This window comes from Dreissena polymorpha, chromosome 8, assembly GCF_020536995.1.
Source record: "Dreissena polymorpha isolate Duluth1 chromosome 8, UMN_Dpol_1.0, whole genome shotgun sequence".
NCBI classification, from domain to species: domain Eukaryota; kingdom Metazoa; phylum Mollusca; class Bivalvia; order Myida; family Dreissenidae; genus Dreissena; species Dreissena polymorpha.
In genome coordinates this window covers 24,019,968-24,308,325 of record NC_068362.1, presented here as the reverse complement: position 1 = coordinate 24,308,325, position 288,358 = coordinate 24,019,968, and the positions used below count along the sequence as shown (strand labels likewise).

Genomic DNA, 288,358 nt, shown 5'->3' with positions numbered 1-288,358 from the left:
GTTACACTCCATTTCCATTGACATTTAAATTGATTAACATTAACTACACTTGTTTATTTCAGCTGTTGTCTTTGAATATCAGTATTTATGTAACATGTTATGCATTTATTTCCTATATTTGTACATTTTCATGTACTGGGGTTAGAATTATTTTATGATATTTTAGGCCATGAATTATAAATTGTTCTTTAAAACTTAAAAGATTTTTAATATCATCATATTTGAAAAATCTCATTATTGAGGGTGGGGTATGTGACGTGCCATGTTAAATATTATATTAAATATTAGTATACAAAATACTATACGCATAAGAAAATTGTAAACAACAACAATTCAATTGGCTAAAATTCCTACTATAAGCAATATCTTACATACAAAGAGACCAGACCAACACAGATGGTAATTATAAATAACGTCAAAACCGACCAGAATAACACACCAAATCAATTAATCATTGCTTATCACGTTAATTTAACATGTATGCGGTATGCAACCTGCAGATTGAATGTTGTATGATTTCATAATAATAGCGGACTACCTTCCGTTTTTGCCTTTCGCATATCATGTTACTTCGCTACATTTGGGCATGTAGTTGTGCACAAGATCCCGTCAGAAATCGACACGTCAGCATTTGGTGTTCCAATCTATATTAATACACTGTTCGGTCACACAAGTTATTATTGTCATGCAGCCAAAAGGCCATTACATTGAACTTACAGTTTAGATTATTTTGCGAACATTGGAAAACGTGTGTTGTGGAAAAACGACGTGTATTCATTCGAGTATGATGGAGTTATGTTAAAGGTTATTTAAGGATAAAAGCTGGGTTAAACAGCTGTGTCAAAAAAAGGACTGTATTTCATCCGAAAAAGATGTACATAGGTACTACACGACTTTCAAAACGAACAGACATAAAAAAAAACGCGTAACATGGCTTGGTGATGAGGACTTCCATTGTAATATGGCAGTGCTATTTACGTGTAAAGGTTTCATGTCATAGTTTCAATCGTTTTGTTTTATACACAATTTCATGAAACACTGAATATATTGACACGATGGAACAAGATTTGTAAATCTAGATTGCATTTCAATAAAGTTCAATATCCTGCCGCATTTAAATAGATAGTTATATAGCTATTGCTGATAATATTGTATAGGTACCGCAACTATACATGTCGCTTTTGATATCACCGAAAGCGCGGGCTCTCGGTAAGTCTAGAGATCCGAAATAAAAGATTCAAATGTTTCTTGTGTGTTCTTGAGTTTCTTGTCAATCAATACTACTAGCTGCAACGAAATTCAATTTATCAAGACACTGAGGTGTAAGCAAATACGTCAATGTTATTGACTCTTACGTCTCAGATATATATGTATCCAATATATCCAATATGAATAATCCTATTGATTTTTGCTCAATACATATAATGAAGAAATTATCAAACAACACAATTACAGTCTAAATTAAGAATAAATATATCATGTTCAATTAGTAAAAAATGTTATCAGTAACATAAGCATAGAATGTTATTCCTCCAATACTCAATATCCTTAAAAATATTTCTCAAAACTCTATTTTGCTATATAACATCTGGCATTTTTACCTATGAAATTTTAACACATGGCATTTGTACCACTTTACTCCGGGCATTTTTACCTATGACATTTTTACCTATCGCATTTTTACCACTTTACTCATGGCAATTTTACCTTTTCATTTTTTACCTCTGGCATTTTTACCGCACAATGGGCACTACTCGTTTATATAACTGATAACATTTTTTGTTGTAAAGCGAAAATAATTTCAAAAGCGTTAAAAACGTTTAAACCATTTGAGTTTCGGTGCTTAATTAAAAACAACTTTATTCTTCAATTATGGATTTAAGCGTTTAACGAATAAAATATTACTTTTCGGAAAACACTTTTTACCTCCCTTATATTGAAATTATTTACCCTTAATGTGAACAATTATTAATACGAAATCAGTCTTTGTTTCTGTATAGTTCTATAATGTTCCAATTTCAGATTAAGTATACAGTTGTGATGTAACGCTGATAAAAGAAATATATTATGTAATTTAAGCTGTAAGTATAATTAGCTGCGTCGTATGATGAAAGGCAAAGTTATGGTTTGAAAGCGGTAAACATTCGAAACTTGAGCGTTTACGCCAGATTTTGAAAATCTCTTTCTATAAGAGTTTGATGAAATGAAAGCATTCTACTAACATTCCTTACATCTACGAACGCTGTTTGAGACACGACAGAGGCTGTTGGTCGTACGGTACAATCGAAACTTGGAGTGGTATATTTATCCACTGATGGAAAGAAAGACAGTCAAAAAGGTTTTGAAAACAGTCTGTAGATAAGAAAAAAATAGTTGTTATTAAATCATATTAATACTAAATTTAGTCATAATATATATTTTTATTAGACAATATTTTTTCAATGAAACGACGATAAATGTAGAAAGAAATAACTTATGTACAATTATGTTCGGCATATATTCTTATTTTGATATCCAGTACATGTACGCGCATATTCACACTGCATATTTGTGTAGGTAGTTTGTTTTCAGTGCGTTTGCTAAATTAAAGCAAACTTAAACCATCATTATTTTGTGACACGTATTTAGATTTAGAAATAATATTTTTCTATTATGGTTTGTTGTCAAATAACCCACAGTAAGGAGTATAGATGCGTAGGCTTTAAATCACAAGTGCGAGGCACGAGCTATTTGATAACACGCATCCATGCTCCTTACTGTGGGTTATTCGACAACAAACCATCATAGAAAAATATTATTTCGATTCTAACACGATTCTGATTTATTTGGTTCAAGCTTTTGGACGTGAACTATATTATTCAATACTCCGCTCTACTTAGTACAAAGCTCACTATTTAGTGACGTCATTGAATTGTTCAAACATATGACGTCGTTTTTATTCATAAATATTTTTCAAATGACGTCAGTTTCATTGAGAACAACAATCGTTGAAGCTAAATGACGTCACGTTTATTGATGCTTATGAAAAGCTGACATGCTTTAGCAAGGTGCCTGTAGCACGTGACTTTTTCGGCTATGTGTGGGACAATCGGATGTCAACAAACCATCGCTTCAGGTAACGTTTTTGATAATTTCTTCATTAATTCAAAACCGTTTTCAAAAAATAAAGTCGAGAGCCCGGTCATTGTCAAAATACACAACTGTGTTAAGTTTGCGCAAAATTAGTTTAGTATTTTTTCCAAAAAGTGCAACCGCGCATTTGAAAAGACACGAATTGAAATGATATGTGTGGTATATATTTTATTCAATCAACAAAAACGTTCATTATAATATTGTCAAAGGTTTAAAAAAAATAGGGCGGACATTGTAATTCTTCATAGAGAAGCTACATACATTGTATGTTTGCACAAATACTTCTGATTCGGAGTGTGTGTTTAAAAATGCAATAATGCTATGTGTAGGTCACGTTTTTGAAATGCTATGTGTGGTATACAAACTAAACTAGAGAATCGAAAGATTGACATAAACATCAATAATATTTTAAGTCTGTCTAAATAACAAAAGTTGGTCAATAAAACATTGTTGGTACTGTTTTGCGTGCTTAAAATATGATAATCACGACGTTCATATTACTCAAAATTATCATGATTGTCGATAATTTATATTCATATTTTTTACTTGTAAAATGACATTTGTTTGGGAAAAGTGTGGTAGATAGGTCAAAACACAGTCGGGAATCTCCAAACACAAAGACACCCACGCACGGGAAGGAAAATATTTCTGTTGCGGCAAACCTTTTATTGTGAGTTTCTATAAAATTGATTGTTACAAAATGTTAAATTTTCAGTGAATTGTTACTTCCAAGTAAGGCACTTGTTTAATACACACAATCGTAAGGATTGTTTGTGCAAGGTGTCATGTGAATATAATTGTAACAAATTACAAAAAGTGTTATTGAACTTATGGTTGTGTGCTTTTTATCAGGAATGTGTCAACATATTAGACCGTAACGAGAGTTATTAAATAAGCATAAAGAGATAATACAACATTATTTAAACAAATAGACAAACGGATCAATAACTTACTTTTCTGTTAAATCATGTATTCGTATCTAAATCCTATTGAGCTATCTTATATATCACGCATGACAATTTTTTTTTTTTAAGTTTTACAGTTTATTTCATGTGTATTTTGTTCTTTTCAGGGAGATAAAAGTATTTGGAAGCACCTTCAAGAGACGTACTGATATCTTGATCAATGAAAAGTTGTCATATATAGTTAATGTTTAAAAGTTTAAAAGACTTTTTGTTTTGTCACCAAGTATTGCAGTGAAAGAAAACAATCAAAGTACACATTAAATATAAATTTGACAATTCAACAAATTGAACAGCATGTATTGTTTATTACTTGGTGCGGTGGTAACAAGATCTTGCAGCCCCTTTCATGACCGGGTCGAATGAGTATTTTCATCAATCATCTTACACTATTTTCCGTTATTCAGATTTAATTTGAAATTGAGTTCATGAAGTTTTAATACAATAAATGTGTTTGTTGGTATAATAAACCCCCAAAGCCAAGACTTTTTTGCGATGATCATTTGTTACGTGTTAATTAGATCATTCATATGTTTGTATAGCAAGTTTTGTTACTTTGCGAATACTGATGTACTTCTTTATGTACTTGGTGCTTTAATTTCTATTGTAACATGTGCATGCTGGTTATAAAGCAATGTTTTTATGAATGAAGTGTTTATTTTGATATACTTAAGATATTCATATGGAGATGATATTGGAAACTAAATGAACTTAATAGACCACAAACAATCATCATTGGATTTATATTGTTATTTGTTATGAAACAATTGTTTTATAAACATATATATTCAGATTTTATATTCATCTAATCAATATCATTAATAACATAGATACAAAACACATAAATATACACAAATATCAATACACACACTTTGTTTTGATTATGCCAAAATACATATTAAATGGTATGTTTGCATAGTTAGTTGAAATAGCTTCCGTTAAGATCACAGAATGAAGCTGGGTCCTTTTCTGTCACTGTGGTTTTGATAATTAACTTGCCGCATAACACCTTCCGTGTGGTTTGATGGTGTTCCTCTAATTCTAACACAGCTTCGCGCCTTTAAACGTTACAAATCCTTCGACTAATCCTTGTCAAGTCTGAAAAACAACAGAAGTAAAACCCATTTTAAAGCACGTGCTTTTACTTTCTTTGTCATTCATTTATAAAAAAGGACCGAATTTAATAATCAGGCAGAAATATCAATCATGATATTCATTTAAAGACAATAAGTAAAAAAAAAAGAAAATATTATAGATCAACATAACGTGTTTGTTAAAAAAGACCATTGGTTGGATAACAATTACGCAGTGTATTTTATTTAAAATTTATGTTCAATTAAACATAAATTGTTTAAACATTACACAATTACTTCAGTATTCCATAATGTAACATTTGGTTAATTTGATATATTTTTAGTACAGACTGAAGTATATGTTTTAGATTCTTACAAAACTGTGTTCAGATTAAATGCAGAGCTGACGGGAAAATTCTTGCATACCACACATAGCATTTCAAAAATGTGTCCCACACATAGCAATATTGCATTTTTATACACAGACTCCGAATCAGATGCGCAAAACATACAATAAATGTAGCTTCTCTATGAAGAATTACAATGTCCGCCCTATTTTTTAAACCTTCAACAATATTATAATGAACGTTTTTGTTGATTGAATAACAAATATACAACACATAGCATTTCACTTTGTGTGTTTTCAAACACGCGGTTGCACTTTTTGGAAAAAATACTTAATTAATTTTGCGCAAACTTAACACAGTTGTGTATTTTGACAATGACCGGGCTCTCGTCCTTTTTTTTTGAAAATGGTTTTAAATTAATGAAGAAATTATCAAAAACGTACCTGAAGCGATGGTTTGTTGACACACATAGCCGAAAAAGTCACGTGGTACAGGCACATTGTTTAATTGTTTTCTTAATTACGTTTCCTTATAAATAACATTCTTTGTAGGAGTGGTTATGCCACTTATCAACAAATATACAATTTGTTTATTCTTAACATTTATATACATGCTATATTTATTACATTTCTTTTAGAGCGGGTTTTAGCACGTGCATTTTACTGCAATATTTTCTTTATTTATTCGGAACTATTTTCGAAACATTAAGCTCCGCCCATAATTTATTGCAAAATAACCCACACTTGATTTCCTTCTTTTTCTATAGAAATCAAGTCGCGTGCTATGTTAGAATTTTAAATATAAACAACAAATTAGGAATTCATAAAATCAGTTAATTTGGCAGTAAATCCACTTTTTCCATAACAGTGGCTAAGTGCCTGTGTATTGAGCTGATAAGATAGGGAACACCACAGCAGGTTGCTAATACTTATCGGAAAATTCTTTTTACCTCACTTTTATCGAAATTATTTACCCTAAATGTAAAAAATCATTGATAAGGACGCAGTCTTTGGTTCTGTATAAATCTTTAATGTTCTAATGCAGACAAAGTATACAGTTGTAAAGTGACTTTGATAAAGGAAATATATTATGAAATTTTAAGTTGTTAGCTAAATATGCTGCGTCGTATGATGTAAAGCAATGTTATGAGCTGCAAGTCGTTACCGTTCGAAACTTGAGCGTAGTATTAATTATGTTAATTTTTTTTATTATCTGAATCAAGAAATATTATTTGGAAATGCAGAAATCAAGTGAAATTTGATAAAAAAAACTCTTTTCCCCTTCTGATCTTATTTGTAAATTTATTAACAGACTAAAGTATCGAATTTTGTTAGATTTTAGAAGACCTAAATTTGAAAACTTTGATCGTGTTTGGGGAGATTATTGTGATGTTAACAATGGACCTGTTGAATTTAGAATGGATCTGAATCCATTAATTTATGCTAATATTTAATATGTTATTATTTGCTGAATGTTCTTCTGCTGTTTGCGTTTTTTTCTCTGATTTCAGGATGACGACTGCGGGACCGTTGGTTGTTGTTACTCGAGTTGTCGTCCTGGATCGGAGAGAGAACGTGATAGTGTTTATAGTGCAGTGTTTTTGTGTTCATTGCATTTGTGAATTGTAACGTGTAAAATATAAATCTTTACATCATCGCTTTTATCATCAGTATTTTTATGAATCATTTCAATCATTGTTTCATACATTGTGTAACCCAGTGTTACGCTCATTTCATTTCACTCATTGAATTTCATTGTCACTCATTTTTCATCACTATGTATTTCGACACACCATTAACACATATTCAATCATGTAGGTCATAGGATACTTGACTAATATTTCCTCAAGTAAAGAGATTGTCTGTTTTCTTTAAAAAAATACTTTATATTTATTGTCGCACTTTCTTCAGGCTAATCTGTGAGGTGGGGCTGAGGCGGGTTGGTGGTGGTGCCGAAGGCTATAGACGCGCCTCAGCTCTATCTCCCGGTGCAGCTGTAGACTTGTATTTATTTTTTGAAGTTTGTTGTGGGCTCTCGCGGTAAGTTCCCGTGCCTGAACTGAGGGAGCACACAGGAAGCGATTTTTGTTTGTATAATTTCTTAGTAATAACAGTATTACTATTTTTCCTCATGTGCATTCTCACTTAGGTGTGTGACATATTTTTATATTTCTTAATTAAAAATAGACTTGAAAAATCTCTTTTTTTAATACCCGCTCATTTTAAGGAGGTGACTTATTATTTGTATTATTTAATTGCTTCAATAATCTTCTAAATGGTACTTAAATGTTAATAGCAAATATGCGCGCAGACGCAGTGAAAGACAGTTTTTAAAAATATAACTTCATTTTAAGCGTGCAGACGCTATGGGAAAGACTGTTTATAATAAATTATTATTTGGTGTATTTAATACATGTTAAACAAGTTTCTCTTTAATTAAATAGTCACCTAGGGCGCTCTACACCCCAGGGTACGATTTAATGATTTTTTATGAAAAAGAAAAATTGAGCGTAGTACGCTCATTACAACAGCGAGTTTACAAAATCGCTAGCATAGTCTCTTTTCTACCTGGTTTAAATCTTTTCAACAATATTATCGGTTTTTCTATTCTAACACTAATTCTAACACGGCACGTGCCAAATTTCATATTAACAAAGAAGAAAATCGTCCATGGGTTATTCTGCAACAAATTATGGGCGGAGCTTATACACTGAAAGCACGCGCTGTAGCTAAACAAAACATGCCGATACATTTTCCACCAGCAGAAATGAAATGGTTTTTTTCCATCCAGTTTGGCTGTTATTGACGGCGGAGATCTGATCGACAGAACAGCCGAAAGCTATTTTTATGGGCGGAGCTTCACATAAAATAGTATGCAAGAAAAATAAGATACATTCTATAAATCTTCAGTAAAAATCGTATTAGAATCGAAATAATTCGTGTACGTTATAGTTTGTTGTCGAATAACCCACGGCCGGAAGTTTAGATGCGTGGTTTCAAATCACTCGTGCTTCGCACTCGTGATTTAATCCCTACGCATCTAAACTTCCGGCCGTGGGTTATTCGACAACAAACTATAACGTACACGAATTATTTCTTAAATCATGGACGCCGCCATCTTTTCTTTTTCCTGACAACCGGAGTTATAAACTAGAACATAGAGTTAAAAATAGAAACTATAAATATTAACGGATTTCGATCCAAACAAAAACAAACTTTTATTAAAGATTATATTTCAACTAACAAAATAAACATATTATGCATACAAGAAACACATGTAGATAATTACAAAATGTTGAAACAAATATAAAATTTAATATCAACAGAATACTTTTATGTTTAGAATTTTTCTAATAACCGCTCATGCGGATTTTGCATAATCGTTACTGATACGAATGTTAAATGTCCTAAATTTCAAATTGATTTTGATGGCCGTTTTATTTCCTTAGATATAGAATACTTGAATGATTATTTTAAAATTTGTAATATTTATGCACCAAATAAACCTGGTGACAGAAATGATTTTTTCGAATCAATAAAACAATATTTAGTATCATCAAAAACAGTAATTATCTTAAGAGAATATATATTAACTTCATTTTAAATCCAAATTTAGATAAAATAGGAGGAACATTAATTGATGCAATTAAAGGTTGTAAAGTTTTTTAACAAATTATTAATACATTTAAAATACCAGATATTTACAGATACATGAATCCTGAAAGAATAAGTACTACTTGGAGTAGAAAATGCTCAAATGAAATAATATCATGTCGTTTGGACATAATTTATATTCAAAACGCACTCATTGAAAATTGTAAAAGTGTAGATATTATTCCATGTCCATATTCAGACCATGATTTTGTTAGTTTAATTTTAAATTTTGATAATATCAATTACACAAATAATATTAACATAGGAAATTCATATTGGAAATTAAATAATTCCATTTTTGAAGACAATGATTTTGTTTCTTCTTTTGAATTTTATTTTTAATTTGTCAGTAGATTTGAATCTATAACGTTAGAGTGGTGGGATAATTTGAAAACACTTATTAAAGATTTCTGTATTGATTATAGTAAGTCAAAAAATAAACAATCTTTTGATGAAATCAAAATGCTAGTTAAACAATATAAGCATTGTATTGATATTTCTGAAAAAGTAGATATTAAAGATAAATTAAATAAACTTCAAGACAATTTATATAAAGGGGCATATATAAGAAGACAAGTACATATTTCAAATAACAATGAAAACTCTAGTGCATTTTATCATAACAAGGAATTTAAAAATGGTAATAACAAAATTATACACCATATTATTGATGGTGGAGTTGATAAAAAAATCAGCTGATGACATTTTAAATTCTTTAAATACATTTAATAAAGAACTGTATACAGAAGAGCAAGTAGATGTAACCTTAAATGATACATTTTTTTTATAATTAACCTCAAGTATCAAATGATGATAATAATATGTCAAATAACCCCTTATCATTAAATAAAATTAAATTAGCTTTAAAAGATATGGATCACACTAAAAGTCCAGGTAGTGATGGTTCAACTTCCTTTATTTACATTAAGTTCTTCCATTTATTTGGCTATATTTTATTTCAATTATACAATACATGTTTTGATTTAGGCCATATGTTTGAATCACAAAAATTATCTTATATTACATTATTATGCAAAGATCCAAATAATAAAACATCAGTTAAAAATTAAAGACCTATTTCTTTTTTAAATATTCATAGATTTTTTTTTTCGAAAATAGATTAGGTAAGGTTTTAGACTCAATCATTGGCATTTCCCAAACATGTTCCATCCCAGGTCGCACTATTTTTAATAATGTACATTTATTTAGAAATATTATTGATTATGTTGAACAAAAGAATAATAATGCTTGTTTTATTTTTATCTAGATCAGGAAAAGGCGTTTGACAGGGTTTCCTGGTCCTACTTATATAATACACTTGTTTCATTTGGCTTTTCTGATACATTCGAAACATGGATAAAAAATTTATATCAAGATATTAAATCGTCTGTAATTGTAAATGATCATATATCTGATCCTTTCTGATTATTTCGTTCAGTTCGTCAGGGCTGCTCATTATCACCTCTTCTATATGTACTCTGTCTTGAACCCTTTGCCAATGTCATCCAAGATGATAAAAATATAAATGGTATACAAACACAAGGAAATAAATTTTATATTAAAATGTCCTTTTATGCAGACGATAATACTTCTGTTTTAACTGATGACAAATCTATGTATTATTTCTTCAATCATGTTACTGATTTTCAAAAAGTATCTGGTTCAAAAATTAATAACAATAAAAGTTGTGGCATGTTTTTAGGAAAATGGAAATCTAGATCAGACCATCCCTTTGGCATTTCTTGGGTGAAAAATTCTAAATTATTAGGCTATAAATTTGGACAATTTACAATTTAACAGATGACGATATTTTCAACAATCATTATATTAATTTTTCGAATACATTAAATTTGTGGTCAAATAAATTTAGATCTTATAATGGTAAAAGTGCAGTTTTAAATACATATGTAATCTCAAAAGTCTTATATTTTTTCCAATGTCAAACAATCCCCAGTCATTATATTAATATGATACAAAAGAGTTGTTTTAAATATGTATGGGGTAGTGTTTATGAGCCAATTGCTCGAAAACATTATATTTAGATTTAGATGAAGGTGGCCTTCGTGTACCTAACATACAGCAAAAAAATAACGCTTTTTATCTATCACATTTATTTAAATTGTTAAATGATTATAAAGCTCCATGGACATATTTTGCAAGATATTGGATTGGTATGCAACTTAAAAAATTTAATCCATCTTTGTTTAGTAATAATGAACCTCATAGTGAATTTGTACCATCATTTTATTTGGAATGTTTTAAAATATTTACAAAGTTTGTAAAAGAGGTGAAGACTGATAATTTTATGCATTGGAATGTCAAACAAATATATGCTTCTTTAATTAATCCTTATAAGGAATATAATCCTAAATGTCAAAAGGAATTCCCTTTAATTAATTTCAAAAATGCATTTAAAAATATTTTTTCTACAGAAGTTGAACCTGACTGTAGAAATACGTGTTTTAAATTAGTACATTCAGTCTTGTATGTTAACAAATATTTATATGACAAAAATTCAATAAAGCCAGTAAAAAATGTACTTTTTGTATAAGTGATGAAACATTGCAACATTTATTTTCAGACTGTATAATGACCAGCCCTTTGAATAAAACTGTTCTATTTTTAATGGACATTCTGACCATTGAACACATTTCTATTTCATCTAAATGCTTTCAATTCTTTGATGTATATAATTCAGATGCTGAATTAAAATATGTGTATTTAGTATTTTTGTCGGAGTCACGGTATATTATTTGGAAATGTAGGAATTTAGTAAAACATGAAAAAATATTGTTGTCTCCCTTAGACTTAATTGTTAAATTTATCAATAGAATTAAGATCAGAATGTCATTAGATTTTCACCGTTTACCAAATGATTTCTTTTATTTATATTGGGGAGGGTTATGCCAAACAACCATTGAAAAAATATGTCATCATAAAAAACTAAAATACAAACATTACTTAATTTTTTTATAAAAATGTACTTGTTTTCTGCTGTTTGCTTTTTCTCTCCGATTTCAGGATGACAGCAGAGAGGATTTGGAAAGCCGGTGCTCGGGTTGTCATCCTGGGTCAGAGAGAGAGAGCAACAGAGTGTTTAGTGTTTTGTGTCATTTGTGTGATGTGTTTTTGTATTGATGCATTTATATATGTTTCATAACTGTAATCATCAATGATCCTATGAATCATTTCAATCATAATTTCATATACTGTGTAACCCGGTCTTGGGCTCATCTCATTTCATTCATTGAATGTCATTATCACTCATGTTTCATCACTATGTATATACGCCATACCATTGCCTCATTTTCACTCATGTAGGTCATAGAGAATTGTACTAACCTTTCTTGCGTATTGAGTTTCATTTCAAAAAACATATTTAATATCATACATGCTTTTTTAGACTTGTTCAGACTTAACTGGATGATGGGGTTGAGGCGGGTGAGTAGTGATACCGAAGGCTGTCACGTGCCTTCACTCCATCATCCAGGGCAGCTGTAGACTTATAATTTTCATGTTCCTGGCGGACCATCGCGGGAAGTGCCCGTGAATGACCTGAGGTGGTTCTCCGGGAACCTCATTTTATTTTATTAAAGTGTTTTCATTTAAAAATACAACCTTATATAGGGATGGAAATTAGTGGTTGCCCTCGAGCCCGGGGCCAGTAAATTTTGGCCTGGGCAACTCAAAATCAAAAGTTAGTAGTCCGGATGGGCAACTTGCTTTTTAAGCATAAAAAAATTTAGTGCATTTTACTCCTATACATATGAGGTCGATTTACATCGACAGATTTCGTCTAATTATTTTGATTAAGTGCATTTAAACATTTAATGAAATTGGCGACTGTGAGTTAATAATAAGTTTAATAAAATTCATTTATCAAAGCCAATAAAATTATTTAACTCAGACTTATATTAGGACATAATACACATACAGTTTGTTAATAAAGCAATGATGTTGTTTACTTATCTTTTATTTTATTTAAAAAAATCTTATATACACACAACCCTACATGTACATCGTACTGGGCTCGTTAGTCTTTACCTGGGCAACCAAAATACTAAAGATGGTTGCCCATGTGGGCAACCAATTGTAAAACGTTAGTTTCCACCCCTGTTATATGTTTCTTTTGTTATTTTTTATCATTATTAAGGAAGTGAGGTTACAATACTCTTTTTATAAATGGAAACAAACAAACTCAATACAAAATACTCATATAGACCCGCTTTAATTTAGGAAGGTGACTTTTATCTGTTAACAACTTTAAACTTACAATTCTCTCTGTTTTCAATAACATCATATACATATTGTCACGAGCCGAGCGGTAGCTGTGATTTTACTTCAGTTTCTTTAACTTTTCCAAACTTGAAGCTTTTATTCAAGTTTAACATGGAACTAAAATGGACTCTGATAAACAGTAAACTAAGAATAACATTTTGCCTATTCAGTTGTTTTAAAATTGTCAAAAAAATATACAAACTCAAGATTTATAACCTTTCTAAATTTTATTCATTCATAACGAATAAATAAATAACAACTTTCAATATATATATTTCTTAACAGACAGATTAATTTTCAGACATTTACATTATAATACAGCAATATACACGTACATGTGTCATGTTAAGTATTTGCACTTTCTATTTTATAATGTTCTAAAAAGATGACAAATGCAATTTTTAAGTATTTATAAAATTCAGTCTGAATTTTAATAGCTAAGTCTTATTGAAAAATGTATTTTAAATGCTTATATAAGAAAAATAAAATAGGTCTCACACCTAGGAAAACAAAGTTCAGAGTCCTCGAATGAGAATTTTCAGTGCCTTTTATACTCTCCAAAAGCGCACACATAACGTTGTGCAATAATAACGTAAAAGCGCACATATGAATTGTGCACAAAAAGCGCACAAACAACGAGCAGTAAAGCGCGCAAGAGCGCACAATAAAATTTGAGCGTTCTTGACACGGTAAATGTCACTCATATTAAAATGATATTTCTGACGATATTACAATGAAGCAGTAGTCAAATACATATCAATTAAATCAATAAATCATTTATAAAGATGACTATTACCTTTTTAAACAATTTTTAAGAAGGAATATGAGTATTTAACAAAAGATATTGTATGACGAAACTGTCAAAATACTGTAGTCAGTGTAAACTACCCAGAAGGCACTTATGTCAGCATCAGGAAATCAACTTCCTGTTTATGCAAAAATGGCTGCCACATTAACAGACGTTTAAACAATGAGACTTTTAAAAAGGATATTACAAATAATAAAGAAGCGCAAAAGGTAGGCATCGGCTGTTATCAGCTCTCACTTCCACACAGCATCCAATAAAAGCATTAAATAACAGTGACATAGTCATTTAGATGCAAAACATAAACGGTAAAAATGAACAATGTACATGAACATAAACACATGTTTTCATAAACAATCTAGGGCATGACATTACCCCTCCTTCAATTTTAAAGGTCCTCCTTTAAATAATTAAGTAATTAAAAACTTGTACTTTAACTCTCTAACAGTTACAATATCAGTAAAACTGTAATATATAAAAAAAATAAACACTTTGTACAGTGTGATTTAGAGCATTTTTTAAGGTACAACACTTTGTACAGTGTTATGTTTCACTGCTTAAAGCACAAGAACTACCATACAACAAAATGCTGTAAAAACAATCACAACAAATTTCAATTCTATGTACAATAATAAATTATTTGAGATCAGAGAAAGTCAATATAAATAATGTGATGACTAGACTTCCAATTTGTACAAGTAAACACAATGTAAATAATTTAACTGACTGTTCAGCAATATTTTTACATACAACAAAAAAATTACTCTCAAGAAAATCTTGAATACCATATTTCAACTTGAATACCAAAGTTAATTAGTCAACATGTATTCACTTGCAAACATTTATACTTAAATAATTATTAAACCTTCTAAACAAAATGACTAGATAATTTAAAGCACTAAATGATACAATCCTGAATATGCAAAGCTTTAAAAGATGTTATTCAAGGTTTATTGTAAGTGAAATGACAATGTTTCAATGTTTCAGACAACTAATACATACGACGATGCACGAATCTTCTGTCGCGGTGGTTTTCCTTGTCATGTCTGTCCCTCGAGTCGTGATTTCTTGGGCGCAAAGGAGAACGGTCACGGTGCTGGTTGTATCGGACGGTAGATGTTTCAGTTGCAGAATGGTCAAGACGGTGATGGGTGTTGCTGTGGCTGTAATCCGGATGATGATATGTGGGTGGGGGACACTCAGCTGCTGGTTGTGTGGGTTGGTTTTGACTCCTCAGGATGTCAGTGAGGTCTGCCATGCTCTTTGTGAAGTCACAATTGAAGCGATACTGCTTGTTGATTTCTGTGTGTATATTTTTCAAGTTGTTATTGATGTCTGCCAACACAGCCATTAGTTCATTGTGTCTTTTAACAGAAGAGTTGGATGAGACTGATGATGAAGATGATGAAGAGCCAGATGAAGAGCTGGAGTCAGATGTTGTTTCAGGGGCAAGAGCACGACATTCTTCGATGGTTGGCAGAGTGGTCAAAGGATCTTCTTGGTCGATTATGGCTTGAGGTGCTTCTGTTTGTGCGGTGTGAGATGGTGGGAGGCTGGTCAGGGTTAGTTGATTTGGTGCTAGCGTTGGGGTGTTTGTTGATGTTCCGATGACATTGATCAGTTGTTGCAGGGGGCCTATGCATTCCGAGAGGTTGACGTAGGTGATGGGTTGAGGTTGAAATGTCTGAAGAGGAGTAAGTCTGGACGGTTGTGCTGGAGAAGATTGCTGTAGGAAAGGAGACAGTGGCCAGTTGCTGACAGGACTCAGGTCTGGAAGCACAGACTGTATGGCTTGAGACAGAATGTCAGGCTTCTTGGAGATAGAGAGCCAATGGCGTTTGCTTTCTTCAGCAGAAAGGACAGCAACATCCCGGTCAGTAATGAGATATGGAGATTGATTACTGACAAGGAACTCTGGACTGTCAGGGATGTTTTTCTCCTGGAGCACAAGTGCATGACGACGGAAACTGTGAACATGCTTTTCCAGTTCTTCGCGTTTGAAACATCTGAAGAGGCACAGACGACAGTAGTATGGAGCTTGATCCAGACTCATGTGCTCCTTCAGGAAATGGTTGTACACGCGGTATTTCGCCTCAATGTACACTTTGTCCATCCGATGGTAGCATTTCAGGCACTGATAGGCGCGACGACGTTGACTACTGGATGAGAATTGAGACATGATGGAAAGATGATTGGATTGTCGACTGAAAATGAATAACAAGCATGTTGTTACTTTTCTTCTGAAACATATTTTTAGTCACATCACATCACTTACAAATAACTGTTCTCCACTTATGTCTTTGGATTATGTATATTTCCTTTCGCCAAAATTAAAATTAAACAATAAATAAATAATTGATTTCGTTCAAATTCTGATGAATTTAACACCCAATTACACTGAATCATTTCACTGACGAAAATTCAAATGCAAAATATCAACAACGCTCAAATTCACTGCTGTGCTTTCTGTTGCACTGTTAACTTGATAACAATTATTTTGTCAGACTCAAAACCCGTGCTTATTCTTAATCATTGCATTTTATCAATCGGTTCCCGGCTCATTGCCCATCACACATGGTGATTCATTCCCGACCATACTTAAGGTCAACCTTTCCCTATTCAATACCGTGAATACCCGTTCTTAAGACTTTAAACAACTCTCTGACATTTTAACTTCACAACTTAATCATGCCACAAGTTAACTATACATCTCTTCTATAACAGAATCACATTAGCACTATTCCATCACAAATACTGTTTTCTTTTGTTGACATTACTTATAACAACAATTACAAGAGCTGATTTTTTTTTCCATAACTATGTATCCATTGTGATTTTTGAGGTGCAAATACTTTTACAGTTTTAAAAATACACATTTTTAAGACACAAATAAATAAACAATATAATCTTTTTCTCTGCATCATCTAATGCAATGAAGTTCAAACAATCTTGGTTTACACTCATGTACATGACTAAAACAAATGTTATAACTGCACACAAAATATATTAAAACACAATATGAAACATCATGGTTTAAAATTTTAACTTCCGTTGTTCTTTCAGAATCCATTTTGGTACTTGATCTCCTTGGTATGGCTTGAGTTTATTATGATGAACAATTTTTTCATTTCCTTGCTTGTCTAGTTGTAACTTGAAATTCACTTCTGAAATTTTCTTGCTCACCAGAAAAGGACCATCGTATGTTCGTTCTAACTTCGGTGCTATTCCAGGCTTTCTTGCTTCATTGAGATACCAAACAACATCACCAGTGTTGTAAATGTTTATTGACACTCTTGCATCATAAATTGCTTTGTTGCGCTCGGCAGCAGTCCCAAGGTGATCCCTTGCTACCTGATGTGCCTTTTGAAATCTTGACCGCAGCCAGTCGACATAATCTCCATACGATGTAATAGTGTTGTTGTCGCATGTTGTTGTGCTACCGAACACCAACTCTGATGGTAAACGGACTTCTCTGCCAATGGTAAGAAGGTTTGGGGTCAAAGTGGTCGACTCACTAGGTGTGGCTCTATATGCTCCTGCGAGGCATCCTAGATTCTTATCCCATTGGTCTTGTTCTCCACAAAGGTATGCCTTTATCATACGCACCAAGGTCTTGTTAAAACGCTCTGTTTGACCGTTGCACTGTGGGTTTCGTGGACTGGTCCTTATCTTTCTTATCTCCAGCATTCTACACAACTCCTTGAAGACCTTGCTCTCGTAGTTTCGACCTTGATCGCTAAGGATGTTTAGCGGACAACCCCGCCTTGAAATGTATTCATTGAGAATGCAAGATGCGCACGTCTCTGCGCTCTGATCAGGTACAGCTATTACTTCAACATATTTACTGAAAAGATCAGTTAGCACCAGAATATATCTGTTACCCCGGTCTGTGAGCGGCAGTGGACCAAGATAGTCTGTTGCAAGCACATCAAATGGTGCACCTGTTGTAATTGAACCCATAGGCGCTCGAGGTGTCTTCATTGGCTTTTTGTTCGCAGCACATGTGTCACACCTCTTAACATGCAAAAGGACATCAGTCTTCATTGCATACCAAAAATACCGTTGCTGAATTTTCTCTAAGGTCTTGTTAACACCCAAATGACCTGAAATTACAGAGTTGTGATGTTCAAAAAGAACATCAGTTTTCATAACAAATGGAACAATAAATTGCAAGTGCTCATCAGTTTGGTTCTGTCTTATGAATTTCTTAAATAATAATCCATCTCGAACAAATAAAACATCCCAGAGAACCCAATAGTGTCTCGAAGCTGGGCTGAGTGCTAAGATGTCATTACAGCTGGGCCTTTTGTTTGTTTTTTTCGCCTCCAAAATACAGCTTATATCTGGGTCAAAAGATTGTAACTTCTGAAGGTCTTCTAATGACTTATTGCATGCCCATGGTACAAAGTTTGGAAGCTGAGTTTGAAGTCCTGAACTTTCAGGCTTGTCTTCCATTTGTTTTGTTGACCTTATTGGTTGGGTATCGCACGTTTGCCCTTTGCAGGTTGCCTTTACTCCCGTCAAACAATCATTTAAAAAGTCTTCATGAACCATGTCTTGTGCTTTTTTTGTGCACTTCTTACACGGACCACACTTTAGAGGCGCATTCATGTCTTCTAAATTGCATTTGCAATCTCTTGGGTTTCTACACCTTGATAAGGCATCGCAGTGACCTTGCTTGTGTCCTGGTTTGTATTCAACAGAAAAGTCATAATGTGACAAGATTTCAATCCATCTTGCAATTTTTCCTCTTGGTTCCTTAAGCTTGAAAAGCCATTTTAATGCTTGATGGTCACTTCTCACAACAAATCTTCGGCCTAACAAGTATTGTCGAAAATATTCAACAAAGTAACGGATTGCAAGAAGTTCCTTTTCAGTTACGCAATAGTTTTTTTCATTCTTGTTAAGTGCTCTGCTTGCATATGCGATAACACGTTCACGGTCATCTTGGTTTTGGTGAAGTACAGCTCCAATGCCAACGTCACTGGCGTCAACGTCCAAGCAGAATTCTCCAACCTGAAGTGGATATCCCATTATATTTGGACTGATCAGAATCTTCTTGAGATCTTCAAAAGACCTTTGGCAGTCATCATGCCACTTAAATGTCACATCTTTCTTCGTGAGCTCTACCATTGGTCTAACAAGTTTGGCAAAATCTTTAACAAATCTACGGTAATATGATCCCAAAGCAACAAACTGTCTGACCTCTTTGACATTTGTTGGTACCGGCCACTGAACTATCTTTGCAACATTGATTGGGTTAGGCTTTATTCCTTGTTTCGATACCACATGCCCAAGAAACAAGACTTCTTACTGTAAGATTTCACACTTTTCGGGCTTCAACTTCAATCCAGCAGCTTCTATTCTCTCTAAAACTTCATACACTTTGCTCATATGCTGGCTAAAATCGTTGCCAAAGACAATCACATCATCAATATAAATAAGACATGTTTCCCATTGTAAACCTTGAAGAGCAAGCTCCATTGTCCTCTGAAAGGTTGAACAAGCATTGTTGAGTCCAAACGGCATTCTCAACATTTCATAATGTCCATATTTACAGACAAATGCACTTTTTGGTATATCTTCTTCTTTGAGTGGGATCTGGAAATAACCACTAGTAAGGTCAAATGTGCTAAAATATTTAGCACCAGCTACAGCATCTAGGCAATCTTTCACTCGCGGCAGGGGAAATCCATCTGGTTTGACAAGGGCATTTACTCTTCTATAATCTATACATGGTCGGACCTGTCCATTTTTCTTCATAACAAACAAAATAGGGCTTGCCCATGGTGACGTACTTTTTCTTATTACTCCCTTGTCCAGTAACTCTTCTATTGCCTTTTTTTCTGCTTCCGCATAAGCCATTGGCACTCTTCTTGGAGCTTGTTTCACTGGTTGTGCATCACCTGTATTGATAGGGTGCTCTGTTAAGTTTGTCAAACCTATGTCAAGGTCATCTTTAGAAAAACTATCTTGAAATCTAATGAGCAGCTTTGCTATGACTTGTTTTTCTTCTTCATTGCAATTTTTAACAGACGTATCGTACAATTTTTGTAAGTGTTCTGGAATTTCTTTATTTTCTAAGGATATTTCTTCTTGCACCTTATTGATAATTTGCTCCGATTTGTGACTGAAAGTAACTCGGCGTACTGAGAAATTATTGTCCTCTTCCTCTGTGTGTTCTTGACCTTTAAGTGTACTTTTTATACTGTCAATTTGTTCGGCTTGGCCTAATACTGAGTCTTGATTAATATCCACACTATATGGGAATGGATTTAAAAGACGTATTTTGCTTGTCGGGTTTCTATTTATATCAACTAATACTGAGGCCATCTTCAATGGATATGTTTCACAAAAGTGTTGTGTAGGTTCTACAATAAAATCTGTTTTTTGAGCCACATCATCTAATTCTTTACGCTCAATAAACACATCAATGACCGCTTCGCTGAGAGGTGGAATAATGAAATGGTCAGCTGCTGTTACTTTTCAAACATCGTTTTTTATTCCAATTTGAATACATGGTATATTTTTGCCTTTCAAAACTATGACTCCCTTTGACAAAAGTATATCTGCGGGACCTCCATAATCATTTTGCAGAATGTCTATTCCTAACAAAACATCATCCTCAATTTCAGCAACAATCAATTCTTTGTACATTGAAACTGGCCCTAATTCAATAATAAAAAATGCTTTTCCACATTCTTTTAAAGGAATTCCACTTGCACCTGTCAAACAAGCTGATTTGTTAAGCTGAGGTCTAATTTTAGGGTCCAATTTATTGTAAACTCTGTCTGAAATGAATGTTCTTGTTGCTCCGGTATCAGTTGTTAAAATAACTGGCACATTTTCAATATTTCCTTTGATATAGACACCACTACTAAATGCTCTTTTGCGCCGCACAATTTCTTCGGCTACACTTGCTGAGTCATCATGGCCATTTATGCTTGCCAGGACCTCCCCTCGGCCAATCGGCTTGGTCCTTTCATGTTTAAAGGCTGATTTTGATAGAAGTCTTTTCTTGCAACTTGCCCATTCTGATACCTGGCATTCTTCAATGGACAATCCCTAGCAAAATGATTTTCTTGGTTACAAGAATAACACTTAATTGTCTTGGGTTTTTGCTTAAAACCATGTTCAGTAGTTTGTTGTTGTTGTTGGGCTTGGGTTAACTGATTTAGTTTTTCAAGAACTTGTTGCAATACATCAGTTTCTTTGCTTTTTGCAGCCTCTCCTGAAATATCAGTCTTCATGTCACATGTTTTGGTATTTTCTGAATTAAATTGCTTTTGCTGGCTCTTGTTTGGGACTCTATAGGCATGTTGGCTAGTGTCGTCATTATCTGTTTCAATCACTTCATAATCTATTTCATTTTCTGATCCCGAAGTTCTACGCACAAATTTTCTCTTTCTGTCATCGTGAAATTGATGCCTAGTTCTGGTTTGTATGTAATTTACAACATGGTACACTGCTTCATCAATGTCCTCGGGTTCCTTAATAAACTCAATTTCTGACCGCACTTCTTCATCTCGTAGACCGTCCAGGAATCTTCTCACTAAATCTTCTTGCCGTGTTCTGTAGTCTCTCCTTGTATGGGCTTTGTCATACAGACGTTTAAGTTCTGCAGCATACTCCTCAGCTGTTTCACCTACTTTCTGATCTCGTTTGCTAAATTTTACAGCAAAAGTTCTTGGAGTTTCTATGACCCTAAATCTGTTGTTAATTTCACTAACAAGTTCTCTATAGTTAGTTAAAACTTCATGATTCAGTTGAGTGAACACAAATTCACCAGCACTGCCTTGCAATTTTGGTAATAAATTGTCAAGTTTTTCTTCTTCATTCCAATGAAGTCTTTCAGCAATAATTTCAAACCTGTTAATCCATACTTTCCACTCATCTTTGCCAGTAAAAGAAGGGATTTTCATGCTTGAACTGCATTTATGAGGGTTTACACTTCTTGTTTGCCTGTCATAAGACCTGTTCTCCCTTGGGTGCTGGTAGCCAATGTCCCACATTTGTTCACCCTGACCTCTGTCATTACGGAAATGGTTATTGTTTGCTTCCTGTTCCTGGGGGGAAATTTGTACTTGTTTGTTGTTTTTATCACATAAATTTGCTAGAAGTGTTGTAACATTCTGTAAAGCATTTGACATCTGATTTTGCATTGACACCATATTTGTGACTGCATCTTTCATCCAGTCGGTTGTATTGCCATTTGACATTTCTACGTTGGAAACACTTTTGTTTAATCTAGGGGTACTGGACTTAGATGATGATGGTGCTGTTTTATTTTCTTGATATGGTTCTTCAGAATGCTGGTTAGCTGCTGTTCTGAAGAATACTTCATTCTCTTGTTCTGATTCGGAGTCTGACATTTTGCTTTCGAAGACTGGATTCAATCGCTGAATCTATGTAGAAATCAAAGATTCCACTTCGCTGCCACCATAAATTATGTCACGAGCCGAGCGGTAGCTGTGATTTTACTTCAGTTTCTTTAACTTTTCCAAACTTGAAGCTTTTATTCAAGTTTAACATGGAACTAAAATGGACTCTGATAAACAGTAAACTAAGAATAACATTTTGCCTATTCAGTTGTTTTAAAATTGTCAAAAAAATATACAAACTCAAGATTTATAACCTTTCTAAATTTTATTCATTCATAACGAATAAATAAATAACAACTTTCAATATATATATTTCTTAACAGACAGATTAATTTTCAGACATTTACATTATAATACAGCAATATACACGTACATGTGTCATGTTAAGTATTTGCACTTTCTATTTTATAATGTTCTAAAAAGATGACAAATGCAATTTTTAAGTATTTATAAAATTCAGTCTGAATTTTAATAGCTAAGTCTTATTGAAAAATGTATTTTAAATGCTTATATAAGAAAAATAAAATAGGTCTCACACCTAGGAAAACAAAGTTCAGAGTCCTCGAATGAGAATTTTCAGTGCCTTTTATACTCTCCAAAAGCGCACACATAACGTTGTGCAATAATAACGTAAAAGCACACATATGAATTGTGCACAAAAAGCGCACAAACAACGAGCAGTAAAGCGCGCAAGAGCGCACAATAAAATTTGAGCGTTCTTGACACGGTAAATGTCACTCATATTAAAATGATATTTCTGACGATATTACAATGAAGCAGTAGTCAAATACATATCAATTAAATCAATACATCATTTATAAAGATGACTATTACCTTTTTAAACAATTTTTAAGAAGGAATATGAGTATTTAACAAAAGATATTGTATGACGAAACTGTCAAAATACTGTAGTCAGTGTAAACTACCCAGAAGGCACTTATGTCAGCATCAGGAAATCAACTTCCTGTTTATGCAAAAATGGCTGCCACATTAACAGACGTTTAAACAATGAGACTTTTAAAAAGGATATTACAAATAATAAAGAAGCGCAAAAGGTAGGCATCGGCTGTTATCAGCTCTAACTTCCACACAGCATCCAATAAAAGCATTAAATAACAGTGACATAGTCATTTAGATGCAAAACATAAACGGTAAAAATGAACAATGTACATGAACATAAACACATGTTTTCATAAACAATCTAGGGCATGACAATATTTATACGTGCAGACGTGAACAAAGACTGTGATATAAATTAAGCGTGCAGACGTAAAAAGACCGATATCAAATGAAAAATATTATTTTGTTTCTTATAACTGTGTTATTATTACCTAGCATACTAAGTCACCTTTATTTTGTTATTGTCTATTTAATTATCTTAAGCGGATTTGGAGCACTCTACACCCCAAGATACGTTTGAATAAATTTTATGAAAAAGAAAAAAAAACTTGAGCGTGAACGCAACATTTTGAAAAACTCTCCAAGGAGAGTTTAATGAAATTAAAGCGTTATAACAACATATCATATAGGTGTTTTCCACTACGACTCGATTCCCAACGAGTTGTCCCGATTTCCAATATTTTGAAGTCGGGGACATTCGTAGCTCAATCGACGAAGGTCCTAACTCATTCGTAGCTAGTCGTGGGCCGGTCGTCAGTGATTCCTGCAACTCGTTATGCCTCGGTCAAACTGTCACGAATCAGAGCTACGAATGAGCTACGATTCAATCGGCTACGAATGACTACGAAATTGTTTCAAATTCGTAGGCTGCTACGATTTCAGTACGGAGAACAACGATGTGAGTACGGATTTCGACGAATCTACCATCAAAATATTGGAAAACGAACAAGGAAAGGTACGGAGTGCTACTGATCGACGCGATTTAGTACGGAGCGCCACGAATCAAAACGATTAAACTACGAATCCGTTCCGGTCTGGTACGACTAAGTACGATGCTACGCGAATCAGTACGATCTAACTACGGATCCGCTACGGTCTAGTACGGGTAAGTACGAACTAGAACAGTCCTCTACGAAGCAGTGGGAATTGCGACGGACTGGTACGGTCAGGTAGAAACGAACTACGATTGAACATTGTGCCCACAGCCTCTTGTATTGTCATACACAAAATGCCTCAAAAAAGAGAACATGCAAGCGGCAGACAGGGGATAGTGCAAAAATCGCCCGTCCTTCTCAAGGCCTCGTCGTAAGAATGGCTTCATGAGCCATGTCCTCATGGCAAATGCATCATCTGCGATGATATAGTATCTATTGGACTGTCGTCACCTGGAAGAGTTGTTGCTTCCGGCATGCCAATCAACCCACTTTCGATTGCCAAAATGAGGTCGCTTTGATTCCAGATATGATCGTCGGAACATCCTCCTTGCGATCCAATATTTATCCATATGAATTGGCAACGGCGTCAACTAGGGCCATCAGCACAACAGAATGGTAACCTTTATAGTTATAGTATAATGAGCCACCCTTCTTGGGACGTTGTATGGCTACATGCTTTGCATCTAGAGTTCCAATGGCGTGTGGGATTGCCATTTAGCCGCGAACTGATCGGCTATGGCCTTCCACTCCTCAGACTCAGCAGGAGTCTGGATAACATCACCAGCATATGCTGAAACTATGGCATCACAAATGTCCCGTACAATTCTACACATTGTATTGTGTGTATCACGAAACCCATACATCAATGTACGGTAACTATCCCCCGTGGTCAAGAACCTTGAGGTAATTGCCAACTTCAAATCTGGATTGATGGACTGTTTGAACCAGGTGTGGTTCTCCGTGATCCTGGGACCAACTACCTGTAATAGCTCATGGAACATATCAGGCCCGATTCTGGTGAAGTTTCTAAAAGCCGCCGGATCTTCAGCCATCAGTTCGGCCATCAAAGTCTCGTATTGGCCGAGAGCGAGTCGTCTTAAAAGCCAGTCTCTTATCCACCACCTCCTTTTTCTTCTCTGACCTGATAAAGTATGTAATTATTGATGTTCAAATATAGATCATGCTTAGGAAAGTATGATTAATTTTGTATTTTATTATGTCGGCTATTAATTTAACAATTATTGAATCGCGTAAAAGTAAGAGAAAGATTCAGAAGGCAAATGGGACAGACAATTACCGGCAAATAAAACAAAATGTATTACTAGTAAGTTCAAATTCTAGTATTTTCAAAAGATGCAATTTTTAGCACAAAGCTATACTAGTTATACGATATTGAATCATTATTACCTCTGTGCATATCTTCAAGCAGCTATACTACGGCCTCTGCAATTTGTGCCATATCAATATCCAAATGTAACAAATTTATCGCAAAAGCAATTTGCTTGCGGTTCATGATTGTGAACTTAACAAATGCAAGTACGGTTGCTTTAATTTCAATGATGTTTTTCAGTAGCAATTTATTGTAGTGGACCGTATATGTCCGTACTGTTTTGTGCTGAAATGTAGTATATCGTACAAGATCGTGCAAATTCCTGCCTATCCGTAGTACAACATACTAAAACCGTGGCTTTCGGTAGTATTTCCGTGGAATAATCGTAGCTAATAGGTAGCTTAACCCTACCGCTCCGTAGGTCTTCGTATTAATCCGTAGAAGTCCTTGAAAATCTTTGGGTCTACGAAAAGGTACGGACGACTACGGTGTCGTTACGAACTAGTACGGATCAGTATGGTTTAGTACGGACTGCTACGGATACGCTACGGTCGATAAATTCGTAGCAATTTTTTGAACATGTTCAAAATTTGTCAAGAGATGCTATGGACATCCAAAAACTACTACGACTGATCACGGATCAAGTACGGAGAGCCACAGTACATTAAGAATAGCTACGAACTGTGCCGAAAAGTATTCGTTGCTCGTTCGTAGCTCTGATTCCTGACAGTGTGACCGAGGCATTAGCTCCCGAAAAATCGTGGCCAGATTTCAAACGTGTTTAAAATTTGGCCAGGACCTCCAAGACTGATTTTAATCGCAGTTGACAGCGCCGTAGTGCGTTCTTGGATAATGGAATCGTAAATTATTCGTGACTCAATCGGGAAATCGGTGATCACGTGATCTGTCTACGTATCAGCTACGACGTTTGTCAAGACTCTCACGAGTTCACTCCGAGTGAGTTGCGAGCCCGCTAAGATTCTCGCTATTAAGTTACGAAACAGTTACGATGTTCGGAGAATGGGTGTGGTATATAAACAGAGCGTCTAGTTTTTTTTTTCAATCATTAAGTTGTTGGGGCTTAGTATGAATAACAGGTAATTTGTTTATAATCAAAAATGGCAACACAGGCAAATACTTCAGCTCCTCTTCGTCGAACTTCCATTTTTTATTTGGCGCCAAAAAGAACGGATGCGTTTTTACACATGTACATTAGAATGTAGGTCACATTTAAAAAAATGATCAATATCAATAGATATTGGCGCCTTATTCATGGCACCCATGAATAAGGCGCCAATGTTCGGTGAGGTCCTAGCTTAGTCGTGACTGATCTGCATCGTTCGTAGTACAGTCGCAGTAGATTCTTACACATCGTGTTGAAGTAGCGACTCTATTCGCAAGGCTTCAACCGAATACCACGGTTCGTCGTAACTCAATTTCACCAGTGTCGTAACTGTATCGTAGACTGTCATGAGTCTTCCCGATTCAATAAATGTGATAAATCGTAGCGTATCTTGGGCTTTTTTCGTAATGGAAAAGGGCCATTACAGCTACGAACGCTGTTAGAAACATGACAAAGGCTGTTGGTAGTACGGTACAAACGAAACTTGGGGTGTTACATTTATCCACTAATGGATTTAAAGGCAGCCAAAGAGGTTTTGAAAACAGTCTGTACATAAGAAAAAACAACAGTTTTTAAGAAAGACAGCTCGCAGTTAATGTGTTGGTACTATACAAGTTTGCTTTATTTTCTTAAAAATTAAAACCAGTTGGATGAGAGTTAAACGAGCAAATGCTTGCAAACGTTGTTATCGTACGCATTCCAATCTATAACTATCATCTTTTATAATACTGGCTGCGATATGGCCTCAATTTGTACTGTGTCATATGCACTGAGGATTTTAGGCAACTTACCAGAGACTTGCGTATACATTTATTGTGATACTTTATAGCAGCCAGTAGCGATATGCGTGAAGGGCTTTTGTTGAGTTGTTAGTGTATATCGACGTTGCCCACTGTAAAGTTCTTCGTGGTAGGTAAACTACTCATTGTTATTGTCAAAAGCAGTTTATATTGCATAATGTTTCTAATGATAAGTAAGTTGTAGATGTTTCCATACAAGGATACATATAATAAAACGCTTTTTATGCATTTTGAGAGTTTCAACATTTGAATGATTTCAATGTAAAGTCTAAACTCTGGTCTTGTAAAGGTAAGCAGATTGTTTTTATGTCTCCCAGTCTATACTGGGGGACATATTGTTTTTGCCCTGTCTGTTTGTTGGTTTGTTTGTTGGTTTGTTTGCCTCAAACTTTAACATTGACCATAACTTTTGCAATCGTAAAGATAGCAACTTGATATTTGGCTTGCATGTGTATCTCATGGATACATACTGCAAAATTTGAATTGTGAAAGGTCAAGATCATCCTTCAAAGTCAAAGGTCAAATATATGGGGGGACATAGTGATTCACAAACACATCTTGGTTGCAGAGAATCGATCAAATTTACAGTCATGACAAAAACATCAAATATGGTGTTCGGATCAATAATTCATATTTAAGAAAGTTCCACAAAAAACGCATTCATTGTGAAACATGCTTTTTTATGAACAATATATAGATGAGGGTAATACAAAAGAAATAAATAAAAGTGCTCAAAATATTTACGGTTTGAAAAATAAATAATTCATTTTTGTAGGAAAGAATCCATACTGAAAACACAGCTGACTCAGTTTAAGCATCACAGCTAGGAAGAGAGCCTAGGACGTATTGATGCTGGCCTAGAATGCAGACTCTATCAGCATACTGGTTGGCGAGTATTCTTCGTCAGAAATATCCCTAAATTTTCCGACGGATTTCGTAAATATGCAAAATCAACAGCGAAACTCTGTAAAAGGCCTTCTGAATTCTTTGCCAGTTTGAGCATGAATGCAACGTGAATGTCGCATCTGCGCTTGCGCAACAAGAAAGGTAATAAAAGTGATCCTTAAAACAGGTTTTTCACGTTGAAAGACGTTATTTCCGGACGATTTTTCTAGACGATGGACTGGCTAGAAAGCTTTTTCATAACCCAACAGTTAATATCAAAATAAAAGAAAAATACCAAACGATTTAATACTACATAAAACGAGTAAGTAAGACTTTTGAAAATTTAGGTATCGTAACATTTTAAGGACATAACTAAAGACACAAACGTAATAAAAGAAACCAATACAAAAGCATTAGTAAACAAAGCGAGTCTTTTAAAAGGTTACTGTCAGACTGTGTCTGTTTTCATTCCAGAAATAACATTTGTCATTTTTTCCACATTGTAAATTGTATACCACAACTTATTGCAAAATTTTTAACCTTTACACTTACCCCTTGACTTGGTTTGTCGTTTTTTTGTAATATGACCCTATATTAAAATGTTACGTTTGTGTACATGGGATATACATATGTTTTGACGATAAGACTTATTAACATACTCAAGTGGACTGTGCTAGTAGACACAGCATAAACAAGTGTCATTGAAAGCGAATTGTGTCTTTGATCACCAATATTATTTGTTCTAATATGGATATAATGGCAAAATCGACGATAAATCGTTCTGTGTCAGGAAACTTTAATTACATGTGTGTTACTTGTAGTGGGATGAAATGCATATATTGTACATATATATTTTACAACATATATTTCAAACTTAATAAATGAATTTCTGGAAGTTTAACCATTTCTTTTTTAAGAAATTACGCCCATTCATTATCACGCAATGGATATCAGTATAAATGTGCATATCACATCTATTTTGATTTGTTTACATTTCCTATTAAAAGCGACGGTTATACACGTTGATATATGATCAAAGACGGCTCAATATTGATATTATAAAACATAAATAATACAATATTAAGATCTCCAAAGGCTACCCATGCATACAGCTGCACTTCACATTATCCTGTCAAGGTATTCCCAATCTTATATAGCAAAAAATATGTTTTAATGGAGACACTAGCCACATTGACACTATAAACAGACATGTTGCCATAAGCATACACAGAGATGCCAACTACGATGCCCAATGTCTTGGTACTGAATTGGCTTTTAATTTTCATGCGCACGCAATTTCTTCACAAGACGACAATTACTTGTTGTTTTACACAAATGTGATACGTTTCTTTTAAATACAAATTAACTGTACATAAATATGCACGGTTTTTTTTTTTAAGTAAATGACATAATTCAAAATAGATAATTAAAACATAAAAACTCCGCCTACTTTTTATTATGGCATGAAGTGTTCTATTTCTGATGTAACTCTACAAGTAGAGTTTAAAAATATGTATGAAGAACCCGAAATTCGTGAACTTGTACTTTCAATCATGAAACTTGATGCGCTGCTTCAAAAAATGAAATAATATACGAATTAATTATAAACGCGCTCGTAATTACAACATTCGCTTTAACCAATATAATACGTTGATTTTTGTTTTAATAAATTGAAAACTAAACGGTTCAATCCTAAATATGGCTTATTGAGAAAATATTGCACTTCTAAGGGACGTAATACATTCAAAGGTAGCTCGCGTGTTATCTTCTCTAAATAACATAGCAAAGAAAGTGAGTTTATAGGGCATTTTAACTTTGCCATAAGATTTGAGTTAAGTCGACATAATACAAAAGGGCGTTAACGGATAATACAAAGTAAAAAATATATACTGTAAGTCTTTCTTCAGGATTGAAATAGTTTCTTTATTTCTATGCGGCGTATGAAACCCGCAGTACTGGAGGCATTTAAATGAAACAGTGTAAAAAAAACCTCAAAGATAGATAAACAAACGATGATCGTCCTGCTCAATATGCGCCACACACACAAATGGCCACGTGTGGTTTTACGTATCCCCTATTGCCGCCCATAGATCTTATTTTTTGAGAAACGCCATTTATACTCATCGAAATATCACTCCTGACGACAATCATTCAAAATAACTATTCCACTCAACTTAACATAAAAATGGAGATTCATTATTAAATAACAGATAGAAACAAAAGTTTAACAAAATGTATATCTTAATCAAATTATAGAACAGTTCTGACTGCTGTCTGTCAACTTATTTTCTGCAATAAGTTGATACAATGTCTATTAAGTAGAGTACTAAGAACATATATTATTCTTCCCTGATGTTTTGTGTAAAGTTGTAGTTCCTTATACCCCTCCCCCTACCGCAGATGTATTACATAAAAACAGGTTTAATGCCTCCATATGCGATTACTACATGAGACCCTTACTCTCCTTATACATCTATTTATTTAAACTTTTTTTATTATAATATATTTATCTTTAGGCAACGTCTGGTTGTATGACTGAGTAAACATTAATCTTCACCTTACTACATTGATATGAGGAATAGATATTGTTATGTCTATAATTTTTATTATCTCTTTTGGAAATCTTTAAACTATATATTGTATATCTAACAATAAACCTCCAGAAACTGTACGTGGAGCAAATTTCTTGTTTTCATTCCAATTCTCAATTACCATGACATCAACTATTAACATAAACAAGTGCTGTTTGTAGAACATGATGTCCCCATATGGGCTGTCAGTTGTAGTGGAAACCATTGTGTGAATACGTTTTTTTTTACTGTGATCTTGATCTTTGACCTAGTGATCTGAAAATCAATAAGGGTCATCTGCCAGTCATGATAAATTGATCCAATTTAGCTGGATGGGAGAGTCCACTAGGCATAAATGGGTTAAAGTTTTAGGAAAGAAAAAAACAATGATATTTGACCTTTTACCTTGAAGGATGACCTTGACTTTTCACAACTAAAAATGTGCAGCTCAGTGAGATACACATTCATGCCAAATATGAAATTGCTATCTTCAATATTGCAAAAGTTATCAAACTTTAACCAAGGTTAAAGTTTTTGGACACACACATACAATGAATGAAATATGGGCTGTCAGTTGTAGTGGCAGCCATTGTGTTAATACGTTTTTTGTCACTGTGACCTTTACCTTTGACCTAGTAACCTGAACATTAATAGGGGTCATCTGCCAGTCATGATCAATTTACCTATGAAGTTTCATGATCATATGCCTAATTATTATTGAGTTATCATCAGGAAACCATTTTACTGTTTCGAGTCACTGTGACCTTGACCTTTGACCTAGTGACCTTAAAATCAATAGGGGTCATCTGCCAGTCATGATCAATGTGCCTATGACCTATGATATTTCATGATCCTAGGCTTACGCGTTCTTGAGTTATCATCCGGAAACCATCTGGTGGACGGACAGATGTGCAAAACAATATACCCCCTCTTCTTCGACGGGGATCATAAATAAATAAAAAAATCGTATAATCGGATTTGAACAGTCAATACAGAGCACTAAGGGTTTAAACCGGTTTAAGAGCTAGCCGAATTTCACATATACATAAGAATTAATCACAAGCGTGAATTACGTGTCCCTATGCTGCAAGATAATGAAATCATGACTACCAAAACATTACGCGCAAATAGATTATTTCACATTAAAGTGTCCACGTATCCAAGACCACGTGACTTTGTTGGGAATACAATTAAAGTTAATAGATGTTAACACACCGGTAGTTGCAGCTTTTATTTTTAAAAAAACTTTGTAAAACAAATTTTCCTAAGAATTTAAAATAGTGCATTCAATTCAGTTTTTTATTCTCCTCCCTATGACAATGTAATGTACATAAGGTCTTGGCCAAAATTGTGATGTGTTTCGTATTTATGTACACGGTTATGCTGCGCACAAGGTGAAATTTTGGCACTGATTTAAGACGTATTGAATGATTTTTTTCTGCGTAGCTGTTTAACGTCACTTTCGACCTTACCTGACCTGTGTCAGTGTCCAATAGAATCCAAATACAATTTCTTGCGGCTAGACACGAATGAATACACTTCATTTATTCCGTTGGCTGATTTGAGTATACCACCAGAACATTGGAAACATGTCCGCGTCTATGTAACACTGTTTAACTGCATGAAACACTTGTATCTCTAATGAAAAGGCTTAATAGATAGAACAGTTTTACACTCAACTCTCTACAGAGCTACAGATAAGCTTTTTAGGGTAATTGGGTAATACCGTTCAAACTAAGAATAAATTGGGTAATAGAAAACGTGATTGGGTATCCAAAAGTATGATACCCGCTCATATAAAAAAATAATTGGGTATTTGTAACAAAACAAACGAGTGAATTGGGTAATTGCATTAAAACATGAATTAAGCTTCTCAAAACCTTACCTACATAAAGTCACTGTTATGTATTCAATTGCAGTATAGGTTGTTCCATCTTTCTGCTACCAGATTCAACAATTTGAAGCTAATGGAATTTCTCAACCCACTCATCAAATGTGTTTCTAATTGTTTTTGTTCCAATGTTGGCCAGTACTTTCGTTTTGAAAACAAAACACACCCCATCATAGGGGGCTGGAATGGTGTTTGGATAGTATAATATAGTGTATTTTGACCGAAAATGCCCAAAACCAAAATTAAATATAATAATTGTAACACGGGTTTCAACTCATTTGTTTTATTTTCTAACAGCCATCCATCAGAGTCCGGTTGCATTGCCAAAAAATAATACAAATAAACCAATTTGGCATTAAGACGTAGCTAAAACATAGCTCTATCAATAAACAATAACAACTTTTAGCGCAAGGCAATGAAAATCTTATTTTGGAGAACTAGGGTTAGGATTAGGGTTACTATTATTATATTAAACATTATTTTTTTGGCATTTTCGGTCTTAACACACGTTATCATACTATCCCAACCCCGTTTCAGCCCCCTGTTCACCCCATCAACAAGTTCATCTAAAATACTTCCGCAGATGTCCACGGAACAAAACATGGAGTTAATAATGTCATTAACTATGTCCTTTGCAATTTTTTTAGATTAAGATTTATTTACCACGACAAAGGAATCTATACGTTTTTTGGATTATTTGCGGAACATTTCGTCTGCCTCAAGACGCCATTTTTTTTGACTCGCATGTGTTATCATCTAAACGATTGGTAAATACTTTACCAGATAAAACAAGCGCTTGTCGATTAAGACTCGAGTCAAAATGGCCAAAACAAAACGGGATTTTTCATTACGCATAGAAGGCGGCTCGAATTGGGTATCGGCGATTTGTTTTGCCTACCGGTACGCACAGATTTTGAAAAAAAAATTGCGTATCCACCTATTTTTGATTGCGTATTTACGCAAATACGCAGCTTATCTGTAGCTCTGACTCTCGACATCAATAAAGTTTGTGCGTGCACCTTTTACTTTCGGAGGGATTGCCAGCGCAAGAGCGTTTGTACTTAAAGGCTATGTTCTCATATTTAGTACTGACTTCCATATTCCTGTCAACATGTTAAAATGTAAAAGTATATAGAGCATTGGAAGCGTGGCCTCACTTTAATGCATTGCATTTCAACCAGCGAGGTATCAGGGTCAGTTCGCGGCCAGTGTGTGTGAATGTCAGAGTTTATTTACATGTCATCGCTGCGTCTTCACGACTACCTTATGTGCTGACCTGAGTTCGCGGCCAGTAAAATAATCATTATATAATATAGACGCTATCCGCGAACTAGATGAACTGGAATTTTCTTTAGATTAGAAATATGTTAAATGAAGATATTCAGCGATATAATTATGGTATGTCAATAATAGATTCTAAATGTGTTTTCAACAATACCATGATAAATATTATTTTTGATTAATTTAACAAGAATTATTCCACCATATTGACTTATGTATTAAGCATGAGCGCGATGATTCTCGATACTGTTAATAATCGAATCAAATAGCAATGCCCGACAAACCACTAAAACAGGTTTGTTCGAAGAACGCTCATATAAATATTTAAAATATGTACGGATACTTCGCGTGTTGCCGGTAGACTCATGTTTTAATTTCATTAGTTAAGAAAGGATTATTTATCTGAAATGCAATCGACACATTGCGGAGTAACAGGTAACAGGTTTTTGACAATTGTAAATTTTGTTTAATATTACATTTCCTCGCTAGGCTTCAATCTTTCCTCTGTCACCTCGTCAGAAAGATGTCAGAATTATTAAAATGAATATTTAACGTACGCATACACCTTCCAAAATGTCGAATACTATGTTCACTAAATGTAATTGCCAATATATTGTGTATGGGCTGCATTAAGTATTTCTTTAAGGTATTACAAATAATACATCTCTTTTTTTAAAGTGATATTATGGACATCTTACAGTTTATTAGTGTCCATCTCAACCGTTGTTTATTTGTAGTGTTTTCACTTCATATACACTTATATTTGTTAATGCAGAATCAACATACTTAAACAATATCCCGGAAAGAGAAAAATAATGCATTTGAATATCAAACGTTTATTCGTTTTTACAACTGACGACAGAAATGATTCGATTTACGATGTGAATCTAAATCCAGTTTTAGTGCAGATTCGTCCAAACGACACTAAGACAATATTTTGTTTTACGGATCATTTCGGCTTAGAGGACTGGGTGAGTCATGTAAAATATTGCATATAATATAAACTTTTTATAAACAACTGGTAGCAAGATGATTTTCAGATAATTAGTCAGTAACCACATTTTAACTTACCCTTTTGACATGGTAATTATTTTCAGCTCAATTTAACAGTGAAAAATGCCATAATATCACTTTAACTAAGGCATATCAATATTTATGTGATGCGTTCAAAGACTTTAATGAGAAGCTAAGGTTTTTCTGACATGCATTTAAATGAAAACAAACTCATACATCGAACAAACACTGCCAAAGCAAGCGTAGTTTGAATCAAAGTGTACATTTACATATTTCCTAACTCTTTATCAGAGTTCATACAAATTTGTACAAGAACACGAAATTCGTAGACTTGCACTACTTATAATTATTGAAATTCAAGGATGACTGTAACACCAGTTAAAATGTGAATTTGTACAAATTATTTATTTACGTGTTTACAATTGCAAAATACGCTTCGATAATAACTATTAAGATTGCTGTTTTAAATAATTATAAATTATTGGTTTTAATGAAAACTTGGTATATTGAAAAAACATTTTGCACATGTAAGGGTCATACTAAAGTCAAAGGGAGCTAAAAATCAATAGATGATATACAAACAACATAAAAGAGTAAAGTCGAGATATAAAGCACATATTAATACGAAATAAACGCTTATCACTTTCTTCCTGATTTCACTAGAAAATGAGCGGCATTAAAAACAATCATTTATATTCTACGGGACAAACTAACGTCAAAGGGATCTAGCATTCTATATTCTAAAAAAAACATTTAAAATTTAGATCTACCGTGAAAATAAGGTATTTAAATTTTTCGATAAACAGCGTCGAAAAAAATATGAAATTTCGTACGTAGATTGTTAACGAGATAATATGATCATCGTCGTGCAAAAATAATTAAAACGCCACCCCACAGTCCGGTCAGGAGCCACCCTGTTTGCTTTAAACCAGGCATGGTCTCATTAGCGGGCTTTATGACTCCTCATCACACTATACGGATGCAGAAGCATTTATGAAGGAACATTAGCCGGATGTGCTATAAAGCATCATTCGCACTAAGCGGCTTATATATTTACTTTCGCCTGTTTTCGGACGTGCGATGCTCGATAAGCGTTCGTTTCTAGCTAACCCCCCCCCCCCACCCGACCCAAAAGCTTCCGTTAATTGTCCGTTTATATCAGAAAGTCGAAAGCTCAACCGTTCAACCGTCAAATGTGATGGGGTAGGACAACCCCCCTCCGCGTATTAACTAATCCAGAAAAAAACGGCAGGTTTATTTTGAAACCCGGATAACAAATCAACAATTTAATTTGAACCATAAATTTTACAATTCTCAATCAAATTAAAGATCATTTCTGCCTTCCTTCCAATATTTAACTTGCTACGTCGATACATTATGTCAACTCATTTTCCTAATGGTCCCCCCTAACGTCTAAGTTATCATACCATGAAAAAATTCTTCACAATGGCGACCTATGTAAAAGACCGAGCCAGTCCAATTGAGATAGCTCGATTTTTCTAATCGGTAAACCTCGCTGATTATCACTGATAAAGGTATAGGAAGCTCAGCTATAAATAGGACAGCATATCCTGGGAAAAAGATTTAATAATAGTTTGAAAACATTAATTTTAAATCACTTTTATTCAATCCATTATATGTCTATAGATCACGTGTGTGAAGTTAGCCTATTTAGCCTATTTAGCCTATTTAGCCTATTTAGTACATAGGTTTAAACAAACATCCTATTTAGCCTATTTAGCCAATTTAATAGCCTCTTCAGCCTTTTTAGCCTATTTTAGCCTATTTAGCCTATTTAGTAAATAGGTTGAAACATACATCCTATTTAGCCTATTTAGCCTATTTAACAGCCTCTTCAGCATTTTTAGCCTATTTTAGCCTATTTAGCCTATTTAGTAAATAGAATGAAACATACATCCTATTTAGCCTATTTAGCCTATTTAGCCTATTTAACATCATTTTCAGCCTATATAGCCTATTTAGCCTATTTTAGCCTATTTAGCCTATGTAATAGCCTTTTGAGCCTATTTAGCCTATTTAGCCTATTTAGTACATAGGTTGAAACATACATCCTATTTAGCAAATTTAGCCTATTTAACAGCATTTTCAGCCTATTTAGCCTATTAAGTACATAGTTAACAGCATTTCCAACCTATTTACCCTATTTAGCCTATTTAGTACATAGGTTGAAACATGCATCCTATTTAGCCGATTTAGCCTATTTAACAGCCTATTTAGCCTATTTAGTATATAGGTTGAAACATACATACTATTTTGCATATTCAGTCTATTTAGCCTATTTACCAGCATTTTCAGCCTATTTAGCCTATTTAGTATATAGGTTGAAACATACATCCTATTTAGCCTATTTAACAGCATTTTCAGCCTATTAAGCCTTTTTAGCCTATTTAGTACATAGGTTGAAGCATACATCCTATTTAGCCTATTTAGCCTATTTAACAGCATTTCAGCCTATTTAGCCTATTACATAGTTAACAGCCTATTTAGCATATTTAGCCTATTTAGTACATAGGTTGAAAAACATGCATCCTATTTAGCCGATTTAGCCTATTTAACAGCCTATTTAGCCTATTTAGTATATAGGTTGAAACATACATGCTTTTTAGCCTATTTAGCATATTTAACAGCCTTTTCAGCCTATTTAGAAAGTGTAGAACATATGTTGAAACATACATCGTATTTAGCCTGTTTAGCCTATTTAACAGCCTTTTCAGCCTATTTAGCCATTGCTTGAAACATACATCGTATTTAGCCTATTTATCCTATTTAACATCCTTTTCAGCCTATTTAGAAAGTGTAGTACAAATGTTGAAACATACGGTACATCCTAATTAGCCTATTTAGCCTATTTAATAGCATTTTCAGCCTATTTAGCCTATTTAATACATAGGTTGAAACATACAACGAACAAGAGTTATCCCCGGAAGAGACCTAGTGCACGCTGACCAGCCGTCGACTGCCTGTCGGGCTGACCTAGTTTCGGCCGGGACTTTTAATTAGGATCGGAGCCAGGTGCAACCTATTTAGCGTATTACGCGACATTTTTGCCTGTGAGCGGGTATGCCCCTTTAAGGGCCCCTTTCGGACGAACAAGAGTTATCCCCCGGAAGAGACGTAGTGCACGCTTACCAGCCGTCGACTGCCCATCGGGCTGAACTAGTTTCGGCCGGGACTTTTAATTAGGATCGGCCCCGTGCATGCAGCCTATTTAGCCTTCATCTCGTATGCGTCATTTCCCAGTGAGCGGGTGTGCCCCTTTAAGGGCCCCTTTCGGACGAACAAGAGTTATCCCCCGGAATAGACCTAGTGCACGCTGATCAGCCGTCGACTGCCTGTCGGGCTGACCTAGTTTCGGCCGGGACTTTTAATTAGGATCGGAGCCAGGTGCAACCTATTTAGCGTATTACGCGACATTATTGCCTGTGAGCGGGTATGCCCCTTTAAGGGCCCCTTTCGGACGAACAAGAGTTATCGCCCGGAAGAGACCTAGTGCACGCTGACCAGCCGTCGACTGCCCATCGGGCTGAACTAGTTTCGGCCGGGACTTTTAATTAGGATCGGCCCCGTGCATGCAGCCTATTTAGCCTTCATCTCGTACGCGTCATTTCCCAGTGAGCGGGTATGCCCCTTTAAGGGCCCCTTTCGGACGAACAAGAGTTATCCCGCGGAAGAGACCTAGTGCACGCTGACCAGCCGTCGACTGCCCATCGGGCTGAACTAGTTTCGGCCGGGACTTTTTATTAGGATCGGAGCCAGGTGCATGCAGCCTATTTAGCCTTCATCTCGTACGCGTCATTTCCCAGTGAGCGGGTATGCCCCTTTAAGGGCCCCTTGCGGACGAACAAGAGTTATCCCCCGGAAGAGACCTAGTGCACGCTGACCAGCCGTCGACTGCCTGTCGGGCTGACCTTGTTTCGGCAGGGACTTTTAATTAGGATCGGAGCCAGGTGCAACCTATTTAGCGTATTACGCGACATTTTTGCCTGTGAGCGGGTATGCCCCTTTAAGGGCCCCTTTCGGACGAACAAGAGTTATCCCCCGGAAAAGACCTAGTGCACGCTGACCAGCCGTCGACTGCCCATCGGGCTGAACTAGTTTCGGCCGGGACTTTTAATTAGGATCGGCCCCGTGCATGCAGCCTATTTAGCCTTCATCTCGTACGCGTCATTTCCCAGTGAGCGGGTATGCCCCTTTAAGGGCCCCTTTCGGACGAACAAGAGTTATCCCCCGAAAGAGACCTAGTGCACGCTGACCAGCCGTCAACTGCCTGTCGGGCTGACCTAGTTTCGGCCTGGACTTTTAATTAGGATCGGAGCCAGGTGCAACCTATTTAGCGTATTACGCGACATTTTTGCCTGTGAGCGGGTATGCCCCTTTAAGGGCCCCTTTCGGACGAACAAGAGTTATCCCCCCGGAAGAGACCTAGTGCACGCTGACCAGCCGTCGACTGCCCATCGGGCTGAACTAGTTTCGGCCGGGACTTTTAATTAGGATCGGCCCCGTGCATGCAGCCTATTTAGCCTTCATCTCGTACGCGTCATTTCCCAGTGAGCGGGTATGCCCCTTTAAGGGCCCCTTTCGGACGAACAAGAGTTATCCCCCGGAAGAGACCTAGTGCACGCTGACCAGCCGTCGACTGCCCATCGGGCTGAACTAGTTTCGGCCGGGACTTTTAATTAGGATCGGCCCCGTGCATGCAGCCTATTTAGCCTTCATCTCGTACGCGTCATTTCCCAGTGAGCGGGTATGCCCCTTTAAGGGCCCCTTTCGGACGAACAAGAGTTATCCCCCGGAAGAGACCTAGTGCACGCTGACCAGCCGTCGACTGCCTGTCGGGCTGACTTAGTTTCGGCCGGGACTTTTAATTAGGATCGGAGCCAGGTGCAACCTATTTAGCGTATTACGCGACATTTTTGCCTGTGAGCGGGTATGCCCCTTTAAGGGCCCCTTTCGGACGAACAAGAGTTATCCCCCGGAAGAGACCTAGTGCACGCTGACCAGCCGTCGACTGCCCATCGGGCTGAACTAGTTTCGGCCGGGACTTTTAATTAGGATCGGCCCCGTGCATGCAGCCTATTTAGCCTTCATCTCGTACGCGTCATTTCCCAGTGAGCGGGTATGCCCCTTTAAGGGCCCCTTTCGGACGAACAAGAGTTATCCCCCGGAAGAGACCTAGTGCACGCTGACCAGCCGTCGACTGCCTGTCGGGCTGACCTAGTTTCGGCCGGGACTTTTAATTAGGATCGGAGCCAGGTGCAACCTATTTAGCGTATTTCGCGACATTTTTGCCTGTGAGAAATGCAGGTTTAGTGTAACCATTATTCACCCATACGCGCATGCGGGGCGTTTTGGCTCCCGGATTCTTGTTTATCATTATGTCTTCGCGCTTGTAATCTGGCTCTCAGATTTTTTTACTGTTATTTTTGCGAGTTCTTGACAAAATTAAGTGTAGTTCATGATGTGCAATTGGTTATTTTTATCTAACTTAATTCAGAAAGACCAATTTAACAAAATATACGTGCAAGCATTCAATGTGATAATGAGTGATGATCCTGTTAAGATATTTGGTTGTTACGTTACATCTCAAAGAATCTGGGATACGAATAATTATTCGGTAATAAATTAGACTATCGCACGATGTAATGAATTAATTTCATCCAGGCGAAGGTCTGTTTTGATGCTCTGTCGACAAAACTTACAGTAAATAATACTGTTGACGCTTAATTATATAACTTAACTTTAAATATCAGACGATACTCTAAACATAATATAGCAACGTCTGCCAGCCCCAAATGTTATTTGCTTTGTGGCATGTTTATCAGCGAAATATTGTGCAGTTTCACATGTGTTACTGGTGTATAATCTATTTTGGATTCAAGTATCGATGCTATGGAAAATACTAAATTGTGTTTATTTAATAAAACTACTATCTCAATTGTTAGTTAAATTGGATGAGCTCATTTGAAGCTCAAAACGTTGACAGAGGTCCGAACTGAATTTATTTCCGTTAGAGCTAGAGTAGGAGGACAGTACTTATTGTTTTGTAAGCATGCATACTATGTTTAATTATCTTACAAATAGGTTTACATGTTAAAAGGTCCAAACACAATGTATCCAGACAAACGGCACCCGGCAAATCGGCTCCCTGCGTTTTTGGCATTCCCGGACAATGGGTTCCTCGTAAATTTATCCACTAGGACAAATGACCCTCGAATAAATTGTCCTCTTGGAAAATCGGCATCAGTTTGCTTTGTCACTCAGACATTCGGCTCCCGAATATTCTTCCCCTATTTTCGCTATTAGAATACATATTCAATTATGATATTTCTGCGCGGACTGCCTTTCAATGTTGATAGGTAAATGTATTCTTTAACAAATTAATTGTTTCTTAAATATGGTCGATCACAATACATATTTAAATACCGGAAATGACAGATGGCTTGCATTTTCCTTGCCCCAATTTATATACATATACATAACATTATTCAAAAGCAGCGACAACAACAATATTTATAAATTCAGCAATAACGTATATACAAGCTCATAACCTACATTATATATGCATTATACAATTTATAAGTAATGGTAGAATATTGAAGTTGGACGATAGTTTTATGAACAGGTTAACATTGTAAGTTATGAAGGGAATTAACAATTGCAACTAATATTGAAACCGCACATCTAATATTTACTAGTTCACTAACAAGACATAAGATTAGAACAATATGCATTTTGGGGAAAAACATATTGATACTGATTGTTGAAATTGGGGTGCTTATATGTCAAAACACGATATTGATATCTATGCGTGTCAATTATCCCGGCTTCATGACTTATTGTGTGGTGTTTTTTTTTGCTTGTAAAGAGCTGATTTTAATTAATATAAAGTGAAATCTCTGTCTAATTATGCCCCCATCGAAGAAGAGGGGGTATATTGTTTTGCACATGTCGGTCGGTCGGTCCGTCCGTCCGTCGGTCGGTCGGTCGGTTGGTCGGTCGGTCTGTCTGTCTGTCGGTCGGTCGGTCGGTCTGTCTGTCGGTCGGTCCGTCCACCTGATGGTTTCCGGATGATAATTCAATAACGCTTACGCCTAGGATCATGAAACTTCATAGGTACATTGATCATGACTGGCGGATGACTCCTATTGATTTTGATGTCACTAGGTCTAAGGTCAATGCCACAGTGACTCGTTCTTGGATGTAGTTTAAGAGAACATTTGCAGATCATATTATGTACTAGTGTCGTGGGGTCTCCGTTCCCACCAGATGGTTTCCGGATGATACTAGTAACTCAAGAACACTTACGCCTTGGATCATGAAACTTCATAGGTACAGGAAGACTACTTGTTTTTTACAGAACATATGTCAGTACTACAATAAAATGTTTGAGGTCAGTATTAAGTTGTTTTATTACAAATTAAACCAGATTTCTTTTTTCTATAATAAAATACTGAAATACTTCATAATTTAGTAATCATACATGGATATGTATCATTCCGATCATGAATAAATGGGTCGCCAAAATTTTACTTAAAACCTTTCTTACATAAGTGAATGTTATAATTTCATTAAGGATAAAACTACTTGTATAATGATTCTATTTATAAGTGCAAATTTTACTCAGATAAAATCAATGCAGAATTGTGTTCACTTTTATTATCAAGAAATTCAGTTTTATTATTTAAATATATTATTTTAATCGATCTTTTAGTTTGTGAACGTAATTATAATTTCGATCATTCTTAAGTATTTTGCATTTTTAAGTACAAACGTGTAAATTTCTTTATAACGTGATATCTTATTGTCGTTTCAGTGCTCCAACTAGCAATTTATATCAGGACGTAGCGACGGTCCCCAAGTAGGATACATCCCGCTGCTCTTTATGCCGCCCTGTCTTTGTTCTTATCCTTAATATCAATAAACATTACACAACACGCTCCCGCTGCCGCTCCAGATGTGTCCGAAGATCTATCTATTAACAAAATAGAATGGTAACATCGAGGGAAAATTCCGGGAGGTCATCTGCCGCACTCTGTTATCTGGCGCACGAACTCTAGATGAGAGATCAGTACACGCTCCGTGTCTGGCGCTATCACGCGTTTTCAGCGTGTATTCCAATGCACATGCATTTTTGACACGCGCAACACATTTCTAACATTAATTAACCTTTTTTTAAAGATTGTTTAAACAAAAAAAGATATAAACTTATATATAATAGATTAATAAAATATGTGTCTCTGAAGCAATATGAAACCGTAATATGTTAAATAGGCTAAATGTGCTGAATCGGTTAGACATAAAAGCTTAAAAGGCTTCATAGGCTTCAATGACTGTTTAAAGGCCAAATAGGATGTATGGTTCGGCCTATTTAATTAACTTGCAGAACAGAATACATAGGACGCTATATATACTTGAACGCTAAATGGGATGTATATTTCATTCTATTTCATATACTTGCTAAATAAGCTAAATATTATTCTAAATAAGCTCAAAATGCTAAATGAAATGCATTTTAACGCCTTTAATAAATTTGCTTAATATGCTAACGGGCTTAACAAACTGATAAATATGCTATATAATATGTATGTTTCGAAATTTTAAATAAACTTGCTGAATAGGCTAAATATGATATATGTTTCAACATTAATAATAAACTTTCTAAAAAAGCCTAAAACTGCATCAGATTTAGCATATTTAACCTATTTAGCAGCCATTTCAGCCTTTTTTATCAAGGATGAATGTTACAACCGTTTTTATAAAAACTTGCTTAATACGATTATTAGACTGAAAAAGTCTATTAAATATGCTTAATATCATATATATTTCAACATATTTAATAAACCTGCATAATTATTTTAACAGGCTGAGTAGTATGTAGTTTAAACTTATTAAATAAAAATTGTAAAATATGCTAAACAGGCTGAGAAGGCTGTTAAATAGGCTTAGAAGGATATATGTATTTTATACTTATGTTATAAAACATTAATGATTTATACATAATTTATGAATTCCTTAATATTGTCATGTTTCCGGAATATTAACACAAATTTGGATTTGAAATATTGCAACCAAAAGTTAATTAAATCATTTCATTATTAATAAATGTTATTGAATTATGATTTTATTTATACGTGCAAATGGTAACTCAGATAATATCAATAGAGAAGCAAATACTAAATAGCATAAATAATTTTTATAAATTGAAGGTTTCATGACACAACTTCGTTAAATATTTGTAGTCAAGCACACAAGTTAAATTATACACTATATTTGATTGTTTAAATTTTGTGTTGGTAAAAGAAATATTAGGATTTCATGCATTTGAAAGTACGAAGTACAACATTATTTCAAAAATACGTTTGGGTACATTTCTTTATACTTCAATGTAATTTTAGTGATCCCACTAGCAGTAAATAGTAGGACGCAGCAGGGACCTATACAATCACAGTGTTTGTGTAGGTCCCTTGACGCAGCGGCGGTTACCATTAAGGATGCGCCCCGCTGCTCTTCATACCGCAATGCCTGTGTTCTTATCAATCATAACAGTTTACATAATAGCATGACGCAACGACGGTTGTCCACGAGCGTGTGTGTATCAGAGTTTATTTACAGGTCCTACTGGCCTCTTCACGAGGCCTTTGTTGTTGTCCACGAGCATGCGCCATGCCGCATGCTGTTGTTTTTCTTTTTTTATCGAGTGCACCGGGATTGTCTCCCATATGGCCATCGCCCCCAGAAAGACGTGTTAGTTGGTTACGGGGGATAGTGCAAGATACAGGAGACACCCCGTTCCAGAGGTGACCCTGGGTCTTTTAGTGCCCGGTGTATAGCACCTAGTACACTGCACCTCGGTTTAATGTCTCATGCGAAAGACGAGTTAGTAGGTGAGGTGCAGCGGGGGATCGAACCAGCGATCTCTGGATTGTGAAGCCAGTGTGTTACCACTAGACCACGGATCCGCTACGATGCCGCTCTTTATACCGCGCTGCCTTTGTTCTTATGATTGTTATCAGTAAAAATTAGCGACATCATACTCCCGCACCAGATGTGCCTTAATTTGCATACCATTGCCATTGAAATTCTGAAATAATTTTACAATATACAACGAATATTCGTCTGTTAGAATTTGATTTAAGTCTCAAATGAAATGTATCGCACAGTGAAAACTGGTATCCGGACTTTCGTTCCCACAGAAATCGTTCCTACGCTACTGTTCACAAGGCGAATATTCGTACCTACATTGATTTTACAACCCGGACATACGTTCAAACGTTATATTGACAACCCGGACGATCGTTTTTACATTTGTTCTAACAGTTAGATGCGAAACCCAACTAAAGAGTATACGCTAATCAATGTTTAACACATACAATCATCTGAGTGTAGGACATTAGCCCTCTCGGACATTAGCCCCTAGGATAAAAGCCCCTAGGACAAAAGCCCCATAGGATATTAGCCCCATAGGACACTTGACCCTTAGGACAAAAGCCCCTTAGGACGTCTGTTGAAAAATGATTATGCAATTTAACATCATTATGCAATCTTGTTACCTTGTTATTATGAAATAATAAATATGCAATTTTGATTGTATCTTGTAGTTAAAGAAGAAACAAAAATATGAAAATCTTTCAAATTAAAAAATACTTCATAGTTAATTGATTAACCACCAATAGTTATAGTAAAATAGTAAAGACATCGTGAAAAACACTAAAATGTACGTGTGTGGTTCAAGCTATATATTTTAATATATATATATATATGTATTAGACTTCAACATATTAATATTTGTATGTATTTGCATATGAAATTTAAAAAAAAAGGAATAAAATACTTACTTTAAAAAAGTAAAGAATGCTTTAAAACACCTGGGGCTAATGTCCGAGCGTGCACTTTTTTGAAGGGGCTTATGTCCTAGGGGCTTATGTCCTAGGGGCGTATGTCCGAGAGGGCTTATGTCCGTACTCCCAATCATCTGACATTTCAATTAACGTTACTTCAATTTACCCAGTATGTGCTATGCTTCGAGGTTCATTGGAACACCAAGAAACACAGTTCTTGCTTTCCAATATAAAAATATAACACAGTTGTGAAAAGAAACACAATACTTAAATACAATGTACTGAATTATTCGAAATACCAATTAAGAAATTGCGCACTGTTATATGTTTAGGTAAAAATTGATAGCAATGACTGGGATAGCTATAATGCAGGTACCTATATCCGAAGTGTCAGTATAATGTAGGAACGAATGTCCGGGCTATCAAAATTACGTATTAACGAATATCCGGGCTGTCAAAAGAATGTATGAACCATTGTCGGGTTGTCAAAACAACTTGGCAACGAATGTCCGCCTGCGAATAATTAGGGTACGAAATATATAAAAGCTACAGAGTTAAACAGATTTAGTATGTTGCCAAGATGATGAAGAAGGAGACATTTGTTTGTTTTGATTTAAGGCATATTATATAATAATAAGCATAAAAACATTTGGTCAAGTGGTTCCCCACCCCCCCCCCCACCACCAAATAAACAAACACACTCACATACAAGCACCCTTTTTAATTTCTCATGAAGAACTAGGAAAAACTGGAAATAGCAGCAATATGATTGTATTCGTCCCGTCTTTTTCGATTCAAGAAAGCTGGAATGCTGGGACATGGCAATGGTCTATACGTAACGCGGTTTAGGTCGCGGAAGGACCTCGTAAGACTTCGAATTACTGACATAAACAGCAGGCGATGCACGTTTTAAGAATACAGATTATTTTTAAATAGTCGTTCAACCATGTAAGCTACATAGTAAGTTTTATTGAACTACAAGTTATCATAAATTATATTACAGATTATATACCAGAACCCCACATTCATTTTGAACATAAATATAAAACGAAATCTCCACTAATACTATAGCTGAAATACGGTTAAATGAATATATTAATTTTGATGTTGCATCTTATTAATGCCAGAGACATAGAATATGGCAAATGTTTTATTTGAATGTGCACATTATTTGACATAAAATCTATATGACAATTTTGACTTTTATAGCATGTGTTACAGATTTTCGTGAACTCATATTTCCTCGCTTTAAATTCTATTAGAAAGTGTACATTATTATACGTTAGTTACCCTGAACGTACGTAGCCAAATACAGCATTTCACCACATGAAATATCACATCATTTTTCATTTCAATTAATTATTAAAAAGTCTTTCATTAAAATTTTGTTGTTATGATTATAAACAGTCATTACCATCATTATATGTTACTGTAAGTAATTATGAATACATTAATTAATTCAGAAATATTTGTAGTGTATTTTATATTGTCGTTGTAATTTCTTCCTGCTATATTTACACTTTTTTATTATGTTTTATTTGTTCCACGCGTTGGGACTTCTTTTAAAACGTCAATCTTATAACAAATCCCTCTAGATACAATTATGGATATGTTTTTTTCGATTTGCCAATATGATTAGATGGTCTGTAATCATTATGAACAATTAATGCGGTGGATTTCATATGCATGTAATGCATAATATGGTGTCAGCTGACTATGCATAATATTCCAAATGGGATTGAAATATAGGTCCGTATGTGCATTTGTATTGAAAAAAAGGCAATTGCTAAATAAATACATTATTATTCTGAATAAATTATTTCTGGCGGTTACATGTTCGATTAAAATAGTTATGTTGGTACAATTATTAATATTTTACTGAACAAATACAAATGGCATGAACGTGAAAATCTTAATCAAATCATTCTTTCAAATCCAATGATGCTCGGTGTTTTTTGCCTGCGAAAGGGAATGTGTTAAAATCGATTCATGATTGGTTTATCGCGTGCTCATCAGCTCATTTGATTGACAGCTTGAGGATACGCTAACTAACCCCCGCCCCCCGGTCGGTAGCCAATAAAAATAACTCGTTCGATCTCACTGACACGCTGGACGCTGGCGACACGCTGTTGCTATTCCTAGATGTCTAACGCGGAGTGATAATAAAAGTCGCGGGGTTTCTACTCAGTTAAATATGTGCAATTTTCCATTATTGTTTTTGAAAGGATTTCATTGAGTCTTACATCTTACAATATGGTAATTATTATATTGCTTTAAATACTAACGCAAATTATAATTGTGCTCGTTTACATGCTGAAAGACAAACATGTAAGTGACGATGGATTATATTCAAGAGTTCGTTGAAAAAAAAACAGGACAATCGGATCAACTTTCAACTTTCATATTCTCTCCACTCAGTGTTGCTGTGTCTTACACAATGCAAGTTGCAAAACGAGAGTATGATATAAAACTAAGAAAACAGTTCAGATGAAGTAAAAAAAAAGGCCATGCTTAACACTTGGATGCTAAACACCGCATAACAACAATGGCAATGAAGACACTATGATGGTGTGAAACATTTCGGGGCTATGGTACAGAATCCAACTTCATTTAGAAGTAAGTGTTTTCTTTTGTGTTTTATGAAAAAAACATGTGGAGGAATTGACGTGTTCAGAAGTATGTAAGGCAAAATAGAAAACAAAGCTAAACATTCGATCTAAATAAGACTTTGTGTTTACCAGCAATTTTTTGAAGATTAGTTTTTGTTATATCTGTGTAAAATAATATATTCAGCATTTTTTAAAATAATTTCCTTAAAACAAGGAATAGCTGCTTTGTAGTAAGCTCATTGGGTCATTGTCGACCTGAAATGGCTTGAAGTCACCCGGGGGTGACTTAAAGCCGATTCTAGTCATCCATCCGGTCGGCTTGAAGTCATACCAGGGTGACATGAATAAGATTGAAGTCACCCTATAGGGTGACAAGTAGTGCTCACACGGGTACCCGAAAATACCCGAAACCGCGGGTCAAAAAAAAAAATCCGCGATTCCGGGTCAAAGTTTTCGCAAACGGTACCGGGTCGGGTCAATATTTTTTCAAAAGAAAGGCCTAAAATCAACTCTGCCGTTTTGTTCTGGCCGTTTTGAAATGTGCCGTTCTGACTTTCCATCTCGCTTCCGGATTAAATAATATAGTTTCGTGGTTTCAAAATCTCGATTTCAAAGCTCATGTTTCTGTGTAATTATAAGTATTGTGTCAGTATGTGTGTATTGATTACCAAGTGAATAAAGAGGAAAAAAAATTATTGACGCGGTAAGGGGTTCGATTCGCAAGTATGGGCGTATTTCGGTTGTAAATCCGAAAACGAAAAGGACATTATGATACCGACAAAGGCATGACTGTTAGTAAAAATTGTAAAGTTAAACTAGTGTGCAAAACTCGTTCTACTGTCGAGGTGGTGAAGCTACCTGTCCAGTCGTTTTTCCAGTTAAGATTCTGATGATAACAACAACATTCCTTAAGCTCTCTGTTGTGGTGAAACAACAAACTGCACTTACTAAACTGTTTGGGGATATCTTTTATGAGCGGTGTTTTAGTTAGATAGGATAAATAGTTAAGATTTCCAGTCCTTACACCCCCTGGACGTTACACCCCTAGTCTTTACACCCTCTAAGCCTGGACATTACACCTCCCAAGATGTAAACATAATCGATTAGGTTATTAAGGTGTGATCACACCTACCATAAGGCACACTTCACTTGATTAATGATGTTCCTGCTTTAATGTGTGTCCAATAGGGGTCTGTCCAATTTTTTATTGTTTGTTTGTCTGTATGTCTGTCTTATTGATGTGCAGTTTAAATTAGGAAATAACAATATTTTGGTGTGAAAAACATTGTTCTTTGATCTTTTCAAATAATTTGTTAATTATCAAAGTGTAATAATAACACCTAAAATTAAAAGAGTTTGTTCACACCATTATTATTAAATTTCATTAGTCAGAGTTGGTCAATTGGATTTTTCTGGTCAAAATGTGTGTTGTTGAACTGTCACACCTTACCTGTCATGTATTCTTACCTAGATTTTTTAAATTAGTTTTAAACAAAATAGTGAAAAAAATATTTTATTTTCAATTGATATAAAAATAATTGTGTTTTGTTTATTCTTAATATTTATTTTATTTATCATTATTTTTATTTCTTCAAGTATTTTCTGTCTGTATATTCTTGAATAAAAGTATTTATGATTTAGATGCATATTATTACAGTCATTCTGGTGAAATAAAAATTAATGTTTTAGATGATGGCTGCTCAATTAAATAATTTGAGCAACCATTTATCTCATCAGTGTCATCTTACAAGACAAATCCAATTAGTGGTTCATAAGTTGATAACACCTTTCTAATCTAATCAATATCTTGGGAGGTGTAACGTCCAGGCTTAGAGGGTGTAAAGACCAGGGGTGTAACATCCAGGGGGTGTAACGACTGGACACCATAGTTAAATACGTTAATTTCAAGAATGTTAAGATTCAAGTAACTAAGAAATTCTAACAAAGCACGCATTGACGTTAGTTTTAAAATGTGCAGTGCACATAATTTTGACCAATAGGCAATTAAGCAAACGTCCAAAAAAGGTTATTTCCAGAGTTGCATTTCTTGAATAATCTGTATGAACATAAATAGCCTAAGCTAAGTTTTTAGCATTGAGTTGTATGTTATCTTTCATAATTTAAATAAGAATATTAAGTATTTAAAATATCTATGTATACTATTTTATTAGGTTTATTTTTATTAATAAATAAATTAATCATCACTAAATTTTATGTTTTCACAGTTGAAAGAAGAAAGATGGGTTAGCCATAGACTGTGTTTTGTGACCTCTGAACGCAGGCTGGATCAAACCTACTATGAATCAACGCAGGCGTTGATCTGTGAGCCCTGGTGGTAATCAAGTTTTACCAAGGTGAGATGACATTAACAAAAACATATTTGTTGAAGCAAATTAGCATGCTTATACTGATAGAGTGCACTTTTGTGGTTGAATTCAGTTTTTGGTTTGCTGCTTGTTTTTCTTTGTGATCATTCCAATTTAGACAAGTAATCTTTTTGGTTTATACTTAAATAACATCAGTTGGAACACCCTAATAAAACACAATACTCCCAAATACATATTACAAATGCTTATTAATACTTCTTTATTTTTATTTATATAAATTAATGTTCTTAAAAAGTTATTTGTAACTTTTGTGTATGTACGTTTTATTTTGAAACATGAGAACTCAATAAATTACATGTTCTCCTGAAACATCAATCAAAGCCAGTTTTTTTTCATCATTTTGAGAATGGGACTGGGTCCCTTTGGATTGGAAAATATAGCTACTTTTTCCTAAAATTTGGAAAATAATGTAGTTCATTTAATGCTACCAACTAGTTAAAAATATATATTGAAAGTGATATAAAAAATGATTTCAAAATTATATTTTATCAACTTATTTAGCTGGATTTGGAGATAATTGATCTGTTTAGACTTATTAAACAATATTCTTTTTTAGAAACCTTCAATTAGCATTTTTATGGTCTATATGGGAAAGATATATTCTTTTTATGTCCCCCACTATAGTAGTGGGGGACATATTGTTTTTGCCCTGTCTGTTGGTCTGTTGGTTGGTCTGTTGGTTGGTTGGTTTGTGCCAACTTTAACATTTGCAATAACTTTTGCAATATTGAAGATAGGAACTTGATATTTGGCATGCATATGTATCTCATGGTGCTGCACATGTTGAGTGGTGAAAGGTCAAGGTCATCCTTCAAGGTCAAATATATGGGTCAAAATCGCTCATTTAATGTACACTTTTGCAGTATTTCAATATTCAAGATAGCAACTTGATATTTGGCATATGCCATGTGTATCTCATGGTGCTGCACAATTTGAGTGGTGAAAGGTCAAGGTCAAGGTCATTCGTCAAGGTCAGATGTCAAATATATGTGGCCAAAATCGCTCATTTTATGAGTTCTTTTGCAATATTGAAGATAGCAACTTGATATTTGGCATGCATGTGTATCTCATGGAGCTGCACATTTTGAGTGGTGAAAGGTCAAGGTCAAGGTCATCCTTCAAGGTCAGATGTCAAATATATGTGGCCCAAATCGCTAATTTTATGAATACTTTTGCAATATTGAAGATAGCAACTTGATATTTGGCATGCATGTGTATCTCATGGAGCTGCACATTTTTAGTGGTGAAAGGTCAAGGTCAAGGTCATCCTTCAAGGTCAAATATATGGGTCTAAATTGCTCATGTAATGTCACTTCTGCAATATTGAAGCTAGCAATTTTATATTTGAAATGCATGTGTATCTCATGGAGCTGCACATTTTGAGTGGTGAAGGGTCAAGGTCATCCTACAAGGTCAAACGTCATATAGGGGGACATTGTGTTTCACAAACACATCTTGTTCCTATTGGGAATTGATGCTCCTACTGGTCCATTATTTGAACGAAAAAAACACATACTGATAACATGCAGTGTTATGTTCCCACAAAAATAAATAGTTTTGACTTGTGTTGTTAAATAAGTGTGTGTGTTTTATGCTTACAAATACTTCAAAAATAGAAAATAAAAGTGTTTTCAATTATGAATAGTATACATTGGCTATGTATCAAGTTATAAAGCTGTATGGCATGTGTACAAAATGTTTGGATTTTGTAAGTGTGTGTGTTAAACTTGTATAATTATGGGAGTTTTCAGGTCAGTTGCAGGTTTTCAGTTTGGAATAGAGGGTACTTTTCTGTTGGGATTGTAGCCATACACTGTATAATTGCTCTTATTTGAAAAGTAAAAAAAACACTTACGGCTCAGTTCAAAAAAGTATTTTAAAAACCGGTAGCAGGACAATTGATTAATTGATGTTTATTTTTTACAACACATAGACTTCAAATGAAGCACAAAGATGTTTTTAATGCAAGCATTATGCATTTAACCAATTTACTCACTTTTGACTCATGCTTATTATCTCTTGCAGCATTTTGATGCAAATATTACCTGAAAGCTATATCAATAACATACCTTATGTATTGCAAATAGTTTTAAATGGCTAAATAATATTGGCTTAAATATATACTACAAAACATTAACGCACAATTTTAATAGTACGCACAAATAAAATAACTTTTGGCTTCAGTATTTTGACCCATGCAAATTATATCTGACCCCTGAAATGTTAAAGCACAGGTTTAGTTGACTTTTGGTATTAAAAAGCTATTGAAATCTCCGATAACACATTTAATTCTGTTTATTAAGATTCTCTATGCTGGGTCCGTGAAATTCATATACCTGTTAATGTGAGTAATCTTCATTAATTTTGCCTGTTTTTAGCCCACCTGAACACAATATGTGAGCTTTTGTGATCACCTTTTGTCCGTTGTTGGTCTGTCATTGGTTGTCAACATTTGCAATTTTCATGCATCACCTTCAAAACACTTCGTTGCAATGATTACATCAAAACAGTGTCACATGGGGTTAAATTAGGTTAGTTGGTCAAATTGAAGATACAATCTTGTTAACACTCTAAGAGACTACTGTAATTACTCTAAGTTTTCAGATACTTAAAAAAAGTTATTATCCAAAAATTTAGATTCCAACAATAATTTTATAAATACAGGTGTCCCAAAATTAAAAGACACTCTACAAATTCTTCATTGACGATCAGAAATGGCTATGCAACATAAAACATCCAATCAGGGCCCTCAATTTTCCGTTTTTGGGGCCAACATTCAGCCACATTGCCCCCCGTAAAATAGTATACTTTGTTCCAATATTTCTGCTAAAAAGCGCCCCCTCCTAATTTTTGTCACCTACAGGTAACAGGTTTCACCAGAAGGGACCTATGGTTTGTGCTCCGCCAGTCTGTCAGTCTGTCCGTCACACTTTTCTGCATCCTGCGATAACTTAACAAGTTCTTAATATTTTTTCATGACACTTAAAAGATGGATAGATGGCAATATGGACATTATGCATGTCATTTCATTTTGTTCCTACGTCAAAAATTCTGGTTGCTTTGGCAACAAATAAAGCAAGCAAATTCGTTGAATTGATATCCCCCGCCAATATGCATCTGGACACAAAAGTGTTATATTTGACACTAAAAAAAGCTTTTTTTGCAAGATACAAAGGGCCATGACTCTGCGTGCATCATCCTCTTATCCATATATATATATATATATATATATATATATATATATATATATATATATATACTCAAACTAAGTTTCAATGATATCCCCCAAAGCACTTCCAAGATATAACCCCCGACGGACGGACAGACAGACAGACGGATGGAAGGATGGATGGACAACGCCAAAACAATTTCCCTCCGCGGATGGCGGGTGATAAAAACATTCTGACAATGGTGGAATTTCTGACAATGGTGGAGCCAGTAGGGGACCATATTGCTTGGCAATCTCTTGTTTATTGTGTTGTTTTTATCCCCACGCTGCACTATTTGGAACTTTGATCTGACCTCTGGGTCAAAAGTTAAGGGTGTTGGTGTTGGGCCAGGTCAGAGGTTTTCACTCATTTTGAATGTTATTTTACATTAACTTCTTCATTTCTACACCGATTTACTTCAAATTGATACTGAACATCTCTTATGACAATACAGTCAATATAAACTATGCATGGCTGCATTACCAACCCTGGGGCGCCCCCCCCACACATAGGCCACTCAAAATTGCCTTTTACTCTAACTTCTTCATTTCTACACCGATTTACTTCAAATTGATACTGAACATCTTTTTTGGCAATACGGTCAATCGCAACTATGCATGGCCCTATTATCAACCCTGGGGCGTTCCCGCCCACATAGACCACGCTCACCCAAAATTGCCTTTTACCACAACTTCTTCATTTCTACACGGATTTACTTCAAATTGATACTGAACATCTCTTATGACACTACCGTCAATCTCAAGTATGCATGGCCCCATTACCAACCCGGGGGCGTCCCCCTGGGTCAAACATGCGGCGTGGGGATACGCGTCGGCCTCTGCCCCGCCATTTCTAGTTACTTTTATACCTATGTTGGCAGCGGGTATCGTGCTATTAAAGGGATCTTTTCACGTTTTGGTAAATTTACAAAATTGAAAAAAGTTGTTTCAGATTCGCAAAATTTCGCTTTAGTTATGATATTTGTGAGGAAACAGTATTACTGAACATTTACCATGGTCTAATATAGCCATAATATGCATCTTTTGACGATTTAAAAACCTAAAAATTATAAAGCGTTGCAACGCGAAACGATTGAATAATTTGGAGTGTTCTGTCGTTGTCGTTCAATTTAGTGAAACTACGATGATTACTTATAAAAGGTATAAAATAATATAATTAAGTATGCCTGGCAGAATAGCCCAGAGGGCTGTTGCGTTTTTACTTTAGGTTACTCCAGAACTCCGGGGGTCACTGGTTCGAAACCAGTTGCGGGCTACTTTTTTTTCTTTTTTGTAATTTTATTCTTGATTTTTTACTGGAGCTTTGAAGATCCAATGTTTACATTTATCAATTTAAAGCATTTAATGACTTATTTCAAAACATGCCAAAATCTGTGAAAAGGCCCCTTTAACCTTAGATTAAATGTATATTAATGTAAATTACATAAAAATATAGCAATTTTAAGTGTTGAATGGTTTGTGAAACTATCTTCTTATGTTCCCCTTTTCGCCCAAAACGATGCGAATTCCCCCCTGTAAGGGCCCAGCCCCAATCCCCCAAAGTGTAGCAAGGGCCCTGCCAATGTATTAATGCCTAATATCATGTGCTTGTAAACTACCATGCTGTATAGCATACATTACTTGAATATATATATATATATATATATATATATATATATATATATATATATATATATATATATATATATATATATATATATATATATATATATATATATATATATATATATATATATATATATATAACACTTGTCAGAATGTTTTCTCAGCATGCTTGTAACGGGGTCAATTATGGTTAAAACAAGGAAAGGTCACTTGCTCAAATTAAATATAAAAAAATTAGACCGCTTGAGAGGCAACATTTATTTTTCACTTTTCATGAATCTTGGTGAGAACCATTGTCCCAATGATATCTCCAATTACTTGGATATTACCTAATCTGGGATCAAAAACTAGGTCACAATGTCAAATTTTAAGAAGAAGCTTGTGAACACTAGAGATCAGATAGCATTTAGTTCCCAATCTTCATTACATTTGGTCAGAACATAAATATAAATCATATTAATTTTCCTCAAGTTAAAAACTGGGTCTAAATTGGTAAAAATATAAATAAATAAAGAGGTCAAATAAAGGAAAAAAGTGGAACACTAAAGAGACCATTATAGCCAGATGATCATAAGTTTTTTTATAACCAGCGAATGCTAAATCGGCCAATATGGAAACTGGGTCTTGTGGGTTGAAAAAAAATCGTAGCAGGGTGAAGTCAATTAAAAAACGTGTGAAAGCTTTAGAGGGCACATTTATTCATACATAATGAAACTTGGTCAGAACATAAATTTTTGTCTAATTGGTGTCTCTATATGCATTTAGGTTGCATAGATAAGGTAAGTTGGTCAAGCTCTTGCAGGTCTTTTTCAGGCATATTGAAGGGTCCGTAAGGTAGACCCATTCCCCATTTGGCGAAGTAGAATGTTTGTGAAAAAATTGTAATTAATTTTTATGCCCCCCTTCGAAGAAGTGGGGGTATATTGTTTTGCTCATGTCGGTCGGTCGGTCCGTCGGTCGGTCTGTCCACTAGATTGTTTCCGGATGATAACTCAAGAACGCTTTTATAAGCATAGGATCATAATACTTCATAGGTAGATTGATCATGACTGGCAGATGACCCTTATTGATTTTGAGGTCACTAGGTCAAAGGTCACGGTGACCAAAAATAGTAAAATGGTTTCCGGATGATAACTCAAGAACGCTTTCGCCTAGCATCATGAAACTTCATAGATGCATTGATCATGACTCGCAGATGACCCTTATTGATTTTGAGGTCACTAGGTCAAAGGTCACAGTGACCCGAAATACTAGTAAAATGGTTTCCGGATGATAACTCAACAACGCTTACGCCTAGGATCATGGAACTTGATAGGTACATTGATCATGACTCGTAGATGACCCCTATTGATTTTCAGGTCACTAGGTCAAAGGTCAAGGTCATGGTGAACCGAAACAGTAAAATGGTTTCCAGATGATAACTCAATAACGCTTAAGCCTAGGATCATGAAACTTCATAGGTACATTGATCATGCCTTAAGATGACCCCTATTGATTTTCATGTTACTAGGTCAATGGTCAAGTTCACGGTGACTCAACTTAGAAAAATGGTTTGCGGCTTATAAATTAAGAAAGCTTACGCCTAGGATCATGAAACTTCATAGGTACATTAATCAAGACTTGCAGATGACCCCTTTTGATTTTCAGGTCACTAGGTCAAAGGTCAAGGTCATGGTGAACCGAAACAGTAAAATGGTTTCCATATGATAACTCAAGAACGCTTATGCCTAGAATCACGAAACTTCATTGGCCATGACTCGCAGATGACCTTTATTGATTTTCATGTCACTAGGTCAAAGGTCAAGGTCACGGTGACCCGAAACAGTAAAATGGTTTCCAGATGATAACTCAAGAACGCTTAAGCCTAGGATCATGAAACTTCATAGGTACATTGATCATGACTGCAGATGACCCCTATTGATTTTCAGGTTACTAAGTCAAAGGTCAAGTTCACGGTGACTTAACTTAGAAAAATGGTTTCCGGATTTTAACTCAAGAAAGCTTACGCCTAGGATCATGAAACTTCATAGGTACATTGATCATGACTCGCAGATGACCCCTATTATTTTTCAGGTCACTAGGTTAAAGGTCAAGGTCACTGTGACTCGGACACAGTAAACTGGTTTCCGGATAATAACTCAAGAAAGCTTACGCCTAGGATCATGAAACATATAGGTACATTGATCATGACTCGCAGATGTCCTGTATTGATTTTCAGGTCACTAGGTCAAAGGTCAAGGTCACGGTGACTCGACACAGTAAAATTGTTACCTGATGATGTCTCAAGAATACTCATAGGCCTAGGATCATCAAACTTAATAGGTTCATTGATCATGACTTCCAGATGGCCCCTATTGATTTTTAGGTCACTAGGTCAAATGTCAAGGTCACAGTGACAAAAACGTATTCACACAATGGCTGCCACTACAACTGACAGCCCATATGGGGGCATGCATGTTTTACAAACAGCCCTTGTTTCTAACTGTTTTATAGAAAGAAGTGCGTATTTATTAGTACATATGTATATCTAAATTGTATTTAACAGTATATAGCTATGATTTATGAGATTTTTTCTTGTAATTGGAATCACTATAACGAGTTATATTAAAGTATATTTTTCCCCAAATCAATGGACTGTTTGCTCAAAGAAAATCCCAATCCTGAAAATATTTTTTTCCAAACGGAAAAAGCATGCTGTAATCTACAGGCCACATTTATTGCTTAATGTTCAAAAGAAGATTGGTGAGAGAATTTGTACCAATGATATATTTAGAATACAAAAACAGGATAATGTGGGACAAAATTGCTTCACTAAGTCATATTAAAGGATATACTTATATGCCAGTGTAGAATTCACATTTGTGTGCACAATATTCTTTAAATGAATAGAATTGATAAGAAAAGCAGTTTATCACTCCAGTAAACACATTTTTGAAACACTCCTAAAAATGATTGTGGTTTGCTCAAAATCATTCCTTCCAGTTTTCGGGGGAAATTTTCCCTTACAAGTCGGTTCTGAAATCCTATGACCACCTACTTCTCAGAACCCTTTATTTCCTTGGGGTTTCAAGTGAGCGCCTTTCGGCTTATGAACCTGTTGAAATACTTAGTTCTACTGATGGTATTCAGGAGAAATATTGTTTTCAGTTTCAAGATGGTGCGTCCACAAAAGTATGTGTCTCTTGAAGGCCAAGAAGACTTCCTTAAAAAGTACCTTCATCTGAAACTACTGAAAGCAGATATTAAAGAACCACATTCAGTTATTGGTGTTATATGTGTGCATATTTTCAAAATGAACAATGTTAAGCTTAGAAGATCAATTTATAAGAAGATCATATCATTGAAAAAGGTATCACCTGAAATGGAGCCTCAACCAACAACCAATGAAACATTAGTTGAAGGTATGTTTGACATGGGCAGTACAGAAATGAATACTGAAATGGAAAATCCGAAAAAGGTATCATCTGAAATGGAGCCTCAACCAACAACCAATGAAACAGTTGAGAGTATAAGTGACATGGACAGTACAGAAATGAATCCTGAAATGGAAAATCCTAAAAAGGTATCATCTGAAATGGAGCCTCAACCAACAACCAATGAAACATTAGTTGAAGGTATGTTTGACATGGGCAGTACAGAAATGAATACTGAAATGGGAAATCCTAAAAAGGTATCATCTGAAATGGAGCCTCAACCAACAACCAATGAAACATTAGTTGAAAGTATGTTTGACATGGGCAGAACAGAAATGAATCCTGAAATGAAAAATCCTAAAATGGCAGACACCCCGCCAAAAATACAGAACATTCTAATGAAAGTACGATAGAATTGAAAAAGACAAATGAAAGTGACATTCTTGATGACAGTATGTTGAGCAAACAGTCAGAAGTGAAGGACCAATTTCTTCAAGAGTTCACTGTTATTTTAGAATATATGGAATGGAAGAAGATCCGGCCTTTAAAAGGAACACACACTTTAGTGAAAGGATCAGGTTGGCCATCACTTCTGGCTGAGAAATTCAACCAGATGATACCAGGATGCGTCCTCTCCTTCAAGAACCATACTGTATACAATGGTTCCAGAGGTGGTTACTTTAGGGCAAACGCACATTGCAAGCATGAGGGTTGCGGGGCCTTTGTTTTTTCAATGAGAAAGAAGCCTCCAAAACACTCGAGTGCACAGATCCTTGTAACTGTTACCCACCCATATACAAGACACTCGCGCATGGCAATTAAAAAAAGGCGACTTCAAGGACAGCAGCGTAAAGAGACACAAAAAAGGCTGAGAATGTCGAATCCTTCAAAATTGTTCTATGAACAACTAGGGAGCATGGACCGCAAACAATTTTCAAGTGGGAATTACACACAATCCCAATCAAAAGAAGTCCTTAGACAGGCTAAGAGTGAGTGGAACTTGGCTGAGATTGAACACAAGGATCCTTTCACAGAACTATGTATTGTGGCATCAACCCTGGCAGACTGTCTTCCTGGAAAAAGCAATAGCCTCAACTTGCGAGGTTATGTGCAGACCATCTCATACCAGCCATTCTCTACAATACTGTTTTCCTACGAGTCATTGATGGCAGCAAAGAACAACATACAGAATGCAGATGGAACCTTTTACTTTGATGCCACTGGGGGAGTAGCTTTTTTAGCTGGAAAAAGTCGCCGCAAATTGCTTTATTATGCTCTGGTGCAAAAAGGACTGAACAACTCTGTGGTGCCTGTGCTACAGTTTCTCCTGGAAAATCAAACCACAGTGGCCATAGTCAATCCACTGCTGCTGTTTTTCACTGCATTAAAAAAGTGCACAAAACACTGTTCACCTAAACGTGTGGAAATGGATTTCAGTTGGGCAATTATCCACAGTGTTCTACAAGTTTTGAACTGCACTACCATTCATGTGTACATCAAATATTGTTACATGCTGATAACAGCTAAGATTTCTGCTGACACAGACACAACTGTGATACATATATGTTCAGCCCACATGGTTAAAACTTGCAGGGACTACTTGAGGGACAAAGTTCCCAATAAAGTCATCAGACAAAATGCAATCAAGGCATTCAGTCTCCTGCAGAATTGTACATAACTGACTAAAATGGAAGATGTATGGCGGATGATTGTGGTGGTGTTTTCTTCCCGCTACAAGACAAAGCGAGTAGAGGAGTCCATTAAGAGGTTCCAGGAGATGCCTGAACTGGTGGAAGATGTATCACCCAATGAAGATCATGGTAAGAAAACATTTTGTATAATGGATCTACCGTAAAAATGATCGCATGAATATTTCATATAGATTTATAACCTTCTTTCCTATTGTTTCATCCATTCCTATTGATTCATCCACCCCCTTATTTTGATAATTATGACATATTTCTGATAAAACTTAAGTTTGTTATGCTTATTCAAAAGAATTTACATTATATTCTTATAGACTAATTATCACAAAAATACTGTTTAAAAGTGAATATTTTCAGAATTATTGGTATTTACACAGCAAGTGTAGCTGATTTTACTTAAATTTTACTTGAATTTAATTTTTCCGTATTTTTTATTATTTTTATATATAAATTTCAAAACATTCAAATAAACTCATAATAAGCCTTTGGAGGACACATTTAAAGTATGTGATTTCTTGTTGTATATTTTTTATCAACGAAAACTATTGAGTGGTTTTAATATATGTGCTTATAAAAACACATTATTTCATGCTTTGGAATATGAGAATAATCAGTGAAAAAAAAACATCAATTAAACCTTTGTTTTCGTTTCCTTAATAAAAACATTTTTTTTCCCCAGATCAAATGATCAGGGGTATATTGTTTTGGGCCGGTCTGTCATTGTATGTGTGTCTCTGTGTGTTTGTGTGTCTGTCCAAAAACTTAACCTTGGTCATAACTTTTGCAATATTGAAAATAGTTACTTGATATTTAACATGCATGTGTATCACAATTTGGAGCTGCGCACAATTTGAGTGGTGGTAGGTCAAGGTAAAGGTCATCCTTCAAGGTCAAAGGTCAAATAAATTGCTTCAAAGCGGCGCAGTAGGGGGCATTGTGTTTCTGACAAACACATCTCTTGTTTAACTTGATATCATTGTCATGATATAGGCTGATAATATTTTTAAAAGATATATCTTGCTAGTATTGGTTATTGTTCTGGTTAAAACAGAAACACCTATTGTGTTTTTATTGGCTTCTGACATTTTAAAGTTTTAAAGCATACACTTTTACTTGATTTTAACACTGTTTTTTATTTGATGAAGAAAACATTTATGGATATATACTGCTGAATGGATGATTGAATATTAAGTCTTAAGAGGAAACAGCATAATGAAGTCACTTACAAATTGTAAATGGACTGTCCATGTACATCATCCAATAAATGGTTAAAGGGGCCTTTTCACATATTTTGGCATTTTTTTTAACTTATTCATTAAATGCTTTATATTGATAAATGTAAACATTGGATCATAAAAGCTCCAGTAAAAAATCAAGAAAAAAATTAAAAAAAGGAAAAGAACATTGCCAGGAGCAGGTTTCGAACCAGTGACCCCTGGAGTCCTGCCAGGGTCCTGAAGTAAAAACGCTTTAGCCTACTGAGCTATTCCGCCGAGTACACATTCTTGACGTATTTTATACCTTATATAAGCAATCTGCGTAGTTTCACAAAATTTAACGACAAAAACAGAACTCTCCAAATTATTCAATCGTTTCGCGTTGCAACGCTTTATAATTTTTAGGTTTTAAAATCGTCAAAAGATGCATATAATGGCTATATTAGAGCATGGTTAATGTTCAGTATTACTGTTTCCTAACAAATATCAGAGCTAAAACGAAAATTTGCGAATCTGAAACAACTTTTTTTCAATTTTGTCAATTTACCAAAGCGTGAAAAGATCCCTTTAAATCCCTATAAATGCAAAATAATTTTGTATACAGTCGAAACTCGGTTGGTTCTTATTTCCGATTGACTCAAACTCTCCTCAATGTACTGATTTTGTATTGCTTTATATTCCTATTAATTTCTGTGTAGTTTCCGAGGGTTGAATAATTGCAAGATGTAATTTTTCTACAGGATTCAGAGGATCCGCTTGTCCTGGTTGTCATTTCTGAGATTAGCGTTAATTCGTAGAAAAATTGGGGAGGGGGGTACGACCAATGCTGTGAAAGCATTTCATAAGCAGCCAGAAATATCCTGGGCCTGCAAAACCTCTCCGCATATAAAACTGGTAAATTCTGCCAAAGCATTTTTGAAACAAGTGATTTCATTGGCTGTCGTTTCTCAATCTCACAATTAAAATGGATCTTTTAAAATATGTTTGGTATTTCTTTGTTGATTTGTGTGCAAATGGCGTTTTGTGAGGTAAATACTTCAAGAACAAACAAATCTCACAAAATCTGGGAGATTCACACATAAGTTAAAAACAAATTTAAATGGGAACGGTTAGTCTAGAAACAAAAGAAAATCAAAATCAGAAAGCAATACCACTTTTTCAATGGATACGGAATATTTACTGTCCTGGTAAGGCAAAGTGTATTTCATGAACAAATTGTTAACTACAGATTACGTGGTAAAGTGTCGTTAGTTTAAAACTATGGGTCTGTTTACCATATTTATAAGGTTAGACATAATTATAGCTCAATCCAAAGATTGCTGTTATCACTCACAGGCATTAGATCACATATTTTTTTTATCACAATACAGTTTACCTTGCATAATTAAAATGTTAAATATTAAGTTTAAAAAGTTTTCATAAATAAATCTTGTTATGAAGTTGAAGAAGGTGATTTAGCATTATGCATGCAAATGGCGTAGTAAAAATCAGTCTTCACAGTCCCTTTCAAAAGTTTCACTTTTTAGCTCGAACTCGCTTCAGGTTGCATAAAGCTGTTAAATGATAAGGAGCGTTTAATTAAAGGCAATTAGCCATAATTTCAAACATATCATTCACTCAAACGTTAATTTATTTGAGCAAAAGATAACATTTTGTTTGAAATCTTACGTTGCTGCATCGCACTTTGTACACTGTCAACTTTATGAACAAAACATATACTGAAATTATGTTATTTTTAAAATTGGAAGTGAATAAATAAATGCATGTAGTGTTGTTATATATTTTAGCGATGTTTATAATTATTAGTATAATATTGATAAGTTATATATTTTAGCGATGTTTATAATTATTAGTATAATATTGATAATATAGTGCTTATGCATGTTTTGTTTTCGTGCTATTAATAAAATTAACCCCTGAATGTTTGATGTAAAAAACGTAAAGATTCAAGATAAATTTATTGTATGATTTTATTTTATTTTATGTGTAGCTGTATTAAAATATCTGTTTATATGAATAGAAAGTATAATTTGTTTCCTTTTAATTCAAACGAACAAAATAGAAAGGAGTTTAGGCACTATGAAAACTCTTTGACTCGAGATATAAACCTATTGCAGATTCGTGTTATTATTGAAACATAAGTGCTGGAATTCTGGATGGCTCAAGCTTTGGCTGTTGGTCCCGGCAAGTTTGATTTATCGGGTTTCGACTGTTTTTGGCTATATTGAAACCATGTAAACACTATAAAAGTCACATTCTTAGTCCAATCTAAATAAAACTTTTCAGATCATTTATTTGAATGATTTATCGGCTGAGATTGAAAATGTTTGTAGAAAAAAGGGCTGCTTCAGAGTTCCGGGTAGTTTTTCTCATTTGGCTATAGCGCAACCTTCTTTACACTCCAAAAGTCATATGTACATGTATTGTCATCTTCATGAAAATAAAATATCTATGTTCATGTTATGAATGTATAAAGGACATTTATTATTCTGAAATCTGCAGCGCCTCCTCATAAATAGCTTAGTTTCTTAAAGGGGCTAATGTGAATGCTTTATAGCCCAATTTGTCCTGGCTTCTTATGTTTACATGCTTTTCTTCACTAGTTTTAAGGCTCATTCTTAATCTATTGAGCCTAATAAAAACACAATATTACTTTATTTGTATTTAACAATGTTCTTATTACATGTAGGTTCCCTGCAAGTTGATGGAGAAGAATTTCTTTTCATTGGACGATCATCATCTGGCATAAGAGACACATCACCATTCAAAAGCCATTTTAAAACCATTCGAGGTGAGAAAAATTGTGTTCAGTAAGTGGGATACATTCAGCAATTTTTGTTCTGAAATGTGTCTGTTTTTCTGGGAAATTTGGATAATTCTTTTAGTTACTGGTCTGCAGGTACTTGCTTACTTGAATTATTTTGAGATGGAAATATAAGTTTTACTTATTGCCCATGTTTTCCCAAGGCATACAAGGATTATACAACTTTTGAAAGTTTTTTCTACAATTGTTTTTACATAGTTGCTTTTCAGGCAAGTTGCAAGTAGCCTGTTAAAAAATTAAAGACACTATAAATCTGTGAGGTTGTGCCACCCTTGTATAATTAACGAGCTTATAATGAGAAAAAGACAAGGCAGGACAAGACATACATGATTTAAATTAGTTTGATTAATTTACAAAATATATAATACTTTGGTGAATTTTCCAATTAAGTAATTCTTTCACTAAAATTTAGTCACTTCATGAATAAAAAAGGTGTTATTTGATCAATAATGAAAAAAATGTCATAACTTATTTGAAGCTTATTGTGAGTTAACTTAAGATATTGAGACTCTGTATGCCCATATGCTTTGAACAGTTCCATAAATTTGCATTTCTTTGATTGTATTGTCTCTGATTAAGCTTTTTGGGCTGGGGTAAATGATTTGGCACTTGTTAGTTGGATAGTGGCTTTGTAGACCATTTTGTTGTGGCAGAATATCTTGAGAGCAACTTTAAGTTGATGTACAAAGGCCCTCAGCATTTTTTTCTGACGCCCCGGTCCTTGACAGAGTGGGTATTGCAAAGGTTAGCTCCCCTCTGCTGCCCCAACCTCCGTCTTCACATTTTAAGCTCGACTATTTAATATGGAATATATATAGTGGAGCTATCCTACTCACCCTGGGGTCTGCATGAGCTTCGGAATGTTAAAGTTTGCGTACCACCTCAAATATTTTCTATGTCCTTTGACATATTGCTTTTATATTGTGCATACTCCTTAACCAACATGACCCCAATCTATAAACAAGAGCAGACAACTGTATTAAGCTTTTTGTAAAAATTATGGCCCTTTTTTCACTTAGAATATGCATATATTATTGATAAATCTATGTTAAAGTTTGCGTACCACATCAAATATTTTCTATGTGCCCTGACATAATGCTTTCATATTTTGCATACTTATTTACCAACATAACCCCAATCTATAAACAAGAGCAGACAAGTGTTAATAGCATTTGTAAGAATTATGACCCTTTTTCCACAAGAGTATGCATATTATTGATAACTCTATGTTAAAGTTTGTGTACCACCTGAAATATTTTCTATGTACCTTTACATATTGCTTTCATATTTTGCATACTTCTATACCAACATGACTCCAATCAATACACAAGAGCAGACAATTGTAACAAGCATTTTGTAAGAATTGTGGCCCTTTTTATACTTAGAAAATTGAAAATTTGGTAAAGTTTTGTGTATAGGTTCTTTTTATTCCTCAAGTATCAAAGCTATTGCTTTCATACTTGCAACACTTACTAACAATAATAAGGGACTGTGCAGGTAAAGTTACGTAAATTTGACTGGCATTTTGACAGAATTATGGCCCCTTCCATAATTAGAAAAATGAAAATTTGGTTAAGTTTTGTGTTTTTGTCCACTTAACTCCCAAGTATCCTACATGTAGCTGTTGCTTTCAGAATAGTGTCTTTATTTATCAGATGCAAAAACATGGATTAATCTGTATTTATGAAAGTAATCAAAGAAGAAAGGGTGGCTATGAAAGGAATGTGTGAATACATCCTCCGTATTTTGTATGGTAAATAATAATTTTCATGTACCAATAATGTTTAAGGGACTTGCTCACATTTTTTTAAATTATAAAATTAAATTTATTGTCATATATTCTAAAAAGCATTTATTCTTTATTTTTAAACAAACGAAATAGAGCTATTGAGAAAGAACATTGTCTAATATTTGGTTCATTACCTTAGGATTTTTTTTTTGAAATCTGTTTAAAATTAAGGGGTTTGTAACAATTTTCCTTTATAATAATTGAATATACTTTGAGTATTATTATAGCAAGGGTTATGTTTTTTTAAAAATAAAAACGAAGGCGCCTGGGCACAGTGGTAGTGTGTGACCTTTGTTCCCAGAGGACCTGGGTCAATTTATGAAGATGGCAATATGTTTAATTGATTCAGTCAATTCAAAGTGAAGGTTAACTTGATTAAACTTGGTCAGAGTGCTTTGACAATATCTAGGCAAGGTTCTTACTTTGGTAAAGTCAAGGATCAATACATGTAAAAAGGCTAACAGGTCAAACAGAAATCATATTCATTACTTTAAATTGTTGATGATTTGGCGGAATATTTATCTTGACCGTATCTTTCCCAAGTTAAAGTTGCTTTTCCAAATGGGTGGATTATAAGGTCATGAGATCAAATCAGAGAAATAATATGTATTAACATTCTGAATGCTCATTTGATAACTTATTTAATAAATAATCATCATCAATGAACTTTTTTATGTTCCATGATTTCTAGTCTATCTGGAGGTAAAAAGATGCCCAATTAAATTTAATTGAATTTGCAAAGTTTTTGCCCCATTGAAGAACAATTGAGCTGAACAGAAAGTCTTCAAGATTTCAACATATCATATTATCCCTGTAAAAGCTCTGAGCTGCAGTGTTTTGATCATATACAACAAAATATGAACATGGTCACTTGAAGCAAGTTTGAGTACAAGGTCTTATATTAGTGAATGTTTATATGTGATTAAGCTTTTTTGGGCAGGCATGTTCCTGTTTTTATTCTTTTACCGCAAAGCAGTAAAGGAAATAATCAGAATGACTTTAGTCAACATGTAAATCAGTATGTCTGTAACACCTTCATAACCACTTTATTCATGAAACTTGTCAAAAATAAAATGTTGATCACATTGACACCATGTGCAGAATGCATGAATCAGTCATGGCGGCTCAAGGTATGATATTTTTGAGGTCAAAGGTTTAAGTCTTAACTTTTTTGTTTACTCTTTTTCTCCTTTTCCCCTTTGTAGGATTTTAATAAAGTTTAGCTTCACTGTTAGGTATTTGAGACCATTTACAAGACAGGAGTGTCACATAATGCCCGCTCAAGGTCATTATTATACTCAAAGGTCAAAGATTTGAGGCCCCATGATTTTGTGTTCACTTCATATCTCCTATTCCCATGAAACTGTATTCATGAAAATTATTATAGTTATGGTAATGCCAAAAAAATGTACCGACTTAAGTAGTGCTAGTCATGCCTGATAAAGATTAAAGTGATACCACAAGCTAAAAAGTGTGAGCCTCTTTTTTGTGTCGGCTCCATGTTTCCTATACTCTATGAAGGATTTTCATGAAACTTGGGTACAATCTTAAGGTCGTTTATTTTTTTTCAGATGAATGAGTCTTTAAGCTTTCTCAAAGTAAAGGCTATGTTTAAAGCCTATTTGTGTGTGTCTGGTCCATAATTATCTACTTTTCTTATTGAAGGCTTTAAAAAAAACTTGACACCAATGTTTAGGGCATAGAGACAAAACATGAGCCAGTTACGTGGACTCAAGGTCAAGGTGAGTAAGTAAAACATTTGAGCCATTTTACTTAACTGGTCCAAGTCTCCTTATACCCATTGAAGGATTTACACTACATTCTTAAACAAGTTACAATTTTGTCTTTGTAGATGCTACTGAAGGGGAACCGTTGCAAGAGAGCACTTCTCATTTGGAAGAAAATGGCTACTTCCAACCAGTTGTATTGGACATATTGGTTGACCAGTACCTTCCATTAGCTTGCCTTTGGAGTGGACTGATGCTTAATGTATATGGACAGAGTACCACTAAGTCATCAGGGGAGACCAGTGCAATCACCAGAGACTCTAATGCAATCGTTGAAAGTTGGTTCAACATTGTAAAATCAAAACTACTTTGTAAAAAAGGTGGTGTAAGAGTTGGCCAGTTTGTGAAACTGGTTTTCACTGATGTCCAAGGCAGATTAAGAGAATATGCAGGGGACTCAGAATTGGAAGGGTTGAAGACCACTAATGAAGGAGTAGCAGATGCTAGAGAAAGTTGGTCTAAAAAAAGAAAGCCAGTCAAAAAAGGACCACACTACTATGCTGCAAATGCAACAGCTGTTCCAAAACAACCTAAAGAAAGCAAAAGTGGTGCTCAAATTAAAACATCCACTCCAACAGAAGCTGAATGTCCAGATAAAATCGAAGCAACGAATTTAAAACTTGGTACCGAAGAAATTCCAGAAAAAGTTATTGAGAAAAACATTAGTGAATGCTTTACACCGTTAATGACCTCTACACCAAAGAAAAAAGCAAGGAAGAAACAATATGAGTTATCTGAAGGTAATGGCACCCAAGACAATGCAACTTCTAAGAAGAAATCAAGGAAGAAACAAAATAAGATTTCTGAAGATGTCACCCAAGACATTGCAACTTGTAAGACCAAACCAAGAAGCAGTGCAGCAAACAAGGACAAATGTCTTCCAGTTGATAAGAAAAGAAGACGTTCCCAGCAACCTGGAACACGCTTGGGAAAGTGTGTTTTACCTCCCGGATTAAAAAACACACTGAATACATGCTGGCTCATTTCCACGGTGCAGGCATTTGCTTCTTTAGAAAGATTTAACCTCAAATTTAAGAAATCTTTTTTTTAGTCAAAGACTCTAGCTCTTAATTGTCCTTAAGATTTGTAGGAAGAACTATTATTTGGTAAGTGGTTGATGCATACTGTTATCAAATAATCATGATGAATAAACACACCCGTTGATGAGGACAATAGACATTATTCATAAATACTGATACATGTATATACCTGGGAAATGCTGGAAATGTCTTATGTCATAAGAAATATGAAGAGTTTAGTAAGATCTATAAAACTTGTCATAAATACATCACTGTGATCATTCAATGTCTTTTTATTTTGTCAGTGATAAATGATTGTCACGAGTGTATGTGCCTTTGTTTGCAAGGATTGATTACTTATTTATTTGATGTGAACATTGTTTTAAACGTGCCACAAGCATATTATTAAACTGGTATTTGTTTTCAGCTCACCTGAGCACAACGTGCTCATGGTGAGCTTTTGTGATCGCCTTTTGTCCGTTGTCTGTCGTACGTCGTCCGTTGTGCGGCGTCAACATGTGCCTTGTTCACTCTCTAGAGACCACATTTATTGTCCAATCTTCATGAAACTTTGTCAGAAGATTCATCTCAATTATATCTTGGACGAGTTCGAAAATGATGACAATTGGTTGAAAAACATGGCTGCCAGGGGGCGGGGCATTTTTCCTTATATGGCTATAGTAAAACCTTGTTAACACTCTAGAAGCCACATTTATTTTCCGATCTTAATGAAACTTGGTAAGAAGATTTGTCCCAATAATATCTTGTCATCCCAGGTGAGCGACTTTGGGCCTTTCAGGCCCTCTTGTTTTTTAAATGTGTCCTAGTAGGTGGTTTGAGGGTTAAGGTTAGGCTGCATGCATAAACAGTTTTTTGCAATCAAATATTTTGTCCCTTATTCAAAGGTTATGTTAACAACAAGAGGTTCTATACCATAGTATAACAGAAAGCTGGAAATAAGTTGATATTACCTTCAAGTGAATGATTACCTGACTCAAAGTGGTCTGCTATAAATTATAACATGTCATAATTTGTTGAAGACCTTTGCAAATTATGTAACTTTCTTATTGTTTCATTTATTATGGGATGTTTTTATTTTCAGCATCTGACCCACTGTGTAGAGAGTTGCAACTTGTCATGGAGCGGATTCGAAATAAAGATGGAAACACTGAATTGAAGGATGTGAAGGTTTTGTTTATATTTAATTGAGTACTATGTTCAGTAATTTCAGCAAGATGTTATAAAATACAGACTGTTACTGAGTGTTGTAGACTGTTTCTTCAGAACAAAAATGCATGAAATATTCTATTTATTTTAAACTTTTCCTCATAAAAATACATATTACCGAATTGGCAATGCAACCAACTTTTTATTTGCTCATAACATTATTGTTGGGCTAAGGCAGAAAGCTTGCTTATGCATTTAAAAATGGTTGAGTTGATGTGCCTTGACTTTGTCATGTAGCAAGCAATTAAAATGTTCACCACTAAATTATTCAAATACAGAAGCCAATGTTCCAGGTGATAATTTGTCAACCTTCCATAAACTTCTAGGTCTATCTTTTTTATCAAAGTTAAATTTTAGCATGTATTACCTATCTAGACTTTAAAGGGATCTTTTCACGCTTTGGTAAATTGACAAAATTGAAAAAAGTAGTTTCAGATTCGCAAATTTTCGTTTTAGTTATGATATTTGTGAGGAAACAGTAATACTGAACATTAACCATGGTCTTATATAGCCATTATATGCATCTTTTGACGATTTTAAAACCTAAAAATAATAAAGCGTTGCAACGCGAAACGATTGAATAATTTGGAGAGTTCTGTTGTCATTAAATTTTGTGAAACTACGAAGATTGCTTATATAAGGTATAAAATACGCCAGCTATGTGTACTCGGCAGAATAGCTCAGTAGGCTTAAGCGTTTTTAGCTCATCTTTTTTTTGAAAAAAAATTATGAGCTATTGTCATCACCTTGGCTTCGGCGTCCGGTTATGTTTTGCGTTTAGGTCCACTTTTCTCAGAAAGTATCAATGCTATTGCATTCAAACTTGGTACCCTTACTTACTATCATAAGGGGAATGGGCAGGCAAAGTTAGATAACTCTGGCGTGCATGTTGACAGAATTATGTGCCCTTTTTATACTTAGAAAATTGAAAATTTTGGTTAAGTTTTGTGTTTAGGTCCATTTTATTCCTTAAGTATCAATGCTATTGCTTTCATACTTGCAACACTTACTAACTATCATAAGGGGACTGTGAAAGCCAAAGTTATGTAACTCTGACTGGCATTTTGACAGAATTATGTGCCCTTTTTATAATTAGAAAATTGAAAATTTGGTTAAGTTTTGTGTTTAGGTCCACTTTATTCCTACAATTTTAAAGCTATTGCTTTCATACTTGCAACACTTATTAACTATCATAAGGGGACTGCGAAGGCAAAGTTATGTAACTCTGACTGGCATTTCTACGGAATTATGGGCCCTTTATACTTAGAAAATTGAAAATTTGGTTAAGTTTTGTGTTTAGGTCCACTTTATTCCTACAGAATCAAAGCTATTGCTTTCATACTTGCAACACTTATTAACTATCATAAGGGGACTGTGCAGGCAAAGTTATGTAAATCTGACTGGCATTTGGACGGAATTATGGGCCCTTTATACTTAGAAAATTGAAAATTTGGTTAAGTTTTGTGTTTTGGTCCACTTTACCCCTAATGTATCATAGATATTACTTTCATACGTGGAACACTCGCAAACTATCATAAGGAGACGGTAAAAGGACAAGTTGCATAACTCTGGTTGTCATTTTTACGGAAGTATGGCCCTTTTTTTGACTTAGTAACTTTGAATATATGGTTAAATTTTGCGTTTTGATCCACTTTACTTCTAAAGTATCAAGGCTATTGCTCTCAAACTTCAAATGCTTTCATGCTATCATGAGGTTACTGTACCTGGCAAGTTGAATTTTACCTTGACCTTTGAATTACCTTGACTCTCAAGGTCAAATTATTAAATTTTGCTAAAATTGCCATAACTTCTTTATTTATGATTAGATTTGATTGATACTTTGACAAAACAACTCTTACCTATCATACCACAATAGACTCCACCCAATCCATCCCCCACGCCCTCCCCCCCCTCCAAATCCCCCCCATTTTTTTGTATTAAGATCATTTCACAAATGACCACCACACCCTCAGACTATACCTCCCCCCCCCCACCCCACCCCCCCAATTTGTTTGTTGTGAAACGGTTAAAAACACAAATATTTATTTTTATTATTTTATTTTGAAACACCGTCCAACCATCGCACCCAAGAATCCTCTCCCCCACCCACCCCCCCCCCCCGATTTTTTTTGCATTTTTTTCACATTTTTGGAAGATAATGTAATAAATGATCACACCCCCACACTATACACCCCTCTTCACTTAATCCTTCCCTCCTATGTGATTGAAATTGAGAGTCCCTTCACCTTAAAAAAGAAAATAGATGAGCGGTCTGCACCCGCAAGGCGGTGCTCTTGTTACTTCATGACTCCGGCAGGACTCCAGGGGTCACTAGTTCGAAACCTGCTCAGGGCAATGTTTTTTTCCTTTTTGAAATTTTATTCTTGATTTTTCTACTGGAGCTTTTACGATCCAATGTTAACATTTATCAATACAAAGCATTTAATAAATAACTTCAATCATAATAAAAATAATAAACCACAAATGGCCACAATGAGTTGTGCTGTGTAGTGTGTAAATTCTGTCTCCCTACCTAAAACCAAAAAAGGTCAAGGTAACACTTAAGGGTCCAAGAACAAAATTGGCAATTCAACACCTTGTTGGCAATGAGTTGGTTACTTAATCATTCATGATAATTTTTATGTCCCACACCACTATAATGGGGGACATATTGTTTTTGCCCTGTCTGTTGGTTTGTTGCTTTGTTTGTGAGTTTGTTTGTGCCAACTTTAATATTTGCCAAAACTTTTGCAATATTGAAAATAGCAACTTCATATTTGGCATGCATGTCACGATGTGTATCTCATGGAGCTGCACATTTGGTGGGGAAAGGTCATGGTCATCTTTAAAGGTCAAATATATGGGTCAAAAATGCTTATTTAATGTACACTTTTGCAATATTGAAGATAGCAACTTGATATTTGGCATGCATGTGTATCTCATGGAGCTGTATATTTTGAGTGGTGAAAGGTCAAGGTCATCCTTCAAGGTCAAAGGTAAAATAGATGTGGACATAGTGTTTCACAAACACATCGCTTGTTTTTTAATGAAGTACCAGCCATGTCAAATAAGAGAAGACATGGGTATGGGGATCTTTCCGTTGCCTTATTTCAAGGTCAAGTCACCCTTGAAAGTCCTAGCTTAAAGTAGATATTTACAAGGGTGTGAATTTTTCATGGATTTCCGCTGATCCGAATGGCAGTGATAATTTTTTATATTTGTGTAAATTTGTAATTAAATGGTGGTTAGGTATGATAGATAGAGCTGCATATTTCAGATTCATTTGTATTGAGGATGTTCAATCCTTTAAAAAAATAAATTTTATTGAAATAACAAATGACTCACCATCTCTACTAGTGACTCTTAAAATTGTTGATCTTCATGGCCTTTAAAAAAAATATTTGCTCAATTCATTAAACCTCACCTAAATTTTTATAAAATACTGTTTTATTTTAGAAAATGTTGCTGATGAATTCAAAACAAGATTTTCCCATTGGTCGGCAGCACGATGCAGCAGATTTTGTCACATGGCTACTGAGTTTAGAACCTCACCCAAGTCCATTTCATGTAGAAATGTTACATATTCGAGAATGCATGGAATGCAAAGAGGTAATACATTTCCATAACTTACATACATTTGCTGAACATTATGGCGCACATAATATAATTTATTTTAAGAATACTTCAATTGTTTATAGCATTATTTCATCCAACTATTTGTGCATACCGGTATTGAAGGTAGCTTCTCAAACTTTAGGCAAATTTCATTTTTTTTTTAGATTTAGTATTATTATGGTTTGAGCAGCTGCATTTCAACATGTTAAGTGTCAACTTGGTGGAAAAAACATTTTGTAACTGTGTATCCATTGATTCGATAACTCATGAAATAAACACAGACTGACATCATGTCATTCTTTAAAAAAAAGTACCTCAATACATGTAATGCTGTTTTATATGTCAGCAATGTGTAAATAGTGCTTATGCACGTTTTGTTTTAGTGCTGTTTCTTACATGTACCCTTAAATGAGCTATGTATAAAACACTCATATATATTATACATTTATTATTATAATTAGACGATATTTGTTTGATTGTATGTGTAACTTTTTAAAAATATTGATAAATGAGGGTGTTAACTATTTATTTAGTTCCAGGTATTAAGTTAATAGCAAAAAGTAGTAAGGAGTATATGCAGTATTAATACTCTTCAACTGGAGATATCATGTAAATCTAATACAGATTAATTTAAGTAAACATAAGTATATATTTTAAACATTGGATGGCTCGAATTCCGGATGGCTTGACCGCACAAATTCAGTACGTATTTACACAAATTTACACAAAAAAATCACCACTATGCAAGATAATCTTAAAACTAAAATATATACATTGATCCGTAAAATAACTTCTCCTCCCATAAGCAAAAAACGCATTACATACTAGTCGCCGCACTCCAGTGCGACGCCAACAACAAAATATAACGGCTGTGACGTCATGACGGCAAAGCGTGCATGAACGTTACGTAACAAATGACGCGCTATATGCATCAACGTTACGAAATCCAAACATTCTGGGGGCTGCGAAATGCAATACACCATAATAGAATTAATAAAAATAATTAAATACATACTCATAACAAAATATAAACACTAAGTAATTTGCAACATACATAACACAATGAAAACGTTCAGTCTATGAAATCAATCACAAGTTTTATAAATGGTTCATATTCTACTTCATTTCCAGGGGATAAAGTTTCGTAATTGGTCTGCATGTCAATTTATTTCCAACCCGAATTTTTGATGATCGCACCAGTCCATCGTTTCCCTTGACAACCTGTAGTTATTTTCAGTAGTAGATGAAACCCCCTTATCTCTTGCACTGGCGTGCAAAGCAAGTTGTGTGCTTCCGCTTCCGGAACAGAATTAAATCTTCCGCTGCCGATCTCAATAATGTTAATCTCTTTGTTGATCGCGCGTCTTAGTTCTTGCAACGTCCAATCGTTGTTCTAGTTAACTCGGGAGAGATTCTTCCGGATGTCGGCGGGTAGTTTGTCGATCACCACCGGCACAAATAAACTACCATACATGTCTTGGTTCTGTCCCAACGATTCGTGACCCCGGATGTATGTTTCCATTCTGTCGCAGAAAAATCTCAGACTGCTGACCGTAGAATTGGGCGGTTGGAGTGTTAGTAAGGCTTGCATCGTGGCATAAATGATCTTACTCTGTTGTCCTAAACGATCTCGCAATAAATCGACCGCGCGCATGTAATTCGCGTTCGTGAGTGAAAACCCTTGAACTGTCATGTCGGCTGTGCCTTCAAGCTGAGATTTGAGGTATCCAAACTTTTGTATATCTGTCAGGTTAATGTTGCTATTACAAGAGGAGTCAAACGAATCCCAGAACGGCTGCCACTGTAATCTCCATCAAACTTTGGTGATGTCAGTTTAGGCAATTTGCTGAATTGTGTATTCGAGCTACTGGTCACAGGAAAAGGTTGTCCACTTCCTGTTTGATGAATTTTTGTTTCTGGACTGCTTTTCTTGTGGCTGTGCTTCAAATCTCTGTGTTTGAACAACTTGAGCATCTTTGCTGGTAGATTATTGGAGTAGATATTGCCGGAGTTTGCGCAGTTTGACTTCTAGGTCGAATGTGTATTCTTCGGATTCCAGCATCTCGTCCGGTGTAGATTCGGCGTCGGTTAGCGAAAGAATCTTCTCGTTTAGACTGCATACTTTGTTCTGTAGTGCTTTTATGGTAGTATCGTATTGTAACAAGTCATCTTTCGCTTCTGCCAATTTTTCAATAAATCGCTCAATGATTTTTTTAAACCGAGACGCTGGCTCAGTTGCTTTTATAGATCGTTGATTCTCTTCATGGTTTTCGTCACGGCACCAAAATGTTGGCGGAATACGCGTTGTATTAAGAAATATAAGGAGCGAAACCAAGGTTCAACCTTTTACTTGCATCTCATAATATCAACAACAAAATATAACGAGCGTGACGTCATGACGGCAAAGCGTGCATGAACGTAACGTAACAAATGGCGCGTTATATGCATCAACGTTTCGAAATCCCAAGAATTTCCCTTTTCTATTGTCCCACGTAAGCTAATACGATCGTGTGCGTGTGTGTGCGCGCGCGTGTGTGTGTTTTGCCAGCAAAGGCATTAGTCCACGTTGCCATGATAAACGAATCCGCATGCTATTTAAATATGAGGATGCAATCTATGTTGCCAGCAACCAATTTAAGCTTTTATTAATAAGCATTAATTTAATTAAAAAACGAAATCCAATATGTTATTGTGTGGCATGTTTTTACTTTTTCGACAATAATGTTATTACAATAATCATAATGTATTTTTGTTCAACGCACCATCATTCTGACTATGAAGCAGAAGAACTTGCTAATAAGCCTCTGATTGTTCAATACCGTTTGCCTACATGCTTCATTTAATTATAACGTTCATATGTATGTAAAGGCATGCTCGCTTATATTGTGAGCACATTCGTTTATTATCTCGATAATCATGATATATTGCATAACTCATACATTGTAAAAGGAACAAAAAAAATGAATACGCACAAACAATTTCATTCTATACGGATGCTTTAATGAAATTGTACGCATGAAGTTTTCAATTGATTAAAATATTTGCCTCAAAACGCACACAAAAAACCTTTTGCCAAGAATAAATCGTACAATACAACCGCAATAAAAGTTTTACATTAAAAACAATTATGTCGCATTTCTGATAAAAGCGTTTCAACAGTTAAGTATACAAATATTTCTGAACATACATTTACTTACAGGATTTCATTGGTTAAATTTTTTGTTACTAAAAAGCAGTTCAACATGTTAGCAATATAATTCAGACAAACAAGCCAAAGATGTCATAAATAATATACCCTAAAATTTGAGGTAAAATCAATATGTACCCATTTATCTTATTGGTTTAAACATATTTATTCACGAATGTGTTTTATAACATAAGTTACAAGCATCTCAAGCTTATAGGATTGGAACGATAGCTTGGCTAGTAGGGTTCCTTTCCTCACATGTATCTTTTTGAGGGTTTAGTTGTTCGATTTTTATCAAATTGTGCCAACACATAATGTTTCGTGTATATATTTGAGTGTCACGTTTCCATACAGTGCAGTGTAATCATAAGAATTGCATCATCAGTCCTTTTAATTACACGCTTCTTGATACGTGTTTGAATTCCACAATATTTGTCCCCACTCCGGTACTCAGCTTGAACACAGTTATTATCAAAACAGAATATCACACACTCGAAGACCGTATTGATACCGTATTTGTACTTAAAATCTTGTCCTGTTTCCGTGATATATCCACTTTCCACCGTATATGAAAAAACACATCCTGAAACACACACGAATATTCAGAATTGACAAATGAAGTATGAAAATATAGGCAGTCAACGTAATGTTATCATATAATCACTAAATATGACTTACTTGGGTATACAGTCAAAATGCTATACACATAACTAGAGAAAGACACGCATCTACGTATTAGACTATATATACATATATAACGTAGTAGGGATGGGGTGAGGGCAATGGGAGATTACGTTAAATGTATATATAGCTTTATAGTCTCATATATAATGATTACAGTGAGATTATGTTTTATAATCGCTGTAAATGTTTTACCAATATAAATATTATGTTAACATGACAACTACCAATCGGTTGTAAAATAAAATGTTAAAATATGAAAATAACCTTTCCGTTGAAGTGTTACTGATCTATTTTCCAATTCAGTTTCATCATGTTGAAACAAGTAAATCTGATTTCGCAGTTGATCATATACAGTCACTTGACTGGGTATCCATCCGTCCAAAAATGTGCGCCTTGTAACTCCAATATCAACTGATATGATCTGAAGTAAAGGTAAAAATATCAGCATACAGGTGAACTATATCATGTGTCTATTTTCACGTGGGCAAATCGCTTTTGATTTTTAAAAACGCATTTGACGAAAGTTATTTGTTTAATTGTTATAACATGTTTAATTTATAACATATAAATGTCATAATAATTGTAAGTGAAAAATCGAGCCAATAGTTTGAAAATGTATTGAACAAAAAAAAAAAGAGTACGGGCAATGAAATTAAATCAAATCAAATGAAATCAAATGCCAAACTTGACTATTATAATTGTCATGTTGTCGAACAAAAGATGTATATACATGTGATTGACTTGTGTAAGTATATTATTGTTAGTAATGTAGCCTATTCGTCAGAGTACAGTTGCATGAACACTTTTTATTAATAACTGTACCGGTATATGTAAATATAGATCTCACATTCCAATAAAAATGCTATTACAACTAACGATGAAACTCATACTTTACTTTAATATTACGTACCAAAAATACCTGTTAATTATTTAGAACTTATTTTTACTTTGTTTTAAGAGAACAGTCACCACAACGAGAAATCCATAAACATCTGTTAATAAAACGTACAGTTCCTACATCAGGAAGGAACATGTTTTGGTATTCAGTGCTTTTTCGATCGAATCGTCCAGGAAGCCCTATATTCCCAGTGTCCCCAGCTGTTCCTTTCAGCCTAATGTACACGTTTCCGTCTGTACCGGCTCCAAATGTATCAGCAGTGACAACGCATATTTTATAATTGGTAGCTTCAATAAAAACACCAAGATTTACGGGTAAAAATATTGACAGGAGTCGGGTATCTCTAGAAAAAAGGTAAATGAAGGATATGAAAACACAGTGTATACCAAGATGATCACTTCCACAATATAATCATACTCCAAGGCACAATTTTCCTTGCCATTTTCCCTGAGATAACAATTTGTATTATCTGTCATAAATAGAATACATAAGGAACTATATGATTGGTTACGAACCCATTTTATTCGGTACCTTTAAAGTGATATTATGGGCATCTAACAGTTTATAGGTGTCTATCGCAACCGTTGTTTATTTTTGGTGCTTCACTTCATATACACTTATATTTGTTAATGTAGCATCAACATACTAAAACAATACTATTTAGTGTATACGACACAAAGAAGAATTTTTGTTTTACGGATCATTTCGGCTAAGAGGAGTGGGTGGGTCACGTAAGAATATCGATATATAAAATATATTTTTTATAAACAACTGGTAGCAAGATGAGTTGCAGTTAATTGGTCAGTAACCACATTTTAACTAATTCTTTTGACCTGTTAATTATTTTCAGCTCAACTCAACAGTGCAAAATGCCCATAATATCGCTTTAAATCGGACACAAAGTATTGTGGTCAACAAAATACGAATAATTCTAACTGATTTTAGATTAATTCATTATATATATGTACCCTGAATGAATCATAAATGTGACATCCCATATGTTCAACGGTGAGACATGAATTGCAAGTACATTAACAAAAGTGAAGCATGAATTTATCAATCATAGATTAAAATTTCAGAAAATTCATGTGCAAATAATGTCGTTATTGAAAACTAAATCATTATGAAATGTGTTAGGCTGAACGGTAAGTTGTATGTGTCATTAGTAATCGCGTATTAGTGCTTAGTGAAAGAAGTGCAAAAACATTAGTATATTCCGACCAAATATAGTTCACCCCCAGTGCATGTAAAATGTAACGTCTTATGAAGAATTGGATAAAGCATCATCTGTCCAAGTGTTTATAAGAATGAACAACTAGTTGATATACATTATCCATTGAGAAAATTTCTCGACGATACGATTATCTGTCCGCTATTTGATCGATACTCACCTATATTTAGTAATACCAGATAAAAATAATTTACGGAGACATAAGTCGGTTACAGCATTAAAATAGATTTTCACATTGATTTAAAACATAAAATATTATCTCAATCTATGATACTTATGAATTTGTGGCGTATTTAATTGAACGATCAAAAAATACATCTTTATAGATATTACTTGTAGCAAGGTGTCATATGAAGTAAATGTGACGTGCATGCAATAATGCGTAGCCAACTTTCAACATTGAACCATTTCAATTACTATTTCAGAATATAGCTATATGTAGACTATACAATAATCCTTTGACAGATAATCACATTCTGATGTAAACACTCAATCAGTAAAAGTGTCCGCAATTATGTACAGTTCTAGAATTTACAAAATGTATGTAGATAATATATTTTTATTCTGTAATCACTGTAAATAAGTTTAAGTTTGTTAATCTTTATTCCAAAATTAATGAATTCTGAAATCATCTCCTTTTCTATTGGAATTTATACTCAAAAATTGGTGCATAATATAATCATTACAATATGCTATATGTCGGTCACCTGTCCGAATGCGTACTTTTATAAACAAAAATAACATATTAATTAGGATACAGACCTGGCACACAGCTTATTTCCTTCGACCATTGTCCACTTCTGCAGGTAAGTGTTATGTCTCCGGAACTCGGAACGTATCCAGTTTCACAGTTCCTATCGGTTATACTGATAGTCTCACCGTCATCATAGAACTGCTTTTCCATATTGACTAAATCGCCTTCAGGTTTAACACAACCAGCTGATAAATCAACAGAAACGATATCAAATATAAAAATAATAGAAATAGAAATAACAAGCAAATTTATTTAATTGATATCTCCCGCAAATTAATTGTGTGGAAGGCGGACGTATGGACTGACGAACAACGCCAATTCCATATCCCGCCGCCTTTAGCGCATGATAATAATTTCTTTAGAAGATTCTTAACCAATAAGTTTTCCATCCCAATATTTTCTACCAAACACGATTCTATACATGTTGAACTGCACAATGCACTACATGTTTAATGACAAATAAATATTATATTCATCTGGCATACATACAGCCTTGCATGTTGATAGTATTGCACTGGTTTAGCAGGAAACCTTTCATCGTTACGCATAAAAACGCTTACTTTCTTAGTACAACATGTACAAAACAATATAAATGCCCGATTAAGTGACTGAGATTTATAATTGTATAGTAGTGCATGTTACATTATTATTTTCTTTGTGCAAAGAAATGTTAATAAGTTCTGGAAAATTACCCTGAAAGTTATTTAACCTGTAGCATGCACATACAAAATATGAGCATGAAAGACACAAAACCACAAGCTTAATCACATAAAGCATAAAACAACACAGACACAACAACATCAAATATCAGACTTTGTTTTGAGAAAAGCAACTACAAATAGGATGAAGTTTGAACTTGTTGTTTGTTAAGCAAGACGTGGTCTACTGTGGTCTTATAAAATGACAATGTTATGTCATAAAAGTCAAAAGTGGTTGAAGGTAAAACACGGCTCAATTTCTACATCTTTTTTTGTAATTAAAGTATTAATTGCAAAGGTCACAATATATTTTAATATTAATTGAAATTAAATCAATAATTGTTTTATAATTAGAGGGTACTCAACAAGCAAGATTCAAATAAAGACCAATATATTCCAAATCTGATGCGATCAGTGTTGAACACATTTGCGAAGCTGTAAAAAAGTCAACAATAATATACTTAATTGAAGGAAAGTTTGACAGTATTCTCTGGCTTTATAAAGATCAAACTATCCTTTACACAAGCTATAAAAACCAAATCTCAAAGGAGATTGAAACCGAATTGAGGCCAAACACAGTTTCCAGAGCATTTGCTCATTGTCACTGTAAAATGAGGCAACACAATATCAAGTTTTCAGGGAACTGAAAAAAACACAACAGATATACAACTTTGATTGGAAAACATCAAAGGCTTCCTTTATGGATCCAATCTTTTAGACAACAATAAATAGCTGCAGTGATGACAGACAAATGACAGAGAGAACATGGGAGTGTGACCAAAGGGAAAAATCAGTTGACATTTTCTCTTGTGAATCAGCTATCAGGAGATGACAGCTAATAAAACACACCCAGCTTTCAGTAAAAGATTTTTCAGATGTATGATACACTCACTTTATTTAAGTGACATGACATTTCGTGGCTTGGTAAAATCAGGCATATTCGTTAGATCATAACCGGTTCTCCAAGAATGGGGCACATATGTTGATTTGAATTGTATATGCTGAAGCCTAAATGATGCACACAAATAATTGTGAAAAAAGCACTTCAATTATAAACCAACATTTCTTTACAGTCCCACGTATTTCTTTATAACATCAACAACTGTGTTAAAGCCTGAACAAGAGCCATGCTTACATGGCCAGCCCCGCCGAAATGTGTTTGCTTGTATGAGAACATTTGTTTTAGAGAGTAGAATAATAGTTTAAGAGTTATGCTCCGGACAAAACGGATACAAATTTACTATTAAATAATGAAATAAACAGAGATCATTAAACAACTACGGCCGATAGAGTTATGGTTCATGTTCACTGCACTTCTCCTACTTGCCATCTGTTTATATTTCTAGTTTCAAGTAAATCCCTTCAGTAGATTTATAGTTATGCTCCGGACAAAAATTTACTTTGAAATTAAATAAAGGGAGATATTTCAAAAACTAAGATAGATAGAGTTATGTTTCTTAGTCACTGCATTTCTCCTACTTGCCATCTGTTTATATTTCAAGTTTCAAGTTAATCCCCTCAGTAGATTTAGAGTTATGCTCCGGAAAAAATTTACTTTGAAATTATATAAAGGGAGATAATTCCAAACCTCAGGTAGATAGAGCTATGGTTTTTGGTCACTTCACTTCACCTAGTTGCCATCTGTTTATATTCTAAGTTTTAAGTAAATTCATTGAATAGATTTGAGTTATGCTCTGGACAAAGTTTCGGACGAAAGGAGGGACGGAAAGACGGACGCAGACTATTACCATATCCCCTTCCGAAATTAAGTCAATCCCTTCAGTAGATTTAGAGTTCATCCCTTCAGTAGATTTAGAGTTATGCCCCGGACAAAACGGATACAAATTTACTTTAAAATTAAATAAAGGGAGATAATTAAAAAACTACGGCCGATAGAGTCATGGTTCATGTTCACTAATATTTCTAGTTGCAAGTAAATCCCTTCAGTAGATTTAGAGTTATGCTCCGGACAAAAATTTACTTTGAAAATAAATAAAGGGAGATAATTAAAAATAAGATAGATAGAGTTATGGTTCTAAGTCACTGCACTTCTTCACTTTCCATCTGTTTATATTTCAAGTTTCAAGTAAATCCCTTCGGTATATTTAAAGTTATGCTCCGGACAAAAATTTACTTCGAAATTATATAAAGGAAGATTTTTAAAAAACTAAGGTAGATAGAGTTATGCTTTTTGGTCACAGCACTTCTCCTAGTTTCCATCTATTTATATTCTAAGTTTAAAGTAAATCCATTGAATAGATTATGGACAAAGTTTTGAACGGAAAAACTGACGGACAGACGGACGGACAGACAGACGGAGACTATTACTTTATCCCCCTCCAAAATTTCGGCGGGGATAATAATAAATATCCAGCCTTATTGTTCGAAATTGTACTTTCAATTAAACTGCATCGTTCGTAAAGATGAGATTTTTAAATCTTAATAAGATATGTGGGTGTTTGACTTATGACTTATTACACCAATAATCAGCATGGACATTTTACCAATATCCTGTCAATAAAGCTATAATGGAAAGTCTGGAAAGAACAAATATCATAATGTTCGTGCCATTTTTAAAAATTATTAAAAAGGACAGCCAAGTATAAATTTCAACTGGGCCCTTTAATCCTTTGTACAGTGTTTGCATTGTTCCCCATTATTGTAATAAAGGTCACATTTTTAATTTCATTGGAATTTTTCTAAGTGTCCTTTGTCTCCATGCAAGGAAAGTGGGGGCCTATTTTATAAATGTCTAATAATTTCTGCACAAGGCATTGACATTCATTATTTTGTATGCAATCTCAATTTGGGATTACCAAATGTCTTGGAAGTGATTTGCATTAATTATGATGTGTGATGTCAATTGTGAGTTGTGATAGAATGCCTGTGTTCATGGTAGTGTCAATCAATGTTTTGGGGGGAAGACAGTGACCTGGCCACTGAATAGCTCTAACTCTAAATCTACTGAAGGGATTAACTCTAAATCTACTGAAGGGATTAACTTGAAACTTCAAATATAAACAGATGACAACTAGGAAGAGTGCAGTGACCAAATACCATAACTCTATATACCTTAGTTTTTTATTATCTCCCTTTATTTAATTTCAAAGTAAATGTTTGTCCGAAGCATAACTCTAATTCTATATAAGGGGTTCACTTGAAACTTAAAACATAAACCCTTTCTTTATATGGGATTCACTTGAAACTTAAAACATAAACCCTTCATTTAATTTCATAGTAAATGTGTGTTCATTTAATATTAAATTTGTGTTCGGAGCATAACTCCAAATCTACTTAAGGGATTTACTTCAAACTCCCTTCATAATAATAATTTAACATTAAATTCTTGTCCAAAGTTGAACTTCAAATAGTATTTCAGGGTTGTTCTTGAAACTTAAAACATACCCCCCCCGCCAAAAGGTGAAAGTGTTTTTTTAGATTGCACGTTTAAGGAAAAATACAGTGATCAAGAACAGTAACTGTTTATAGTCTCCTTTTGTTAATTACCTCCCTTTCTTTCATTTCCATATATTTTATTCTCTACAGCATAAGTCCAGCACTCTATAACTAATTGATCCTTGAAATATAAATAGACGACACAGGTGCCGTGTTTTACAAATATTATTCTACTCTCTTAAACAAATGTTCTCATACAAGCAAACACATTTTGTTTTGTTAACAAGGCTCTTGTTCAAATTACGAAATAAATATACGGGTAATCATTCATTCATCATAATGAAGTGTAATAATTCAAGATAAAAAATAACATAAGATCATCAATAACATTTAAGACAAACTTATGTTGCCAATTTTAAAGTATAACAATTAAAATGATATTACAATTACACCGACTGTATTGTTCAAAGTTAATTCATCAACAAACAAACTACATCACAATTATGAAACATGTGAATCATAGTTCAAAAGTTCAAACATGATCAATGCCATAATATTTAACACTGGAATGCATGCTATGCCAGATGGTTCATAGACAGCTTATTATATTGACATACACTGTTAAACTAAGATTCCCCTGCAATAATTCCACAAGAACAGGTTTTGTAATTATTGGAAGTCCCTTTGCAATTAATCAATGGCAGACGTTTGCTAACACTTTGGCTTATCGTGCAGGCGGGATTATCACACCCATATCACACCCATTAAAGCGCCGATGATCAATATATTAAGTTTAATCCTGTTAATTTTTCTGATTCCACATTACACTGATATGACACTCTGTTGGGCTGGGCAGGTTCATCCTTGGCTTTGCTTAAGTTCTGATGTGCCAACAAACATATATTAGCTTCCAAATTAACAATAAATCCAAATGTTCAAGAAAAAACAGAAACAAGAAAGATGTGTTTGTGAAACACTATGTCCCTCCCTCCATATATTTGACCTTTGACCTTGAAGGATGACCTTGATCGTAACCACCCAAAATGTGCAGCTCCATGAGATACACATGCATGCCAAATATCAAGTTGCTATCTTCAATATTGAACAAATTATGGCCAATGTTAAAGTTTGACGCAAACAAACCAACAAAACAACAAACAAACCAAACAACAAACAGGCAGGGCAAAAACAATATGTCCCCCAGTATAGACTGGGGGACATAAAAAGACACGTGTTGATCACATTTTGGAAAACATACCCCAACCTTCATAAGATGAATGCATCAAAAACCATTCTTTTGGACATTTATTAATGAAGGGTAACTTTTGTAGTCATCATTCTAAACGTTTTATTGGTCCATAGGGATTTGTGAGAATATAGTAATTAATTATTTGTCAATATGTTGACTTAGAAATAAACTATCAAAAGTATTTAGTATAACGTGTAAAGAACACAATACATTCAGCTATAAAAAATTTAACTAGTGTACCATTATAGTGTATTATTAATTAATAAACAAATTACAACATATTTTTAAAGTTAAATAAAAGGAATACAAAGGAATGAAAGGACAGAAAAAACAACACAATATTAATACCATACATGATGCAATAAAATATGTGCTTGTAATGCTCTAAACTCTACACTGTACAATGGTCAATACTGGTTGCAAGGTGGTGGGTATATCATGCTACCTTAGCAACGGGACCTTACCATGATAACAGAAATATTCAATCTCCAGATATTTTGGGGTGAATGGGCAAGGGTCACCAAATATGGCATTTGAGGCCTGTACATCACATGATCGTTTATGATCGCACCTACAAAATTGCAAACATTTTTGTGAAAGTAGTTATAATAATATTGGCTTTAAAAGACTTGAAAAAATGCAATGACAGGACATATTACATTAGACACAAACATTCATTAATCTGTAAAACACCACATTCATACTTACAAAGCAAATTATTACTGATACCATATTAATTCTAATGGGTATTGTTTGAAAGGTCACTTTTTCAAACAAATCGGGATTTAGCCAATGTGATGGACAGGGAGTTGATTATCATAAATGCTTTAAGGAATTCAAGGCGTTTGGTTCCTTATTCAGTTTCAGTATTCCAGGGGTTTTGTTCAAAAGCAAGAGTACAGTTAATTCACAATCTGTTTTAAATTAATGTTTTGTCATAAAAAAAAATATAATTAACATTTCTGCACAATACTGGCCCTTTAGAGAATTACTTGTGAACATTCTATTGTTAAGACTCAGTATAATCAAACTAAATGTTTTAACAATGAAAAGTCTTGAAACATTTTAACTTTAATATCAATGTGTTAAATATTTCACATTATGACCCCTTATATTTGTCGAACCCGATCTAGGCAACTGCTATTAAATAAGAAGCTTAAAACTCATACAAGTAACTTTAAAATTAAAATTCATCATAAATAAGTATATGACGTGTATAAGGTTTACCTTTCCGAAACAATGCGTATGGAGTCCTTCGCGCTACACTGGACGTTCCAGTCTCTGTCAATGCCATTCTTCCCACAGACGTTGCGGCTGAATCTTCCATAGTTTGCGAGCAGCACACGGATATGACCCTCCTTGCAATACAGGTTCACGAATCTGTTCTCGCACGCAAACGAATTGGTTTTCAGCTCATTGGGTGGGTATTTTGCTGGATCTGTAATTTGGGAAAATATGGTTTATGTAATTCATTAAGAAAATAAACATATTAAGTTTTGATACTGCTTATGTGCACACATAATTCAACTTCATTGCATTCCAAATTGGAAACACATTTTTTTCCATTTTGATCAAGTTTCATATTGAGTGGGTCAAAAATGGGGCTTCTAGATAAGGCGTCATGGCGGTCATATTTTCAGTGGAAAAGAAAAATATCTAACACATCAGCGGTTTGATTAGAAAAAAAGTTCAGAGCATGTTTTATGAAATCTTTTATTTGACCTGATGACCTATTGTTGCCCAAAAGACCCAGATTCAAACTCATCTGAGACATCCCTGGAACAAAGTTTTGTCTTAACAAGTTTAATGTAAATACAAGTGGCCTCTCACTTGTTCATAAGTTTTTTCTTAAGTTTAAGCTTGTGACCTCGTTTTGAATCCCATTGTGCTTAATATACTATTGGAATAAATATTCTGACCATGATTCATGATGATTCAGCAACAAAAATCTGGCCTAAATAGCATTTTTAATATTATTGTTCCTTAACTGTGGACCAAACATGGCCATTTGAACTTTGTAGAGATATCAATGGTACAAATATTCTATGTTTCATAACTATTGGGCAATACATGTGGATTTTAGAGAAATTCTTTAATGAGTTTATTAACCTACTTTGAGATCCCGTGATCCAAATTTAAAGTTTGTCAAGTAATCATTGGAACTAACATTCTGACCAAGTGTCATTAAAATAGGGAATTAAATGCGGCCTCTAGAATGTTCACAAGGAAAATGTTGATGACGGATGAGCTTGACAAACCAAAGACAAACAGTTTGATATAATATATATATTTTATAAACAACTGGTAGCAAGATGAGTTGCAGGTACTTGGTCAGTTTTTAATTTTAACTTACTCTTTTGACCGATTAATTCTTTTCAGCTCAATACAACAGTGAAATATGCCCATAATATCACTTTAATATACACTAAATTTTCAGAGTGTTGCAGAGTGAACACAACATCCGCCATGCCATAAGTGGAAATAAAATAAATAAGTTCTTAAGGTTAATCATCCTTCATTGAGTATGGGATTCATTGGTATCATTTTGGAAACATGATTAGTCACATATATTCACTTTGTAAATCATTTCATCGTCTCCATGATGATGTTTGAGTGGATGATGGTTTACTTCATAAATATAATAGGTAGCAACAAAAAAATACACATGAATCTGACACTTTAAGGGATATTACCTACTGTGCCTACTTATTGTCATTGCCAGGGATATCTAGTTTAACATCAACAAGGTGGTGGTCTGTATATGGGACAGCTTTTGTAATTTAATGAAGGTCTTGCAGGTTTCTGATGATAAGATCAAATGTGTCTCCAAGGCTGTAGGTGGGAGTGGTTATATATTGCTGGAGAGAACACTCCTGTAAGAATCTGTTGAAGAGTTCAGTGTTTTCAGTCTGATTAAAGTCACCCAGTATAATTAGATTCTGTAGATTTCTTATATGTGCCTGTAAACTTTTGAGAAACATTTGAACTGAAAAGTTAGGAGGTTTGTAACCAACGATGATGTTATATGTTATTGGATTAGAAAGTAATTTCAATGTCCGAGTCTTTAAAGTTAAGAATTTTTGACCTTTGACCTCAATGTGTGACCTTGACCTTTGCCCCTATGATTATGGGTGTTTAATGTGAAGTACCCCAGATGATTGAGAACAACTATGGCGAGTTTCATGGCTCTGTCTCATGTGTTAATGGATATAAAGCTCTAAGCTTATAGTAAAAAGCATTTTTTCAAGATACAAACGGTCGTAATGTCGTTATTAACAGATGGTGTACACTGCCATTTGGCGTGCATCATCCTCTTATCCATATATATACTCATACCAAGTTTTAATGAAATCCGCCATAGCACTTCCAAGATATGGCTCCGGACACAAAAGTGCCGGACGGACGGAAGGACGGACGGAAAGACGGACGGACGGACGGACAACGCCAAAACAATATCCCTCCGACTATGTCGGGGGATAAAAACGTGAATACATACTCAAAAGGCGAAACAGAAGGTAGCTCTAATTCATGGAATATGTACATTCTGGTTTCTCACTGTTTGTAAATTTAAACAATGCAGCAAAAACAGCTGAACATAGAGTTTGCATAACTTCTTCAATGATTGTTAACTTACATAATTCTCAGTAAGGTCCTTTGAATCCCAATAGACATTCACACCGGTCATACGTTGCAATAATTCAACCCTCAGCTTTATAACCCAGAGGGTTGCTGATAGATGCTGATAGATGCAAAGTATATCATGTTTACAATACAAATAAACAATGGAATTACAACCAACAATAATCTTAGAAAGATATATACGGCTTTGATTGTGGTTGGTGTTGAAGAAGATTAAAAGCTTTATACCGATGAGATCAAAGATAGCGAATGCCGTTTTCTGTGCATTTTTTAGCTGTATCACACGCAATCTCACTGATGAAAGTTCACCGAGTTAATGTGATAACGTTTACGTAACGTTTCTGGTACTGCCTGCAAACTGACCTTGATACCTCGCGGTTTGAATGAAAGGCATTAATTAAAGTAAGGTAACTATTCCACTGGTGGAACTAAGGCTTGTTTAAAGCTTTTTTACATTTACATGCTTAACGGTCAATATCGAAAAAAAAAAAATACTTTCGCCAAAAAGTATATCATAATAGAAAACAACAATACGTATATGATCTAAAGTACAATACGGACGTAATAACTTAATATGAGAACACCGCCTTTAAAGCCACACACCTTTGGCATAGTAAATTAAAGTATAAATAAGAAACATGTTTTATCTATGCCAATTAAAATATATCTGGTGGTTACAAGGTAGAAATCCGTCTATTTTGCGCTTTAAATCTTAAAAATAATCGCGTTTGTCAAAATGGACGTATACATATAGGAATCCTACTTTCGGTTTTAAAATAAAAAAAAAAATTACTTGCTAACTAGGCTTTATATTTATAGAAAATTTTGCACACTTTCAAATTGTATCTATATGTATTGATTGACATGTATTTCATTTCAATGTGTGTGGCTTTAAGTACAACGCTCTGGCGCTGAGAATATTGTAGTCTGCTTGTATTATTAATTCAAATGTGAACTGAAAACACACTATCGTGAAATATTTTATTAGCATCATTTCGTGTCGTAGAGCTCCCACCAAGAATATTTACATATAGAAGGCTTCGTTGGTCATTATACGAAATAAGTGTGATGTAACCTTAAGTCGATAACTATATTCAATACAACACTGTTCCAAATTTCAAAATGAAAATGACAGCGAGTAGTGGGTTGAAACATCGTCGTGCTTTTTAGGTTGCATGCATAGGATAACGTCCGTAGGCTGCCATTCAGGTTAACTTAATGTGTTTATGAAGTTAATTCATCGCCCTCCTTAATTGGTCACGAACGACGTCTGTTTAGTGATGCGCATGAAATCTGTATATTGTGTATACGAAGGGGTGCATATGGACTCCCAGAGCCGTCATAGCAACATTCATCAAAGGCTTTGGGAGTACGTTTATATGGACTAACCGGTCATGTGCTATAGACGAGCCCAAATTCCGACACACATGTCGCATACGGCTGGAAGATATGGATTTGGCATTGACGGAAGAATTGTTCGAACGCTAAGTGTATACAATACATATTGTGTCAGAATATCATATATATAAGTTGAAAAACTTGCTGCACATTGCAAGAAAATAATTTACTTTTATATGTAGTACAAATATTTGTATACTATGAAAAGTATATAATACTAAATATCACACTAGTTTACAAACACGACCATGCGTTAAATTAAACATTGCGCCTATTTCTTAAATAGAAGAAAATTTACATCCTTAAACTGGGCATAACTTCTGCAGTTTCAAGTGTCACTATTTAGTAATACATGATGCAATGCCATTTTAAACAAAATTGTCTCACAACAATCATGGACTTTAAAACTCATATATTCTTGAAAATATTAAGCTAAAATAATGCAGCTTAGTATGTCTATACCACTGTCTTCTTGAAACAAGATAACAGACAGATTCAACATTTACATTCCCAAATATTCAATAAATACATATATATATATTCTTTTGATACATGTCTGAAATCAAATAGTGATTAAATTGTTTTGTATTAACATGACAAACTTATCTCTGAAAAAGATACATTAACTCTTTTTATGTTATATTTATAGTTGGTCCTATTAGGCAATTCAATTCCAATTACAATGAAAACAAATGGGCCATCATGGCACTGGGTAGTTCACCTGAATTCAAGGTACATCAATTGTCGCGAACTTCAACTTATGACGCATTTTTTACTCTTCTTGATTGAGATTCAAGCATGTGCAAGATATTGTGATCATCAAAATTATGATCAAATTTAATCAAGATTAGGTAAATAGTGTTGCTTCTATAGAGCTAACAATGATTTTTTAATATTTGATCTGGCGACATTGTCTTTGAAAACATGTGACCCGGAGTCGAACCAAGCCTATATATTGCCAAATTAAACATTCCGATCAAGTTTCGTCAAGACTGAGTTATAAATGTGGCTTCTAGAGTGTTACAAGTCTTTTCTATGATTTCAATGTTGATTTCGTTTTGTCAAAAACATGAACCAATATCGATCCCGATCTATAGATATGATTGAGCAATCAATTTAACGTCTTTAGCGGTAACAAGCAAGAAATTGACGGCGCACATCGCACGTCGCCGGACAGTGATCACAACAGCTCACCATGATGAGCTGTTATAATAGTTAAAACAAACAAACAATTACAATTTTGAAACAAAAACGTAACGGCAACAAAAGCAAGCGAGCGCGCTCGACTTTCTTTCCGCTTTGAAATATAATGTACATTCATTGTCAGTCACCTGATATAATGACCACACAGGAATATTTGAAGCTGAACGCATTGAGTGATCATATACTTAATATAAACTTTAAGTTGATGGATACATTTAAACGAGTAATGTGACCATGCCAAGAAAGTAGATTATCAACTTTTTATCAATTTATTTAGTAGACAGTTTTATTTACTTTGCAAGCAAGACCCAGGTGGCCTAAACTACAAATTAAACCCTATGTCTGCATGTAAGAAACCCTAAAACAAAATTGCAGGACACAATATTCATTCAACCAAACGTTCTCGATCGGAAACTCTTGTTTAATATACAGTGACATTGATTCAACTGTTCGCGATAGCAATATAATCCTGATTTGCGTGTAACCTATATACACACAACATTTCAGCGATTTATCTCCTTATACTGATCGTGACCCAACTGGCCCCAAATGCATCCCTATATAAGGTGAACATGTCAGTTAGAGATAGAAATTTTTGAGCGTAACGTTTACCTGAATTTCTTAAGTACAAACAGTAAAATAAGGAGCACTACTCTTATACATTGCATGTCAGACCTATTGGCTTTGGTAGGCGACCGGCGTGAGAATCCATAAGAACTGTGTGAAGTTAAAAATAAATATCTGATTAGTAATAGAGGTATGTACTCGTTGCATGCACATTTAAACCTCAATTGCACCTTCCGCGAAAACCTTAAACGGACGTTTCAAAGTAACAAGCAGATCAGAGTCGGTGAATGTTCCTGAGGACCATGAACACATATGAAGAGTTTTTGCAATATACGTAGTACATATGAAGATGTTTTATTTTGATCTTAAACCAAGTTTTCACTGCAAAATGGTGAATAATTGTGCTAAATTGCAAGTCAGATTTATGGGACTTATTTAGAGACCTCACACTATGACTCCGAACATAATCGTGGATTTTCTGATGAACACCTGTAGTAGAAACAGTACTTTGGAGATATTGCACGTTTAACTTTACGAGTGCATTTAGCGAACACCGACGCCGGCGTCGACATTCGTTCGAGTAGAAAAGCTCTGATTCTTAAGTATATAGTCGAGCTAAGAATATAGAGAATGATATCTTGGACATAACCAATTACTAAACAATATCCATCAAGTTTAAGATAAAAAGAGCATACACATTATGTGACCGGGCTCGAATCTGCGATTTAAAGTCAACCGCTCTACCAGCTGGTCCTCGTCAAAAATAAAAGGGCAATGGGCCATAAGGCGCTCTCCTGAGATCGAAAGAAACTAGACTATTCTGAGAAAGTGCCTGCTAATTCATAAAGATGGGACCAAAAGGGTGACTTCAAGAGCATTGATATGTTTTTATTTGACCTAGCGACCTCATCTGGAGCTCACATGACCAAGTTTCAATCTCAGCCGATATTTAATTGGGTCAAATGTTCTGAACAAGTTTTATGCAGATTGTCCATTAAATTTTGCTAATAGCGTCAACAAGTTTTCACTATAGCCATATAAGGAAAATTGCCCCGGCCAACGGAGGCCATGTTTTTCAAAAACCGGAAGAATTTCAGAACTCGACAGAGATGTCAATATAACACGTGTTCTGTCTAACTTTCATTTTGATTGCACTTAAAATGTGACTTCTAAAGTCATATAAGGAAAAATTCTCCGCCCATTTGGTGTCATGTTTTCGACGAACCATATCCATTTTCGAACTCAGCCGAGCAATCATTACACCAGATTTTTTGACCAAGATTCATAAAGATTTGACCATAAATGTGACTTCTACAGTGTAAACAAGGTTTTACTGTACATGTCGCCATAAAAATGTACCGCCCAAAGCGAACCCAAACCATTTTCGAACTTAGCCCAGATATAATTTCAACAAATTTTCAGAACAAGTTTTATGAAGATTGGACTTAAATGTAATTTCTAGTGTTAACAAGGTTAACTATAGCCATGTAATAAAAAAAAGCCCCGACCCCTGGTTGCCATGTTTTTAACGGACCCAATTTCTTTCGAACTCAGCCCAAATATCATTTCAACAAATATTCTGACAAAGTTTCATCCAGATCGGAATAAAATGTAACTTCTAGAGTGTTAACAAGGTTTTACTATGGCCAAATAAAGAAAAAAGAAAAATGCCCCGCCTCCTGTTTTGTAACAGACTGGAACCATTTTCGAGCTCATCTAAAATATATTACAACAAATCTTCTAATTTAGTTTCGTGAAGATTGGACAACAGACAGGACTTCTAGAGTGTTAACAAGTTTTTACTAAAGCCATATAAGGAAAACTGCCCAGCCTCCTGGATCCATGTTGTTTAATAAACCGGATCCATTTGTAACTCGTCCAATATATTATTGTGACACATGTTCTGACCAAGTTTCTAGAAGATTGGAGTACACATTTCTTGAGTGTTAACAAGGTTTTACCATAGCCATATAAGGAAAATGCCACGCCCCCTGGAGACCATGTTTTTCAACAGACCGGAACCATTTTAGAACTCATTCAAGACATCATAAGAACAAATGTTCTGACAAAGTTTCACGAAAATTGGAAATATACGAGACTTCTAGAGTGTTAACAAGGTTTTACAAAAGCCATATAAGAAAAACTTCATCGTCCAATGGCGGAAATGTTTTTCAACCAGCCGGAACCCTTTCCGATTTCTTCCAGGATATTATTGGTTCATATGGTCTGACCAAGATTTATGAAGCTTTGACAATAAATGTGGCCTCTAGAGTGTTAACAATGAACATGTTGACGACGCACGACGAACAAAAGGCGATTACTAAAACTCACCATGAACACGCATAGGTGAGCTAAGAAAGAAGAATACACATTTACTGCAGAATAATTTGACTTAACACATTTAAAAATACAACAAACAATTTTATAAATATTATAATCGCATGTGAACTAGCAATTAACATGATTTTTTTTTTAAATAAAAAGCGACTATTCCTAACGCTTAATACATGTTAGTCCCAAACTTAACGTATTTTCCAAGATATTAAACATAGAGAAGTTATATACACAAGACGCATTTCCCCGCACGTCTATGCACATGGGCGCATATCTATAATTGGATCCTTAGTTATATCACTGCTTTCCAACTTGTGGTTACATTTTTCAATAATGCAGAAATTTAAGTCCACAAACACCACATTATTCTAATAATCAACATCCAAAAATATGACATCGAAATGAAACCAGGTTTTCAACACTTTAATTATTACTTTGATTTTCATAATTATGCAACCCCAAACAAGCATGAATATAAGCTACCAACACATACACTATCTTAAAAATAATCCATAAAACTCAAGCTATTTAGCGTTTTTTTTGTATCAGTGACTTCGAATTTTATCCGACTGGCCAAATAGGAACTGCCATGCCAGGCTCGCACTATATCAAGTAGTTTTTACAAAATTACATTCAAAACCTTCATCTAAACCCAAAATATTAGACGCAAACCAATTTTCATGTTTTTATAAATATAATATACAATCTAAAATTAAGCCTCTATGCAAGATTGCAATACGTAGATTGTTTAATGAAAACTTAACTGATGGCCAACACAAAACCTGTGTGCTGTTTTTGAAGGTAACGTTTTAGAAATAGCGATTTAACATAGACCAATCTGGCCCAAATGCAGTCCTATATAAAGAATTCATGCAAGTTACCTTCACACAAAACTATACTATCATTCAAACTCATATTATTGAGCGAGAACATATTTTGTACATGCCAAAATACAATCCCAATAAAGACACCCACAGAAGTTTGCATCATCCAACGTTTTTTCATGCTTTGTCAATTTAAAGGTAAAGGCAAATGAATGGGTGAATATACTAGACTCATCTTCAATCGACTTTGACATTTACCCCCCGATCACTGGGATATTAGTCGTCCGTTTACATTCGGCGCAGTATGCAGCCTCGGTAAATTGGCCTATTTCCTTCACAGGTACCCATTCATACTCCTGAGTGGAGAGGAGCAAGCGTGGGATGTTTGTTCTGCTCAGGAAAATTCAGTATTTTTAGCGGGATTGAAATCAGGGACCTTCCGATTCAAAGACCAGCATCCTACCACTAGACCACGGCCCCACCTCACTAGAACTTATTGACCGTCATACCTACATCTGATATCTTGGTTTCAACTTTGTTTTACATATGTGTACTAAGGAAACAATTGACAAACTGGAAATCGAAATTCTAGTTTTGCAAATTTTTGTTTAATATTTCAAATTCCATGGGATGCGTCAACAATATATCAGTAAATCTGAAACATGGTTATATTCAGCTAATCGGGACACCAAGTGGATAATCAATAGGCTATTTTCGGCACCCACTTGGCTAAGAAGAGTCGCCTTGTAACCGTTATTCTAACATAAAATAAAAATGACATAAAAGCAGACCAATCATTCAAAATAGAACGTATTAAATTTAATTTTCATTAATATGCTTTAGAATAGTATTTTTAGCGAACATGTTAATATTCTTCGAGGTATTATGGTATAATAACACAACAGCATAACGCATTGCGATGTTATTTGTATTTAACATTAAATCACTTTACTGAAACGTAAATTATTAAGAAAGTGAAATTTAGTAAAATTCAAAATGAAAACAGTTATATAAACGCTTAATCAAAAAGTCTAAAAATTATAAAGCAGTACAGAGTTTAAGAATATATATTAACCTTCAGACAAATATCTTAAAAGCCACAAACCATTGAATTGAGGTAAGGTGTTGACCATACATAATGTGTGCCTGTACGCAACATGTCATGTAGTTGTGGCGCTTATCTTCCAAATAAAAGCGCTTTTTAAAAATTATAATCTTGTATTTTAAGGGCACGTGACTAAAAGCTATTTAAGAAAGATAGCTCAGTCTGTTTTATAATAAATCGAGAAACCTTGACGATTAACCACGCTTAAGGCATTGATAAAAGTTTTATGGATGAGAAATACTTAAAAATGTATAAGAAAAGGAATTTTGCTTTTCGGCAGCCTAAATAATTTTTGAAACGTCTTAAAGTTGTACATTTATGTTTGTTTAGCATTGATTGTATGATTTATAATTCGAGTGAACTTAATGGCATGGGCGCTCTGCACCAACACATTATTGTGGAAAGAACAGTTACTAATGGAAAAAAATGCATTAAATATATTAAAAAAACAACTATTTATTTCGCATAAATTTTAAATAATAGTTTTGAACTAGCGTTTGTTTAATTAGTTTAAGTCGCGTACATTTTCCGTCTTTTATATTTAAGGATTATATTTCCCAGTCCGTTTCCAGAAGCAGCACTAGGAGACAAAAGGTGTGCTCCTTGTCCAGAAGAGCACAATAATCTCTTAATTAAGTAAAGACATTTCTTTGTGGCACATATAATGAAACAAAGCAATGGATTTGCAACCAGGCGGTCTATTGGGTTACATTCGTCTGCACGTGCAAACGCATATGTTCGTTTCAATAACAATATTCAAGTGGTTTACATGTGACTTTGCAGATGTCTCCAACTTCCATGCATACGTTTGCTTGTTGGTCAATCTGAAGTGTTTGTCACTAATCAAGCAGTGAAACTGCCTTTAGAAGATCAGACGTTATATGTTGTTGACATTAGGGTCAGCCACCTGCGCTCAGAAGCACCGAAACAGATCGACATAACTTTACCGTGCCGTGGCCTGATTGGTACTCCCCATATTATTCACTGGTATGTGGCAAAGTTGTTAATTATCATTCAAGTTTTTGTTTCATGGATAGTAGGTTTTATTAGAAGCAATCTTAGGCATTATTTGGTTTCAAAAGATACAACACAAAGGAGAAGTACTCAAAAAAATCAACGCAATGATTTCAGTTGAACACAATGAAATATTGTGAATGTCATTAAGGTATGCGGTTTCAACATTTTCAATTGGCAAGGAACCATTGCTCATTAATAGGGATACATTGATACTGAGCAGCACATAAACTGTTATCTCGGCTGTAAATATCATAATTAAAGGCTGGAGGTTTTATTTGCCTGTTTATTGAATCCGAAAATATTCCATTTGTAGAGACATTTTATGTGCCATGCAACCTTCCATATAAAATTCAAAAATGACCATTTCTTGTTCTGAGTGCCAGTTTTGCGATATATTTAAAGGGGCGTCCAAACGTTCTAATTCATTAAAAAATCTCAACGGTTGACCCCCAGTTTTCTCAGTTACTATCGACTATCAGGTAGATAACGCAGCAATGTTTTTAGTGTTTCTCCTGCTCAAAATTCAAACATAAATTACAAATTGATCACGAATATCACAAAACGCTTGCAGTAACTTTTCACATGTGAACCATTATTTTGGTTGATCATACATGCTGAATGTAGAGTGAGACTGTGTTCATACTTGAATCGCCTATATTTTGTGTAGTTCAATCCACAAAAACTTGAAAATGGTGTTCTTATTGTTTTAATTAATGACATCATCGGTGCGCGCATGCGTATGACAATTAGGAATCGAAAAGAACGCTACATGTAAAGAGTCGTTATTTATGTACCTATATACGAATTGCTATATTTTGTCCCCAATACTGGCTTGGCTTCATATTACATGTCTAGTCAGTACTATACAGCGTGTTTAGTGAAGTGGCTTTACCTTTATGTCATGATAACTATGCACTACATGTATTACCAGTATAAGTACACATATTGCAAGTCGTTAAACAAGTAAGAATTACGCGTGTAACATTTCATGAAAGAAATTAATCTATAGCAAACGATGTAAGGGAAAAAAAATTAAATGTATCAAATTTCAAACTTTTTTATTTCTTACAGAGATCACCTTTTAAATTAATCTTACATCGAGCAGTCACATACGCTTGGATTTTTATGCTGTATTAGTTGTTTCAATAAAAACATGTCAACATATCTTTATAAGTTCTTAAAGAAATATACATGTTTTCATGTGTATCATGTACCGAATTAACAAGACAACAAAGGGATATGTGAAAATATACCTTGACTGATATACACGTCGCACAGAACAAGCTGTGTATGGGATCTCCTCAGCTCAATGCGAATGGTGTTTCCCACCACGGGCTGGTTACAGAACACACCTAATACGGCTCGATTATCTCTGGTTCGTGGATAACGGGAGTCATTAACAAGAGTCTCGTAACAAGTTATGTCCTTTGGCCACTCGTTTCTGTCGTTCCAGTCAGAAACATTCGCAACACTTACTCGATAGTGTGACATGAATGCTGCAATACAAAAATAGATATACTAATCTGACGCATGATCCGCGAAATGCGCTTCATCGTGTAAGTGAAATTTGTATGATGGTTAAGATATTTAAAATAACTGAAATTCACGAGGACTGCAATACAAAATTTGTGGTTTTCGAATTTAACAGCAAATTTAGTCTTTCAGTTTTAGCGATTTTGAGTTGAGACCGTTATTCAGCATGTTAATTACAATTACAATTTGGAAATGGAGCAAAATAAAACAACACACAAATGAACACAAACAGATAATGGAAGCACTAAGACACCGCAAAAGCATGTTGCCTCAGAGACGTGACCGGTTTCGTCAATTAGGTAATTGTCAAAAAAATGACATTGTGGTTTCATCTATGCGGCGACTAGCAAGGGATAGACAAATCGTCCTGTAAATGGTAATGATGAGGAGGAGCATGATGATGGTGATGATGATGAGAATGATGATGATGATGATAATGATGAAGGAGGAGGAGGAGGAGTTCGGCAATAATTTCGGCAATTGGATCAAATTCCTTCAAATGTCTTGAACATTTTCAATTTGATTTTTTTTTATTTTGCGCAATATCGACTTATGTAACAGACCAGGCGATTTATAAAGATAAAATTTTAATTGAATAGTTTAATTTACATATCAAAAGTATTTTAGTACGAACAATTACCTCCGTTCATAATAAGAAATCCTTTATAGTTAACATATTTTACGGAGGATTTGTAAACGCGGAGTTAATATTTCGTCATATACCTGCATGTTCCGCTTGCAAGTGAAACTCGATGTATGTGAATGTGACCTTGTAAGGGAACGACTTTCTCCACCATTGATACCCGGTTTCGTTGCCTGTTTCACTGCACGTGTCGGCGTCATAGTCCACAGCCGCAGGAGCATATTTATAATCAGTTACATACTTTTGGTTGGACGAATGTCTTGCCATTTTGGGAGGCTCGTGTGCGATATCAACTGCAAAAACAAATACATGCTATGATAGATTTGTAGTTATATTCATTAAAAAATAAATACTTGGATAGTCATTCATTTAATTATAATAGTGCCAAATGTATGCGTGTTGTAGAACATTTTGTTTCCATTATATATTTATATTGCTGGTTCAAACGCATTCTTGCGTATGTACACAAACATTTATGTTGATATAAAATGAAAATAATATTGTTGAATACCACTACAAAGATTGGGAAATCTTTGCGAACATATTTTTTATACATTTTTAAGTAACATACATTAAAAAAAATAATAACAATAATAATAATAATAATAATAATAATAACAACAACAACAACAACAACAACAACAACAACAATAATAATAATAATAATAATATTATTATTATTATTATTTCTTCTACTTATAATAATAATAATATTAAGGATGCCAATACAAGGGGGTAAACGTAAATGATATATCAGTCGGATTAAAGAGAGAATCCAATTAATATTTATTAAATATGTGATATGTATTGACATTTATTAAATAAGTGGTAGAGTGTACATGTTAATTTATTTGAGGCTTTGTTTGTTGGAAATTTCAAAAAATGTTCAAAGAAGAAACATGTTCACAAATGTAAAAAGTGGGATTAATATGCATAGTATCTTCGTCATATTTGAACACAACGTTTAGGCCGTTTTATAAGCATCAGTGCTATTTTTCCAGTTTGTTTTTCTGCAAAGGGGAAATAGTTTTATGGGTAGATTTTCCCCGACATCACTCAGTAGCTATTTGTTTGTTTATAAATAAGGAAACAAACAAGATACATGTATTTGAAATTAAACGGTCTGTGCCATGGGAACGAATAATCATGGAGCGCATTCAACGAAATAACCAGAAAGCAGCATTACAAAAATCCTTATAAGTATGATGATTTGAGCTACATTTTCAGTAGTAAGTCTAATAATCGAATCGAAATAAGAAAAACACAACATTCAGTATCGAAAGAGTCAGTGAAATCTGAAATATAACTGGAAGCTTATTGTTTATTTAAAATAAAGAGCAAACTATTACTTATACTAAAGCCCACTACTAGTGTTTCAGCTACTACAAATACTGCAACGACAACAAGTACGATTACCAGACTCTCTAAAAAGTATTATCACAAAATATGGGATTGCAATTTTTTTCTGACATTTAATATATAGTCTTAGGTAAAAAACGTGAGTATTGATAGTCCCGGAGGAATAACATTCCAATCAAATATACCCTTACGAAATAGACGAAAATATGTGAACATGCCGCGAATATCTAGAGAACATGCCGCGAACACAGCTATTCGCAGAAACTATTCGCGAGATATTCGCGGCTAGCCGTGAACATCCTGCGATTGATTTGATGTTTAATCACGGGATGTTCGCGGGAGGACCAATGATCGCGGCTTATTCGTCAGAAGAACTTAGAAAATATTTTCTTCTTGCAAACTGTTCGCGGCATATTCGCCAGAGTACTTTAACAATGTGTTCTTATGTACTGTTCGAGGCATATTCACTTGGAAGAATTGGAAAATGTTTCTTCTTGTTATTTGCGACATAATCGCTGGAAGAACTTAGAAAACTGTGCTTTTAAACTGTTTAGAACATATTCACTTCAATGACTAGTCTCAATTCCTTTATAATTGCTTTACCAATTTGGTTGTGACACGGGGAAATATGATGGCTCACGCATAAACTTGCTCTTAACTTCAGAAAGCCTGCTTAAATATTGTTTTCTAGGTACCCTGCGGACATTACCATTGCCATATTATGGATGACCATGTCTGGACCATGGTCAGCAATGAAATGGTGATGTTTTACTATCATAGAAATCCAAGGCAATGAAAAGACCACATTTTAACCATGTTTTGACCATGTCCAAATCATGAGCAGGTTATGGTAATTAATCTAGATTATGGTCACTTCAAAGTTATAACAATGACATGTACAAATGACCATGTTGCAACCTTGTTCTGACTTTGTCCATATCAGTGGTCATCATAGTCATTTAAGTCATTTGTGCAGAACATGGTCACTTCATGAGCAAAAAAACCCGTCACTAAACAGACAATGTTTTGACCATGTCCATATCAGTGATTGTCATAATCAGTTCTTAGACTCAGGCCAGGAACATGGTAAGCACATGATTAAAAAAAATCCCACAGAAAATGACATATCAGAGATTAATATGAAATTACGACTAACATGTTGAAAAAGAATCAAACGTAAACAGCATCATATCAAGGTTATCCATCTATCATAAACTCATAAACATACATACATCTCATCTCATGCGTGACATGGAACCTACAAAATGCTACCCTAGTTTGAAATTACAAATGAAATGCGTTCTTCAATATATAAAAGACTTGAACATATGACAGGGGAAATAAAACAATTCAAAATTAATAAATATAGCACATTAAATCATTAAAACATACCAGTTAAAAGGAAAATAGCTTCATCAATGATTAGTGATAAACTTAAACTTATTATTAAATACAAAATAAAAACATGATTTTCATGGCCGATTTTTTAAGAACTCCGCCAGGTTTGGAATAAGTGTCTCTAAAACCTTCTTGGTATTGGTGACCCTGGGCTGACAGTCTGAGTTTTTCATTATGAAAATGTTCTTGACATGACTTTTATCAAACAGTTTCTGTAGTGTAAGGTTTAAGTTCCTTTTCACGCGAAAAACTAAATTATTGTCCCCATCACCCTCTAAAATCTCAACAGGCGTGCCCTCTTCAATAAGCTCCTTAAGTCCCTTCTCACCACTGACACTCCAGTACACTGACAGAGTGATTATGGACACAGTCATGTGCACGTACAACCTGGCCTGTCCGTTTTCTTCGCCACCACTGGCACGTTCCACAGATACGATGAGACATGACATACTTCACTATCTTCCCTCCATACTTTTGCTTGAACATCAAGAATGTGTGTGCTAAAAAAATTATTTGACTTTATAATACAACTAGAACTGTGGCTGAAAGAGAACTAAATATCACCGCTGACAACTAACTTGGACAGTAAAACAAGGACAACTGAAAAGGGGAAATATAAAATGCAGCTATTGTACATATGTAATAATGTGTGTGCACTATTCATGCATTAAGTTTGAAGTTGATATCTTAAAAATTTCAAAAGTTTAAAACAAACTGACAGACAGACGGTCAGACAGACGTACATATTCCTGTATATGTTTAAACAAAATTAAATGTATATTTTTGCTTCACTGACAATGTATTGCTTGACATGAAGTGTTTGTTACAATTAACTTATATTTAGACTGTCAAAAACCCGTTTATGCCATGCAGTATCCAGAGCAACAGACATGCCTTTTCGACGGTTTTACATGGTCACTGCCCCCGATAGTTCCCTCCTCGCCTTGCCTTTTTCCTGGAAAGAAATGACATCTACAATTTACTATAATTGACAACATTTTCTTCACGTTATTTAACAAAACAATTGTTTTCTATACTGAGGACAAATAAACAAGCACTTGTATAGGAGTACCACCTGACGCAAGTGTTTAATAGTAAGTGTGAACTAATCCAAAGTGTGTAAGTTTCATCGCTTTTAATAATTCAGACATTCGTGACAAAGCCTGTCATTACTACTATTTTATATGATGAACACTTTCAAACTTGATTAATAAATAATTATAAATAAATATGTACAGGTCAATTTTGTAAAATGATTATCAATTTCATGGTGCAGTATTTATTATAAACCTCCATGAATCTGACAGTTGAATGTCACAAAGAACCATTCTTGAGTGCATTGAAATTATGAACTGTGGCTTTGAATTAATAAAACAAAAATACACATAAATATACAGCAAATTTAGAATCAATAAAATGTGTTTGACAAAACAAGACAAAAACCAATGCCTATATCAAATATTAAATTATAAGTGCAATTCTTTAATATAATCAAAAAAAGTAAGCATAGACAATTACCTGTGTCAAGTTTTTGTGTTGATGTCAAAACATGGTATGCGTTTTGATTTTTATTTTCACTTCTTGGCAGGTAGGTGGTGGGTTTTGCATTGAGGCACTTTTTTACAACCATACAGTCAATGTTTGTGCACCTTACATACAACTAGCCAAATACTTCGTAAAGGCTCTCCCTCAATGTTGTTTATTGTCAATGGAACCGGTCCAAAACCACAGCTCTTTCAAAACCGTAACTTCTCCAACAAAACACAAAGTTCAATTAGCCTTCCAACTATCACTGGGCACGTTCTTCTCTAGACATTGTTTCTGTGCGTTTATATAAACTCCCGAAGTGTAGTCGCTGTCTACAATTATTATTTCTTTCACTTTAAATTTCTGGAAACGCCCGCGTTTGTCACGGATCGACATTTTGACAAGTCGTGAAAATAGATGACTGGAAATGCCGATTTTGCCGGAAATGACGTTCCGGCGTTATTTTATTTAAATCGTTAATCGTTTGGCGAAAATTACTGTGGTCTGCAGAGTTTACTATACACTGTTTCACTTGGGAAACAGTTAAAAACGAACAGACAGGTAGACACTTTTTAAGAATCATGAAAAGTATAGGATGAAAGATGTTGTTGCTCGCAAATAATTTCTATTGCAACGATGTGTCATATATTTTCGTGGTGTAAATTTTGCTTGTGCTATTTGGAGTTTAAATTAAGATAAACAATCCGTGCAATAAGTTGGTAGTTAAGTAAATCTTTAACTGATGTGATTGGAATAATTCAAAAGGTGTCTTTATCAATTGCTTAATAGATATAAATAAAACGGAATTATCTTTCGGGAGTTCATACCCTGCGGACTTCGTACCAGGAGTATTTCATGTAACACTTTACTGGAAATTATGTATTTATGTGTGGTGCACATTGCGACAATCTCAAAAAGATATATCATTATGTACAATAAATGAAACAAGCTTTAATGTGGTACAAAGTCTTCATTATCTAATAAAAAAATTGCCATGCCAAAGAACATAGATTTCTAACTGACATAATTCGCTTGCAGAATAAATCTGGTTATTAAAAAAAAGAAAGAAAACAAATACTACAATAAATAGTAATCTGCTGTGCTAATATAACATATGCAATGCAATGCTTATAAATTAAGTTTTTATGTAACTTATTGTTATAAACAGACCGATTTCAGGGTTATGAATGTCCCCCATATGGCACAATTCAACTTAGAGTGGGCTTCTCCACGACCGAATGCTGGAAATTAAAAGCTTCAAACAGACAACAGTGTATTCTGTCTTCAAGGTACTGAGCTTGCATTAACTGTACATTAAATGAGTATTAATTATGTCAGTATTTGCTCGTTATTATGTATAATAATCACTTATGGGAAGTATCTTATTTTGGGGGCTAATTTGGATTTTAAATAGTACTTTTGTCTTCTTTAATTTATCCCAGATAGTCGTCCTACAGAACAATAACAGACCAATCACCATGCAGAGTTAGGCTAACAAAAGCAGACTTTTCAGTCCATTTCCTGTTGTCAGATCCCAATGTATATTGATTATAGATTCACTTTTATTATAGTTTGAATGTAAATAACTCTTCACTATAGACCATTTTATGATTTTTTTCATTCTGTATAGCACATGTGAACAGTATACCTCATACCAGAAAGGACCTGGATGCAGTGCATGTTGTTCAATATTCTACAATATGCGCCAGAAAAGAAAATGGGAGTGTTTTGAAAAAACAATTTGAAAACTATAGCCTCTGTGCTAAGCCTGGCAGTATGTGGCTGGTGACATGTTTTATTTTGGTTACTTCTTGTACAATGACTTTTATATAAAATTCAATTATTTGCGTGAAAATTATTTAACCCTTAAAAAAGTTAACGTTAAGTTTCAAAATATTTTGAAAGAAAATGTAAACTGTCACTTTAAATTTTAAAAGTTGCCGTGTATATTATGTAAATTTATGTATTGCTACACATACCCAGTAGTTTTGTACTATTAGACTGAGTAAGACTTTTGTGTCGCCTGCTACAAATCCAATACGTCAAGGGGACAACATAAATACAAATGGAACACAATAAATATATAAACATATATTTATACAACATTCATTCCCAAGAAGTGGGGCGTTCAAATCATACGGATTAGAATGTTAAATTATAGAAACACACTCTACATATGCATTTATATATAAGTTTTACCTTTATTAGGAGAACGCCTTTATTACTTTGAGACGTTCGTTCAGTTTTGTTCAAATGTTAGATACATCTGAAGAGACATTATGATATCCCAGTATATATTGAACACATAAATTAGTGGGGGGGGATTATGCCGATGGCCGATGCGAATGCGAATGTTCAGTTTTGTTCAAATGTTAGATACATCTGAAGAGACATTATGATATCCCAGTATATATTGAACACATAAATTAGTGTGGGGGGGGGGGGGGGGGGATTATGCCGATGGCCGATGCGAATGTCCTTTTCGGATCATATACGTTATATTATGTTTAACAAATCAATCGTAATAAAAACGATTACAGGAAAAGTGTATGCAATTATAAAATATACACAGGGGTAAATCATAATAAGACATGTATATCATAAACCGAATGAAGTTTCTAAAAATGAAAACAAATAAGCAAGAAAGCCACACATTCAAACATTGTGTCTATGCTTGCTATGCATAGAAAGTTCGAATCATTTGCTAGAAAACATAAGTAGACGGTACATGTATGAGGCTCAAAATAATGATCAAAAGAAGTCATTGATTTTTTCTTCAAAATGGACATGCACCTCCGTAAATAATTTCAACAAAGTCGTTTATACATATGTTCAGATCCTGTCCAATAAACCGGTCAAATGCGCCGAAAATTGAGAAAGAATTTGTTTGAATATTTTCACTTCTATGTTTATCGACGAAATCATCTGTGTAATCTTTATTCCGTACAAACCTGTACTCGTTCTCATTTCAATCTTCTTTACTGTTTGTGCCTAAATAAGTTTTATGTATAATTCGTTTTCCAAAATTGTGTTGCCAATAAAAGTACAATTGCCAATTCCATAATTTGTTCTTTTTCGTTTTGTATTCGAAGACTCTTTCATATTTCGATAAATAAATTTACGTTGATATAAACGCAAATGTCTTGAGAAAATCTGGTCAAGTTAACAAACGTTAACCACATCGTTATGGAATTATATGGAAGTGTAGACGCACGATTATTAAAATCCATCGTACAATATTATTTGATATTTATTCTACACGTGTTTTCGACAATAAATACCAATATTTTATCAAAATAACTTTTGTCATAGAAATAAAATATCGCACTCGATTATAGAACTATGTAGCTTTATGCAACAAACGAATCATCTAGAAATTATTGGTGTTTGTTAAGCTTAATCCACATAAGGTCATCGGAGTCGTTAATACAAAAATGTAATCAGTCTTCAATTTGTTGCGCTGGTAAACCATGATGACATAGACGTTTATTTTGCTTTAAAATGCTTTACTCGATAAAGTAAAATTCGACGTCTGGAACTTTGTAGTCTACTATTGTTCCGACCATAGTTTTGTAGAACCATAATGCTTATTTGAATCCTGTCTGAAATTAACAATTATATTTTATTTATTAGCTTCTTAATCGACGACAACCGTAATTTGGTCATCCCCTGATATACAAATGGGATAGTGGTGTCATTAAGCGATCCAGCAAGATAAACTCTATCCTCAGCTGAATGTTCGCCTGCACCACTGACCTGAATACAACTTCAGTGCCGCTTGTTCGGAAAATTTCATAAAATTTCCGCCATCTTCACTATAATGACATCGCCATATCAAAACCTCGTATAAATCTGACTGTTGCATCATTGACGTTCTTCCCCTTCAATATCCAAACCATCCATGAGACAATATATTTACCGTATTGACATCCTGGTCCGAACATTCCCGGTGCGCACTCGCCATTACATGACCACCCGTCTGCCTTACATTGCTCGTGTTCACGACAATGGCATCTAAGAAAGCCTGGAAAAAAAGTTGGTTGGCATTTTTTAGGCATGGCTTCTTTTTATGTTTTTTGGTATCTACATTCCCTCTACTGAAAATCTAGAAGAGATGTCACCTTCTCAGGTGCTTGACATCCTTTTATTAGGTCAAAGGTCAATGGGTACAGTTTTCAGTTGTTTAGGAGATGAAATGCATCTCATTGTGATTTATATCCGAAATTGAAAAGTTTAAGGCAGTAATATTGTCTGAAAAAGAACCTGCATTGATCTAATTAAAATTTGATCTATTCTAGTGTTTACTTATATGGGTCAAAAGGCCATTTAGTGCACTTTTATGCCAAAATAAACATGACAACAGGCATTGAAAAGCAACATAATAAAAAAATATTTTCTAAAAGTATTTTTTAAACAATGGACTAGTTTCTTCTAAATTTTGTTGATTCTATAAACATATTTGTAAAGATAAAACACAAATTAAAAGGATCCATTATATAAATATAACGAAGTACAACGTACGCTTAAAAAAAGACTGAAACTCATTTGTGTATTTCAGTACCTTATTAGATTGTTTTTAAGTGTACATTCTTCACCCTGTTTAAACTGCATATATCTTATACTGCTGATCAAATCCCTGTTGACTTCATGCTTGTACAGAAAACCCAATACAGAAAATAGCCAGGCTTTGTAAGTGAAAGTTAATGAAGAGTAAGTGCCCCTGAAATGGAAATGCCATTTGTATCTAGCAAAAAGTAAGACTCATTAGTAGCAATTGATAGTGATTCATGCAGCATTAAAAGGGATCTTTTCACGGTTTGGTAAATTGACAAAAAGTTGTTTCAGATTCGCAAATTTTCGTTTTAGTTATGATATTTGTGAGGAAACAGTATTACTGAACATTTACCATGGTCTAATATAGCCAATATATGCATCTTTTGACGATTTAAAACCCTAAAAATTATAAAGCGTTGCAACGCTTCAATTTAATTATTGAATAATTTGAAGAGTTCTGTTGTTGTCGCTAAATTTTGTCAAACTACGAAGATTGCTTATATAATGCATAAAATACTTCAATTAAGTATGATTGGCAGAATAGCCGAGCGGGCTAATGCGTTTTTACTTCAGGTTACTCCAGGACTCCGGGGGTCACTGGTTCGAGTCCAGCTGCGGCTACTTTTTTTTTCCTTTTTTAAATTTTATTCTTGATTTTTTAATGGAGCTTTTAAGATCCAATGTTTACATTTATCAATATAAAGCATTTAATGAAGTATTTCAAAACATGCCAAAAACTGTGAAAAGGCCCCTTTAAGGTATATATTATTCAGAATTGTTATCCCTTCCAGTCAAGTAGATGCTCATGAGGGGTCATATATTGCACTTTGCCCGTTTTATTTGAGTATTTAGTTTTAAAATGTATGCCACTGTGTGATCTCATATTGTATAATGTAACTGTGAATGTCTCATTTTAATCATGACTTTCCTGGCATTGTAATACAAGATATATAAGGAATGCCACTTTAACACTGAATAAATTATTGAAATGACATCCTGGGTTTTGGTACAAAACTTGTGATATGCATGAGACCAATGTACCATTTAGAATCTTTAGAAAAAACAGTGCAATTACTTAAGTAAATGGTTGTCATATATCTTAAAACATATTGGTATACATTGTGTATTTTCAGGTAAGGATCCATGGCTGAATAAAAATATAACGAGTCCAAAACCAATGGGAATTATAAAAAGGAAAGCAGATACTTCCACAAACTTTAAACTGTGCATTATTTGACAGGATAAAAAGAAAAATGATATCATACGAACTTACCAAACACCTGCATCAAGAAAATTAAAAGATAGCTTTGCCCTGCGACGAAAATATCACAATGATAATTATTTATTAACACTTGATAGATTAGAAAGGTTCATAGACTCTGACAATTGGGCAAGTAGGTCTGATCTGAAATGGCACAAAAGTTGTTACAGTGCTTTTACGTCAGGAACTACTATATCGCGCATTGAGAGACGATATCAGCAGCAGCTAAAGGTCAGTCATACAACTGAAAATCACGATGAAGAACAATTAACAATCCAACTTAGACGGCGCTCAAATCCTCCTATCAGTTGGTAAATGTGCATGTTCTGTCAGGAGGATACCAATGAAAAATTACACGAAGGTCAACAGTTCTTCCGATCAAGTGATATTCTAAATCGAGCAAAATGTGATGATATAATGAGAGCTCGTCTTTAGGGAATAGGGGATCTTATGACCGCTGAAGGCAAGTATCATAACAGATGTTTGAATGAATTCAAGCGGAGAACAAATGAAAAGTCGTCCTCAGCAAAAAGCGAAGTTGACGCTGCTATGGAACATTTTATTGAACGGTTAGCATGGTCATGTGTTTGATATGGTAATGGTGTGAAAAACATATACAGATATTAAAAAAATATTGGTTCTCAAATTCCAGCTAGATACATTTCGCTTAGACAGTCATTTTTTTGTGACATAGAAGCAAGGCTCAGCGATAAAGCTAAATTTGTCCTTCCACTCAAACAGCATATGACATTGATTATGTACCCCGGTGACGGTTCTGATTATGTGATAAGTCATTCGTTAAACCGGGAAACTGGATCCGATCAATTTGCTAGCCGTTCAGAGTCTGAATCAGAGGAATTATCAGATGACAGAGAAAAAAGTAGTGAACGTTTCATGCAAGACACAAATCTCTTTCAAGAATTGATCCATGTCTCTCTTCAAATAAGAAGTGACCTTGAGAAATCTCCCGGACATGAAGCAAAGTGGCAAAGTATCAACGGAGAGACTGTGCAGAACATTATTCCAAATAGTTTGTATTTGTTTCTGGTTATTTTGTTTGGAGGTATGTCGGCAGTGGAAAAAAATATGAGTTCAGAAACATATGAAAAAAGTGAGATAAATATTCAACGTATTTTGAGTGTTGACCAGGATATTATTTACGGTGTCTCTAAATGGAAGAAACTGACTCCTAAATATGTTTGACTTGGACTTCGGCTGCATCAAGCAACTCGCTCAGATACACTTGTTCATCTGTTCCATGCAGCCAATCAGTGTATTCCCATAGTAACAATAAGAGAATTTGACAATGCTATTGCTAATAACCTTCTAGATAAGTACAGACAAAACGGGTATTTATTCATTCCGTCATCAATCGCGCCGGGTGTCTTAACACACTACTCTTGTGACAATATAGATGTATTAGAGTGAACCCTTGATGGAAAAAATACATTTCACAGTACTCAAGTTTTGGCATGGCAACCTCAAACAGATGAACAATAAACTCCGACAGTAGGTTTGTTGAAAACATTGATAGCACAAAGCCCATTGACAGAGAGCTAATGGATGTATACCAAACCATCGAACATTCCAAAATGTCAGCAAATAAGCGTGCCAACAGAAACCTACACGGCTCTTGATATGAAAACTTGGACAATCGATACGAAATGAATAACAGATGACACAGTTTTGGCTTTGCTAATTTCTCGACAGTCATCATCTGGAAAACAGTGTGTACCGCTCTGGGGCGCATATAATGAAGCAACATATCAACAAAGTCATAGTGTAACCAGACCTAGAATGCCATCTATTCTGTGTACACCGGCGGAAGAGTACGACACAATCGTAACTATCATAAATAGATTTGAAGGAATAAGTAGGCATGTTGGACAGAAATACACTGTTATAACTGCTGAACAGCCATTATACAGCAAAGGCAAAGCAATATTATACGCAAATAAAGAACGTTACAAGAATGTTATTTTCATGATGGGAGGACTTTATATATGCTTCAATTTCCCTTGCGCGATCGGTCAACATATGGAATGTTCAGGATTGGAGGACGTATTTCTTGAAGCAGGTGTATTTGGACCAAATGCTGTTACTAAGGTTATGGAGGGAAATGCATATAATCGTGCGGTTATGGGCCATATGCTTGCATATGAGGCGATTTGGTGGTTAAAATTAATATATTTTCTTCAGTGGTTAGAATCTAAGGGAAAAAAAATCCAGAACTTGAACATGAAGTTAGAGAGTTAGAGGTTGCTTTTGAAATGAAAAGTCGCTTGAACCGAGATGATTTTCGTGAAACAAATGATAATCTTTTTGAAGCAGTTAAGGAGAAAAAAATAGGTGAATTACTAGATAAATTCGACAAAAAGAAAGGTGAAGTGAAGAACTTTTCTCTTTGTAATTCCTACCTACATTTGGTTTACATCCTTATGAAGTTCATTAAAGCGCAAAGAATAGGCGATTGGCTGTTTCATATTGAAGCCTTTTCCGAGACGCTACCGTGGCTAATGGTGTACGACCACACAAACTATGCCCGCTGGGTTCCTGTATATCTTGCAGACATAAAAGCATTAGAATATGTTGCACCTGAAGTGTTCAAAGAGTTTATTGAAGGTCACTTTGTAGTCAGGCCGAAGGAAAAAGCATTCAACGGAGTACCTGTCGACCAAGCTACTGAGAAGATAAACAGAATGTGTAAAACGACTGGGGTATTATTGGAATAACAAGACATGACCAGGCAAGAGGTTTTGTATTACGTGGTCAGTAAGATCTGAGGTTTCCAATAGTACTATGAAATTGTTCAATCAACATGATGATGTCGAAAATATTGGAATATTCAAGAACAGAGCAGATGGAACTCGTTCGAGAGTTTCTTCAGAGGAAGAGTGCATCAAAAAATGATACAGCTCTTTGGTTCATATGATATATTCGGAGTGCATGAAGGGAAGAACAGACTGTTCTCAATAGCATCTAAGGACGTTGCAACTAATGATATCAGAGATGATTTATAAACCTGTGAAAGTCGAGGTAAAACATTATTTAAGGAATTTGCAGAGAAAAGGCTGAAAGAGCAGAATGTTGAGTTTTATGCTACTATTCAAAAGGTACAGTCCAAAAACTGTTGCATATCTCTATAAGAAGACAGTCAGTGAAAAGCAGAAAGTGACAAAGATTTTAAAGACTGACAGAAAGCTAATGTAGAGACTTTTCAAGGCAGCTAATTCAGGGATAGCCGTAGAAACAACATCTGTACTAGAACATGAAATTTCTGATGTGCCATTATCATGTGCAAAGGCTAGTGGGAAAATGCATGAAACCCAGAAATCAAACATACTCAAAATGCTTACAAAGGACAATGATATAGTGACGCCTCAAATTGTTCAGAAAACGACTGATGCAACATATGCAATAATTGATGGACACACGCAAATACAGAGTTTAGGTAAGCCTAAGGACTGTCCAACATTTGGACAATATGCAACTGTTTTTGTTACATCTGTTTTAAGGCATTTCAAGGTAAACACTACCCGAGTTGATGTGACTTTTAATCGATACTTTGGAAGTAAATCTATCAAAGAGGCAACGAGAGTTAAGAGGAAAGGAAAGCGTTAACCTATTAGGAAGCTCATTACAAGTCCAAACGTTCCCCTTCCGCAAATATGGGAACAGTATATCACACACGATGATAATAAAGCAGACTTGGCTGAATTTCTCTCCAACGAATTGCCTAAAAAAATAAGAAAATCTTCCAGCAGGATCAACTATAGTTGCAGGAGGTGGTTTTCCAGGTGATGTTGATTCAATGTCAGAAGGAACATTTTGGGGTTTCACGAATTGACAGGATGCGACACCACATCTGCTCTAAATGGAATTCAGTAAGAAAACCGACTGGGTGAAGTATATCGCACAACCTGATACATTGGAGGGTGTTGGTAGAGATGTTGATGCTCTAGCAGTTATCAAATTTATGTGTCTGCTGTATGGCTGCTGTCAGGACCACCCACCAAACATTGACACATGGAGGTATCGGTTATTTTTGAAAGCCAGGAAGAGTTTGGATTTGTTACCCCCTACAAATGATGCGCTTGAACTTCACATTAAAAGGGAAAATTATCAGGCAAAGATATGGCTAAATGCCACAGATAAGGATTTTCAGCCTGATGATCCACTTGATTTTGGCGCAAGAAAACTTGAAGAAAATTCATTGAAACCGGTATGGATGAGGAAACCAAAGGTCCCTGCAGCATGTGTCCATTAAGTATCACGTGGCTCTCAAAAAAAGTGTAGTACAGCACGATGTAAGTGCTATATTGAGCTGACAAAGGATGCTTGTTTGAATGCGCATGTGAAGCGAATGGCTGTTTAAACCTAATTTATTTTATTTCAAGATTCAAGATTTTGAAATATATTACTAAATAGATCACATTTTTTGGTAAAATAATTTATGTTTTACATTATTCTTATCTATTACAATTAATTCTAATTTAGTGAAGTAAAAATAACGTATTTTGCATTAATATGACATTATAGAACGTACAATATTAAGAACTACATTAAAGTATACTATTTGAGCTGAATTATTTTATTTAAAATAGTATTTAGCATAATATGCATATAAAACAATATATATATATTTAGACTGTAACGTAGATCACACATGTTTACTTGTAACTATTCTTTCATTGTTTTAAGTCTTGTAATTGTATTGATAGGATCATGCAGAAATTAGTTTGGTTCTTATTATAAAATGTTGTTATATTAAAAAACGCAATAAGTATTAAAAGTCTAAAAATGAACATTGTTTTTCTTTTAATTTAGGTAACGTAATTTACAAAGTTAGGAACAGTCACTTAAAATACAACAGAGAAATACTCTTTCCATCATCAAAGTATCCATCTCTCATTGAAAAGTTACGTTTAAATATAATAATACATGGATCTTTGGTTGGTTTTAACATTCACTGCAATTCACGTTCTATACGGGTTATAAAAGTGCACTTGATGACCTTTGACCTACTTTTGAAAAGCCAAAATCAGTTAAAAAATGAGATACCCCTTCAAGTATCAAATATAAATCAGTTTAGGAGTAAAATCAGTAATAGTATATGATACTTTACAATTTAGGCAATGTAACCTTAATTTTTAAAGCAAAATGCACTCATTGAATGTTTGACCTATAACATGGTCGTCAAGCATCTCAGAGGGTGACATCCCTTCCAATTTTTTTTAATGTATTTGAAATCATTATAACATAAAAGGAAGTCATGCTTGAGAAATGCCATCAGATGTAAGATTTCAGGAAATGTTAGGCCAACTATGTTCCAGAAGCCTCTTAATTTAAATTTCATTCTTATCCTTAATTTTGGACATTTTCTCGAGTGTTTCATTTTCTATTGCAGTAGTTTGGCATCAAGAATTGCATTAAAATAACATCATTATGTCAATGTTATTTTAGGAATACCAAAACAAACATGTGATTCCTTATCTAGTAAAGAAATACAACACATTGTAATTTTGAACTTAAGTGAAATTATTTAAGAACTGACTTAAGATGTTTCTGGACTACCACCCCTGATTCTATTTATCTTGAGTTAGAGAGCCGACAAGGCTAATTTGGCAAGTTTTGAAAACTAAAAGGTCCTTCAGGCAAACATGCTGTTTATTTCACTCTAAACATTATCATTAAGTTTCATAATTTTTTGATTTAAACTTTTGAGTTTATCTTACAAAAGATAATGTTAATATGACCTCTTGTTAATCAAGGGCCTGTTGATATTCAGAAGTGCTTCAAGAGACCTTCCAGATTTTCGTACCAGGCCAATATATATTCCAACCAACGTTATGTCACTTAACTATTTGAGTGAGGGGACATCGTTCTTCTGGACGCCACAAATCTAAATGTCTCAGGCTTTTTCATAATACGTTCCACATTTCAAATGCGCATATAAGTATCTTCATAAAGGAATGTATATGAAGAAGTTTAATTACATGTATTGCAAATCATACTTTATTATTAAATTTTCTATTAAATAAGATATTGTACTTTAAAAATGGTGTTAATTGAGACATACGTTTTAGGCTTACAGGTTTTAAGTTTTCACTTCTATGAATAAGTCAACAACTTCTTGAAGATTGTTTTACAAACACTTCATAACATCGTTATCTATGTAAACTTAAAATAAGACGTCAAAACAGAGAACAGTCAATCTGCTTTGCATTTCTTCCAACATATAACGGAAAATAATAAGCGATGTTTGATAAATTCATTAAAGTGACTGATGTCATAACATTTGTACTTGCCTTTTTTCATTACTCATTCTATACAAATGATTTTGATTTTCAAAGCATTTAAAGTTTTTTTGACAAATATGAAGCTTTTCATTTTCCTACGCCAGTGTGTGAATTGAATTGTCACAAATGAAACCACAAAGTTTGAATTAAAGAAATTACTTTTCTTGAGATTTATTTCTTTGTTAAATTATAAAACAAAACTTGTTTCATACAAAGATGTTGTGATTCACCTAACGACACTTAAAGTATGTTGTAAAGGCTCATAATATTGGATAAATTCAAATTGAACAAACACCATAATATGTTTAATACATACCAGTGAATTCAACATGGACACAAATGAAAATTAACTTCAGAACCTTAAAGGTATTGTAACAAAAGAAGGCCAACCAAACAACCAAACACAATATTACTTGTGTATTTAATTATTTGTGATAGAAAATTATCTATAGTTTAAAACTAATATTTTAGTTCTATAAACTTAAGTTACAATACATGACTTAAAATGACAAACAGAGTAAAGTGTTTATATAATTTCCATGAACATACATTTTGTCAAACATTTGTGTTAGAATATTAAGATAAACAATAAACTTTAAACTTCTTAACATCATTTGATATTTTAAAAGAAAATTCTTTTAATTGACATCCTCAACAAAATAATTTTTGGTTGCGGATGGGTGCAAATCCGTTTATAAACACTACGATCTTAGAGGAAATAATTAAGGTAATTGTTTATATGCATTGCAATTCTTCTCATTGATATCTATACATCCATGAAGTTTCATGTTGAAATCTTTAAGCATATCTGAGACATCTAGGCCCTGAACATTACATCATACAAAAAAAACAAAGTGCAATAACTCTTTTTTAAGAAAGTGTATGGTTATAGTTCTTGTGCAAGGCAATTATCCTCATTGATATCAATACAACGATGAAATTAAATGTTGAAATCTTCTAAGGTATCTGAAATAAAGCCCTGAAAAGTTACATCATATAAAAAAACAAATAGTGATAACTCTCATTTGAGAAAGTATAGGGTTATGGTTCTTGTGCTTGGCAATTCTCCTCGTTGATATCAATACACCCATGAAATTTAGTGTTAACATTTTTTGTGGATATTCTGAGATATAGCCATGACAATTTACATCAGACAAAAACACAGAAAAAGGCATTAACTCTCATATAAACAAGTGTAGGGTTATGGTTCTTGTGCATAGAACTTCTGCTCATTGATATCTATATACCGATGAAGTTTCATGTTGATATCTTATATAGTTTCTAAGATATTTCCATGAACAATGTGTGACAGACAGACGGACGGACTGACAGACCGACAAAGCCAATTCTATATCCCTCCATTTTTGTCGGTTGTTAATATGAAGACTTTCATTATTTTTATACAAGTATATAATGCCTCAGTGTTGAAGTACCACAACGTATTATGTGTTAAAAAGCTACAACAAAAACCTGCAAAAATTAGTGAGAAATCCCTTAAACAGTTGGATATGAACAGAACATTTATGAAAATGTTATTCCAGGGAGTTTTCTAAGATTTTTGTTTTTATTTCCTAAGCAAAGAGGGTGACTCAAAATTGATTCAAGTATCTGCTAATCAGTGGCCAGGGCACTGTCTTCCCCCCAAAAAAAATGATTGACATTACCATGAACAAAGGCATTCTTTCACAACTCAAGTGACAAATCATAATTAATGCAAATCACTTCCAAGACATTTGGTAATCCCAAATTGAGATTTCAGACGAAATAATGCATGACAAAGCCTTGTGCGGCAATTATTGACATTAAAAAAATCCCTCACTTGCCTAGCATGGAGACAAAGGACACTTAGCAAAATTCCAAGGAAATTAGAAATGTGACCTTTAATACAATAATGGGGAACAATGCAAACAATGTGTAAAGGATTTGAGGGCCCAGCGTAAATTTAGACTTGGCTGTTCTTTTTAATTATTTAATCAAAGCGCTGAAAAAAATTCAAATGTATACAGAGTGTGTCTTGGCGCACAGCTCGATATGTGTGTGTGCATTGTTTATCATCCTATTTATGTAATAGAGATTAATTGAACGAAATAACAAAAGGATTTCCTTTTAAGACGTTTTGAAAAAAATAAAATTTGCATTCACCATCATATTAAATGAATATTGTTGGAATATCGAATACCTATCTCACTTAGAATATAATTTCAGGATGGAAATTCCCTTTACAAAACTGTTTTGACACCATATCTAAATGCAAAATTTACAATAAGACCTTAAATGACCTTTACATAACGCCAGCAGTCACGAATGCATACATTCGAACATTTCATAGGCTGATCCGAAAGAAATTCTCTGAGCTTTGGCTACATCACTGTGTCTCTGCACAGTGTAAAGGATGTTACACTGTTCAGTGTTAGGAATTCCTGACTACTTTTTGCATGTTCAAACGACACCTAATTACAAATTGTGGCCTAGGTAAAACTACGCTTTAGAATCCAACTCGAAGAATTCCAGGGTCTGTTATCGGTCACTTAATCGTCAGTGGAAGAAATAATTGACTATCGATAAACACAGTTTTGCTTTCAAGATGAGAAAACAAACACTACCAAAATAGTATAGGATCACGATGAGAAGTAAATCGTTTCATTATTTAACCACAAAAGCTTGCCGTATTCGGTCAGCAAGTCTTGAAATCTTTCCTGAACGCCTGAAAACCCGACTTTACCAGTTTGCTGTATTTACTATTTTGATTTAATTTTATATCGAGCAACATTGTGCAAAAAATCAGGGTGCGGGATCGCGAGACTTTTTGGGGTTCCACCTTTAAACTTTAAGGAATTTATACACGACGCTAAGTGATGTTTTATTTCAAATAACTTTTTAAAACAAATTTTCTTAAGACTTTCAACTAGTGCATAAAAGACAAATTAATAATATTTGCTGAACATTTAATGGTGCCTCAGGAGACAATGCTGACTCAGAAGATAATATTGACTGAAAATTGAATGGTTCCTCGGGAAACAATGCTGGCTCAGAAGATAATATTGACTGAACATTTAATGGGCCTTAGAAGACAATGCTGGCTCAGAACATAATATTTGCTGAACATTTAATTGTGCCTCGGGAGACAATGCTTGCTCAAAAGATACTTCTGGCTGAATATTTAATGGTGCCTCAGGAGACAATGCGGGCCCAGAAGTTAATATTGGCTGAACATTTAATGGTGCCTCTGGAAACAATGCTGGCTCAGACGATAATATTAGCTAAACATTTAATTAACCAGTCGCCACCTGTCAATCAAAATTGGCTGATCGGAAAATTTGATTGACAGATTTTTACACGACCCTCAGTAACGCTTATCTGGCCGCCATTTTGTCCGACAAACAAAGCTTGCCGTACATATGGAATGGACGTAATTGTTAAGAGTTAACACAGATTTTATATCAAATGCCTGATAATTGCTGTTTGATCATTATTCAAAATTGTAGGTGCTATACATACTTTATAAAAGGTCATTATTTTACCTTTATTTCTTGAACATTTGAACGAGTAACGAGAAAACAAACACAATAAATAGTTTGACCACAACAGTTGTGTGTTCTATAAAACGTGTTTAACCGTTTGATGCACAATAGTATTAAGCAGTTTGGGCAACATAATAATTGCCACACGTGCTTATTAATAATCTCAGCGTATTTGTCGATAATTAATAAATGACAGTATGTTTCGCGGATCTCAGAATGAAGGAACATTAAGGCATTGTCAGGTACTGTACACACGAAAAGAAAACTATTTAATTACTTGAATCATTTCCAATTATATATTTATTTTCTGTTGATCATAAACAAGGGAAATCATCAAAAATTGTAAACTTAAATATTGTTTCAACTAAAGTAAAAACAACAAAAAGGTGATTTCAACGCGGCTTAGCCAGCCTTAGCGACTTCGAGTGTAAAATGTACGTCTTATAATACAACAACAACAACATTTCTAATACAACATATATTGATACGGGGAGAAATGTGAACATTGCAATGAACATATGAGGTCCAACTTGTTATAAACAAACAAAAGCATAACATGTTTAATATATTCCATTCGAATGTTCGTGAACAGAACCGTAATACCAACATTTCATTTTTCGATAGTGAAATGTATCTGGTTCACTTTAAAAATACATGAAATAACACGCATATCAGACTATTTGTTAATGAAAACTCGAAATTAGACCTATATTAAATTATGGTTACAATCAAAATTTAATTTATATTTAAATAAAAAGAATCGGTGCATTTTTAAAAATAACACAATAAAACAAAGATCTAAAGATTTTTAATAAACAAAAAACTCATAATGGTATAGATGTGTCATTTGCATTTAATAAAATTATTTTCAAATAAATAATTATATATGAATAGCCGCCGGATTCACTGTAAGGCTGTTTAATACTAGTTAAAAATCAATATGAAATAAATTTTCATTATTACAACAGATTTTTATTCAAATCCCTATAATATGTATATGAAACGTTTCTGATAGTCAGTCTGTCGTTTCCTCATTTATTTTGATTACGCCATTTCCCTCTAAAGCATTTATGATTGTATAAAAGTTTTACAAAGTAGTTTAGTTTAGTGTGTGGCTTTAACAATTTATATTGTAGAAAATAGCATGATACATCGTTACAAATATAGTATTTTACTCGCCTAATCCGCTATCATTTTGATCTGCATGTCGGAGTTTTCTAATCACTAGACCACGTTTCTATTTGGGCGGAGCGATCGATAATTTGGCGACTGGTCAATTGTGCCTCGAGAGACAATGCTGACTCAAAAGATAGTATTGGCTTAACATTTAATGTTGCATCAGGAGACAATGCTGGCTCAGAAGATAGTATTAGCTGAACATTTAATCATTTAATGGTGCCTCAAGAAACAATGCAGACTCATAAAATACTATTGGCTAAACATTTAATGGTGCCTCCGTAAACAATGCTGGCTCAGATGATAATATTGGCTAAACATGTAACGGTGCCTCAGGAAACAAGGCTGGCTCAAAAGATAATATTCGCTGATGATTTAATGGCGCCTCAGGAAACAATGCAGACTCAAATGATAATATTTGATATACATTCAATGGTGCCTCAGGAAACAATGCTGGCTCAGATGATAATATTGGTTGAACATTTAATGGCGCCTCAGGAGACAATGCAGACTCATATGATAATATTGGCTTTACATTTAATGGTGCATCAGGAAATAATGCTGGCTCAGAAGATAATATTGACTAAACATATAATGAAACGTCGAGAAACAATGCTGGCTCAAAAGATAGTATTGGCTGAACAAGTAATGGTTGCTCGGAAGATGATGGCCGAAAGGTTTATGCTTGCAGGGAAGATAATGCTTGTCACATATAAAACTTGCACAGAAGATTATCCTTACCGAAGCTATTAGAATACAACTGTACTTATATACCGTAACGTCATTAAAACGTTTATGAATAAGATTGTTTGACAACAACAACAATAAAAAAACACTTTAGGCAAGTATAATCTTCTCAAACACAGCTCAAGGAAGTGTATGATTTCCAGGCACTCCGTGTTATATATCACACACAACTGGTAAGAGATTAGAAGTTCACATGTTTTTAGGTGAATCAGAATATATTAAGTAGATTTTTGAGTGGGTAAGAAATATTCCCGGATCACAAGTTATTGGACTACCTGCGCATGTTTTATTGTCGGCCTGTAGTCGGAAGCCTGTGCGGCACGAGCAGACGAAGCTACCGACGGTGTTCGAGCACTGCAGTTGGCAGCCGTGCGTCTGGCTGGCGCATTCGTCAACATCTGTAGATATTATGAGTCGCGTTCTAAGAAATTGGGTTAATGCATGTGCGTCAAGTGTCATCCCCGATTATCCTCTGCGGACTGCACAGGCTAATCAGTGACAACGCTTTCTGCTTTTATAGAATTCTTCATTTAAAGGATTTCTCTTCTAAACGAAAATCCAATTAAGGCGGAAAGTGCCGTCCCTGATTAGCCTATGCTGATATTGATACAAGTATTACATGGTTGAACATCTATCTATTCAATCCCCAAAACCAGGCGAACAACAAAAGTGATGACTAAAACCTCTAAATAAATAAATAAGTCAATAACGAACGTAGGTTTCGAACCTGTGCAGCTATGTTCGTCTGCTTGTAGCTGAAATCCGGCTAAACAGGAGCATTGATACCCGCTAGGTCGGTTAGAACACTTGTGCGCACAGCCGCTCATGCCTGTCATGCACTCGTCAATATCTGCAACGAACGAGAAAACATCGATGTCACGGTTTACCCTAACAAAGCTGATTCAAAAAACCTTGTTGGCACAGACAAAAAAATGTTGATTCATAAACTAATATTGTTTAGTTAGATATTGCCGAGGCAGAAGATTGTCTTTTGCATCAGCAATATCTCATCGTGCATACATTAAAGATAATTTTAACTGAAACGATAATGTTTTCGGAGAACATGCTGCTGGCTCAAAAGATACTGCTGGATCAGAAGGCAATGCTGACTAGGAATACAAAGCTGGTACAAAAGACAACGATGGCTCACAATAGTTGGCTCAGAAGATACTGTTAAGTGTGAACTTTATGGTGGCTCAGAAAACAATGCTGGCTCAAAAGATAATATTAGCTGAACATTTAATAATTGGGCATCAGGAGACAATGCTGACTCAGAAGATAATATTGGCCGAACATTTAATAGTGCCTCAGTAAATAATGCTGGCTCAGTAGATAATATTGGCTGAACATTTAATAGTTCCTCAGGAAACAATGCTGACTCAGAAGATAATATTGACTGAACATTTACTGGTTCCTCAAGAAACAATGCTGGCCCAGAAGATAATATTGGCTGAACATTTAAGGGTGCCTCAGGAGACAATGCTGACTCAGAAGAAAGTATTGGCTGAACATGCTATGGTTCTTCAGGAAACAATGCTGGCTCAGAAGATAATATTGACTTAACATTAAATGGTTCCTCAGGAAACAATGCTGACTCAGAAGATAATATTCGCTGAACATTTAATTCTGCCTCAGGAGACAATGCTGACTCAGAACATAATATTGACTGAAAATTTAGTGGTTCCTCGGGAAACAATGCTGGCTCAGAAGATAATATTGACTGAACATTTAATGGGCCTTAGAAGACAATGCTGGCTCAGAAGATAATATTTGCTGAACATTTAATTGTGCCTCGGGAGACAATGCTTGCTCAGAAGATACTTTTGGCTGAATATTTAATGGTGCCTCAGGAGACAATTCGGGCCCAGAAGATAATATTGGCTAAACATTTAATGGTGCCTCTGGAAATAATGCTGGCTCAGACGATAATATTGGCTGAACATTTAATTAACCAGTCGCCACCTGTCAATCAAATTTTCCGATCAGCCAATCAGATATCGATTTTTACACACCCCTCAGTAACGCTTATCTGGCCGCCATTTTGTCCGACAAACAAAGCTTGCCGTACATATGGAATGGACGTAATTGTTAAGAGTTTACACAGATTTTATATCAAATGCATGATAATTGCTGTTTGATCATTATTCAAAATTGTAGGTGCTATACATACTTTATAAAAGGTCATTATTTTACCTTTATTTCTTGAACATTTGAACGAGTAACGAGAAAACAAACACAATAAATAGTTTGACCACAACATGTGTGTGTTCTATAAAACGTGTTTAACCGTTTGATGCACAATAGTATTAAGCAGTTTGGGCAACATAATAATTGCCACACGTGCTTATTAATAATCTCAGCGTATTTGTCGATAATTAATAAATGACAGTATGTTGCGCGGATCTCAGAATGAAGTAACATTAAGGCATTGTCAGGTACTGTACACACGAAAAGAAAACTATTTAATTACTTGAATCATTTCCAATTATATATTTATTTTCTGTTGATCATAAACAAGGGAAATCATCATAAATTGTAAACTTAAATATTGTTTCAACTAAAGTAAAAACAACAAAAAGGTGATTTCAACGCGGCTTAGCCAGCCTTAGCGACTTCGAGTGTAAAATGTACGTCTTATAATACAACAACAACAACATTTCTAATACAACATATATTGATACGGGGAGAAATGTGAACATTGCAATGAACATATAATGTCCATCTTGTTATAAATAAACAAATGCATAATATGTTTAATATATTCCTTTCGAATGTTCGTGAACAGAACCGTAATACCAACATTTTATTTTTCGAAAGTGAAATGTAACTGGTTGACTTTAAAAATACATGGAATAACATGCATATCCGACTATTTGTTAATGAAAACACGAAATTAGACCTATATTAAATTATGCTTACAATCAAAATTTAATTTATATCCAAATAAAAAGAATCGGTGCATTTTTAAAAATAACACAATAAAACAAAGATCTAAAGATTTTTAATAAACACAAAACCCTTAATGATATAGATGTATCATTTGCATTTAATAAAATTATTTTCAAATAAATAATTATATATGAATAGCCGCCGGATTCACTGTAAGGCTGTTTAATACTAGTTCAAAATCAATATGAAATAAATGCTCATTCTAACAACAGATTTTTATTCAAATCCCTTTAATATGTATATGAAACGTTTCTGATAGTCAGTCTGTCGTTTCCTCATTTATTTTGATTACGCCATTTCCCTCTAAAGCATTTATGATTGTATCAAAGTTTTACAAAGTAGTTTAGTTTAGTGTGTGGCTTTAACAATTTATATTGTAGAAAATAGCATGATACATCGTTACAAATATAGTATTTTACTCGCCTAATCCGCTATCATTTTGATCTGCTTGTCGGAGTTTTCTAATCACTAGACCACGTTTCTATTTGGGCGGAGCGATCGATAATTTGGCGACTGGTCAATTGTGCCTCGGGAGACAATGCTGACTCAAAAGATAGTATTGGCTTAATATTTAAAGTTGCATCAGGAGACAATGCTGGCTCAGAAGATAGTATTGGCTGAACATTTAATCATTTAATGGTGCCTCAAGAAACAATGCTGACTCAGAAGATACTATTGGCTAAACATTTAATGGTGCCTCCGTAAACAATGCTGGCTCAGATGATAATATTGGCTAAACATGTAACGGTGCCTCAGGAAACAATGCTGGCTCAGAAGATAATATTGGCTGATGATTTAATGGCGCCTCAGGAAACAATGCTGACTCAAATGATAATATTTGCTATACATTTAATGGTGCCTCAGGAAACAATGCTGGCTCAGATGATAATATTGACTGAACATTTAATGGCGCCTCAGGAGACAATACTGACTCAGATGATAATATTGGCTTAACATGTAATGGTGCCTCAGGAAATAAGCTGGCTCAGAAGATAATATTGACTAAACATATAATGAAACGTCGAGAGACAATGCTGGCTCAAAAGATAGTATTTGCTTAACAAGTAATTGTTGCTCGGAAGATGATGATGGCCGAAGGTTTATGCTTGCAGGGAAGATAATACTTGTCACATATAAAACTTGCACAGAAGATTATCCTTACCGACGCTATTAGAATACAACTGTACTTATATACCGTAACGTCATTATCATGCAAGTACCTGTTATCGAACAGCACCTATTATCGGACGTTTTGTTTTGGTTTCGTATGCACATGTGCAAAAGTGTGCATGACGTCACATTGATAAAAAAATGGTCGCACATGAAGTCCATGACCTACTTGCCTACTTAGCCTGAAACAAATGCGCCAAAAACAGGTTAAAGGGATGCATTTATTGTTATTTACACTGTTTTATGTGTTTTTTGCTATTACTTTTTGAATACATTTATCAAAACGTGCATTTACACACCAAAAAGCAAATTTCCGTTTGCAATTTTTATTGCAGCAGACGCAGATTTTTTGCCGAGTCCGGGTCACGTGATAGTCATGTGACTTTATATATACTGGAGTAGTATTTATGAAGTGTCGGGTAATAGGTCATGTTAACATCGGCCGCCATTTTGTTTTGTCTGCTAGAGGTGACAATAACCAGAGAAGTATTGTTATAAATTCTTGAAGGTAGGTTGCAGCAAAACTTTACAGATAAATCATTTAATGATTGAACTGTTAGACATTTGATAAAACAAAATGTTTTTGTCATTTTAAGTCTTTCAATTTTAAGGAAATTGAACGTTATTTCTTAGGTGTTCGATAACTGGTTCGTCCACCATAAAACGTTTATGAATAAGGTTGTTTGACAACAACAACAATAAAAAAACACTTTAGGCAAGTATAATCTTCTCAAACACAGCTCAAGGAAGTGTATGATTTCCAGGTACTCCGTGTTATATATCACACAAAACTGGTAAGAGATTAGAAGTTCACAAGTTAATAGGTGATTCAGAATATATTAAGTAGATTTTTGAGTGGGTAAGAAATAGTCCCGCATCACAAGTTATTGGAGTACCTGCGCATGTTTTATTGTCGGCCTGGAGTTGGAAGCCTGTGCGACACGAGCAGACGAAGCTACCGACGGTGTTCGAGCACTGCTGTTGGCAGCCGTGCGTCTGTCTGGTGCATTCGTCAACATCTGTAGATATTATGAGTCGCGTTCTAAGAAATTGGGTTAATGCATGTGCGTCAAGTGTCATCCCAGATTATCCAATGCGGACTGCACAGGCTAATCAGGGACAACGCTTTCTGCTTTTATAGAATTCTTCATTTTAAGGATTTCTCTTCTAAACGAAAATCCAATTAAGGCGGAAAGTGCCGTCCCTGATTAGCCTATGTTGATACTGATACAAGTATTACATGGTTGAACATCTATCTATTAAATCCCCAAAACCAGGCGAACAACAAAAGTGATGACTAAAACCTCTTAATAAATAAATAAGTCAATAACGAACGTAGGTTTCGAACCTGTGCAGCTATGTTCGTCTGCTTGTAGCTGAAATCCGGTTAAACAGGAGCATTGATACCCGCCAGGTCGGTTAGAACACTCGTGCGCACAGCCGCTCATGCCTGTCATGCACTCGTCAATATCTGCAACGAACGAGAAAACACCGATGTCACGGTTTACCCTAACAAACCTGATTCAAAAAACCTTGTTGGCACAGACAAAAAAATGTTGATTCATAAACTAATATTGTTTAGTTAGATATTGCCGAGGCAGAAGATTGTCTTTTGCATCAGCAATATCTCATCGTGCATACATTAAAGATAATTTTAACTGAAACGATAATGTTTTCGGAGAACATGCTGCTGGCTCAAAAGATAATGCTGGGTCAGAAGGCAATGCTGACTAGGAATACAAAGCTGGTACAGAAGACAACGATGGCTCACAATAGTTGGCTCAGAAGATACTGTTAGGTGTGAACTGTATGGTGGCTCAGAAAACAATGCTGGCTCAAAAGATAATATTAGCTGAACATTTAATAATTGGGCATCAGGAGACAATGCTGACTCAGAAGATAATATTGGCCGAAAATTTAATGGTGCCTCAGTAAACAATGCTGGCTCAGAAGATAATATTGGCTGAACATTTAATAGTTCCTCAGGAGACAATGCTGACTCAGAAGATAATATTGACCGAACATTTACTGGTTCCTCAAGAAACAATGCTGGCCCAGAAGATAATATTGGCTGAACATTTAAGGGTGCCTCAGGAGACAATGCTGACTCAGAAGACAGTATTGGCTGAACATGTTATGGTTCTTCAGGAAACAATGCTGGCTCAGAAGATAATATTGACTTAACATTAAATGGTTCCTCAGGAAACAATGCTGACTCAGAAGATAATATTGGCTGAACATTTAATTCTGCCTCGGGAGACAATGCTGACTCAGCAGATAATATTGACTGAAAATTTAATGGTTCCTCGGGAAACAATGCTGGCTCAATAGATAATATTGACTGAACATTTAATGGGCCTTAGAAGACAATGCTGGCTCAGAAGATAATATTTGCTGAACATTTAATTGTGCCTCGGGAGACAATGCTTGCTCAGAAGATACTTTTGGCTGAATATTTAATGGTGCCTCAGGAGACAATGCGGGTCCAGAAGATAATATTGGCTAAACATTTAATGGTGCCTCTGAAAACAATGCTGGCTCAGACGATAATATTGGCTAAACATTTAATGGTGCCTCTGAAAACAATGCTGGCTCAGACGATAATATTGGCTAAACATTTAATTAACCAGTCGCCACCTGTCAATCAAATTTTCCGATCAGCCAATCAGATATCGATTTTTACACACCCCTCAGTAACGCTTATCTGGCCGCCATTTTGTCCGACAAACAAAGCTTGCCGTACATATGGAATGGACGTAATTGTTAAGAGTTTACACATATTTTATATCAAATGCCTGATAATTGCTGTTTCATCATTATTCAAAATTGTAGGTGCTATACATACTTTATAAAAAGTAATTATTTTACCTTTATTTCTTGAACATTTGAACGAGTAACGAGAAAACAAACACAATAAATAGTTTGACCACAACATTTGTGTGTTCTATAAAACGTGTTTAACCGTTTGATGCACAATAGTATTAAGCAGTTTGGGCAACATAATAATTGCCACACGTGCTTATTAATAATCTCAGCGTATTTGTCGATAATTAATAAATGACAGTATGTTGCGCGGATCTCAGAATGAAGGAACATTAAGGCATTGTCAGGTACTGTACACACGAAAAGAAAACTATTTAATTACTTAAATCATTTCCAATTATATATTTATTTTCTGTTGATCATAAACAAGGGAAATCATCATAAATTGTAAACTTAAATATTGTTTTAACTAAAGTAAAAACAACAAAAAGGTGATTTCAACGCGGCTTAGCCAGCCTTAGCGACTTCGAGTGTAAAATGTACGTCTTATAATACAACAACAACAACATTTCTAATACAACATATATTGATACGGGGAGAAATGTGAACACTGCAATGAACATATAAGGTCCATCTTGTTATAAATAAACAAATGCATAATATGTTTAATATATTCCATTCGAATGTTCGTGAACAGAACCGTAATACCAACATTTCATTTTTCGATAGTGAAATGTAACTGGTTCACTTTAAAAATACATGGAATAACATGCATATCCGACTATTTGTTAATGAAAACACGAAATAAGATCTATATTAAATTATAGTTACAATCAAAATTTAATTTATATCCAAATAAAAAGAATCGGTGCATTTTTAAAAATAACACAATAAAACAAAGATCTAAAGATTTTTAATAAGTTTACACAAAACTCATAATGATATAGATCTGTCATTTGCATTTAATAAAATTATTTTCAAATAAATAATAATATATGAATAGCCGCCGGATTCACTGTAAGGCTGTTTAATACTAGTTCAAAATCAATATGAAATAAATGCTCATTCTTACAACAGATTTTTATTCAAATCCCTTTAATATGTATATGAAACGTTTCTGATAGTCAGTTTGTCGTTTCCACATTTATTTTGATTACGCCATTTCCCTCTAAAGCATTTATGATTGTATAAAAGTTTTACAAAGTAGTTTAGTTAAGTGTGTGGCTTTAACAATTTATATTGTAGAAAATAGCATGATACATCGTTACAAATATAGTATTTTACTCGCCTAATCCGCTATCATTTTGATCTGCTTGTCGGAGTTTTCTAATCACTAGACCACGTTTCTATTTGGGCGGAGCGATCGATAATTTGGCGACTGGTCAATTGTGCCTCGGGAGACAATGCTGACTCAAAAGATAGTATTGGCTTAATATTTAATGTTACATCAGGAGCCAATGCTGGCTCAGAAGATAGTATTGGCTAAACATATAATGAAACGTCGAGAGACAATGCTGGCTCAAAAGATAGTATTTGCTGAACAAGTAATTGTTGCTCGGAAGATGATGATGGCCGAAAGGTTTATGCTTGCAGGGAAGATAATACTTGTCACATATAAAACTTGCACAGAAGATTATCCTTACCGAAGCTATTAGAATACAACTGTACTTATATACTGTAACGTCATTAAAACGTTTATGAATAAGGTTGTTTGACAACAACAACAATAAAAAAACACTTTAGGCAAGTATAATCTACTCAAACACAGCTCAAGGAAGTGTATGATTTCCAGGTACTCCGTGTTATATATCACACAAAACTGGTAAGAGATTAGAAGTTCACATGTTAATAGGTGATTCAGAATATATTAAGTAGATTTTTGAGTGGGTACGAAATAGTCCCGGATCACAAGTTATTGGACTACCTGCGCATGTTTTATTGTCGGCCTGGAGTTGGAAGCCTGTGCGACACGAGCAGACGAAGCTACCGACGGTGTTCGAGCACTGCTGTTGGCAGCCGTGCGTCTGTCTGGCGCATTCGTCAACATCTGTAGATATTATGAGTCGCGTTCTAAGAAATTGGGTTAATGCATGTGCGTCAAGTGTCATCCCAGATTATCCTCTGCGGACTGCACAGGCTAATCAGGGACAACGCTTTCTGCTTTTATAGAATTCTTGATTTAAAGGATTTTTCTTCTAAACGAAAATCCAATTAAGGCGGCAAGTGCCGTCCCTGATTAGCCTATGCTGATACTGATACAAGTATTACATGGTTGAACATCTATCTATTAAATCCCCAAAACCAGGCGAACAACAAAAGTAATGACTAAAACCTCTAAATAAATAAATAAGTCAATAACAAACGTAGGTTTCGAACCTGTGCAGCTATGTTCGTCTGCTTGTAGCTGAAATCCGGTTACACAGGAGCATTGATACCCGCCAGGTCGGTTAGAACACTTGTGCGCACAGCCGCTCATGCCTGTCATGCACTCGTCAATATCTGCAAAGAACGAGAAAACACCGATGTCACGGTTTACCCTAACAAAGCTGATTCAAAAAACCTTGTTGGCACAGACAAAAAAATGTTGATTCATAAACTAATATTGTTTAGTTAGATACTGCCGAGGCAGAAGATTGTCTTTTGCATCAGCAATATCTCATCGTCAATACATTAAAGATAATATTAAATGAAACGATAATGTATTCGGAGAACATGCTGCTGGCTCAAAAGATAATGCTGGATCAGAAGGCAATGCTGACTAGGAATACAAAGCTGGTACAGAAGACAACGATGGCTCACAATAGTTGGCTCAGAAGATACTGTTAAGTGTGAACTTTATGGTGGCTCAGAAAACAATGCTGGCTCAAAAGATAATATTAGCTGAACATTTAATAATTGGGCATCAGGAGACAATGCTGACTCAGAAGATAATATTGGCAGAACATTTAATAGTGCCTCAGTAAACAATGCTGGCTCAGAAGATAATATTGGCTGAACATGTAATAGTTCCTCAGGAGACAATGCTGACTCAGAAGATAATATTGACTGAACATTTACTGGTTCCTCAAGAAACAATGCTGGCCCAGAAGATAATATTGGCTGAACATTTAAGGGTGCCTCAGGAGACAATGCTGACTCAGAAGATAGTTTTGGCTGAACATGTTATGGTTCTTCAGGAAACAATGCTGGCTCAGAAGATAATATTGACTTAACATTAAATGGTTCCCCAGGAAACAATGCTGGCTCAGAAGATAATATTGGCTGAACATTTAATTCTGCCTCAGGAGACAATGCTGATTCAGAAGATAATATTGACTGAAAATTTAATGGTTCCTCGGGAAACAACGCTGGCTCAGAAGATAATATTGACTGAACATTTAATGGGCCTTAGAAGACAATGCTGGCTCAGAATATAATATTTGCTGAACATTTAATTGTGCCTCGGGAGACAATGCTTGCTCAGAAGATACTTTTGGCTGAATATTTAATGGTGCCTCAGGAGACAATGCGGGCCCAGAAGATAATATTAGCTGAACATTTAATGGTGCCTCTGAAAACAATGCTGGCTCAGACGATAATATTGGCTAAACATGTAATTAACCAGTCGCCACCTGTCAATCAAATTTTCCGATCAGCCAATCAGATATCGATTTTTACACACCCCTCAGTAACGCTTATCTGGCCGCCATTTTGTCCGACAAACAAAGCTTGCCGTACATATGGAATGGACGTAATTGTTAAGAGTTTACACAGATTTTATATCAAATGCCTGATAATTGCTGTTTGATCATTATTCAAAATTGTAGGTGCTATACATACTTTATAAAAGGTCATTATTTTACCTTTATTTCTTGAACATTTGAACGAGTAACGAGAAAACAAACACAATAAATAGTCTGACCACAACATTTGTGTGTTCTATAAAACGTGTTTAACCGTTTGATGCACAATAGTATTAAGCAGTTTGGGCAACATAATAATTGCCACACGTGCTTATTAATAATCTCAGCGTATTTGTCGATAATTAATAAATGACAGTATGTTGCGCGGATCTCAGAATGAAGGAACATTAAGGCATTGTCAGGTACTGTACACACGAAAAGAAAACTATTTATTTACTTGAATAATTTCCAATTATATATTTATTTTCTGTTGATCATAAACAAGGGAAATCATCATAAATTGTAAACTTAAATATTGTTTCAACTAAAGTAAAAACAACAAAAAGGTGATTTCAACGCGGCTTAGCCAGCCTTAGCGACTTCAAGTGTAAAATGTACGTCTTATAATACAACAACAACAACATTTCTAATACAACATATATTGATACGGGGAGAAATTCGAACATTGCAATGAACATATAAGGTCCATCTTGTTATAAATAAACAAATGCATAATATGTTTAATATATTCCATTTGAATGTTCGTGAACAGAACCGTAATACCAACATTTCATTTTTCGATAGTGAAATGTAACTGGTTCACTTTAAACATACATGGAATAACATGCATATCCGACTTTTTGTTAATGAAAACACGAAATTAGACCAATATTAAATTATGGTTACAATCAAAATTTAATTTATATCCAAATAAAAAGAATCGGTGCATTTTTTAAAATAACACAATGAAACAAAGATCTAAATATTTTTAATAAACACAAAACTCATAATGATATAGATGTGTCATTTGCATTTAATAAATTTATTTTCAAATAAATAATTATATATGAATAGCCGCCGGATTCAATGTAAGGCTGTTTCATACTAGTTCAAAATCAATATGAAATAAATGCTCATTCTAACAACATATTTTGATTCAAATCCCTATAATATGTATATGAAACGTTTCTGATAGTCAGTCTGTCGTTTCCTCATTTATTTTGATTACGCCATTTCCCTCTAAAGCATTTATGATTGTATAAAAGTTTTACAGAGTAGTTTAGTTTAGTGTGTGGCTTTAACAATTTATATTGTAGAAAATAGCATGATACATCGTTACAAATATAGTATTTTACTCGCCTAATCCGCTATCATTTTGATCTGCTTGTCGGAGTTTTCTAATCACTAGACCACGTTTCTATTTGGGCGGAGCGATCGATAATTTGGCGACTGGTCAATTGTGCCTCGGGAGACAATGCTGACTCAAAAGATAGTATTGGCTTAATATTTAATGTTGCATCAGGAGACAATGCTGGCTCAGAAGATAGTATTGGCTGAACATTTAATCATTTAATGGTGCCTCAAGAAACAATGCTGACTCAGAAGATACTATTGGCTAAACATTTAATGGTGCCTCCGTAAACAATGCTGGCTCAGATGATAATATTGGCTTAACATGTAACGGTGCCTCAGGAAACAATGCTGGCTCAGAAGATAATATTGGCTGATGATTTAATAGCGCCTCAGGAAACAATGCTGACTCAAACGATAATATTTGCTATACATTTAATGGTGCCTCAGGAAACAATGCTGGCTCAGATGATAATATTAGCTGAACATTCAATGGCGCCTCAGGAGACAATGCTGACTCAGATGATAATATTGGCTTTACATTTAATGGTGCCTCAGGAAATAATGCTGGCTCAGAAGATAATATTGACTAAACATATAATGAAACGTCGAGAGACAATGCTGGCTCAAAAGATAGTATTGGCTGAACAAGTAATTGTTGCTCGGAAGATGATGATGGCCGAAAGGTTTATGCTTGCAGGGAAGATAATACTTGTCACATATAAAACTTACACAGAAGATTATCCTTACCGACGCTATTAGAATACAACTGTACTTATATACCGTAACGTCATTAAAACGTTTATGAATAAGGTTGTTTGACAACAACAACAATAAAAAAACACTTAAGGCAAGTATAATCTACTCAAACACAGCTCAAGGAAGTGTATGATTTCCAGGTACTCCGTGTTATATATCACACAAAACTGGTAAGAGATTAGAAGTTCACATGTTAATAGGTGATTCAGAATATATTAAGTAGATTTTTGAGTGGGTACGAAATAGTCCCGGATCACAAGTTATTGGACTACCTGCGCATGTTTTATTGTCGGCCTGGAGTTGGAAGCCTGTGCGACACGAGCAGACGAAGCTACCGACGGTGTTCGAGCACTGCTGTTGGCAGCCGTGCGTCTGTCTGGCGCATTCGTCAACATCTGTAGATATTATGAGTCGCGTTCTAAGAAATTGGGTTAATGCATGTGCGTCAAGTGTCATCCCAGATTATCCTCTGCGGACTGCACAGGCTAATCAGGGACAACGCTTTCTGCTTTTATAGAATTCTTGATTTAAAGGATTTTTCTTCTAAACGAAAATCCAATTAAGGCGGAAAGTGCCGTCCCTGATTAGCCTATGCTGATACTGATACAAGTATTACATGGTTGAACATCTATCTATTAAATCCCCAAAACCAGGCGAACAACAAAAGTAATGACTAAAACCTCTAAATAAATAAATAAGTCAATAACGAACGTAGGTTTCGAACCTGTGCAGCTATGTTCGTCTGCTTGTAGCTGAAATCCGGTTAAACAGGAGCATTGATACCCGCCAGGTCGGTTAGAACACTTGTGCGCACAGCCGCTCATGCCTGTCATGCACTCGTCAATATCTGCAACGAACGAGAAAACACCGATGTCACGGTTTACCCTAACAAAGCTGATTCAAAAAACCTTGTTGGCACAGACAAAAAAATGTTGATTCATAAACTAATATTGTTTAGTTAGATATTGCCGAGGCAGAAGATTGTCTTTTGCATCAGCAATATCTCATCGTCCATACATTAAAGATAATATTAACTGAAACGATAATGTTTTCGGAGAACATGCTGCTGGCTCAAAAGATAATGCTGGATCAGAAGGCAATGCTGACTAGGAATACAAAGCTGGTACAGAAGACAACGATGGCTCACAATAGTTGGCTCAGAAGATACTGTTAAGTGTGAACTGTATGGTGGCTCAGAAAACAATGCTGGCTCAAAAGATAATATTAGCTGAACATTTAATAATTGGGCATCAGGAGACAATGCTGACTCAGAAGATAATATTGGCAGAACATTTAATAGTGTCTCAGTAAACAATGCTAGCTCAGAAGATAATATTGGCTGAACATGTAATAGTTCCTCAGGAGACAATGCTGACTCAGAAGATAATATTGACTGAACATTTACTGGTTCCTCAAGAAACAATGCTGGCCCAGAAGATAATATTGGCTGAACATTTAAGGGTGCCTCAGGAGACAATGCTGACTCAGAAGATAGTTTTGGCTGAACATGTTATGGTTCTTCAGGAAACAATGCTGGCTCAGAAGATAATATTGACTTAACATTAAATGGTTCCCCAGGAAACAATGCTGGCTCAGAAGATAATATTGGCTGAACATTTAATTCTGCCTCAGGAGACAATGCTGATTCAGAAGATAATATTGACTGAAAATTTAATGGTTCCTCGGGAAACAACGCTGGCTCAGAAGATAATATTGACTGAACATTTAATGGGCCTTAGAAGACAATGCTGGCTCAGAATATAATATTTGCTGAACATTTAATTGTGCCTCGGGAGACAATGCTTGCTCAGAAGATACTTTTGGCTGAATATTTAATGGTGCCTCAGGAGACAATGCGGGCCCAGAAGATAATATTGGCTGAACATTTAATGGTGCCTCTGAAAACAATGCTGGCTCAGACGATAATATTGGCTAAACATGTAATTAACCAGTCGCCACCTGTCAATCAAATTTTCCGATCAGCCAATCAGATATCGATTTTTACACACCCCTCAGTAACGCTTATCTGGCCGCCATTTTGTCCGACAAACAAAGCTTGCCGTACATATGGAATGGACGTAATTGTTAAGAGTTTACACAGATTTTATATCAAATGCCTGATAATTGCTGTTTGATCATTATTCAAAATTGTAGGTGCTATACATACTTTATAAAAGGTCATTATTTTACCTTTATTTCTTGAACATTTGAACGAGTAACGAGAAAACAAACACAATAAATAGTTTGACCACAACATTTGTGTGTTCTATAAAACGTGTTTAACCGTTTGATGCACAATAGTATTAAGCAGTTTGGGCAATATAATAATTGCCACACGTGCTTATTAATAATCTCAGCGTATGTGTCGATAATTAATAAATGACAGTATGTTGCGCGGATCTCAGAATGAAGGAACATTAAGGCATTGTCAGGTACTGTACACACGAAAAGAAAACTATTTATTTACTTGAATAATTTCCAATTATATATTTATTTTCTGTTGATCATAAACAAGGGAAATCATCATAAATTGTAAACTTAAATATTGTTTCAACTAAAGTAAAAACAACAAAAAGGTGATTTCAACGCGGCTTAGCCAGCCTTAGCGACTTCGAGTGTAAAATGTACGTCTTATAATACAACAACAACAACATTTCTAATACAACATATATTGATACGGGGAGAAATTCGAACATTGCAATGAACATATAAGGTCCATCTTGTTATAAATAAACAAATGCATAATATGTTTAATATATTCCATTTGAATGTTCGTGAACAGAACCGTAATACCAACATTTCATTTTTCGATAGTGAAATGTAACTGGTTCACTTTAAAAATACATGGAATAACATGCATATCCGACTATTTGTTAATGAAAACACGAAATTAGACCTATATTAAATTATGGTTACAATCAAAATTTAATTTTTATCCAAATAAAAAGAATCGGTGCATTTTTTTAAATAACACAATGAAACAAAGATCTAAATATTTTTAATAAACACAAAACTCATAATGATATAGATGTGTCATTTGCATTTAATAAATTTATTTTCAAATAAATAATTATATATGAATAGCCGCCGGATTCAATGTAAGGCTGTTTAGTACTAGTTCAAAATCAATATGAAATAAATGCTCATTCTAACAACATATTTTGATTCAAATCCCTATAATATGTATATGAAACGTTTCTGATAGTCAGTCTGTCGTTTCCTCATTTATTTTGATTACGCCATTTCCCTCTAAAGCATTTATGATTGTATAAAAGTTTTACAGAGTAGTTTAGTTTAGTGTGTGGCTTTAACAATTTATATTGTAGAAAATAGCATGATACATCGTTACAAATATAGTATTTTACTCGCCTAATCCGCTATCATTTTGATCTGCTTGTCGGAGTTTTCTAATCACTAGACCACGTTTCTATTTGGGCGGAGCGATCGATAATTTGGCGACTGGTCAATTGTGCCTCGGGAGACAATGCTGACTCAAAAGATAGTATTGGCTTAATATTTAATGTTGCATCAGGAGACAATGCTGGCTCAGAAGATAGTATTGGCTGAACATTTAATCATTTAATGGTGCCTCAAGAAACAATGCTGACTCAGAAGATACTATTGGCTAAACATTTAATGGTGCCTCCGTAAACAATGCTGGCTCAGATGATAATATTGGCTTAACATGTAACGGTGCCTCAGGAAACAATGCTGGCTCAGAAGATAATATTGGCTGATGATTTAATAGCGCCTCAGGAAACAATGCTGACTCAAACGATAATATTTGCTATACATTTAATGGTGCCTCAGGAAACAATGCTGGCTCAGATGATAATATTGGCTGAACATTCAATGGCGCCTCAGGAGACAATGCTGACTCAGATGATAATATTGGCTTTACATTTAATGGTGCCTCAGGAAATAATGCTGGCTCAGAAGATAATATTGACTAAACATATAATGAAACGTCGAGAGACAATGCTGGCTCAAAAGATAGTATTGGCTGAACAAGTAATTGTTGCTCGGAAGATGATGATGGCCGAAAGGTTTATGCTTGCAGGGAAGATAATGCTTGTCACATATAAAACTTGCACAGAAGATTATCCTTACCGAAGCTATTAGAATACAACTGTACTTATATACCGTAACGTCATTAAAACGTTTATGAATAAGGTTGTTTGACAACAACAAAAATAAAACAACACTTTAGGCAAGTATAATCTTCTCAAACACAGCTCAAGGAATTGTATGATTTCCAGGTACTCCATGTTATATATCACACAAAACTGGTAAGAGATTAGAAGTTCACATGTTAATATGTGAATCAGAATATATTAAGTAGATTTTTGAGTGGGTAAGAAATATTCCCGGATCACAAGTTATTGGACTACCTGCGCATGTTTTATTGTCGGCCTGGAGTCGGAAGCCTGTGCGGCACGAGCAGACGAAGCTACCGACGGTGTTCGAGCACTGCTGTTGGCAGCCGTGCGTCTGTCTGGCGCATTCGTCAACATCTGTAGATATTATGAGTCGCGTTCTAAGAAATTGGGTTAATGCATGTGCGTCAAGTGTCATCCCAGATTATCCTCTGTGGACTGCACAGGCTAATCAGGGACAAATCTTTCTGCTTTTATAGAATTATTCATTTAAAGGATTTCTCTTCTAAACGAAAATCCAATTAAGGCGGAAAGTGCCGTCCCTGATTAGCCTATGCGGACTGCATAGGCTAATCTGTGAAGAAACTTTACACAGACGTATTAAACCCCGTTTAACCAAAGCGAGAATAATATATTGTGTATTACCTCATAATTATCCAAATATCGTATATACGAATTGTGACATGTAGTGGTATGTAATATCAGTTGTTGTTTTTTTTGGTTAAATTAAGCGATTTGTGTGTGCACTTTTAAAAATATCAAAAATTCGAAAAAGAAAAGGCCGACAACGTTTTACCGTTTTTCGTGTACCGTTGCATGTGTTTGAAGGTCGAGTGACATTTGTTTATAAATTTGAAATACTGGAAATACATGTATAACGCACGAAGTCACAACAAATAAAAATTTACGGCGACAAAATAGCCCCAAAAACTGTGTGATGGGCTCCTAGAATTCCTTTGAAAAAGTCATTTGCACAAGAAGTAATAAACAAATGATGGTTTTCAACCACGGCAAAATAAGTTTCTATAAATGATACTCGCGCATGTATTGTTTCTTATTTTATTTACCGACAGTAAAAAACGGTTCTCTTTGTTGCACTCACCGTCACAACTTTTCCCGTCGATTGCAAGACCATATCCGGTTCTACAGGAGCAACGAAAGCTGCCGTTGGTGTTCATACACACGTGCGCGCAGTCGTCCGTATTAGATAGGCATTCGTTCACATCTTAATAAAAAATAGCCATTTAAAATAAAAGTACTGCGTTTTTTTTATTTTGTTTCTGACATATGTGTATGTTTGTTTGTAGTAGTTGTGTGTGTTGCTGTTGTTTGTTCGTTTTTTTAATTAATGATGATGTTTTTTAGGGGGGGGGGGTGGAGTCGGGGCTGAGAATACGTGCATATTATTTAGTCATATTAAACAACAGTCCTATCACTTGATTTTGGTGCGTACAATTAACGTGTATTAGTTAACCAAATTAATAATTATAAAAAAAAACTACCAATAAATTAACACTTCTTGAATGACATTTACACAAGTGTACACATAATGATTTTTATTGGAATTAGCCTGGAAAAAACGCTCTTGATTGGTGAGAAAATTTTAAGGACTTAAAACACGGTATTAAATAATGGAGCTTATGTGCAGATTCTCTTACTTGGTTAAAACGATTGCTTTTGGAAATCACATGAAGCACAAAGAGACAAATACACATACTTGCACGTTTATTATTCGTGCATTTGAAAACAAGATTCTAAAACGTGTATTAATACGTTCCGTTCTCGTATTTACCTATGCAAGTGCGACCCGCGTCACGTGCCTCGTAGCCTGCAACACAACTGCACGTGAATGAAGTCACCACGTTCGTGCAAGTCTGCGCGCAGTCGTGGATTCGCAGGAAACACTCGTCCGTATCTAAAAAAACATACATCATATACTCGTACGTGTCCACCGGAGTTGCTCGTACATAAATATAATATTTGTTAAGTTCGGTATTAGAACGTATTTTATTTAGCGAGTTTCAATTGAAAACGACTATTTGACGAGAAGAGTTGTAACAGCTTCGCCCGTCATGAAACTCACGTGGCAAAACTATGTTATACATTTGTTCAATACTGTATTTTACCAAGGATTTTGGGGATAAATAAAATTGATGAAACACTAATGAAATATTGCATTTAACTTCTTTCTGGCCACTTTTTTTTACTTACCTACGTGCCAAAATTTTTAAAATCATTCTTATATGTTAGTGATTATTTAATTTCTCAACTAGAATAAATTTAAATGAAATTAATTTTAAAACTCAAATGGATTCCTCTATAATACATGGCTAAAAATAAATATATATGAATAGAAACTATGCAGTTTAAAAAATTACTCGACACAATAATATGCTAAACAAGAGCACCAACTTGTGGTAAAAATACAACTGATCATATTTATCTTGAGTTATAGAGCAGAAAATGCTAATTTGGTAAATTTTGGAAAATTAAAGGGTCTGAAGTCCTTCAGGCAAACATGCTGTTTATTTCACTTTAAACATTATCATTAAGTTTCATAGTTTTCTGATTTAAACTTTTGAGTTAGTCTTATAACAGACAAGGTTAATATGACCACTTGTTAATCTAGGGCCTGTTGATATTCAGAAGTGCTTCAAGGGGCCTTCCAGGTTTTCTTATCAGGCCAATATATTTTCCAACCAACGTTATCTCACTAAACTATTTGAGTGAGGAGACATCGTTCTCCGGGACGCCACAAACCTAAATGCCTCAGGATTGTTCATAATAAGTTCCACTTTTTAAATGCGCATATAAATATCTTCATGAAGGAATGCATATGAAGAAGTTTAATTACATGTATAATTGCAAAGCATACTTTATTATTAAATTTTCTATTAAATAAGATATTGTACTTAAAAAATGGTGTTAATTGACACATACGTTTTAAGCTTATATGTTTTAAGTTTTAACCTCTATGAATAATTCAACAACTTCTTGAATATTGTTTTGCAAACACTTCATAACATCGTTATCTATGTAATCTTAAAATAAGACGTCAAAACAGAGAACAGTCAATCTGCTTTGCATTTCTTCCAAAATATAACGGAAAATAATAAGCGCTGTTTGATAAATTCATTTAAGTGACTGATGTCATAACATTTGTACTTGTCTTTTTTTCATTACTCATTCTATACAAATGATTTGATTTTCAAAGCATTTGAAGTTTTTTTTGACAAAATGGTTTTACAAACGTGCTATGTAAATGAAGTGTAAAAAAAACAACTCAAATGTTTGTCATTTTCCTACTCCATTGTGTGAATTGTATGGTCCCTTTGTTGCAAAAGAAACCACAAAGTTTGAATTAAAGAAATTACTTTTCTTAAGGTTTATTTCTTTGTTAGATTATAAAACAAAACTTGTTTCATACAAAGATGTTGTGATTCACCTAACCACACTAAAAGTATGTTGTAAAGGTGTTTTAAATTGATCAAACACCATAATATGTTTAATACATACCAGTGAATTCAACATGGACACAAATGAAAATTAACTTCAGAAACCTTAAACGTATTGTAAGAAAAGAAGGTCAGCCAAACAACCAAACACAATATTACTTGTGTATTTAATTATTTGTGATAGAAAATTTCCTATATTTCATAACTAATATCTTAGTTCTATAAACTTAAGTTACAATACATGACTTAAAATGACAAACAGAGTAAAGTGTTAATATATAATTTCATTGAACATACATTTGTGTGAAACATTTGTGTTAGAATATTGAGATAAACAATAAACTTTAAACTTCTTAACATTATTTGATAATTTAAAAGAAAATTCTTTAAAATGGTATCCCCCACGAAATAAATGTTGGTTGCGGATGGGTGCAGATCCGTTGATAAACACTACAATCTTAGAGAAAATAATTAAGGTAATTGTTTATATGCATTGCAATTTTTCTAATTGATATCTATACATCCATGAAGTTTCATGTTGAAATCTGTAGGCATATTTGAGACATCTAGGCCCTGAACATTACATCATACAAAAAAAACAAAGTGCAATAATTATTGTTTAAGAAAGTGTAGGGTTATGGTTATTGTGCAAGGCAATTATCCTCATTGATATCAATACACCCATGAAATTAAATGTTGAAATCGTCTATGGTATCTGAGATATAGCCCTGAAAAGTTACATCATATAAAAAACAAAAAGCAATAACTCTTATTTAAGAAAGTATAGGGTTATGGTTCTTGTGCTAGGCAATTCTGCTCGTTTATATAAATACACCCATGAAATTTAGTGTTAACATTTTTTGTGGAAATTCTGAGATATAGCCCTGAAAAGTTACATCAGACAACAAGAGATGTGTTTGTCAGAAACACAATGCCCCATACTGCGCCGCTTTGATTTATCTATTTTTTTATCATTTAGTAGGTACAGATAATTATCTCCCTTTAAAGCTTATAACTTCTCTTGGATTAGTGTTTTGACCCTTGACCTTGAAGGATGACCTTGACCTTGACCTTTCACCACTCAAAATGTGCAGCTCCATGAGATACACATGCATGCCAAATATCAAGATGCTATCTTTAATATTGCAAAAGTTATCGAAAAACTTAAACCAAGACAGACAGACGGACGAACGGACGGACGGAAGGAGGACGGACGGACTGACGGACAGACGGACGGACTGACTGACAGACAGACAGACAGACAGACAGAAAGAAAGACAGACAGACAGACAGACAGACAGACAGACAGACAGACAGACAGACAGACAGACAGACCAAAAATAATATGCCACCGATCATTCGATCCGAGAGCATACACAAACATAAAAAGGCATTAACTCTCATATAAAAAAATGTAGGGTTATGGTTCTTGTGCATGAAAATTCTGCCCATTGATATCTTTATACCAATGAAGTATCATGTTGATATCTTATATAGTTTCTAAGATATTTCTATGAAAAATTAGTGACAGACAGACGCCGACTGACAGACGGACGAAGCCAATTCTATATTCCTCTAACTTTGTCGGGTGTTAATATGAAGACTTTCATTATATTTATACAAGTATATAATACCTAAGTGGTGAAGTACCACAGCTTATTATGTGTTAAAAAGCAACAACAAAAACCTGCAACAATTGCGAGAAATCCCTTAAACAGTTGGATCTGAACAGAAAATAAATCTAAATTTTATTCCAGGTAGTTTTTTTATTTTCATGTTTTTATTGCCTAAGCAAAGAGGGTGACTCAAAATTGATTCAAGTATCTGCTAGTCAGTGGCCAGGGCACTGTCTCCCCCCCCCAAAAAAAATAAATTGATTGACATTACCATGAACAAAGGCATTCTATCACAACTCAAGTGACAAATCATAATGAATGCAAATCACTTCGAATACATTTGGTAATCCCAAATTGAGATTCCAGACGAAATAATGCATTTCAATGCATTGTGCGGCAATTATTAGAAATTTTTAAAAAGCCCCCACTTTCCTTGCATGGAGACAAAGGACACCGAGCAAAATTCCAATGAAATTAGAAATGTGACCTTAATTACAATAATGGGAAATAATGCAAACAATGTGCCAAGGATTTAAGGACCCAGTGTAAATTTAGACTTGGCTGTTATTTTTAATTATTTTAATCAAAGCGCTGAAGGCACTGAAGTTGTTCGCTATTGCATAAATTAAAACACACAAAATTAGGTTATTGCTTTTTTATCGCAAGTTTAAAAAAAATTCAAATGCATACAGAGTGTGTCTTAGCGCACAGCTCGATATGTGTGTGTGCATTGTTTATCATCCTATTTATGCAATAGAAATAACTTGAACGAAAAAACAACAAGATGTCCTTTTTAGACGTTCTGAAAGCATATAAAATATGATGAAAATGGGATAATGAGCACCAGTTAATATAAAATAAAATTTGCATTCACCATCATATTAAATTAATATTGTTGGAATATCGAATACCTATCTCACTTAGAATATAATTTCATGATGGAAATTCCCTTTACAAAACTGTTTTTACACCATATATAAATGCAAAATTTACAATAAGACCTTAAATGACCTTTACATAACGCCAGCAGACACGAATGCATACATTCGAACATTTCATAGACTGATTACAGAGAAATTCTCTGAGCTTTGGCTACATCACTGTGTCTGTGCACAGTGTAAAGGATGTAACACTGTTCAGTGTTAGGAATTCCGGACTACTCTTTGCATGTTCAAACGAAACATAAACACAAATCCAACTCGAAGAAGATCTGTAATTGGTCACTAAATCGTCAGTGGAAGATATAATTGACTATCGATAAACACAGTTTTGCTTTCAAGATGAGAAAACAAAAATTACCGAAATGGTATAGGGTCACGATGAGTGGTCATTCGTTTCATTATTTAATCACAAATGCTTGCTGTATTCGGTCAGAAAGTCTTGAAACCGTTCCTGAACGCCTAAAAATGATACCCTAATTTACCAGTTTCCTGTATTTACGATTTTGAATTCAATCTTATATCGAACAACATTGCGCAAAAAATCAGGGTGAGGATCGCGAGACTTTTTGGGTTTCCACCTTTTAACTTTAAGGGATTTATACACGACGGTATGTGGTGTTTTATTTCAAATAACATAAGTGCATAAAAACAGATTTGTATGCTGCTTATGGCAATGTGAAATACATCAGAATTACTTTATTTAATAAGCATGTGTTCTTGTTCAAAAATTCCATTTTTACTGCATATCAAAAATATCATGTATATATAGAAGCTCGGGCTGGTTTTAGAAAAAAACTTGGGGACAGTGGATAATATTTTTATTCTCAATGGTGTAATTAACCATTTGTTACAGAATAATACGAAATTATATGTTGCTTACGTGGACTTCATAAAATCGTTCGATTTTTTGGTAAGTGCTATTATTTGGTTCAAACTTATCAAACATGGTGTAAGAGGTAACATGCTTAACATAACACAAGCTATGCATATGAATGTACAATCAATGGTAAAGATGGGCAATCTTATAAGTAAAGAATAATTATTATGCTTTGTTGAGGTTCGGCAAGGGGAGTCACTCTCACCGTTTCTATTCTCGATGTATTTAAATGATATAGAAGAATACTATATGTTGCATGGCTTTAATGGCATAGATTTAGGTATGCTGAAATTATTTTTACGTCTTTATGCAGATGATATTGTCATTATGGAATAACCGAAGACGAGTTGAAAAAGGGTTTGTTATTGTTAGAACAGTACTGTGACAGATGGAAAATTGTCAGTAATTTTACTAATTTGGGTATTGTTTTAACCACTGGATGATCATTTACATCAACGTTTGAAACCTTGGCAGGTCAGGCATTAAAGGCAACTTATAAACTAAATGCATGTACACATGTATGTTAAATTACCTACAATGTCTGTTAAATGTAAATTTGACTTATTTGATAAGCTCGTATTGCCTATTTTGCATTACGGGTCTAAGGTGTGGGGTTTAAACGAAGCTCCTATTCTAGTAAAAAAATCATTTAAATTTTTGTAAAAGAATACTCGATGAAAAGATACAAACTCAAAATAATTTTGTTAATGATGAACTAGGAAGAACTTCTCTTCGTACGATTAGAGCTGTAAATGTAGTTAGATATTGGTTAAAACTTGTCAAGTTACAGGACTATAAATATGTTAAATGTATGTACAACACTATGTGAAGGGAAATTGAAAACATACCAAATGTTAAAAACTGGGCTTATTATGTATGTTGCCTTTTACAATCACTTGGATTTAATATGCATAGCTATACCAAAATGTTGGCGATGATAAAATATTGTCTATGTTAAAGTTGCGATTACATGACCAATTTCTACACAACTGGGAAAATGAGCTAAATAATTCGTCCAGAGCTAGGACTTATGTAACTTTTTGTGATTTTAAAATGCAACCTTATCTAACAAGTATGAAAACAAAAGTTAAGAAGCGTCTTAAGTAGACTTTCTGTATCTTCACATAGACTGAAAGTTGATAACTACTATTGAAAAATCCTTAAATTTGTTGAATTCATGAAATCCGAAAATGTTCGAATCAATAACAACTTTGCATTATTTGTGAACAAAGCCTTTAAACTAAGCAACTTGTTAAATCTGTATTTTGATTATTCATAGTCAATTAGAAAACATTTCGTACATAACCCTTTGATGTAGATATATCATATAACAAGGATAGACCTCTCACTTATTTTTTGTTTGTATATAAAAATGTACTCTATTTTTATTCAACTTACTAGTCCCTTGACCACTCGTTTGTTATATACATAACATTTATGTGCTGTATACACATGAACAATTGTCTATTGTATAAGCAATAAACTGTTTAAACTGTTGTTTTTTTAATCTGCATTCATTGTACACGGTTATTTGTCACGGAAAATGAAATTTTGTCACCGATTACAGACGTATTCAAAGCTTTATCCTAATAGCACAAAGAAGATATCGGCACAAACTGCAAGAAAAATTGTCTTTTATGCACTATAGATTTTTCAATGTATTTAATTAACTTGAGATATCTGCAAAAAATAAATTCTTAACGGTGTGAAAACGTTCTGGCCAGCCCGTGTGTAAACCCCTGAAAACCCCTTTGATTCTGCACCCTTAACATGTGACATTTACAATACGCCATTAGATTTTTAAACACCCGCGTCATGCTAAAATTGGTCGTATGTCATATGCGCCCATCATAGCATTAGCCCACCCAGCCTGCGCATCTTGCAGTCTGGTCAGGAGATACATAATGAGACCATAAAACTTTGAGTGATTTTATAGCGGTCAGCATAGCCTCTGAGCAGACTGCGCAAATGCGCAGGCTAGGCTTGAGCTGCGCTGGCCTTAACACCATAGGGCCCATTTTCGCATGACGCGGCTATACAAATGCTGCGTGTTAATCAAATAATAATTTAAGATATATTTTGATCGTGAAGAAAGAAAATTGCGTGTTTATCAAATAATATACGATTTTTTTTCGATGTTGAATACAGAAAACAGCGTGTTAAACAAATACTAATATACGATATATTTCGATGGTCAAGAAAGAATACTGCATGTTTTTATTCAAATATAAATTACGATGGTGAAGAAAGAAACTCATGGGGTGAATATGCAAAATTGTGAAATAAAAAAACAGTAGTTAAACTTTTGTTTTTAAGTTAATTATTTAAAAAAGTACATTTTATTTCAGAGTCAGCATTTACGCCGAATATCTTTTGAAAGATATTTTTGTTACATTTATTTTTATTATTATTCCGTTTTATTGATTAAAAAGCATTTGTGTCGTTGTCTATAGTATACCTGTACTTATTTGTGAACTCATGTTCAACGTTTTATGAATTGAGAACTGTGAATATAAACAAACTTTAACTTTACTTTTGCCTTGTTATCACCGCTGCAATTGAGAATACAAGAACGTTTCCCAGACATATCAGATTTTAACCCAGCTGTACTAGCAAGCACTATGAAACGAGGTTGCGCAAAAGTCGCGTGATAGTGCTGCATATCTCTTATTGATTTGCAGTAGTTTTACTCCCCCTCTATCAATAGCCTTAGATTTCAAATGAAATGTGCTGCGCAAAATACCACGTGATTAGGACGCAGCAAATAGTGGACTATTCTAATTATTCATAAACATTCTCTTCCGCTACTCGTATTCGAAAATTGTTTAATGGTGTTTTCTATATACGCTCCGTTCAAAAATATTCAATTTAGCACGATATTCACATTATGTGTCCATTTGTGAATAAATATTTAGTGGAAGAACTGCAACCTCTGACATAAATGGCGAACTATTTTATCAGGCTTATCGTAGTTAAGAGCGAACTGACTTGAAATTTTTGGTACAACTTAAAATGAATTAAAATTATTATTCCATTGGAATTACTGTGTTACAGCTAAACTGTAAATTGTGTTTAACATGTTCAAGTTTTCGAATAAGAGTGATCGTACGTTTGTGATATATTTAATATTCTCATATACACTAAATTGCGTATAGTTCTTTTTGATAAACGGTATGCTGATACTGATACAAGTATTACACGGTTAGAACATCTATCTATTCAATCTCCAAAACCAGGCGAACAACAAAGGAGCTGATTAAATCCTTTGAAGAAAAAAAATAGGTCAATAACGAACGTAGGTTTCGAACCTGTGCAGCTATGTTCGTCTGCTTGTAGCTGAAATCCGGTTAAACAGGCGCATTGATACCCACCAGGTTGGTTTAAACACGTGTGCGCACAGCCGCTCGTGCCCGCCACGCACTCGTCAATATCTGCAACGAACGAGAAAACACCGATGTCACGGTTTACCCTAACAAAGCTGATTTAAAAAACCTTTTTGGCACAGACAAAAAAATGTATATTCAGAAACTAATATTGTTTAGTTAGATATTGCTGAGGCAGAAGATTATCTTCTGCATCAGCAATATCTCCAATATCTCATCGTGCATACATTAAAGATAATTTTTACTGAAACGATAATGTTTTCGGAGAACATGCTCTTTGCTCAAAAGATAATGCTGGACCAGAAGGCAATGGTGACTGGGAATATAAAGCTGGTACAGAAGACAACAATGACTCACAATAATTGGCTCAGAAGATAATGTTGGGTGTGAACTTTATGGTGGCTCAGAAAACAATGCTGGCTCGAAAGATAATATTGGCTGAACATTTAATGGTTCATCAGGATACATTTCTGACTCAGACGATAATATTGGCTAACCATTTCATGGTGCATCAGTAAACAATGCTGGCTCAGAAGATAATCTTGGCTGAACATTTGATGTCATATTAAAAACAGTCCTATCACTTGATTGTGGTGCGTACAATTAACGTGTTTTAGTTAACCAAATTAATAATTCTCAAAAACTACCGATAAATTAACACTTCTTGAATGACATTTACACATGTGTACATATAATGATTTTTATTGGAATAAGCCTGGGAAAAAACGCTCTTGATTGGTGAGAAAACTTTAAGGATTTAAAACACGGTATTAAATAATGGAGCTTATGTGCGGATTCTCTTACTTGGTTAAAACGATTGATTTGGAAATCACATCACATGACGCACAAAGAGACACAAACTTGCACATTTATAATTCGTGCATTTAAAAAAAAGACTCTAAAACTTGTATTTATACGTTCCGTTCTCGTATTTACCTATGCAAATCCGACCCGCGTCACGTGCCTCGTAGCCTGCAGCACAACTGCACGTGTATGAAGCCACCACGTTCGTGCAAGTCTGCGCGCAGTCGTGGGTACGCAGGAAACACTCGTCCGTATCTGAAAGAAATGCATCATATACTCGTACGTGTCCACCGGAGTAACTCGTACACAATATGATATTTGTTGATTTCGGTATTAGATCGTGTTTTATTTCGCGATTTTCAATTGAAAACGACTATTTGACGAGAAACGTTGTAACAGCTTCGCCCGTCATGAAACTCACGTGGCAAAACTGTGCTATAAATTTGTTCAATAATGTATTCTACCAAGGATTTTGGGGATAAATACAATTGATAATTAACTAATGAAATATTGCATTTAACTTCTTTCTGGCCACTTTGTTTTACTTATCTACATGCCAAAAGCTTTAAAATCACTCTTATATGTAAGTGATTATTTTATTTCTCAAATAAAATAAATTTAAGTTATTTGATAAATTAACTTTAACACTCAAATGGATTCATCTATAATAAACGGCTAAAAATATAAACTAATAGAAGCTATGCAATTATTAAAATTACTCGACAAAATAATATGCCAATCAAGAGCACCAACTTGTGGTAAAAATACACCTGATCCTATTTATTTTGAGTAAGAGAGCCGTCAAGGCTAATTTGACAAATTTTGGAAACTTAAAGAGCCTGAAGTCCTTCAGGCAAAGATGCTGTTTATTTCACTTTAAACCTTATCATGAAGCTTCATAATTTTCTGATTAAAACATTTGAGTTAATCTAACATCAGACAACAGACAAGGTTAATATGACCACTTGTTAATCTAGGGCCTGTTGATATTCTAAAGTGCTTCAAGAGACCTTCCAGGTTTTCTTACCAGGCCAATATATATTTTCTATGGACATTTCTAAAATACATATAATTAGATAGTAACTATATGGATTTTCATTTTTCGCGGAACTTTAACTTTCCGCGAAAAAACAGTGTCAGCATGGCCATAAAACACTTCATAAAAATCGAAATCTAAAAAGCGCGGAACTTTCATATATTTTCCGTTTGAACAATGATCTTTCAACCCTGTAGAAAAAGCGGGCTCAATTAATCGCGCGGAACCTTAATATTATCTTTTCTGTACAAATAGCAGTGTATAAAATCGCGCGGAGACTGTAGAATGCTATTTTTAGAAGTCTATTAAATAGAGAAAATCCAGTAAATACCAGATCCAAAAAGCGCGGACCACAAATATCGTCCGCGAAAATGAAGCATTGAATTACTGTACAAAAGTCGGGTTGTTAAGTGTTAGAATCCCTAGTTAACCGATGAAATTTGATTGGATCCGATACTTAGAAATAACCTCAGAAACTGTGTAACAAATGCAACACAATCAGTGCGTTCAGTACGTGTAACGTTTCAAGATGGCGAAGCGAATTGCATGGTTATCGTTTCAACTCGATGGATTCGCAGATAATTCTGAAATAGATCAGATTGGGATCAATAACCTTTTTTGATACTATCATTTACATGTATTACCAGGTTTGTATTTGTACTTTTTTTATATTGTGTAAAACTATCCGATATTATCACATTCCATATCCTGTTTCCCATGTTATACAACAATTACATATATTTTATATTACACATGTGTAATACAACATTTTTAAGCGTTTTCATTGGCTTAGTTTTCGTTTATTGACCAATCGCATTTTGTTATTTTGCTGAAATGACGTTGCAACGTCAAATGACGTCACGAAATGTAAACAACATTCGGGATTTATCATTATGTTTGCGTAAATATTTATTTAATTTGCTCATTTAAAAGCATTTGATAAAAAAGATCTGACACCTGTTGTCATATCACACCATATTTTATTAAACTCGTCCAGGAAATTCGTTAGTAAACTCGCCGAAGGCTCGCTTACTAACAAAATTCCTGAAGTCGTTTAATAAAATATGGTATGATATGACAACTCGTGCCAGATCCTTTATATATGCATAATGTTGACCATCGTTTATAATAAATTATTGTAATGTAATGTACTTGTGTCTTTTATTCGTTCATTGAACGTCAATATATTAATTTATTTTTGTTTTCAAACTATTTATTAGAATAAGGTATTGTTTGGAATCCGTTTTTAGTTTCGTTATAGCTGACGTAGATTAAAGCATTTCGTCATAAGTTGATAAACAAATTAATAATTTATTTATGTTTTTATATATTTTACAATGGTAATGGTTGAAGATAAGCCAAACAAATTGTGCCACTCTATACAGACATATTTCATGTCTCAATTGCGACTTCAAAGGTCAACATATCACTGATATCAGGTTTGTCAGCTATTGGTTTGTATTTTTCTTATCCGCATTGCAGCAAGAATAACTGGATAACGTAACTATTCAATTGCTATTAAAATTAATTTACATTAATCTTGTTTCTAAATCATGCACTAAATGCGGCTAATTCTCCACTTGAAAGTGCTGTATGTTGTATAGTGCATCGCAATGTCGCTCTGCTTTTGATCATTCGGCGACTTAATGATATTGCCAACACAAGTTGACTTCGTCAGAAATAGCCGTTAATATATACTTTCCATATTAAGTGCCAAAATATGAAATACATTTTCTTGATTAAAGCACTTGTTTGTATTCATTTTTTTTGCACAAATACTGACACTCTCTGACACTTCAGGTATGGCTTTCAATACTTAGTGTTGATAGATCTTGCGTCTAAATGCCCCTGTATTCAGCACAAACCTATAACCTCGTTATCATCAGATACTGTGCAGACAAATACTAAATAACAACGTGATGTCATAAACCACAGGTTGCAGATATCTGGTCATTAGACAAAATTAATGACACCTCCATGTGACCATGCCTTCTCGTGGTTATAGCATTGCGTAGTCATTTCTTGGAATAATTTAACGCCAAATACTCAATTGTTGCTTTTATTGAACATGAAAGATATTGTCAACATTGAAAGGCATCTGTCCAAACAGATTGTCAGAAACTAAATACTTTATAGATATTAGTCAGTTTAATCAAAATTATAAAGTGCTTTATATATAAATCTGCATGCATAGTATTACCAATTAAGACTTAGGGGCCAGATTTATAAACACAAGAGTTTTGTTTGTCGATCTGCTTATCAAATAGATATATCAATACATCAGTGAAATACTTTGGTAACTACAATAGTAATAATACTTTATTAACAGATGTGATACACTAAGATAAAGACATTGCCTTAGTCCTTATTTATTTGAGGCCATTTCCATAAATGATAAAGAGGTAATGTTTTACAGCTTTAAAGATTTTTTTACAATAAATATCTCAATAAAAGTTTATCAATTACAGTATAATCATTGATTAAATATAGAATAGCTTAAAGTCTTCCTTTGTGATGTTTAAATGCTTTGTATTTGAAGATGTATACGGTGCTGGACTAAAACACACGACTACCTTAACAATAACTTGGCGCTCTACTAACTGAGCTTGAGGGAACATGTTTCTTACCCGAAAACACTATATTTCATTTTTTAACGTGTTGACGTTTTATCAGAGACGTTTGAATATCGGCAAACCGTGAAAACAACACTCGATACTCTTAAGCTGTTTTAATTGCATTCAAATTCATGTATGTTAAATACTAACCTCGTTGCTAATGTCATCAAAATTGATCCCTCTTTCCCCCTTTAAAAGTTTTGTGTTAATGTTGAACAACCGCCATCATGATGACTACATGAATGCTGGATAAACCGCCAGTTTTGATTGGTTCATTCTATGTGTCGGAACCAATCAAATTTTATCGGATAACCACATAGCAACCCGAATTTCGTGCAGTAATTCAATGCTAATGAAAAATCGCGCAGAATAATGAATCTTCCGCGCGATTTTTCATTAGCAACCCGCCTTTTACAAAGCAACCCGACTGTTGTACTGTAGTTCAATGTTAAATTGTTCCGACGGAGGATATGAAAGTTCCGCGCTATTTTAAGACCCGCTTTTTGAACGTTGTCTAATTGACGATTGTTCCGACGGAAAATACGAAAGACCCTGCGATTTGTACACAGTTCGCGAAGATGTGGATTCAATGAACGTTCCGCGCGATTTTCGAACCCGCTTTTTCTACGATGATTTGCACAGTTCCGCGATAAAATGGATTCCCGAGATTCCTTCGTGTATGAAAGTTCCGCAAAAAATGAAAATCCCGATAGTTACTATATAATTATATGTATTTAAGCGGGGGTCCCCGAAGGCTTCCATAATTTTCCAAGAAAAGTTATCTCACTTAGCTATTTGAGAGAGGGGACATCGTTCTCCTGGACGCCAAAAACCTAAATGCCTCAGTTTTTTAAATAATCAGTTCCACTTTACAAATGCGGATATAAATATCTTCATAAAGGATGCATATGAAGAAGTTTAATTACGTGTATAATTGCAAAGCATACTTTAGTATAACGGCCACCGGAAAATCTTTGCGAAACCGAAATTTCGCAAACTTAAGTACCCTTTTTCTTGAAGATTTGTTTCTTTGTGATAAAGTATAAGATAAAAGTCATACTTTTGATTAATAATTGGATATTTTTGCTAAAAAATGCGTTTTCTTCACTATGAACTTTATTTGCAAAGTTGTGGTTCCCATGGGATTATTGCATCTCCCATGGGATTTTCTTTTTTCCATGGGAATTTTTGTTTTTCCCATGGGATTTTACTCCAGCCTTTTTTATGGGAGAAAAAATCCCATGGCATTTAAAAGAAATAAAACACGTTCGTTTATGCTTAGTGATCGATTTTAAGCTTTCTAAAAGCATTTGTGCTAATTTTCGTTCAATTTTCTTTGATAGAAAAAGAATCCCATTTTTTGAATGGGAGAAAAAATCCCATGGGATTTTTATTCATGTAACGTTCAGAAACACTACATTTTAACAAATGATGAACTATTCTTGCTATTTTAATGCACTAAATCGTGTTTGAAAAAAAAAACATGGGGTTTTTTTCCAATGGGATTTTTTTTATTAATGGGATTTTTTTCCCATGGGAATTTTTTCCAATGGGATTTTTTTATAAATTCTGATGTAAGTTTCTTAAAGCTATAATAATAATAATAATAATAATAATAATAATAATAATAATAATAATTATTATTATTATTATTATTATTATTATTATTATTATCGTGCGCAATATGATAAATTTGTACTTTTAAGCAACTGACAGTTTTATTCTAGCCGATCGTCGAGTCCGGTTGGTGAGTATGACAACTATTTACCAGTAAAATGAATCGCACTTGTGCAGAGAACGCTGCCGTACTACATGTATAAAAATAATCTTGATAACATATCATTTCTCGTCAGAAAATGAAAACAGTATGGATATTGATGTCAGAAATGTCCTCTGCTATAATTAAAAATGACAAAGTGAAACACCTTGACAATAATTCCGTGTCGAATACGTTTTTAACCAGGTTTTCCGAAGGAAAAAACTGGTTATCAGATTGGCGAATGCGGGCGGGCTGGCGGGCTGGCGGGCTGGCGGGCTGGCGGGCTGGCGGGCTGGCTGGCGGGCTGGCGGGCTGGCGGGCTGGCGGGTGGGCGGAACAAGCTTGTCCGGGCCATAACTATGTCGTTCATTGTCATATTTTAAAATCATTTGGCACATTTGTTCACCATCATTGGACGGTGTGTCGCGCGAAATAATAACGTCGATATCTCCAAGGTCAAGGTCACACTTTGAGTTCAAAGGTCAAAATTGGCAATACATGAGCTTGTCTGGGCCATAACTATGTCATTCATTGTGAGATTTTACAATTATTTGGCACATTTGTTCACCATCATGGGACGGTGTGTCGCACGAAAGAATCACGTCAATATCTCCAATGTCAAGGTCACCACAACTTAAAATAGATTTATTTTGAAACAAACTTACAAAGGGGGTTAATTTTGTTTGTTCATTTCAAAAGTTCAGTTTGAGTTGTTTCCCTTAATCAGATTTTTTTTCACAATGAAAACCTGGTTTTGTGACAATTTTGTCCCTTGTTGTTTATAGCAATCAAATTCATTTAAGCATTGCTAAGATAATATGCTAAAATGGGTCTTATGTCATATACGGCCAGCGTAGCAAGTTTCGTGGTCGAATTATAGCATAATAATTATTTTCACATTAAGCGAATCATATGAGTTTGCCTATATATGTATTGTATTAAAATGAATGTTACACTATGGTGCAAAGATGAAAATTGTTTGGATTTTCGAAACACGCTTTACTGATTGTGTGAATATAAGCTATGCATTACCGAATGCGGTTGACGGTTAACACAGATCAAAACAAAGTGATATAACCGTTTATGAAAACACACAAAATGCTATAGCGCCCAATATATATACATCGGCCATCTTCATATGCTTGCGCAGTTTTTCAACAGACGTCATCATATTTAATGTTGCGTCAACTTCACGAACTAAGAGAATATTTAGGTGTTTATCGGTAGACGGTTTTATTCCTCACGTAATACACAGTTGCAGTATTTCATTGTCTAGTGAATGCAATTTTTCCTCTCAGTATTCATATGCTGTCGATTTGATTTCAGCAGAATAAGCCAGCGAACACTCAGAAAAAACCTGAATACAGTGCAAATAATCCAACAAACTAGAATAAGATTCATTAAAATCATGCGAACAATCTAACGAGAGGAAATCTATGTAGAGCTGCTTTTAGAGAATGTTTAAACAAAATTGTGTACACTCCTAAAGAAATCTAACTGAGTAAGATAATTATAAAATCATGACATTTTATGCATATGCTTTTGACACCCATTTTGCACTGTACGACCATAAATCGTCTTCTTTAAAAGCGACTGCTTATAAAGACTGCACTAAAGATGGAACGTGGTGGGTCAATATCGTACAGGTACGTCGTAGTTATCGCATGCGCAAGTAATATATATAGCGTGCGAACGCCATAGCTTTTGACTGCGTACTTTTTTTTTATACTTTTTACCGCATTTTGTAAACCGTAGCTTTATTCACACAAACACAAACGGGTGTTTCGTAAAATTATATCGCTCATAGCAATTGTATCGACTTCCTGGTAGTGTAATACAATTGTTAATAAAAATAATAATGACCAAAGTCATATAAGCCGCGTGATGCGAAACTGAGTCTTACGTCATTCACGCCCAGCGTAGCTCCAGCACATCCGGCGTATCCGCACGGTCGGGACAGGAGCTTCAGTTGAATACACGTGAAAGTGTATCACACGAAGCTCCATTACTCATGTAAAGATTATTATTATTATTCATATAATAATTATACTTATCAGTATACTACTACTGCTACTTCTACTACTACTACTACTACTACTACTACTACTACTTCTACTACTACTACTACTACTACTACTACTACTACTACTACTACTACTACTACTACTACTACTACTACTACTACTACTACTACTACTACTACTACTACTACCACCACCACCACCACCACCACCACCACCACCACCACCACCACCACCACCACCACCACCACCACCACCACACACCACCACCACCACCACCACCACCACCACCACCAACACCACCACCACCACCACCACCAGTATTACTACTACTAAGTTTCGTCGCTCTTGGACACATACTCCGGGAGATAAGTGCAACTTCAGGCTCCCATTATAAGGTAACGGGGCCAATACGGGCCCGTTAGCGTACCTTCGGCGACACTTTCATCGGAAACAACGGCACCGAGACGGGCGCTCGAACTTGGCGGATGCGTGGCACACCAGGCCACAAAAGTCTGCCAAGTTTCGTCGCTCTCGGACACATACTCGGTGAGATAAATGCGACTTCAGGCTCCCATTATACGGTAACGGGGCCAATACGGGCCCGTTCAGGTACCTTCGGCGACACTTTCACCGGAAAGGACGGCACCTAGACAGGCGTTCGAACTTGGCGGATGCGTGGCCCACCACGCCACACAAGTCTGCCAAGTTTCGTCGCTCTCGGATACATACTCGGGGAGATAAGTGCGACGTCAGGCTCCCATTATAGGGTAACGGGGTCAATACGGGCCCGTTAGCGTACCTTTCAGACACCTTCACAGGAAACGACGGCACCGAGACGGGCGCTCGAACTTGGCGGATGCGTGGCACACCGGGCCACACAAGTCCTCCAAGTTTCGTCACTCTCGGACACAGACTCGGGAAGATAAGTGGGACTTCAGGCTCCCATGATAGGGTAACTGGGCCAATACGGATCCGTTAGCGTACCTTCGGCGACATTTTCACCGGAAACGACGGCAACGAGACGGGCGCTAGAACTTGGCGGATGCCTGGACCACCGGGCCACACATGTCTGCCGAGGTTCGTCGCTCTTGGACACATATTCGGTGAGATAAGTGCAACTTCAGGCTCCCATTATAGGGTAACGGGGCAAATACGGGTCCGTTAGCGTACCTTCGGCGACACTTTCACCGGAAACGACGGCACCAAGACGGGCGCTCGAACTTGGCGGATACGTGGCCCACCGGGCCACACATGTCTGCTTAGTGCTTAGTTTCGTCGTATTTTAAATAATGTTACTTATAAAATAAATTACAATACACATTGTATGTGCACGTGAATTTAATAATAGTTATAGAACGTTGCTTAAAATTTTAACTTAAGAACGAGTAATACGTTTCATCATGCTATATGTATAAACAATTATACTATTTTTGGGTCACCAACATGTATTTCCGGCCTGTGCGTAAAATAATCGGCCAGCTCATTAATTTTCTATGTAGCACAGTTTAACTGTGAATTTAAGTGACACTACAACAAAAAAATTTGCTACTCAGTCTTATAAATCACTTTTTGTAAGATTTACCAGTAGACATTCTTCAGTGGAATATAGCAAACACACAGTGCCGACATGTGTTGTTACTAAAATAGACATAGGGATGTGAGCATTGGGAGTGACCTATTCATACTGTGCTATGGCAGCATTACGGAATACCGTTATTGCCATCGTGGTTGAACATTAAAATCCAAAGGGCGAGAATGCGAGAACGCGATAGTACGATGACGACAATGCGACAATACGGTGACGACAGTGCGAAAATACGATGTCGACAATGCGATAGTACGATGGCGACAATACGAGAACGCGATAGTACGATGACGACGATGAGACAGTGCGACAATACGATGGCGACAATGCGATAGAACGATGGCGACAGTACGATATGACTATCGCATTGTCGCCATCGTACTATCACACTGTCGCCATCGTATTGTCGCACTATCGAATTGTCGTCATCGTACTTTCGCGCTCTCACATTCTCGCTATCGTACTAAAGCATTGTCGCCATCGTATTGTCGCACTGTCTTCGTCGTACTATCGCGTTCTCGCATTCTTGCCCTCTGGTTTTAAATGTGTAACCACAATGGCCCTAACGTTATTCCGAACAGTATAGTGCGCAAAATCTGGTTTGGAATCACAATTTATATGCCTAAAATAGATGTTGAAAACCTGACTTTGTTATATAAATAGCAGTCTAAATATACATGTTTTTTCCAAGCTTTAAATAAACATATTAAAATAAATTTCATGTTCGTATCGGTTGAAGTTCTTGTAAATAGTAGAAGCAAACAGCACAATAAAACTCTGATCAAGCTTACTAATTTGAGGCAAGAAAAAACAAATCGCTCTTTTATATATTACATATAACATATAACACGCATCCGCCAAGTTCGAGCACCCGTCTCGGTGCCGTTGTTTCCGGTGAAAGTGTCGCACAGTCCTGTCAGGAGCTACCGAGTTCGGATATGAGACTACGAAACATGGCTTTACCTTATAGCAGTCAGCGTATCACCTGACCAGACTGCGCGGTTGGGCAAGCTAGCATGGACCAACTCTGGCCGCATATGACATAAGACCCATTTCCGCATGACGCGGGCCATCTGACCTTTATAATGTGTATATAGCTATGAATGATATTTGCACAAAGTATTTTGCATGGACTTATTGTTAATGTGTTGCACGTTTTCAATAGTATTAATGTCGGAGGGCATATATAAGATCAATATTACTACGGTGTTCATTTTCTGTCGCGAAATGAAATGTAATCAAGATTGTTACTCGGCGTTGTGTACAGTATGACAGCGTTGTCAGTCTGCGATGCATTTATACTGGTTCTTTGCTGGCATACACACAAATTTGACTCGACCATCTGCTCGAACAAGAAATGATAAGTATCAGTAGCATAAACCTGCAATTTTAACTTATTTTAAAAATATTTATATTGTTTATATTATTCATATTACTATTAATATCCATATTCATATAATAATAATTATTTTTATGTTTATTATCGTTGTTTTTCTCACTTAGAAACTTTTATCCGGCCTAAAAAATTGTAAAAATTTCCATTGGAAAAAAAATCCCATGGGGAAAAAAAAAATCCCATTGGAAAAAATCCCATGGGAAAAATGCATGGGATTTTTTATGTTTTCAAACACGCTTAAACGCATTGAAATAGCGTAGATTGTTCATCATTTGATAACATATAATGTTTCTGGAAGTTTCATGAATATATCTCTCAAAATAAGAAAATAAATCCCATTACAGTCCCTAAATAACGTAAAAATACTTGGAAACGCAAAGAAAACACGTTTTTTTTAAATGTCCAAAATCCCACGGGATTTTTCTCCCATTTGCAAATTATGGGAGAAAAAAAATCCCATGGGAAAACAATCACATGGGAACCACAACTTTGCTAATAAATTTAATAGTGAAGAAAACGCATTTTTTGAGTAAAAATAACCAATTATTAAACGTAAGTAAGACTTTTATCTTATACTTTATCACAAAGAAGCAAATCTTCAAGAAAAAGGATACTTAAGTTTGCGAAATTTCGGTTTCGCAAAGTTTTTCCGGTGGCCGTTTATTAAATTTTCTATTAAATAAGATATTGTACTTTAAAAATGGTGTTATTTGAATCATACGTTTTTAGCTTACATGTTATAAGTTTTCACCTCTATGAAAAAGTCAACAACTTCTTAAATATTGTTTTTCAAACACTTCATAACATCGTGATCTATGCGAAATGTATAATTCTCGGAAAATGCAGATTTAACAAAATACAGAATTGATTAAGAAAGTTTTCAATACGTTCTATTTAGAGAACAAATACATCTAAGGTTATCTATATGATGATTTTAAATTTTGTGTTGAAAATAGAAATAAGAACAAGAAAAGACATTGTCCAGTGTGTATATATATATATATATATATATATATATATATATATATATATATATATACGACCAACGATGTATAAATTGTACTAACAGATGTACATACATAGAGAGAAACATCATTAATAGGTGCATTTAATGATATAGATATTTTTCAGTGTGTATAGTTAAGCAATGCTGCATAAATGATGTTTACATTGCAATATCAGATGAAACTACAACAATCATCACTGTTAAATTCTGAGTCTTTGATCAAATGGTATTAAAAAGTTCCCATTACTTTCAAAGGATTCAAAATTATTTTTTGAAATTGAAATGTCAAGTTATCGTATGCATATTTAAGTTATGTCTTGGCTCCTGATATGCTTGGAATGAATTTATTTGTTTTTCACTTGTAAAAGTATAGCTTTAAAAATAAAATTACATTTTTTATGGTACGAGCAGACTTTGTTAAATATTTAAGAAGAAAAATTGTCTTATCAATAAATCGAAAAGACGTCATTGGTTTATTAAAAAGGGTAGCTCAAATATGCAAGTCCATTCTTTTTCATTAATTGTGGCATTACGTTTAGTACACCATTTTGCTTTTACTGATAGTTGTGCATTATTTTTATTTATAATGGTCTATAGTCTTTTTGCTCCAGATTCTTTTTTCAGTATAATTTGTATAAAGGGGGCGAAAAGGGTTTTATAATTTGTTGGGTGTGACAATATATACAATATTTTTTCATAAGTCATTTATTGCTCTTTTCACCCCTGTATAAGGAATGAAATAAATGTTAAATGTATACATTCTATTTACTTCATCTAAAGGAATAAAGGTACCATTTTTAAATATATCCCCTACACAATGAATTCCAGCATCAAACCATGACTTAAAGAAAATACTTTTATTTCCTACCGATATGTTTGGATTATAGAAAAGTGGATAATACAGGAAATCTTCTGTGTTTAATTCCAATTTATAACAATTAAGTGCGAAGCTTTTTAAAACATCTACCCAAAAAGGATCGGAAATTCTATTAGATATATTTAAAGCGTAATGCTAACTGCAATTAAAGAGTTTATAAGTATCAAAATACAGTTTTGTTATATCTATCCGGTTTCCCCTAAAGGATTGAAGTTTTTGTAGCCAGCTAAGTTTCAATGATGGAATAAATGTATTCAAATTGATCATTTTTAAACCTCCTTCATTATTTTCATTTACTATTGTAATCAACTTTATTTTACTATGCCCATCCCAAATAAAACTGATAATAGAAGATTTTATTGAATTTAATATGGTAATGGGTGGGTTGGGCAATGCTATGAACAGGTTATTGAATAATGACACAATACGTGTTTTTACAATAACAATTTTGCCAATTGGTGTTAAAATTCTTTTTTTTCCAATTTTTCAGAATACTTTCCATTTTAACAAATTGTTTCATCGAATTTTTTTTTAAACATTTTTGACAGGTCAACATTGACATTTATTTCAAGCATTTTAAAGCTTTGTTGCATCCAATTTAGTTTCCATTTGGTTTTTTATGGTATAGGAACTATATTTGTTCTTGCCAATCCATACAACATTTGTTTTATCAAAATTGACGTGAAGGCCTGAAATATTTGCAAAATTCTGTATAACAGTAAGGGTCTTATTTAGGGATTGTTCGGTACCGTCTAATAAAATAGAAGTATCATTAGCAAAAAATTGATTGACATAACCATGAACAAAGGCATTATTTCACAACTCAAGTGACAAATCATAATGAATGCAAATCAATTACAAGACATTTGGTAATCCCAAATTGAGATTCCAGACAAAATAATGCATTTCAATGCCTTGCACGGCAATGATTAGACACTTAACAAATGCCCCCACTTTCCTTGCATGGACACAAAGGACAATGAAATTAGAAATGTGACCTTTATTGCATTAATGGGGAAAAATGCAAACAATATGCCAAGGATTTAAGGGTCCAGTGAAAATTTAGACTTGGCTGTCCTTTTTAATTATTTTAATCAAAGCGGTGAAGGCACTGAAGTTGTTCGCTTTTGCATAAACTTAGACACACAAAATTAGATTATAGCCTTTTATCGCCAGTTTGAAATATAAAAAACATTTAAATATATACAAAGTGTGTATTAGCGCACATCTCGATATGTGTGTGTGTGCATTGTTTATCATCCTATTTATGTTATAGAGATAACTTGAACGAAATAACAACAGGATGTCCTTTTTAGACGTTCTGAAAATATAATGAAAATGGGATAATGAGAACCAGTTAATATAAAATAAAATTTGCATTTACCATCATATTAAATGAATATTGTTGGAATATCGAATACCTATCTCACTAAAAATATAATGTCATGATGGAAATTTCCTTTACAAAACGTTTTTGACACCATATACACATGTTAAATTTACAGTAACACCTTAAATGACCTTTACATAACGCCAGCAGACACGAATGCATACATTAGAACATTTCATAGACTGATTCGAGAGAAATTCTCTGAGCTTTGGCTACATCACTGTGTATGTGCACAGTGTAAAGGATATAACACTGTTCAGTGTTAGGAATTCCGGCCTTTTCACTGCATGTTCAAACGACACATAGACACAAATTGTGACCCAGGTAAAATACGCGTTAAAATGAAACTCGCAGAGTTTCAGGGTCTGTAATTGGTCACTAAATCGTCAGTGGAAGACGTAATTGACTATCAATAAACACAGTTTTGCTTTAAAGATGAGAAAACAAACACTACCGAAATAGTATAGGGTCACGATGAGAGGTAAATCGTTTCATTATTTAACCACAATTCTTGCTGTATTCGGTCAACTAGTATTGAAATCGTTCCAAAACGCCTGAAAATGATACCCTAATTTGGTAGTTTGCTGTATTTGCTATTTTGAATTAAATTTTATATCGAACAACATTGTGCTAAAATCAGGGTGCGGGATCGCGTGCCTTTTTGGGGTTCGGCCTGTTAACTTAAATGTATATATACACGACGGTAAGTGGTGTTTTCTTTCAATTCACTGTTTAAAACAATTTTTTTAAAGAATTTCAACTAGTGCATAAAAGACAGATTTGTCTGCTGCTTATGGCAATGTGAAATACATCAGAATTACTTTATTTAATAAGCATGTATGTTCTTTTAAAAAAAATCCATTTTTACTGCATTGATTGTACACGGTTTTTGTCACGCAACGTTAAATTTTGTCAACGATTTCATACGTATTCAAAGATTTATTCTTATACCTTAAGATATCGGCACACACTGCAAGAAAAACTTTTATGCACTATATTTTTTGTAAATGTATTTAATAACTTGAGATACCTGCAAAACTAAAGTTCTTAACGGTGTGAATACGTTCTGTCAAGCCCGTGTGTAAAACCCCTGAAAACCCCGTTAATTCTGCACCCTGAGCATGTGCCATTTACAATACGCCATTAGATTTGTAAAGACCCGCGTCATGCAAAAATGGGTCGTATGTCATATGCGCCCATCATAGCATTAGCCCACCCAGCCTGCGCATCTTGCAGTCTGGTCAGGAGATACATAATGAGACCATAAAGCCTTGAGTGATTTTATAGCGGTCAGCATAGCCTCTGAGCAGACTGCGCAAATGCGCAGGCTAGGCTTGAGCTGCGCTGGCCGTAACGCCATTGGGCCCATTCTCGCATGACGCGGCTATGAAAGTGTTATTTGAATGTGTTGAAAGAATGCTGCGTGTTAATCAAATAATAATTTGAGATATATTTTGATCGTGAACAAAGAAAATTGCGTGTACATACATATTAACATACGATATATTTCGATGTTGAAGACAGAAAACGGCGTGTTAAGCAAATATTAATATACGATATATTTCGATGTTGAAGAAAGAATACTGCATGTATTCAAATATAAACAGTGAAAAAATTAACTCATGCGGTGAATATGCAAAATTGTGAAATAAAAAACAATAGTTAAACTTTTGTTTTCAAGTTAATAATTTAAAAAAAAAGTAAATTGTGTAACTTTATTTCAAAGTCAGAATTGACGCCGAATATCTCTTTAAAATATATTCTGTTACATTAAGTGTTTTTTTATATTCGGTTTTAGCGATTAAAAAGCATTTGTGTCGTTGTCCATAGTATACCTGTACTTATTTGTGAACTCATGTCCAACGTTTTATAAATTGAGAACTAAATATAAACAAACTTTAACTTTACTATTGCCTTGTTATCACCGGTGCAATTGAGATACTAGAACGTTTCCCAGACAGATTTAACCCCGCTGTACTAGCAAGCACTTTGGAACAAGGTTGCGCAACAGACGCGTGATAGTGGTGCATATCTTTTGTTGATCTGCAATAGTTTTGCATACATCAATACCCTTAGATTTCGAATGAACTGTGGTGCGCAACATACCACGTGATTAGGACGCAGCAAATAGTGGACTATTATAATCATTCATAAACATTCTCTTCCGCTTCTCGTATAATTAAAAAAATGTTTAATTATGTTTTCTTTATATGCTCCGTTCAAAAATATTCAATTTAGCACAATATTCACATTATTTGTTTATTTGTGAATAAATATTTAGTGGAAGAACTGAAACCTCTGACATAATTGGCGAACTATTTTATCAGGCTTATCGTGGTTAAGAGCAAACTGACTTGAAATTTTTGGTACAAGTTAAAATGAATTAAAACGATTTTTCCATTGGAATCACTGTGTTACAGAAAAACTGAAAATTGTATTTAACATGTTCAAGTTTTCGAATAAGAGTGATCGTACGTTTGTAATATATTTATTATTCTCATTTACAATAAATTGCGTATAGTTCTTTTTGATAAACGGTATGCTAATACTGATACAAGCATTACACGGTTTTAACATCTATCTATTAAATCTCCAATTCAGGGCGAACAAAAAAGGCGCTGATCAAAACCTTTGAATAAATAAATAAGTCAATAACGAACGTAAGTTTTAAACCTGTGCAGCTATGTTCGTCTGCTTGTAGCTGAAATCCGGTTAAGCAGGAGCATAGATACCCGCCAGGTTGGTTTAAACACGTGTACGCACAGCCGCTCGTGCCCGCCACGCACTCGTCAATATCTGCAACGAACGAGAAAACACCGATGTCACGATTTACCCTTAAAATGCTGATTCAAAAAACCTTGTTGGCACAGACAAAAAAAATGTTGATTCAGAAACTTATACTGTTTAGTTAGATATTGCTGAGGCAGATGATTTTCTTCTGCATCAGCAATATCTCATTGTGCATACATTAAAGATAATTTTAACTGCAACGATAATGTTTACGGAGAAAATGCTGCTGGCTCAAACGATAATGCTGGATCAGAAGGCAATAGTGACTGGGAATACAAAGCTGGTAAAGAAGACAACAATGTCCCACAATAATTGGCTCAATAGATACTGTTGGGTGTGAACTTAATGGTGGCTCAGAAAACAATGCTGGCTCAAAAGATAATATTGGCTGGACATTTAATGGTGCCTCAGGAGACAATGCTGACACAGAAGATAAAATTGACTGAATAATTAATGGTGCCTCAGTAAACAATGCTTGCTCAGAAGATAAAATTGGCTGAATATTTGATAGTGCCTCAGGAGACAATGATGGCTCGGAATATAATATTGACTGAATAATTAATGGTGCCTCAGAAGACAATGCTGGCTCAGAAGATAATGCTGGCTCAGAAGATAATATTGTCTGAACATTTAATTGTGCCTCGGGAGACAATGCGTGCTCATAAGATGCTTTTGGCTGAATATTTAATGGTGCCTCAGGAGACAATGCACGCCCAGAAGATAATATTGGCTGAACACTTAATGGTGCCTTAGGAAACAAAGCTGGCTCAGACGAAAATATTTGCTTAACATTTAATTGTGTTTCGGGATACAATGCTGACTCAAAAGATAGCATTGACTGAACATTCAATATTGCCTCAAGAGATAATGCTGGCCCAGAAGATAATATTGGTTGAACAATTAATGGTGCCTCAGGAAACGATGCTGACTCAGAAGATACTATTGGCCAGACATTAAATGGTGCCTCAGTAAACAATGCTTGCTCAGATGGTAATATTGGCTGAACAGTTAACGGTGCATCAGGAAACAATTCTGGCTCAGAATATAATATTGACTAAACATTAAATGAAACGTCAGGAGACAATGCTGGCTCAGAAGATAGAATTGGCTGAAAAAGTAATGGTTGCTCGGAAGATGGCCGAAGAGACTATGCTTGCAGGGAAGATAATGCTTGCTCGCATATCAAACTTGCACAGAAGATTATCCTGACCGACGCTATTAGGATTCGTACAACTGTACGAATATATACCGTAACGTCATTAACAGGTTTGTGAATCAGGTTGTTTGGCAACATTAATACTAATAAACCACTTTTAGCAAGTATAATCTTCTCAAACACAGCTCAGGGAATTGTATGAATTTCAGGATTCCGTGTTATATATCACACAAATTTTGTAAAAGATTAGAAGTTCACATGTTTTTAGTTGAATCAGAATCTATTAAATAGATGAAAATAATTGTTGAGTGGGTAAGAAATATTTCTGAATCACAAGTTAATGGACTACCTGCGCATGTTTTATTGTCGGCCTGGAGTCTGAAGCCTGTGCGGCACGAGCAGACGAAGCTACCGACGGTGTTCGAGCACTGCTGTTCGCAGCCGTGCGTCTCTGTGGCGCATTCGTCCACATCTGTAGATATTATGAGTCGCGGTCTAAGAAATTTGGTTAATGCATGTGCGTCAAGTGTCATCCAAGATTAGCTTCTGCGGACTACACAAGCTAATCAGGGACAACACTTTCCGCTTTTATGGAATTGTTCGTTTAAAGGATTTCTCTTTTAAACGAAAATCCAATAAAGGCGGAAAGTGCCGTCCTATATTAGCCTGTGGCTAATATAGGCAAATATATATAGACTCCATATAGACTCCATAGGCAAATCTTGGACGACAGTTAAACAGACGTATTAAACCCCGTTTAACAAAAGCGAGAATAATATATTGTGTATTAACGCATAACTATCAAAATATCGTATATACGAATTGTGACATGTAGTGGTATATAATATCCGTGTTTTATTGGTTTAATTGTACGATTTGTGTGCGTACTTTTCAAAATATTAAAACTTTGAAAAAGAAAAGGCCAACAACATTTTACCGTTTTCGTGTACCGTTGCATGTGTGCGAAGGTCGAGTGGCATTTGTTTATAAATTTGAAATATTGGAAATACATATATAACGCACGAAGACAAAACAAATGAAAATTAACGGCGACAAAATAGCCCCAAAAAACTGTGTGATGGGCTTATAGAATTCCTTTGAAAAAGTCATTTGCATAAGAAGTAATAACTGAATGATGGTTTTCAACCACGGCAAAATATACGTTTCTATAAATGATACTGGCGCATGTATTGTTTCTTATTATAATTACGGACAGTAAAAAACTGTTCTCTTTTATTGCACTCACCGTCACAACTTTTCCGGTCGATTGCAAGAGCATATCCGGTTCTACATGAGCAACGGAAGCTGCCGTTGGTGTTCGTACACTCGTGCTCGCAGTCGTCCATATTAGCTAGGCATTCGTTCACATCTTAATAAAAAATAGTCATTTAAAATAAAAGTTCTGCGTTTTGTATTGTGTTTCTAACATATGTGTACGATTGTTTGTAGTAGTTGTGTGTGTTGCTGTTGTTTGTTCGTTTTTTTAATTAATGATGATTTTTAAGGGGGGGGGGGGGCGGAGTCGGGGCTGAGAATAAGTAAATATTATTTAGTCATATTCAAAAAACAGTCCTATCACTTGATTTTGGTGCGTACAATTAACGTGTTTTAGTTAACGAAATTAATAATTGTAAAAAAAACTAACGATAAATTAACACTTCTTGAATGACATTTACACAAGTTTTACACATAATGATTTATATTGGCATAAGCCTGGAAGAAACGCTCCTGATTGGTGAGAAAACTTTAAGGACTTAAAACACGGTATTAAATAATGAAGCTTATGTGCGGATTCTCTTACTTGGTTGAAACGATTGTTCTTGGAAATCACGTCACATGACGCACACAGAGACAAATACACATACTTGCACATTTATAATTCGTGCATTTGAAAACAAGATTCTACAACTTGTATTTATACGTTCCGTTCTCGTATTCACCTATGCAAATGCGACCCGCGTCACGTGCCTCGTAGCCTGCAACACAACTGCACGTGTAAGAAGCCACCACGTTCGTGCAAGTCTGCGCGCAGTCGTGGATACGCAGGAAACACTCGTCTTTATCTGAAAGAAATACATCATATACTCGTACGTGTCCATCGGAGTTACTTGTACACAAATATTATATTTGTTGATTTCGGTTTTAGATCGTATTTTAATTCGCAATTTTCAATTGAAAACGACTATTTGACGAGAAGCGTTGTAACAACTTCGCCCGTCATGAAACTTACGTGGCAAAACTATGTTATACATTTGTTCAATACTGTATTTTACCAAGGATTTTGGGGATAAATACAAATGATAATAAACTAATTAAATATTGCATTTAACCTCTTTCTGGCCACTTTTTTTTACTTACCTACATGCCAAAAGCTTTAAAATCATTAAATGATCATCTTATTTCTCAACTAGAATTTTTTTAAGTTAAATTAACTTAAAAACTCAAATGGATTCCTCTGTAATACACGGCTAAAAATATATACTAATAGAAGCTATGCAGTTATTAAAATTACTCGACACAATAATATGCTAAACAAGAACACCAACTCGTGGTAAAAATACACCTGATCCTATTTATCTTGAGTAAGAGAGCCGACAAGGCTTATTTGACAAATTTTGGAAACGTAAAGGGCCTGAAGTCCTTTAGGCAAACATGCTGTTTATTTCACTTTAAACATTATCATGAGGTTTCATAATTTTCTGATTTGAACATTTGAGTTAATCTTTCAACTTAGGTTTTTTCATAATAAGTTCCACTTTTCAAATGCGCATTTAAATATCTTCATAAAGGAATGCATATGAAGAAGTTAAACTACATGCATAATTGCAAAGCATACTTTATTAGTAAATTTTCTATTAAATAACATATTGTACTTAAAAAAATGGTGTTAATTGACATATACGTTTTAAGCTTAAAGGTTTTAAGTTTTCACCTCTATGAATAACTTCTTGAAGATTGTTTTACAAACACTTCATAACTTCGTTATCTATGTAAACTTAAAATAAGACGTCAAAACAGAGAACAGTCAATCTGCTTTGCATTTCTTCCAAAATAAAACGGAAAATAATAAGCGATGTTTGATAAATTCATTTAAGTGACTGATGTCATAACATTTGTACTTGCCTTTTTTTCATTACTCATTCTATACACATGATTTTGATTTTCAAAGCATTTACAGTTTTTTGACAAATATGTAGCAGTTCATGTACATGTACTTGAAGGGAGTATAGAAACATAGTTGTATTCAAAACATTCAAATACAGCACATATTTAAAAAAAGCTGTTTTACATACTTACTAAATATTATTTTACATTATAGTACGTGAATATTTATTCTATATTATATTGCACATATATATGAAAGATAACTAAAGTTTTGAATTGCGAAATGTATAATTTTCTGATAATGCAGATTTAACAAAATATAGAATAGATAAAGAAAGTTTTGAACACGTTATATTTAAAGAAAAATACATGTATAATATTAAATCATAAACACAATGGTGGGTGTGATGCAATCCGAGAAGAAGAGATTACAAGCAAAACATAAAAAATGCAAAATATCTAAGGTTATCTATATGATGCTTGTAATTTTGAGTTGAAAAAAATAGAAATAAGAAAAAAAAAACATTTGTCCAGTGTGTGTATATATATATATATATAAAATCAATGATGTATAAATTGTACTTACAGATGTAAAGGCATAGAGAGAAACATTAGTAGATGCATTTAATGATATAGATATTTTTTAGTGTGTATATATAAACAATGCTGTATAAATGATGTTTACAGTGTAATGATATATGAAACTACAACAATCGTCACTGTTAAATTCTAAGTCTGTTATAAAATGGTATTAAAAAGTTCATATTCTCTATCAATGTATTCTAAATTGTTTTTTGAAATTGAAAGTGTTCTCAAGTTATCATATTCATATTTTAGATATTTCTCGGCTCCTGCTATGCTTGGAATGAATTTATTTGTTTCACACTTGTAAAAGTATAGCTTTAAAAATAAAATTACATTATTAATGTTACTAGCAGACTTTGTTAAATATCCAAGAAGACAAATTGTCTTATCAATAAATCGAAAAGATTGTCCGGGTTACATTTCTTCAATAATTGTTTTAGATATCTGACATTTCCAGAATAAATGTTCTAAAGTTTCATCACTTTGTTTGCAAAAAGAACATTAATCATTAGTATACATTCTCATTTTATTTAAGAGACTATTTGTTCCAAGTATTATGTGAGTTATACTAAATTGGAACCACTGCACTTGCACGTCATTGGTTATTAAAAAGGGTAGCTCAAATATGCAATTCCATTCTTTTTCATTAATTGTGGCATTAAGTTTAGTACACCATTTTGCATTTACTGAAAGTTGTTCATTATTTTTATTTATAATGGTGTATAGTCTTTTTGCTCCAGATTCTTTTTTCAGTATAATTTGTTATAAAGGGGACAAAAAGGATTTCATAATTTGTTGGGTGGGACAATATATACACTATTTTTTTCATAAACTCTTTTCACCCCTGTATAATGAATGAAAGTAATGTTCAATTTATACATTCTATTTATTTAATTTAAAGGAGTAAAGGTTCCATTTTATATGTATATCCCCTATACAATGAATCCCAGCATCAAACCATGACTTAAAGAAAATACGTTTATTTCCTATCAATATGTTTGGATTATAGAAAGGTGGATAATACAGGAAATCTTCTGTGTATAATTTCTTACAATAAAGTGAGAAGCTTTTTAAAACATCTACCCAAAAAGGATTGGACATTCTATTATATATATTTATAGAGTAATGATAATTGCAATTACAGAGTTTATACGTATCTAAATACAATTGTGTGATATCTATCCAATTTGACTTAAAGGATTGAAGTTTTTGTAGCCAGGTAAGATTCAATCCTGGAATAAATGCATCCAAATTGATCATTTTTAAACCTCCTTCATTACGTTCCTTAACTAATGTTGTCAACTTAATTTTACTATGTCCATCCCAAATAAAACTGAGAATAGAAGATTTTATTGAATTTAATATGGTAATGGGTGGGTTGGGCAATGATATGACTAGGTGATTGAATAATGACACAATAAGTGTTTTTACAATAACAATTTTGCCAATTGTGGTTAAAATTCTTCTTTTCAAATGTTTCAGAATATTTTACATTTTTACAATTTTTTCATCATAATTTATTTTTAACATTTTCGACAGGTCAACTTGAAAATTTATTACAAGCATTTTAAAGCTTTGTTGCATCCAATTTAGTTTCCATTTGGTTTTTATGGTATAGGAACTATATGTGTTCTTGCCAATCCATACAACATTTATTTTATCAAAATTGACGTTAAGGCCTGAAATATTTGCAAAATTCTGTATAACAGTGAGTGTCTCATTTAGGGATTGTTCGATACCGTCTAATAAAATAGTAGTATTATCAGCAAACTGGGACAATTTATGTTCAGTTCACTGAATGGTTATACCTTTTATATTCTTGTTATTTCTCAAAACTTAGGCACAGTGGATAAAAATGTAACATGAGAGGGGATCTCCTTGCCTGCAGCCCCTTTCAATAGGGAAAAAGTTAGATAAATTTTTTGACAAAATGGTTTTACAAACGTGCTATGTAAATGAAGTGTAAAACAACAACTCAAATGTTTTTTTAATTTTCCTACGCCATTGTGTGAATTGTATGGTCTATTTATTACACATGAAACCGCAAAGTTTGAATTAAAGAAATTACTTTTCTTGAGGTTTATTACCTTTGTTAAATTATAAAACAAAAAAAAACTTGTTTCATACAAAGATGTTGTGGTTCACCTAACCACACTAAAATTATGTTGTAAAGGCTCATAATGATGCATAAATTTAAATTGATCAAACACCATAATATGTTTAATACATACCAGTGAATTCAACATGGACACAAATGAAAATTAACTTCAGAAACTGTAAAGATATTGTAACAAAAGAAGGCTCACCAAACAACCCAAACACAATATAACTTGTGTATTTAATTATTTAGAAAATTCCCTATATTTTATAACTATTATTTTAGTTCTATAAACTTAAGTTACAGTACATTTTTGTTAAACATTTGTATTGAGATAAACAATAAACTTTAAACTTCTTAACATTATTTGGTATTTTAAAAGCAAATTCTTTTTATTGATATTCCCCACAAAATAAATTTTGTATGCGGATGGGCGCAAATCCGTTTATAAACACTATAATCTTAAAGAAAATAATTAAGGTAAGTGTTTATATGAATTGCAATTCTTCTAATTGATATCTATGCATCCATGAAGTTTCATGTTGAAATCTGTAAGCATATCTGAGACATCTAGGCCCTGAACATTACATCATACAAAAAACAAAGTGCAATAACTCTTTTTTAAGAACGTGTAAGGTTATGGTTCTTATGTAAGGCGATTATCCTCATTGATATCAATACACCCATGAAATTAAATGTTGAAATTTACTATGGTATCTGAGATGTTGAAAGATCTGCCATTCAAAATGAACGCATCAAAAACTTAATTCATCATGTTCGGTAGTAGACCCCAATTAAATAAATGTCAATCTAAAGAAATAGATATTGCTGGTGACACTGTTAAAGTAGAAAAATGCATACGGTATTTGGGTGCATATTTAGATGAAACACTGAATTTTAAAGAATACATCAAAATTAAGTGCCATACCGCTTAGTACAACAACCTTAAAATAAAGAAATAAGGAAATACTTAAAAAAGAAGCAACATAAATACTCGTGTTGTCTTTGGTAATAATAATCTTGTATGAAACAGCTCAATGCGAAATAAACAAAATGCAACGTATCCCAAACATGTGCGCCAAATTTGTATTAGCCGACAGAAATTTGACTGTCCAGAAGATGCTTTGTATGAACTACACTGTCTAAAGAACTTTTAACAAAACAATACCAGCACGTTACCTACGATCTACAGTCTCATAAGACGGATGTTATGATGTTAAACGCACAAAGAGAAAAACTTTCATGGACAGGAGTTTCGAAGTTTTTGGTCCGAAACTGTGGAATTACCTCCCATCAAGCATCCGGTCTTCTGTCTCAATATACATTTTCAAAATGAATTTGAAAACATTTTTCTTCAGAGACTTTTACAATCTATTTTAATTTGAATGCCTGTAATTTAAAAAATAATCGAGACTCAGCGTTATGGATTGGTTATAATTTATGATAATTTACGAGCGCGACGGTTGTCCTGACGGGGTTTGATTTCTCCAGTCTTGAACTCACATGATGGTAGTATAAGCAGTGTCTTTTAGTCACGCTTTGCCCATATAATGTGTCTTATAGTCACACTGTAATTTTAACCGTCAAGTTGTTTCTTGTAGTCACACTTGGTCAGTCTATTTGTGACTTGTAGTCACAATAGTTCAAATAAGTTTAAAACCCAAAAGAAGTGTCCGTAAGGGTGACAGGTGACCGGTAGCTGCGGAATCCGAAAGCCAGAGTGCAGAAATATCCTTTCACGTATCATTTCAGTAAATGAAAAACAGTGTTTTTATGTTCCCAAACATTTGCTCATAATATCATTAGAATTATTGTCTTAACCCTAGTTATATCAATTGATTACATAATATTTTACTTTTAGTGTGTTTTTAATATTGTAGCCGGTATTGTTTTATTGTGCATATACATGATTTGTACAACTCCATTGAATATAATTATATAAATTGGCGTTTCAACAAATAAGCTAGTTTCAAGTTTCAAGATATAGCTCTGAAAAGTTACATCATATAAAAAACAAATAGCAATAACTCTTATTTGATCAAGTATATGATTATGGTTCTTGTGCTAGGCGATTCTCCTCGTTGATATAAATACACCCATGAAATTTTATGTTAACATTTTTGTGGACATTCTAAGATATAGCCATGAAAAGCTATATCAGACAAACTAACAGAAAAAGGCATTAACTCTCATTTAAAAAAGTATAGGGTTATGGTTCTTGTGCATGGAACTTCTGCTAATTGATATCTATATACCGATGAAGTTTCATGTTGATATCTTATATAGTTTCTAAGATATTTCCATGAAAAATTTGTGACAGACAGACGGACGGACTGACAGACGGAAAAAGCCAATTCTGTATCCCTCCATCTTTGTCGGGTGTTAATATGAAGACTTTCATTATTTTTATACAAGTATATAATGCCTCAGTGGTGAAGTACCACAACTTATTATGCGTTAAAAAAGCAACAACAAAAACCTGCAACAATTAATGAGAAATCCCTTTAACAGTTTGATCTAAACAGAGCATTTATGAAAATGTTATTCCAGGAAGCTTTTTTATTTTATTTCCTAAGCGAAGAGGCTGACTCAAAATTGATTCAAAATTATCTGCTAATCAGTGGCCAGGGCACTGTCTTCCCACCAAAAAATTGATTGACATTACCATGATTAAAGGCATTCTATCACAACTCAAGTAACAAATCATAATGATTGCAAATCACTTCCAAGACATTTGGTAATCCCAAATTGAGATTCCAGACACAATAATGCATTTCAATGCCTTGTGCGGCAATTATTAGGCATTAAAAAAGCCCCTACTTTCCTTGCTTGGAGTCAAAGTACACTTAGCAAAATTCTATTGAAATTAGAAATGTGACCTTTATTACAATAATGGGGAACAATGCAAACAATGTGCAAAGGATTTAAGGGCCCAGTGTAAATGTAGACTTGGTGTCCTTTTTAATTATTTTAATCAAAGCGCTGAAGGCACTGAAGTTGTTCGGTATTGCATAAACTTAGACACACAAAATTATGTTATAGCTTTTTTATCGCAAGTTTGAAAAAAAAACATTCAAATGTATACAGAGTGGGTCTCAGCGCACAGCTTGATATGTGTGTGTGCATTGTTTATCATCCTATTTATGTTATAGAGATAACTTGAACGAAATAACAACAGGATGTCCTTTTTAGACGTTCTGAAACCATAGAAAATATGATGAAAATGGGATAATGAGAACCAGTTAATATAAAATAAAATTTGCATTCACTATCATATTAAATGAATATTGTTGGAATATCGGATACCTAACTCACCACTAAGAATATCATTGCATGATGGAAATTTCCTTTACACAACTTTTTGACACCATATACAAATGCAAAATTTACAGTAAGACCTTAAATGACCTTTACATAACGCCAGCAGACACAAATGCATACATTCGAACATTTCGTAGGCTGATTTGAGAGAAATTCTCTGAGCTTTGGCTACAGCACTGTATCTGTGCACAGTGTAAATGATGTTATACTGTTCAGTGTTAGGAATTCCGGACTATTCTTTGCATGTTCAAACGACACATAGACACAAATTGTGACCCAGGTAAAACTACGCGTTAAAATGCAGTTCGCAGAATTTGGTCTGTAATCGGTCACTAAATCGTCAGTGGAAGACATAATTGACTATCAATAAACACAGTTTTGCTTTCAAGATGAGAAAACAAACACTACCGAAATAGTATAGGGTCACGATGAGAGGTAAATCGTTTCATTATTTAACCAAAATGCTTGCCGTATTCGGTCAGCAAGTCTTGAAATCCTGAACGCCTGAAAATGATACCCTAATTTGCCAGTTTGCTGTATTTGCTATTTTGCATTCAATTTTATATCGAACAGCATTGTGCTAAAATCAGGGTGCGGGATCGCGTGACTTTTGGGGTTCCACATTTTAACTTTAAGGGAATTATACAGGACGGTAAGAGGTGATTTAAATAACTTTAAAAAAAAATCTGAAGAATTTCAACTAGAACATAAAAGACAGATTTTTATGCTGCTTATGGCAATGTGAAATACATCAGAATTACTTTATTTAATAAGCATGTGTTCTTGTTCAAAAATTCCAGTTTTACTGCATTCATTGTACACGGTTATTTCTCACGCAACGTGAAATTTTGTCACCGATTTCAGACGTATTCAAAGATTTATTCTTATACCTGTAAATATCAGCACAAACTTCAAGAAAAACTGTCTTTTATGCACAATAGATGTTTCAAATGTATTTTAATAACTTGAGATAACTGCAACAATAAAGTTCTTAACGTTGTGAATACGTTCTGTCCAGCCCGTGTGTAAACGCCTAAAAAACCCGTTTATTCTGCACCCTGAACATGTGCCATTTACAATACGCCATTAGATTTTTAAAGACCTGCGTCATGCTAAAATGGGTCTTTCGCCATATGCGCCCCATCATAGCATTAGCCTACCCAGCCTGCGCATCTTGCAGTCTGGTCAGGAGATACATTATGAGACCATACAACCTTGAGTGATTTTATAGCGGTCAGCATAGCCTCTGAGCAGACTGCGCAAATTTGTGATTTGAATGTTTTGAAAGAATGCTGCGTGTTAATTAAATAATAATGTAAAATATATTTTGATCGTGAAGAAAAAACATTGCGTGTTAATCAAATATTAACATACGATATATTTCGCTGTTGAAGACAGAAAACTGCGTGTAAAGCAAATATTAATATACGATATATTTCGATAGTGAAGAAAGAATACTGCATGTTTTTATTCAAATATAAATAACGATATATTTCGATGGTGAAGAAAGAAACTCATGCGGTGAATATGCACAATTGAAAAATGAAAAAAACAATAGTTAAACTTTTTTTTAAGTTAATAATTTAAAAAAGTAAATTCACTAACTTTATTTCAAAGTAAGCATTGAGGCCGAATATCTTTTTAAAATATGTTTTTGTTACATTTATTTATTTATTTATATATTCGGTTTAAGCGATTATAAAGCATTTGTGTCGTTGTCTATTTTATCAGCCTTATCGTAGTTAAGAGCAAACTTACTTGAAATTTTTGGTACAACTAAAAATGAATTACAATGATTTTTCCCTTGGAAATGACTGTGTTACAGCTAAACTGTAAATTGTGTTTAACATGTTCAAGTTTTCGAAAAAGCGTGATCGTACGTTTGTGATATATTTATTATTCTCATTTACAATAAATTGCGTATAGTTCTTTTTGATAAACGGTCTGCTGATACTGATACAAGTATTACACGGTTAGAACATCTATCTATTAAATCCCCAAAACCAGGCGAACAACAAAGGTGATGATCAAAACCTTTGAATAAATAAATAGGTCAATAACGAACGTAGGTTTCGAACCTGTACAGCTATGTTCGTCAGCTTGTAGCTGAAATCCGGTTAAGCAGGAGCATTGATACCCGCCAGGTCGGTTAAAACACCTGTGCGCACAGAAGTTCGTGCCCGCTACGCACTCGTCAATATCTGCAACGAACGAGAAAACACCGATGTCACGGTTTACCCTAACAAAGCTGATTAAAAAAACCTTGTTTGCACAGACAAAAAAAATCATTCAGAAACTTATAGTGTTTTGTTAGATTGCCTTCTGCTTCAGCAATATCTCATCGTGCATACATTAAAGATAATTTTAACTGAAACGATAATGTTTTCGGAGAACATGCTGCTAGCTGAAAAGATAATGCTGTATCAGAATGCAATGCTGACTGGGAATACAAAGCTGGTACAGAAGACAACAATGGCTAACAATAATTGGCTCAATAGATACTGATGGGTGTGAACTTTATGGTGGCTCAGAAAACAATGCTGGCTCAAAGATAATATTGGCTGAACATTTAATGGTGCCTCAGGAAACAATGCTGGCTCAGAAGATAATATTGACTAAACATTTAATGAAACGTCAGGAGACAATGCAAGCTCAGAAGATATAATAGGCTGAACAAGTAATGGTTGCTCGGAAGATGATGATGACCGAAAAGATTATGCTTGCATGGAAGATAAATGCTTGCTCACATATAAAACTTGCACATTAGATTATCCTGACCGACGCTATTAGGATACAACTGTACGTATATACCGTAACGTCATTAACACGTTAATGAATCAGGTTGTTTGACAACATTAATAATATGAAAACACTTGAAGCAAGTATAATCTTCTCAAACACAGCTAAGGGAATTGTATGAATTCCAGGGACTTCGTGTTATATATCACACAAAATTTGTAAGATATAAGAAGTTCACATGTTTTTAGGTGAATCAGAATATATTAAATAGATAAAAATAATAAAATAATAAATAAAAAAGAAATATTTCTGGATCACAAGTTAATGAAATACCTGCGCATGTTTTATTGTCGGCCTGGAGTCTGAAGCCTGTGCGGCACGAGCAGACGAAGCTACCGACGGTGTTCGAGCACTGCTGTTCGCAGCCGTGCGTCTGTCTGGCGCATTCGTCAACATCTGTAAATATTATTAGTCGCGTTCTAAGAAATTTGGTTAATGCATGTGCGTCAAGTGTCATCCCAGTATAGCCTCTGCCGACTGCACAGGCTAATTAGGGACGACACTTTCCGCTTTTATGGAATTCTTCGTTTAAAGGATTTCTCTTATAAACGAAAATCCAATTAAGGCGGAAAGTGCCGTCCCTGATTAGCCTGTGCGGACTGCATAGGCTAATCTGGGACGTCAATTTACACAGACGTATTAAACCACCTTTAAAACAAAGCGAGAATAATATATTGTGTATAAACGCATAATTATCCAAATTTTGTATAAACGAATTGTGACATGCAGTGGTATATAATATCAGTGTTTTATTGGTTTAATTGAACGATTTGTTTGCGTACTTTTCAAAATATTAAAAATTTGAAAAATGAAAGGCCGACAACATTTTACCGTTTTTCGTGTTCCGTTGCATGTGTTCGAAGGTCGAGTGACATTTGTTTATAAATTTGAAATACTGGAAATACATGTATAACGCACGAAGGCACAACCAATGAAAATTAACGGCGACAAAATAGCCCCAAAAACTGTGTGATGGGCTCCTAGAATTCCTTTGAAAAAGTCATTTGCACAAGAAGTAATAAGCGAATGATGGTTTTCAACCACGGCAAAATATAAGTTTCTATAAATGATACTCGCGCATGTATTGTTTCTTATTTTAATTACGGATAGTAATAAAAACTGTTTTCTTTGTTGCACTCACCGTCACAACTTTTCCCGTCGATTGCAAGAGCATATCCGGTTCTACATGAGCAACGGAAGCTTCCGTTGGTGTTCGTACACTCGTGCGCGCAGTCGTCCGCATTAGCTAGGCATTCGTTCACATCTTAATAAAAAATAGCCATTTACAATAAAAGTTCTGCGTTTTTTTATTGTGTCTCTGTTCTGACATATGTGTATGTATGTTTATAGTAGTTGTGTGTGTTGCTGTTGTTTGTTCTTTTTTTTAAATTAATGATGAGTTTTTAAGGGGGGGGGGCGGAGTCGGCGCTGAGAATAAGTAAACATTATTAAGTCATATTAAAAAAACAGTCCTTTCACTTGATTTTTGTGCGTACAATTAACGTGTTTTAGTTAACAAAATTAATAATTATAAAAAAACTAACAATAAATTAACACTTCTTGAATGACATTTACACAAGGGTATTCATAATGATTTTATTGGAATAAGCCTGGAATAAACGCTCTTGATTGGTGAGAACACTTAAAGGACTTAAAACACGGTATAAAATAATGAAGCTTATGTGCGGATTCTCTTACTTGGTTAAAACGATTGTTGTTGGAAATCACATCACATGACGCACAAAGAGACAAATACACATACTTGCACATTTATAATTCGTGCATTTGAAAACAAGATTCTAAAACTTGTATTTATAGGTTCCGTTCTCGTATTCACCTATGCAAATGCGACCCGCGTCACGTGCCTCGTATCCTTCAACACAACTGCACGTGTATGAAGCCACCACGTTCGTGCAAGTCTGCGCGCAGTCGTGGGTACGCAGGAAACACTCATCCGTATCTGAAAGAAATACATCATATACTCGTACGTGTCCACCGGAGTTCCTCGTACACAAATATGATATTTGTTGATTTCGGTATAAGATCGTATTTTATTTCGCGATTTTCAATTGAAAATGACTATTTGACGAGAAGCGTTGTAACAACTTCGCCCGTCATGAAACTCACGTGGCAAAACTATGTCTAGTCTATTCGTGTCTATTGTGAAATACCGGCAGCTACTGTCAGCATTGGAATCTCGCATTTAGTCTACACAAATATTACACTTGGCAAAGTTGGAAAAGTGTAAATTTGAGTGTCAATGACAAGTAATTAATTGACAACAACTTGGATGGAATTTTAGATTTAGCAACGAAACAGTCTACATTAATGCATCATCAGAGAAGTACGAACCCGTTAGATGTCTATAGTAAAATAAACACGTTGGTCATTCGTCTTGCTCTATCACTTGTAAATTTCAAACTTAAAGTAACTTAGATAGCAATATACTATTAAGTATCTCTAGCGCGAAGGCTGCTTTGTTTATTGGCGGACATTTTACTCGTGGTAGATCCTTGAACCCTTTTTGCATTGCACAAACTCTTTGTTTGATTGATTCCATAGCTGACCGATTTGACTGGTTCCTGACATAAATCTTTTAAAATCACTGTCATCATAGCAAACGCATGAGGATGGCAGATGTAATCCATATAGCCATACTTTATATACTAGTATCCTACGTTGTTGTGTGTTTCCATTTGCATTGCTCGTGACAAGGAAATGATAAAAAGCACATGGTGGTAGGCAATGCGATTTCTTTTCAATCAACAAAGCGTACAAAAATATGAATGGTAATTCGAAAGATTTGTGTACGGAATTCGAAAACCGACACTGATACAAACATACCACTGCACGTGGAGCTGTCTTGATTCAGCGTATAACCTGCGTTGCACGAGCACTGGAAGGAGCCGATTGTGTTCGTGCAGATTTGACGACAGTTGTCTGTCTTACCCTGACATTCGTCTACATCTGTTAAGATAATAATAATGTTAAAACCGATGTACACTTGATAATTAATCGTGTGATTGTTGTTTTCCCCATAATAATCTTCATTTATGGTGCTTAGACAATTGTGAACACGACAAAGACTTTTCCATTTCCTATTTTATTTAGTTCATCGAAACACGTCAATGGATTTGGAATTTTGGTCCCAATATTGACATTGTTTAAGAACTACAAAGGGCAAGGCTGTGTGTAAACTGACCTTCACAGACTTGGCCATCCATGCCTAGTGCGAAACCATGGTAACAGGAACAGTTGTAGCTGCCGACGGTGTTGTGACACTCGTGCTGACAGAGGTCGATGCCGGCGATACATTCGTCGGTGTCTGGAAATGTGTCACGGAATAAATCTTAAAAGCAACGGTTATACTAGTATGTAAAAAAATAGGCGTTTCTTATACTAGCGACAAATCTAGTCACGTTACACAATGTAATTCATATTTATATTGCGAATATACTAGTACCAAGCACATATGTGTATGCACTGCAAATAAATATAAAAAGGTACAACTGATGACCTTCAATTAGTCAATAAATATTATCTCCTTGTTCATACAAAACTTTTAACAGATAATCACAAGAAGAACTGACTGTACATATGACTTTCAATGAATTTATACCTGTTCATTTAAAATTGAGTGTATATACCTACCACTACACGAGGAGTTATCTGACTTGAGTGTATATCCGGATTTGCAGGTGCAACGGAATCCGCCCGGTGTGTTGCTACAAATATCACTGCAGTTATGCATTTCTTTGGAGCATTCGTCCACATCTAGATATTTAAAAAAAACACAAAGAAATTATTCATGTTCAAATAGGCTATCCGGCTAGCGAAGGGGTTCGTACGCGCGCTTCTCACCTAGGCAACCCGCGTTCAATCCCAGCTCTCGGCGCATATAAGCATTTTTGGTTTGGACATTCCAGACTCAAAAATCATTCAGCCTCATGCGCTGAAGGATTTCATCAACTATGACATGCTCACACACTCATGTTCAAAGATTGTTTCCTTGGTTGAACTTTAAACAATGCGGTCAGTGCTCAAAGCGTCTCACTTGGACAAGATTTATTCATTTACATGACAAATGGAATAAAACAGCTGGTACCATGGACAATTTTACAACAGACGCATATTCCCGTTAGCTTATCTAAGGTCGTCGGCATGAAATGGCCAATGCAGGTATATATTGACACCGATATCTGAACAATTATTATTATGCTCACCGTCACACGACAATCCGTCTGTGTTCTTGATGTAGCCCGCGTTGCAGAAGCAGGAATAGCTGCCGTCCATGTTGAAGCAGACCTGCTGACATTGGTCCGACCCGATACTGCACTCGTTTATATCTGAATAAAAGTCATACAAGATGCTTTGAATCATCAACATGGGCATCACCATCCTTTTCTGGTCAACATCCCATTCTTGGCCATGATGATAATGTTCTTATTGTCATCCTAATTCTTCTAATTATCGTCTGCGTCATTATAATGGCCCCGAAAACGTGCACAATTATCATCATCTCCATTAATTGTCGATTCTACCATTAGCCATGTGATTATTGAGGTACAAAAGATATTTGTCAGAGCTAATAATAAATCCGAAGATAATGGAATGGGTAGGATTCCAGTCGGACTATATAACTTGTCCGGGAATTTTGGATACAGTGACATATCTAAACAAACGCATGTTCACTAGGGTTAGGGTTAGGGTTAGGGTAAACGCATGTACATTATTAAAAGGAAACAACAACAAAAACACATTAACCATATGCCTATATGTAACCATAAATGACCAGTTCGGAAACAAATACTTTCCTGTCATATTAAATGTTACGTTACTACCTTCGCACGTGGCGTTGTCCGGAAGTAGCTGGTAGCCCTGGCGACAGGAGCACGTGTATGATCCGGGGGTATTGGTGCAGGTCTGGAAACATTCGGCCGTGGTCTGCCAACATTCGTTCGTGTCTGAAAGGCATCAACCACCAAGTTCTAAGATGTTTTACGTTGTAAAAATTAACGAATTAACATCTTAAGACAATAATAATGCTAAAGCCGACATTTACTGGTGCAATGTGTGTGTGATTGTTCCACAATGATTTCCAAAATGATTTCTACAACGTTCATTAGTTGGGTTAGAACAACTGTGGAGTGAATGACGAATATTGGTTTATTACACTGTTTCATTTAGTACATCTAGATCAAAATGCCTTTATTCACTTCTGCATCAATGCACGCATTGCTTGTCTTTGTAGCGGGATTTAATGTTAAAGTCTGAATACTGACAACATTTCTAAGAACGCCAATTTCTTTTGATGAACATACCAGCTTCAACCGCCTCTACATAATATTGTATATACTGATAACATTCTTACCTTCACAGCTGTAGCCACCTGCGCCTATCGTGTAGCCTTTGTAACAGGAACAGTTGTAGCTGCCGACGGTGTTATGACACTCCTGCTGACAGAGGTCGGTGCCGGCGGTACATTCGTCGGTATCTACAAACAAGTCACGCAATAAAATAACAGTTATATAGTAAACCATTTAATAAGCGTTTTAATTAAGTCACATTGCACGATGCTATTTCAAGTTATATAGCGACTATAATATAATAAACTAGTATGACGAACTTAAATGATGTAAAAACATTGAAATGTGAAAACCTATGACCTTCAATTATTTAAATGTTATATCTCTCCTTGTACATACAAAATTGATTGCATATGCTTACCACTGCATGATGCGTTATCTGACGTGAGTGTATATCCGGATTTGCATGCACAGCGGAATCCACCCGGCATGTTGTTGCAAATATCGCTGCAGTTATGCAGTCCTTTGGAACATTCGTCCATATCTAGATAAAAAGAATCAAAGCTCGTTTTCATGTTCGAAATGGTTGTACAGTTAGCGAAGGGGCCGATAAATGCGCGTATCGCCTAGGCGACCCGGTTCGATCCCCAGTCCGGCGCAGTTGGTCCCCCCCCCTCCCCCACCGACTGCACAAAACGCACCAACATCAATAAAAAAACAAATAGCTGGAAAGTGCTGCTAAAATTCAAAATTGGTCCAACATTTCTAGCTAGTTAGTTAATTAGGTAGGAGTGCTGGGACACACTTTGGGTCCTCACATAATTCAGCAACAAGCTTCGAAACAACGAAATATACAAACATTCACTCATGTTAAGAGATATAAATATTGATTTGTCTATGTTTTATATATTCACCGTCACACGACAATCCGTCTGTGTTCTTGGTGTAACCCGCATTGCAGAAGCAGGAGTAACTGCCGTCTGTGTTGAAGCAGACCTGCTGACATTGGTCCGACCCGATACTGCACTCGTTAATATCTACAAGTATTACATACGCGTTTTTTGAATCATCAACATGGGCATTATGCGATTCTGGTAAACATCTTATGCTTTCCACTATTGATGATTTTTAACATTTTCGTATTGTCAACCTCATACTCGTTATCAGTATGTGTGTCACTTTTGTGTCTGAAAGACATTAACCACAAAGTTTTAAGATGTGTAACCTTTTATTTATGTTCGAATATTAATATGTCAACATTTTGTTCGTGTCTATACTTAATATAGAATTGCGCATTTTTTTTAATTCAATGAATATAGACAGTATATGCGTGTTTGCATGACCTTGGAATAGCCTATGCAAATGGTTAATATTTAAGACCTCTGCGAAATGCATTTATTTCAGTTACTCGAAATAGAAACACAATACTTAAAACAAACCGGAAAAGGTTTTCCAATACTTATTGCTATTATATTGAAAGATAAACTGCTTTTGCCCCGAAAATATTTGCATTATCGTATGATGTACCGTTGCAAGATTTCCCGTCTGATGTTAGCATATATCCGCTGCCGCATGCGCATTCAACACTTCCGAGGCTGTTATGACATTGTTGTTCGCATCCGCTTGTACCAATCAAACATTCGTCTATATCTAGTGATACAAAAACATGGTTTCTTCTAACATAGATAACATTATTAACTTACATAACAGACATTCTAATGGATAGAAAATGTATGTGTTTAGACAAAGATCAATCAATAAACAAGTTTTTTATGGATAGATCTTTGGTTTAGATTTGCGGGGTATTAAAATTATCAAAGGCGCAACAATTCAAAATGATGTTGTTCAAGTCATGGAGGTTTTACATTCAACTGGCCTTATTGGCTTGTGCCGAAATCTATAATGGACTCAGGTATGAGCAAATGCCTACCAATTCATAAACTCGCATTTTCCGGTCTACTTGTACATTTTAAAGACGTGATACCTACAACAATTTAATATAACATAATACTTTTTGCACGTCAGTTAGCATTGCCACCCCAAATTATGGCAATGGAAAGTATTGTTGTAATATTAACTGATCTTCTTTTCCTGCAATTAAATATCGTAGAAGTCATTTATATAATCATGTAAATTTCCAAACAAGTTGAAAAAATGCAATATGAACGCCTGTTTACCAGTTTCACAGTGATCGCCGACATATCCTTGAGTACAAACGCACGTGTAATTTAGAGCTTCGTGCCAAGTGCACATGCCGTTGTTTAGGCAAGGATCTGAACTACAGGGGTCGAATTCTAAAAATAAAAAATAAAATACGCGTGATGTAAGATTTTAAAATGTGTATTATTATTACAGAATTAATTTTGCGATTTTAGTAAAATTGTCAAAAAAGTGATTGCATGTGTTTAATATTTGCGGTCAAAAAATTGTTTTAATTAAAAATTTGAAGAAAATAAGACCATCAAGAACGACACTTAAGTCTGATATCTATTCTAATTAAAAATGGATATTGATATTGATAATTGTTCTCATCGTTATGTCTATTTAGACGGGGATTACACCTTCTAACTACTTATGAACGGCAGCGTGGAAGACAAGTCTTACAAGACATATCTTTAAAAAAAATATTCGGCGTATATCCTGACTTTGAAATAAAGGTAGAATATTGACCTTTCTAAGTTAGTAAATTTAAAATAAAGGTCGTATTGTTGTGTTCTTTTTTTCACTTAATAGTCGCATGTCCACTGCCTTATATATTTGTTATAAAGTGCACTTACATTAAACCATATTATAATATTCGTAGATACAAAGTTTTCCACGTCAAATCACATCATAAGTGTCCTCACATGAATTATTATGAATTTATTTCTTCGTCATCGAAACATATGGTATGTTGCTATTTGATTAAGACTCAGTTTTCTTTCCACACATTCAAATAACACTGTTACATCCGCGTGATGCTAAATTTGGTCTTATATCATATGCGAGCAGCGTTGTTCAAGCCCAGCCTGCGCGCTTGCGCAGTCTGATCATGGGCTACGCTTTCCGTTATAAAAAATACGCAAGATTTCGTGGTATCTCAGGAGAAGCCTATTCAGCATGTATATCCTGACAAGACTGCGCGGATTTGCCGGCTGGGCCGGAGCGACACTGGCAGCATATTGCATAAGACCTAATTTCGCTTGACGCGGGTCTTTAAATTCTCATTGCGTCTTGAAAATGGCACAATCAACCACGATACTTGAATATCGAAAATTGAAGTCACACAGTGTTATTTGTAATTTTTTGTAACAATTTTTTTCGGTAGCCTTTTCTGTTTTGCATATGTCATACATGTGTGGCTAGATGATTTAACGATTTTCCTTCTATCAAGGACACTATACTATTTCGGTAGTTTTGGCTCACACTACAAGACGCATGACATTAACCGATATATGTTTTCATTATTGTCATTCCCTTAAATTTGTGTTATTTGATACTTTAAAAGCAATACTGTGTTATCAACATTAGGCGTTTATTTATAGTACAGTCCGTCTTCCCCTGACGATTAACTGCTCCATGACTGACCTTTAAAGTGTTAGGGATGGAATTTACCGGCAATGCGTAATTGTTACTTGACCAATATGTGTGCCATTGTTTCGTATGAAAATGCAGAGAGTAGTCCGCATTTGAAAAGTGTTACATCATATACTACAAGGACGCGGTTATGTTGCCAATGTTCATGGGGATTATGCTGAAATCAGCCAAAGGAATAAATTAGGTGTATTTATTCGGGTCTACTGCCGTTATGTAAAAGGTATTTTAAGGCGGAAAGCTCGTATAAACACCTACGCCGAACAAGAGCGCCGATGGCGTTGAAAGCCTATTTGCAAGATACCGTACAGGGAAGTAGCTGCTGAAGTAAATGTTACGGGATCGGACTGTTCACTGAATGAACGAGAGCACCAATGGCGTTGAAAGTCTGAGGCTGATAAGGGTGGTCTATTTCAAAAGGATGCATTTCATTTATTATAAGACATAAGTTTATAAAACCTATATTTTTCTTATTTGTCATTGATTGTAAATTATGATGGTAGTTTTAACATTTTGATTTTGTGTTGTTTTTTTTATCTGAAAATGTGTATTAAGTAATAACGCTTGTAAGAGAACAAGTAATCTTCAGTAACCTTTAGTTTCAGTACATTTTAAAGCAATTTAATATTGAATCAATTTATATGTTGTTACAATTTTTAGTTTGAAAGAAAAAATAATCATTTAAAATCTAACTATTAGCAGAGATTTAAAAAAATCTGACCTGTATAACAGCCCTATATGTATATTGCCATTGTCAGCATTCCAATTTCCAGCAAATGTTACCTGTTCCCATTTTCTTAATCTTCAGTGTTGTTTTAATGGGCCATTTAACTTTGCAGAAGCATAGTTAAATAACACAAAGTAATCAATCAAGTCATCATAAATTAACAGTTTCAAGAAGTTTATTGGTTCCTGCCATTCCATTTCAACGTTCAACTTTGTACGACCTGTTAATGGGGGACTCCTATGTCCACACATTCTCTACATCAAATTGATTTAAATCGGTCAATTTCTGGATCAAAGTAAATTATTTTAATTTCAATTAACACATCTCTATTACTTTCAAACTCTACCTCATCAAATCCATAAAAAGGCAGGTCAGAATCCATGTCAGAATAATCAGAAAACATTGATCGTACTCCGCATTTTTTCTTACACATTTTCAAAGAATGAAAGTGCTTTTTGCCCGACATTCTTTTAAGCATATGTAAATTTCTTTTTATAATTATCCAATGAAATTTTTCATATCCATAAACCAGGGCCTAATGAATTTAGTTAGTTATTTATAGATTTGAACTCTCTCAGATGTAAACACAGGAAATTGAAAGTAGTTGTGAGGTCACTATCAACAAGAACAGATTGTTTTTACGAACGAAATATGTTTTAGTTTCTAAGAACGTTTTTTTCACGTAAAACGGTCTTAGAAAAATTTCCTAAACACGGAGTAAGCAATATTCTTGGAAGAAAATGTTAGAAAAAAAGTTTCTTAATAAAAAATTGTAAGAATTACCAAATACTATATTTAATATCTATTTCGTCTGCCCCAAATCAGGTAAGGCTTCAAAAAAGTCAACCATTTCCCCATGTGATTTCGATATTTGGTATAACAAAAGCATATTTGCGTTGCAAATAGGCTAAAAACAACTATTTAATAGACTATCCGCGTTCCCTTACCTGTTTCGCAGTTGGACCCGGTATATAGCTCCGTACATGAACACGAGAAATCACTGGTCCCTAAGTCAGTACACGTGCCGTTATGTAGACATGGACCGTAACTACACGGAAGGGGAGGCTCTTTAGTTGCTTGAATATAAAGACCATTTAAACGTTAAAGGCCAATAAACATATAGCAACTTACTTATAGTAAATGGCCACCAATGGTATAAACACAAACTCAAAGTTTAAGACCAACAAGGAATTAATGACCAAATCAAAGTCAAAGACCAACAAGGATATAAAGACCAACTGAAAGTTAAAGACCGCCAAGAAGATAAAGACCAACTCACAGTTAAAGGCCATGTATACATGTAAGATACAGACCATTTTAGAATAAAATGCCATGCGGAAATTAATATCATTTTATAATATAACAGCAACCAAGAAAATATAAATAAAGATAAAGATTAAGTGAAAATAACCATGAAGATAAAGACCATTTAAATGGTAAATGCCACCATGAGGGTAAAAGCAAACTGAATGTAAGAGAACGACAAGAAAATAAAAAAAAAACAATTAAGAGTTAGGAACCCATAAATATTAGGAGCAGAAAAACGTTAAAGACTAACAAAATATAAAGAATGACTCAAAATAAAGGCCATCACTTACAAACAGAAGAACTTAATTTTGAGACCATAACATTGATAAAGACCAACTCAAAGTAAAAGGCCATGCAGACGATAACAGCCATCTTAAAGTTGCATACTACTAAAAAAAATAATCACTTACAATTAAAGACAACAAAGGAGATGAAGAAAACTCTCAAAACCCCAGACAAATACAACAACTTGAGAACACAAAGAAGAAAATAGACCATTACATTAAATTTCAAATACGAAAATTTAAATGCGATATAACATAGAAGATACTTTGTATAAAAAGCGAAACAATGAAGTCAGTCTTTCTTAAAGATCTAAATTTTTTTGATTTTGCATTGCACATAGTTAACAGTGTTTATTAAAAATCTGGGAATAGTCACTGATAAGTAAAGTTCAACCATTTTAGCTGATTCCAAATTAATCACCTTCGCAGGTGGCCGATAAGAGTGCTTGCTGGACGGAAGACAGGTTGCTGAATGCCTTAATGAAGAAGAACGTGTCGGATATATTAGTCAGCAGTGCTCTGTCGACGTTGGGTGTAATCCCCAAGGTGATGATCTTAATACCAGAGCTGCGCAGAATCTGCGAAAACAAGCTCATTTGAGCCGCATTCTGGGAAAACGGGGCTTAATGCGTTTGCATTAGTGTCGTTTCAGATTTACCTGTGCATTTCGCACAGGCTTATAAGTGAAGACATCTCCCGCCTCAACTGGATTTTCGCTAAGAGGAGACTTCATTTAAACAAACAAAAATTCATAAAAGCAGAAAATGGCGTACCAGATTAGCCTGTGCGGACTACACATGATAATCTGGGTTGACACTTTACAAACATGAATTGAGCCCAGTTTTTTCGGACCGTGGCTTAATTGATCGGGGTTTATATTCATAAACCATTAATGATAATAAAAAAGATTAAGACCCTATCAACGCCCTTTAGAGTTTGTATAAAACAGAGCAACAATGATGCTCGTGTCATGGAAACAACTTTAAAAAATAAGAATGTTGTAGTTAGAGGTAGGAAATGGCAAGTATTTAAATTATGTATGAAATACTAGTTAGCACCGTTGAATGTGGCTCGACGTGAAATCACTTTTAAAACAATAGACTCTACAGAATATCCATCATTCATAAGAAATGTATACAATAATAACGTGGCCCGTAGAATCTTGTCAAATCAACACAGTGATGACCCACGACGCGCCGTTGGTCGGCTTTATGAATAAGTTGTGAACATTAGTGTCGTCCCTGATTAGCATGTCATTTTAATTATTAAATAATTAACATAAACTACCATCGATATTATATATATATATATATATATATATATATATATATATATATATATATATATATATATATATATATATATATATATATATATATATATATATAATGTTCAAATGTAAAGTGAATCAGGACTAAGTTATCAATATATTGAAAAAGTAAACAAACGCCGCATGGGTATGAGAAAACCTGTATTAAAATATGCCGACCGGTTTCGCACAGCTCATCAGGGCTAATTGTTTTTTTTTTACACTTTATTGTTTTTGCATTTTGTAAAATTTGGTTCATCCTTGGGGTAGTTTTCAACATGTCAAAAGTATTGTTCAGTACAACAAAAACCATAATAAAAAGCTTTGACAAACGCTTGTTTACTAGAGTAGGATATTTAATCAACCAATAATCTACTGCGTCTAATCCTACATGTAACATGTGTTGTATGTTTGTGCATAGATTTATAACATCAAACGATGTTAAAATAGTTTATTCTGGTACTTTCTTAGGTTATTGTTGAATAAAATGTATTTTATATTTTACATTACTGTCTTTATGCTGAACAAAAGGATTTAGTAGAATATATAATTAATTACTTAGTCTATTAGTTTCACAACTTTGTCCCGCAACAATAGATCTGAAAGTAAAGTCTTCTGGGTCTAAAAGTTCAATATATTCTGAGTTAGATTTCTTAACTACGTCCTGGGTGATTTTGCTTTTGTGTATTTTTGGGAATCCATAGAATGATTTTGTTTTCCATTTAAAATTTAAGAGATTGATGTGGATTAATGTGGATTTCAAAGCTTTTTATTAAGGAAGGTCTTGAAAACAACAATTTTCGCTTCCATGACAGATTTTAAAACCAAATAAAAGGAACGACTATCGGTACTAAGGTATACACTACATATGCAAATTTAGTAATGGTGTATTTAGAACAGAACTTGTATTATCAAATCAAAATAACATATGACGAACATTTGGTTTCAGTTTTTAAACCATTTTGGAAAAGGTATTTAGATGACTGCTTTTTATTCTGGTTTAAAAATAAAATGAAATACACTCTTCTCATAGTATACTTAATAATTTGCACCCTTATATTAAATTTACAATAGAAATAAACAACTGCAAATAACCTTTTCTTGACATAATTGTTATTAAAAAATAAACACATATTATCACGGATACATACAACAAAAGTACGGATTCCAGTCAGTATCTCGGCTTTAAATCATGCCATAATAAACATACAAAAATAAACATTCCGTACACGCTGGCTAAAAGAATTTGCACTATTGTCTCCGATCATGAACTTAAAGTGAAACGTATAAATAAGCCTGAACAATCACTTTCATAAAGAGAATACGCTAAATATGTCATTAAACAAGGAATCCAAAAGGCTCTTTCGGTTCCGCGTGAAATTTTCCTAAAAGAAAAACTTGCGGAAAATACATATGTTATACCATTCATTTCTACATATAATCCTCAAAATAAAGAAGTTTTCGTTGTACTGAAAACTAATGTTGACTTTTTAAAAACTAACCCAAGTATGAACCAAATTTTACAAAATGCAAACATAATAAAGTGTAAAAACAATCATCTAATTTACAGCAGATAGTAACAAAATCTAATTTTAACACAGAACAATCCACTGTGAAAAAAATGTTACGCTCCAAGATGCTGCATGTGTGGTTACATTATAGAAGGCGACAACTTCAATTTAAATGGTAAAATATTTAAAATAAAAACATAAATGTCATGCGATGTTAAAAATGTTATTTATGTCTTAGTAGTAGTGGTTGCAATAAATATTACATGGGACAAACTGGAGATAAACTACGTAAACTGTTCATGAATTACGAATGCGCGATCCCTCAACAAGACAAATGCCATTAAGCAAACATCTTGATGAATGTTCTGAAATGGAGCCGAAATTTAAAATATTTCCATTTTATAAGTTATATTCGGACACTGTTTCAACTAGGTTAGCAAAAGAACATTTTTTGTATTGATTTATTTAAGCCCTTATTAAATTAATTGTAATAATTTGACGTTTGACGTCATAATATAAGTAACGTTATTTGACTTTGTTACTCTGACAATTTGACGTTATTGTGTATATTGTAAATGTGCTGATGAGCTGTGCGAAACCATGTGGTATATATATATATTCTTGGTATATGTTTCGGCAGTGATAAACATCAAACATAGTTAGTGGTTGTTGACAGTTTAAACAGCAGCTTTTACAGTTGTGACAAAAACGCCCTGAGACTGTATTTAGTAAAATTAACAACTTGTAATAATCATGCAGTTATAAATATTTATGGAGAGAAGGAGGGAGGGGGGCATTGAGATAATTTTGAAGAAGGATACAAATAAACTGAAGTATGTTTGACTGACAGACAGAGGGACAGACAGACGTTTATGCTGAATCCATAAATCCTCTACATATACTTAATTCGATACAGAGCGCGTATTCGGTTAACTGGTTCGATAAAAATATAAAAACTTTAACTGTGAAAATCTTCCACAAACTGCATGTGCGTAAAGAAACTTACTAGATTAGTTTTTGCAGTCCGCATAGGCAGTTCAGGGACGACTTTTTCCGCTTTTATGGGATATTTCGATTAAAAGAAGTCTCTTATAAACGAAAATCCAGTGTGGGCTGCTGCGCAGACTAATCTTGAACGTCACTTTACGCACAAAAAAATAAGTCCAGTTTTCCCAATGCGCGGCTCAATTACACCAACCCACCTGCGCCACCGGTTGCAAACCTTCCTGCGCCCCGTACGTCACGAGCACGAGCACCTTCTGGGCCCCTGGTCGGGCCCCTTTTGAGGCGACGAACTGCGCGACACGTGCTCCCTGAAAGGCCCCTTTGATGTTCGTGCCGCCACCTGTAATCCTGTGTAAACGATGCACGAATGCACACGTGTGTTTATAAACGACATTGTTTCACCAAACTTTAAAGAACACACCTATCACAGTTGTCACATTTAAATGAAACAAGCACATTCGTTGAATTGATATCCCCCAGCCAAATAAATTTTGTTTATGGACGGGTGTAGAACTAAATGAAAAGGTATAAGTGAAGGGTTGTGCCTTTTGTCAATTATTTTTTTAACTCATTTGTACCTGTGATTGGTTTGCAGACAATAAAATGCAGACCACCGCCTGATAATTGAGAACAATTACATCATGACATTTTGAAAATCCATTTAAGTATGGTAGACTCTTTACCAAATAAGGCATATTTAATCAAAATGTGTGATTTTGACCTTTGTGTGCGACATTGACCATGACCCTAACAACCTAGATCTTATATTTGACACTCAGCTAGATAATGGAGAACAATTGTGGACAGTATTACAGAATCCCTTGATGCATAGGAAAGGAATGACTAAATAATTACTTATTCGTCAAATTTGTGGGACTAGGGACTAGGATTATGGGAGTAACATGTGAAGCATCCCCAGATGATTGAGAGCAACTATGGCAAGTTGCATGGCTTTGGCTCATGTGTTAATGGAGATTAAGCTCTAAGCTTATGTTAAAAAGCATGTTTTCAAGATACAAAGGGCCATAACTCCGTTATTAACAAACGGTGTACAATGCCATTTGGCGTGCATCATCCTCTTATCCATATATATACTCAAACCAAGTTAAAATGAAATCCGCCAAAGCACTTCCAAGATATGGCTCCGGACACAATCGTGCTGGAAGGACGGACGGAAAGACGAACGGACGGAAAGACGGACGGACGGACAACGCCAAAACAATATCCCTCCGCCTATGGCGGGGGATAATAAATTGAGTTGGAAAAACTGTGGTTGCTTGCGTAATGCAGATATGTATGATCTTATTGCTTGTATTGAAAACTGGTCATGATAACAAATTCACAGAACGAATCAAACCTCAAAACTCACTTTATTCTCATCAAATTCTCACTAATTTCTCACTAATTTCTCACTAAATTCATACTAAATTCTTACAATTTGTTCACTAAACTCTCATTCAACTTTCACTCTTGTGAGATCCTTCTTCAGATGGTAAAAAAATGGCTTGTGTAAATTTAAGTCCGACAATGCACGCGTCTAATGTTTTGTAGAAAAAAAGCCTGAAAAATAGGGAAAATATGTATATTATTTCAAAGGAGCGAGTGCATCGGGAAATCTTTTCCATTGTGTCTAATAAAAAAAGAAAAAACAACACAAAAACCTTTTTTTAAATAAGTGTTTAACAAAGTTTGGTTTCCCTAAATTAATTGTTAACCGTTTGTGTAACGTAACTACATTTAGTATTATGTAAGACAAGTAATTTTCGCTTTTAAGTGCTCACAGAATTCGATATTTTTTTATGTCCCCCAGTCTATACTGTGGGAAATATTGTTTTTGCCCTGTCTGATGGTTTGTTGGTTTGTTGGTTTATTGGTTTGTTTGCGTCAAACTTTAACATTGGCCATAACTTTAGCAATATTGAAGATAGAAACTTGATATTTGGCATACATGTGTATCTCATGTAGCTGCACATTTTGAGTGGTGAAAGGTCAAGGTTAATGTCACCCTTCAAGGTCAAAGGTAAAATATATGGAGATACATAGTGTTTCACAAACACATCTTGTTTCTGTTGGCATATGTTAAGTGAAGAGAGAAAAAAGTCAAATATTAAATCTTTGAACGTGACAAACATCTTCGAGTATACGAAGACACCATGCCTGTGTTGTTGCAGTCAGCAACGGAGGATGTGTGTGAACGTCAAATAGCTATTGGTAAACATTAATTATTTTTGTCAATCTCTTGGTCCAAAGTACTAAGAAAGTGTAAAATAACAGTTAATTTTAATTAAGACATTACACAATTCACACTTTACACAAACCACACGATGGGCACTTAAAACAAGCAACATATGAGCAATTCTCAGAGAATTGCAGTCGGAATTAAGCTCAACACCTGCAATTACTATATATACTGGGCATCTATAGTTATAAGAGTCATTGAGATTTAAGAGTTTAAAGAGTTAAAACGTTTAAATGTTTTAATATACCTTAAATAAAAGTTTTAAACATTATGTTAGTAAAGTAGTAATTTTGAAAGTGCTGCTACGTCAAAGTACCACATGGTTCGCAGTTTAAAACATTAATGCGTCGAGAAGGGGCTGCCGATATGGCCCCCATGCACATAAATACACAAAATGTGACACATGATTGATGAGGTGAAGCTACGATCAACTTACGCCTTGTTCTTGGAAAACGGGGTCTTGTGCATATGCGTAAATGTTCGTTCGCACAGGCTTATCAAGGACGACAAGTTCCACGTTTATGGTATTTTTGGTGACAAGGAAGTATCTACTTACCGAAAATCAAGTTTTTCCAGAAAGTCACGTCCCTGGTTAGCTAGTTATGACTGAAAAGGCTTATCTGGGCGACACTTTCAGCACATGAGTTTAGCCCTCTTTTCCGAGAGCGAGACTCATTTAAATTACAGCGTTCGTATTAGAGACATGCCGTTTGTTTGTATACGTGCCGGTCATCAGTCGTTCTTACCTGAGTCCATCTATGTCCTTGACAATGGCATCCGCCGTGGTGTACGTGTTCAGAAAGAACCTGTTGGAGACACCCGTGGCGAACCGGACCCACCCGACCTGTACTGCCGCCGGTCCGATGGTGAGCCCGTTAACTAGAGCGGAGATAAACTGTATCAAACCTGAAAGCAAAGGTGGATAATAAGCACATGGATAGTGGTCTTATTGTGCTAAGGGTAACAGAGAGTATCAATTATATGTTATTATTAGTAAAACTTATTAGTCGTTGTCGTCTTCTCTTTCATCATAACTAGTATCATCATGATCTTTTTCTTCCCCCCCCCCCCTAATCCTCATGATCGTAATTGTCGTCGTCGACAAATGTTCTTAAGTTATTCTTACCCTAATCATACTAAGTCATACGTGCACAAGTCATATTTCTACGAATTATCGGCATAGTGATCGTCGCAACAACATGGTTTTAAGTTAACGATTTATTAACATTATTTACAGTATCATAAGGGTTATGACCCATGTGGACACATTATAGTACATTCAATATGATAACAACCTTAAAGGGGCCTTTTCACAGATTTTGACATGTTGATAAATGTAAACATTTGATCTAAAAAGCTTCAGTAAAAAAAAAAGAATACAATTAAAAAAAGAAAAAAAAGGTAGTCCTCATCTGGGCTCGAACCACTGACTCCTGGAGTCCTAGAGTAAAAGTATACCGCTTAGACCACTCGGCCATCAGTGCTCGAGCAATGAAGCATGTATTTTAGACTTTATGTAAGCAATTCTCGTAGTTTCACAAGATATAATGACAACAACAGATGTCTCCAAATTATTCAATCGTTTCGCCTTGAAACGCGTTATAATTTTCATGTTTTTAAATCGTAAAATGATGCGTATAATGGATATTGTAATGCATGGTAAATGTTCAGTATTAATGTTTCCTCACAAATATCATAACTAAAACGAAAATTTGCGAATCTGTACACCTTTTAAATTTTTGTCAATGTACTTAAACGTGAAAGACTCCTTTAATTAAGAGTAAGCCATGATACTTAACACGACAAAAATGTGAACATAATTTATACCAATAATTAATAAGCCTTATTTAATACACATTTGGCGTTCTAATATCAAACTAGAGTATTCATAATTATCAATACATAAAGCATGAATTAATACATAAATTTGCTCATTTACTCGTCAAACAAAACCTAATTCGGTGAAGACAAGAAATAAGACACATATATTGACTATACAAGAGACGCTGAGTTATACACATCCCATCGTAAATTGTAGTTGCATGAATATTATCAATAACGTAAACTGCATTAGATGAGGTTTAACTTGACCGTGTTATATAATTAAACCTAAAAAGTACGCCTTTTTCTATATAGAAGAAACATCTGAGCAGAACGAAATGTTACGTGTTGTAAGGGATAGCATTACATGATTGTGCGGCCTGAAATAGCTGTGAGTGAAACAATTTACGCGTTAGAGACTGTATAACTATGTTTTTAATGTCTTACACTTACTGTACAGGATTTTGCGTTATAATATAGAATCTATTCCGCAATGACATCAAACCCTCTTGTATGAAAATTGCAATATCATTGCGTACGTATACAACACAATGTAGCAGTATAATTCTATATACTTAATGTGGTGAGCACATATGAAATACAATCTTCATCTAATATAGTAAACTTCCATTAAAACTGTTTATGTATACTCGCAGACATATAAGCATAGAAAATAATTCTTAAAGAAGATGATCATCGTTTACAATTGTGGTGTATAAATATTCCCCAAAACAACGACATTGTGTTATACAATAATCATTCTTTACTTCAACAGAACGTTCAAATAGAATTTTTAAAACATTGTACATCAATCGTACTTGAAAAGTTAGCTCCTCCCACGGACGACGACTCGTCAACCACGAAAACAACGTCAGCTTTGCCGGATATGCAATCTGAAATACGAAAAAAAAGGTTTCATTGACAGCGTTTCCTTCTGTTTCTGAGCCGCGCTTTGAGAACATGATGATAATGATGATGATGATGATGATGATGATAATGATGATGATGATGATAATAATGATGATGATGATGATGATGATGATGATGATGATGATGATGATGATGATGATGATGATGATGATGATGATGATGATGATGATGATGATCATGATCATGTTCATCATCATCATCATCATCATCATCATCATCATCATCATCATCATCATCATGATCATAATCATGATCATGATCATGACGGTGATCATGTGATCATGATGAAGATGATCATGATGAGGAGGGTGGCGGGGACGAGAAATATGGTACAAACATATACCGCAAGAAAATTCTTTCGTGTGTGATAGCCATCAGTTACATCCGGGTCTTTTGTGCGCGAATTAAAAGCATTGTTTGAAACTGTCTTGTTTGAAGACAAAGAACAGAATAAATTGTTTATGGAGACGTAGAATATCGTCATTGTTATGAAAAAAACACACAATAAAAATCATGTGATAAAGGGTTACTAACACATACAATGGTAAATACATGTACCCATATTGAGAAACCACCGAGCTGCACATGTATTATTTCTAACACGCACAACGCCCTTACATAACTTCAGATGAATTTGCGAGATAAATTTAGGCGTATTATATCTTCCAATTTCACACGAATAATTCAAAATGGGCGACACAAACGAACCAAAAAAGGGAGACGAGAGTTTAGGTTTAAGTGTTTTAAATGAACATAATTGCATTTACACAACTATGCGTTTAAAGCTTTAATGATTTAAGTATCAACTCCTAAAAACTGATATTGAATATACCAGTTTATCTAAACACAACACTAATATTAAAATTCATTTACAACTTCGATGGATTGGCTATTGCAAATTCAAGATTCGGTGAGAAGCACGCTTACGAAACACCGTGATCTTAGTCTTAGAAGTATTAACAGTTAACAATATCATATATATTTTAGGGTCACAATACCATACAGATGGGGTTTCCATCGAATTCCTCGGCTCTCACACACAGCACAAAACCACACCAAAATTGCAATATTTCATTAAAAATCAAATAGCTGTTAATTGAAGCTATTTTTGAAAATTCGTCCCAACTTTCGGAAGTCAAGTTCGGGTCCTCGAATAATGCAGCCCCATGCGTGGAAGGACCTCATTAACTCCGAAATACATACTAAAACACACACAATATTTAAGGCATACTGACAAAAGGATAAATCGCTTGCTATGAGCATTTTCTTCAATAGAAATCTTACATACTGAGTTATTGCCTCGAAAAGTAACAACATACAAAAATAACTCAAAACTAAGACAGAGCAGGGTAATTGAGCGTTCAATATTTATTTAAGTGAATTAAAAAAGTATTGCCTTTTCCACGAAAACATTCAATCTAATATACACTAAATTTTCAGAGTGTTGCAGAGTGGACACAACATCCGCCATGACATACGTGGAAATAACATAAATAAGTTTTTAAGGTTAATCCATCATTGAATACGGGATTCATCGGTATCATTTTGGAAACATGATTAGTCACATATATTCACTTTGTAAATCATACTTCATCGTCTCCATGATGATGTTTGAGAGGATGTTGGTTTACTTCATAAATATAATAGGTAACAACAAAATAATACAAATGAATATAGCACTTAAAGGGATATTACCTACTGTTCCTACTAGTTGTCATTGCCAGGGTTATCGAGTTTGACAGCAACAAGGTGGTGGTCTGTATATAGGACAGCTTTTGTAATTGAATAGAGGTCTTGCAGGTTGCTGATGATAAGATCTAATGTGTCTCCAAAGCTGTGGGTGGGAGTGGTTATATGTTGCTGGAGAGAATTCTCCTGTAGGAATCTGTTGAAGATTTTAGTGTTTTTTGTTTGATTAAAGTCACCCAGTATAATTAGATTCTGTAGATTTCTTATCTGTGCCTGTAACCTTTGGAGAAACATTTGAACTGAAAAGTTAGGAGGTTTATAACCAACGATGATGTTGTATGTTATTGAATTAGAATGTAGTGCTATTCGCATATGTTCAATGTCCGAATCTGTAAAGTTAAGAATTTGTCACCTTTGACCTCAATGTGTGACATTGACCTTAGCCCCTAGGATTATGGGTGTTGAATGTGAAGCATCACAGATAATTGAGAACAACTATGGCAAGTGTCATGGCTCTGGCTTATGTGTTAATGTAGACAAAGCTCTAAGCTTATATTAAAAAGCATTATTTCAAGATACAAAGGACAATGACCTTAGCCCCCAGGATTATGGGTGTTGAATGTGAAGAACTCCCAGATAATTGAGAACAACTATGGCAAGTTTGATGGCTCTGGCTCATGTGTTAATATAAATAAAGCTCTAAGCTTATAATAAAGAGCATTTTTAAAGATACAAAGGGCCATAATTGCATCATCCTGTTATCCATTTATATACTCATACCAAGTTTCAATTAAATCCGCTAAATCACTTTCAAGATATCGCTCCGGAAACAAAAGTGCCGGACGGACGGAAGGACGGACGGAAAGACTGACGGACGGACGGACGGACGGACGGATAACGCCAAAACAATATCCCTCCTCCTATTGCGGGGGATAAAAACGTGAATACATACTCAAAAGGCGAGACAGAAGGTAGTTCTAATTCATGGAATATGTACACTCTGGTTTTTCACTGTTTGTAAATGTAAACAATGCAGCAATTACAGCTGAACATAGATTTTGCATAACTTCTTCAATGATTGTTAACTTACATAATTCGCAGTAAGGTCCTTTGAATCCCAATGGACATGCACACCGGTCATGTGCTATACAAGAGCCCCCATTCCGACACACATGTCCGCATACGGCTGGAAGATATGGATTTGGCATTGACGGAAGAACTTCTCAAATGTAAAGTGTAAACACATTGTTTAATAATATTTTGTCAGTATATCATATATATATTATAAATATATATATTAAAATGATTTGACATAAAATATTTCGAAACTAACATTTTAATTGCAAACGCTTTTTAGTGAAAATTTTGACGAGCTTCAATTTTCAAATCGAAAGCTGTGTTGTGTGCGTAGCGTATATCAAAACATTATTTTTATGACTTACAAAGACTGTGATGCGTAAAGATATAGGCCTTTCAATATTAATATATCCTTAAATTGTGTCCGTCCGAACTTGTCCGGAGAGTTACACTATCATTTACCTGGCAATTTTTCAAAAATAAGTCTTAAATGGAACCATTGTGAAAATATTGTGTTAAATGTAGCATGCGTGTCATTTGATCACACAGTCACACAGACACTAATATGTCAAAGGTCAATTATAAACATAATGCTTCTTCTTACTTATTGTACAATGAGACGGCGTGTCACCCCAAACACTGCTAATGTCTAGCGTCTGTCTCTAGCTAAAACGTCAATGTCCTAGAGATCAAGGTCAAATATGGGCATAATGATACTTGTACGTTACGTTTTCATATGCGAACAATACAATGAAACATATTTGCGGACAATTTAATGTTAACAGATCGTATTTTGACAGTTTCATACGACCGATCAACCCAATAAAAGTCTGGTAATTCCAGCCGCATATTTTAGATTAAGAGCACATCTTAAAAAAATCTTAATAATATACTTTTACATTACGTCATCAATGTACTCTTCTTTATTTGCTCATGATTAAACAAGATAAAAATATAGGTCACCGAACTATGTTTGGATAAAGAATAAAGGAAATTGAAACTACACACTATACATATTTTACAAAATATTACTATTCCGCCAACTAAAGTGCAAACATTCGGGAATCAATTAACACGGTTTGAATAAATATGATATATTTGACGGTGTTATTACTTACATGTTTGTATTAGACAGAGCGACGGTTTATTCATTTGTTTTCTTTTTAATATTCTTATTCAGCGGAAAAGTTAATAATGTGTATTACACACCATCCTTTATATGAATACACTTTCTTTAGAAATACATATAGATAAACAAAAAAGTTATATCCATGAAAACAAGTCGTTAAGCATCACAAAATCCACAAAATAGCTTAGTACCCTTAATACGGTTAGAAATATTCGTGATTTATAACTCTGACAACAACACATGCAAACAACATATGACACATGGCATTATATTCAAGAAGAATCTGTCATTGTATGATGTGCAATTATCAATACACTTTGTCAAACCATCCCAATATACATTTAATCAGTATCATGCTGATGTGACCTTATATTAACAGGTGATTATATCATGTGCATGTTTTAATATATTATATCAAACCATATAATGATATAACAAGGCATTGTTTCCGAAATTCATTTTTTGGAGGTTTTGTTTGTACTTCTTTAATAAATTGTTCAACAAAAGTTAGTTTCCAGAGGCATGGGGCGAATGGTTAATTGTCCCTATACATAAGAAAGGTGATTTAAACGACACGGCCAATTACAGAGTAATTACATTGTTAAAGGCTCTATAAAGGTCACAAATCCAATTATTATGCATATCAACTGGTCTTATTTTTACCGGATTTCAGTTACTCTTGCATAAAAACTGCTAATAACACAGCTTAGGTACAACGTTGTCAAGAATTATAGAAAATAAACCCGTTTCATAATTGGAAGAAATGTTTACATTTTTGCAACTAACGTGATGTGTAGCCTCAGAGCGTTGACATATGCTAAAAATAGCCGAAAAAAAATTCAATTTTAATTATATTTTAACAACTTTTTACCAGCAGAAAGTAACTTATTAGATCTCTACAAACGTTTTAACCATTTAGAAGAGACCTACTTTGTGAGTGATACCGGAAAACGTTAAAAGTCATCGTTATATTTTTGGTGACCTAAGTCATTTTCACTTTCTCTTTCGCGAGTAAACAGCGATGTAAAAAAACTGATTGTTTGTAAACACAATTGACTTGGAGGACACTTTACTTTGAGCTCAAAACAAGTTGTATTGCTCATTTTTTTATTATTATGTCCAATAGCATATATATATTGTTTTTTGATAACTTTTATAAATAAAATATGAAAAAAATATTTAAAAATCTGTAAATAATTACGTATCTTCACCTTTATAGAGCCTTTAAGCACTATAGGAAAATTATTAAGTAAAATGATTAACAATCGTTTAAGTGTCGGGGGGAAATATTATGTTTACATAGAAGCCCAAGCCGGATGTCGGAAAAGCATGGGAACAGTTGATAATATATTCGTCTTGCAAGGTATAATTTCTCATATTTTAAATCAAAATAATAAACTTTATACGGCATGTATTGGTTTTACAAAGGCGTTTGATTTTGTTATGAGAGACATTATATATTAAAAACTTATAAAACTAGGCATAAGAGGTAAAATTTTGAATATAGTAAGATCAATGTAAAATGTGGTTAAATCAAATATAATAACGAAATCAGTAATGAATCGTTTACATTTTCTTAGGAGTTCATGTAAGGCAAGGGGAATCATTATCGCCCTTTTTATTTCCAATGTATCTTAATGCTATCGAGGAACACTTTATTCTAAACTAATATTAAGGCGTTGATATTGGAATGTTTACATTATTTTAATTGATGTATGCTGATGACATTGTTCTCTTTGCAGAATCGGAAGCTAGTTTACAACATGGATTAGATTTGTTAGATAAGTATTGTTCAAAATTGAAACTCTGTGTGAATATCAATAAAACGAAGATAATAATTTTTTTAAAAAGGGAGACAAAATAGAAGAAATTTTGAAGTTTATATATCAAGGAAGTGAGCTAGAATTTGTAAATAAATTTACATATCTTGGAATAGTATTCACAGCGGGTGATTCTATTTTAGCAACGTATGAGGAGCTTTTAGGGCAGGGCCTAAAAGCACTTTTTTAAGTTAAAATCAAATTTGATAAATTACAGATATCTCAGTTAGCCATAGTCTCGAATTATTCGATAAGCTTATTAAACCAATTTTAAGTTATGGCTTGGAAGTTTTTAAAAAATAGCAGCCAAATTGAAAGAATACACCTACGTTATTGTAAACAGGTGCTTGGCGTTCGATCTCAAACACAAAATAATTTCATTTACACGAAACTTGGGTGAAACCCTTAATAAATAAACGGATCGTGTCTGTTTAAAAAAAATGGTTAAAACTATTAAAATCTGATGATGTTAACTATATTAAAATTGTTTATAATATGTTATTACATCATCTTTAACTTTATCCCGAAAACAATTCTTTGGTTAAACATATAATAGATACTCTAGGTTCAGGTTAGGCATGGTGTTTTTCAGGGAGTAGGAGACATTAATTGTTTTATATCTTTTGTAAAACAACGCATATCTGATATATACGTTCAAGTTGGATAACCAAGCTACAACAAACGACAAGGGGTAAAAACTATTGCATTTACTGAAATTTTAGATTTCAGCCTTATCTAAATGTTGTAAATATCTCAAAATTTAGATTCGAGTTTATGCGATTAAGAGTATCTGCTCACAGACTTGAAGTCGAAGCAGTGCGATGGCACAAGCCTGAAAAGACACCGTATGATAACAGAAAATGTAAACACTGGAACGTTCTTGAAGAAGAGTTCCATTTCTTACTCTAATGCCCAGTTTATAATAGTCTTTGAAAACATTATATACATAGATATTATTGGAATCATAAACATATGTTAAAATTTATCGAACTCTTACAAACTGACAACGCAAAAATGATTATAACATTTTGCAACATTTAATTTTAAAGCAGCAAAATTGAGAACTGAATTGTATTATCAATAGTTTCTCTCCATATATCACGGTCTATTTGTAGTCATAGCAATAAACACTATATGTATACACATTCTTTGAAAGTCTTAAAAAGGGTATATTTCCGCTGAAAAGCTGCTCACGTATAAGGTTTTTAAACACTCTTAACACATACTTGTTATTTCACTAAATGTGGTAGATATAGAGATACTGAGTTGTTGTAGGTAACCGTTACAAATGCTAACACAAAGCGCCATTATTGCTCTTAAGAGCAGCTCAGAGTTGTGGAACTTTGTCATTGCTCTTAAGCAATGACTCCGAAAACAGGCTTAAAGTTTAATGGAATAATTATGTTAGAACAAATGACAAGGAGTTGATGCACGCACATCTTAACAAAAGCCTAAAATCGAGAAACGGTTAAGTAGTATAGCTCGAAGTATTCGATGAATATTAGAGCCAAACAAGCACATGTGTACCCAGTGTGCTGACCAATTTGGACCTCGGAGACATAACTTTTAACTTCTGTTTGAGGGCCTAAAGGGTTTGTTACAAACAAACTATTAAGCTGTTTGATTCGATCTCTGAAGAAAAAAAGTTTACAGATTGAATCTTGTTTAAGCTATGGTCCCTTATGTATGCAATTAGAAATACAAACAACAACTTTGGAACATGGAAACTAAAGGATAAATCCAATGAACGTTGGTTAAAATCATCAAAATCTAACCTCAAACTTCTCAGCATACAAAAAGGTAGCATCCAGTTACCCCGCTTAGTGCTATGGGCATGCTGCGAAAGTAGACCAATGGTTGACATGAGTAGTTCAAACTGTTCGATGCTAATTATGTACCAAACCAACCTTCTAACGAATACAGGCTGTGCTTTTTTGCTTACAAATAATTATATAAACTAAATGTCTTCTCCTGTTCGTAAACCAACAAAATACATTCCCTTACCGTTATCTTGAGCGACGGGTGACTGCGTTGGAGCCGTTGTTTTTGCGGATGTTAAGTTACTTCCCATGGTAACGCGCATGATACTACTCTCAGGATCTTGTTCACTACTCGTAGTTGTAAGAAAGTCGAGTTTGATATTTTCATCGGTAAATTTGGCAATGCTATCAATCCAGTCGTAGAACATTCCCACGTTGGTGAAATATGAGTAATGATAAGGATTGTTACACTTGAACCCAAACGAGACAATACCCGCAAGCACCCACTTAAATCCCCCTGGAAGTTCCATCATGAAACCGCCACCGCTGTCGCCATTGCAAACGTCACCAACTCGTTTCTTAAACACACAAACACACACACTGGACAAACACAAACTTACACACAAATGCAATTTAAGAGCAATATCATCCCCCCCCGCCAACCACATGGAATGGTGTTACGTGTTAGAAAATCACGCAGTATTGTGTCAATATGAAACATGGAATAAGTCTCGATGAGCTTAACATGTATACCCATTTTGTAGAGTAACTTATATTGGGACAATAAGTTGACTGCCAATCAGAATCCCGCGCATACAAATAAATAAATATCTATAAAGAATAGCCCATTTATATTTATAATTCTTTGGATTTGTTTCCAAGCGACCTACATAATAATAATATGTTATTGTTATCGATTTTGTAATTGTGAACACAATTACATTTTGTGGCATTTTCAAACTGAATATAAAGCATTTAGTAAAAACACAGTTTATAATGAAATATGGATAAAATGATTCAGGCTCGACAATCTCTAGAACATGTCAACAGTAATATGTTGTATAACTTAAACAACTTTAAATAGTTAAGGAGGTTTGTATGCCCTAATGATAAAATACAGGAGTACATGTAAGCATTATTCAGTTGATCTCAATGCATCAAAGTACCTTATAACCTGCACATATCATGTTATTGGTGAAATTGTAGATCGTTGGCTTTAAATCGTCCTCACAGTCATCTCTTCGTACGTAGGGCAGCAGTATTTCCTAAAAAACATGGTTAATAATGCTCAAATAAACTGCTGTCACTTCAATAGTTGTAAATAATTTAAAATTCATGTTTGAGAGATACATTATTTATTTCGATTTTAATAAAATTCAATCAATAAAGGACTGTCGGCGTAAATAAAAAAAAATATTCCTTCCTCATTTTACAACATAGTGTATTAACCCATTTACCAGCCAAATGAAAGTCGCTATCAAATTATTAGGTATGACAAATCGTGCACATGTCTGCTCATGTTGGTAAGGTAATGTATAATAGTCCCGACATTGGATTTTGAAAGCATGCGTATTTCATTAAAAATATGGTTTAAACCCTAACTCGAACGTCCACAAACAACATATACAGTAATCCCTGATAAGTAAATTTTTAAATATGAGATCGATTATTAGGGGAGTGTGTTCATCTCAGCTATAAACATATTAATATGAGGATGTCTATTAAATAATGTAAATAGTGGAAATAACAAAACATGTACATGTGTATTTTATATTTAAAACTTTTTTTTATCTGCAATATAAAAAATACATTTATATCATAGCAGAGTCTATTCAGAGAACCAACAATCTGATACCGTTTACAGTTAAATACTTTTTTTTTGTAAAACAAAACAACATAAATCACAATTAATAAACACGTCTGTTTTGATATTTTAGAGAATGTTTCCAACTTTTCAGTCAGGACCACTCGATAACCATTTTAGGAAGTTTTACTGTACATGGTCAAAATTGTAACTGGAGTACATACCTGAAGTATCGATGGCCGAGAGCCACGTTCCTGGACTATTCCACACCCAACTGCTTTTCCTTGCGAACGACTAGCTCCAATCATTAGTATTGAGGTTTTTAAATATTCTTGTACACAAATAGGCCGAATGTGGAGAGAATATGTTACCGGGTCACTTAGTTCAAGAAGGCCTATATCGCTGTCAAACTGTGCTGTCTTGTTGTAGTTAGGGTGAATAATGACTGATTTTACACCACGTCTAAGTCCACTTGTAGTACAGTTCTGGATGGCTGCAGGTGAAAGGTGCATTGAAATAGGCTTGCAAATTTACATATATTCGAGTCTTATGAAAATGACTAGTAATCAATTTTAAAAAACAGATTGAAATTTATACACAAAATATGTCCATCAGTAAAGCTTTTTGAGGCAAAGGAATTTTTTCAAAGCATGCATGTCATATTTTACATGTTTATCCGTGAATTTTGACCTTAACTTTCAAGTTGGGGATCTGAATTTTGTACGCAACAAAACTGTTTCCGTATTCTTGTAAATTCTGCTAAGTTATTTATAACTCCATTCATGGCGGACATAGGTATGTACTAGACAATTTTGTGAGATTTGACCTTCAATAGAAACATTCGACATATGACCTTGTGACTGCACAGGAAACTCATGCACACATGAGCTGCCACATTATTTCTAAAATCGTCCATATTAGACAACGAAATGTTCCGGACAAATACAAACATATTTGTTTCCTTTGGCTTTGTACTTTGGCCTTGAACAAGCGGTCCGTTTGTTGCACACAGTAAATCTCACGATGTATGTTTTACCACTGCGTTATTTGAAAATACGGTCACGCTTGATACTGTTATAATATGGAAAATTAGTGAAGGGATTAAATTGCGTTAAGATTTTTCAAGATGAATGCCCCTGAAACTAAAACGCACAATGTATCTTTCTTGCGCCAGACATGTTTTTTCATTTAATTTGTGCAATCCATAAATGTTTTGCTTACTTAAAAAAGCGTTGGGGTTCATTCAAACATTTTACATTTGATAGTGCACTATACAGCTATATATGACTTTTACAAAGATGCTATTCAAGGTTTAACAAACTAAGAGTGTGTTTAATTTCAAAGTATGACATTCACCTTTAACGTAATCCTTCTTTGCATGTCGATGGGAACAACTATTAAGCTTAATAATATTGAGATAGTAAATTCTTGATACTAAAGCTTCCCATTTTTAAGATTCCGTCACATTTTTGTAAGCAGCTGCTTGGAAATAGTAAGAACAAGAAGTGTTTAGACCTGAAACTCCATGGACAATCTCTGACTAATATGCACAAGACTCACTGTGAATATCTAATGTGCACTATGCCGCTTTTAATATAGTTTGAATGTATTCGTGTCCCTTTTTGGAGTAAAAGGTCGTATATTTATTATTATTTCAAAATGCCACAGTATCAACGAATTAGAAGTCCCTGGTTCGATGAATAAATATTTTTCATACAGCGTGTCGTATTATGGCAAGTTGTTGTGTATAAATAAGGTGGAGGTACATATGCACTTAAAACTTATGATATTAGTTTTAGAAGCCCAAAATCACATAGAAAAATATTTTATTTGCAACGGCTTGGTTCAGCGCACAATTCCACTTAAACTTAAACAATGATCCAACCACACCGTGGTAATCGTTTCTGCCTTCTGGCGAAACTAAGTGAGAGGGTTGCACGTAACGTAAAACCAAATTGCAAATTGTTGAGAAATAGATGGGCGCCGCAAAGGTTGTCTATTGGAAGGTACTAAACACAACAGATTACCAAGCCGAATCGGTCTGAGCCCGGAATAACGATAACCTTACACTTCAACGCCAGTCTCTAATGTTTATTCGACACGTTAGTTAATAGGGCGTATCCATCGATTAAGTTTGCGACAACGGGAACAGACATAGGAACATGAAACGTAAGAAAACTCCCTGCGTGCGGCAAGGTCGATGAAATGGCGCACAAGCTGAAGCGCTACCACTGAGACACCATCGGAATAGCCGAGGTCAGGTGGCTAGTATTCAGAGAAACATCAACAGACAAAGGAGACAAGATGTGGGTCAGCGGTGAATATTCCATACATCACCACGGGGTTGCTTTCGTCGTTAGAAAGGAGGTAGTCGACAGCGTCGTCAGTTGCACCCCAGTCTCCAGCAGACTCATTTCCATCCGTATCTCAACGAGACCTTGCATCAACGCAATCATCTACGCACCAATATTTAACTTCATACAAGAGAGGATTGAACAGTTCTATGAAAAAATAGACCGCACCATATTGGAGGTATTTAACAAAGGGACCAAGTGACCAACTCATACTAGCCAACAAGCTGCTTCCACACAAGCGGTCCAGTAAAGTTGCGAAATAGGATAAAAAAGGTCAGGAAATAGTTCATTGAGGAGCAATGTATCAACATCGACAAAGAGATGACCACAGACATGCACGACTCTCTGTGTAGGACTGTGCTTCAGAGCAGATCGACGTCAAGGTCATCATAAGACAAGCTGTGTGGATCTGGTGAAAATGTGAAGGTCAGTTCCAATGGATGACTTACCCTCAGCAGCTCACCAAAACATAACCGGCAACATATTTCTGTCATTCGGCCAGACAGGTTAAGGGAAAGATGAAGATGAAGATGAAGATGATGATGATGAAGAAGAAGAAGAAAAAGAAGAAGAAGAAGAAGAAGAAGAAGATGATGATGATGATGATGATGATGATGATGATGATGATGATGATGATGATGATGATGATGATGATGATGATGATGATGATGATGATGATGATGATGATGATATTGAGTTGTAAATCTTGCGGAAAGGTTTTATTAGATCGAATGAAAATAAAATACCAAACACAACTTGTGCACTGCTTTAAAATATAAAATAAGGATTTAATCAATGAAGTATATCGTTATTGATTTAGATTGCACTTCCTCATTAGAAAAACGCTTCCAAAGAAATTTCGTTAAATTTTGGCCTGTCGTTGTCGAGAAACATAAAAAACTTATAAAAGGGTTGGATAGACGGGCATACTTATTCTCCAATATATTTTTCATCTGAATTTGATCAAAACGAGTTGATTTTGATTACTAGTAGAAGGCAACGATGATAATACATTATATGCATGGGTTTCTGTTTTTGTCCAAGTATTCCGCTTGTTGAAGTTTGAATAATGGTTAACATTTTCTTTACGTACCGAATTCAATCACAACGGATGCCTTAAACTTTTCCTCCGTCCCTTTATCGGTTATGCAATGTGCTGCTGTCACTACGAATCGCTGGGATATAAGTGACCCGCCACAAAAAGGATATTTATCATCCTAAAAGAATATTGTAAACATAAAAACAGACAAACATCTTATATGCATAATATATCTGCTTTTCTATATCGATATAAGCATAGGTCAAACGTTAAAAAAAAACACATCGAAAAAATTAAACTCAATTTTTTATTCTTCCGCCATAAGTGTTCACAAAACACCGCAAAATCATGTCAAACGTGGATAATAATGTTCTTAACTTAACGTTGCTATATTGGAATCTACTACGCAAATAAAAACTCACATGTGAAGAAAAAGAATATTGATATGGCAAAAACTCTTTATAAACCATCATTTTCGCACAATGTTTGCATATTTGTATAAATATTTTAATACAAAAAAATATAAATGGATAAATATGTTGTTTATTATTCACTCTTTTATAACGAAATAAAGAATGATACAAGCAGATAAAAGTAAAGTGCGACCACATTAAGCTGATATGGATTTCAATACAGAGTAATGGAAAAATTACCTAATAGCGAAATGTGAAAAAAAGAAAACATGTTCTTCTTTTAAGTAGTTATCAATCAACACTCGAATTTATATTACATTACTCATTTTTTAAGCTTATGGTGTACTCGACCCGCAAGCAAAAGCTTAAATTTGATAAACTACCGGTATATAAACTTTTAAGGCTGTTCTCGAGCAGTTCAGTGGAAATTTTGTTTATAAATTCATTAACCGCCTCCTTAACGCCAGTCACCTTATAAACACTCATAAATAAGTTCTGGGTTTTACTATGCATGGAGAAAGTGCCAAAGCTAAAGCTCTAATCGATTGCTATTCATGAGATATAACTATATGTCTATTTATAGTATCTTTACATTGGCATTGACTTTATAGGCTACATACGTAAATTCTAACAAGTTCTTTTGATATGTTTCAATATTTGAAGATTTATTAAAATATTTATGTCTCGGATTATTCAGCAGAAACCATAGTTTGATTTCCCATAATTTAAAAAAAAATCGTATGAGTGCAGCTGCGCTCCAAAAAATACTTGTACAAATATTCACGCACCTTAATAAATAAACTGACGTGCCACGGGTTCTCGTTTGGCAAGGCATCTGAACCCATCGCAATGAGTATTGAAGCCCTTTCTTCATTTATCTGATCAGGGTACGATTTGCCACAGTCTGAAAAAAGACAATTCATCAATTTAAGGTATATGCATGTAGGTATAGATATGTGGCAGTAATACACATATTTTATATTAGATTATTAAGCAGAAACCACACTTAAGAGTTTATAAAGTAAATGTGTATATACAACAGCTTATACGTACTGTTATTTTGTTATTCATTAGGCTAGTTTAAAATAACTTACCACGTATTGAAACCATAAGAAGACGCTATTTTGTTTTGTTTTACAACCGTTTCCCAACCTCAAATGTCAAGGTCAAACTTAAGGGTCAAAAATCTTATTTGACCATAAAACAGCTTAAAAATACTCTGTCATGTATTGATTGATTTTTAAATTACTTGACACACGTGCTATTAATCATAAGAAAACGTGGCGCCTGTTGAACTCGTATCTCTTCCTTAAAGGTCAAGGTTGAATTCAAATATTAACTTAGCTATAAAACAGCTTATTCGGGTAGTAACTTTGTCACTCACAATCCTATTTAAAAATAACTCAACACTCATAAGAACCATGAGGACTGGGCATATCATATGTAAAACCTGTTTCCCAACCTCAGAGGTCAGGGTCAACACTAACAGTTGATTATGAAACAGCTTGTCAAGGATGTAAATATTTCAGTAATTATTCAGCTTGTGTTTGACATAAGCGGTGCTTGAGACAAAAAATATTATTGTGTGACATCATAGCTGATGGGGACATTTCTTGTTAGTTGACCCCGTTATTGCATAATTACTGATGAAGTAACATTCTGGTCAAGTCTCATTATGTCACACAAAGGTAAACATAACTGAATAAATATAAGTTTTGAATGTAAATATATATATATCAATAATCGCCAATAATGAATTCTACGCCTACGTTGCCGTCAGTGTTCCAATCATCGTAAAAAATGATCGAACTCCCATAAAGCCTGCCCAAAACACTTGGTTTTCTCATTTACTTGCATGTACTAGTAACATTGTATAGCAGGGTAATAAACTTAAAGGAATTAATAAGGTCTTAAAGTGTCAAAGTGTATCAAAGATCGCAAATAATAAATTCCAACATTGTAACGAACGATTATACACCCATTAAGCTAGCCTAATGAACCGATTACAAAAAAAATCTTGGAAGTTCTATTAATATGGCAATTTATGATGGTGACCATTTCTGAAAATGACTGTAAACCTTCCCGCAAGCTTTTAATATTACACTCTTAAGTCATTCCTTTACTATGCATCAAGGGATTCTGAAATAACTGTCCACAATTGTTCTCCATTATCTAGCTGAGTGTCAAATATAAGATCCAGGTTGATAGGGTCATGGTCAAAGTCTAACACAAAGGTCAAAATCACACATTTTGATTTAATATGACTTATTTGGTAAGGATTCTACCATACTGAAATGGATTCTCAAAATGTCCTGATGTAATTGTTCTCAATTATCAGGCAGTGCAAGACCTATGTGTTATTTACCAAAGTTATAGTCACACATCAAAGGTCACGCAGAAATATTTATTATTTAGCCATTATTTTACTATGTATCAGTGGATTCTGCAATAATCTTCCATAATTCGTCTCCATCTTCTTCCTAGCTGTGTGTTATATGTAAGATTCATGTCTAAGGTAAAGGTCAAAGTTTATGTCTAGGATTAAGGTCAACGTCACAAAATATACTTCATGAAAGGTCATACGATTCTCATCAAGGGTCAAGGTGACACAAATGCTTCATGTAAGGTCGTACTCAATGATGTGTGATTAACCGTAAAAACTTATTTATGTTATTTACACGTTTGTCATAGCGGATGTTGTGTTCACTCTGCAACTCTCTGAAAATTTAGTGTATATTAAGATTGAATGTGTTCGTGGAAAAAGCAAAACTTTTTAATTCACCTAAATAATTATGAACGCTCGAGAACCCTCCTCCGTCTTAGTTTTGAGTTATTGTTCTTTGTTATTTTTGTATGTTGTTACTTTTCGGAGCAATAGTTCAGTATGTAAGATTTCTATATAAGAAAATGCTCATAACAAGCAATTTCTCCTTTTGTCATGATACTATTAATGTTAATTGATTCATGAAAAATATAATATCTGCATTTTATTGTCTGCAAACCCAGCACAGGTACAAATGAGTTAAAAAAATGACAAAAGGCACAACCCATTTCTTATACCTTTTCTTTTAGTTCTACACCCATCCATAAACAAAATTTATTTGGCGGGGGATATCAATTCAACGAATTTGTTTGTTATTTCTTGTTTTTTCTAGTGAAACTTATTTCAAAACGAGCGGGTTGCAGTAAGACTTTATTAAGTTCTAGGCCTTTGGACCTAATTTTTTTTTCACAACAATTCGTTCTTGTCTAGGCATTTGTTAAGAGACCTTTTTATTCACTTTAAGTTATGTAAAAGGTATGACTTATTGATTCCTACACACAACTTATTAAAAAAACTGTTAAAAAAAATATTTGACTTGCTTAAGTTGTTATAATACTTGACCAATAGAATTAGGGATCATATATCAGGTTCAAAGTGATTTTTGCTTTACTTGTTTTAAATTAAAAGATGTGTCCTATGAGAAACTTCCTAATTTGGTTTTTCACCGTATTGCCCTTAGAATTAACTTGGATTATCAGCAATATAAGTGAGATATTTGTATAGGAAATGTATGGACTGTAATACAGTCACATTGTTGAGCATGGTAAAATTCGGTAATAAAAATAAAAATAAAGCTTTGTAAACTTTGCTGGTTAAATTAAACATTACACAAATATCTGGTGCTCAAGGCAACTATCCAGATGATCATGGTGCATCAGGGATGGTGTTTACCACTGTGTATTGGTTTGTCGCTAAACAAGTAGAGCATTGCTTCGTTTATCATGGGTCTAAAAATAAAAGTTTCAAATAATAAGTCGTATGATTCCTTAGAGAAAATGTACATAATGGACTAATATGCATAATAACACTTACGACTGCGAAAATACTTTAAAATAAGGATTCAGTCATTGATTATAAAAACAATTCAATATAAAGCTTAATATCTTTATGGAAAAAAAAATTACACTTACATTGTACAACAAGCACTGCGGACAGTTTAGCATCAATTCAGTAATCAAAATCTGCTTTTGAAAAAATGTCAATTAAATACCGTAATAACTATAAGTTTTATTATGTTTTGTGTCCGAAAATTTAAATACAAAAATATACAAAATATACACGTGTCCAAAAATTAATGGGACAAAAAATACAGGTGGTCCAAAATGTATATACGCTATATAAACATTGAATTAGCGATAGGATACGGGTATGCCATGTGTAAAGCATCAATTTTTAAACCGAATAAAAACACATGCTTGTAAAAAAAAACACGCCATATAGTATATTTTTTTGTTTTAATTAAGCTGTTAGGTGAAACTATTGTCTATTACCGGTAAACACAGTTTTTTACCCCATAACGTCAATGTAATGGACATTGCCTTACGGCATTCATCTTCAAGGTTTTAGGACCTAAATCCGGTTCTAAATACACATGATTCAGTGTCATAAGATCAGCGCAAGTGTGCAAAATTCTGGTAAAATGGCATTTCAAATATGCTGAAATGTTATTGATATTTATTTATCGAGTAAAATCTGTACGTTCGCAAATTTAAAGTAACGAGAAAATCACGGTTAAAAACTGGGGTGTCGAAAAAGTGTCTTAAAAATTAGAGTTATAACGGTGATACCAATTCATTTTAGTTATCTAAGGCAAAATGCCCTGTTCAAAATATGTGTGTGATAAAAAGGCTGCAAATGTTTTGAACCTTATGTTATTATTTGCATGAAAAAGATTTAAAAACATACAACACAAGCATAATTTCCACAATTTATTTATTTAAAACCTTTGTATAACAAATAATAAAAATGGGGCAATTGACGGTATGCATAAAAATATATCAGTGCAATTGGTGATTATTAATTTCATATAATTTTGTCTTAATTTGTGGACACAGTTTTTTGGGAACGTTATAGTATATTTCTGTATACGAAATTCCGCTTCTAAATTTATTTCCGGACACACATTTTGTTTTGTTTTCCGAAAGCTTGGAGTAATTACGTTATGTTACACAATTCAGTGAGCTTCGTTTGTTTTAATATTGAGTTATCATGTATTTGGGTTTCTCTATACTAGAGGCAAACAAAACAATGGTAAACAACTAAATTAAACACATTTTGTTTTAAATAATGTTCATATTTATGTCAATTTTCTGTTAAATAGCCTCTATATTATCGAAACTCATACTCAAAAAGCATGTTTATGCAGTTTTTTAAATAGAAGTTTGTTTCGTAATTACGGTAATCGGTAGCGCGTTTTAAGACATCTGAATTTGGGCGGGAAGTATACTTACATGTACCCGGGGTACATGCTAGTAGAACCTGAGCCGACAATGCGGATCGGGATAAAATTAACATAGAGACTATCTGAAAATAGAGCGTTCTGTAACTTTCAGATATTTTGTCAGTTAACTCTCTTGGCTCGAGATGAAATTGTATACGAGATCGAACAGTAGAGCAACATATGTTTAGGCAACAGGCTGAAACTCTATTGTATCACTTCAATGCACACTCTCATCATACAATCACATCTTTCCACCCGACACGACGACATGTCTCGCGCGTTTAGCAAGACGTGTCTATACATTTTGTAAGTGGATCGTAGCATAGCAAAATGGCCTTTACCTTGACAAACGGAGTTAGCTTCTAGTTAGAAAGTGCATATTCAAATGCTTTAATATGTCAATCAATTGAGATAACACATAAACAGATATGTCAAAACTGGTTGTCCAACCTCCAATTTGATGTCACAACTTGTTGGTTATATTTCGGATATAAGACTGCGGACATAAACTTTCGTCGAACATTTCAGTTCATGGCAAAACCATGATAATCGACGAAAATTTATGTCCGACTATAAATATTGATTCTTAAAGTAATTTTTAATTCATGTAATTCTAATAAGCATGTTCATTATTTAAATTGCAAAACTTGTAATAATTAAAAAAAAAATGTTGTAAAAACCAATAAGCAAGTATTATATTACAACATTTTATCATTTAGATAAACAACAATGAAACAAGTAAAAACTTTTTGTTTTGTATTCACTCTGACACTTCTACATTTGTGAACACGTTTAAGATTATCATTGTACAATTTGGGCGTGCTATCTTATAACTTGTGTTTTTCGAAGGCCTTTTTTTCGCCGGACTAATACGGATACCATTTAGATATATTAGCTATTAGTGTCACATTTACCTTAGGCATGGGGTCAATATTATGTAGTTAAGCATGATAAAATATTATAAAATTCTTTACACGTCTGCAAATATAACGCAATAAATCCTTCAACAATGTACAGATATTGTTAAAGACACGTTCGGATTATTTACTGCTCGTATTTAACTAAATAGTTGCGCTTTATCTTGAACGTAATGACGTAACACTCATGAGTTACGATTCGTTAACTGATCGCGTTGAACTTTAAAGAAAAAATGTTTTAATTTTGTAGAATTGCAACATGCTTACAATACTTACCTAGATTACGTTTTCATTGAAACAATCAATTGATCCTTACACATACACAACAATCGAACGATCCCCATTACTTCTATGATTTTATTTGAAAAAGGTAGACACAGTCAAAGATTTATCTCTTAAATTGTATGTGTTTACTTACGAATGATAACTTTGACTTTAAATCTTTGATCAATTGGCCCCTTGTTTTGAACGCCATACACAGTCGTATAATGCTCTTCGACTAATTTATTCCACGAAAATTGTCATATTTAATATTTTATTTACTTTTCATCATTCCCAATAGCTTTATGTATTTTAACTTAAATTAAGACCATATGATATGGTATCAAAATCTATTCAGTCTTGTAATTTGAGAGTTTTTTATCCGGTCAAGGTTCTGAACAAAGGTACATTAATTCGTACCCTGGGTCATGGTAAACTCTATATGTCCATCAACACTTAATCATCAAACAAATCATTCCGTGATAAAAACAATTGTACTACAAAACGGATTGCTCATGGTCTTGTATCTGATCTATGACCATTTATGGTGACTATGGCATAACATCTTGACAAACGTAACAATTCTACCAAGTTGAATTTACGGTAATCCACCTGAAACAACATAGTAATTATACACACGATTCAATCATCTATAACATACATATCTCGTGCTTTCCCCAGTTATGTATTGTGAGCGTTGCATTTCGTCTTTCCGTACAGCCCGTTGTATAATTGGCAACGCACGTGTACATACCGGAGTCCTGTTCCTCTACTATAGAAATCCGAAGGTGGTAAAGAGTTTTATTCTGAAATATCTGAAAGGACAAAAACTGCTTAAACACTCCTCTGTACTGAAAACTGACGTATATAACTGTATAATTTTATCTTTGTCTATGAATTTCATATCATTCGATTTTTATTGGGAACAGTTGAAATTAATGTCTCACTTTAAGTACCTAGTTTTACAAAGACTTAAGTTAACTGATTAATGCTGATTAACTTATTGCATTGCTACATCTTTAAGATGGGTTGTGTTATAGTCTATGCAATACTTGATTCAATGTTTAAGTATGTAACATGTATTTTAATTACACTAATACAATTACCTGTGGAGAAACAGAGATTGTATCAGTATATTCTTATTTCAGAAATTTAAATTGCATTCAAATAGCATTAGAAAAAGCATTAAAACAGAACACCCCGTTGCTAACGTTTCCCTTAAATCTGGCAAAAGGTTCTCTGAGAAGTTGCATTATATATTTATTAAGAAAATATCCAAAGTACAGTAGTAGAAAAAAATACACTTAAGCGGAAATCATAGTCCCCATCACCTAAAGATCACATGTCATTTCATGGAAAAGACGAGAAATGACAAAAAAGTGCCTATTCATAAAACTTCCGTAATCCTGGGAAAATCAATGAAGCTGATCATCCATATTAAGTACACACTTCCTTTTCGAAATGATGCTTACAGTTACATTTTGGCAATGATTTGCCTATGAATGAATAGAAAGGAACCTGGTGAAGTGCACGCCTTCTCTTGCTAATTGCTGGTAGTTTATGAGGAATACTCCGGGACAAAATTGTGCACTTCATACGCATTCAGATATATAGTCCAACATAAATTAACAACTGTAAAGAATGCTTTTCACTGTGATCATTTAAAAACAAACAAGCGAGTGTGAACCTGAACGTTGAGCAAAAGCCATGGATGAACATTACATGTTATTTCATATTGTGCAGTTCCATGATGTAGTAATAGTCTTCAAACCCGTATCATGCTCACATTTCGAGCATTAACATATTTGTTTGACCTTAACCTTTGCACTTAGGTATACAAGTCTTGTGTGCAACGTGCTGACTCGACATTATCATGATTGTATGCCAATATTTTGAAAACCCGCTTGACGAATGAATTTGATTTAGTCCTGCTCGGCAGTCATATGCCCAAATTTGACCTTAGATCAAAAAGTGCCGATTGCCCGAGATATGGGTATTATGCATGACGAGCCGTGTCAACATGGTTAACGTATGTTAAGAATTGTTTTTAAAACTACATAATGAATTATACAGTTACAGACAATTCAGACCTGCATTCTGCTCAAATTTGATCTATATGTGATCTTGGGTTTGTAGACAGGAATATCAGTCTTACATGCACTAGATTGTATCCTAACAATCAGGACGTTTCGATTTTATTTTTGTTTTCAAATTTCATGATTAAGTTACATACGAATAAATTGTATTATTAAATTTATATTTGACTTCTGAGTGTGATCATATAACCTTTGAACTAAAGACACTTGCAATCGCAACAAGCACATGCTATAACAATTAAGTTTCATCTCAATACCTTAGTTTTATTATTTTCAAGTTATTGAGAGGGATTTATTTTAATTGTAGTGTGGTTGAATGTGTTATTTATATCTTCGACAAGCTTTCGTGATTGCTTGTTGATGAGATGATTGTATCTGTTAGCATATACAAGCGATTAGCAGTATGTACCGAGTAGCAGATTGTTCAATACCAGTGTATTTTATATCTGAATCAAATGGGAAAACAATGAGTCTAGTGGAATATTGCATTAACATAGATCTCAGGTTCGAGTCTCAAAATTAAAACCGTTTTTCACCTTTACATTTATATATTTTTATTTTTGAAGGAAATTGTATGGTTTAACTTTAAATATATGATTTATGAAAAAATTAATAATTTCTCTATGCTTACTTAAAAATATAATTACAAAATACCGTGGCTATGGGGCTGGGGGATATTTGTAACACATTCAACCACCGTGAAATTATGAATACAGTAGATCAAGTCAAATTTGACTATATTTCTATATTCAGATTTAATTCTAATATTTTAAAAAGAACTTACCCTTTTAGTGACACTTTATAAACAACTATAAAGTACGTATGCCACAAAGGACAAAACTTTACAAGATGTCCGTCACAGTAGAACAATGGCACATGAACATTTATATTTACATGAAATTTTCCTCCTTTTTCTATTTTCACATTGTTCTTCTCCCACCAAATGTCGCTGGCTTCTTCTGTCGAACATGTAAGCATTACAGTTCTACCAGTGTAGTCAACAACATCTGCTGGACCATTGATCCCTAAAAATACAAAAAATACCACAGTTGTTCGTTGTTAGTAACGTGAATAGCGATTTATACTGGCGCAATTACGGGTACGTCACCTTCTTTCCATTCACCTCTGGATTTAGCTCATAGAAAATCCACAACTAATGTGGTTAAAGAAATATTACAACCCCAACAAATAATGCCTTTCAGTCTATTTTGATGTACTTTGTAATGTAAGGATCTGGTACGTAATAAAACCTTCGTTGTGAGAACACTGCTTATAGGTTTGTAACACTGCACCAGTCTCTATCATGGGAGAATAGGTTTAATACATTACATATTAAAAGTATTACTGTCATGGGACCCCAGAAGTGGTCTGTGTTTCGTGCACATTTGAAGCCTCGATTTAAACATCCATTGTCAGAAATGTTCACCATTTTGAGACGACGTGTCTCGAAAAAGACCTTTGTTATTATCGTTCGTGTATGGTTGGGTATACACGATGGATCCATTTAGCTCCTCTATTTCAATGTTAATGTTGGAGTGTAATGGAATTATGAGTATTGGATATCCAACCTTAGTTACTAAGCATATTTAACAATGAGGTTTCCTCGATATTACATTAGACAAATTTACAGAGATGTTTGTACTGTATTTATAAAAGTGCAACACTGGAAATGTCAAACAACGGCTCACGACTTATACTACCCAACACTCGTAAGTGAAGGCTTCACAACGTTTCAATCAAGTGCCGGCCAGAATATCCAATTTCTTTATGCGGACTTGGTCAAGCATTTTTTTTAAATGTCATATTGCCATCACCCTGTGGTGAAAGCTTTCAACGCTGTGAAACCATTGTACCACCTTTGGAAACATAAATAACACGGTAATTTTCAAACAAAATTATTTTGAAATCCAATCAGAGATTTCCTATAAGAACATGTTGCTATGTTAAATGCAGTGAAACAAGAAAAAAACACTGCCATTCCATATTGTTGAAACTAGTGGCAACATTTGATGAACTGTGGAATACCGCTTCCAAAGAAAAATTCATGGAAAATAAAATTATATCGTTAATATAATACCAGTGTGTGTAACAACACTATTTGCAACACTATTAACAACACTATTTGCAATGTTGCAAAAGATGTCCGAAATGCAATCATATCAACACCACCTTCGCTCCTGTTTTTCTTCGTAGTAACCATTTATGGCGCTTTGAGTGGGTAAAAATCCAAGTAATGGTTTTAGACAATACAAGTTTCAATGGTTGAAATATGGTCACAAAACAATATCAAGATTACACCTCTTAGAAGCAATTGGATTAATTGATGTGAGATAGGTTTTTGGAAATTCGAGCAGCTATATCCAAAATATTTTTTTTCAAAGTTTAAAGAACAATGCCACTGGCGGCAATGTTCTGAACGAAGCGGATCTTTGTTTATAACCTTCGCTAGAGGTTTACACAATGTACATGTGTGTACAAATATTGTTTAATCCAAGAAATGGTTTCTGTTATGAAGATTTCAAAAAGTTCAAAAACGGTATATTTAAATTAGAAAAAAAATCCGCCACAATAGGCCTTGTTGTTAAAGAGAGTAGGATAATTACTTTTTACTATTACTACTAATAATTCTAATGTAGCTGTTGTGGAAAACTGGTAACTGACTAGGAGATATTGAAATATTTAAATAAATTCAAATAAAGAATAGCCACTCCCGTCACTGGTGATGCAGCTGCACCATATTAGCAGCTTTCGTAAACGGCTATTAAAGGAAAATAACATCAAATTTGTTTCAGAATCAATGCAGCCAACGTACATATCTTTGCTTTGTGAGCTTCAAACATAGTTTTGTTTGAATAAATGCACACATGAGATGCACACGTACATGGTATGTTGTGAAACCACAGACATATTGTCGATTTAAGTAAAAATCAAACGAAAAGGTTTAAGTATCTATCTGCATGCATGAATCCATTTATTAATTGTGACTAAAAGATAACTTGCCTTGAAAGCATTCGACCATTGAAAGTGTTATGGTATGTTTCGATGTCAAATTACCCGCTCTTGCCACACACGTGTATCTTCCTTCAAAGTTTGCATTAAAGTCAGTTATCTACAAAACAAGCATCAATGCATTTATTACAAGAGACAAATGGTTGCAATAAAGCGCTTAACTGAGTTTAACATGCAACACTTTTCATTTATTTGTTGAACTGGTGACCTAGTTTTAATATTTAATAAATAACGTGGCCGATACAAAATAAACATTCAGACTAAGTGTAATCGCAATAAAGCGAGAATTGAGGCATATGTTTGTGTGTCTATAAGATTTTCCAAAGATGTAACCTGAGCTTTTTTATCTGCACTTGACCCAAGTTTTAACTAAGCCTAGATGTTTTTGAATTATTATCTTCATTTATGATTCAAATTTGGTCTGAATATATGAGGAAAATAATTTGAAAACAACGTTTTTCTGAGACCTTGTTGTTGACCCCTATTGACATGTAATCAAATTTTGCCTAAACATGGCTTATATTAAAAGCATGTTTGAGGTGATGATTTAATCATACATGTGGAATTTAGAGTGGCAATACTATCTGTTTTTTTACATGCTGCATTAGTTTTTATCCAACTTGACCCAAATTCGAACTTCGCCAAATAAATAAACATTCTGATCATGTTTAGTCAAGATCGAGTAAAAAAGGTGGCTTCTTGAGTGTTAAAAATATTGTTCTTACATTTGTCTTATGTCCTAGTAGTTGCACCAACTTAAATCATAATCAATTACATCCTAGATAATTTCAAGATAAACAGCGTGACGTGGTGTCTCCACAGATTGCTACCGTTGTATTCTTTCTTGCAGATTCAAAATTTTGTCGACGATCGAGAAAATTAGGAACAGTGTGACCAAGTGTTGTCCAGATAGGTAACGAGAGTAAAATTGACGACGCGAAATCTACGTCAGACAACAAAGGACGCACTGCTACGGACACCGGACAAAATCAAAGACTGATCAAAATAGCTTACCGTGAAAACTTCCTGTCCATCCAGTACATAAAATCCAATTTAATCAATTAATATTGTGATAAATTTCAGTAATTTAAAATTCTAACAAACACATGTTTAACTTCTAGTCTAGTTATAGTATATTTTAGTTGTCATTTCACAAAAAAACATGACACAAGAAATGCTATTTTTTTAAATGTCCTTAAAATAAAAATGTTAAATACTTCTAGGATTTTGCTATTGTGGAAATGATTATATTATCATACCACCTTAGCAATAATGACATTTGTTATTAATTGAGTTTTGATAATATGCAGCGTGATATAATTTAATGAGGCCGCGACACTTAGTGCTTTGAGCACGGCCTCACAATTCAATAGAGCCTTCTGAAACCTCAGAAAAGCGAATTATGCTAACAAATATGATAAACAATATTTCTAAGGCTGAATGCCATGCTATTTCAACACATTTTATTGATTAACCTTTTATGACCCAATTCATGCCTGAAGCTTAAGGCTCCCTAGGATGCCTCTTGCTTTTGAGACACAAGCTCACTTTTTCTTTGTTAACAAGACTTTACAATTCAACAAATGTTTAACAAATTCAAGTATTGAATACTGGTTTATGAAAGCATCGAAAAGCAATTACTCCTGCTTTCTTCCCTTCGTTACACTTACATTTTCACAAAATTATGATTGCATAAAGAAAAAAATCATGTACCAGTAGCAATCCCTCATCATCTCTCAATTTAGTACGGTCTCGGTAATTCCCAATAGCCTCGTTTTTAAAATACCTGAAAATATATAGTGTTATACATTATTTAAAAACGAAGATAATTTTTCAAATTTTACCAAGATCTACCATGTGTTTTGACAAACAAATATGATTTTTAGGAATATAACAGCAGATCACAAATGACAAGGAAAATTTTAATCTTAAATTTACAGAATTGTGTAATGGACATGTACAAGAAACGGAATCATTATTTGTTAACGATGGGGGCGTAAACTTGTTTTCATTTAAAACACATATGTAAGCTTACAATGTTGTGTCATACAACGCCGGTGAAAATTTACAACTTTCAATTGCATGTTTGATAATATGACGCTCCTATGCTATGTTGTTACTTTAAATCTAAATGAAAATGGAAAGGAAAAAACATGGCATAACAGTGAATCGATCGAATGTCTTTGCATCGATATCTCAGCATTGGCATCATGGCATTTTCCATTTACTTCTATCACTTAATTAAATAAGCAGACACCAATTCGTCTATTCATTAACTGAATAAAATATATGCCACGAATCAATACCGTATGTATTTATTTTGACCTTGCGGTCAAGGATAACCCATGAAAGTGCAAGCACTTATTTCCAATGGGGTCCTTTGGTTTTGCTGAAGAGACAGCAAGCAGAAGAGACAGTATTGGGATACAAGGAATCCGGGTGCGATACCCTAGCTCTTTTGCGAATAGATACCTTGGTTCTTTTACGTGCTCAGTGTATAGCACCGATACACGCGAGAATTACCTGGGTATCATACCAGTACATCTCTAGTTGGGTGGGAAACACTTGAAGCATTTCTGAAATTTCCAGTGCCCCGGCCGGGATTTGAACCGGGGACATCTGGAATGGTAGACCAGAGTGTTACCACTCGACCACCGCACCACCCATACCGACCTCTACAAACAATTAAGTTATTATGTATGTGTATTTTGTGCTTTGTTAAAGAGGAACTGTTTATTTCAACATATTGATTTGAACAATTTTGTAACTTTTGGTTGATTATTCTTTGCTATAAAAATACCTTTTTATCGGTTTGCATTACTAACTTTCAGTATTACTAATTTTACAAGCATAAAGATGTTGGTGCTACACAATCTTCGTCTGAAAATTAGCACACCCTAGCTTTCCATGCGGTCCGCAGAAATTATTTGACGTTGTACTTTCTGCGTATATTCACGTGTGTTCCTGTGCATGTGTGGTTTAATTTTCGATTACGTCACAGATTCAATTATACATGCATTGTATTGATGAAATTAAACGTTTATAAAAAGGCACTGTCGAATTTTTGTATAGGGGTATTTTTAATATTATGGAATAACATTAATTGAAGTTTACAACAGCCGCTCTTTTTGATCTCTCAGAGTTTCTTTTTTTTTAAAGCAAAAGTTATGCATAGTATATGCCTAATTATGCAAGTTGTTGTTATTTTTAAGTAATCCGGATTTTTTTCTTTTTTGCAATATATTCCTCAGGACATGTATCCCTGATTTTGAGTGAAAACCATTATTTTATATTAAGTTTTATCCTGCCTCTGTCGCAAATATTGACCAAATAAAGCAGGGTCGAATAAATTGTCCTATCTTCGGTCAACAGGAAGTGTATTCCTACGCACGTTGTGACGATTAACATGTTCTAATATTTGACCTTTGAAATTTATTGGGACTCATCATGAATGTTACCGTTATATTATATATCATACTTTTTTTCTTCTTTAAAATATATTACCGAACCAGCTTTCCGTATTTATCATTTTCATTTACTTTATTACGCAATTTATGACGTATCTAGGGTGACGTCATTTCTAGGACGAAAAATACTTTCTAGTTTCTCTCAGGATTTAAGGGACAACAATTTCGACATGGTGGTTTTAACAGTATTTTTTTATATTTTTAAAGCATCGAACGAATCATAAACGTATTTCGGATTGTGTGTTTGTCATTCATAATTGTAAACTTCGATAGGAATAAGATAATTCGCTACGGCAGGATTACGATTTCGTAAATCGGGTTTTGGGTCAGAGTGGTTAGCATTCGATACAAACGCTATAAAAAAGAGTGTGTTTTAAAACACATTTCGATAATAGAGATGGAATAACAGAAAATGGATTTCGATAAAGGGATGGAAGAACAGAAAATGGATGTGTATATCGTGGTAAATTTATAGTTATAATCAATGAATCAAAGTTGTCATTAGGGTAAATAAAATTTAGTTTTTGTTTTGCTGCTCATTTTTTTCATTTCCTACCAAGAAAAATAACACATTCTCGATTCGTTTGTTATTTCTTCTCATATTTTCAATAGGAAAGTATTAAAAGGAACAGTTTAAAGTGGAACTACTATTTACGTGACACAATCGGTAGTTATTCGGTCGTCTGGAATGTTGTGTACATGTAGGCCTAGGAGGCTCGACAAGAATAATTATATTGTTATGTCAATTTATCATTTGTCTTTGATAAAATGTGTCAACGACATGAAGCAGGATAAATAAAATACATGGTTGGTGCCGAGATGGAGAAAGTTTATCCGGTTCGGCCCGAAAAGGAAAAATAGGGCTCGCTTAAGCTCACCCTATTTCCTTTTTCTAAGCCTCACCGGATAAAATTTCTCCATCTCGGCACCAACCATGTCTTTTCTATATAGTGAACTTTGCGTTTGATGTTGACCAAATCCGGCCCGTAGATCAGCGCGTTGTCTAGTTTTTAAGCCAACCCGTTTATAATCTACAATCAAACGCTTTGATTCTTTAATGTTTACTAAGAATGACCGTGAAAATGGCCCAATCCATGTCCTGTTCAATCCCAATCTAGGCCACAGGCGTTTACGTACAGTTTTAACAAATCTCTCGTAATTGAGAGGGCGAACACAAGTTATTTATATTTAGTTACGGTGAAATTTATGGTACCATTAAAGTAGCTCAATTTGTTATTAAAAATAAAGCTGATCTCAGTTTGTCACTTATAATTGACCCTAGCAATGACTTACGCAATGTCAAGAGGGAATAGGAGTGAATGTTTTGAAGCGTGTCTGCAAGTTAAAATATCTTTTGTCTCTTAAAATTTGGAAGCATTAGTGATATAATGGGCATTTTTCACTGTTGAATTAAATTGTGTCTTTGTGTCGTATGCACAAATCTGCATGAACACTATATTTAGATTCACATCGTACATCAAATCATTTCTGTCGTCAAATGTCATAACACCTATATACTGTTTGATTCCAATAATGTCGCTTTAATGGAATTACCATTTTTATTCATTTGATTCTTAATATTAAATCACCTAAACTTGTTTTATTAGTAGCACAGCCCCATTAATATTTTTATTTACAGTACTGCCCCTGGATTTTGTTCACGTCATTATGTCATTATGGATTTTTGTGAGGTCATACGACCGACTTTCCCAGTTTTTATCTACATGCATAGGTCATTGGGTTTATAACGTTCCATTTTATTTATATTTTCCCTCTGATAGGCGTTTCTTGTTTGATTTAATTATTATTATTTTATTTAGCAGTCACATAAACAACCAAGCAATGTAATATGGAATTGTTACACCCATTATTGCTGCTTTTTCCTGTATTTGCGCGATGATTATCTGAGATATTAACTCCATGACGCTATATTCTCAAAGCTTTTTCTATAAAGAAGGAATGTAGTTGACCATTGTTAATAGTTTTATTTGATCGTTCGTCAAAAAGTTGTAACTCTGTTACTCTTGTATCTTCAATGCAATTGAGTAATTAAATAGTAATTAAATTGAATGCGTTTTAATTCCCTTTTATTATTGTTTAATTTGAGTTACACTGCTGTGACGTTAAATTTTATTTACACTTAAATGTATTATGAATATTGCTGGGCCAAGCGTGAGGTTGAGCGCTCTATAACCAGGTTTAAACCCCCAATGCGTTGCATTGACCGTTCCAAGGCGGTGACCCCAGCTTTATTCTTATTTGCGTTTATGTTGTTTTGTATTGTGCTGTATTGTGCTGTTTTGTACTGTTTCGGCAATCGGTCACTTGCCATAAATAAAGGACCAACTAATTGTTTGTAATAAGATTTCAATACTGCTCCAGCAGCTGGAGTTTCACTTCTTTATATTGATAGCGTATAAAGCTTCATTAAAATGTCCATGTTCGAACAGATTTTACATCTATATAACTTGCATGCAAACTTTTTTTCTAAATGCAAGCAAAAAATCAAATTTCCAACCATCAAAGTTACCAAACTTGGCCTATGAGCATTTCAATATGAGAAATAACTTAAAAACGTTTGACTAAAATCCCTCAAGCCATTTTTTAACAACTAGCTTCCCAAAATAAACTCTCTAACGTTCTCGAAAAGGTATCATGAAGTTTCGTTATAAGTGGTAGCTACTTTACAGAAAGCTAAATTTACCAGACCCGGTATATGTTGTTATTCTTACATTTGCTATACATGCTTTCATTTTGAATTAAATTCCTCAAGGAATTGCCGAGACATTATCTCACCGACAAAACTTTAACCTACATCGGGAGCCGACGCCCACGCCGGGGTGATAAGAATTGCTTACACTGTATTCGTTAAGTTCAGCTTATAGCCAGATGCCTGTTAGCAACATTTCGAGTCCATTATCAAGAATGCTCATAAATGCAGTACAATTTGCTTGTTTGAGATTGGCCTTTAAATGCGACATTTACATTTTGTAATAATATTGGGTAGGGTACAATTATAAATTGGCGCGACACGCTTTATCTTCATAGTGAACAGTTTTGAATGCAACGTTACAGTTCAGACAAGCTATATAATGGCAACATGGGACATCTGAGAGCTAAGATGACATGTCAAATAGGCAAAACCGCATGTGTATATGGTGAACATGTGTAGTAAGGAATTTGAAATATGCACGAGCGATGATGAATTAGCAGTCTAGACACTATATGTGACCTTTACCTAAAGCTACACGATGAACAAATCAGTTTTAACAGTATTGTAGGCTAGACAAACAGTTGAACTTGATACTTGATCTTTGAGCTATAGAAATATTTACCTAAAACTACACACGTCTCCACGTGACGAATATAATTCAAAAGTAACATGGTGAAGAATGAAGGCACCGTTGGTATTTTGGTCTAGTATGACCTTTCACATCTATTTTGCATTGACCTTCAGGAAGGAAACGGGTTTTAAATGCGACACCCCGTCTCCTCCCTGTCAACTTTTGTGATTAGTTATTTGAAATTGAATGACGAATGACGCAGTTAAAGCTCATATGAATCATACACAATCGATCGTTGTGACCTAAACGTTTCGCAATTGGACTCGACGAAAAATGACAAGAGGAGTTGAGTAAAAAGACTTACTTCTTATGAAATTCTTAATGCCTCCCTTTGTTTTGGGGGGGAGGAGGCAAACAAAATGAAGCCATTGTGCCAACAAAAGATGTTTGTGAAACATGTATGCCCCCAATACACAACTTGCAAATATTGCAATTGGTAATTTTGTATGCTCTGTAAAATTTACGTATGACTTTAAAATCGATTGCGGGTAATTTGTCCCTCAAAACAAACCAACATTTTAGTTTAAACGACCCTACAAGTTTTCAAGATAATGCATAAGAGCCCCTTTCAAATTGACCTTCGACCTGTTTAAATCCAAGTTAAAAGTCGTCTTCCGTTCCTCTTCAATTACACACATGATCGTAAGTGAAAACTTTTCTATGTATAATGCAGACACTAAATTTATATTACACGCTCTTATTTAGCTTCCTGTCCTCAAAATCATTAGGAGTCTTTCTTTCCTCCAAGTAACCAGCATTGCAAGTAACCAGCATTGCAAATAAAATGTTTGTCAAAGCGTTCTCTTAATATTGTGTAGAAACTAATTTTAATACACAACACATTTGACATAAACTTTGACCTGTTGACCTGAAAATCAATACACGTCAGTCATTCGAAAAAAATACACCTTTGCCAAAACGATATATAACCCACAGTATACATATAATCTTGAATTGAATCATTATTAGTCATGACAAACGGTCAAAACGAAAAATCATAGAAAACGATTTTGAATCGGTCTATTCAGATTGTCGAAAAAATGCCCCGAATATACTTTAAAAGAATATCGCAATCAGCCGAAATCCGAAATTAATGCGGAAATTTATAACGGTACACAACCTTAATAAAATCCAACCTCCGCGCAGAGATTTGACCTGAACCAGCATAGCTGGATCAAATCCCTGCCTTCATAACCAACCTAGCGATGGTAGCCGAGCCACGTGGTAAATAATTTTCCTGTTGTTGTTTTTACTTTTTTATAATTTATGTAATTTATTTTTTATTATAAACCTCAAATAATACACTCTTTTCAAAATATAAAAGAAAATGATACTACTTTTCATAATATAATACTAAAATAATCCTACCAAATATGGTACGATTTTCTTGTGACGGCAGAGATTGTATGTGAGAGCATGGAACGACAAATCTGCGTGACGATTGAATACAATCAAGAATCATTTGACTCACCAAGAGTAGACAACTTGTTCTCTTGAAGCCGGGTTCTCCACTCTACACAAGCTCACCGACTGTCCGCCTGTTTTGACAATCCTGCTTTGTGGCACTTCTATGAATTTCAGGTGACCCACAGTTGGGCCCTATTATATATTGATAACTGGTTATGTTGACAAACTGTATGCAAAATGTGTTTGCACCTGTCTTTATTTTCAAGAACCAAAACTGATTAAGATAATTGATGTAAAGGTACATCGCAATAAATATGTTATGTTATTTAAAAAATTGACAAAAACGAAATGATCTTTTATCTTGCATCTTAATTTTTTAGCTTTGTAAACTGTGACCTCCGGGACGTGGTAAGATTTTACCTAATTATAATTATGTTAACAACAATTCCATAGGACGACAATATGCAGTTAAATACCAAATAGGAAAGGTAAAGTGAAGAAGATATATTGTGATAGTCGCCAAATTACATAAGAATATAAACACAATGAAGCCCACATAGGGTTGGTAAATTATACCCCTGAGGCATAATTGATATTTTTAAGGACAAAACTATCGAATTTTAAAGGGGCCGTCCAACAGATAAAGCGTCGTATCGACGCGATTCGATATTTTGCGAAACTACGAGGATTGCTTATATAAGTAATCAATACATCCGCTTTGAATGTGAGCGTGGATGGTCGAGTGGTTTAGGCGGGAGGCTTTTTACTACAGGAATCCAGGGGTCAGTGGTTCGAGCCCTGTTGAGGGTTACTTCATTCCCTTTTTTTAAATTGTATTCTTGTTTTTTTACTGGAGATTTTTAGTTCAAAAGTTCAAATTTATCAATATAAAGCTTTTAAATCATTTAATGACAAGCTTCAATACATGCCAAAATCTGTTGGACGGCCCATTTAATGGAAATACTTTAGGCCCTGCGGTTTCAAAAATGATGCTTAATCAAACTTCTCAGTTTCGACGACATTCACGTGCAGCAAATCGTTAGTATAAGAATATATTTAAAAGAGATCTGTGCTGCAAATATTATCGTTAATGCCGAACGGTTGTTAATGTAACACCGCACCAATGCACACACTAACATACATTGACCCACTTGCGATGACATAAGCTCAAAATTTTGGGTTCAGCTAATCTATTAAATGAAATTGGTCCATCTTGGAACAGACCTTCCAGGCAAAATTTAGTAATATATTTCCCAGTTTTATACAAATATTAACTTTAATAGTTATGATACTGAAAATACCTTTGATGAGTAGGGCCCAGGTATTGACTATGATAAGTAAAAAGATGTCTGTTCCTAATGATCGGGTATGTCTACAAAAAATAGGAAAAGCAAAAAACATGCAAGCGTATGTGAACACATACTTACCGCCGTTTCATTGCAGAATTTCCCAGTGAACCCACCGAAACAGAAACACTGATCACCTCTGTTGGTGTCCACACACGTGGCTCCATTCTCACAGAGATCAACACCACACTGAGACCCAGGAATGCACCTGTGTGTTAAATAAGTCACTTTGTAAAATAACTCACTATGATATACACTAACAACATTTTTTTTTTACATTTAAGGCAGATGGGACATTGACTGTCAATAGAATAAAGCAAATGTAGATTCTTAAGGTTATGCGAACTAACAACAACTGTTTAATATATAAAAGAAATATGTTTGAGATTTAAATGTACAAACATCAATGAGAAGTCTATACAAGTTAAAGACATGTAAACCTAACTTATTTTCTAGAACGGAACATATTTATAGCATGTTTAATGGTTGTGTATGACAACATAAGAAATGAATAACTATTTTATTAAGCCTTTAGAAACGACACTGTCAAAGCAATTTTAATAGCGACATTCAGGGATTGGAATGTAGGTATGTTCGTAACGAAATTATCTGCGCGTCATGTTTTCCACATACTATATGGTTTATGCTTTATTGTAAAAAATGGATTTTATTGATAATGTTTTTTTTTCCAAATATTAAGTGAGAAAAACAGATTTAAAAACATTGATCGAGCATACATTTCCTTTTATTATTGTATACTCACCACACATTGGAACTGTATTCCAAGTATGTGAATTTATTCTATATGGTGATTTAAAAGATACCAACAACCCCGAACTTAAATAAGGCCATGCACAGAAATAAACACTGGGGTTAAAAATGGACATCATATCTGGAAAGTTTCGTGAAGATTTGGTGAATGAGTAAAGATAACTGAAACGGCGAATTTCGAATTTATATATATATTATAAACACATGGCAATACATCTAAACTGCCGATTTCGATTTTGATGGTTATCGAAATTTACATCCAGTTTGTGTCAACACACATTTGCAGAAAGTTTGGTGAAGATTCGATGAAAATTGAAAGACTCAAAAAGTGGAGGCCGTCCACCCATCCGCCCATACCCCCATTATAAAAGAGGTTCCAATAACATACGTCCCATTCTTTAAATATCATATACATATGAGAAAAATAGATGATCCCATTCATTAAATTTCATAATTTACTTACATCTTTTCAAAGCCCTGTAGAACACAGACTTCTTGCTTGTTGCATCCGCAATCTAAAATGTCAAAACATGAACTTGTATTATTGAAAATACATATTTGTATAACATCCTTAGCTGCAGTTATCATCCACATAGCTTTCATTTGAACTATATAAACAGTTTATGAAAAAAATATTTAAGAAAAACTATAAGAGAATCGTATTATATTTTATATTATACACACTTTAACAAAAGTGTGCCAATCTATTTAGACTTAAACTGCTTTCATCTATTGTATTGTCTTATTTCCACGTATTTAACATGTAGAGGGTCTTGTAACGGTTACTGTTTTTTTCCGTTAATGTAATGAACTACACTCATCTCAGTTAGTGAATGTGTATATAATGAGTGAGCGAACCAGAGTGAGGGAGTTAACAAATCAATATTTAAACAAGAGAACATGACAATTGAGAGAAATAGTGAGAGAGTGAGTCAGTGAGTCAGTGAGTATATATATATATATATATATATATATATATATATATATATATATATATATATATATATATATATATTTGAATATATATTTTATTCCAACTGTGGTGCTGTTTAACATAGTCCGTCCATTTTTCCCTAACATTTAGTTGCTGAGTTTGTTTATCAAACAACAAGTCATTTTGATTTTAATGAAGTATAATTGATTTACAAACAAGCTTCTCGAGCGTTTTGCACACAATGGATTTAAGGCGTACTCGATTATAATTGCTTACTTGAGAAAGAGTTTCTTTTTTTAAATAAAGGGGTGATTCGAGCCTCTTTCCATGTAGTCGGAACTATACCAGACGATACAGATTTGGTAAACATTTATGTTAATGGTTTGACAAACACATCAGCAATTCCCTTGAGAAAAACTTGATTAACATTTCCGGTACCATATATTTGTTTTTATCAAGTTCATACAGCAATCGTTTTTCTTCAGATATAAGTACATCTGTAAGGTAATTTAATACTTCATTGTCAGTAGCATCAGGTACTGTTTGTTGGTTCTTAGTTACAAACACAGTTCAAAACAATTATAAAACATTCCCGCTTCCTCAATATTTGATTTGATAAATTAACTATTTCTGCTTTTAGGTTAAGAACCCATCTACAAATGTTGGTTTACTCTTAACATATCTCCAAAACTGTTTAGGTTCATTTTTAATTTTCTGTGATATGTTTCGCTTCTTTAATAGTCTTTATTTTTATTCTTGACCCATTCATTTGTTCTGCTTCTGGCCTGTTTATACTTTTCGAAATCGCCCATTCTCCTTGCGGCTAGGTATTTATTCCAAGCATGCCGTTTTCTTTTATTATGTAATAATGTTTCATCAGTCATTCACACGGGTTTTTGCTTGCAGCCCTTTTAAGTTAGCTTTTAGGGACGTATTTCTTAACACAATCCTAATCATTAACAGCCCACAATTCTTCTGCACTAAATGCCTAAAATTCACACAAGTCCAGGCGATGCCTTCCACTCCGAAGTAAATCTCATTAAGTCCTACTTCGTGTACAAATGTCTTTCATTACCACCTCAATGCTTGGTTAAGTAGCTAATCAATTCAGTTTTGAAGTTGATAAGCATTTGTACGAATACACTTACACATTGTTTATACATTTATTTATTTAATAATCATTTTCTGTATTTCAATTTTAAGTTTGTTCTTGGTCGATCGATGGATGTTCAGTTATCTCACTGGTCCTCTGACTATAACAGTTCGTGGATCTGCTTAATTCAGAATTGTAACACACCACACTGACTAAACATCCTCTTTGTCTTGGCTAGACTTTGATAACCCGTTTTTAATAAACAATTTAAGAAAGAACATGGTTAAAACTTTAAACTGGAACATTAACGCTATTTACAATGTTTAAATGTTAGTAATTTAGATAACATTGACTACCAGGCTCAGACGTGCTCATTTCGCCTCCTTCTACACTGGCACATGACTTTCTCTCAATGATTTCCTACTATACATTCTCTCAATGATTTCCTACTCTCCTACTATGCAAAGTATAAGTCTTTAGTTTTTCCTCTATTGGCTCCTCTGTAGTTTTGATTCTAGGGCTTCATATTCTTCATCCTTTCCTCTTGAGTTAGGTTCGGTGTTATAAAAAATCCTGCTCCATTCATGGTCATAATCCTCTCCTCTCCTATTTTAGACCTGAAAAATTTGGTCCAATCACATTGCATTTACGCTCTTCGCTCTTCTATAATCCAAAATAGCCTTTTCTGCATGATGTTCAAAAACTCCTTGAAACGATTTATTACGATCCACAACCGATTCCTCACATGTCTGGACTCTTTGTTGTTGCAAGTTAAATGACTTATAAAGTTCTGCTAATTTAGGCAAAACTCCTACGCACGCGCCACAGTTAAATGATTGTTTTTTACATTTGAATCACCCTTTAAAACATTAATTTAAACCTCGCACTTTACACAATTTTGTTGTTCACAATCAACATCATCTTGAATTTATTCAAAACAATCCAAGCCAGATGATAGTGAACACTTAATTAATCACTGCGACCAATGCACATCACAATTTAACACAATAATCCAAAGGATTTTGATTGATTTATAAATGAATGGTTAGCCATTATTATGTCCATGTTTTTCCATCCCACCATTGGGAACGGACGATCGCTCATATTAAAATTTAAGTGATTTAACTCTACTTATTTATAATAATACGACTATAAGTTACTTTAAAACACTATTCGTGGTCGTAAAATGTACATATGCGTTGTTATTTGCGTATAGCTCGCCATTCCTAAAAGAACAAATTTATATGTGGCATCATTTTCGGATATTTTTCCCCCAAATATTTCGTCGCTGTCATAAATGCAAATTTATCAGAGAAATGTAAGAGTGAAGTATATTTGTAATTTATAAATGCAGATTCTTTTGTGTTTCTATATATGCTCTTTATATGTTATTGTTAGTCAATATGTATTATCATGGAATATTTCCCGCTACAGAACTTTCTTTAGGATTTGGGACTCCTAAATGCATGTGAATGGTTGTTGTTATCCTACGTTTGTTATTATTGGATTGCCAAATTCTAAAGTCATGTTCCTAAGCTTTAAGCAACTGATGAAAAAACCTTTATATATCTGTGATGATCTGTTTTGGTCTGAAGTGATTACAATTGACATTGCTTGTACAATCGCTTTATCTCAAAATGTAGTTTGATTCATTAAGTATTGGTTGACGTCAACCCATATGGCTTAATTCACTATTCCTTATATGGAAATCTTGCAATAAGTTTTAGTGTACATCAACGCACAAGATCGTACTTGTTGTTATTTTGCTTGCCAAAAATTAAGAGTTTCATCAAGAAATTCTGAGAGCTTTATTGGCATTATTTCAAGTATTATACTGTTGAATTATGTTTTGTGTGTTTGTTTAATAACTAACCTATGTGAAATGACTAAATATCGCAGCTGTGTTTTTGAAATTATTGGAAGTGCTATCCTTACACGGGCACAAATAACGATGCATAAATACACGGTCTACCGTTACTGAAAGAGAGGTACATTACAATACGTATTATTGTGTTAAGGATATGACCCGAACAAATGTTACACATAAACATTACACAACTGGCAATCATTGTGAAAAGAGGAAAGCAATAGCTATGCATGCACTTCTCTTCCGCGAAAGCTTCCTATAAATGACGTTTCAAGTTGAAACTTCTTTTTTCAAGATATTTCAAGGGAATATTAATCTGTTAAAAATAAAAACCACTAATTTTGAAATACTGAAAGCAAGACTTATAGTTCTTGAGCACTGCAACCTCATTCAGATCTATCTCCACGAAGTTTTCAAAATATTCGCAGAAATAAATAAGGTGTATAATTACCTTCTGGACAAATATGGAAGCAATAATTGGCTCTGTTTCACTATTTAAGCCGGAATTGAGATCTGTATATCGACCTTATTTTCAGACGATACCTCGAATCTTTTATGAGATATGCTCCAGACAAAATTAAAATAAAATAATCAGGGTCATCCGTCGAACATGCAATATTAAATCTAATCATATAATATTTTTATAATTGCCATTACTATTGTCAAATATTTTCATTTTCAAACATTCTGATTCATTAATTATCGCATTTCCTAGCTCTGTTATGACTCAATTTGTCCCGCACTCCCTTTTATGTGTTTATATGACCAACACAAACAAGTGCTGTGCCACTGCAATTAAGCGAGTTCTTAAAAGAGAGAAGATATTTTTTAAGTCAAGTGTGTTTCTGTTTTATTTCTTAAGATTGCTGCAACAGATTGAACTTGGTTAAAACTATGGATAATCATGGATACTCATGTAATGTTAGTACATTGCCTGAAGGCTGTTCATGCATAGCATTAATCTTAAAATGGACACTTGCTACTTTCAAAATGTTCTACAGAGCTATGGTACTTCTACATGTTCTCCAGTAAATATAATATGACAATACTTAATGCTTTAAGAAATAATACCGTTTGTTTCATACACAAGGTCAAACACATACCGTTATCTCCTTCGACGAATGGATGTGGAGGAGAATATATCCCCGGTTCTGTCGTGCAGGTTACGACGGAATATGTAAAATAGAAACGGGTAGCCTTGGTGCTCCCCTGGTTATGGTACTCAATAAAGAGGTGCTTAGCACATACTGACTCTTTCAGTAATGGCTTCCCACTGGAGATCTTCCAAAGATGCTCGCCATCTGTGCGTTACGGCATTTTATAAAAGATAAGGTTGATTAACAGGCACTATAAAGGTTATATACAAAGCTCACTATAAACGGTAAGTAAGGATGCAGAAGAACAGACAAATATTGGAAACATTACAACACATATGAAACAATTAAACACGCTATTAACTAAATATTTGTTTCTGTTAAACATGAAATGAAATGAACTATACAGCTTACGTGTGCTTACACCGTCCCGAATTACAATACGTTTTTCATCATTTGATGTTGACCCAAAATAAATGAACTTCAATTTAATTTGAACCGTTAAACCTTCGGGCGCCTGAAGAGAAAGTCATTGAACGAATAGTAAACACGAGAAGTTACGTAGTTACAAGTAAACAAAAGTAATGCATAGTTATAAAAGTATCTATTTACATTTAACAGTTATGCATAATAATAAGAGTAGTTACATTATACATTATTAAACCAAAAAAGGTATATAAGTTATTCTATTTGGTAACCGAGTTATTTACCTCCAAAGAATAAAAGCAGTTCCCCGGATTATCATAATTCCATATGTCGCCGTCTTGACCCTGAATTGCCAGAATCGTGCTGTTGCATTTCCCTTCTGGTGAATCTATCATCAAACACAATCGTGTATCAAATGATGGTATGATATATTTAATAATACAAGTTAAAATTGTTTGCGAGGAACTCCTACATGGCTACTTTTATGAATGTTTGCTGTCGTGTAAGAGCAGTGGTTAGAAAACCATTTGAGATAATCTGTTCAAAAATATATGTTTTAAAATCTGTTTTAAAATTTCCATGTTTATGATAATGTGACTCTCCAGACAAGTTTGGACGGACAAAATTGAAGTATGAATGAACGGAAAGTCCATTGCTTAACGCATCACACTTTGTGGGGCATAGAAAATAACGCTTCAACGTAAGCTTCGCATATAACACCACGTTCGTTTTGATTGTTTGATTTTGGTCAAAATATTCACCATAAACGTTTGAAAATAAAACGTTTATTCCGTAATATTTTATGTCAAAGCATTTTTAACCACAATTCCGAATATATCATGGATTTATGTTTGGGTATATACGTTATATATCTTATTTATGCTGACTCACTCGGAACGGTCATCAAATTGAATTTGAATCCTTTGCCGCTGACATCATCGTCAGATACGAATGTCACAGTGAGGTCGTTGCTCGTGGAAACGTAGACCAAGTGCTCCTTGTCGCAAAATGTGTTATTCCGGGACCCATCCACTACCAGAACATAATCATACCTGAAAAATATCAATTTTACCAAATCTAAGGATTGATAAGTATAATCAAGTAATATCATTGATAAGTACGTAATAAAACATAACATTATTCTAAACAATTTTAGTCAATTCAATTTTCAGTAAATACACAATAGTACTTTCAGTTAACACATAGTATAGTTTCTAGTCAATAGAATTTCGTACCTGTGTTTACACAAGATTTTGTTTGAATTAATGGTTAAACTCGCAACAAGAGACGCCCTTTTTTCCAAAATTGGGTACAGTATATAACTCCACCACAACCCTCAATTGTGTAGTTATAATGTTTTATTAATATAACTCACTGACAGTTAGAACTAGCTTCCAGGTCGAAGTATTCCGAATTTATGACCACGTGATGCCCATCTGGTACTTTGATCTTCCACTTGATCTCTTTATTAGCCCTAAGTAAAGTTAGACATACAAATGATAATTATTCAGAATAGAACGTCAAATAGAAATATCATAACAATTGTTTGCTTTATTCCTCAAAATCCACCGAAAATTTTGTAATTAATAGGATGTTTTTATATGACTTACTCGTACAGTTCTTTCCCAGTGAGATCTTTTGTAGGGAGCTGAATAACACCTTTATCCGCGCGAAACTCTACGTCGAAGCTTGCTGAATGGAAACAAACGACATGTACCCATAAGTTAAAAAACAGACACCAATGAAATACAAATGAAATACAAAACATACCCATCGCATTTAAACCATGAAGGTTTGCATACAAAAGTAATAATGTGTAATGTGTCGCATATGTTCAAAGACGTTTCATTATCAAGGTGCATAACAAAAAATGTAATTTAACAAAAAATAAACTGCATGTACATATATATAGTCATTGGCGAACGCAAGGAAATATTATTTCGAACATGTAAAAAATTTAGCAGGTGCTGATATAGTATTAAAGATTTTGGGGGTATAATATTTAACTAAAAACAAGGTTAAAAAAATCCACATCAAACTGCACAATAAAGGTAAAGTAACGTTTAATTTGAACATCCACCCTTTCAGCAAAGTCTTAGTACTGTGTACGTCTGCACGATATACATTTAACTTCATTTGTGTGAGTCACCAGAAACTTATGAAAGTTGACAGTTTTTCATCTTAGGCAAAAAAACATTTTATTGTTATTTTTTGATATTTTTTACAGTAAGTTTTACGAAAATATGTACTTATCGTTATTGACCAATTGAGTGACATAAACACATTACATAAACATGTGTATACTAGTAGCTAATCGTAAATTGAATTCAAGTGATTGGAAAAAGTAGAACTTAGAAAAACATCTTTTTTTGGAGGGTGGAGCACGAAATTTCCCCCTTTAAATCCGCCAATCAGAAGTAAGAACACAATAACTACTACAATTGTATCCATATATAATTGATAATTTTGAATAGAAGACACGTATATACTTAGAAATACAGAGGCATTAATGCGCAATAATTTTCAATGAAAAAATTTAAGTGAATTTCGTGAGCGCTTTGTTTACCAAATTGTTGTTTTCAAGAATTATATAGCTGTAAAAGTATCCATAAGCTAGAATTTATATCGCCTGGCGTGCGATTCGTCCAAAATATGACTGTATCGAAAAGTAGAATGTCTACCAGGTTCACAAATATAATTACCCTGTCTCCGAAGACGAGTCTTAGCAACAGTTTTAGCCACCTTGACAACCAGAGGAGATGCATGGTATGTTCCGACGAAAAATGCGACGAAAAGGAATACCATCAACATTTGTAAACTGAACTTCAAATCCATTATCATCAACGGATATTAACACAGAGAGAGTTATTTAAATGTGTTCATTTTAAACAACTGTTTCAATAACATGTTTTATGCTCACACTTGCAATCTAAAAGCTGGTGCAGCGACCTTATTACAACATTTTGTGCAAGCTCACTTATAAATCCACTTAATTATTTTCCACATCAGCAGTGAGTATCAAGTGTTTTGCTAAAGACGTAAAGAGTTGCATCCTTTAGTTATTGGATACACTTAAAGAATGGTTAAAATAGAGCAACTTTGTGCAAAATCTGTATACATGTAAACTTTATATTATATGATATGATGATATGTATGTTCTCAAACTTTTATATGTGTTAAGTTAAAAAAAGTAATGATTTAGTGATGACATACATCAGCTCGAACTTTTATTAAACAAATATGTAAGGATAAAGTTTTTCTAAGCTTTATCACCATTAATCCTTTTAAATTATCTGCGTGCCTGAAAATAAAGATGGCATGAAATCCGACGTAAGACACTAGCCATGTTTTTACGTAAATCAAACGCAAAACGTTTCCACTGCTCACAAACGTCTCTCCATTCAAGATTATTCCACAGTATGTATCGTCGAGGGCTTGGGAGTCTGTGAAATAAGCATAACAGTAAAGCGAACGTCTCAGTTAAACGATCTTCACGATTTACGGTCAACTTAGCAGAGCCGTAAAAAATATTAAAACACCATTAGATGGCAGTGCTTTCAGATAAATGTTAACACAATTTGAACGTGTATTTATAAAAATGATTAACGTATTATGTAGCTGCGCTTAGAGAAACCATTTACACTAACATACCACAAGGAGGCTTATAAACATGCTTATTCAGTTCAATGTTCGACATAAACCTTCAGATGATTTTGTGGTTTACAGAGAAATTTGCATGAAACTGTTCATGAGACAATGGGCATGGCGTTCCCATGTAGATGTTTAGCTAATCAAGCCCGCATTTATCCGAGTGTTTGATTTAGAATCTCGTTAATTGCGCAGTACCCACGTGATTATGTGCTCCAGTTTTTGCATCACTAAAACAAAGTGTTTTTCCTAAAGTGTGACGTGCTCATCACTTACCGATGCTGCATGATAATACTTACACTTAACTGTTGTTGACAATTAAGTAAAAACCAGTCTACTTGATGAACAATATTATTTTTATGTAGTAAACTTTCCTTTAATGGATGATATTATTCCTACAGACCTTCATATAGGATAAATACATTTAGCAATTATTTTTATGTTATGGTTAGTTTCTGACTTGAAGATTTGGAAGACCGTTATATAAGACTGACTGATATCAGACTTACAGACACTGACTAAGGAACTGACTGCTGTCAGACTTTCAGACACTGACTAAGGAAATGACTGATATCAGACTTACAGACACTGACTTAAAAAATGACTGATATCAGACTTACAGACATTTACTAAGGAACTGACTGATAGCAGACTTACAAACACTAAATAAGGAACGGACTGATTTTAGGCTTACAGACACTATATATGGAACTGACTGATATCAGACTTACAAACACTGACTAAGGAATTGACTGATATCAGACGTACAGACACTGACTAAGGAATTGACTGATATCAGACTTACAAAAACTGACTAAGGAATTGACTGATATCAGACTTACAGAGACTGACTAAGTAATTGACTGATATCAGACTTACAGATACTGACAAAGGAATTGACTGATATCAGACTTACAGACACTGACTATGCAATAGACTGATATCAGACGTACAGACACTGACTAAGGAACGGACTAATATCAGACTTACAGACATTTACTAAGGAACTGACTGATATCACACTTACAGACAATTACTAAGGAATTGACTGATATCAGACTTACAGACACTGACTAAGGAACTGACTTATATCACACTTACAGACACTGACTAAGTAACTGACTGATATCACACTTACAGACACTGACTAAGGAATTGACTGATATCACACTTACAGACACTGACTAAGGAACTGACTGATATCACACTTACAGACACTGACTAAGGAATTGACTGATATCCGACTTTCAGACATTGACTAAAGAACTGACTGATAGCAGACTATTGTGCCGGCGACCAGGATGAAACACCCCCGGGTTTCCAGTCTGTAAAGTGCGCGCGAAGCCGGTGTTTCACTGTATGCTGGCAGCGTTTCGAATGACCTTTGGCCTCTATCTTGCTAGCCACCAAGCCCAGCGGACCGCTCTTTCTGCGTTGGATATTTCTATTGTGTTTAGAGGTACGTATTCGTGCATTGCGTGTGTATTTGCCCCAAGGCCCTATTACAATCAGTGTTCCTGACCATTTAACGTACATTGAGCATTGCGGTCACCCACGAAGAGCTAACCGTGGGTACTTAAATGGTGTCAGAAGTGGCGTGGTCGTGAAGATCTGTGTCGGACGGTTATGCACGCTGGCAGGTAAGTCGGCATCGGGGAAATACTAGTAAATTGAACCGCTAAGTGTATTTGCACATTTGTATTTATATTTTGCTCAACAAAGTGGTCTATGCTGGATTTTTGAGCACGCGCGTGCCGTCTACTGTTCGACGCTGTGCAAGAGCGGGTCAAGTGGTCTTATGCTGGGAGTAGAATAGACTATCCCGTGTCTGCAATCCAGGGCGCGTCATTAGTGGCCGAGTGCTTGACCTAGATTTGCCTGCAGCAACTCTGATGTAAACAGGGTGCTGGGAAATCGGTGCTAAAAGGCACTTTAAAGAGGCTTGCTTGTGAGTTTTGTGTGAATTGTTTATGGATGCAAATTGATTGTGTTTATACATTATTATTGGTAATTGTTCATTACTTGGCAATTAAATTTCATCATCTGACTATTAAACCGATTGATTGCCATAACACTTTGACATTGTGTTCTACTTCTAAAATTGATAAACACATTTTAAAATATAATAAACACACTTATAAAATTAATAAGCAAATATGAGTAGCCAAAGTAGCCGAAATCGCTCGTCGGCCCCACAAATGATACGTTTCAATTTCGACCCCTCCCAAGCACTAACCACCATATCCGGTGTAGGGTCCAAATTGGCCAAGGATATTATTCACGTAAGGGAGACCACAGGCAACCTGGAAATGGAAACTCTCGAGGTTCTGATTAGGCAGTCCCTCAGTGAAAGGGAGTTATATTGGTTGGACTTTGTTGCAAATCGATCACTTGTCGCGGAGTCGACAGCGAGCGAAAATGAGGATTTTGTTCATTTGACGCCTCCATGCAGCGCTTCATACCGCAACCGGGACCAGGTAAAAGCGGAGGTGACCGGAGTGACCTCTCAGATATTAACTTTGGAGGCCGACATCACGGCTCGATGGGAGGAGTTCCAAATGCAGATGAGGGAACCTCTGCCTTCACTCACAAAAACCCCGGCCCCCTAGCGTTTATTGACAACACGGTTCCCGGTGGTTGCGGAAGGCTTCCCAAACCATTCATGACCTATCTCACATCACGCCGCCCCGTCCCAGTTGTTAGGCTTGCCGCAGGGTAGGGCGATAACACGTGACAGACAGAGTAGCCCAGACTCTTTTATTTCAGACGCCTTGTATATTGCCCCTCTAACACGTGGATGCGGAGCAGATTGTTACAGCGCGCCGGCGCCACCTCGAGTGACTTGAAATGGGCCTACGGGACCCTATCGTGCCTCAAAGGGCACTCTTGCCCCGAATGTCTACCTGTCCCATTCCCATCTACCATCACCATCCCCATACCCAGCAATGCCCCGGTTATTAAATAACCTGCCCGGACCAAGCAATCCTCCGGTCGTAACTAACCTTCCAGTACACACCAGCGTCCACGTTCCGATCAACCCTCAGGTCCCAAGCAACCCTCCGGTCATAACTAACTTTCCATTACCCAAAGGTGTCTATGTTCCGATCAACCCTCCGGTCCCAAGTAAACCCCTGACCCAGTGGGATCGGGACGATATGACTAGGTTGCCGAAAAGCTTACGGTATGACGAGCGAAGTAATTTGACAGTTTTTCGCAACATATTTGAGTAGTACGCAAGGATGAACAACTGGTCTGAAGCGGAGAGCGCTGACTGCCTTCGCTGATGCCTGACAGGTGAGGCCGTTGATTTTTACGCTGTACTGGCAGAAGGGGAGAGGTATGGTGCCATATACAGACCTCATGCAGCAGCCGCAGGAGCGCTTTGGCGCTAGAGATCTCCCCGCTAGGACTCAGGGCCGCTTTCAAGTAGCCCACCAGGAAACAGGTCAGTCCCTCGATGATTGTTCGGACCGGGTGTTAACACTGGCGACCAAGGCCTTTAGGGATCCGCCCCCACAAACGCCAATGAGCAGGCAATGGCGAGGTTTTGCAAGGGACTAACGGACAAGGAGGCAGGCAAACATGTAAGTTTGCAGTTACCTGTATCAATGGCGGATGCTATGAACAGCATCAATATGTACAGTTACATCTCTGCTGCCTGCGCCTACGTTCCCACCGGCGCCAATGGTTAGTACGAGGAACCACGGCGGGTTCACGCCGTGAACATGGATCCTCCTCAAGGTGCGGTTAGTGGTTTGACCGTAGACAAGCTCGTCCAAGTCCTGGAGAGGCTGGAGGGTGCTGTGGGCGTTTGTCCGGCCATGGAGGCAACTTGGGCGCTGATCCCCGTTTTCAACAACCGGGTCAGCCACCCCACTATGAAGGCTAGTTAACCTTGTCAAGTTAACCAGCTGGGATCACTTTCACAGTTTTGCATGAAGGTTCAGGTTGGTGTTGTAGTGGTTAAAGCGGTGGTTGATTCGGCAGCGGAGGTCAGCATCATCTCCGACCGGGTATATAAGTTTATGAAGTGCCCTCCTCCCAAACTATGTGATGCAAAGCTGTTCACGACCGACCGGAAGATGTCCATGCAAGGTTCGGTCGTTGGTCCGGTTAAGTTAAGGATTGGCAGTTGTTGATATGAGTAACAGCTGCATGTAGCCCCGATTGAAACGGATATGCTGTTGGGCTTTGACATTTTTGGTGAATCGGGGAAAAGCTATCCTTTATATGGTGGACGCTGCGCGTACCTTTGATGGACAGATTCTGAGCCTTGACGTTGGGTCACCAGACGGGCAGGCACGTGTCGCTGAGGTGAGGGTGAGCAGCAGGCATGTTATTCCACCAAACTCGGTGTTGCAGGTGAAATGCACCATGAATATGGGCAAGGTTGACTATGTTGTGGAGTCATTCGGAAATACAAAGTTGATGGTCCCTAGGGTGGTGCTTTCGGCGGGTTACGACCCCGTACTGTGCCTGGTCAACCTACGGACCGCTTTAAGTAGGTCAAGAAGAACGCACTCATTGCGAGGGCATTTCCGTTCGCAGAGTACATATCAAGGGAATCTTTATATCCGTACTCTGAGGAATACCGGGTGAAAACTTGCTTTCTGGTGGACACCGCGCCGTCGGAGGAAGCTCCGGAGCACGTTCGAGACCAGTGTGAGCGGTCTGGCGAACACCTGGAAGATTCAGAGAGAAGACAATTAGCGGATCTGCTAAATGAGTTCCAGGATGTGTTTGCAAAGGACGATTTTGACATAGGCTCGTTCACCGCTATTACGCATACCATCGATACCGGCGACGCATTTCCGGTCAAACAATTAGCGGATCTGCTAAATGAGTTCCAGGATGTGTTTGCAAAGGACGATTTTGACATAGGCTCGTTCACCGCTCGTTCACCGCTATTACGCATACCATCGATACCGGCGACGCATTTCCGGTCAAAGAGCGTATGCGGCGGACACCTGCTTGTTTTGTTTCTTTTGTTTTAGGCACTGGACGACCGGTCGCGCCCGGCATTCCCTCTTTCTTTTCTTTTATTTTCTGTTTTTATTTTTCCGTCCATATTTACGTATTTTCTTTGCTCCTTTATTTTTGATGTCCATTCGTGGGGAATTATTTAATGTAATGGGATCATTAACCGTTTGGCCATAATCGTTATCTAAAACAAATCCGAACTGAAACAAAAACATGCCATACAGTGAGGCCTCGTCCACCAATTCGTCGTTTTCCATTTCCGTGTTCATGTACTGTGTGTGCTGTATATGTTAGCTACGATAGCCAAGGCTTGATATCGAAATATGGGTTGGAGTTGTTGCCCCGTAAATATAGTTGAAATAGATATAGTAATACTAGACATTTCAGTTTTCATTTTTTTATTTCAGTAACTTGTAACGTTTTGACTTTGATATTCATACTCGTCATTTTTCGTACAGTGATTGATAGTGCATTTTCACGTGCGTTTAGTGCACTTGATGTCGGTTTAAGTACATCTCGTTTCGCTGAATACTGCGGGGTAGTTGGGGGCATGACGTAAGCTGAAGGATTCATTCAATACGTTTTATGTAAGATTCTGTTGCCCGGCTGCTGATCCTCATTATCTATGTCTTGCGTTTATTCCGTGTTTATTTTTCTTTACTTTGTTTGAGTTCTTTTAAAAGGTGCACTCACTGCCATTTATCCATTAAATTTTCCGTTCAGAATTGAGAATAGGAGTAGAGGGTAGGTTCGGGATTATAGTTTTTATTTTATGTTTTATATAGGGTTCTCTGATTTTGATATTAGGAAACTGTTCCTATTATTCGTCCAACAAACTGACTTTCTATTGAAATTGTTTGCATATTTTTAGAACTGTTGCCATTTTATATGATGAGTTCACTTCACAATTCATTTCCATGAACTTCTCACTGTGGGACATTCCTTGTACGTGCGTCCTGACCATGTCTCTGTTGCCAAGGACGTGTGAGCACAGGTGGCAGAAGTACACGTGTTGTCTGGCCGCTTAAAGTATTCAATTCCCAGAGTGCCCTTTAACATTTATATATATTCCTATTTTTATTTGGTTCTATGAGGTGGTTTTCTTTGTGTGCTATTTGCTATGAAAGGTAGAGTAGATGTTTATAAGTTTAAATAAATGGTATAGGCATAGTTTCTCTCTTTAAATTAGTTATCCAAGTGAATATTACATAAGGGAAACATAAGATATGAAATCAAGTATAACAATATATGATTTAGATAATAGTTAAATGAGATAAACATAAGATATAAAATCTAGTATAATGATATAAGAAACAAGTATAAGTACATTTACACTACAATACGATATATGGTTAGACCAGTGTCTTGATGTGTCTAGGCCCCTGTTCTGTTCTGTGCATGCCTGTGTCTCTAGCTCTAAAACCCTAGGCTGATCGGCCAAGGCCCTTGTATCCGCTAAATCGCTGCAGTCCAGGAGTACATCGTATGGCGAAGACGCCCCCGTGCTTACGAAAGGGGTATTGGGTCTGAGAGATAATGTTTGTACTTTCTCGGGGTGCGGTTGGACGGCTTGGGCGCAGTGGTCTGAGAGTATGTCCGCGTTCCGCAAGGGGCACTGGTCCCGATGGAAAGGGGTACTTGGGTACTCCCTCGGGTGCGGCGTACGTCTGCGGTGGCTCGACTCCCTCCAAATGTGGCAGATCCGAAAAGGATAAAAGTAAGGAGAATGTTGTGCCGGCGACCACAATGACACCCACCGTGCTTCCAGTCTGTGAGGTGCGCGCATAGCCGGTGTTCCACTGCATGCTGTGAGCGTGTCGAATGACCTTTGGCCTCTTCCTTGCTCGCCCCCAAGCCTAATGGACCTTTCTTTCTGCGTTGGATATGTCTATTGTGTTTAGAGGTACGTATTCGTGCATTGCGAGTGTATTTGCCCCTAGGCCGTATTAAAATCATTGTTCCTGAACATTTAACGTACATTGAGCATTGAGATCATCCACAAAGAGTTAACCGTAGGCACTTTAAGACTTACAGACACAAAATAAGGAACTGACTGATCTCAGACTTACAGACACTGATTAAGGAACTAACTTATATCAGACTTACAAACACTGACCAAGAAACATACTCATATCAGACTTACAGACAATTACTAAGGAAAAGACTGATATCAGACTTAAAGACACTGACTAAGAAAAAGATTGATATCAGGCTTGCAAACACTGACTAAGGAACTGATTGATATCAGACTTACAGACAATGACTAAGGAACGGCTGATATCTGACTTACAGACACTGACTAAGGAACTGACTGATATCATACTTATAAACACTGACTGAGGAACAGACTGATATCAGACTTACAGACACTAACTAAGGAAGTGACTAATATCAGACTTAGAGACACCGACTAAGGAACAGACTGCTATCAGACTTACATACACTGACTAAGGAACTGACTGATATCTGACTTACAAACACTGACTAAGCAACCGACTGATATCATACTTACAAACACTGACTAAGGAACAGACTGCTATCAGACTTACAAACACTGACTAAGGAACTGACTGATATAAGACTTACAGACACTGACTAAGGAACTGACCGATATCAGACTTGCAGACACTGAATAAGGAACTGACTGATATCAAACTTACAGACACTGACTGAGGAACTAACATATATCAGACTTACAGACAATTAATAAGGAATTGACTTATATCAGACTTACAGAAACTGACTCAGGAACTGACTGATATCGGACTTACAGACACTGACTAAGGAACAGACTAATTTAAGGCTTACCGACACTTACTTAGGAACTGACTGATATCAGACTAACATACACTGACTAAGCAACTGACTGATATCAGACTTACATACATTTACTAAGGATCTGACTGATAGCATACTTACAGACATTAACTAAGGAACTGACTAATATCAGGCTCAAATGCACTGACTAAGCACCTGACTGATATCACACTTACATACACTGAATAAGGAACTGACTGTTATCAGACTTACAGACACTGACTAAGGAACTGACTGAAATCAGACTTACAGACACTGACTGAGGAACAGACTGATATCAGACTTACAGACACTAACGAAAGAACTGACTAATATCAGGCTTAGAGAAACCGACTAAGGAACAGACTGATATCAGACTTACAGACACTGACTAAGCAACTGACTGATATCAGACTTACAGACACTGAATAAGGAACTGACTGATATCAGACTTACAAACATTTACTAAGGAACTGACTGATAGCAGACTTACAGACACTGACTTAAGAACTGACTGATTTCAGGCTTAAAGACACTGACTAAGAAACTGGCTTATATCAGACTTACAGACACTGACTAAGGAACTGACTAATATCAGACTTACAAACACTGACTAAGGAACTGACTGATATCAGACTAACAGACACTAACTAAGGAATCTTCTGATATCAAACGTACAGACACTGACCAAGGAACTGACTGATATCAGACTTACAAACACTGACTAAGGATCAGAATGATATCAGACTTACAGACACTGACTGAGGAACTGACTGATATCAGACTTACATACACTGAATAAGGAACATACTGATATAAGACTTAGAGACACCGACTAAGGAACTGACTTTTAGCAGACTTACAGACACTGAATAAGGAACTGACTGATATCAGATTTACAGACACTGACTAAGGAACTGACTGATATCAGACTTACAGACACTGACTAAGGAACTGGCTGATATCAGACTTTCAGACACTGCTTAAACATGCTCGTCACATTTTCGCCAAGTCTATATACCGTGGAAGTCTAGTTTTTTTTACAATTCTTCTTTAAATTGTTATCAACTTATTGATATCACACCCACAATTATGTTCTTCAACGTATTCGCAAAGCTAAATATGTTAGAAAGAAAACGAGACATAAGTTAACATATTGCTGTTTTACATTTGTTTCGCATATAAAAGACAAAATGCGATTAAATTGATAAATAAATGCGCATTGAGTTTTAAAGCGAATTATTTCATCATAACAAACTGAAATGACGTGCATATTCCCATATAGGTTTATTTCGGCATACCGAGTTTTATCAGACAACTTTTTGAGATATCACTGGATCAAGATTGTTGTTATCAATTATTTCCGTAACGATATAGACCACAGTTTTTGTATTACGAAAACAGCAGGAATAATATGCATATTATTATTATCAGTCTACGTTACGTACTTTTTTAATTATCGCATGATCCAGATTTTATTCTTGAATAATTACTGTAACCATCGCATCTGTAACCATCAAACCAATATTTTGTCTGATAAAACCTGAAGAAGAGGCATATTACCAATAAGGCCTTCTATCCACATACCAAGTTTTATCAAACTAGCGTGAGTACTGTTATCCATATTTTTGTTTTTCACACTTTCCGTAGCTATAGCAATTACAATTTTGGTCTGACAAATAGTACACTGAAATGACGTGTACAATCTTCATATGACCGTCTATCCACATACGAATTTTCATAAACAATATGAACAAGTGTGCTCAGGGCAAAATGGCGATGATTCCTTTATAAATCTCATACAATCACAAATTAGATTGTACAACAAGAAATTGATGAGAATTGTTTAATTAGATGGGTAAAAAACATTATTTTGCATGTTTTTAGTAACAATTGCGTGACAAAACATGTTTTTCAAAGTTGCATATTTTATTTGTGTCCTTTATTTACTAATGCACGTTCTGCTTTGATTTGCATGAATGGTTTAGCTTTAATATTAGCGGTCGTCGTTTAGGTTTTGTTTCAATGTTTTATTCCGTTTTCAAAATGGCTTTGCAGTGGTCGTTCAACTGTAGCAGAGGATATTTGGACATGGTTATTCAATTCCAGTTGACGCAATATGGTCGCCACTGGTGTTGATAAACAGTTTGGAATCTGATCTTTACATGTGAAATAGTAGCTGGTTAAGTCGTATTCCTAAATGATGCGTGTGTTCTTCCTTGGGCAGGAAACGCGTATTAATAAGAGAATAACTGTTTTACTCAAGATTAAATCGATTGTGAATTTTAAACAGGAACACTAAAATTGGAAAATATGTAATATAGCAAAATTGTAATGAATGATATGAATATTAAATAACGTATACGCATTAGAACTATTGATTATGGTACACACATTTAAGTGTGCGATTTTGCTCTACCTGTGTCGAATCTGTGTGCTCAAATAAATAACTGTTTTTGACAGTGTAATAATTGTCATTTACGTTTCCAACAACAAATTTATCATTGTGTGTATGTCCATTTATGCGTAAAAAGTTCATTTATCATTCGGACCTTTTTGTTAAACATTAAACTCTGTGTCTGATGTTCCTAAGTAGCACGTGATCATGTGGGTGCATTAATGCATGATTGACCATTGTCATTAAGAAATTCCTTATTCACAACTTCAACAGAATCAGAATGAGTAAGACATTTACAGCAGCTGATCAATAGGTTAAAGTGATGGGCTTTCACATATTTGCCAAACATGACACAGAAGCAGACATTATTTGTTTAATATCATTGGTTTAAGTGTATAAATACTCCAAAATGCTTTGGATAATCTTTACTTTTCACATTCCATAATTTCAGGAAAATTCTTGGGATGCGAATATGTGATGAGCCTGTTCGAAATCCCCCTCGAGTTTACTTAAAGGTGCTTAAATATTTCGCGTTCAGATTACTTTTTTTAAACGAATGTTTGACAACACAAACACACAGATTAAATAATGTAATATTGGGAATAATGACATTCACATGAAAAATAAATAGATTGAAATCTAGTAAATGGCGGCCCAAAAAAGAAACTATATTCAACCAATTTACCTACATAAAATGTAAAAGGATTGACCTAAACATATTTATTTCTAAAACGACACCATTTTTAACATTTTAATCGAGAAAGTCGGCTAGCATACGGTATTTCTGATATGTGTTTGGTCATTGTCATACCGATTCGTTTTTTTTCAATATATCTTGTTATTAGTAACCACTCCATTCTTTCTTCCTGATTTGTTTAATTGATACAACAATGTGTGCAACGAGCTTCAATAAAAACCATAGTTTAATTTAACATACAAGCAAACATTGATGTTTATAGCTCGACCACAATTTTTCAAATGGCGAACCAATCTCCACGCAGAGTTGTATTTTTTTGCTCTCACACACAATCTCTGCCATCACAAGAAAATCCTACCAGATTTGGTAGGATTTTATCATTTTGTTTTATATTTTGAAAATAGTGTATACGTTTAGGCTCATAATAAAAAATAAATTACCTTTATTATAAAAAGTAAAAATAACAACGGTAAAATTATTGTACCACGTGGCTAGGTTATCATCACGTGGCTGGTTATGAAGACAGGGCTTCGATCCAGCTATGCTGGTCCCAGTCAAATCTCTCCGCGGAGGTAGATAGCGAACATGAACATTAACAATCAGGATTTATAGTGGAAGAAACAAGTTCTGCATACGCATTATTAAGCGGTAAAATTGTATTTGTTTGTGTACACAATATAACTGTTATACTAATTAAGTTCAGAATATTCACTTATTTTTAGTGGTGGAGGTAATGAGCAATGCGATCGTAATTTGAATCGGAACTCTTAATTTTATATAAAAGACAGAGTGTACTGTTGGTGCAGGATTACGTGACTGTGTCGGGTTCCCAATTAAACGTTAATGGATTTAAACACACCGGTAAGTGGCGCTTTTTTTAAAATAACTTTTTAATACAATTTTTATTAAGAAGTTCAAGAAGTGAATAAAAGACAGATTTCTGTGCTGCTTATGGCAATTTGAAATACATCAGAATTACTTTACTTTATAAGCCTATGTTCTTGTTCAATGTGTACTGCACGGTTATGCTTCACGCAACGGAAAATGTTGTCACCAATTTCAGACGTATTGAATGATTGATTGTTATACCTTAAGATATAGTCACACACTGCAAGAAAAACTTATGCACTTAAGATTTTTGCAAATGTATTTTAATAACTTGAGATATTTGCAAAATTAAAGTTCTTAACGTTGTGTTAACATTCTGTCCAGCCTGTGTGTAAACCCCTGAAAACCCCATTGATTCTGCACCTTGGACTAGAGAACCGAGTATTACAAGCGGTAATTTATATTGAAAAAACAGAAAGTAACCAGTAAAGTAGTGTATTTTATAATAGTCAATAACATTCTGATTGGCGCTATCTTTTTTCTGAGCATTTCATGACAGATCTTGGAGGGTATATATAAGATTATCATTTTCCACATGGAATTTTGAAAGTAAGTTGACATTGATGACTAATAATTAAACCCGGAAATAATGGTTATCATGTTAACTAAGATCTCTCAAGCATATCTAAAATCCAGAGCATTTATATATTAGAATGTACCATGGGTACGGAAAATACACTTAAAGGCACCGGCCATTCTCCGAGCTACATTTTAGTACATTTTGTATATTTTCCGTACCCATGATACTTTGTAGTATCCAGTAAGAAGTACCTGAGCCGACAATGACCAATGGAGCCTAACTTCGTTATGAACATTGCTGGCATATCTGGCAGTATTAACAAACCATTTATTTATATGTAACACGTATCGCGATTGCTGATATTTTTTCAACTATAGGTAACTGTTCGTGTATTTAATTGTTATAATGAATGTATTATTATAAATCCATATAATTGTATTATAGTTTTACTGTATCTTATCGCATATACTTTTATACTATTAACCATTTTATTTCTACAGGCAAATAATTACACAAAGGTTATCAACATGTGTTGAATTGCCTAAAAGCCAATCCAGGTGTTGTGGTATGAGGGTGTAGCCGCTACTCCTTCGGGAGACACTTTGGGTCGTGGTGTATGATGTGGCTGGCGTTGAACTTGTCAACGCTGGTCCCCCGGCACTCCAGCCCATCTGCGCATGGGCAGTAGGTCACGTGCAGGTTGCTGTTTATGGGGTTGATGCTCAAGAACACATGACTGGAGAAGCCTTGGTACCTGCATCGGGTTTGATGGCATGATTATAAATTGATGGACAGTGTCTTGATGTATTGCTTGTCGAAGCTTTCATACTTTTAGATGTACATGTACCATTTTGGTTCGCTTTTATTTCATCACACATTACAGTGTTTTCAACTAATTTACTTACGTTGCACTTTCTCAATGTTCCTCGACCATGTTAAACACATAAAAATGGTTGTAATTCAGTTGTTTTGAAAGGTCTGTACTTGTAATTGTTGTGCAATAAGTTGTCTTTCTCCCAAACCAATCGTTTTCATACGATATTTTAACATTAAATACTGTAGATAATGTTTATGCTCTAAATACATGTTACAAAACTAAACATACTTCCTATTGTATACAATCCTAATGAGCTACCTGTTGATATTTGCATAGGCAAAATGATTTGTAATGTTCATATTTGAATACACAATTAATAATAAATGAATAAATATTAAAAATTAAAGGTATCTAACCATACCGCAAACAAATCTACTTCTCGAGTATACACCTAAGTGAACGGCATATTCCCCCTGTCATGTGCGAGAAGATGAACCTCCGGCGGTCGAGGCCAACACAACACTCCTTTTCTCCGCAGTCGGCGTCAGACCGACACATGACCTCTTCTGGTTCGATGCTACACTCTACCTGAAAAGGAGTTCCAGCTCTCTAAAACACCTCTGCTTACATGGTTACAATGTTGATTAAAGGGGCCTTTTCACAGATTTTGGCATGTATTGCAGTTTGTCATTATAAGCTTTATATTGATATATGTAAACATTGGATCTAAAAAGCTCAAGTAAAAAACAATATAATGAAGTGAAACTCCAGCTGCTGGAGTAGTATTGAATTATTATTATAAACAATTAAATTAAAGAAAAAAGAAGTAACCCACGACGAGACTCAAACCATTGGCCCCTGTACTAACAGTCTATCGCGTAGCTCACTCAGCCATCCGCGCTCATACACTGAGTTCTTGTATTTTTACTTATATAAGCAATCGTCGTATTGTCACAAAAATAACGACAACAACAGAACTCTCCAAATTATGCAATCGTTTCGCGTTGCAACGCTTTATAATTTTCAGGTTTTTAATTCGTCAAAAGATGCATATAATGGATATTTTAGAGCATGGTAACTGTTCAGTATAACTGTTTCCTAACCAATATCATAACTACAACGAAAATTTGCGATTCTTAATCATTTTTATTAATTTTGTCAATTTACCAAAACGTGAAAAGGCCCCTTTAAATGCTGTCTGTGGGAAAGGGGAAAATGATATTAAAAGGAAATATAGTGCAGATACTACAATCAAAATGAGCATTCCTTGCTGCCCCAGATACTGGTAAATACAACGTCTGAATGAAAATAGTACGATTTTATGTCCGTATTACAGAAAAACCAAACAATAAACTACTCACTGTGCCTATAAGCAAGTTCAATGCACTCACAAAACTGTGTAGATTTCTGTAATCAACATTATTAACTTGTTTTACTAAGTACTTATGATTTAGGACTTAATGTAGCTCAATTGGTCATTGTCGACCTGAAATTGTACACAAGTCACCCGGAGGTGACTTGAAGCCAATTCTTGTCCACCTATGGTTACTTCAAGCCGACGCTAGTCACCCCCGGATGACATGAAGCCGATTGTTGTCACCCGGGGGTGACATTAAGCCGATTCTTGTCACCCGGGGATGACTTTAAGCCGATTCTAGTCACCCTCGAACTCAAAAACAACTTTACTTTTTCAACAAAAAATACATGATTTGGTCGTTCATATGCGAGGGAATCTGTGTAAAAATATTACTACAAACATGAAAACGAATTTTATCATATTTGTATATAATATATTCAAAAGCCACATTAGCGTATATATGATACTTGGATGCGGTTCCGTTTGATAAAAAAATACACGGGTGACTAGAAGCCGATTCTTGTCACTCGGGGGCGACTAGAAGCCGATTCTAGTCACCCGGGGTGACTAGCGTCGGCTTGAAGTCACCACCAGTGTGACATGTCTCTGTCTCTGCTTCTGCTGGTCAAAAGATGACACAGTCGTTTTGTTTTTGATTCGGTAAAGTTTGTACTATCTGTTACACTGGTTAGATGTTTTAAAAGTCCCCGGTAATTACTGTTTACATGTGGTAATTTTATACGACTCCGACTGGTTAAATATTGGTTATATTTGTGCGTTCGGCTTGTCATAAGTGACTTTTGTATTTGTTTCTGCAATGTTAAGCGTTGTTAATGTCTTCTTTTCTGAGTTGTTAAAGTTTGGTAATAATGTTTATTCGCTCAAGAATAAACTGTCTTATTTTTAACGCAAACGCTATTTTCCTAAGGGATCGCCGAAACCTAAACCCCAATTTTATAACCCATCCTACCCAGTCTACTTTTTCATATAGACTCGTCCACTAAGTATAAAACCACTGCCCGTGCAAATTGACGCTCTTTTACTAGCTTGGCGCATCACAGGGTAGGTCGCGCTATGGTTTACAAGTTTACATTTAAACGTTTGGGATTTGTTTTGTGGTACTTAACAAGTGATATGCTGATACAGGTATGTAATAGTATCTTACATAAGATTGGTGTTATGGCAAGGTGTATCTGTCTCCTTTTCGAGCTGACCAGTAAACTGAGTAAGTCACTGCTTTACGAATTTTACATTTATTTAGCTCTTTTCGAATGAGCACCTCTTAAATTGTTTTTGTCGCTTATACATTTAGTATATCGAAATAAGTTTACATATTTATATCTATTTATTAGTTCTTAGATTCAAGATAGGCCGACCACGCGTTTGTCTTAAACAATTTGTCTGAAGTATTATTTTAAATGCATTTCGATGTTTCTGTAAAATTTCAAAATGTTTTCGTCCTGTTATTTATTATCTAAACATTTAGTACATATATTTTTCAGGGAAATATAATTATATTTTGGATTTTAGATATAAGATTACATATAAGATAAGATATAACATAGACCGATCACGTGTCTGTATGATTATCGATATTTGAATCTATAAATAAACAGCTAAAGTCTACTTCAACCATTTGTTTGTGGTGCAGTTTTTGACATTTTGAAAGCGGCTTACATTTTGAAAGCTGTTCGTGTTTCACTGGGGATCTGTTTATCTTAATCGGGATCTGTTTATCTTAATCGGGATCTGTTTATCTTGTTCGTGGTTTGTTTAGTTAACTTTTGTATTATTAAGCAAAGCTTAAATTCAGCGACAATTTTGTGTCTAGTTAGCGAACGGGTATTTTTTTTCATTAATTTGAAGTTATGGTCTAATCATTGTTCTCTATCCGATTGTATTAACACAACTATTTGTTTGTTTTGTATTGCCACCACGGGTCGAAAGATGTCTTTTGAAGGAAGCGTTGTCGTCTCAAGGCATGGGCACGGAGAATAGACATGAAACCGAACCGGAGGTAACGGCGTCGGTTATATAAAACGAAATGTGGACTCGTCTGAGCGGATTTTCAGGTCGGTTAAACATGTTGTTTTACTTATCATTACAGACGAGACAAACATTTCAAACGGAGAATTTGTTTCCTAGGTGTCTCTTTAACAAATATGCCTATAAATAACGCAGCAAATAGTCTGCAATAGCGAAATTATTGGGTGCGCTTCCGGCGTCATTTAAGACATTGAACGTGTAGACGTTTGGTTCAACGTGTTAATGATTTATATGGCGATACAACGTACAACTTATGGAAGTAGAAACAATAATTTTATCTTTATTTTGGCTTGCTCTTCTGGCCTGATGGTTCTTTTAATCCCAATTCAACAGTGAGGAATGCCCATTATATTTCTTATGATACACAAAGTGCGCCGAGCGCCATTCCACAATAGTGTCAACACATTAATTCTGTAATAAATTAATTACGGACTAGCTGTAAGAGCGCATAAATCATATCAGCGTGAATAAGAAATGTTTGAGGCGATCTTTCAAATCACGAATACTATTCCCGAATATATTTTTTATTAAATTATATCAGTTAATAAAATTTCCGAATATATTGCTTTTATAATCCGTCAATACGCTCATCCAACAGTAAGGCAACACAAAATAAACAACTTCCATTGCTATACGCGAACATGCATAGTGCGTACAATTATGGTTTAAAACGTAGTCACGTCAGAAGAACTTCTCAAGTGTCCCATATCTCAATCCGTTTAAATGCTGCTCGAAAGATATAAATGTATTTATTATCGGTAAGGTGATACATGTCCAATAGAGCGGAAATCAAGATTTCCACGTGCACCGATTTGTAGGTAGGAGAGTAGACGTAATTCAAATCATTTTATTTAAGAAATAATTCGTGTACGTTATAATTTGTTGTCGAATAACCCACGGCCGGAAGTTTAGATGCGTAGGGATTAAATCACGAGTGCGAAGCACGAGTGATTTGAAACCACGCATCTAAACTTCCGGCCGTGGGTTATTCGACCACAAACTATAACGTACACGAATTATTTCGATTCTAACACGATTTTTACTAAAGATTTATAGAATGTATCTTATTTTTCTTGCATACTATTTTATGTGAAGCTCCGCCCATAAAAATAGCTTTCGGCTGTTCTGTCGATCAGATCTCCGCCCTCAATAACAGCCAAACTGGATGGAAAAAAACCCATTTCATTTCTCACGTTTGGTTAACTAAGAACAACAACTTGCGTAAACTAACATGTTTTCATTGTACTCTTTAAATTAACGCAAGAGTGTTGAATCTACAAGACAACAACTCCGATTCGAACTTCAGCCATTTCAGTATCGAAGCAGCAGACGAACACCGTGGGAAATTGGGTCAAGTTTACGCATTTCTGTTCATAGCGTAGTATTTTGTCACGTGACTTTCATTCATAAAATACCGGATTATTACGCTGGTGGAAAATGTATCGGCATGTTTTGTTTAGCTACAGCGCGTGCTTTCAGTGTATAAGCTCCGCCCATAAGTTATTGCAGAATAACCCACGCTTGATTTCCTTCTTTGTCTATAGAAAACAAGTCACGTGCCGTGTTAGAATTATTTATTCTCTGTTTGTTTAAAGGTTAATATTATGTTAAACGTGTTTCAGTATTATGGGAAATACTTGCGTACTAGTATGCATCAGTGCGTCAAAAACTGATCAATGCAATTATGGTTTATTCGTTTGCATTCAGTTTGACCAACTGACCTTCGTCGTAACAATGCTATTTTAGTCTGGTCGATTAGGCCCACAAAGTATGGGTGGAAATCTGACGCATGAAAGTTGTACATTTGTTAGAGGATATTATTATACGCCAATAATCGGTGGATGCTTATTTTTGTTCTCGCTACGCACTCAATCGTCAAAGCTATTAGATAGTGTGTCGTTAATAAAATAAACACAAACGGAACATTACGTATTTTTCTTCAGTATGGTTCCACGGGTGTATTTATATATATATCGTTAAAAAATAATTTATAAAAAATAGGTTCATTTCTAGCCATATTAATGCATGTCGGCATTACACTTGGAGTCTGATTTATTTAAGTTTATATCCTCAATACGATTTGTAAAGCAAAATTGCTAATTATATCTTGGTAAAAACGCATTTCCCGGGTCCTTATTGCTATGAAGACTAAATCAACAAACAACAAATTTAATCGCAGCCTTAATTCAAAAATCCCAGCAATCAATTGTATCTGCATACTATATTAATTGGTGTGCGTTGGTGCGTATCTTGCAGCACTTGTAATATAATCCATGTTACAAAATTAATAATAATAATAAATACATATAATTATGAGAATAATAACAAAATATAACACATCTATAACATAATAATGTACAAATACAATAAACTGCGGTAGTACAAATTCATATACATTCGTTTGGGGTGCCCTAAATGTACGTCTTCGTGAATTTTGGAACTTGCTTTAATGATAACCGATGGGCTTATGTTTAAAAGACACGCACACAAATTTGATTCTTAGTAAATAATAGAATGGGTCTTAGTCCTGTGAGATCAAACAATCTGGTTATATTGGAATAGGTTCGGTATATGTTTGGTTGATGGTACGCTAAAAGCGCCTTTGTATTTTCAAAATTATTGTGATTAAACGATGGCCAATAGGCTTATGATGATCAACGTTGGCTATGAATAAACAAATATCAGGTTGTTTGTAAATAAGCAGTTCCAGTGCCTCTACTAAAACCGGGACTTAATCCCAAAAGAAAAACAAGATGGTTTATATATGCAATGGTATATGGTTTGTTGGTGGTGCACTAAAATGTGCTTATGTATTTTCAAAATTATGGTGTTGAAACGATCGCCCATATTGGCTTATGGTGAAAAGCTCGGTGATCACTTTTGGCTATAAGTAAATATTAAATAAATATCAAGTTCTTGGTAGATAACGCCGTTCCCGGGTCTCTACCGGAACCGGGACTTAATCCCGGAAGAACATTGTGGTGGTTATATATAATGGTATGGTGGTGCACTAAAATGTGCTTATGTATTTTCAATATTATGGTGTTGAAACGATCGCCCAAATTGGCTTATGGTGAAAAGCTCGGTGATCACTTTTGGCTATAATTAAATATTTAATAAATATCAAGTTCTTGGTAGATAACGCCGTTCCCGGGTCTTTACCGGAACCGGGACTTAATCCCGGAAGAACTTTGTGGTGGTTATATATAATGGTACATGGTTGGTTGATGGTGCAGTCCGGTGATCATTTTTGGCTATAAGTAAATATTAAATAGAATATCAATATAAAGAAGTTCTTGGCTGATAACGCCGTTTCCCGGAAGAACTTTGTGGTGGTTATATATAATGGTACATGGTTGGTAAATGAAGCGATAAATGGGCTTCTATATTTCCGAAATTACGGAGAATACATGACTGCCAATTGGCTTATGGTAAAATGCCCGTTGATCATCTTTGCCTGTAAATAAATAAATATCCGGTTCTTGGTAGATACGCAGTTCCAGTTTTCAAGTTGTGGTAAAACGATCGCGATTTGGCTTATGGTGAAAAGCCTGGTGATGAATTTAATGTATTAAACAAATCAATAGATTATTCATAGATCTCTACTGATCTGGGGCTTGATCCTGGAAGAACAAAGGTCGTTATTTAATGCTATATAGTTGGCTAGCAGTGCCGTCTTGTTTGCATATACTTGTTTATCAAATATTAAAATAAAGTGGTGTATAGTAACCAAGTGGTCTACGTTGGAAAGCCCGACTTAAAATGTTTGTTTTTATCGATTCATGTACAAGTTAATTGGAAAAAAACACGTACATACAACCGTAACATATATATGTCTTACTGTTCTGCTATATTTCATCACTTAAGTTTGCCGTGGTATTTACTTGTAACATTTAAAAACTGTATTACGTGGCATTTTGTTGTGAGGTTTGAAACTCAACGGCCGAGTTCCTGCTGGTCTGAACCTGTATATTAATCTGGTATTTAAATGTCACGTAAGGAACGTATGAATGATCGGATAATCGGTGATATGGGATGCCTATCATAGGGCAGTAGACGTGGCAGACGGTTCTGATGTAGGCTTGCAATATTTAGGGATCAACATCACTTGGGATTTTAAAAGACGGAATGCGTCTGGAACACATAGAATAATCCTATAATTCGCAATTGCGCTTTAATCAACATATCAACATGCTGTACCTTTGACCACCACTTATGGTGGTAACGAAATCGAGCCCCGATCAATGTTACACATTTCCCATGATTATCGATACATAGTGGGCTACCTACAATAGTTTTTATCTTACGCGATCCAAGTTTACTCCTAAATCTTTCCGCGCATAAACTGGCGCTATGCTGTTAGTAAACATAAATAAATAAATAAATAAATAAGAAAACAAATAGTGAATTTCTGAATAGCGTTACTATTCCTAGATGCGTGAAGTTGCTATATCAAATACCCTGACATTGTTGAATCGCGTGTCTTTTTCAAATCCGATGACACGCACAAGTTCTAGTTAAGATCGTTATCATGTTGAACACTGTCCGGAGCAATCTAGCCTTTTATTTGAGCAAGGTTTCGTTTTTCCAAACCCGATTTTAATTCTTCGTTATTGCTTGTCAAGGCTGGCGTGTGTTCGTGGCCGCTGTGTGGCGGAAGGCCCACTTCCTGCGGCCGTGGTCCTTTTTGGCATAGTTTCCACGAACACACTTCCCGCTTGTCCCGGGGGATAGACATTATGTACTTAAATTTCCCGCCGTTCTCGGGGGAACCTGTATAAGACAATTGATCCCTTGACATTATTATGCCAAACCTTTAAGATAATAAATTGCGTAGTTAAACTGTTTGGCGTTTGTCGTTGAATAATAATGTTTATTCGCTCAAGAATAAACTGTCTTATTCAACGCAAACGCTATTTTCCTAAGGGATCGCCGAAACCTAAACCCCAATTTTATAACCCATCCTACCCAGTCTACTCTTACATATAGACTCGTCCACTAAGTATAAAACCACTGCCCGTGCAAATTGACGCTCTTTTACTAGCTTGTCGCATCACAGGGTAGGTCGCGCTATGGTTTACAGGTTTACATTTACCACCCACCTTCCCACTTAATTTTTTATTGTAACACGATGCTTGCCAGATTTTTGTTATATTCCAGTGTTGTCGAGAATAACGAGCTCCATTAGAAACCCACATCGTCATGGCTGGGACTTAACAGCGTACGGCACACCGTCAGTCTGTCCAATGGTCTACTTAGTTCGGCCCCCGACGACAGGTTCCTGCGTAATTGACTGTAGCAGTTTTAGAGCATTTGCTAGACTTTGATCAATAAACTTTTGTTAATATTGGTTGTTTTCGGGTACAGTTTCCAGAGTTATTTTACCTTCAGTGAAGTTTTATCTCTGGTTTGTACTCTGGCCTTGAAAAAAAAAATTCCCGCCGTTCTCGGGGGTAGTTTCCACGAACACACTTCCCGCTTTTCCCGGGGGATAGACATTATGTACTTTAATTTCCCGTCGTTCTCGGGGGAACCTGTATAAGACAATTGATCCCAGCCTTGACATTATTATGCCAAACCTTTAAGATAATAAATTGCGTAGTTATACTGTTTGGCGTTTGGCGTTGAATAATGTGTCTGTTTATGTCTGGTTCAAAATTGTCACTACCTCTCGGTTTCAGACTCGCCGTAAATAGTGGTATTTTGTTTGTTCATCACTGTTAAAGTGTTAATAGGTTTGCTTTGCTTAATTGAGAAATTGTTTATAAATCGATATTATGTTTAGAAAAAAAACCATAAAGTTATCTTCAGTTCATTAATAGGTGTATAACTTACGTGCGTATGAGAAAAAACTTGATTTTGTGTTTAGTTAATGTTTAGTTTAGGCTAAAAACGCATGAATACTAGTATTAGATAACCAACTTATATAACACAGTTTAACATGTACAATACTTGACATTTAGTTGATTTGTGAAACCAGCCAGACAAATGAAGTTTGGTCAGCCAGGTCCGGGTTAAACTGAAAATGGCTTTATTAGGGCGTGAAGTCTATGATCGGGAGGAAACAAAAGATCTTTTATTTCACTTGATTTACATATGCGAATGTATGTCATTAAAAGGCATACTCAATGTCAGTACGTATCGTGTAAAACAATGCAATGACATATTATGAAACATGACTAAAATGTAAGGTCATGCTTACATTTATACTTAGATTATCTATGTCATCGTATTTTTATAATTCGTGATATATTAACTCACGCAAATCTGGCCTTTATAATTACGCTGTGCGGATAGAAATCAACAACAAAAACTAATAATACACTGTGTTGAATAACAATACGTGTGTTATGTAATTGTTGCAATCGAAATTGCGGCCTATGGATCAATACCATTAACAGTGACATTGATACCGGAAGTGGAAGCCGGGTACAAGGCGCTTGATGGCGCGCGCGATCCAGCCCGGGTCGACAGCGGATGTGCCCAGCGTCGTCACCTCAGCGTCAGATGAACAGGAGTATACGGGTAGGTTGAGTACTGATGCGTTGTTTCTTATATTACTGGCGTTGTTAAGCATCGTGACTAGTTTTCAAATATATAATATACTAGAAATTTAACAACTGATTGCAATAGAAGTATATATTAGACTTTATTCGTCAATTACAAGGGCCCACTTTTCTCTTTCTAAATGTTCAGAAGACGATGGCAGGGGCGTGATTTCTCGCGTTTTCCCGCCTCTTCCCATGTGCATTGCTGTCGTTTGCTGCGTGTTAAACTTCCTGTTAGCCGGTCTACTAGGTACGTCTGTTTCAAGGTTAGCTATAGATCCAATGGACGCGATTCCGATTAAATGAAATAGAAAATCGTAATTCGTCTTTATTACTATGCCAACTGAATTTAGCACGATTGTTTGACGTGCTTAATTAAAGCAGAAGAACCGTTGTTATATGCCCTACCACTTAAGACCTAAATATCCCTCTGTCTGTCTGTTGCTAAACACATACATATTTTAAGCTTTAATTGTTCTTTATTATATGCATTATATTAATATGCGAACGTGTATGTTTTATAGTACGTTAAAGTGGCTTTATTGCACTTTTACACCTTAAGATTTCTGTCTCATGATTGTTACAACTGGCTGCATGATACGACGTCGGAGGGGGGGGGGGGGGGGGGTCGTGGTTGTTCTTTAATACTGTAACAAGTTATAATGTCATTTTAAAAATTACTAGCAAAAATACCAGCACTAATTAACGTTTAAATGATGATCAGTAACATGTATTCGGAATATGTCCTTCTTGGAAGGAGACAATGCGTTTTTTCCGAGAAGCAAAATACTCTCAATAATTTGGACATTACAAAAAAACTCGTGCAAATAACACGAGTGCTTTAATCCCACTCGCTATGGTAGCAGACCACAGCAGACACACACTCTCTCGGAGAAGCGGACGCCTTCTTGATCTCCACCACGCTCAATTCAGAAAACAACGAACCTGCAATCATAAAAACACATTCACTGCACACAAGAGGTCTGAAACTTACATTTAAGTTAAGATAAAAAAGAGCATATGGAACCTGTACAGGTGATACTATTGACAAAAATGAAAGAAAGGCAAAGCCGCAAACAGGGGCTTCACAATCAAATTTTTACCATGTACGAAAGTGGCTGGGGACGAATGAAACGTTATGATAGCCTGCTTTTGGAATAATATTTTTACACGCAAAACATAGCACAACCCATCAAACCATGAATAAATACCACGTTACCAAGTGGTTTTCGCGCAATAATTCACAACGTGACTCTACTAACCATTCCAGCTTAAGAAGAACCCAAAATGCAATATGCCTACCGCAGTTGTCCTTCCTGAGTAACAAAGAACACAAGTATGGGAATAGGTCATGACCCCACAGTTTCGCAATTGAAAATGGTCATATTCTTAGGATTTAATGCAATTTTGGGGTACAATAAGACCTATTACCCTCAAATTTGACATTGAAACCTACCCTTTCCCAATATTTCACTCTTTGACCGTGGCCAATTCGAATATTCTGCTTCCTACCGTGATCTGCTACCTATAGGGTCGATGTTAGCAAGCGTCTGTGGGTTCTGTCTTGCGCCGCCTAATGACATGACGCGCAGCGACAAGTTCCAAGTGTGCTGCGAGGGCTGCTAAATCGGACTCCTGCAGTTTATGCTGGTTCCAATTTTCTTCTTCGGCTGGTTCCTGAGCTGCATGGCTGGGCTGGGATTCATCCAGGACACGCGTGAGAAATCAAACGTTCAATATCTTAAATGAAATGTCTACTCGTATTTTGAGTCGCTTGAACTCGTTCATGTCGTTATATAATTTTTATTGCGAATTTCAAAATTAATATACTCTTATTACGAATGTCAAAATTTACATGCGGTATTTGTAACAGCATGAAGTTCTCTGTGGAAACACATTTTGACTTCATGTGTGTAGTTATATCCTTTTTTGCGGCGTTATGATATATTTCAAGCTTTGTCGACTTGAAACTGGTAGTACAAAACTTCGTCGACAACAACCGCGACACTGAACAGAATTACATAAGAAACTGTGAAAAGCGCCATTCAAAACGTATTTCAATTTTACTTTACGTATTTTAGAGCTTGCTGAATGTTTCTTTATAGATACATTCTACAAAATGCTTACCCAAGGTCATGACGCAACAGGACTTGTTTCTGACAGATCTGAAATGACCGATCCCGAGAATTGCATGCGAAGCAGGGGCGCCGCTCTACCTCTCGCAAACGCTCGCGTCGTTTCTGTTCAACCGGCCGCCTCGATGGTGCATCTGTTGCGACTTCTGTCCTACAGCGAGCGTAGCGTGACACCACCTCCATACAGCGAGGACGCCACCCCAAGGGCCTCCAAATATGTGACTCTCATTCCTCGTGCCCCTCACGCTGCTTAAGCCTCAAATCGATAGAATAGTAGTTGGCACTATTCATACACAACATTAAATAAGCTATTTATGTAGGCTATTTTTTTAAGTCAAAATATATTTTAATTTACGTTTACACGTATTATCGAACATTACAGTCTGCAAATACATCATTTAATATTGTTTCAGCATTCTTAGTCAAAACCATCAACGTCACTCGAGTTCTAGTGGGAGGCGTCATTCCCTCATAACGCTGATATCTGTCGTGCCTGCGGACGGGGCGCTTGTCGTCCCCGTCCGCTCCCCGCCGCCGCCCTATAGCGAGATCGACATGCTCCGATGAAGGACCCGCGTGTGTGGTTGAACTCCTGGTTTTTCTAGTCATTTTTTATGTATCGGCCTCTCGCGTATGGCCATGACTCCAATACTACTGGAAGGTTACTAGTTGTTGGTAATCGAGTATAGTACCGTATACGGCAAACGCCGCGTTCCAAACGCTTACATGGGTATTATATTTAGTTCTCATTATGAAACGCTATCTACAGTGAAAGTTGCTAAACACATTCTACGAGAGACTAGTGATATGGTAGATTATTGTGTAGCAAGCTCATACCAGCGACCAATGGTTGTGAAGTTTGTTACCTATACACCATTATAGGGAAGCGGCCTTTGGGCATATGTGACCTCATCGCTACGCAATGCATAAAGATTAGCGCTAAATGAACTGCCATGGTTAAGTGTTGGTTTTGAAGATTAAATAACTCTTAATCTCACGGTCAGAGAGTAAACATTGCTTGATTCTGTAGCATTGGCGAGCATTAAAATACAAAATTATAATGCGACACAACAAATCTTTTGCAATATTGTTTTAAGAAATTTGAACTTGATAACTTGTTATTTATGTACATGTGCCAGTTTGATGTCATTTGTAAATAGCTAGTTATCTTATTGTCATTCTACATATACATACATAGTTATATAAATATTTAAATTGCTGAGTCTTCAATATTGTGGCTTTGTAAGATATATACGCAAGGTCAAACAAAGTTGCGTAGCGAAAATCCCTACACTACCTAGCGAAACCGACCCGACCTGATACTACCTTATGAAACTGACTTCAAAGGACCCGATACTATCGCTCGATTTGTCATTGTCGGCTCGGGTACTACTGACATGTACCCCGGGTACTCTAAAGTATAGTTGTATGTACACCGGGTACGGTTCATATACTTAATCGTACCCGGTCGATATTAGACTGTACCCGAGTTGTATTCCCGCCCAAAATCCGATGTCGTAAAACGCGCTACCGACTATCTTAAACAAACTTCTCTTTAAAAAAACTGCATCAACATGCTTTTTGAGTTTGAGTTTCGATAATTTAGAGGCCATTTTACAGAAAATTGGCATAAATGTGAATATTATTAATTTAAAAAAAGCCGACAACGACTGATTAAGCGTTAAATTTACCTGGTACGTTTTAGTATATTTACCGTAACCGGGGTACATGTAAGTATACTTATGAGTACCCGGGGCACATGTATGTAGTACCCGTGCCGACAATGACCATTCGAGCGATACTATCAGCCCTTTTCGACTCGATAAAGACCCGACCCCTTTGTTACCCGACCTTTGCACACCGGGCACAGGTTTAGCTTTTGAGGTCGCCTTTCGTCCGTTGTATGTCGTCCGTAAACTACAAAAAGCCAAAGATTAATCCTCATTCTTTAAATAACGACAGAACTCTCTTTTGATGTCGATTTTTCATTGTTTGCTTAACATGTAACAGACATTTTCGATTTGAAATCTTCGTATTTTCAATTTAAAGGCCAGTTCTATTTGATATTCAAATAGTTTAAATAGATCTTTGCGATTGCAATATCTTTTAGAAACTAAAAAACAAATAACGTATTCATAAAAAAACACACACATAAATTTGTTATGTTAAAGAAGACTGCATCAAGATTACTAGATTTTACATTTTTATTGGGATCATTTTGTTCGCAAAAGTTGTGACATCGCAATATTCTCTCAATTTTGAGTCAACACATATAATATATGATAAAGTTGCTGCTTCACGTGAACTTTGACATTCTGTATAAATAAAGTATGAAATCTGTGTTATTCTTTATGCTATAATTTCATTTTTTCCCTGTAACATTTGTTTTATATGTCATACCTTTTAAAGTAAATCATTAACTCTTATGTGTTCCATAACAGATTAATTAATCTTATAAGCACGCATACAAACAAATAGTTACTACCGTTGTATTATGTACGTTTAGGTTCCTTGATAGATTTGGGGTCGGTTACAGCGAATCCCAATATTCTGTTAAATGCCCAATTTTTACAGCGTATTCTAATGTTCTGTTAAATGTCCAATGTTTACAGCGTATTCTAATGTTCTGTTAAATGCCCAATTTTTACATTGACCTGTAAGCCATGGTTATTCAAGCGGAAATAGACGAGTAGAATAAACCTAAGCATTGTTGTAAATATCAGCAACATCAAATAATTTCTAATCGTCAATATGAATCATGTACAAATATTAAATTCAATACTTAAATCAAAACCTCTTCATTATGCCCCACTTCGAAGAAGATGGGGTATGTTGTCGGTCGGTCTGTCTGTCTGTCCGTCTGTCTGTCTGTAGACCAGTTCGTTTCCGATCAATAACTCGTCAACGGATTGACTAATTCGCTTGATACATGGCATGTTCATTGGCCTTGGAAAGTAAATGACCCCTTTTGAAATTGGGCTCCCTAGGTCAAAAGTCAAGGTCACCGTCACAATAAGTGTGAAAATCGTTTCTGATTAATAACTCTACAACGGATTGACCGATTTGGCTTGATACATCGCATGTGCTTTGGCCTTGGACACTAGATGACCCTTATTGACATTGAAGTCACTAGGTCAAAGGTCAAGGTCACTGTCACAATAAGTGTGAAAATCGTTTCCGATCAATAACAAGTCAACGAATTAACCGATTAGCTTGATACTTCACATGTGCTTTGGCCTTAGACAGTAGATGACCCATATTGAAATTGGGGTCATTAGGTCAAAAGTCAAGGGCACTGTCTCAATTAGTGTGAAAATCATTTCCGATCAATAACTCGTCAACGAATTGACCGGTTGACTTGATACTTAAAATTTGCATTGGCCTTAGACAGTAGATGAACCCTATTGAAATTGGGGTCACTAGGTCAAAGGTCAAGGTTACTCTCTCAATAAGTGTGAATATCATTTCCGATCAATAACACGTCAACCAATTAAACGATTGGCTTGATACTTCCCATGCACAATGACCTTGGATAGTAGATAACCCATATTGATATTGGGGTCACTAGGTCAAAGGTCAAGATCACTGTCACACTTAGTGCGAAAATCGTTTCCAATCAATAATTCGTCAATGAATTGACCGATTGGCTTAATACTTCAAATGTACATTGGCCTTGGACAGTAGATGACCCCTATTGAAATTGGTGTCACTAGTTCAAAGCCCTGTTTGGGGGCATGTGTCTCCGACCTCGGAACTCTTGTTTCAATTCGTATTAGTCTAAGTGAAAGTAACTTAATAAAAAAAAATAATTCAAACACGTGTATGCATTTCTTCACTTTACTTTTGTCCCACGTAAGCTAATACGATCGTTTGTGTGCGTGTGTGTGTGTGTGTTTTTCCAGCAACAGCATCAGTCCACGTTGCCATGATAAACATATCCGCATGGTATTTAAATATGAGGATGCAATCTATATTTCCAGTCACCAATTTAAGGCTTTATTAATAATTTAATTTAATTAAAAAACGAAACCCAATATGTTATTGTGTGGCATTTTTATACTTTTTGGACCATAATGTTATTACCATCATCATTATGTTTTTTTTTTTGTTCACCGCACCATCATTCTGACCATAAAGCAGATGAATTTGCTGATAAGCCTCATATTGTCCTATACTGTTTGCCTACATGCTTCATTTCATTATAACGTTCATATGTATGTAAAGGCATGCTCGCTTTTATTGTGAGCACATTCTTATATGATCTCGATAATATTTGTTTCATTATATATTGAATAACTCATACATTGTTAAAGGAACAAAAGAAAATGAATATGCAATTTTTTTTCATTCATTACGGATACTTTTATGAAATTTTACGCATGCAGTTTTCAAATGATTAAAGCATTTAAAAAAACGCACACAAAAAACTTTTTGCCAAGAATAAATCGTATAATACAACCGAAATCAGAGTTTTACATTAAAAAACAATTATGGTGCATTTCTGATAAAAGCGTTTCAACAGTTCAGTATACAAATATTCCCGAACATACATTTACTTAAGGATTTCATTGGTTTTAAATGTTTTGTTACTAAAAAGCAGTTCAACCGTTAGCAATATAATTAAGACAAACACGTCAAAAATGTCGTACATAATATACCCTAAAATTTGTAAAGGTAAAATCCATATATACCCATTTATCTTATTGAAGATTTAGTTGTTTGATTTTTATTAAATATGCCAAAACATAATGTTTCGTGGATCCACTTGAGTGTCACGTTTCCGTACACTGCGGTGTTAGCACTAACACTGCATCATCTTTCCGTCAACGTACAGGTGCAGGGATAAGTGTAGAAATCATACAACATAAATTTGAGCCCCGCCCTGTACTCTGCTTGAACACAGTTATTATCTAAACAAAACATCATACATTCGAAGACCGTATTGAAACGATACTTCCTCGGTCCTCGGTGTCCCGTAAGAACTCCTCTTTCCACCGAGTATGAAGTAACACATCCTGAAACACACACGGATATTCAGAATTTACAAATGAAGTATGATAATATACGAAATGGTATCATATAAACACTAAATATAACTTACTTGGGTATAAAGTCAAAATGCTAAACACGTTACTAGAGAAATATATGCATTTACGTATTAGACTACCGGTATATATACATAAATTACGCAGTAGGGATGGGGGAATGGCAATGGGAGATTACGTTAAATATATATATATATATATATATATATATATATATATATATATATATATATATATATATATATATATATATATATATATATATATATATATATATATATATATATATATATATGTATATATATATATATATAACTTTATAGTGTCATATAAAATAATTGCATTTAAGATTATGTTTTATAATCGCTATAAATGTTTTACCAATATACATATAATGTAAACATGACAAAACTACAAATCGGTTGTAAAAATATAATGTTTAAATATAAAAATGACCTCTCTGTTGAAGAGTTATTGATCTATTTTCCAATTTAGTTTCATCATGTTGGAACAAGTAGAACTGACTTCGCCGTTGATCATGTACAGTCACTTGGCGTGGTATGCATTTGTCAAAAATTGTGCTCCTTGTAACTCCAATATCAACTGATATGATCTGAAGTAAAGGTAAAAAGTTAAAAACATCAGCACACTGGTGAACTATAGCGTGTGTCTATTTTCACGTGCGCGAAGCACTTTTCATTTTTCAAAAGATATTTGACGATAGTTATTTGCTTTGATTGTTATAATATGTTAAATGTATAACATATAAATGTCATGATAATTGTAAGTGAAAAATAGGCTCGATAATTTGAAAATGTATCTAGCAAAAATAAAAAGATAACGAGAAATGAAATCAAATGAAATCAAATTCCAAACGTGACTATTATAATTGTCATGTTGTCGAACAAAAGATGTATATACACGTGATTTACTTGTGCATGTATATTATATTTAGTTATGTAGCATATTCGTCAGTGTACATTTTTATGAACACTCCATAATAACTGTACCGGTACATGTAAAAGTAGATGTGGCATTTCAATATAAATGATATTGCTTCTAACGAAGAAACTTATACTTTACTTTAATATCGAGGACCAAAAATACCTGTTAATTAATCACAGCGTATTTTAACTCTGTTTTGAGAGAACAGTAACTACACCATGAAGTCCATACACATCTGTTACTACAACTTACAGTTCCAACATCAGGAAGGAACATGTTTTTGTCTTCAGTGCTATTGTGATCGAAGCGTCCAGGAAGCCCTATATTCCCAGTGTCCCCAGCTGTTCCTTTCAGCCTTATGTACACGTTTCCGTCTGTACCAGCTCCAAATTTATCAGCAGTGACAACGCGTATCTTATAATTAGTACCTTCAATAAAACACCAACATTTACGGGTAAACACATTGACAGGAGTCGGGTATCTCTAGAAAAAAGGTAAATGAAGGATATAAAAACACAGTGTATACCAAGATGATCACATCCACAGCTCTATTGCCATTATGGTTAAACTATACCAGCATAAGAAGTATATACGAACTTTGTGACCCATTTCACTTTGGAGACCCTTAAAAATATGTTCGGTAAGGTCCTTCAACAATATGTTCATACTGCAAGGCACAGTTTGCCTTGCAATGTTCCCTGAGATAACAATTAGTATTCTCTGGCATAATTAGAATACAAGAGGAACTATATGATTGGCTACGAACCCATATTACTCGGTACCTTTAAATCTGAAAAGTATTTTGGTAAACAAAATACAAATAATTTTAACCGATTTTAGAATAATGCATAATATGTGTACCATGAATGAACCAATTGACATTCCATGTGTTCAATGGTGAGACATGAATTGCAAGCACATAAACAAAGAGAGTAAGTTGGTTCCTTTTTCCTAGTTCCTTAATTCCTTATTTAAATAAGGAATAAGGAACTGCTCCTTATTCCTTATTCACGAGTAACAAATTTATTATAGGATTTAAAGAAAAATAATGCAATCGTTTCTGAAGTAAAACAAAACAAAATAACTCGAATACATTTACTGTATGCATTATTTTAAATATTCATGTTTTTTATTTGCGCTTGCATAGGATTTCTTGTTTAAACCGAACCGATATTTTTTATTCGAATACTAACTTCACATCAACAAAACCTAAAGCATACACTATTATTTTACATGTATGTGATATAAAAGTGCAATCTTATAAATTTAAACATGTTTGTTTTATTTATAATCCAGTTCCTTACTCGCGGCTGAATAAGTAAAAAGGAACTAGTTCCTTATTCCTTATTCAAGCCGAATAAGGGACTGGCATTATATTACTTAAACATCAATGAAATTGATCCAAAATTAACCACATATAAATGAACATATTATTGATATATTGGTTGTATATGTACAATAATTAATAAGTTTTAAGTAATGATAATCAAGTTCATTATTAAGTTTGAATAAGGAACTCGTTCCTTATTGAAATCGAATAAGGAACTGAAATGTTTATTCTTTAAATTATAAATCAAAATGAACAAACGAGACGAATAACTCAACGAAATTATGGACTCTGAATACGGAATTGGTGTTAAGTTAGTTCCTAATTCGGAAGCCTGAATTTCGGACAATCACTTTCGGATATGTTATATATTAGATGTTGTGTGTGTTATTTCAGCTTGATTAAATTACATAGACGTATTATGCCACATTTCTTTTTAAAGTCTTCTTGACGATAAACGCTGAAAACTAGTATTATGAAGACGATACTAAGAAATGGTATTGCTTAACTCAAACAAACATTAACATTAACCAAAGAATACTAAATATCAATGAAAATCATGGTATATGTAGGTTCGAAGTTAAAAATATTGATTGAAATATATGTGTACCTAGTTTTATTAAATAATAACACAGTTCCTTATTTAGTTCGAATAAGGAATAAGGAACTGGTTCCTTATTCAAATCGAATAAGGAACTGACATTTTGATACTAAGCAAAATATTAACATGAACCAAAGAGACCAATAAATCAATGACGCTAATTGTAAATGTAGATTGGGTATCAAAAACATTAATTGCACTACACCTCTTTTATGTTTCATTCAATGATAACCTAGTTCCTTATTCGGATTGAAAAAGGAATAAGGAACTGGTTCCTTATTCCTTATTGAAATCGAAAAAGGAACTGGCATTTCATACTTAACAAAATATTAAAATGAACCAAAGAGACCAATAAATCTATGAAAATCATTTTAGATGTAGGTTGGTTATTAAAACAATTAATTGCAGTACATTTCTTTTATGTTTCATTTAATGATAACCTAGTTCATCATGCAAATTAAAAAAGGAATAAGGAACTGGTTCCTTATTCCTTAATCAAATCGAATAAGGAACTGGCATTTTCATACTTAACAAAATATTAAAATTAATCAAAGAGACCAATAAATCAATGATGTGCTGCACTTGATGTTTTTGTTACCCAACATGTGACGAAGCCCCGTTTAAGTTATATCACTTCAACTAGATATTTCTTCTCACTTTTAATGACGATGTGTTCATTACGTCATCGAGTAAGTTGTTCGTGAACAGTACAGGGGCTCGAAGTCTAAGTTTACGATCTCAAATGTAACACTTATTTTGACACTTATTTTGTGTTTTTTTACCTCGATAGTTTTATGTCGACTAATTGTTATGTGCTATGATTTTTTCATGTAATTTAGGATGTCCTAATATTATTCGTGTGCTGAATGTACCGAATGAGTCAGACCAAAAGAAAGAAGGAAACCAAAAACCTATGGGAATTAACCTCTCATAAAGTATTTACGAAAAATGATGATAATGACCGACGGAGTTATAGATAAAGATGATGTGCACAATTCTTGCCGTTTCAAAAAGAATCGGCGTCAAGATTAAGTACATAAACGTCTCCAAAAAGAATTCAGCAACCTGTACCTACCAAGAATGAATCACCTTCGTGGTTCTATTTTTCACAACAATGTCTACTTGCTACAATTAAAGTGTTAGGTCAGTTAAATTAATAGGTGTTTTAGTTTATCTGCCACCTGAGCACGAAGTGTTCAATTTGAGCTATTTTGGAGAGAGTCTCAACGGTATCCGACGTAGTTTATTTTCCATCATGACGTCCGTCGTCAACCGTTTGCTACCAAAACAATCTTAACCCTAATCGTTTGGCAGATTTTCATTAATCATCACGGGAAAGATCATTGGGTGACCCTCTTTTATGTTTTTTTTCAAGTCGATCAAGTATTCTGTATATGTAAGCCACCAGAGATAAGTGGTGGTCATCTACCGAATTTACTGTGTGATCAAAATACTTGTTACCTACTTGTTAGGGAATCTGCATACATTTCATTGTTATGTGGGAAAATGGGCCTTTTCTGGGATTAAACCATCTTGCTTATTGTTCGTAGTATAAACTCATCATTTCCTTCCTAAGATTTAGCTAGTGTTACCTAAATGAGAATCCAGGTTATCGTTTCAAGGCCATCATTGCAATTTCGTTCATAATACTAAACTAACCATTTTTGCTGGTGCAGCACTTGCCTATCTTCTGTTCATAAAATGTCATTTAAATAGGCTTACAGTTTACAGTGAATATGCACAAAAAAGATTTGCTTTAATAATTTTTTAATTATCAGTTCCTGATATCTTGGGCAAAAAGATAAGAGTATTAGACAAGAGAAACATGATGGTAAAAAGCGCTCATCTAAGAACAAGGTACACCAATTATTAAAAGCTTGACATTGCGACCTAGTGCTCTGTTGTAGAAGAAAAAGGAACAACAGAACGGTTCACAGTTATGACAGGAATGAAGCAGGGTCGCTGTATGTATTATAGGATTTCTCTTCCATGATGTAATCGACTAGGTCATGTAGAAAACTGTGGAATATCAGAGAACTGTAATCTGATGGAACATTACAGCTATTCTGGAGTATTTTGACTTTGCAGACGATATCGCACTGGTATCATCAACAATCAAACATCTACAACCTAAGACAATAAAACTGGAAAAACATACAGCTAAAGTTGGACTAACGCTTGACACTTAGAGATGCAAAGTCATGAAAACCAACAGCAAGAATGAAGACATAGTAAAGGTTTGAAACAACGAAGAAGAAGAGGTGGAAAGCTTCCTGTATCTGAGCGCAACTGTTTAAAGAAAGATGGAGGCATGGAAGATCATGATGTAAAGAAAATAACATCACTGGAGAGCACATAGTTTGAACGGTTATCAATCAACTGATAAGCCCGTGACACTGGCAGAAAGATCAAACTATCCCTGTTCAATAGCCTTGTCTTTTCAGTTCTATTGTATGGAAGTGAAAGATGGAAACTAACAAAGGTCAGAAAAGAGAAACTAGGTACATTCCAAAACATTTTTTCAATACGGTTTTAGAGACAGCGGAAGCATGAATAATCAGAGAAAAGGTAAGAAAAATGATGAAATTGGAATTAGAATGTAAGGAAAAAAGACGGAATAGAGGGCAATGCTGTTGACATTTGAGTGGACACCAGAATGCTAAGAAAAAAAGAGGCCGACCGAAATCTAAGTGGCGGCACGTGGAAGAACTGGAACGGAACTGTGCAGGCTTCAACACACGGAACTAAGCAAGACATGCAGCTGCAGGTGGGTGGGCAAACAGGCAGGAAGACAGGCAGGTAGATGTAAAAATATTCCACTTACTTTCTAAACAGGAAACAGAGTCATTCCAGCCGGTTGCATTGCATTCTATCAGTGATGAGCCTTTTAGTGTGTAGCCTGGATTACACTGCACTGTAGCCTGCTGCCGGTAATTAGTGCCCCTAGGGGCGGTGGCAACACCATTGGCTGGAGAAGCACTACCACAGTCTAAAGTTAAAATATATTGCAAGGTTAATGTGAAACAAGACAAATCTGTCTTATAAACTGAATTATATACAAGTTGATTAACTTCGAAGTTTTATTGAAAATTAGTATAACGTTTGCTAAGATAAAAAATGCAAAGGAGTATGTGACCAATATAAATGTAATAAATGCAAAATAAATCTTAATCAAGAGATCGAAACTAGGGGTTCCCCACTTTACACTTATTCCTAAAATGTGTGCTAGGTCCCTAGGTTTTTCGATAAAACAAAATGTCTACTGTACATAAGCATCTAACCCTGGTTGATAACACACTGACAGCTATACTTTATGACGTGGCAATGCTTTCAAGTATGTTTCAAATGGATATGGACTTAATATTGGCAAATAGAGGGGAACCGGGTCAAGTTGCTGAGTTGGAAGAATGCTGACAACTTAGTGATAAGTGGTGAAATCCTTTCAACGGCCATTCCTCTTATTCAAGTAGTGCAGTAGAACGTTACTGGCATAAGTGTACACTGAGTACTGGCTAAACCAGCTAATCCAGGCAAATTACGAGTTGGTAAACTCATCGCCGTGAAGAAACTAAAATACTGTTAAGGAAAAATCCAACTTAAGGAACAGACACGAAGTGTCAGCAATCTGAATGTGTTCCATGACTTAATCATGTACAGAACATCCTTACCATACGGGTTACAAGTGGCTGATTCAGACCAGTCCGAGTCAGCGTTGCATTTGATGATGCCCGTTCCATTCAGTAAATAACCATAATTGCAGGATATTTAAACAACAGTTCCATACGTTGTTGCTGTGGTATTAACTGTACCATGGTCTGGTGTTGGGTCCCCACAATCTGAAGAGTAAACTTGTCAAAATAATTAAACCTGATTAGTGAATTCTGAGCTGTTTTTAATGGGTCAGAATACACAAAATACATCTACAATTTTATTGCATATTTCATATTGCGACATCGGCATGAATTAACAATTGTTTGCAATACATAAACCTCAATATCAAAATGAAAATAATGATGTTTTCAATTTATTGTGTAGAAGAAACGGCACCTTTGAAAATATGTACATCAAAGAATATACAGTGCATGAATTAAACAACTAAGGATTTGATGCTGAAAAAGGCCACACGGTGATGGGTCTTTTAATAAAAATGTAAAATCAAAACTGGTATGAAGCTTATGACGAGACAGTGATGAAGACAGTTTTGAAAATACATCATGATGATTATACGGGTGTTGATTGTGACTGTGACTTTAACAACGATGAAGTTCTTGTTGTTTATAATGATGTTACATAATTATGATGATGACGATGCTGATGTTGTCATTGTTGTGGTTGATGATTATGACCATGATCATACTGGTTATGCGTTCACTAACATCAACAGAAACCCAAAGTTCTATTGACATTGAATTACCGACATAAACTTTATTGCTTTAATACTTCAGTTTATTGTGTAACTTGTTTAGAGATTAGCATTTAAAAGACGTAAACTCAGTTTAACAGCAAGAACTGTTTTGTGGAAGAGACCGGTTCGACAAGCCCGTCCTGACCCAGAATGCAGTGGTTGCCGGGAAGAAGTCTTCAGTTCCGGTCCTAGTTTTCCCTGTGTAAAGAGGTCTCAACGATCTCCTCGGGAAGCTGTGACAATCCTAAGTGATTGCGATTGCAAGTGACCCCATACGTTGACGAAGTGTAGGTACAGACTCTGTTTTATTGTCAATATTACAACAAGTGGCGCTGCGAGCTTAAAATCTATTCGTATTTTCCATTTCTATTTCGCCATCGTTTGCAAATTATTTGTCAGCCATCTTGAATTTTCATGTTTAAAATCCCTGTTTGTCCGTTATTTAAAGTAATTAGTCAGTAACTTTAGGTCATAAAGTCCTCATTTACAGTAATAATTCACTAGTATTTAGCCTTTTCCGGAACTCAGGCTTTTTACTATCTTTACAAGTGTGTTTCATATTTCGTCAACGAGCGTGTAATCGAACCGTGTAATTGCCTTTCTAAATGTAGTCTATATGTAACTAGTTATCTCCAGGTTGTTGAATTGCATTTGTATTTCAGATTTGGTTTCCCACAAACGTTATTATATTTCAGGCAGCTGCTAGCAATTACCAACTGCATTATATTCTAGTTTGGAAATTTCACTTTCACTTTCGTTAACGAAAACGGAAATAAGAATTGTTACTGGAGGCTACACCACAATAAACATATTAAGTAATACATTTTTCTTCTCGGTTAATTTCACTAAAACTGCTGTATGTACTTCTGTACTTTGTCCGCTGGTCACTTGCTGTATTTTATTCACTCGGTGAATTTTGTTTCACTTTGTAAATTTTGTTCACTCGGTGATATTCAGATGATATTTTTCACTTGGAGATACCTGGTGATATTTTGTTTCACTGCGTGATTTTATTCACTCTGTGAATTTTGTTTCACTCGGCGACATTGGCATCACTGCGTGACATTTTCACTCGGTGATATTTTTTTTAGTGATTGTATTCATTTTATGACATTTTTATTTTTTTTAAAGAATTTCCATTATACTACAGTCTATTTTGTGTGTCTATTCCGGATTGCTACTTCGGTATTTCTCGAGTTTAGGAATAAAATAAATTAAAAAGCACACATTTTGAGTTTATTTTTGTTTATTCAGGATTGCTACTTCGGCATTTCCCGAGTGTAAAGTGTAGTACACATTTTATGGTTTGTTTCTATCCCTGACAATGGCCACCTATAGTCCTACGGTCGATATAGATCCGGGTAGGGAGAGCAAGGTGGAAAGTAGGGGCAGTCGTACCCGGGGTACCCCATGCAAATGTATCCGGATATGCACCCTGGTCGTTGTCAGCCAGGTCATCCTTACCCTTATGATTGGATGGGAGGGCCAGGGGGATATTTGTACCCACTCATGCCGCCAATGCCGCAGAGGTATGGGGCTACGCCACAGGTGGTGCCAGAAAGGGCACAACGGAATGATATCAAAGCTTTCAATCTTTGCCAAAATCATTATCATACGATGGCAAAGGGAGCTGGAAAGCTTTACTGACAAAGTTCGGGAAGTTAACCCCAATCTTTGAATGGGCTAAGGAGGAGAAGAGAGTATCTCTGTTTGTGTCTGACGGATAGAGCCAGCAAGTTCTACGCACTAAGTACGGATAGGCATGTAGAGATGACCTATGCGGAAGTGGTGGAAAAGTTTGAGAAGCCGTTTGGTTACCCTACATTTCCAGAGACAGCAATAGTAAAGTGGTATAGTTCTAGCCAAGGGGAGGAAGAGTATTTAAATGACTGGGCAGACCGCGTATTGACTCTTGCTGGCAATGCTTTTCTGGATTTACCAGATGGGTTCAATGCTTTGGGGAAATGGAAAAAGAAGCGGGAGAGCAGGTGGTTAATCAGCGGCCGCGGTCTATAGAGCAGGCTATAGACAAGCTGAAGTGGGCAATTCATACACGTGATTTGATGTATGGGCAAAGAGCCGTACGCAAGGTCGGCCACACGGCAGAGAAGGAGGTCAGTGAAGATAGCCCTTGTGAAAAGTGTGAGGCATTGGAGGCCAGGGTTGAGAGGCTGAAGGAAAAAATAGATGAGATTATAGGGAAGCTTGATGAGCTCCTAACAAGGCAGAACAAGACCATGGTCCCATCTCCAGGCCAGCTGTGTGTTGGTTGCAAAAAACACTACAGTTGGGAGATGACTGTCTCAAGTCATATGACCAGACACAGTGGTCGGTCAGCACTGATGGTGTTTGTAGTGAGGATATTATGCCTGGCGGAGCGAGATGTCAAACTGCTGCCATAGATCTTGGTGTCGAGGACACGAGATTGGTTATGCAAGAAGGCTGCAAGAAAACACTACAGTTGGGTGATGACAGTCTCAAGTCATATGACCAGACACAATTGGTGAGTCTGCACTGATATTATGCAGGAAGGTTGCGAGAAAACACTACAGTTGGGAGATAACAGTCTCAAGTCATATGACCAGACACATTGGTTAGTCAGCACTGATAGTGTTTGTAGTGAGGAGATTATAACTGGCGAAGGGAGATATCAAACTGCTGCCATAGATCTTGGTGTCGATGACACGAGATTGGTTATGCAGGAAGACTGCAAGAAAACATTTCAGTTGGGAGATGACAGCCTCAAGTCATATGACCAGACACAGTGGTCAGTCAGCACTGAAAGTGTTTGTAGTTAGGAGATTATACCTGGCGGAGGGAGATGTCAAACTGCTGCCATAGATCTTGGTGTCGATTACAATAGAATGTTTATGCAGGCGACAGTAGTTGATTGATTTAAACGACTACGGGTCAGTATAGGCGGCCCTGAACTGACCACTATAATGAAGGGCCAAAAATTGTTAGCGGGAAAAAGAACAGCGCCTGGCGGTGCAGTCAAAGGTTAGGGGACCTGTTGACAGGGCTGATTAGGCGATTGATATTGCCAGTATAGGTCGTTCAGATTATTGAAGCAACTGGCCTATGATAATGATTTCTGTTTTACACAGAAGTGACTGATGCATGGAACTAAGCCTCCTAATGGTGAGCGCGAATCGGTGGTTCAGTGCACATGCACTAAATGAGATTGTAGCGACGGTTTGAAGAGAGGTCGATTGCAGTGACCGGTTAAATAACACACCCAATGGTGGTTCAGCCGTGCGATGCAATCAATTGGTTGAGCAATGTAAATGTGGTAGGCTTTGTAGGAAGAACCAGAAGGCTCCTTTTGGGGCTAACTCTGGTTGTTGGTAGAGGAGGTGTTAGTTCCTGTATCGGGTTAAGTTCCGAAAATCAGGCGTGGAGGAGCTCCCGTCTATGCCTACAAAGGTACAGGCGAGGCGGAGGTGATTGTGTGGAGAATGCCATTTTCATCTGATTGACAGGTGAAGGCAGAGTTCAGTTTGATGGTTCACTCGAACCTTGTTAGGCTGAGGGGAGTAAAATAGTTTCCGGTTTGGGAGAAGTAGAAATTATTGGAATGAATGGCTAGAATTATTTGAATATTTGGTTGAATGGTCTCTATATTGTTGACAGTTTGCAATGAGTGTGAAGAGATTGTATGTTGATGGATCGGCAACAACTTCTTGAAACATAAGAATCTTTCTAGAATTGGAATAATATTTCAGTTACTTTGCAGTCTATTGCTTGTCGGACAATATTGCCATTAAATACAAGAGAAAATATCATATGCTACCTTTCTTATTTGAAAAGTACACACAAATTGAAAAGGCAGAGTATGGTTTTAGAAATACTGCCAATTGTTATGATGTCCTTAATTGATAGTGGACCATGATTGCTGAGTGGTAATTGGTGAAGGCGTGATTCCACATTTAGCGTTCAGAACAACTGAGAAACATAACTGAACAATAATTGACACCTATATTTGTATAAAATTGTGGGCTGTAAATTGTATGGACTATGGGTTGAATTGTGCAGGTTGTTTATCATTATGTAACAAGAAATCTACCTAGTTGTCGGCACTTAAAGTCGATATAGGATGAAATAATGATATGGACCGGGCTTCAGATGTTAAATTTATAGTGTGTGCCAATGCTTGATGGGTTGAGAATGGGGTTTTTTTAGTGCTGGTTTTAGTATTGATGCTATCCCAAATAAAATATTAGATTGGATAAGGGTTGTGTGTTATGTGAGTAGTACATTGCAAGGCCGAACATAACCTTGCTGGAGAGGCCATCATCATCTCTGATTCGGAGATGAAGGCGGAAGCTCCACTCGAGGTTTTACCGGAGTCTCGGCAGGCGGAGGGTGCTGATAATGTTCGGCTCTCCTCTGAGGTTGAGGACTCCGGTGGAATGTTGGACAGCGCGGAAGGCAAGGAGATGAGGGTGACGTGGGATTCGGCTCCAACCGGAGCGGACACGATACTCAGTCTCAGAGATAGAGACGGATAGGCCCTGGTCCGTCTTTAGTTGTGGTGGAGACTGGGGGTGAGGTATTAGATGGAGAGGCGGTTTGGTGGAGTGGGTGCTCGGATTGGTGGGAGGAGGATGTGATCCGAGAGTGGGAGTGGCCTAGGAATGCTGCGCCATCCGCATTTGGTTGCCACTTCCACTGGAACCACACTTAAAGTAGTCGGTAATTTTTAGAATCTGCTTGGGCCTAAAATACCTTAAATTTTGGTAAGGCATTACACAATTTGAAGTTTAGTCTTAGATGGGGATTGCAAAGCTGAATTTGGCTAGGAAGGGGGGCTTGTTAGAACGGGAAGGAGTGTGGTAGACCGATTCGACTAGCCCGTCCAGACCCAGAATTCAGTGGCTGCCGGGAAGAAGTCTTCAGTTCCGGTCCTAGTTTTCCCTGTGTAAAGACGTCTCAACGATCTCCTCGGATAGCTGTGACAATACTGAGTTATTACGATTGCAAGTGACACCATACAGCGACGAAGTGTATGTACAGACCCTGTTGTATTGTCCATATTACAATAGTTTGATTTAAATCTTATTTGACCTTTCATCTAATATACATTATCAATCAGGAGATGTAATTGGAATTTCAATCAATAAGTGAATATACAACCATAGCTTTACGTTAACAATATAATTATAATATTCCACTTATAGTTACTTTGTAAAACACATGAGACGGAGTCATTCCAGCCGGTTGAATTGCACTCTATCAATGATGAGCCGTTTAGTGTGTAGCCTGGGTTACATTGCACAGTAGCCTGCTTCTGGTAGGTAGTGCTTTTGGGGGCTGTTGCCACACCATTGGCTGGGGCAGCGCTACCGCAGTCTTCAGTTGAAACATATTACAATGATAAACAAAACAAATAAATTGATAGACTTATACACTGAAATAGGTACAAATAGATACACTTTTTGTTTTCGATAAATTAGTATTTAGTTTGTGATGATAAATATATAATTATAGGCATATTGAATCGGAATGAATGCAATAAATTCAGAATTAATCTTAATAAAGGGATTGAAACAAGTGGTGGACGACTAGAAAGAAATTCTATAAAAAAAAAGCTCGGGCCAGATTTTTAGACCAAACAAAAATGTCATCTGTACAAAAAAAACTATATTCAAAGAATAATGATAATAATGACTCATCATGGTAAACTTGTTAGTTTATAGCTGTGGTTGATAGCGCACTGACAGGTTGCTATAGTTTAAACGTCCCTGAGCTCTGCTCTAAAAATGTGTCGACGAACGACACAAGTGTAGAGCAGTTGTCAGTTACTGGCATATGTATGTACACTTGTGTCGTGGTACAACCAACTTATCCAGTAATAGAGTGAGTTGGTTAACTTGCCACCATGATATGACTGAAGTACAGTTGAAGACGGACGGAGAAAATCCAACTATAGAAGCAAGCACAAAGTATGAGCAATCAGAATGTGTATCATGACTAAATCATGCCTAGTAATTTCTTACCATATGGGTTACACGTGGCTGATTCAGACCAGACAGCGTTGCATTTCATGAAGTTCTCTCCGCTCAGTACGTAACCGTGATTGCAGGATATTTTAACAACAGTTCCATACTTTGTTACTGTGGTGTTTATTGTACCATGGTCTGGTGTTGGGTTACAACAATCTGAAATGTAAACTTGTCCAAATATTAAAACATTATTGGTGGATTGTGACCTGGTTTAAATGGGTCAGAATCTACAAGATACATCTTAAATGCTTCTGCCTATTTCCTGTAGCGACATCTGTACGTGAATTTACCATTGTTGGATCTTTCAATACATATGTAAAATCCAAACTAGTATGATGCTTAAGACGAGATAGTGATGGCGAATAATACTGAAAATGCATCATGATGATTATAATGATTTTGATTGTGACATGACTATAATCATGATGATGTTCTAGTTAATAATGATGATACTTATGATGAATAAGATGATGATGTTGATGTTGTGATTGATATTTTGGATGATGACGAAGATGAAGATGATGATGATG

General features: G+C 35.0%; 3 protein-coding genes and 1 long non-coding RNA gene across 7 annotated transcripts; 2 read left to right on the top strand and 2 right to left on the bottom strand.

The window, feature by feature from the left end:
- Nucleotides 1–51,051: 51,051 nt before the first annotated feature.
- LOC127843174 (uncharacterized) lies at nt 51,052–69,836 on the top strand. Its single transcript, XM_052373030.1, has 4 exons — nt 51,052–51,182; nt 59,197–61,282; nt 65,075–65,176; nt 68,851–69,836. Exons 2-4 carry the CDS (start codon nt 61,150–61,152, stop codon nt 69,834–69,836), a joined length of 1,221 nt encoding a protein of 406 aa, XP_052228990.1. The 5' UTR covers nt 51,052–51,182; nt 59,197–61,149.
- A 7,496-nt stretch (nt 69,837–77,332) lies between these two features.
- Nucleotides 77,333–222,938, bottom strand: LOC127842835 (fibrillin-3-like). The gene is made up of 53 exons (XM_052372586.1): nt 222,807–222,938; nt 220,478–220,631; nt 214,163–214,278; nt 213,016–213,139; nt 209,793–210,061; nt 208,931–209,029; nt 208,009–208,342; nt 203,069–203,164; nt 200,178–200,252; nt 198,285–198,444; nt 195,497–195,647; nt 191,896–192,052; nt 190,830–190,958; nt 187,760–187,876; nt 187,110–187,232; nt 186,497–186,619; nt 186,004–186,126; nt 185,648–185,770; nt 185,118–185,240; nt 184,500–184,622; nt 183,928–184,050; nt 183,479–183,601; nt 183,121–183,243; nt 182,114–182,236; nt 181,418–181,540; nt 180,550–180,672; nt 179,556–179,678; nt 170,309–170,431; nt 169,615–169,737; nt 168,718–168,840; nt 167,096–167,218; nt 150,867–150,989; nt 149,856–149,978; nt 141,451–141,573; nt 140,761–140,883; nt 139,893–140,015; nt 136,226–136,348; nt 135,774–135,896; nt 132,107–132,229; nt 131,655–131,777; nt 128,316–128,438; nt 127,864–127,986; nt 123,576–123,698; nt 123,124–123,246; nt 109,210–109,314; nt 101,087–101,299; nt 100,084–100,326; nt 87,971–88,181; nt 87,208–87,314; nt 81,409–81,585; nt 79,527–79,702; nt 78,782–78,938; nt 77,333–78,416 (listed from the first exon to the last, which is right to left on the bottom strand). Exons 1-53 carry the CDS (start codon nt 222,888–222,890, stop codon nt 78,172–78,174), a joined length of 7,389 nt encoding a protein of 2,462 aa, XP_052228546.1. The 5' UTR covers nt 222,891–222,938; the 3' UTR covers nt 77,333–78,171.
- Nucleotides 222,939–224,886: 1,948 nt separating this feature from the next.
- Nucleotides 224,887–243,579, bottom strand: LOC127840385 (dorsal-ventral patterning tolloid-like protein 1). Its single transcript, XM_052368796.1, has 12 exons — nt 243,373–243,579; nt 242,281–242,362; nt 242,046–242,144; nt 241,562–241,722; nt 240,955–241,058; nt 240,659–240,761; nt 240,254–240,451; nt 235,720–235,771; nt 234,567–234,693; nt 233,204–233,331; nt 226,635–226,707; nt 224,887–225,021 (listed from the first exon to the last, which is right to left on the bottom strand). Exons 1-12 carry the CDS (start codon nt 243,509–243,511, stop codon nt 224,887–224,889), a joined length of 1,401 nt encoding a protein of 466 aa, XP_052224756.1. The 5' UTR covers nt 243,512–243,579.
- A 16,187-nt stretch (nt 243,580–259,766) lies between these two features.
- Nucleotides 259,767–270,719, top strand: LOC127842866 (uncharacterized). 4 transcript variants are annotated; one of them, XR_008031939.1, is made up of 5 exons: nt 259,767–259,856; nt 265,901–267,342; nt 267,514–267,615; nt 268,897–269,082; nt 269,471–270,719. It is a non-coding gene; the product is annotated as an uncharacterized LOC127842866 (long non-coding RNA). The 4 variants fall into 4 exon arrangements; XR_008031941.1 differs by lacking the exon at nt 259,767–259,856 and having other exon boundaries at nt 259,863–266,094; nt 266,781–267,342; XR_008031940.1 differs by lacking the exon at nt 259,767–259,856 and having other exon boundaries at nt 259,863–266,102; nt 266,781–267,342.
- Nucleotides 270,720–288,358: the final 17,639 nt, after the last annotated feature.

Coding starts and splice junctions, on each gene's coding strand:
- LOC127840385 (XM_052368796.1), bottom strand. CDS start 243,511: ATGATAATGGATTTGAAGTTCAGTTTACAAATGTTGATGGTATTCCTT. Junction 240,452..240,658: donor TCGGGACGGTGTAAGCACAC/GTAAGCTGTATA, acceptor CGTAACGCACAG/ATGGCGAGCATCTTTGGAAG. Junction 233,332..234,566: donor AATTCTGCAATGAAACGGCG/GTAAGTATGTGT, acceptor AATATATAATAG/GGCCCAACTGTGGGTCACCT.
- LOC127842835 (XM_052372586.1), bottom strand. CDS start 222,890: ATGCTTACATGTTCGACAGAAGAAGCCAGCGACATTTGGTGGGAGAAG. Junction 192,053..195,496: donor GTTTGCAACCGGTGGCGCAG/GTGGGTTGGTGT, acceptor TTGTTTTCGCAG/ATTCTGCGCAGCTCTGGTAT. Junction 170,432..179,555: donor TGACGAACATAGCTGTACAG/GTTCGAAACCTA, acceptor TATTTCTTTCAG/ATAAAGACGAGTGTTTCCTG.
- LOC127843174 (XM_052373030.1), top strand. CDS start 61,150: ATGGAAGATGTATGGCGGATGATTGTGGTGGTGTTTTCTTCCCGCTAC. Junction 61,283..65,074: donor ATCACCCAATGAAGATCATG/GTAAGAAAACAT, acceptor TATTACATGTAG/GTTCCCTGCAAGTTGATGGA. Junction 65,177..68,850: donor CCATTTTAAAACCATTCGAG/GTGAGAAAAATT, acceptor TTGTCTTTGTAG/ATGCTACTGAAGGGGAACCG.